This window comes from Equus asinus, chromosome 28 (assembly GCF_041296235.1).
Source record: "Equus asinus isolate D_3611 breed Donkey chromosome 28, EquAss-T2T_v2, whole genome shotgun sequence".
NCBI lineage: Eukaryota > Metazoa > Chordata > Mammalia > Perissodactyla > Equidae > Equus > Equus asinus.
Genome location: NC_091817.1, coordinates 18,222,866 through 18,509,788, shown reverse-complemented (window position 1 = coordinate 18,509,788; position 286,923 = coordinate 18,222,866). Strand labels below are relative to the sequence as shown.

The following is a 286,923-nucleotide window of genomic DNA, read 5'->3' as shown; positions in this document are numbered from 1 at the left end:
TTTGGGGAGAAAAAGGAAAAAATAAAATCTTTAAAAAAAAAAAAAAGAAGAAGGATGGGCCTAGCAGCCAAGTGGAGGGCAGAAGGGGCTGGGGGAGGCCAGGGCAGAAGCTGGGAGGCGGGTTAGGTGCTGCCTGCAGCCCCCACCACGCGCGGTGGCAGTCCAGCCCATCCAGCCCAGTGGCAGCGCCCAGGACTCTCCCTTGTGGGCTCCTGCAGCCAGATCTTAGACAGCAGGAGGCCCGGGAACTCATACCCAAGGAGCAGCCCCAGCCAAGGACAAAGGAAGTCGAAGACAAAACATGCCAGCTTCCTCACCTCCAGGTAGGACAGCCCAAGTGTGCCCCACAGCCCTGCCCCAGGTGCCCCAGCAGGACTGCGCCCAGGGGCTCCGGGAGGTCACTGCTTGGTAACTGGCCTCGATGGCTTCCTTCCCTTCCCTACCATCGCTTCCTGGCATCGCCTCTCAAAGAGACCACTTGCCTTCAAACACTCGTCTCGGATGTCCTTCTAGAAGAACCTTCACTAAGACACTAAGACGGGAGGATGGCAGGACCCCGTGAGAGTGGGAGGGGCCAGAGCGGGCCGCACACATGGTAAGAAAGGGGTCAGACCCTGGCTACGTTGGAGAGGGATTTAAGTCAAACAGGATGTGGGGTCTCTGAGCTCAAAGCACCTGTTTTCACCCCTGCCCATGTGTCTTTGCCCCCCAAAAGGGACCAGGACTGGGGACTGCGGCCTGGACACAGGCCCTCAGTGCCCAGCCGCCAGCCCGTGTCCTGCGGGGCGGAGGGGCTGAGGCTTGGGGAGTTAATGAGGTCCCAGGCTGAAGCGCGCCCCGCTGAAAATGACAAACGAACAGCATTACAGCCCGTTCCCACAATTACTATCAGTCGGCTGTAATATAAATATGCAAATTCCCCGGGCTTGAACTTTAACACCCTCTGTAGAGACCATTCATCTCTTTAAAGTATTAATTTAAGTTGTAAAAGGGCCCATACATCACCGCGTGTCATTTTGAAAACAAATATTAATCAATTTTACCCTCGGAATTGCTGCGGCGGACGCGCCCCCGCTCCTGCGATCAGGGGCAGCGGCAGGGTTTACATATTCATCCGCGCTGAAGGAAGCGGGTGATAATGCGCCGCCGCGAGCCCTCCTGGCCCTTATCTGCCGCCCCCGAGCGCCAGCGCCCATGCAGATGAGGCCGGCGCGGCCCGGTAACCTTGACCGCCGCGCAGGCAGAGGCCGCTCCCAGCTTCTCTCCTCCCGGAAACACAAAATATCCCGAAGGATGCGCTCCCTCCCAGACAGTGGAGGGACAGCTCTGGCTTGTGGGGTCCTGAGGACAGGCTGGTGACTGAGCTAACTTTTCTTTTCTTTTTTTTATGGATTGGCACCTGAGCTAACATCTGTTGCCAATCTCCTTTTTTTCTTTTCCTGTTTTTTCTCCCCAAGTACCCCCAGTACACAGTTGTATATTTTTAGTTGTGGGTCCTTCTAGTTGTGGCATGTGGGACGCCGCCTCGACGTGGCCTGATGAGAGGTGCCGGGTCCGCCCAGCGGGATCCTAACCGGTGAAACCCTGGACCGCCGCAGCGGAGCGGGCGAACTTAACCACCTGGCCACGGGGCGGCCCCTGAGCTAACTTTTCTAGGAACCAGGAAACAGGAGGAGAGGCAGGCCCTGGAAGGGTGGCTCCAGCCTTCAGGGCTGCGGGGCTCCGCAGCTGGCCGCCTTCTGGGGACAGGAGAGGCCTTCGGAGTCCTTTAGCCCTGGGTTTGAAGACCAACTCTGCGGGCACCCTTTGTGTAAGTTTGTGGACTGAGTTAGCTCTCTGAGCCTCAGTTACCTTATCCGAGAAATGGACCTAGATGTTAAAGATAGCGACCCATAGAGTGGTTGTCAGTGTTAAAAATTATCTATGGAAAGCACCTAGCACAGTATGGGTATACAGTAAGTGCTCCAACTGCATTATCGACAACTGTTATTATCTTGGATTATTCTCTGTACGACCACTTTCCCCTCCTCACCAGCCCCTCCTTCCGTTTCTCCATCCTCGCATTTGAAGTGGGTTTAGAGGGACAGGAACCCCTCACCCCCGACCCTGCCAACCTCCACAGTCCTAGTCTAACAGAATCTCCTGCCGCCTGCCTGAATACCTGCTCTCCTTTACAGAAAGACGGCCTCCACAAAGGCCTGGAATGAAATGCGAGTCCAGGTGAAAGGTTAATGGCCGGAGTCGCAAGGATCCTACCACCCTCCGCTTCCCCAGGGAGATGAAGCCATTCCTGGAATCCGCCTCCTGAGGTGGCGCTTGCGGGAACCACGTGACCCAGCTCAGCCCCAGGCTGCCGCTGTTCCCTGGTCAAGCCAGCAGAGGGCACATTGCACTGGACAGGTGCCTCAGAGGGGACGGACCTTCCTTCGGGCGGCATCCCATCGTGGCCTGCACACATTTGTGGGCACCTGCTGCAGCGTATGTGCGTACATACATGCTTATGCACAAAGAACGCTGACTGTGTGGTCGACCTCCACATCACACCCCAGAAAGTCCCGCCTCCCTTCATCCACCCACCTGCAGGGTTCCGGGAGGTCTTTCCGGATGGACTCACGGGATGGAACTGCACACAGCCGAAGGGTGCTCCTGGGAACGCTATACAGACCGGTGAACATCATCCACCACCTCCTGGGAGTGTTGGGTATCAGCCAATGTCAAACATTCACTGGGGCAGCCAAGAGGCTCAAGTAAGAAACAGGAACAGCCCCCCAGCCTTCTCCCCCATGCTAGGGCAAGGGAAACTTACTTCATCACTCCCAAGCCTGGGGCAGGATTCAGGATCACTCAGGGATGCAATGAAACCCCCGCCCCACAGGTATATCTGAACTACACCAAACAGGTACACGCGTGTATGTCCAACCACATGTAAGTGTGTGCACATGTATATGTGTGGCCACATGTAAGCATTGTGCTTAGGCATGTGTTGAACCACAGGTAAGGGTATGCACGCGCGTGTGTGTTGGTCTGTGAGAGTGTGTGCAAAGAATGACAACCAGAGATGATGACAGGAAAAAAATTAAACACAGTCAGTGGCCAAGAAAAAAGAAATCCTTGCTCACAACACCCTACATTCAAATTTTAATTCACCAAACATCCATCCACAGATGTTTGTGGAGGGTCTGATAAGTTTCAGGTAAATGTCCGTCAGGAGGCCCAGCCGCTGAACTGCAGGGACCGGAGCAGGCAGCTCGAGTCTCCACGCGGTTCTTTAAACGGGAGACAGAGCTCTATGCTATGAAGGAAGGCAGGTTGTGATAAAGTCAGGAAACCTCAAGCCAAGTCCTTCACCACTGCCCTACAACTCAGAAATTAACATGGTTAGTCCCTGATACTTAAGGAAAGCCCAGGATTTTGAAGGACAGTGATAGTACAGAGATGGAAAATTCCAGAAAACATATTTTTTGTCAAGGGCAGCATAGGTTTTTTTCTAAATGGAACATTGAATTAAGTTGGCCTTTGTCAGGAAATCTATCTTCAGATGCAAGCCATACTTCCCACACGGGCCCAGTCCCTTGGCAGTACATCTCCAAGTCACTGGAAGTAAATTACCAGATCAGCTGAGAGCAAGGACAGGGACTTTGGGCCAGTTACCTCTTGTGCTTCCACTTCCTCACCATAAAATGGGGGCACCATCGGTACCTGTCTGATAGCACTGTTGTCAGGGCGAAACCTGTCTGAAGCAGTCCCTGGTTTGCGATGACACTCAGTAACGTTAGCTGTCATTGATCATCATCATCATCAGATGATATCATCATCATTAATCAAAGCCAGCAGACTTTTTTTTTCTCTTGAGGAAGATTAGCCCTGAGCTAACATCCATGCGAGTCTTCCTCCACTTTGTATGTGGGATGCCTCCGCAGCGTGGCTGATGACTGGAGTAGGTCTGCTCCCGGGATCTGAACAGCAAACTGGGGCTGCCAAAGTGGAGCACGCAGAACTTGAGCCACTTGGCCACAGGGCTGGCCCAAGACATTTTATTTTATCAACAGCATGGGAGTTTTACATTTTTTTAACTCAGTGCAACACTAACGATTAAAACAGTTGACATAAAAATTCAGATTCTAGTTTCTCTTTAAAAATCCAACCCCCTGGGTCTGCGGGACCTGCATTCACCCAGGGCAACGTTCAGCTGCAGGTCACCAAGGTAAGGCCTCCAGCTCACCGCAGTCCTCACCCGGCCCACTCGCTCATCTCTATGGCTGCCTGGCCCTAGTATGAATCTGAGGGTGAGAACCTGACATCCTTCTTGCTCCCCTCAGTAAACAGATGGGAAGACTGAGGCCACAGCCGGGCCCCAGCAGCCAAGTGCCCCCAACCCCTACACCAGAACCCTTTCCACCCTCCTCTACTGAATTCCTTTGGGTCACAAGACCAGAGGGAAGCTAAAGTCTCAGATTCAATTTTTCCAAGCTCTCAGAGGCCCATTCCCTCCCTCACTCAGTATAATGGGATTTCCAAAGATGGATGAGGACACTAGGCTAGGGTGGGGCCGAGGGCGTTGCAGGAGTGTGGCTTGTCTGCTGCTTCATGTTTTCGCCTCTCTTCTGCCTTCTTTTGCATTTAACGTATTACCAATATTAAGGCAAAGTAGATCTATCAGACAGTCACACAAGGGAGCTCAGCTGCCACCATAAAGCCAATGAAGTTATGACAGCAGGGCCCGGGAGGAATCAAAGCTGAGTAAAACCTGTCGTGGCTGCTGACAAATGATGATAAAGTGATCGCTGGTGCCAGCGCTCGATGGAAATTGACAAGGTGAGCCTCCCCACCTAATGAACAGTTGCAACCCTTGCTCCCGATGAAATGCACAGCAAGTTCAATCTCAATAAGCATCAAAATAAATTTGCTGCCACGTTTAGAAAGCACACGGACACGTGGGCAGCAGGCATTGCCATCACAGAAGGGACCCCAGTGTGTGGTGTCGGGGCATCAGTGAAGGTGTTGAGGGCTTCCCCATAGACAGTATCCCCAATTCACCTGCCTAAAAATACCTCCATTGCCCATCCATCCTGCTCCCAGAACAGAAAGTGAGGTTCAGATGGCACCTACGTCCCAGGGACTCAAGCGCTCAGAGAGCAATTGTCTCCATGACTCCTATTAAGTGTGTGCAGCTCTGGATTCTTATAAAGTGATGTCAGTTATGGAACAATACCAGCCTGCCAGACAAGACACATTAGAGGAACAAGGCGGGTGGTGTGGGGGTGGGGGAGACACCCCCCCAACCCTCCGAATACAATGCACCAGCTGCACATTAATAAATATGTAATGTTTGATTAGAAATATGTATAGTATTTTTCCCTCCCCAAATGCCGGCTCGCCCTCAGGCGGACGACAGGATCTGGCCCACACTGACGGGTTTCTTTCTTGCTTGCTTTGAAAATACAAACTCAAATGTTTTCCTGTCCCAGCTGTTTCCCATTGTTGCTGTTTATCAGCTTGAAGGATGAACAGTGGAATAAAAAAACACGCTTGCATTTCAAATGTGCCAGTCAGTCACTCCATTGTTCAAAGAAGAAAGCTTAATTGTCTGTGCTGGCAAACTTCTTTTTGGTGAATGTCCAGGTTTTAAGAAAAGCTATTCAGCTGTGCAATTTGTTTAATACATGCAGAGAAAAGCATATAAAATCACACGTTTTCTGAAAAAAAAGTAAATAAGGGGAAAAGAGGAATTTTGGAGAAGAACGAGTTACACATTGAAGTTCTCCAACTTGCCTGCACTGGGCACAGGTTTCTCACTTCTTCATGAAGTCTCTGTGGGACAGGCCGGAGAGTCCTGCCCCGGGGCCAGGCTGCATGCAGAAGCAGAAGCTACGGATCAGATCGTGCTGTCCGAAACTGTGCTCTTTCCCTGCCGATGATACCAACTTCTGTCTGACCACTCCTGCTTTCTAGGAGTGAAGTGCAGACACAGCCAGCGATGCTCAGGACTTCTCTGGAAAGTTTATTCTGGAGCTCTCTCCAGATTTAAAACTATGGTGAGAAAAAGTTTCCATGGATAAGGCTAGTTGTACCCAAAGCAAATGAGCCTGTGACCACAGCTCAGCCAGAGCCTTTCCAGTGGGTGCACAAGGTCACACTTTGGCGGCCCCCGCAGGCACCCACCTGGCTGGGGACAAGTGGAATCTGTGGTTGCCTGGTTAGCGCGTGTGGGGAGAAGCCGCCGTCCCTGGAACAGAAATGCCGTTTACAAGGCAGCATGGTCCTCTGCGTGGGTTGAATGTGCTCAGCTTACCCTCCAAAGGAACCCAGCCCCAAGAGGCTTCCACGTCGAAGCTGGATGCTGGGGCCAGGGGAGCGATTAGAGCATCAATATCAGCAGGGAGACCCTCTGTCTGCCCCCCAGACCAAGTGTCAGAGAAACTGCCCCTGAGATGTAGGTGCCTGATCCCAGCTCTTATCTGCGAGCAGAGGAGGAGGAGAAATTGGACATGACAGAGTCGAGGGGACACCACAGAATTGAGGGAAAAGGGCTCAGAGTGGGGTGGAAATAAGGGTCAGTGTCAAAATATAACCAGAGGGTGACGTTATTATCTGTCTCAATCTCTCTCTTTCCTCCCAGATTTGACCTCAGCAATGCTTTTCTATCCTAGAAAGGAATGGTCAGCCATAGGTATCAGTACAGCCCAATTCATTACAATGTCCCCCGAATTTTTGAACATGCCATGTCTTGCCCTGTGTCGTTCACAGACACCCCATGAAGCCGATGTCACCATTGCCTCCGAACAGGAGAGAACAAGAGGCTCAGAAAGGGGGGCAATTTTCCCAGCGTCCCACAGCTTCCAAGCGTAGTGTGAGAGCTTGAGCCTGGTCCACCTGAGTCTGTAGAGAGAATCGCAGGCGGGAAGGGTCAACCAGAGCCTGCCAAGCTCTCCAGCTTCCAAACCAGCACGCTCCTCAGAGTGGCTGAGGACTGGCCCGGGGCGGCCCCTGGGGGCTGGACATCAGCTCCGAGGGCTGGCTCTCTGCGCACCCCGGGAAGCCTGCTTCCCCACCAGCTCCCTCTCACGCTCTCCGCAGCGATGGTTCCAGCCGTTCGCCCCTCGCCAGGACCCCTTGGCTCCTCTCTTCAACCCTCTCCCTCTCCCCATGATAACCTCACGTCCTGTCTCACAGCGAACACAGAAGGAACAAATGAGAACACAGCTCATGTTCACCAGCAAACCTGCGAACCTGTGCCTACCCTGGAGCCATGCTGCCTGTCTAAAGCCACTGACCTTTGAACCCTGCCCCTCGTGGTCCCCAAGGGACCGCACCACATCGGTTATTGCCTCTTCCCTGTAGTATGTGCAACGTTCCCAGCTCTGCGGGCTCCCGTGCCACCATGGAAACATATCTAAGATTCTCCTGGCTTAAGAATGATGGATACACAAAACAGGATCGGGAGGACAATCTAGGCGTTCCCATCTCCCTGTCCTCCTGCCCCAAACCTTGAAAAGCAGAGCTGTATTTAAAAGAGGAAGAGTGAATCCACATTGGAGAAACAAGAACCTGTCCACAATTCCTGGAAGATGGGAAGCACATGGAATGAGGTCGGCAGGAGCAGAGGAAACCACAGTGACAACCACCAGAGCCACTGAGAAAGCAAGAGAAGACCAAAGCAACCTTGTGTCTGAGGAAACAAATAGGGAGAGCAGAGGGTAGGGCAATCAGAGAAATGAGTAACATAACTATGTTCAGAACCCATCTTCACTGGAGCAGATGCAGCGAACTGTCCCCGTACCCAAGATGGGAGCTGCAGAGGCATTTTAGTCCAGGTCAAAGCCAAGGACTGCACGCTAGAGAAACTGAGCCTGCCTCTGCGGTCAGTTTTACCTTCTGATTTGCCAAGCGGGGGACAGCCACTTGCACTCAGGACCTGGAAACGTTTCTTTTCATCCAAGCCTAAAGAATTGGGCCATGATGTAAGTATAAGCCCAGAAACCCCCAGGCTCGTTCACAATGAAAACAAAAAATATAAAATACCTGGGGAAAAACATCACTAAGAAATGTTCAGGACTTATGAGAAGAAAACCTTAAAAATTTACTGAGGGACATAAAAGAAGACCCGAATAAATGGAAAGACACAAGCGTAGACTTGGATGGAGGCACTCAATGTTGTAAAGATGTCAGGTCTCCCCAAACCAAACCATAAATTCACTCCCAGCCCAAGCACCATCCCTACAGGATTTTTTATGGAACCAGACAAGCTGGCGCTAAATATCATTTGAGAGAGAAAAACAATTGTTTGGGCATTTGTTCTACTAAATATTAAAATAGACCATAAAGTATTTAAAAGAGCATGAAACAGATGAAATTAGGCAAAGAAACCAAGAAAAGTCGAATAGAAGGTCCAGAAATAGACACATGCTTTAGGCACAATCAGGGGAATGATAGAGTTTTCAATACATGAGATCGTGACATCTGGTTTTCCATTTGAAAAAAGGCCCGACCCCTACCTCACATCATATATTAAAATAAATTCCTACCAGATTATGAAGCTAACTGTAAAAAGCAAATCTAGAAAAGTATTAGAAGACACCATGTGTTATATTTGATGTGAATTTGAATGATGTGATTTTGAAATCATGTTATATAAAAATAATAGTCTCCATGTTACATGCAAAATTTGAAATCCCCCCAAAGTAAAACAATTCATTGAGAATTGTGTAATTTCAAAATTAGTAGGCCATAGGAGCTGAAACTACATTTATATGGTGATTACATATAAATGTAATTACATCATGGTGATGTCTCTTTAGCTGGTGGAAAGAAGGACCTGCCATCCTCTGTCATTACTGTGTCACCCATGCAGTTGTTCCCCCATCACAACTTCTGACAGTAAGTTTGGGGACTAATGTGCATTATCATTAACATTAACTGATCTTATGATTCAAAAGATATTTTAGTCTTTTAACAACATTACTCAAGCATTTATTAAAGGGTGGTAGCAGTGCTAGAGTTTGTGCTAAAACAGACACACACACACACACCCCTAAACATCGGTAAGTCTGGGCTAGAGAATGGAGAGGATAACGTTATTTTGAAGAAGACCAAACAACCGCCATGATGTGCTGTGATTTTAGGAGTCCACGCTCTGTAAAATGTCAGAAACATTGCTGAAAAAAATTCACTATCATTGTATTATTTGCGTCCCAAGAATACAACACACACCACCTCATGGAACAGTCAGTCTTGAACTGTGCTGGCTTTGAATTATATGGGGTCTTCAGGATGCTGTTGTCCCCTCCCAGAGCACCTCCTGGCCTCCAGCTGCCCCTTCTCTGGTGAATTGCCCTCAGCGGATGGGAGGTACTTTGCCTTGGAAGTCAAACCCCAGCAGGCAGCAAGGGCAGCCCACAGCCAGTGACTGGCTGGTCAGGAGGGACAAAAGACTCTGGCCTCGAGGGGAGACAGCCGCAGTGTGACCGTCGTCATAGTTCAGAGGAGACTGGACTTTCCTGAGGGTACCACCTTGCCCTGCTCTTTCTCTCCTTATCCTGCTTGACTCCCTCCCTTACAGGCTTTTCTGGAGGAGAACCCTCTTGGTTAGTTATGTGCTCCTGAATCCTCGCCTCGGGCTCTGCTTCTAGGAAGCTCAGCTCATGTAGTTGGTACCAGGAGTGCTCGCAGGAAACAGACTCAAGGGATGGGATTCTGAAGTCGCCAGCTTGCTAGAAATGACGACGCCATCACCGGTGGTAGTGGAGAATGGTCCATGGCGTGCAGTAGCAGCGCACCTGCTAAGACTTCCACCTGTGGTCCACCTGCAGCATGGGCTACAGGCGAGGCGGTGCACTGCCTTATGCAAGAGCTCTGCCGCTGCAGAGTAGGGGAGAAAAAGGACCTAGAACCAGGTGCCTGTTGATGAACACCACAGATGCCTCACAAAGAGGAAAAGGCAGGCTCCGGGCATCAATCATGAGGCGATGTGGCCATAAGACGCTGAGAACCCCGCGGCAGCAGTCAAGAGCCCCTCACCTCCTGCAGCTAGAGGCGGACGGCGCTGCCCGCCAGGAACAGCACTGACCACCAGACGGCGCTGCCCGCCAGGAACAGCACTGCAGAGGAATCAATTCTCAGCTGAGGCACGCTTTCCACACCAAAGTCGGGACCCTGGTAAGGAAGGCAGAGGACTCTGAAACTTGGGATAGGGTCATCCAAGTTCACGCACTCAAGAACTCTGAGTCCCCTGGGTCAGCAGAAGTGGCCCACCCGCCTTGTGAGAAGACTATCCAAGAAGCCTCAGATGAGACTTATAAGACTGTGTCAGCCCTCCTCAGAGTCCGCTGCCACCTCCCCTCCTGGCCACCAGACAAGTGTCGAGGGTTAAATCTCAGCAGAGTCAACTGTGCCAGGCCTGCTGAGGGACTGGAGGTTCAAAGCCAGAGCAGCTGCAGGACGTGGTCAGCATGTGCCGGCAGGACCGGGAGATGATGCCCAGGAGGATCCAGAGGGGGCTGGGTCAAGCTGGATAGAGCACAATGCTGGATAAGGGAAGGCTTGTTGATAACGGAACCCTCTCCTTTGACACAGGATTTAACACCCAGGAAATAGACCTAACACCCAGCCGGGATGGCTCCTAAAAGCTTGGAAAAAGTGATTGCTCACATGAAATGAAGTCGAGATGCTGGAACCATCATTGCGGAAGGTGGAGGAAAGGATCAACCACGTGGCAGCCGCACTGCAGTTCTTGCGCCAAATGTGCTGCTAGAGCAACGTGACACGGCCTCAGGCAGCCAGCTCGCAGCTTCTGATCCGGCAAAGGTGTCCTGTTCCACACGGCGTTAGTTTCCTGTGGCTGCCCTAACAAGTTACTACACACTTGGTTGCTTAAAACAATAGAAATTTATTCTCTCCCAGTTCTGGAGCCCAGAACTCTGAAATCAAGGTGTCGGCAGGGCCGTGCTCCCTCTGAAGATTCGAGGGGAGAATCCCTTCTTGCCTCTCCCAGCTGCTGGTGGCTGCCAGCAATCCCTGGTGCTCCTTGGCTGGTAGACACATCACTCCAATCTCTGCCTCCATCCTCACATCACCTTCTCCCCTGTGTGTCATCTTCTCTTGTCTTCTAAGGACACTTAGGGCCCATTCTAATCCAAGATGATCTCATCTTGAAATCCTTAACTTAATTACGTCTGAAAAGACCCTTATCCCAAATAAGGTCACATTTATAGGTTCCAGATGGACATATCTTTGGGGATGGAGGGGTCCCTCCATTCAACCCACTACATGTACCCATCACAAATGAGGATCAGAAGCTATTTGCATTTACATCCAGTGGAAAATAGCATCCATTTACAACCGGCCCTGGAATGTGGAAGTTCTGATTTGTGTCATAATGTAATCTGAAGTGACCTGGACCATTTGGGCTCTTTACAGAACCTGACATTAGTTCCCTGTCTCAATGGCATCATGGCTATTGGACCAGATGAGCAAGAAGAGGCAAGTCTTCTGGATGCCCTGGTTAGATACATGCTCTCCAAAGCACGGGAAGTAAAGGGTGTAGAGATGTGCATCAGCAAAGGCTTGAAGGGTCCAGTTATCTGAAGTCATGGCAGGTTCCCTCCAAAATAAGGCACAAGGTTGTACTGTGCACCTCCTGCCAGTAAGAAAGAAGCTGAGTGGCTGGTGGACCTGTTTGGATTTTGGAGGCAGCGTGCTCCCACACTTGGGAAGACTGCTCCCGCCCACGCATTGAGTCAGGTGGAAGGATGCTAGTCTTAAGTGAGCCCAAAGCAAGAAGGGTTCTACAGCAGGTCCAGCTGGACTGCAGGTCCTGCAGTTTGGGCCACTGGCTCGGTAAACCCCATGGTGCTGACATTACAAAAGAAGAAAGGTCTCAAATTAATGATCTCAGCTTCTACCCTAAAAACTAAAAAAAGGAGAGAAAATTAAACCAAAGTAGAAGAAAGGAAATAGTAAAGATTAAGGCAGAAATCAATAAATAGAAAATAGACAAACAGTAGAAAAAAATCAAGGAAACAAAAATCTGTTCCTTTGAAAAGATCCATAAAACCAATAAACCTCTAGGCAGAATGATCAAGAAAAAAGAGAGACTACAAATTGCCAATATTAGGAATGAAAGCAGAGATGTAAGTACAGACCCCATGGAAATTAGAATGATAAGCTAATATTAAGAGCAACTGGGGCCGGCTCCGTGACCGAGTGGTTAAGTTTGCACACTCCGCTGCGGCGGCCCAGGGTTCGGATCCTGGGCGTGGACATGGCACCGCTCGTCAGGCCACGTTGAGGTGGCATCCCACATCCCACAACTAGAAGGACTTGCAACTAAGATATACAACTATGTACCCGGGGGGGGGGGGGGGGGGGTTGGGGTTGGGAAATAAAGCAGAAAAAAAAAAAAAGGTTGGCAACAGTTGTTAACCCAGGTGCCAATCCTTAAAAAAAAAAAAATCAAGAGCAACTTTATGCCAATAAAGCTGATGACTCAGATGAAACACACACACGCCTTAAGAAGCGCAAATTCCCAAGCTTATCTGGAAAGAAATGGATAACTTTCCATAAAGAAATTTGATACGTACTTTAAAATCTTCCCATAAACAAGAATCCAAGCCCAGAGGGCTTCACTGGTGAATTCTGCTGAACATTTAAGGAAGAAATAATACTCCTCCGGAAAATAGAAGAGGTAGTACTTTCCACCTCACTTTTCGAGGCCAATATTACCTTGATCCCAAAACCAGACAAAGATATTAGAAGAAAACTATAGATTAGTGTCCATCATGAACACAGACTCAAAAATACTTTTAAAAATATGAACAAATAAAATTCAGCAACATGTAGAGGCTGGCCTGATCGCATAGTGGTTAAGTTGGCGTGCTCCACTTCGGCAGCCCAGGGTTCACAGGTCTGGATCCTGGGCGCGGACATGGCACCGCTCATCAAGCCATGCTGTGGCAGCATCCCATGTACAAAATAGAGGAAGATTGGCACAGATGTTAGCTCAAGGACAATCTTCCTCAAGCAAAAAAGAGAGGAAGTTTGGCAACACATGTTAGCTCAGGGCCAATATTGCTTACCAAAAAAAAGAAAACTTCAGCAATGTATGAAAAGAATATAACATCATGACTAAGTGGGGTTTATACCAGACATGCAAAATTGTATTAGCATTAAAAAATGTGTTAATTCACCACATTAACAGACTGAAAAAAGAAAAATGAAATGGTCATCTCAATAGATCTAGTAACAGATTCAAAGAATGTCCACTCACACCACTTCTATTCAGCATTTACTGGAGGTCCCAGCCCATGCAACAAGGGAAGCAAAAGAAATAAAGAACATACATATTGGAAAGGAAGAAATAAAACTGTCTTTGTTTACATTCAATAATATCATCTACATAAAAAAATTCTACCATAGACTTCTTCTACCATCAAATCTACCAAGAAGTTATTAGAACTAGTATATGAGTTTACCAAAGTCACAGGATGCCAGATCAAAATGCAAAAGCTCAATGATATTTCCATGTGCTGGAAATGAACAACTGGGATTGGAATTTTAAAATACCATGTGCAATAGCTTCAATGAACTTGAAATAGTTATGGATAAATATAATAATATATGTGCAGGATTCATGTGCTGAAAACTATAAAACATTACTGAAAGAAAAAAAAATTTTTAAACCAAAATAAATGCAGAGACAAACCATGTTTATGGATCAGAAGACTCAATATTGTTAAAATGTCAATTCCCCAAATATTCAATTCAATGCCAGTCAAAATTCCAGCAGGCTTTTTGTGAAAATTGTCAAGCTGATTCTATATTTACACGGACAACGAAGGACCCAGAATAGCCAAAATAATTTTTTAAAAAGAAGAGGAAAACTGGAGGAATCACACTAATTTCAGACTCACTATAAAGTTATCTACTGTAACCATGATGGTGTGGTGTTTGCATAGCGATCGCCATATGGATCAATGGAACAGAGTTAAAAGTCCAAAAATAGACCCACATATACATGATCAATTTATTTTTAACAATGTGCCAAAGGTAATGGATTGAGGAAATCATAGTATTTTCAACAAATAGTGCTAAAAAATTGGGCATTCATTTCTAAAGAAAGAAAAATTCCACCCTTATGTTGTACCATATACAAAAAGTAAGTCGAAATGGATCATAAACCTAAACGCAAGAGCTAAAAATATAAAACTTCTGGAAGAAAACATAAGAGAAATGTTTGTGATTTGGGTTTAGACAAATAATTTTTAGATGGAAAACAAAAAAGCTCAAACCATAAAAGAAATCATTGGACTTCATCAAAATTAAAAACTCTCTTCCTGAAAAGATATCGTTAAGAAAATGAAAAGAGAAGCCAAAGATTGAGAGCAAATATTTGCAAAACACATATCTGATTAAGGTATGTATTCTTAATGGAGGTGATATCACTCTCAAGGGGGCAAAAATTGGTTCTCAGGGGACTAAAAATTCTTAAACATTACAATGGTGTGTGGCCCTCCAAAAAGGCATAGATACACAGTATTCCCATGGTATTAAATTTCATGGGGGGGAGCATTAGGAAAAAATATCTAAAAAGGCTCCTTAAGGGAAAAGGTAATATTTACAAAATACATTGAGAAACATCAGACAGAAATCTCATATCTAGAATACATAAAGAGCTCTCTTACAACTCAATAATAAGACAAAGAATCCAGTTTAAAAATGGGCAAGAGGGGCTGGCCCCGTGGCCGAATGGTTAAGTCCGCGCGCGCTCCGCTGCAGGCGGCCCAGTGTTTTGTTGGTTCGAATCCTGGGCGCGGATATGGCACTGCTCATCAAACCACGCTGAGGCAGCGTCCCACATGCTACAACTAGAAGGACCCACAATGAAGAATATACAACTATGTACTGGGGGGCTTTGGCGAGAAAAAGGAAAAAAATTTTAAAAATCTTTAAAAAAAATGGGCAAGAATCTGAACAGATACAACACCAAGAAAGATATATGGATGGCAAATAAGCACATGAAAAGATGCTCAACACTATTAGTCATTAAAGAAACGCAAAATAAAACCGCAATGTCAGACCCCTGCACACCTCCTAGAATGGCTAAAATTAAACAGACAATCCAAGTGTTGACGAGAATGTGGAGTAGCCGGAACTCTCTTGGAAAACATTTTGCCGCTCTTTGATAAAGTCATACTTACGCTTATCTTATGACCCAGCAATTCTATTCCTAGGTATTTACCCAAGAGAAATGAAAACATATGCTCACACAAAGTTTTAATATTCAAGTGTTTGTGGCAACATTATTTATATTAACCTTAACTAGAAACCACTCAAAGATTTGGCCAATGAAATGGATGGGCTGGAATACTGCTTGGCTATAAAAAGAGCGAACCGGACATGTGCAGCAATAGAATGAATCTCAAAAGGATTATGGGAAGTAAAAGAAGCCACACTCAATTTCCATGATTTCATTTACATAATATTCAAGAAAAGGCAAAACTATAAGAACAGAAACCAAATCAGCGGTGGACAAAACTATGGATGGAGAGAGGGAATTGACTGCAAAAGGACAGGAGGGAATATTTTTGGTTGCAGAAAATGTCCTGTATCCTAACTATGCCTGTTACGTGACTGTGTATATCGTCAAAACTTGTCGAACGCCACACTTTTTAAAGTGATTTTTACTGTATGTAAATTATACCTCAATAAACCTGATGAAAATAAAAAATTTAAGGAGCTCCAGCTACATGCCACGCACTGAGCTAACACTGTTCTCAAGAAGTTTACAGTCACTTAGCGATTTATTCTTCAGGGTTCCAAGACCAGAGCTGAAATCAAGGGACAAAGGATGGGAACACAGAAATCACTCAACGCAGCCGTCCTCCTAACCATAACTCCTGGTGAACCGAGGCTCTCCCTCCCCACCAGGGAACATGGTGACTGTCGCCAGGACTGAGATGCTGCTCTCTCGGCCTCCTACCTCAAGGTATGGTCCCCAGACCAACAGGCTCAGCATCGCCCAGAGGGATTAGAAATACAAACCTTCACACCCCAGTTCACGCCCGCTGAGTCAGAACCTGCGTTTTACCAGACCCCCAGATAATTCCTGGGCACACGAAAGCTTGAGAAGCTCTGGTCTAGTCACAAGCTCACTTCGGCTTCCACCCCCCATTTGAGATGGATGATGACAGAGAATCAATTGTGTACGTCCTCAAACCCATTTACGCCAGTGTTCCTGTAAATGAATTAAATAGTATTCAATCCGTGAAATATGAATACGAAAAATTTTGAAAGTAATTTGAGTGCATCTAATTTGAAGATTCCATAAGGGTAATTTGCTTTAAACCTTACTGTGGAAATAGGTGTGGGCAAGGGAACTATAAAACATTAAGAGAAAATATCCTGGAAACGTCAGCTCAGGTATTCAGATTGTTCGCAAGTGTCTTTAAATCCTCGCTGTGTCTCTAGAAAACTGAAGTCGGAGGGAGCCGACCATGCATCACGGCTGCGATTTATAAACAGCAGACAGCACTGAGGTGTGACTGCTGCGGGACACCCCTCCCCGCTCTGCCAGGAGGACTGCACAGCGAAATTTCAGGGACTGCTGCTGACCTACAGGAGCTATCTGTAGTCAGGTGCCAAGGGCTCCAACCCAACCAGCTTCGGGGTGTTTCAGCAGCACCCCTCAAGGCCTTCTCTCTGCCTGAGACAGCAGCCTCACTTTTGGAGGCCCCAGGCTTTAGGGCTCCAGCCTCCTTGGCTTTTTCTTCCCAACCACCTAATCTGCTCCTTCCCACCACTGCCCCAACCCGCCCCACAGCCCTCAGCCTCCCGCCAAAGGTGTGTCCTTTTGTGTTCTCTCACAAAGGCCCTCAGCCTGAGGCCACACCAGGATCCCAGAGAAGGCTTGACAAAAGATGGGGTGCAGGTCTCGGGAAGCTGTGAAGGAGCACAAAAAAATGCACCCCCCTTTGCTGTGAGCTTCATGGTCCTGTCTCACATGGGGTCTTTTCATCACGGTCTTAACAACTGTCAGGTCAACAAAATTTGTCACCAGTGTATTGGTGTCCCGGGGCTGTGGCAACAAATTACCGCCAGCTTAGTGGCTTAATACAGGAAAAACAGATTCTCTCACAGTCCTGGAGGCCAGAAGTCCTAAATCAAGGTGCGGGCAGGGCCACGCTCCTTCTGAGGCTCTGAGGCAGCATCCTTCCCTGCCTCTTCCAGCTTCCGGCGGCAGCCAGCGTTCCTTGGCGTCCTTGGCTTGCGGACTCATCACCCTGATCCCTGCCTCTGTCTTCACATAACCTTCTCTCCTGTGTGACTCTGTGTCTTCTTTTTTCTCTCTCTTATAAGAGCACACAATTAAATTGAGGGCCCACCGGAATCCAAGATAATCTCATCTCAGGAGCCTTACCTTAATTACATCTACAAAGACACTTTTTCCAAATAAAGTCTGGTTCTGAGGTCCGGAGTGAACACATCTTCTGGGAGCCACAATCAACCCACCTCGTCCAGGCCCTACCTCTAGTGACTGAGCTAGTGACTGAGCTCGGGGACCTGCCTGTCTCCCCTTCACGGCCCCGCCCCTTCACGGCCGTTCCAGAAGAATCGCCGTCCGATACTAAAACCCAGAGCACAAGTTGTTAGAAAGCCAAAGACTGAGATCCCCATTTCTTGAGAGCTGGGCGGCCTGGTCTTAAAAACACCGCTGCTGGCTCCCTAGTGCCTGAAGGAGAGGAGGATGCTCCCCTTCAGCCTGGGGAAGGCCCACGCTCCATCAGATCACCCCAGGAACAGGCCACAGGCCTCCTTCACAGGCAAAACAGGTTAATATGTCATTTTCCATCTGACCAGAAGTTCTCATCATCTACACAGATAACAGGTTATTGTCAGGATACAACGAATGAGATAAATGAGGTGAATCCTAGGTACCAAGGGTGACAGAGGGTGACGAAAGAGCAGGGGCATTGCCCCCCAACCCCATCAGCCTATCTCCCTTACTCTGAGGTGAACAACTGAATTTTTCTGACTCCTGGGCAAAGTTTATATCAATACATCCCCAGGTCCCTTCCTTCCAATGAGAGCCCTTCCTACAGGGAAAATTCCAGAACTAGTGCTGTTGGGGCACATGGAAGAAGAGATAGTCTTTGCTTGGATATCCAGGGAATGCTTTGCAGAGGGAGAAAGTAGACACCCGAACTGGGCTTTGAGAGCACTCCAAGCACAAAGGACAGAACTGAGGCAGGCAGAATGCGACCTTGGTCCGATGCGATGAACAGATTAGAAGAAGGTGCCAGGAGAGCTGTGTTGAGAGGGATTGAGGCCACAGCCAAGCTCAATGAAGAAGTTCTGTGATCAGTTACTGATGTCTGCTATAGACGCGGGAAAGGGGGACAGTGATGTACAAGGCCCCCCTCAATGGAATTATGTGGCACTGAGGAGAAAGCAAGATAACTGTCACTCATTTGGCCAAATGAAGTTGGCTCCTAAAGTCACACATTATGAGTTGAATTGTGTCCTCCAAAAAGAGATTTGTTAGAGTCCTAACCCCTCGTATCTCAGAATGTGACCATATTTGAAGATGATGTTTTTACAGAGGTAAAAAGGTTAAAATGAGGTCATTAGAGTGGTGTCTGTAAAAAACGGGGACACTGAACACAGAGACAGACGCGCATGGAGGGAAGGCCATGTGAAGACACCCAGGGAGAAGATAGGCACCCACAAGCCAGCAGGAGAGGCCTGGAGCAGGTCCTTCCTCGTGGCCCTCTGAAGGAATCAGCTCCACGGACACCTTGAGCTTGGACTTCCAGCCTCCAGAAGTGTGAGACGATACATTTCTGTGGCTTAAACCACCCACTTGGTGATACTTAGCTATGGCAGCCCTAGCAAATTAATACGCTGCCTAGACCCCCAAAATGAATCTTCCCTCTTTCGTGGGCCTAAAACACTCTCATTAGCATAAAATGGTTAAGGATGTCAACTGTGGAGTCAAACACACCTCTTATGGAGTTCTCACCCCACCACGAACTAGCTACAAATGTGAACAGGTGCCAGGCAAGTAGTTAAGATCTCTGCACTTCAATTTCCTCATCTGTAAAATGGTGTTAATAATACCTGGCCATAGAATTGTTATTAATCCGAAACAAGAATATGTATAAAACATTATTATTAGGGCAGAGTTTTTAGTTACAGCTGCTTAACCGGACAGGAATCAGCTTCCACTTGTCTGAATCTGCCCCGACCCTCTAAACTCGCACAACGGAAGGGGCCCCTGAAAAGCCAGAAGCCACCACCCTCTAAAATGCAAGCCTACCACCTGGCAGGGGACCCAGGGAGCCGGAGTCACCCACTAACACCTCAGCAAAATCAGGTTACCTGGCAACCCACCAAGGTCCAAGGAGAGCGGGACGCCAGCAGGGAGAGGGCTGGGTGGGTGGGTGAAGATTCTAACTGAGACGCAAGAGCAAACTTCTCTACTCCACGTGGGACACCCCCTCCCCACACGCAGAGTTCAGCCCATCTTTGATATTCACATGTTCAACTGTCACACAATTCACGCTCTCATTCATTCATTCATTCATTCATCCTGAAAAGTATTTACTGAAGGTCTAGCGAGGGGCCAGATGTCAGGCACGCAGTCTTGATCTCTCAGATCCTTTGTTTTCCCATCTGTGCAATGGAACTAGAACCCACCAACACGTTACTGGAAGAATAAGCTGTGTATCTATGAAGTACCCTTTACGGTGCCTGGCACAGAGTCAGTGCTCAGAAAAAGTCACATCTCTGCTCCTTTGTCTTCCCGTTAGCACATGAGGCTATGAGATTTCCTTCCCCTTAAAGTAAGACCAGTGTCAACCTTTCCTGGAGATAGGGTACGTGGAGCCTGGGGCCCCTCTCTTTATGCCAGGGGTTGAAAACTCACTTGTCTCTGGTGTCCAGGCCTTGGGCAAGGCGGCCAGGCAGAATGGCAGAGCACAGGGCTTGCCACGGGGGTCTTCTGCTGCCAGCTGCAGCCCCTGGCTGTCCTTCAAGAAAACAGGCCCCAACACGCCAACTCTTCCAGCTTTTCAAGGAAAGCTGAAGATCCAAATTTTATGTGGACTCCATTTTTTAAATGCTGGTAACTTTTGCCATTTATTTCCAAATACCGTGAAGGCTTCAAGTTGGCAACCTCCACACAGCAGAGAAAAGACTACAGTTCACAGGCTCCATCGCTTCCCCCAGCAGGGGTAGAAATTTTGGAGACACAGACCAATCTGGTCCTTAAAGACAGGCCAGCCCACCCCACGGCGGCCTGGGCCACAGTCCACACCCACCAGTCTCCTCAGTTCCCAAGTGCAGGCTTATTAGCTCCGCCCCCACTCCCACACCTGCCCTCCCACGTCATAAAGGTCAGAACCCAACTTTCTCTGCCTCTGGGGTGTGTCGATCAAGGTGCCCTTTCTCTGCTGGAGACAAAGACCAATACGGGGCCAGCAGGCACCTGACGCAGGCAGGGGCCACTTACAGTAATGGGACTGTCCTCCCAAGGCCCCGCTGCCCTGCCAGCTGCCCACTGGCTGGCCAGCCCGTCTACCAGCCTCGCTCCCACCCACCACAGCCACCTCTGCTCGAAGGGATGCGTGGGTCCCTCCAGTGACGCTGGTGTGGGGATGGAAGGCCTTGGCGTTGATAAAGACAAGCTCTTCCCCCCACGGCCACTGGCACCTGGATGGCTTTCAAGGCAGCCGGGAGAGGGCCTGTGACAGGATAAAAGTGCCTAGCACAGCAGTTTCTGTCCTGCCGCCTGCCAATCCTTAAAAAAGGAAGAGGAAGAAAAAGCCACAGCCTGGAAACAACCTAAACGCTCAGTAAGTGATGGCACGGCCAACGACAGAACACGCCACGGCTGCACACCGAGACCAAGGCGCCCTGGGGTGCGCACAGAGGGGCAGGGAGAGCCCAGAGCCAAGTGCAGAGAGGGGCCCGTTCGGTGCCCGTTTATTTGCCCGTGTCTGTTCATGAAAAGAGTGTTTCTGAAGAAAGGAAGAAACTGGTCACAGGTTTAACTCCAGGGAAGGGAACTGGGCCTGGGGGCAGGCGGGCGGGCAGTTTGCTTTTCATGTTTATACTGTTTGACGTCAGTTTAACCGTATGGTTATATTAGTGAGATTTTAATCAACTTGTTCTGTTTGGAATATTTTTAGATTTACAGGTTTGCGAAGATAATGGAGTTCCCATCTCCCCTTCATCTGGTTTCCCTTAACATTAGTGTCACTATGGTACATTTGTCAAAGCTAAAAACTGACATGGGTACGGTCCTATTACCTGAACCACAGGCCTTATCCGGCTCTGGCCGGGTCATACACAACGGCCTCCTTCTCTTCCGGGTTCCCATCCAGGAACGCACTGAGTCGCCGACGTGGCGTCCCAAGTAGGGGACAGGTTCTCAGACTTTCCTTGCGTTCATGACCTCACCCTCTTGGCAAGGGGGTCAGTTGTCCTGCTGAGAGCCCCTCGGTTTGGGTTGGTCTGTTTTCTTGTGATCACACTGGAGGTACGGGTGTGGAGAGGAGCAGCACGGAGCTGACGCGCCCTTCTCATCACACCGCGGCGTGAGCACCACGCGACTGCCCGCCAGCCATCACCTGGTGGGTGTCTGCCAGTTTCTCCACCAACGCTGCCCTCCTATCCTTTCCACACCCTGTTCTCCAGAAGCGAGTCCCTGAGTCCAGTCAACACTCAAGGACAAGGGGCTCCACCTCCTCGAGCTGGGGCCATCTGTCGTTTGCAATTTCCTGAAAGAGATTTGTCCCTTCTCCCCCACTGTTTTATTTATTCAATCATGTATTTATATAAATATAGCCTTATGGGTATTTATTCTATTCTTTGGGTTATAGTCCAACACCGCAGCTATTTATTTTGTTGCCCAGATTATTCCAGCTTTGGTCATATATATTTTTTGAAATGGTTTTTAATGAAAAAACCTACAACTATTTAAGGAGGCTGTGCTCAGGGATATGGTCGCTTGAGATCAGCAGAAATTCTTCCCGGGCCTCAGTCTTCCATGCTAGAGGAGAAAGTACTGGGCAGTGACGATGGGCTCAGGCCCCAGGGGAGACCACGGTTCAAAGCCCAGCTCTGCCACCTACAAGGTGTACAACCTTGGGCAAGGTGTTAACCTCTCAGTGCCTCGTTGAAACAGCCAAAAAATGAGATGATTATGATAAATAATAACACCTCCTACCGCAAAATTGTTGTAAGTTTTGATTATGACAGTATCTGGAAGCATTTAGAATGCTTGGCACAGGAGAGCACCTGGTACCCATAAGCTGTGGTTGTCATTTGCTTGCTGGGCACTGGGCGGGTTCCAGGTTTCTGCACACCCACCTCCCCCCATCGGTTCTGGTCATCAGCGAGAGCAGCAGAGGGTCGGCCCCACCCCGGAGGAAGGGCCAGGCCTGGCAGAAGTAGTCAGGCCGGAGGCAGGAGGCCTGACTTCATGGGCGGCCCACCTCTGGCTCTGCCACTGGGGGCAAGCTGTGTCGCCTTCCAGGCCTGAGTGTCCTCATCCGTGAGGCGGGCTCCTGAAGCTGCGGTCCTCCTTTCTCAGGGGTGGAGACGTAAGAGCTTTGGAAGCTACTGAGTTCGGGGGACATGATGAAGTTGCGTCCAGTTGATTCTCAGAGCGGTCTCCCAGGCAGGCGGTCCAGACGTCTTTCCTATCCTGGGTGTCCCAGTCTCTCGGAGGGGGCCTCTTTCAGGCGTCGGCAGGCTGGAAAGACCCCAGCCTGCCTGCCTCCTTTACTCCACCCCCAGGGTCTCAAGCAGAAGCTGGATGAAGTGAGAGATCACCATCCCCCACAGCTAACCCACTTCGCCTGTGGCTGGGGTCTGCCTGGCCAGGGTGGTGGACTCAGGGCTGTGCTCCCGGCCTTCCTCGGAGCAGTGAGTGTCTGGGAGCTCATTTCGCAGCCCTGGAAACTGAGGCCAGAGTGAACCGCCCAAGTCAACACATGAGTAAGTGTCTGGGTGAGGACTCGGCCCAGGTCTAGGCCCCCCCGGAAGTCCCACCCTGGCCACCACCCCACCGAAGCTCTCATCCCTCTGGGCCGGGGAAAGAGCAGGAGGCCGCTGGAATGAACCGCCTCCTTCCTCCCCTCCACGTCTGCGCTTCCTGCCCTGGTCTGTTCCCTCGGGAGTTAGCCTAGAGCATCCGCCTGGTCCCCTTGGGAAATCCAAACCTTTCTTCAAGGCTCCCCACACGACCCGCTGCTGGAAGCCCCACTGAGCAGACGAAGGCCCCGGAAAGGGCTCTGGATTCTCTTGGACCCGAGTTGGAATTCTGGCTCCATCGTTGCTTAGCTGAGACATCCTGGGTGAATGCCTACTTTGTAAAATGGAGGTTCCAATGCCCACCTCCTGGGAGTGTTGCAAAACTAGCAGGACCACTTGCCTTGGTGAATGTTCAGAAAGTGGAAGATGGCCGTCTTCTCCCTCCAGCCGGAACTTGCAGAGCAGCATGATCTCCAGTACCATTCCCTTCTTCGTTCCTTCAGCAAGTCTTCCTGAGTCCCTGTTACGCCTCAGAACCCTGGAACACAGTGCAAAGTAAAGCAATACGGCGGCGCACTCAGAGCTTGTAGCCTGGTGCAGAAGCCAGATGGCCGGCAGAGTCACACGGACGTAAAAGGACAGCTGGGATGGGTACCGTGCTGTCCTGAGAGCCTATACTTGGGGGGCTTGATGGAGCCAGTGGGGTCAAGCGAGGCTTCCCCATGCCAGTGATGCTCAAGGAAACCTGAGGGGTGATAAGGGGTGCGGACCAGGCCAAGGGGCAGCATCCCAGCCCCCGGAGGAAAGCCAGGGCACCTGAGAGAGTGGAGGGTGGAGGGAGCGCAGGTGAGCTCTGGGGGATGGGCGAATGAGGGAGCTGGGAAGCTCTGAGCTGAGGCTGGGGAAAGGGAAGCCGTCAGGAGGTGAGCAGCCACTTGTGTCCAGAACATTCTACCCCCATCCACCCCAGCTGCCAGAGGGGAGTCCTCATGCTCCCTATTCATTACCTGACATAACTAATTGCCTGGTGACATTTCCCATATTATAGACAAATGTGAATTATGGGCCCAGCTGTTCCCTTTCTCGTCACCAGGAATCGGTTGATAAATATGTTTATTCGAGGTCAGCCTGGCCTCATCCATTAGAAATATTGTTTTTCTAAACATTACATTGATTTAATTTAACTCTAATCAATTTAAAATGGTTCTGACAATTAACAAAAGCTTCAAATATGACCTTAAAGTAATAGGATTCATTAGCTATGTTTAGGATTAAACTTATCCTAATAGGGCAATTTTTCTTCCGAGGGTATTTGGTAAGCGACCAGTGGTCAGTCAAAATGAAATCAATTATTATAAATTATACAGTTAAAGTTGATTATGTATCCCCTGCTAATTTGTATAAATAAGGGTCTCTGACAATGGGAGTAATTTATTAATAACTATCTCTACCCCAGCCCGGTATCACACTTCATGTAACAGCTGCCAGGGCATCTGTAACCCATGAAGTATTATTTTCCAGGGCTGCTCTCGATGTATGCTAATTAAACCCATAATTAATTGGAACAGTTATAGTTAAAGACTCAATGCTGGCGCCCTTTGCCCTATTATTCATGACAGTCAACTCATTCAAAAGGCAATCTGATCAAAAATTCATATGTTAGCTCGGGCGCCCCAAAGGGAGGGGACCGGGCTGCAGAGGGCGCCTGTGGTGGGACAGCTGGCAAGCTGGGGAGGGGTGAGCTGCAGGCAGAATTCGACCCCAGGAGTTTCTGGGGTTCCTACGCGGCCACCACCAGCCAACGCCCCTGACGACGGAAGGTGTCCAGACTCAGAGAAGCAGAAGGGAGGGACGAGGACAGAATGTTTAGGCCATAGCTCATGAATCGGTGGCCCATATGGTGTTTAAAAACAAACAAAAAATGCGATGTTTGCCAGAATTTTACAAATTGGGAGATCTCACTTCTCTAGGAAGTTCCTGCCTTTGAAAAGGCAGAAGGCACAGCCTGCATCCCCCACTCTCTTCGCCACACCTGCGCTCCTCTCCCCTGCCACCACCTGCCTGGACCCTGTAGCTGTGGGAACTTGAGAGCACCTCCTCACTTGTCAGTGGAGAAACTGAGGCCCAGAGAGAGAGTCTCACCAGGGAGTACATGGTGACCAGGCGCCAAGCAGTCTGGGTGTGGCTGGTTTCACAGAGCATCCAGGCCGAGTTGGGGGCCCGAGGGGAGGTGGCCCTGTCTGTGAGTGGCCCCTCTCCCTGCTGTGGAGTGGGTGAGGCCTGGCAGGAGGAGGCTGTGTGCCGTGAACTGATGGTCGAGGCTGAAACGCTGGGCAGGATGGACCAAAACCAACGTGTTGGATATTTGCAACTGGAAATAACAGGCTGAGTCCTGCCGAGCCCAAACGTTTCCGTTGGGCTGAAGAAGCGTGGGGGAAATTCTCCCCTACCTGCACACGGGCTCTCTGAGGCAGGTGGTCGGAGGGCACCAGAAGAGAGAAGTGCTCACAACTGAAATAGCACGGGCACGAAAGAACATTCAACTTGGAAATGTCCTTGAAAGATGACCTTTCTGTGAATCGTTCAGTCTTCCCATGAGCACGGAGCGCCCCTGGTTGGGGCATCTTGCGGTGGATGCTGAGGAGACAGGGACAACAAGGCGTTCGGCTTATGGTCGCCCCCTACTGGAGCCAACAGATAAGTGTAAGGCATTGTGGAAGTCCAAGGAGTCTTGGGGTCTCTGGGGCAGGGGTCACCTTGGGGATAAGGATCCAGAGGTGAGCCCAGGCTTTCCTCTGCACTCAGGAAAGTGAGAAGAGCATTTCGATGGGGGAAAGTCTTGAATCCTTCCCGTGTTAACCTGAGGCAGGCAGTGCAGGTTGGTGAGCAGGAGAGGTGGGGTGGAGAGGGTCTGAGGCCGGGGAGGCCATGTTCATGAGGGCACTGGGAAGACACGGGTGACTTGTCAAACCAGGATCTAGAGACGGACGCTCTGGCTGAGGAGCGAGTGTCTGAGGCCACCTCTGTCAGGCTTCCCTACAGCCCAAGAAGCCCAAGGAAGGTCAGCATTTGGGCCACCCCACCCCTGCAACTGCGGGGAGGCCCAGCCCACATCACACGCGGGAGCAGGCCCACCTCCACGTAGGAAAACCTGCAGGGCACGGGACCACCAGCCCCACTCAGCTGTTCTCCCACAGCTTGACACTGCAAGTGGGCTGCTCTGCAGACAACGCCCCCAGGAGAGAAGGGCCCCAGCCCAGCAGGCTGCAGGCCTCCAGCTTTAAAATGAAGGGTTGCACCCAATCTCCACCCTCCGCTGACCCGGGGCCCTGAGGCTAACAGTGCTGCAGACAAGGCCTGCCTGTACACTTGACTTTCTGGAGAGTTTTCTCGTCCTGCGCTGGGCCTGTGTTTTAAAAAGAAACAGAGGGGACACACACGCACACACGTTGAGCTGGAGGTAACTAATCAAAGTCACTGAACTTTAATGCAAATAGAAAGTTTGTTCAAAACTCATTAAAGTGTTTACTTAAAATATTGTATGTAAACTATACCTCAGTGAAGTGGGTGTTAAGAGAGAAACTGAGGCACATTACATTTTCAAGAGCTTCTTTGAGCCTACATGGATTGGAATCCGCAGCACCAAATCACAGGTGGCAGGTCCTCCACTGGACAGGGCAGACGAGCTGGGGAGAGGGTTCACAGAGAGGTCGCGAAGCAGAGCAAGGAGGGGACCTGATGGCCGCAGCTGGAGCCGCTCCTCACTTGGGAAAGCCTGGGTGCTGCCTGTGCTCCCTTGCTCTTCGTTTCATTTTCTTGGATTTGATGGCCTGACTGTGGCTGAGATCTTGGTTTGCTGACTTAGGCCACCAAGGCATTACAGCCGCCCCAGTCCAATGGCCTCGTGGTTTAATTAATTTAAGTTTGGTTTAAAAACAAAAAGGAGGGAGTATTATTGGAAAACCGCTTTGGAGAACGGAGTGGCTGTGTCTCCAGAAGTTAGAGCCACACCTCTCCTGTGACCCAGCAGATCCGCTCCTGGTGCTCCCGGGAGAAGGGCTGTGCTCGCTCTGGAAGTCTCAGAGCAGCCTTACTCGTAATAGCCCCACGTGGAAACAACCCAACGTGCATCGGCAGGGGAACTGATAACAGATTATGGTATATTTCCAGAATAGAGCACCATACAGCAGTGAAATAGGACTACGGATGGACGCCAATGCTGAACATCACAGACACAGAGCTGTGCCTCTCCCAGGCTCCAGCACAGGCCAGGGGCTTGCTCTGCGATGAGCAGGGGATCCCTAAGTATTACCCTAGCTGAGCAATGCCGTGTACAGGCGCCCTCGCTGGTGGGGTGATGTCAAGCTCTCTGTGCGTGGGACAGAGAATGGCTCCAAACACCAGGCCACACCATCAGCATCAGTCTGGACCCTTACCTGGCGGGCAGGGGTGATCCTGCCCATGGCTCCCTGCTAGAGGGGTCCTGAATGGAGCAGGGTCCTGCAGCTGTGTCCAGAAATACAGCAGAAGCTAGTGGGACCCGAGGGAACTGTCTTGGGCTAATCACCCCCCACTCCCATTTTAAGGTCAAGGCCAGGCCTCTTGAGCCAGGTGGCCCTGAATTCAAGTCCTACTGGCTCTGCCTGGGCCTCAGTTTCCTCATCTGGAAATTGAAGATGAGGTTCTTATAAGAATGAGAGAGCACATATAGGAAACACCTAACCTTGTGGCCTGATGGTCACCAAATTGGGAAACAGACTCGGGGAGCAGAGGGACACGCCTCGCTCACGGGCCAGTGTGCATGGCGCCCACCGCAGCTGTGGCTGCAGAGCTCTGTGCTTGCTCCTCCAGCCACGCCCGCAGGAGCACGTTCCTTCCCGTCCCCGCTCTGGGTGCCCAGGACACACGCTCCTACCCACCGGTGCCCCTCATGTTGGCCCAAACCACCTGGCCTCTCAGGCCTCCCTCCCTCCTCCCCAGCGCTCCTCGGTAGGAGCCCCGTGTGCAGCATCCCCGCCCGAGGCGGGCAGGGCGGCGACGCTGGGCCCGCGTTCCCTCCTCCCTTCTCCCGGGAAGCACGCGGCCCGTTGCCCGGCGCTCTGGTCCCGCCGCCCGGGAAGGCGGGGTGACGTCTTCCGAGAGCAGCACGGCCCAAGTCCGGCCCACCTGGAGCTCCGGCCAAAGCCCGCTCCTTCACCCCGGTTTCTCCACCTGCAAGGCGAGCGGCTCCCTCCGCGCTCGGAGCGGGTGGGTGAGGGTGGCATCATGGCTTCAGGCTCCCGGAGAGCTGAGCACCCGGCAGAGAGCGGCGCGGCCAGGGCCCCCGGGCGGTCGGTCGAGTAGGTTTGACACCAAACCCCAAGCACACAGTCCTCCTCTTTCTTTCGTCATGCCTGACGACTGCTCGGCTGCCTCAGTTTCCCCAGCGCGATCCCGACGGTTTATGCTGCCTCTCGGAGATCCCTCACACAGAATGGTCCTCCTGGTCTGGGAACGGCTTCTGTTTTGATCCCGCCATCGGCAGCGCGGCACTCTGGAGCCCCGCTCCCGCCAGCGCGCCCCCACCTTTGATGCAGTGAGGTCTTGGTCGCCTCGCCCTCCGTGCCAGCTGCAATTCCCTCCCTTCCTGGGGTCGTACAAGCCCCCTGATCTCCACGGCCCTCCAGCCGTCCTTCCCTTTTCCCCAAAGCAGTCTTTTCTCCCCGGGACTGCCAGGAAATGGGGACATCTGCCTCTGAAGCCGGTGGAAATGCACCTGGGTCTTTATCATGCTAAATGACCTCCAGAACTCTGACTCCAAACTGCCAGCGTCCCAACAGTGTTTGATTTATAGCTCACAAAACTTCTCACGTCCGTGGTCTCCTTCTGATAAATGGCCCCTGCCCTGTCGCCCCCCTGCATCCTGCACATCCTGTCATTCAGTCAACCACAGGGTTCACTTTGGATAATACTGGCAAGGAAAAGAATAAAACCAGAAAAATCATTTGTGGTCACTGTAACCTATGCACTCAGTGTTGTCATTGCCAACAAGCTTTTCAGTGCCCTCATACAAAACTTCTTATAAACAAAATTAGACCTATTCTGATACATAAGTTTTTATAACCCACTTTTTTTCACCTAATATATTGTGGACCTTTGCTCATGTCATTAAAAAATGATGTTCTGGAAGGATCTTTAATGGCTGCCGAGGACTCCGTAGTCTAGCTGCACCATGAATTGGTCAGTGCTGCTCATTTATGTTTTTCACGTTCAGCCACATTATAGCCAGCGCTGCCTGCAGCCTTGCAGCTAGTCTTGGGCACCCTGTGATCATCACGTCCTAGCAATAGAATTGGCAGGTATAAGGTATATAAAGCATTAAGGCTTTTGAAAAGTAAGCACACTTGCATTGAACACCCACGTGACTCACAATTTGTGTGTAATTGTTTAGGGTCGGGGGGCTGAGGAAGAACCAAAGCGAGAGAAGTCAGCGGTCTGACGAGGGCTCTGGCACCCGCCAGACCCAACCCCATGGGAGTGCAACAATGAGGGGTTGGTGCTTAGACAGCAGCGGAGCCCCTTCGTGGCAGAGGGCAGTGGAGACTCGAGTCCGACCACCTGTGCTAAGGATGGAGATGCTGAAGCTGAGAGAGAGGCCACCGAGGAAGCTGGTGACCTCCAGCTCTGGAGTCTTTCCCATATAGATCATGCCCTCTTTAAAGCGAGCCCCCCTCAGGAGGAGCAGGCGCAGGGCAGGCCGAGCCTCGGAATGGGGGTGTGGACTGCTCCCTGCAGAGCCAGAGTGGGAGCAGTGGGTGGGGGAGACGTGGCTCGCAGCAGCAGCAGCAATCCGTGTGGGCTCCTGCCACGTGCCAGAGCTTGGTCCAAGGGCTCTGGATCCGTCATCACTTAATTCCCACCCCAAAATGAGTGAAGGTGGGAACTATGATTCCTGCTCTTACATGCACAAAACGCGGTTTATGCAAGCCTCAATCCAAACGCAAATTCTTTCTGGATTTTGCTGAAAGAAAAAAGTCTTTTCCACAGTGGCAGGGTCTAGGGCAGTGGTTTTCAAACTTCCGTGTGAGTAAGATACACTTGGTAGGGGGAGAAGGAGAGGTGTTCAAAATGCAGATTCCAGGGCCCCACTCTCAGAGTTTGATCCTGTTGGTTTTGTGCGGGGCCGCTGAGCCTGCATTCTTAAAACCTCCGATGACTCAGATGCAGGTGGTCATTCATGAGAATGTGGTTGATTTTCATACTGAGACCCTAACAAGTTTTACAGTAGATATTAGGCTCACACTGACAGTCTTCTCCACACCTCATTTCCCCACAAGAAGGTTTCTAATAAAGGGAGAAATGCGCACCAATTAAGGGGCCTGACATCAGGATCCTATCACTTGCTTACTTTCTTCCCATAAAGCTAAAGAGCTGTACTTCATTCCTCCATAGATCCCTGAGACCTCACATCGGACCTTACAGCATTTGCCCCGTAGGTGGCACTAACTCTTCTTAAATACCATTCGTAAAAGGCTGAAAGCTCAAGAGGTGGAGAGACAGAGAAAGGGCAAGACAGAGACAGTAAAAGGACAATCACAAGCAGAAATGTCCACCACTAATCTGCTGAAACGATGCAGAGGGAGCTTAAACCCTCCTGTGTGTGATTTGTAATCCAGGGTGTAGCCCTGACTAATTGCTGCATTTGTTTCAAAAATCACCTGCTGCTTCCCAACCCTGGGAACTGTCCGCTGGTAGCTAGTTGGAAGTTAAGATCTAGGACAGTGCCATTTCCTATTATGACCACAAGATGGCGCTGCTGCTCCAGAGCGACAGGATGCTTAAGAAAATCTAAATCTTTCAAAGGAGTTTAAAGACTTCAGAGTATGACCTGAAAATAAGACTGTGCGGGGGAAAGAGAGGTGGAAACAGACATGTTGATCGAGCTTGCAACCTGTCCTTCTAATTCATGATTATAACACCACCACTGCTGCCGCTCTCCTAGAGGCTACCATTTGTTGAGGGGTTGCTGAGTGCCAGGCTGTGATAAGCACTTTGCAAATGTGGTTTCATTTCGAGCTCATAAAGCCGTGTAAAGGAAGTTCGACGAGGTCTCCACTTCTGAGAGGAAGCATTATGTGGGAACCAAGAGGCTTGGACCTCTTGTGCTTTCTCAAAAGAAATGGGGACAATGATCTAATTCTGGCCACATCAACAATAGTGAATGGGTGGCTTCTGAGCATAAAAGGCTGAAAGTTCCTTCTTCATTCAGCAAATATTTGAGCATCTACCTTGTGCCAGGCACTGTTCAAGGCACTAAGGAGAGAGAATTGAAGGACCCAGAGGAAGTCCCTGAATCTAGTGCAAAGAAAGCACAGGGAGTCATCAGGCCTAGGGGGAGGTGCTGTGTAGAAAATGAAGAGAACCGGGGCCAAAACATGCCGGCAGGTGTATGACGATGTCAGTGGGCAACTGGAGCTGGCTCCCACCGGCTTGCAAGAGCCAATTGTTAACTTTTCTGGAATTTTGTGAGTCAGTTCTTAAATACACCCATTTTTAAAGTTAAACTATATAAATTTACAAGTAAATGTTATATTTAAAAGTTATAATTAACTATAATTAAATGTTACATTTAAAACAAAGGTAATAAATACTCAAAACTCATCATTTCCTAATTATTTAACATTTTGCAATTATCTATGCCAGGGGTAAGCAAACCTTTTCTGTAAAGGACCAGATGGTAAAGATTTTAGGCTGTGCAGGTCATACAGTTTCTGTCGCAGCTGCTCAACTCCGCCGTTGTAGCGCAAAAGCAGCCATAGATGTGCAGTATGAATGGACATGACTGTTCCAATAAAATGCTATTTACAGAAACAGGCAGTGGGCTGGGCGTGGTTCTTGGCCATAATGTGCCGACCCCTGGCCTCTGCCCGGGTGTTTATCTCCATCGTCTCTGTGGGTGGAGATGCTGTATACTCCTGTGCTGATCCTGCCTGCGTGTCTTTCCACTCCACCCTCAGGGACATCATACTGGTAGCTTGCAACTGGCCATGGTTAGAGTATTTACACCACAAAATCAGCAAAGGCTATGGATCAGGGCTGTTTCGGACCCTGGAGAGCGGGTGGTTAAACATTAGCGGGCACGTCACTGGCTAAGGTGGTCGGCGAAGGCCTCTTTGAGGAGGTGAGCTCTAGCAGAAAGCTGAAACCGCAGGGGGTCTGTCCCTCCGGCAGCTGCCCACTGCACCCACTGGGCGACCTGCAGGGCACAGTGAAACACCTGAACCAAAGAGCCTCAAGTTTGCAGAGGTAGCCAGAAAGAGCAAAACGCACGTGTGTTTAAAATAGATCCCAACACATCACTCTACCGGGCCACCCGCCACGGAGCAGCGCGCCTCTCACTAGCCGTTTAGAATGCACGGCTGAGAAGCCATGCCTCGGGGCCCAAGGCCTGACCTCGTCTATTCCACAGGCTGGTGAGACCCCGCCTGCCACCAAATGGAACCCCCAAAGTCAGACCTCAGAGGTGCCATTCCAGGTCTCACGCGGTAAGAGGGACGGAGGAGAGGGGCTCAGGAAGGCGTCACCGGCAAAGTCAACTCCCACTCCAGCTCTTTAAACCCGAGCGCAACCTCGAACTACTTTGGAAAAGGCAAATGTAAAACAGACCTGGGTGTTATTTGTAAGGTGACTATTTGATGCATGAAATTTAAGAGTTTTCATAAACTCCTAGAAAATGGGCAAGGCCAAAGTAGTGGACAAAATGCGCAAATTTCGGTTGTGCTTTTTGTGATGGTCGCTGATGGATGAATTACTCTGTTTTCATGATGTCCAGTTCAGTCTTCGCTCACCTGATTAATTAGACCTCAGAAAATATTCCCCCTCTCCAATCAAATGCAGCACTGCAAACAGCCCTGCGGAGCTGGCAGCTCACACAGACCCGACCGGCCACAGTGCAGGGTGAAGGCTGCCCGGAACACCGAGTCCTTCCGCGAGGGCTCTCTTGCTCCTTACCTCATCGACCTGGTGCTGGTTCTTTTTTATGACATCTAAGTTTATACACACTTTGGAATATTTCCTGAATAAAGAACATAGCACCTTCATCACAGCTCTTTAAGGAAGTCTTCATTCAAGTCCCTTCAGAAGTAGAAATTCTTCCTGCTTCCAAACGCCTCCTCCTGCCTCCATATCATGTCCAACGTGCATTTTCAAGGCTCCTCCTCAAGAGTCTGGGCCCAACAGATTTTCTACTTCCTCTTGGAGCTTGTCCAAGTCCACAATCCTCTGTCTTTTACCCGAGCAGGAAGTTCCACCAGGAACCACAAGTAGACCATGTCGCCCTCAAAAAGCCCCACCCCTCCTGACAAGTGGCTCCCACTCCCGGCTGCATGTTGGACTAACATCCCGAGCTTTGTCGATTCCAAGCGCCTGGCCCCGTCGCAGAGCTTCTGACAGGAGTGGGCGGGCACAAGCTTCAGGCTCTTTACAGTCTCCACACGGGAAGTCAACGTCCAGCCACCACCGAGGACACCTCTTCTAGGCGGTGCATGCATTCTTCAGGTTTTCATGACGGACAACGTGCCTCAGTGAGTCAGGACAAGAGCACGAGCCAGGCCCCAGGAAGAGAGGCTTAGAGCTGGGCCAGGGGTTCCTCTGCCAGCTTAGCTCGCCTCCGACACTTGTCTACTGTAATGGTCACACTAATATGCCCCCAGAGTCAGCAAGAATGGGGTTTATGAAAAAGTGTGCAAACCCTTGAGTCTGACGGAAGGAAAGTCGGAGTGGTGCTAACATGACATGGTTTCTTTTTCACCCATGTGTTCATCCCACTACGGATTTTTGAAACAGGAAAGTTCTTGAATGTGCTATTAGTACCAATATTACCAATACAGACCATTCTAGCTTTCCTACTTTGGCATAAGAAGTGACTGAAACGCCAAGTAATTCCTGTGGAAGACTTGTTATATCAGTTACCCAAAAGAAGATAAAAGCAAAACTTTTAGGGGCTGGCCCTGTGGCCTGTTTGGTTTAGTTTGGCGTGCTCCACTTCAGCGGCCTGGGTTTGGTCCACCACTCGTCAGCAGCCATGCTGAGGTGGCGACTCACATACAAAATAGAGGAAGTTGGCACAGATGTTAGCTCAGGGCGAATCTTCCTCAGCAAAAAAAAAAAAAAAAAAAAAGAGTATAAAACTTTTCCATAAAGCCCATAATCATTCTTCTGCATTATACAGAAAAGTAAAGCATTGAATTGCCTCCCCGGCAGCTGTGGGGTAGCAGGACACACTATTCCATAGTAAATAGCTTTGAGCTCATGTGTAGAGATGATGACATGAAGCACAGGAGGAACAATTTCTGGTTGGAGTTGCTTACAGACTGGAAGAGCTGAGCTTTAGCTAGGATAAGAGCTCGGCGATGCCAAGTTACTTCAGAAGCTACAGAGAGTCACGAGGCCAGGAGGCAACCCCAAGACCACTGGCACATCTCCCAGAACAAGCAAAGTCTGAGGTTTTCTAAAACAATCGTAACGATGGCAGAGGCTCGACAAAGAAACAGGTGTGTCCAGGTCCAGCATTTTCCTAAAGGAACCTTCTTTCCTGGCACCACTGCAAAATTTAAGAAGTTGTTCTCCATTCCAGTTTGCCCATAACCCAAAACGCTTCCCCAAAGAAATCAAGGAAAAGGAACCATAAAAATTTAATTTTAATGATAGAGAAATAGTATATAGTACATTTCTTTCCACAGCAGCACTTCATTCATCTCTAAAAAATTTAACAAAATTAAGGCTAAATCAGAGCGATCTGACAGTAAAGGGATGTTTCATATGATGCTATATTTAAAGAATGTCTTCATAAATATAGGATGCTCATCAGGCAAAAACTTTAAAAAAATGTTGAACAAGATACCAGACCTGGGAAATACAGTACAAAATGTGCTCCTCTATACTCATTTACTAATAACCACAACTTCCCTAGGAAGTTTCAAATGAGAATTTTTTTAAAAAATGAATGTTTATGACAGGATGCTAAGACTTTCTGGAGCTAAAATTCCACAGTACCATAGGCCATTTATTTTAGGGAATAAAACCAAGGACAGCTGAGTCTCCAACAATCTCTCTAGAAAAAATAAAAAGCGGAAGTGGACGGTGTCTACAAGTGCGGGAGACTTACATTGGAGGCTGCGGGGCTGGGAAGGCCGATCCTGCCACCACGGCCTTTCCTGACCTGCAGGCAGGACCTTTCGAACGCCGCGCAGCCAAATGGCACCACTGCCTGCGAAGACAGGGGCTCCTGCGCGCCGGCTCCAGCGGCCGGGAGGGGGGCCGTCTTTCCTTCGCGCCGCGTCGGCACCCTTGGCCGTATCTGCTGGCTAGCTTTCACCACTGCTTTCTGACTCAAGAGAGGGCCTTCAGCTGCTCCAGGATTTAAAATACGGGAGTCTTTTTTTTTCTTTTTCCTCCAAAAAAGCATCTTCGAGGTAAATCGACAAGTCCAATGCTAGCTCCCCGCAGGCAGCCTGTCCCTCTAAAATCCTAGTCTCTGACAAGTGACACGACCCCCTGAGACACAGACACCCATGCCTTCAGAGCCCCAGGCACACGTGCTCGGGGAGCTGCCCTTCTCCCTCCGCCCCTTCGGCACACTGGTTCCCATTTGAACGTGCTCTCCCTCCTCCACGCCCCCACTCGCCTGGGGGAATTCAAGTACTATTTTCACGGAAGGAGGGTCCTGGGTGTGTTGCTAACACCATCAACCCCTAGAGAAGGTGGTCTTACTTTTAACTATAAGCCTTACAGTCCTACTTTAACAAGGTCTTTTTACTTTATAAGAGGACCTATTACCCCGGCAGAGAATCTTCTCATATAACGTTAAAATTTTCATCATAAAGTAGCAGGTAGTAAGAAATAACTTAAGTTTTTTCTTTAACTTTGCATGACAATTTTGTTTTCCCATTTCTTTGGTTCTCAGGGCCTCAATTTCCCCTGAAGAAATAAAATGGAAGGTCAATGTCCGGGTGAATAACATCAAGTGTCCTCTTAAGACTTGTATGTGTTCCAAAGAATGCTAACATCTCTAAGAAACAGAAGGCTGAGGTATATACACTGAAATGCATTTCTTACATAAATTCATACGTCAACACAGATAAACAGTATGATAAACATCCAATTAGCCCCGTTTATGCAGAGTAATTAATACCATAACACTATATGATCACACAGTTACATAAAGAAAGATAGTTTGGGGGTCTTGTACTTCAGTCAGTGGTTTTCAGACCTGGCTGAGCATCGGGCTGACCTGGCGGAGCTTTGCACTAACACGTCCCCTAGGCCCCGTCCACGAAGAGGCAGACCCAGCAGGCATGGCCTGGGACCCAGAAATTTTCATTTTTTTCCCTATAAAATTTGATGTTCCAACCCCCTTGTTATACAGAGGAGGACACTAAGGTCCTAACACGTCAGGATGTCATCAAAGGCTGTCAGACCACCAGACCCAGGTCTCCTGTGTCACGCCACACTGCCTCCCACAGCTGTCCCCGGCCCTGGCCCCATGACACTTCAGCCAAGCAGCCATTAGTAGACATTCTGTCGTTAGAAGTAGGTGGCAAGCTATTCGAGGGCACGGACCATGTCTCAAATTCCTCCTTACACAATTCCGGGTGATAAATGTCTAATAAATACTTGCTGGCTGGCAGTCACTCATCTAAGGCCTAATACTGTATTCGCTGTTCACATCTCTGTCTACAGTCCTCCAAGCAGATGCAAAATTGTCTAGCTGGATATCGAGATCCACCTGAGAGGGGTAGTAACTCCTGGATTTATAAAGCTGCCAGGTTCAGACAACAGGAATTTCAATGACAATACAGGTTCCATACGATTAATTGCCATGTCTTCCGCTTGTTCCTAAATTATATGACCTAAATGAAAAAATAAATGAATCCAAGGGATAGAAAGAAGCCATTTACCTAGAAGGTCTGGCAAATATGAATTATAAAAATCCTAAGCTATTCTAAGGAGATAATCCTTAGCAATTGTAACAACTATATTTTTTTGAGTTCTGTTACATTTCTCTTGGTTTTCAATGTGTTTCCCCAGTCTTATAAAACATTCTTTTGTGGGTGGAGTCACCTCCTTTATAAAGCTGATAGTGAGCGACAAAACACGCAGCATCTGTGCTACAACATGGCGGCTCCTCTCTCTCTCTCCCTCCCCTCCCCCATATCTACATATTCACACACACACACTTCCGTATGTGCATTCATTTGGAGGTGGGGGAACATGACTTGTTATATTTTCTACTTGTAGCTATGAATCATGAACCATGTTATAAATAAGATAATTCTACCATATTGCCATCTTGATTGTAGATATGACATGGAAAAAAGGATAACCAAAACATTTAAAAAGCTCACAGGAAAATAGTAAAGAAAATTTAAGGTTAAAAATATTCAACTGGCACATGGGCCACTGGTGCCACACAGCCCAGCCCTGTCTGTGCCCACTTGACACACAGAGCTGTGCTGGAGCAGGGACAAGGAGGGCCTGCCAGAAGGACCCCGAGGGCCAGGGGAAGGAGCCAGGCCTCCACAGGAACTCCCCACCCCCAGCTGGCCCGGCACCCCTTACTGAGAACTCCCTCTCCAGGTAACACTAAAGCTCTCCTGAAGAAAACGTCCTTAGAAATAATTTATGGATGGGGCCCCTCTCCATTCGAGCCTCCACACCGCAGCGAAGCCGTGCATGCACGTGAACCCATTCTCTTCAAGGGCGGCCACAAGCGGCCAGCAGGACGGACCTTCCTCAACTTGAACTTTGTTCTAATCTTTACAGAAGAGGAACTGTCTTCTCTTCTTTTTTCTTTTAACTGTTAATTCCAGCCTTCCTAGACACAGATCCCTAATCATCCCTCCAGATAATCTCTTAAAATCACACTGATAAGCTCGTTGATCCGTTTACTCATTCACCCATATTTATGAAGGGGTGACTGGACCTGCAGATGGCGAGACTAGAAGAGCCCTCAGACATCCTGCATCCCGCGCCCCTCGTTTCCCCGAGGGCGAGTGAGGCAGGGCCAGCCCTACAGCCCAGGGCTCCTCACCCCCAACCCTGATCTATCCTGCTCACCACCCCACCCAAGCATTTAGCAAAACCTCATGCAAAATGTATGCACTTTTTCATTTCACAAATGAAAAAAATACAAGATGAAATAACTTTTCTACATTATGATTTATAAAGCTAATAAATATTGCAAAATGGAATGGTAGAACCAAAGGGTAAACGTACCTTAAAAAATGTAATGCAGGGTTTGTAAAGATTCTTTCCATTTTTAAAAAATTAAATGTTTTATGAAGTCATATGCTATATACATATGACAACTTTCCCGTCTTTCTGCATGGTGAAGAAGTCATTCCAAAGAGACGATACCACAAAACAACACTCAGAGAATGCACGGTGCACAGCACTGACACTTACAGTCTGCGGTCCTAGTCTAAACAACCGCTTGTGATCTAGACGCACACTACCAACATTAGCGAAGGAAACACCCATTTTCTACTTATTTAACCAGAAGGACGATTAAGCTGCTGCTAACACTGCAGTACAATATCAGATTCATAACAGATTCATAACTGTCATTATCTCAAGTGAAATCAAACCAAATTTAGTCAGGGGACTGACTGACTGACTGACCGAACATCAATTCTGGACAGTTTTATTTAAAATAGTAGCGGTTCAGATGTCCAACACACCTCTTCAGGGACATTTTAATGAGTAATTCTATATGCCAAATTTACTTTCTTATGGACCATATATTTGAGTAGGAATATATCATATTTATAACCCCACTCCTTTAATAAAATTTACCGTGCCCATCTCTACAACATAGAGAGCTTTAAAATAAAATAAAAAAAAAACCGTTAGCTGACAGTTACTACTATGAAAGAAGAGTTTCAATTGCTGTACACTCTAATCCCCCAGGAAAGTTACACCAAAAATGGAGGTTTTTATGACAAAATCACTCATTTATCTCAAAACCAAAACAAATAGAAAACAACATCATTAAGAGAATGTAAGTACTTTTCTGACCACTACTGCAGAAACATACAAACTCAGCAGACTACAGCCATGCAGGAATCAGCAATAGATAGGAAAGAATTAACAAATCAAACTCAGTACAACTTTAATAACTGGATTGAAAGTAGACTCTAAAACCAAAATATTTCTTCCTCAAGGCAACTGTTAGCTACAAAGGAAAAATGACTTCATATCCTTGGTCCATAAAGAATACACATTTATTTACATTCTCAATGGACTAAAAGAGGTTTTAAACTGTCACAATTAAAACTTTATGCTTCCAAAAATATCTATATGATCAATGCGCTTAACTTAAAGCTTCGGGTATTAATAACTTCATTTAGACTTCTTAAAAAACCAACACAAACATACTTTCTAGAGTGCAAAATGCTTCTTATTAAATACTTCAGTAACACAGAAGCGATTTGTCTTTAAACACTGGAATTTTTTGCCCAAGGATCATCACCACCAAGACGTCCATTGCCGGCAATGGACGGTGACCAGAACCCCCAGCTCGGGGAAAACGCAGCAGTAGAATTCGGCGTGCGGCTTCTGCGCCTGCCCAGACGACCCGGTTTATTTGTACAAACTCATTGTCGGACTCTGGTACATGCACATGTACGCATCACAAAGAAGTCTTCGCGCACAGCCTTGGATTCTTCTGGAGTCCAAGGAGTGCAGGTCTTCCAGGGACATTTTCAAGTACTCTCCTACTTCTGGGCATGGGGTCACTTGAGGAATGTTGAAGCCATTCTGCCCACCTACGGAGAAGAGGAAGAGCTGTGTTCAGGGCAGCGTACAGTTCTAACCCCCCACCACAGCAATCCACAATTCTATAACCCAGTGAAGGCTACTTTTGAGGATGTGAAAGACCTTATTTTACTTGAGCCTCTTTTTAACCGTTTTCTCATTTTCTGGTTTCTGAAAGAATTCTGGGACCAATAGTGAACAAAATTGGTAAAAGCACACATATCCTTAGCAAAGTCCAAAACCTACTTTGCAGGCTTCTCTCCGTATCCAATTAGGGAATAATGTTACACAAACAGATGCACACAACATTCAGCTCCCCACATTCCCACAGCCCAGCCCAGAAACAAGCGCCCCACACACCCCACCATGAGACTGTCCAGTTCAGAGCACATCTAGTGAAATGAACACTATTTCACTTCCCTCAGTTTTAAAAATGTATCTGTGCAACTTGCGCAGGTTTTGTTTTACGTATCATTAGACTGAACGAAGATGGTGCAGGGCGGTTTTCAGGAGCCCAGGAAAGGCTGTTCTGGTGTAGCCTCCTGACAGCTTTCCCAAACGTCTGCAACCCCTATGCTTTGGAGGCCCCCTGTCTGAGGCAAATGCTCAGTGAGGTAGGGACACGTCTACAGACGGGGCTGTGCTGTGTCCCTCAAGTGTCTGGGAGCCAAGAAAATGTTGAGAACCCTTGGTGAAGAGCTTGGGCCTCTGGTCAAGAGGCTGCCACAAGGGGGTGTCCTTAGGAGACTGGAGCTTGAGAGAGTGGCTGAAAGAAAAACCGGGCCATAAGAATGCAGGAATGTGAAGTCACACCTTGCACCCCTGCCCAGGGCTCGTCCTCATCTGCACCTCCGGACAGGCAGGGGCGGGCTGTTTGACAACCGTTTCATTCCCGAGACCTAGGAGAGCCCCCGCACCTCACACGCACTCATCAGGTATGTGTTAAATAATGTCTAAGCATCCTAGAAAATGCCCCAGAAGCTTCAATATATTCCCCATCTCAGGAAGGATTACACACAGAATAGTTTATTTTACCAAAGAAGATATTTACTTCTATTCTTAGCTTTATCGTTTGGAAGACAACATGGTTTAGTATAAAAACATGAGCACTGAAGTCCGGAAGACTGAACTAAACACAGGCTACGTGACCTCAGGCACCTGAAACCTCAGCTTTAGTAACAGGAAACCAGGAATAATTCCCCACGTAAGGGTTTAGGTCTAACGACTTAATGTACTTCCCAGAGAGCTTGGCACGTAAGCACTCAGTAAACAGCCGCCACGGCTTGTACAGAAAATGAGAGGAGCCTGAAAGGAACAGAAGCTAAAGCCCAAAATAAAACCGCTCAGCCCTAAAATATGAATTTTAGGATTTTTTTTTTAGCAAAGACCATACATACGCATGTCAACATACCACAACACTATTACTCCTCAGTTTGGTAGCAGGGCTGTTTGCACTTCTAGATTTAAGACTGTGTCACCAAGATATTCCTGAAGGGCTTTTCACACAACCTACTTGATGACTCAGAACAGGCCACCCCGCTACGAACTGTCCCACAACAAACGCAAAGGGCGCGGCGTGCAGAAGAAAGGTTTCTAAATACCATCCCGGTCGGCCATGCTGTCGAAGAAGAGCCAGGCAGAGTCGTCCTTCCCGTACTTCACGAACGCAACATAGTGGCTCGTTTCTATGCAGAGGACAGCAAATAACTCCATCTTCTGGCAGGGGATGCAGCCGTGTCTCCAGTCCCAGTCGGGCAGATCTTTGGGAAGTGACACCGGGTTATACTGGTGATTCAGTCTCTTGGGATGAAGGTGGACCTAAAATGGAACATGAAGAGAATGCCATTAATGAGCCAAACTCCATGTTTCAAGTGAACCGCCTCCACTCAGTCTAGCTGAATACATCCCTGTAAATACCAAGTACTTCAGAGAAGTCTAAGTGAAGAGAAGACACATAAACAGTATCACTTAATTACGAATTTTTTAAACTTAATTATGATTTTGACAGCCTTTCAAAATCTTAAATCTGTTTTCAACCAAAAATAATTGACTTTTTACTAAAAGAACAACCATCCAACAAAGTCAAACTTACTTGAGTGTTGCAGGTTTTACAAAACTGCTTGATTTTTCCGGCAGAGATGTCAGGATCATCGTAGCACTCTCTACACTCGTACATGGCGAGCCCTCCACAGATGCGGCACTGCCTGGGGGCTAAACGGTGGGAGCGGAGGGTGGTTAGGGGCTTTCAAAGACCCATTCTTTCATTAAAAACATTCAAGAGAAAAGTCAAGCTTTAAAAAAGATAATGTTCATGGACTCAAAGAAGTCTACCCCTTCCCATCTCCATAAACTTTATGTTGGATTCAGGATATCTTTAAAGACATTTTCTCTGACCAAATGACAATTTTGTAAAATAATAGACTCAAGAGTATTTCCTCCCAATGAAATAATGTCTATTGATGAAAACTCCAAGACACAAGAAAGTATAAAGAAGAAAACTGAAAGCATCTACACTTTCAGTTAGCAAGAGATAACCACTGTCAATACTATCGTGAATTTTCTCCAATAATTTTATATCTGCATATTTACAGAACTCTGTGTGTGTGTGTCCACATTGTGTGCAGCTCCTCGTGTAGAGAGCATCAACATACCTTTTCACTCAATGTTACATCATGACTGCTTCCACACACACTGGTCTTCAAAAACATGAGCTTTAATGGCAGCAGTTTTGTTGTACAACTACGTCATAATTCATTTAACTACTCTCTTCTTTTAATACATAGATTGTTTCTAATTTCTTAGTCATGTAACAATAAACATATTTACATACCAAATATTTATTTGCATGTCTGATTATTTTCTCAGAATAAATTCCTAGAACTGAAAGTATTAGCTTAATATTTCCAGGCTCCTCAGTTACTGAATTGCCTTTTAGAAGACTTGGATCCTGTTGGACTCTGACAATTAATGAGAATGACCTGACAGACTATTTTGGAAAAACAAACAAAACAAACTAAAAAATCTTATACTTACTATCTTCAAGTAAATCCGTTATATTTAATTCCAGAGAAGGAAAAATTTTTTTAAATAGTTTAAAGTCTTTTCCAAATCGAGGCATCTGAATAATCAGACATGATGGTGCCTAAAAAAAATATATATATTTTTAGAAACAATGTGCTGAAAAAATTTTTCCCAATAAAACTGAAACAGGTGTGGCTGTCAGACCAAGCAGTGGTTTCACCACAACCTCGATGGCCTGCACGACAGGACCCACACGTGAACGTGAAGTGTGGAGGCCGGGCTCCAAAACCCACCAGTCTTCAAACATTCCAAACCCATGGACACACAAACACCCAGAGGCACAGCAGGTCCACAGCTGTGGGCCTCTAATGAGACGACGGCGATCCAGAGTGACAGTCTACTTTGGGCTTATATTTAACAAAGGTTTTGAAAAAACTGTGTGTGCAAGTATGAGAAAGAAACTGTCAATAGTGTGAACAACACTATTCCTGAAATTTCAGTAAATAAATAACTGTGGCTCTTAGGGTTTTACTACAACATTCCTTCAAAAATGAATACAATAAAAACAAACCACAGGCATGTACTACTAAGATCATGAAGACACTCAGTAAACAGTAAAAGAAAAATCCTTTCCTTTTGCTTTGAATACTAATTTAAAATTTTCAAGATACCAACCAGCTTGCTATTTTCTTTGGCATCAAAAATCCAAAAGATTCAAGCTTAATTCTAAGTCACTTTCTCTAAGGACACAGCTAAAACACTCTATTTTTTAAATTTGTGTTTTGCTAACAGTTTGTTTCTAACTGTTCTCAGTGCAATAAAATTAACAGTTACTGAGTAGTCTTAATAGTTATCTTAAGAGCAGTCTTAAGAATACTAAGGACTTTCATAAAAAATATAATTATCACTAACCTCTGCAAATTTCAGGTTACTGTTGATAAAAGACCATTCTAACAACTGCTGAATTGTAGGAACTCCAACTTTCTCATTTTTTTCCATAAAAATTTGATAGAAGTAACAATCTTGTACTTTTTGACCTGCTGATCTAAAAATATGCAGGAAAAAACACATATAATTTATTTATGAAATGCTTAAATCAAAACATGAAGTTGTACCAGCAGTATTTGAGAACAGAAAAGCTATGAAGTTGATGGTGCAACTTTGGATAGTCAGAGCAACAGGAGAAAGAAAATAATTTAGATTCAATAACTAAACATACTTGCGCATAAGACCTTAAAAATGATTTCTTATTTTAGTTTTCATACTGAAAAGTTCCCTTAGTGATCAGCAAAAAAAATAATGGAGTAACACCCACAATCAGGAAGCACTGTGTGAACAGTAATAACCAGAAGTTAAAATCACTTGGTTCAACTTAACTGTCCAAATCTAGAGAGCAGCAAACTGCACGTAATGCTTGAAATGGGACAATAAATTCTTCTATGCCTGAGTGGACAGGCCCTTAGAGACCTTCACGCCAAACTTTTCAGTTCTAAATGAAGGCCCTCAGATCTCGGGAAGAAGAATCACTTCCCAGCATCTCAAGGCAGAGTGGGTCCTAACAACCACTTACGAGTCTTTCCATGAAGGCTGCCTCTTTAGATGGCCACTCGTTTATTCCACAAAGACCAAGTGAGCGCCTACTTATGCCAATCACGGTGTTATTGAACATTTTCCCATCTAAATATTTAACTATAGAATGCCATTATTTTTAAGACTAACTCTACCAAAAGGATTAGTGATCTTTAAGTTTACTATTTACCCTTTTAGCAGAATTTTTGGGTATAGAATCAGACTATTTATAGCTAGATTTCAAGACATTTTAGTTTTCATAATAAAACCTCAGCTACTCAGAGTCCAACCTTCAGAAACCCTCAGCTTCCCAAAGCAACTTATACCCTTAAATAAACAAAACTTGTCTGGTGATAAAGTAGAACATTCTTGAGAACCCACAACAAATAAAAACAAATTATAAAGAAGAAACCTGAAGGTTATCCCACATCAATATTTTAATTGGTTGTTGATACTATATAAGGCCAGCATTTTTCTATGAAAGCCAAAAGCATGAAAAAAATTAGTAGGTAACACCGAAAAAAAAAAAAAAGAAACTAAGAAAGCAGAAAGTAGTAGAGGTCAATACTTGCAATGATTAGAAATAATAAGGGTGACGGAGGAGGGGATGGTGATTGAAGGGAGCACCCAGTGGCGCACACTGAGAGCCAGAAGTGAGGATGTGAGACAAATGGCTTTGTGATACTGCGGCAGAAGAACTGGGAGGCTGGGGGGACAACCACCACTCAAACCCCATCACTAAAGCTTCCGAAGGCTAAAACCCTAGAGGAGTTAGCTGCTCACTAAGACACACATATACAAGAATCTCAACAAAGTTGGTGCTGTTGTCCAAAACTGTACAATTTAGATTGCCATTTGCCACTAAGAAAATCTAAGAGAAGGGTACAAATGTTGCATTACTTTAGGAAAAAACAAACATCTACAGAAAAGATAAAAACACTCATGTATTTGTACAATATTGGTCTATCTACTTTTATAACACAGACCATAATGGGCGGCCACTAAAATTCGCTACAGATTCTGGGTTATCTAGCACTATGGAATATAACACATCTGTGTTCTACAAGGAGAGGTCCTCAGTAGCACAGTTTGAAGATTGCCCCATGCCTGTGCTCCTCGATTGCAGATTTTATCCCATCATTGTTCGTGGAACGCTTTGCCTCTGTTCACTACCCTCTCGTTAGTGACTATGACTTCAGTTTCATCTTATCTTTCACACTTCACACATGATTAGTCATTATTATTACTATTACCTCCATTGTTACTGTTTTTTAAATATGAAGGCTTAATTTACCCACATTTACCAATATCTTGATTTTCCCTTGTTTCTTGCATATAACTCCTTTATTCTAAATTCAGTTCTGTCTTACTAAAGTATATCTTGTAATAAGTCTCTGAGTGGTAATTCAGTCCTGGTTCCTCCTGCTCAGGAATTGTGTGCATCTTTATTCTTAGAATTTAAGTCTGTCAAAAATTCTGAAAAATATCAGCTATTCTCTCTCAAAATATTGCTTTTTTCCCTACTCTCTTTAATGTCTCCTTCCAAAACTATAATTAGAATCTACCTTCCATGTCTCTTATCCTCCCTTATATTCCAATTCTTTATTCCTTTGGGCTAAATTCTAGGTACTTTCTTTAGACCTGTCTTCCAAATGAGCAATTCTCTCGTCAGTTGTGCATACTGCATCCAGTGAGGTACCTGTACCCTCCCATCCATATATTATACATATGGAGATATATTTTTTATTCTATTTCTGGGAATTCTATTTTTGTTTATTTGATTTTCTTTGTTACCCAATCTGCATTTATCCTCCATAGGCATCTAAGTCCTTTTGTCTCTTCAATCATTTAAGAATATTTTATAGTCTCTTTTAGACCGTTTTCCTATTTCAGATTTTTCAGGTACTCATGTTCCTACTTGTTGCATCAGCTGACTCTCCCTCAGTCAAAAAGAAAGGTCTGTGGAGGGGAAGAATGACACACACACAAAAGGCTAACTTTCAAAGTGTCTTTTTATAATCTTGAAGCCAGTGATTCTCAGTATGAAGAGGCTGCTGAAGGGGGAGGGGAGGCAGTGCACCTCTCAGGGGGTGCCAGAACTTCCCAGGGCCTCCTCCAAACTCGACAAGACCTCCAGACACTGAGACGTGTTCCCAGATGTGTCTGAGCCGTCCCCACCTCTGTGGGAACCACTGCAGTACTCATCCTATGTTACTACTGGGGGTGGATTACATCCCTATGGTGTGGTGGGCTTGGAAAAAAAAGAATGACAACTGTTTTAATCATCTGGAATTTATCTCTTCAAAATGAAAACCAAAAGGCCTTTTTTCTCCAAATTGACTACTAGATTCCCTACATCAAGTATTAAACATATATCTTTCTGTCCCCATTTGTGTTTGAAGGCTGACTTACCCTGAAATACCACATACAGTCAATTCTATTTCTGAGCTTTCTATTCAGTTCTATTGATGCATATTTCTAATTTTATGCCAGTATCACACTGTTTTAATGTCTACTGCTTTGCCTTTATAGCTTATAATAGAACTCTTTTTAAAAACTTCAATATTTTCACCTATTTCATCTTGTAGAGAACTTTAAAATCACTTTACTGAATTCCAAAAAAAGGTTAAGATCTTGCTTATGTGCAAATTATGTAAAAAATTAATATATTTAAGTTATTTAATATTCCTACCTGGAACACAATCTTTCTCACTAATTAATCAAATCATTTTTAGCTCTCAACAAGTTTTTTAAATTTTATTAAATTGACCTCTTGACATTTTATACTTTCATGAAGTATAAAATTATCCCTTTTCTATATTTGGTAGAAGATATACAGAAATGATATTAATTTCTATGGTTAATTTCTATATGGCCAAATTAAAAATTCTTTTAATTGTAGCAATTTCAAAACAATTTTCTAGGACTTTCTAGGTATACATATGGCTATTACCATCTTTGAATAGATAATAAATATCTATTCTTGATGTTTACATATCATGTCATATTTCACTCATTAAAACTTCCAAAACAATATCAAATTATAATGGTGGTATTATCTACCGCTCCTTCTTCTCATCCACCAATTCGACACTGGCATCAAAGGACATCACTTAAAACAGAGATGAGTAAGAGCACTTGTCTGTGGTTAGCTTTTAGGGAAGTAAATAGCATATTAGCAAGATTCCCAAGAGAGAAACCCAGACTGAAATGCAAACCTAGAAACCTTCGCAGCATTTAAACTGTGAAAATTAAACTAGCTGGAAAGTTCACCCATTAAAACATCTCACCAAGAACTTTACTGCATTAGACTCAAGGCTTTCATTCAGCCTCAGGGAGGAGAAAAGACCAAGTTACAAAACTGGGAACACGGGAGTTAATTAAGGTAATTAATTCTTTGAGTGCTAGGTAGTCAAAATTAGTGTTGTCACGGTGTTTGATTAGGTTAGAATAAGATTCTCTTAAAGGGTTCATGAATTTAAATTAAAAATTTAAATAAAGTTTTACAATAAAACGATTTGCAATAGCAGTCATTACTATGGTTAAAATTAAAAGCACAAGTTTACATTGGATTCGTTTTTCAAGTTAAGTATGATACTAAGAAGAACAAATCCAATTTAGTTTAACAAATTAAATTAATTTGCAGTGTAGGAACCTAACGTATTAAGATCCCTAAGCAAATACGATATTAAGTAATCACTAAGGAGATCGTTTCTACTGAATGATGGATGTGGAGATAATGACTATTTTTCCAAGACTTCTGTAACAATTTAAAAGTTACCTTATTTTTAACAATGGTTCTACCCTTAAAATATGATGAAACAGGATATTCAAGAATTCTTCAGGATCTAGGAAAAAACAGAAAATCATAAAGCCACAGATAAAATTTTCAAATCCTTCATTTTTTATTTATAACAGTCATATTCTTATACTGAATTCAATTTCATGATCAATATTATTTCAATTAAAATCATAGCTCTCAAGTTTTCCTAATGAAAATACAAATGATATTTAAAAGTTATGATAAAGTATTATGTTCCAATTTTGTTATAACATTGCATTTGAAAGGGTATAATAATTCACATATAGTGAAATAATTTTAAATTCTTGAGAGGTTTAAGATAAGTGGAATAAAACCTGAAGTATGACCTTGTTTTTTTCCTGCTATTTAAATAATTATCAAGTCTCTAAACATTATAGCTAGATGCACTATGCTGCTAACACATCCAAAGTCAGGAGTTGACTCTCTGAGTAAATAACCCATCAGCAATGACTAGATAAAACGCTGCCTCTGAAAGGTAAGCCAGCTCTTTTGTGACTCCCTTTACAGCAAGGGAAGCTAAGTGGGAAGATGCAGATGACTCAATGCCACCCTTCACCCCGGAAACGGAAACAATTCTGAATATCACTGCCGGACGGACAGGAAAGAACCCCTTACGTATTCATCCAATATACAGGAACCAGCCAGCTTTTTAAAGGAATTTATTATTCCACATCATCACTTTTAGAAGAGAGAAAACATTTACAGAAAGGGGAGAAAATTGTACGTCATATAGAAAGAAATTTCTAATTTAAAATAAAACCCCTAAAACTACACAGACACACATTTCAGCCAGTAATTTAGCATATGCTTTCAAGTTATTTTTAAGCATATCCTATAAATTAAGACAGTCACCTTTTTCTTCAGAGGTAAATCCTGATGCAGCCTCAACTTTTTCAAGTATTTTCCTCAATTTCATAATCTTTGTTGCACACACATATCCATATCTACGTTAGTAAAAAACTATTAATTAATTAATACTGGCACATATATTTAATTAATATAACATATTTCTATAATCACACATTTCTTCTATAACTCCAACATGTCATAAATCAATAGGCTAGACAATTATTTTGAAAAATACAATTATAGGTTTCTTCTTGAGGTTTGAAAAATTAAAAATCTAAAATCAGAATTATCCCAGACACATTATTATACCATAAAAATAACTGTCACATATTAATACAAGAAAAAATATTTTAAATTTATGATGACTGGTTTTTTAATATTATTTGCTTAAGAAATTAAAGCATTTACTTTATAAAGAGAATATACAATTTTGACAGAGTCTTTTTAATTCTAAAGGATAAAACAGCCACCAAGAGGAACGGAAAAAGCATTGCTAAGAAACTGAAAATCTAAAATATGCAATCAAACCAATCATAATTATGATACTTTCTCTCATTTTTGTCTGAATACAGGACACAGTACTGTCCAACACAGTTGGACAATAGTATCCAAATAATGTTCATTAACAGACTTATGGTATTTGGGAGACAAAGAAGGAAGTGGCAACACGTCTGAGAGTTTTGGATTTGATTTGTCTTGTTCTAACATCAATTATTTGGGGGGAAATAGACAATAAGTTTAAAAATTTGCATAAGACAAAATAGTTGAAGTAAAAATCAAGACTCATAATTATCTTAAAGGGTAAAAACTACAGTCGTTTTCATCATTTTCAGAATTTAAGGAAAATAAAAGATAGAAGTGGGAAAGTTTATTCCCTTAAAATTTACTTTCCAGGTCATGTTATATTAGGTCATTCTGAAGGCCCGCTACAGTTCAAGTATTCTGCATTTTTTGGTCAAAATCTTATATCAAACTATTTTTAAATTTTAATTGTTAAATGAGAAAAGTATGTCACAAAATTTAAATTCATCTGAATATGGACTTTAAATTATGTAATTTTTTCTCTGTATTCCTGAATGAACAGATTTGTTTTATGGTCTATCGCCCTAACTCTTCAGAACTTAAATTTTATAGTGTGACATTATCATACCATAACTACTATCACTTATCAAAAATCTTTACTAGCTGTCTTGTCCCTTGTGATTATACCATTACAAATTGCCTCCTGTGGCCAAAGAAAGATATTTATAATTCTTAAACTAGGAAATGACCAAAACATCACCTGTGTAAGGAAGGTGGAGGGAGGCCTAAATATATTCCTTTAACCAAAAAATATGTTAATAAAATACATCTCATCTGTTTCTAACACAAAAGGATTAAATACTAGCTATTCTATAAATAAAACTCCCCTTGCTCCTTTTCTTTCTGAAAAAATTCCGTTTAAGAAGCCAGCCTGTACCAACTGGACTAATAAACATGATGACTGTTAGGGGTGCTATTGGAATAAACTATTTCAGAAGATAAGAATCCCAAGTACCTCACATCAGCTTTCCTAAACCTATTGCAATTGCTAAATGGTAGTATACGTCTACCAAATGTTGTAATCATTTCATGGCATGCACTATGTGCTACACCTTGGCCAGATTTAATAAATTAAATAAGCTAAGACAGTACAAAGACCAAAAGGCTAAAAAAATTGTTAATACTTAATCAAGAGAACTAATTTTTACCCATTTCTTACTAAATGAAAGCAAGATATCAATTATTACTGTACCAAAAAAAAGCAAATAGGACAACATCCAAAGGCAGGGTAACTATGTATCTTCCACTTACATTCTCAGAGGGTTGACAATTTCTGTCCTCAGCAGCTCTTGAGTTTCACTGTAATATTCTACATCATTCTTTTCTTTGGGTCTAAGTAACACAGTGTCCAGAACAGAACTAAAAGCAAACAAGCTGCAAAATAGGATATTTTTCCTCATGTTACAAACATATTTTTTTGAGAAACAAATACTAAAAAGAATGTGAAGAGAAAAAATGCAAAGTCTGGAGAAAAATAACATACAAATTAGTGATTTTCATTAACACAGGTACCCAAGACCCCTATTAAGGTTCCTAGAGTTCAATCATCAGGGCCTAGAGGTCCTTCCAGGTCAAGGAGAATACTAATATCGACAAGGCAAGCCACAGGATAAAAACCTGCGTAGAGTATACAAGAAAACTTCTGCGCAAAAGTTGAAAGAGGGCCTACAAATCTGAGTCAAACTACCACAGACAGCCGAGGAGGACGTTTGGGAACACCTCCCAAGGCAAACATACACCCAAGCCAGGACCACTCGAGGTGTGTACTTCTCTCTCCCCATGCCCCTTTGCGGAGACCTCGATTTCTTTAAATGCCAAAATCACTTGTGAGTGACTACTAGTGGTAACTTTCTGGTATTAAAGAAAAAGAAAACTTGGCTAATAGAGATTTTTATCAGGAACTCTAAAGAATATGACATCAATTTCGTAAGGCTTGTTTTTAGCAACACATCTGAGAGACTGAAAGTATATTCTGCCAAAAAAAAAAAAAAGGCTCACCAATTTTTTCTTCTCCCTACTTTTAAAATTTTAACATCCCATTAACTTCCTCATTCTTATGACATGGCTGTACAGAGCTGGCAGGTTACACTCATTTTAACTGGCAATGTACTTGGTTCAAACTTCAGAGTGTAAAACTTCTTGCCAGGTTAAGTTGTTCCACTTTGGAATAAATTATATATACGAGAGCAACTGTGCTTCCACTGAAATAATTCTTTAAAATAAAGTAATTCTATGATTGCCTCTATCCAGTAAAACAAACACACACCAACCGAGGGCTTATTGCAAATCATGTTATTTGATATGTCCACGAAGATACTGTACTTATTCTCTTCTGTTATATGATTTCCCAGATACCCTCCGAATATCTGTTTCACTTGTAATGCTGTCACTCACCTCTCACTCGTCATTCACTACTTTTCTATATTAAATTTTTGGATATAGGCACATGAGACAACATTCAATACGTTCCAAGGAGTATATAATGAAATGCAAATCGCTTTCCTTCCCAGACAATCCCCAGCCACTCAGTTTCTCTATTCGGAGGTAGTCAGCAGTTGCTTTCTCTCTCTCTCTCACACACACACACACACACACACACAGGTGTCCCTGCCCCATGGCACTAGCTATACCTACTGCATTCGTTTTAAACTCACCAGAATAAGGTCGAGTCTAAGTAACAAGAATTGTAATGCCCCTGGATACCTTTCTTCTTTCCGATCATTATCTCTAAACCCTCTTTTTCCATCTTTGGTGGAGTATTTTCTTCTACTACTTCACTTAAGTAGCCGCCAAATGCTGAAAAGATAAAAATGAAAACGAAAAGAATTCTTTCCAACTACTACAGTATGTATTCCCATATATATTTCTGCATTTTCAAAGTGTATTTTTGTATTTTGATGCAAAATTTGTTTCTCAACTTAGAACTAAGTTAAAAGTAGGTTTTGGTTAATTGTTATTCAGCTTGGCTTGTAAAAAATGCTACTGTTCATTTTCAACCTCACCTCCTCCACAATTTAAAAAACATTTTAGAGTATTAAGTAATGTGTAAAAAGCATCTGCCAAGTAAAATATTTTGTTCCCCAAATACTCTATCATTTGTCTGAAGATGTTTCACTTTCAAGTTGGAAAAGAAAACAAAAAATTCTAAAGTACTATTTCAACTGTAATGAAAAATGTTTTCCTTAAAGATGGCTTTCCTATGCATACCTGCTTAACCCTCAGGCTGCTTCACCATCATTAATCACAACCAGAAAGGGACAGCATCAGGAAACTGCCACCTACTACCCGTGATGGGGAGAGCTGTCCCTCATCAATCGCAGTAAAGCCACCTATAAGAGTCCTGCCTCCTGGAGAAGACACGCTCACTGACGTACTTGAGCAACACACTGAGGGGGGGTCAGTGCCAAGCGAAGGCCAAATTTCAACTTCTGCTTCCCATGCTGCTGAATATTAAATGTCCGTATCAACAGGAAGAGAAGAATAAATCCCAGTATTTTTCACTTTTTAAGTCTCGAACACATTCTCCTAATACTTTTTTAAAATGTCTCCTCTTAGGGTAAGTGTAACTTTGTTATACACCAAATAACAATTTTTACTAATTTAAAAGCTTGATGAACATTGGCAGGAAACATATTTAAACTGCGTCACTGCCATCTGCTGTAAAATGGCATGAGACGAGAATTAGAGTCATGCCAGACTGCTAAAGAAATGAGAAGCACCCAAATACCTAGCGAATTACAGCGTTCGATCTGATTGGAAACCGGCTGCAGGGACGCGAAGCGAGAGTCGGGCCTGCAGCTCTTCAGTTTAACGAACAGCGCCTTCTTCAGGGCACAGGTGAAGTACCGAGTGCCCCGGAAGGTCCCGTCTGTACAGCCTGCACATTCGTCTTCCTGAAAACAAAATGCTTCCATAAGCATTATTCTGCACACTGCAAAGACGGTACACAAAGAACTAAGGTTTCTAAGATTTGTTCCCAGTTCACCCTTTCTCAGAATTCGCCTGTCCTGAGAACTCCATCTGGAAAATGAGCTGACTGATCGGTGCTGCAGCCCACAGCTAACGATTTACGAATTAATTTGCTTCTCCAGCATGAAGTCCTCACTGTGCTTCCTCTCAGGATGCACACTTAAACGTTCCCTTTAACTAACTCTCTGCACCATTTCCACGAGTTTCAAAACTAGGGGCGGGGGGGGGGGGGAGGCTATTTATGTTAACAACCCAAAGGGAAAAACAACATTCACTAGCATGCAAACAAATAAAACAAAACCAAGAGCTACATTTAAATAAAAGCTAAATGTACTCAAATTCTCCTTTCCTGATTATGGAATGCCAGACAACATGCTTTCCTAATCTCCAAAGCGAAAATCTTTCCCCATACCAAAGATCTCAAAAGATCTCTAAAAATGGCGATTGATCTTAAAGCCCATATGAATATTGGAACAGGCTGAGGGAGAGAGGCTGAGAAAGAAAAAGAAAAGCTGATAACAGATTTGTTTTCTTCCAGTATTCTGTTTAATATAATGAGCCCAAACATTTAGCCTAAAAATCTACTTTCACTCCTTGAACAAAGATCGACTAACATTAGAACAAGTGGGTGAGATGTTTAATGGGTGGCAAAGGAAGCTGGGCAACATGATAATAAATTTTTTCTCCAGTGATGGCTTTTTTGACAAATATAACACTTTGCCCAAAAGCATATAGTAGGGAAAAACCTGCACAAAACCCAGAGAGAGAATTGCAAGTTTTCGGTCAAATGAAATTACCAGTTCCAGCCCAGCTAGTACTTCATTGAGTCCTGGTGGCTGACCAATCCAACGGATGACCCCATAGAAAGGAGGGTTCTCTTTAACTTCAGCCAGTGAGCCCACTTCCAGACCATGTGAGTTCCCAGAAGACACGGCCAGTGGGGGACTCTCCTGGACAGGTGCATTGTTTAGCTCTCCCATCACAGACTGAACTGACAGAGACAGCGGACTGTGGCCAATACTTCCATTCGTGTTGGGCATCTTCGTCAGACTGAACGGTAAAGAGTGAAATCTGTTTTCACTGGATAACGAGTTCATGGAAGGAGGCTGCAGTGGTGGTGACGCATGGCCAAAGTCTGGAGATATCTCTGTAAGCGATTTTGCAGGGTCTTCAGCAACTATAAAAAATCATTCTTAATTAGAGAAATTTATTCAAGAATATTAAATATGCCTTACATCGCTAAAAATTAATATATCTATCTAGTCTAACTGCCTTCTTGAGCTCTGCAGTAGGATTCTCCAAAGCATCACAAACTTAATACCTCCACAACGGTGTTCTTGATTCTCCTCCCCACCTCCAAATTTATCTACCTCAGTAAATGGCACTCAACTGTTCAAACCAAAAAAATCTATTATTGATTGGTACCATATAGGTTATATTCTTTGTCCATAATACAATTAAGTTAGAAACCAATACCAAAAACTTATGAAAGATGCTTCTAAACAACTAATGAATCAAAGAAGAAATGACAATGTAAGTTTTAAAAATAAAGGAAAAAAAGAGAGAAAGAAAGAATGAACACTTGTGGAACACAGCTAAATTTATTTTGATAAAGGAAATTTATAGACTTAATAGTTTATTTTAGGAAAAAAAGGTAATATTAATGAACTCCACATACAACTTAAGAAGTTAGAACAGAAGAGCTTCCCAAAAAGAAATCAAGAGAGAAGAATAAATACAAAACCGGAAATTAATGAAAGAGAAAGCAAACATAGAACAAAGAGAAGCAGAGCCAGAGCAGTTTCCTTACAGTGACTGACACACTTGCCAGGTTGGCACTGCAGCTCTGTCGGGAAGGAATGAACTCCTTAATATACACTGTTGAGATAACCAACCATCTGTATTTTTTTAAAAATTAAATTGGATTCCTACCTCAGACTCTACATAAAACTAATTTCGAGGTGGCTTAAAGACAAATGTGAAAGGCAAAACTATAAACTGTTGGAAGACAGTGTAGAAGAATGTTCTTTACAACTTGATGGTAGAGGGAAATCTCTTAAACACACGTTCACAAACCATAAAGGAAAAGACTGACAAACATGACCACATTAAAATTAAGTTACTTGTTCATTAAAAGGCATCATAGTGAGAGTGAAACTATGAGCTACAATCAACGAGAAAATACTTGCAAGTATATCTGACAAAGGATTAGATTTTAAAAAGGTCTAGAAGTCAATAAGAAAAAAAACAAAAAAATTAAACTAGAAAAAATGGACCAAGTACTGGAAAGGCAACCTACAGAAGAATAAACCCAAATCACCAACAAATCAATGAAAAGACTCTCATCCTCACTAGTGGTAAATAGATAAAAGAAAATCAAAACCAACATGAGATAACATTTCAAAAGTTAGAGGTCTTAGCACATTAACTGTTGGTGAGGACGAGGAGCAAACGACACCCTTACACAGTGCCGATGGGAGTGCAAGCTGGGGTAACTGCCTTGGGAAACAATTTGGCATTATTTAGTAAAGGAAAGACGTGCATATCCCATGACCCAGTAATTCCACTCCTACTTATATACCCTACACATGTGTAAGAATGTTAAGAGCAAAGCTGTTAATAATAGCAGGAAAATAAAAACAATTCAAATATCCATCAATGGTCGAATGGATAATTACATCGTGGTATACGCATGTATTTCACAGCGATGAAATGGAATGCAATAGAATTCCATTTACTCTACAGCAATGAAAATGAATAAACTGTAATCACATTCTACACCTTGGATGAACCTTAGGAACAATGTCAGGGGTGGCTGTTACATAGCACGCACACATCTGATTCTTCGTATATAAAGCTCAAAAACACGCAGAACTAACGATGCAATGAAAAGCAAGAGAACAATAAACACTAAATTAAAGATGATGGTAGCTCAGAGGACAGAATGAAGAGAACGGCACTAGGAAGAGGCGCTGAGGGGATTTCAAAGGTAATGATAATGTTTTTTCTTAAAGTGAGTAGAGACTACATAGGTGTTCATTGTACTATATACCTCATTGTTCTTTATAACTTAGCCAGTTAAGACTCTTCGGTAGTGATATTTAATCTAAGATTGTTAAAAGCTATTCTTTTCTTTCCGAAATTCTCAACCCCCAACCCCAAACCCAAATCCATAAAGCAAGTTCTGTTGGTTCTATCTGCAAAATATTCCTCAAATTTGTGCACCTCTCCGCGCCTCTGCCGTCATCTCCTAATCCAAGCCGCCAGCGCCTTTCACCCTGTCACCCGTCTCTCACCTGGCTTCTCTGTCCCCTGCTTGCTCCTCTCCAATCTATTCACCATAAAACAACTAAGGGAGATATTTTTAAAATTTAAAGATCTCACATCACTCCCCTATTTAAAACCTTTTTATGTCTTTCCAGAATTCTTACAATAAATACTTAATTTCTTATCAAGACCTATAAGGTCCTGGATGATGTAGCTCCTATCTACCTATCCAAACTCATTTCACATACCTCGTTTCTTTGCTTACTATGCTGTAGCCACTCTGGCCTACTTCCTGTTCCTCAAAAGCACTTTCTCACCTCAGGGCCTTTGCCCTTACTATTTCCTCTGCCTGGAATGCTCTTCCCAGGTTCATTCTCATGATCCAGACCTCAACCCCAAATACCCTTTCCTCAAAGAGTATTTTCTAAACCCCTCTATGGTAGCTGCTTCCTACCAGTCACTAATCACCTTGTTCATTTCCTTCATCGCATATGTCACAAGCAATTATTACCTTGTCCATCTATACATTTATTGTCTGTCATACCAACTAGAATATAAGCTCCATTAGATCAGATTTCGGGGGGCCAGACCCACGGCCAAGTGGTTAAAGTTCCACTTCGGCCCAGGTTCACGGGTTCAGAACCCAGGCACAGATCTACACCACTCATGAAGCCACACTGTGGCAGCAACCCACCTACAAAGCAGAAGAAGACTGGCACAGATGTTAGCTCAGGGCTAATCTTCCTCAGAAAAAAAAAAAAAGAAGAGGATTTTTGTTAATCTTTTCCATGATTGAATCCATAGCACTTTGTATACCCACTAACACAAGAAAATACTCAATATTTGTAAAGAAAAAAAAGTGAATATATGAATCAAATGTTATAGAGAAAATTCTTTTAAAAGTGTAAGTGAAATTAAGTACAGAAACAATGCTCTTTTACACCTAAATTACTTTTGTTTTTACTTTAAGGATGAAGGCCTATTCCATACAAATTTCTTTACTTTATATGTCCCATCTAGGTCTTTATGACCAACATTCTTACATGAAATTACACGTTAGACCAGACTCTGGTAGAATCAAGAAGTTAGGAATATTCTACCACAATACAGAAAATGTATAAGAATGATAAAATTATAGAAATTTGAAGAATTAATGTTACCTAGATTATGAAAAAACTATGGTTTTACTAGTTTCCTTTCCTTGGAAAGAAATCAGCACATAGGAAAAGCATTAGCGTATCTGCCAGTAACAACAGGGGAAGAGAGTGGGGCTGTACCATAACCGCCCTGGACAGTCCCTACACACATCTAGAGGCCAGCAGGGCAGTGACTCACCAAAGGACCCTGCCTGTCCTTTGTGCTTCAGAACTCTCCAGAAGAATTTTTAGAAAATTGCGAACTGCTAACATATGGGCCAAATCTTAATGAAAGTAGTCTATCAGGAGACAGGACCTCCTGGAGAAGCATCACTTAAATAAGCTTCCTGCTCTGTGCCTAGCAAGACTTCTTGGGATCAAAGGCCCTGACTGCCTATCTTCACAACACCTACCCAAGCAGAAATGAAGGCATGGAGAAGAGAAAATCAAAGAGAGTTCCCTCAAGCAGTTTCCCATGTGAGTGTCTGACCTCATGCATGCAACAGTAGACTTGTACTGTGACATCTGTGGATGGGCACTATAACTAAGCCCGTGTGACAGCTAAAAAGTCATTATAGAGTTCTAGAGTACTCTTAAATTCTTTTGTTCACTTAATTTGCACACAATTATTCAGTCTAGGGTATACCAAGCCCTGTGCTAGGCACTAGGAACTCACAGTCTGGCAGAAGAGACAGGCAAGTAAACAAAACAGTTACAATGACACTTCACCTAATCTAGGAAAAGTGGGAGAGGAAAGGAAAGGCATTCAGGAAAAACTAATGCTCAAGCTGAGATTTAACAGATGGACAGAAGTAAACCAGATCATGAAGGAGGAGGAACAGGAAGAAGGTTTTCCAGGCAGCAGAAACAACATGCGCCAAGAAAAGAGAAAGCACAGCCCGTTTCAGAAAAGGTCCTGGTCCAGCATGGCTGGAGCAGGATTGCAAGGGAAACAACAGAGATGAGTAAGAGGTCAGCCAGAAAGAGTCCAACAGGCCAAAGTAAGGAATCTGGACTTTTATCATCAAGGGCTAGGGAAACATCAATAGATATTAAGCAAAGGAGAGACATGAGCAGATATATCTTCAGAAAAATCACTCGAAGAGTAATGTGAAGAGAAACACAGTGTGGTGATCAAAAGCATGAGCTCTGGTGTCAAAGAGATCTGAGCTGGAATCCTGGCATCACTATTACCAGCTGTGTGACCCTGAGCAAGTTGTTTAACCACTGTGACAACAGAGAAAGTAGAAATATCTACTTTATAAGGTTGTTATGAAGATAAAATAATGCATATAAAATGCCTAGCACAATGCCTGGCATGGAGTAAGTAGTTAAGAAATGTCAGCTGCAGTGATGGTGAAGAGGTCAATGATGATGATGGCTGCGATGGCTGCTATCGTTCAGAACAAATTTAAAAGACGCAAGACTGAGGCAGACAGACCAGTTAGAAGGTCTCTGTATTAGTCCAGACAGCAACAAAGAAAGGGTCTGAACTAAGGCAGAAATAAAGAAAAGGGGGAAGATTCTAGTGATGTGGAAAAGGAGGAAATCCAGAGGACTTGGTGACAACTGGATGTGACTAACAACAGAAACAGAGGAAGTCCAGGATGAAGCCCAAGCTTCTATTTCAGGCAACTGGACTCATTTCTCCATTTCCTTGCGACATAAAAACAACTCACTAAGGTCACCGATAACTTCCATTGACTAAATCCAATAGGTATTTGTGTGGTCTTCATCTTACTTGCCTTCTCAGGAACATTCATCAGTGCTGTCCATCCACTATTGGACCCAACACTCCGACAACCTCCTAGCTTTCCCCACATCCCTTTGGTCATTTTTTCTCTGTCTCCTTTGACGACTGCTCCTCCTCCCAGCCCTTAAGTTCCTCAAGGCTCAGTCTTAACCCACACCCTCCATCCCCCTCTCTCCTCGGGTGGTATTATTCACAGACTTTAACCACCAAACATGTGAGGGCAATCTACCAATTTGTTTCTCTAGCTCTTATCTCTCTTCTAAGCTCCAGAGCTGTATATACAACTGTCTACTTGACCAATCAGCTCTAGGAAGTTTAAAAGGCCCCTCAAACTCAACATATTCAAAGTCAAATTCATGACCTTCCTCCATAGTCATTTAAGTACGCAAGCCAGAAAACCAGGAGTCATCACTGACATCTCTTTCCTCCCCAGCTCTCACTTCCATTCTGTAAGTTCTACCCATTTCTTCCTAAAAATCTCTTACAGCCATCAGCTTCTCCCCATCTCTTCTCCAACAAGTCTAGTCCCAGCTGCTACAATCTATGACTGAGCCTTCCAACAGCCTTCAATGGTGTCCTTGCATTCACACAGTCCCTGCTTCAACCCTTGTCTACTCTGCAGCCAGAATGATCTTTTCAAAAGGCAAACTTGGTCATGTCACCTCTTGCTGAAAATCCTTCAGTGGCTTCCCATTTCCTTTTAATAGGGCACACCAGGCTCCACATGGCCTGGCCCTGTTTGCCTTTCCATTCTCATCTCATAAAATGTTATACCTCTCTCTGTTCTAACTTCTCCGGCTCTTCTTAGTCCTTGAAACACCAGGCTCCATTTTCCCAGGAGGCTTTTGTGTTATTCCCTCTGCCTACAAAGGCTCTTCTGTCCCTTTCACTGGTGCCTACCACTCCTCGGTAAATCTAAGCTCATGCCACTTCCTCAGAGAAACATCCCTGAGCCCCCTAAGTAAATACCCTTTAATATACTCTCAGAGCATCATGTGCCTTCTCTGCACTCAACACAACTGCAGTTCTGCATGTGTGTCCGTGATTCTTTATTAAAGTCTATCATAAACTCAGAAAGGACATGACCATGTCTATTTTTTCTCACCATTGTGACCTCGGTGCCTAGAAGAATGCCTGGCACATAGTAAGTACTTGATAAATATTTGTTGACTGGATGAACAAAGAAAAGAACAAACCAGAAGAAAATGATGTCCCAGAACCAAGGGAAGGTAGAGTTTTAAAAGTGAGTGCTTTAACTGATGATTGGATGAAGAAGATATAGTATATATATACAATGGAATACTACTCAGCCATAAAAAAGGACAAGATCGTCCCATTCACAACAACATGGATAGACCTTTAGGGTATTATCTTGAGTGAAATAAGCCAGACAGAGAAAGACGAACTCTGTATGACTCCACTCATAGGTGGAAGTTAACATATAGACAAAGAGAACTGATCGGTGGTTACCAGGGAAAAGGGGGGGAGGGCACAAATGGTGAAGTGGTGTACCTACAATGTGACTAATGATAATATACAACTGAAATTTCACAAGGTTGTAAACTATCATAATCTTAATTAAAAAAAAAAAAAAGTGAGTGCTTTAAAGATCAACAAAGACCCAGACAGAAAAGTCTTTAAACGATTCAGTTGATTCTAGAGATCTACCCTAAACAGATCAGTGAAGGGAAGAGAACAAGCTGCTAATACATTTTCTAAATGTTTTATTAATCTTAACAGCAGTGCAGTTCAAGTTGTGTACAATATTTTAGTTCAGCAATATTAACAAAGAATGCTCTACTCATTTTGTTTCCAAAAACTATATATATATTGGTGAAAAAACTATTTTTTTCTGATGAGTTAAAAGGAGAGGATCATTATAAAGAACACTAAAATTACAGATTACCTTCATCAATGTACCAGGTATTTTTTGATTTGGATTGTGGTTGTGAGTCAACGGAAGACCCATTTAAGGTATAAAACAATTCAGATCTGTTTCTATTTCCAGGGTCTGAGGTAGATCCTATGGAACAAGAAAAGTCCTTTTAAAAATAAAGTCAATATAGTCTGAAGTTTTTCCATAAGAGAAATTAATATGCATATCATGTTAAAAACTATTTATACAACCATCAGATGTATACAAACACAATATAATTTTAGTGTCTTCAGCTTTTAAAACTTTTGTAACCATTTTGGCAATGTCAAAAAGAGTCTTCCACCAAAGAGTCAAGATAAGAGGGGAACAGGAGTAAGTTAGGAAAAGCTCTTTTTTTTTTTTTTAAACAAACTGCTTGAAAAAATCATTTCAGGTACTATGCTTATTTCCAAACGTCAGAATCACCATTCCCCAATTTCAGCTGATGAATCTGTTGGTTCACAAATGTAATCTGTTATTTTAAAACAGCTGCTTTCAGAAGGTAATCTTCACATGTTGTTTACAATCAGTGCAAAAATTAAGTTGAAAAGATTTAAGTTTAAAAGTTTAAGTTTAAAATTTTAAAAGATTTAAACGTTTTGGAAGTGTTGGTCATCAAATTCCTTGCTTAATTTCCTCATGTCTTTGAAAAAGTGAAGCAGTATTATTTCTTATATATTAGATTTATTAAATATAATAAAGAGTTAGTGTAGGTATGTCACAGACATTTCAAGACATTACCCAGCCTCAGTATGAGAGTAAACGCCACAGTTGAGAACAGTGCACCAGGTCTCCAGAACCCATACAAAATCCGACTTTTTTTTCCAATTTAAAGCAGATAGTTCTATACTTTACACCAATAAGTAAGATCTGCTACAACACAAGTAACACACATGTCCTAAGAAAATCTTCGGGCTATTTCTATTTCCGTGACAGCAGCAAGTTTGAGCTATCCTATCTAGATCTATAGGTGAACATAAAAATACTATTACCTTTATATCCCCTTTAATTCTAAGTGCGCCAGGGTCCAAAGTCACATAAAATATCTCTTAAAGAACAATTTCCTTTCATACAAGCTGAAATTAGCTTTGTTCACTAGATAATTGAGGAAAAAATATTCTTCCCCTAACCCACATTTGAGCTAACAAAAATTCTTAGTTTTTTAAATGAGCTGTTCAGCTTGTATAACTACCACCCTATAAATTTACAAAATATGTGGACGCTAAAAAAAAAAAAAAGAGCTAAGAACTCTACATGTGTTGTGAAGGAGGTTTCTGGAAGAGAGACAAAAATTCTTGCTTAACAATGTGGAATTCAATTTGCACCACATCTAGTTAGCGAAATCCACATAATTAATCTCTAGTATACTTTACCCTATACAAAATTATCCATATATGATTATTTTGTACAGTTGCAACTCTATGTATACAAATGTTACAGGTAGGGGGTTCCAAAAAGCAGCTGGATATGGACAGGAAAAGACACAGGACCTCACGGGAAACTTCATCAACTGAAAAAGGTTGGGAACTTTTGGCTTAAGCAACAGCATCTATAAAAAATTTTTAGTAAACTACTAAAAATGTTTGAAAGAAGACAGTTAACATATACATTAAGGAGTAATACCTTTTAACAATTTTTCAATGCCGTGGCAAATCAGATTTACATAAATAACTAAGAATTATATTCTATTAGTCCATACCTGTAGCCTTTGGTTTATTATGACTGGATGAACCCTTGTCCCCGACACCTCTTGATGTAAAGGCAAGTTTAGGAGGCCTCCTTTCCTGTGTCACGCTATCTGAAACAGCAAACATGTTTTTAAAGATGGGCAAATTCTCATGGAAGAGAAACAATCAAGCAATCCATGACGACGACGACGACAACAACAACAAAGAAATCTCTTTCCAACAAAAAAGCAGCATTTCTGGAGTAGTTTTACAGATTCTCAAAAGCCATCCAAAGTAACTACCAAAAGAGATAATACTGAAAAAAAAATCAATGCTGTACTCCAAAATGTAATTTCTACAAGAAAATACAGTCCCCAAATACAATTCAGCTAAATGTTTTAACTTCTTGAAAATTTAATCACTTTTAGTCAATTTTATTTGATGTATTAAAACACTACAAAGAAACCCTTACTCAGTTTTTTGCGAGATTTCCCAAATTGGTATCCCAGAACACCTGTGCGTGTTAGCAAGCGTTCCACACTCAACTATTTCTAGAAGATGCTGAGAACAACAAAGATAAACAGACTTCCTTACTGCATACCACCAGAACCTTTAATACAATGATGCGCACTGTGAACCTCTCAGAAAGAGATACAGTCAACTGATTTGACAATATTTTTTGTGCCACTCTACTTAGCATCTCAGAATAATGTATTTCATGCAACACAGTTTGGAAAAACTTCTTGTTAGGAATATGCATCAGTTTTTAAAAATATACATATGTTAGGAATAACGCCAATGTGTATACGAACACATATACATATAAATAGGAAAAACACAGAGAATCATGCACAGATTAACAATGCAGAAAGCCAGAGACAAATAATAACATTTTTGAGGAAAACACTCAAAACTTCTTTTTGAAATGTAGGTATAATAAATTTGGCAAACTTGTTTTTGATACAAAGACCACTCTAAACCTGAAAGGCCAGCAATTTTCATAAGATATTCACAAATACTAATTAAGTAAATGTAGAAAAGTCCGTCTGGAAAGTTTTTCCCCTGGAAAGTTCAACAACACATCTGTGGAGTCCAACACGACACTAAAGAACCATACCTGATAAATCTGCGTATCAGCAAAAACAGTATCACCCACAGTGGATTTTTGAGAACAGAAAGAAAAATAGGAAATATTTATATTTAAACACAAGGAAAAGGCCATTTAAAAAAAAAAAAAGGAAATAATACTGAATTAGTTATATATAAGTGATGCTTGGTAACTTTTTTCCATGGTTGGAAGGAGAGGGGATTGCATTGTTATACTATATCTTAAACATTTCAGAATATGATCAAATGGATTATTTTAATTCAAAAATTATACTGAATAACCATGATTTCAGTCAAGTGATATAGTAAAGAAAAAGCTGTTGATTAATACTTTTGCGATGTTACCATTCAAATATCTCCAAATGTCATATATGAGAGCTACTGTGAAGGGTAAAAGTTTCCAAATAACAGCATGTAAACTGACCAAAGAAAACTAATTTCCACCATTAACTGAAATTAATTGCGTGTATGTCCATTTTAAAAAGATATTCACAAACATACTATAATCTATATACATTATAGAGTCAGTGGTGATTATAACAAAGGCAGCAAACAGTCTTCGCTAAGGCAGCCTGGCAGTACCAGAGGGCCAAATGGATGAGCCAGTTGTGACAGAGCTGCTGGTGATGCTAGGGGAGGGCTCCAAAGTTGGGAATATGGAGGGCACTGGAGTTGGAAACAGTGGTTATCTTCTGCCAAAGACTTCATCTGAGAGGGCGTCAAATATCAATTTTGAGGAACAGGACATTCCTACAGAATTCTATGCAGATAAAGGGTCACATGCCACATCTATCTTGCCCTCCAGCAATTATACACCAAATATGTCTTGTTTCTTTGTCACAACTATGTTCATGATCCAAAACCAAAGCCTTCTACTTTGAATGAATTTTAAGAGGTTACCATCTCAGGAAAAGGTACGTATGGGAAAGTAAACAGGACAAGGAATAAATTCATCAGAGAATTTTGTGAGATTAAGAGATATTAAAAAAGACAGTATGATATGTCCACCAAACGGCATGCACAAAAACTTATTCATGATAACCAAAAGCTGCAACAATCCATTCTCTGAGAAAATGGATAAACAAGTTATGATCTGGTCATACAACAGAATACTACACAGCCATAAAAAAGAATAAACTACTGGTATACACAACACAGACACAGTGTTGAGTGAAAGGAACTACATCAAAAGTACCCATTATATATACCCAACAGGACTGCACTCAAAATGATAAAAGCAGCAGCTCACCCATCACTCTTGCTGATTTAATCAAAAAAGAACACCCCCTTGGAGAATCTTGGTTTAGAAATCATAACAATAAACTAGTGAAGAACAATCAAACCACAAGAAATGTCTGTGAATATGAATTGAGAAAAATTTAAATTGAGAAAAACTGCTTAATTGATATACTGCTTAACATTATTAGCCACAAGAGCATAATTCAGGTGCAAATGAGAATTTAATATCCATAGAGAAATCTACTGAAGAAAACATACGTTTACTTGGGTAGAATGAGATCTTATAAAACCTGATACCAAGATAGTATACAGAGCAACTATCCAGAAATCTCTGTAAGGCAAGATCACTGATCAAAGTAAATACTTTCATTATATTTTAGACAATTTTATATGAAAAACTGTTCCAGAAATGCTGGAAGATCCCATCAGATAACACCCGAGGTGCATACTGAGATCCAGTACTTCAAATAACCTCTGGGCTCTACGAGTCTCATGTGAGCAGGAATCCTGCCTATAGAGACAAAACTCAGGGTGATTCCAACTGCCAATCAATCTCTATGGAAGGCCATTTAGCACCATCTATCAAAATGTAAATACACATACGGTTCGGCCCAGAAACTACTTCCAGGAAGTTACCTTTTTTTAAGATCTTATGAATATTTTATAGGAATATGAACAAAACATAGCCCACTTAAATATTCAGATGAGTGTCCTGATGGCACACAGGAAAAATCTACAGATGCCATGTGTTGAGAGGGAGAGACAATACATGAAAGGACAGAATTAGTATCCAAGATGATCTGAAAATGCTGGAAAACTGGATAGCTCTAGTGACATAAAGCTTAACAAGGACAAATGTAAAGTCCTGCCTTATGTCCCCAGATCAACCATGCACGTGTAGAGGCAGAAGCACATGTGAGCCAAACTGGGGATTTCAGTCAAGACTAAGCTCAGTATTCATTAATTCGTTGGTTTATAAGTGCATTCATTCAGTCAAGAAATACTAGCTACTCCATGCTGGGAAGGCACTACAACGGCCTCTGGGAATCTAATTCAGACTGTGACAGGGCTGTCCCAAATGTTTTCTGTCAGTGCCCTGTTCTATAGCAGCCATTAGCCCACAGATGGAGGACAGCATTCTGTTCCCCTCTAGGCGTCCAAGTGCAAAGCTATCTCCAACAAACCAGGCCCTCAGGACAGCTGGAAACCACGCCATAGGAAAGACGGCTACAATGGCTCAAACCGTGCAGGCTGGAGAACAGAAGATGCAGGTGTCAGAGACACTCATCCTGGAATATCTGAGGGTTGTCGTAAGGAAGAGGGGCTGCATCTGTCCTATCTTCATCCCCATTCAGAGCCAGAATCAATGAGGGAAGTTGTAGGAAGGTAAATATAAGCACACATCACAGAAGAAGTGACTTTCTCGCAATGAGATCTGTCTAAAATGAAATATTTTCATTTCCTTTAGGAGATAATGACTCTTCTATCAAAGGAAAACATAACTCCCTAAGAAGATATGAATAGGGGCCAGCCCGGTGGCGCAGTGGTTAAGTGCGCATGTTCCGCTTCTCAGCAGCCTGGGGTTCGCCGGTTCGGACCCTGGGTGCGGATGTGGCACCACTTGGGAAAAGCCATGCTGTAGCAGGCGTCCCTTGTATAAAATAGAGAAAGATGGGCACGGATGTTAGCTCAGGGCCAGTCTTCCTCAGCAAAAAGAGGAAGATTGGCAGTAGTTAGCTCAGGGCTAATCTTCGTCAAAATAAATAAATAAATAAAATTTAAAAAAAAAGAAGATATGGATAATAAGATATGACCTTATCTTTTAGCTATACTGGCACACATGCAAACTGATACACATATATGATGTTATTCACTGAAGCATTATTTACAATAACAAAAGACTGAAAACTACCTCAATGTGTATAAGTAGGGGACTGGTTAAAAAATTTATGGTACATTCATAAAATGAAATACAATGCATAATTTAAACACAGGATTAGGTATGCAATTTATGTACTAATATGAAGTAATCCCTAAGACCTACTGTTAACTTTAAAAAAAAAGTGCAACTTCCACTTCTGGGAAGATGAGTAGAAATACTTTTTCCTATTCCTCCTGATAAATACAACTAAAAACTGAACATAACATATAGAACAAAAATTAGAAGACTAGGTGGAGAGGTGAAGGCATATCAGCTGGGGACCTCAGGACCTCAGGACCGACATGGTGGAGATCTCCCTGGGTTTTCTTCTTGCCTCATACATCCCAGACTTAGATCTGAAGAAGCTGACGTCCTGGAAACGCCAACAGGCACAGACAAAAGAAAGCCCCAACAAAAGTCAGCTCTCTCTAGTCAAAGAATGAGAAGAGGGGAAACCTAGTAAGACAAAAAACTTTTAGACCATAATCATTCTACTCCTGACAAACACCACAAAAAAACAGAGGCCCCACCACTCCAACCAAGGCCAAGTAGGGAGCCTAGACTTCTACTCATGTGAGGGTGCTACAAAGTGCTCCAATACCCCAGTTGGCTGATGTCAGAGAAAGCCAAGTAGAGAGGCTAGACTTCATCCCCCCAGCTGACAACGAAGTTCGCCCTCCCTCATGGTCATGGTGGCAGTGGAGACCATGTGGAGAGCCCAGCCCTCCAGCTTTGCCTACCTGCTGGAGTGGTACCAGAGGAGGTCCAGTGGAGAGTCAGGACTTTTATCACAGCCCAGCAGCCATGAGGCCACACCCATCACAGTGTCAGTCCACGTGGAGAGCCACAGCACACACCTCTACCCAGCAGTAATGAGAAGCTACCCCCTCAGCTTGCTCAAGAGAGGCCAAGTGAGGAGCCTAGGCTTCCACCTCCACCTGGCAATAATGAGATGGTGCGCACCCGGCCCACCCTGGTGAAAGCAGTGTCACAGACAGCTGGCTACAACCATGCTTTAAATAAGATCTAGAGGCTCAGAACATAATATCCAACCGTCCAGATTTCAACAAAAATCACTCATTATACCAAGAACTAGGAAGAGCCCAAGAAGAATTTTAAAAGACAGTCAATAAATGCCAAAACTGAGAAGACAGAGATGTTAGAATTCTCTGACAAAGATTTTAAAGCAACCATGATAAAAATGCTTCAATAAGCAATTACAAACACACTTGGAAAAAAATGAAAGAATAGAAACCTCATCAAAGAAATACTGTCTGAGCGAAGAAAAAGAAGATATAAAGAAGAATGAAATGGAAATTTTAGAACTGAAAAATACAATGACCAAAATAAAAGGCTCAGTGGATAGGCTCAACAGTAAAATGGAGGAGACAGAGGAGAGACTCAGTGACCTGCACGGCTTCACAAAGATCTAACATTGATGTCATAAGAATCTTAGGAGAGGAGAACGGGGCAGGGCTGACAAAATGCTCAAAGAAGGAATGGCTAAAACTGACCAAATGTGGCAAGAGACACAAACTTCTCAATTCGAGAAGCTGAGTGAATACCACACAGGATAAACCCAAAGAAATTCTTGCCAAGACACAGCATAACTAAACTTTGAAAACTAAAGGCAAAGAACAACTCCTGAAAGTAGCCAGAGAAAAACAAAACCTGTAGGAGAAAGAAATATTTGAATGACAGATTTCTCATCAGAAACCAGGAAGGAGCAAAGGAAGCAGCACAATATTTTTCATGCGCACAGAGAAAAGACCTGTTAACCCACAAGCCTATAAGCAGTGAAAACATCCTTCAGGGACAAAGGGGAAATCAAGACTTCTCAGAAGAAGGAAAACTAAGATACTCTGTCATCGGTAGATTGATCTTAAAAGAATGGCTAAAGAAAGTTCTCTAAAGAAAAAGGAAATGATCAAAAAGGGAATCTTGGGCAGCTGGCCAGGTGGCGTAGTGGTTAAGTTCATGTGCTCTGCTTTGGCAGCCCAGGGTTTGCAGGGTCAGATTCCAGGCATGGACCTACACACTGCTCATCAAGCCATGCTACAGTGACATCCCACATACAAAACTTAGGAAGATTGGCAAGATGTTAGCTCAGGGACAATCTTCCTCACCAAAAAAAAAAAAAAAAAAAAAAAAAAAAGGGAATCTTGGAACATTAGAAAGGAAGAAAGAACAACAGAAAGAGAAAAATATGATTAAATATAATAGGCTTCCCTTCTCTCAAGTATTCTAAATTATGCTTACTGGTTGAAGCAAAAATTATAACACTGTCTGGTGTGGTTTTAAATGTATGTGAAGGAAATATGTGAGACAATAACAAATGGAAAAGAGTAAAGGGATATAAAGGAGGAAGATAAGGTTTCTATACTTTACTCAAACTGGCAAAATCATGACACCAGTAAATGTGATTAGATTGGTACACATTATGTCATACCCAGAGGGATAACTTAAAAAGCTATACAAAAAGATACACTCAAAAATACCTCAGATAAGTCAAAATGGAATTCTAAATAATGTTGAAGTGACCCAGAGGATGGCAGAAAAAAATACAGAGATGAAAGAGAGAGAGAATAAACAGAAAACAAAATGTCAAAGTCCTAACATGCCAATAATTACATTAAATGTAAATAGTCTAAATAGACTAATTAAAAGACAGAAATTGGCAGAGTAGATTAAAAAACATGACCCAACTATATGTTGTTTATAAGAAATTCATTTCAAATATAATAATATAGCAAGTTCAAAGTAAAAGGTTGGAAAATGATATATCGTAAATATTAATACAAAAAAGACAGGAGTGGCTATATTAACCTATTATAAAGTAGATTTCAGAGCAAAAAAAATTACTAGATACAGACGGGACATTATATAATGATAAAAGGGTCACTCTACCAAGAAGACATAACAATCCTAAATGTATGCACACCAAACAAAAGACCTGCAAAATATGTAAAGCAAAAATTGATAGATCTGAAAGAAGAAAAAGACTAATACTACCATTATAGTTGGAGACTTCACCATTACCCTCTCAACAATTGACATAACAAGTAGACAAAAAGTTAGCAAGAATATAGAAGAACTCAACACTCCCACTAACCAACAAGATCTAATCAACATTGATAAAACATTCCACCAAATAACAGCAAAACACACATTCTTTTCAAGTGCCCATGGGACATATACCAAGTTGGACCATATACTGGGCTGGGCCATAAAACGAATTTAAAATATTTGAAATTATACAGAGTATATTCTCTAATCACAAAGAAAACAAACTAGAAATCAGTAACAGTAAGATAACAGGAAAATTTTCAAACACTTGGAAACCAAACACCACTTCTAAATAATTCATGCGTTAAAACGGAAGCCTCAAGGTTAATCAAAAAATATACTGAACTTGTTGAAAATGAAAACACAACCTATCAAAATGTTTGGGACACAGCTAAAGCAGTGCTGACAGAAATTTACAATCCTAAATGCTTACATTAAACAAGAGGAGGGGTATGACCCAGCTATTATCTATCCAAAGAACTTGAAATCAGCAATTCAAAGAGACTTATGCACCCCCATGTTTAATGCAGCATTATTCACAATAGCCAAGACGTGGAAGCAACCTAAGTGCCCAGCAACTGATGACTGCATAAAGAAGATGTGGTATATATATACAATGGAATACTGCTCAGCCATAAAAAAGACAAAATCGTCCCATTCACAACAACATGGATGGACCTTGAAGGTATTATATTAAGCGAAATACGCCAGGCAGAGAAAGACAAACACCGTATGATTTCACTCATGTGGAAGATAAACAAACACATGGACAAAGAGAACTATTTAGTGGTTACTGGGGGAAAGGGGATGGAGGTGGGCACAAAGGTGATGGGGCACAGCTATAAGATGACTGACAAATAATAATGTACAACCGAAACTTCACAATGTTGTAAACTATCATAACCTCAATAAAATTTTTAAGAAAGAAGAGGGGCTGGCCCAGTGGCATAGTGGTTAAGTTCATGTGCTCCGCTTCAGCAGCCCGAGGTTTGCAGGTTCTGACCCGGGCACAGACCTAGCATCGCTGGTCAAGCCATGCTGTGGCAGCATCCCACATAAAGTAGAGGAAGATTGGCACAGATGTTAGCTCAGCGACAATCTTCCTCAGGCAAAAAGAGGAAGACTGGCAACAGACGTTAGCTCAGGGCCAAGCTTCCTCACCAAAAAAAGGGAAAAGTCTCAAATCAATAATCTAAGCTCCCAGCTGAAGAATCTGGACAAAGAGCAAAATAAACCTGAAGCAAGCAGAAAGAAGAAAATAATAAAGAGCAAAAATCAATAAAATTAAAAATAGAAAGACAGAGAAAAATCAGTGAAACCAAATTCTGGGTCTCTGAAAAGATCAATAAAATTGACAACCCTTTAGCCAGACTGACAAAGAAGAGAGAAGACACATTACCACTATCAGGAATGAAACAGGGGATTATCACTAGAAACCTTGCAGACATCCAAAGAATAATAAAGGAATACAATGAAAAACTAACATACAGAAACTTGACAGCTTAGATAACACAGACCAATTCCTTGAAAACACAAGCTACCAGCACTAACTCAATATGAAATAATAATTTGAAAATTATGTAATTATTAAGAAAAGTGACTTATAATTTTAAAACTCACACACACAGAAAAAAAATCTTCAGACATAGATGGTTTAATTGGATAATTCTACTAAATTTTAAGGAATTAACACCAATTCTACACAATCTCTTCCAGAAAACAGAACAGGAGAGAACATCTCCCAATTCATTTCAATTTAGCATAGCTTCCCAATTCATTCATACAAAGCTACTATTACTTTGATACCAAAACCAAAGACAGTACGAAAAAGAGAAACTACAGTCTAATATCTCCCATAAAAATAAACACAATAATTCGTAACAAAATATTAGCAAATAAAAAGTTATACACTATGACCAAGAGGAGATTATTCAAGAGATGCAAAACTGTTTCAACGTTTGAAAATCAACCAAAGCAATATATCACATTAACAGGTTAAAGAAGAAAAATCACATGATCATATCAATGAATGCAAAAAAAAAAAGCATTTGAAAAAATTCAATTCCCATTCATGACAAAAACTCTCAGAAAAATAGGAATAGCGGGGAACTTCTTGAACTTGACAAAAGCATCTACAAAAAACCTACAGCTAACTACTTACTTAATAGGAAAAGACTGAATGCTTTCTCCCTTAAGATCAGAGACCAGGCAAGGATCTCTGCCCTCGCCACTCTTACTTAACATAGAGCTGGAAGTGCCATCCAGTGCAATAAAGCCAAAAAAAGGAAATAAAAGGCATACCGATCAGAAAGGAAGAAATAAAACCGTCTCTATCTACAGATAACATGATTATCTATGTAGAAAGTCCCAAAGAATCTACAAAAAAAAAAAACCTCCTTGGACTAACATCAGCAAGGTTGCAAGATGCAAGACAAAAGTCACCTGTATTTCTATATACCAGCAATGAACAGGGAGACTCCAAAATTTAAAATACATTTACAATCACTCAAAACAACAAAATGTTTAGGTGTAACTCTAACAAGACACGTAAAGGACTTCTATGCTAAATTTACGCAACACTGACGAAAGAAATAAAAAACTAAATCTAATAAATGAAGAGACGCACCATCTTTTATGGATTGGAAGACTCAAGATAACAAAGATGTCAACTCTCCTCACATTTATATATAGGTTTAATGCAATTTCTATCAAAATCCAAGCAAGATTTTGTGGAGATGTACCTAGAATTCTTCTAAAACTAATATGGAAAGGCAAAACCTCTACAACAGCTAAAATAATTTTGAAAAAGAAGAATAAAGCAGGAGTAATCCAGTTCACCAGATTGCAGAACTTATTCTTCAGCTCCAGTAACTGAGACTGTGCTGGAGTGGAAGTGAGGCAGACACACAGGCCAATGGGACAGAACCAAGAACCAAGAAACAGACCGTACAAAGTGCCCAACTGATCTCCCACAAAGGAACAAAAGCAATTCAATGGAAGAAAGACATCTTTTCAACAAACACTAGTGCAGCAATTAGACATCCAGAGGTTAAAAACAGAAAGAAAAGAACCTCTACTTAAGTCTTATACCTCATAAAAATTAACTCAAAATGAATCATGGACTTAAATGTAAAATGAAAGACTATCAAACCGTTAAATAACAGAAGAACAAGGATGTGAGGAAATCAGAACTCTCATACATCGCTGGTAGGAATGTAAAATGTGCCGCCACTCTGAAAAACACTCTGGCAGTTCCACAGATGACTAAACATCCAGCTACCATACGACCCAGCAATTTTGTTCCCAGGCACATACCCAAGAGAACGGAAAACATATGTCCACACAAAAACTTGTACATGAATGTTCATAGCAGCATTTTTCATAAATAGCCAAAAGCTGGAAACAACCCAAATGTCCATCAACTGATGAATGGATAAATAAAACATAGCATATCCATACAATGGAATATTATTGAGCCATAACAAGGACTAAAGGACTGATTCATGTTACAACATGGATAAACCTTGAAAAGATAATGTTTAAATGAAAGAAGCCTAACACAAAAGACCATATATATTTTTGATCCCATTTACAGGCATACCTCATTTCATTGTGCTTCATTTTATCACACTTCACAGATACTGTGTTTTACAAGACCCTCCACCAGCAGAAAGTATGACTAACTGAAGGCTCAGATGATGCTTAGCCTTTCTTAGCAGTAAGGTATTTTAACTAAGTTACGTACATTGTTTTTTATTTTTTTATTTTATTTTTTTTAAGATTAGCACCTGAGCTAACATCTGTTGCCAATCTTCTTTTTTTTTTTCTTCCTGCTTCTTCTCCCCAAAGCCCCCAGTACATGGTTGTATATTCTAGTTGTAGGTCCTTCTGGTTGTGGCATGTGGGACACCGCCTCAGCATGGCCTGACGAGCGGTGCTAGGTCTGTGCCCAGGATCCGAACCAGCGAACCCCGAGCCGCCAAAGCGGAGCGTATGAACTTAACCACTCGGCCATGGGGCCAGCCCCCATGGTTTTTTTAAACATAAAGCTATTGAACACTTAATAGACTACAGCCGAGTGTAAACACAATTTTTACATGCACTGGGAAACCAAAAAGTTATGTGACTCTCTCTATTGCAATACTTGCTTTACTGCAGTGATCTGGAACCAAACTCGCAATATCTCCAAGGTATGCTTGGATATGAAGTGTCCATACAGCATATGTCCATATGTCCATAGGCAAATGCAGAGAGAGAGGGAAGATCACTGGTTGCTGGTACTGAGGGGAGGAGGGCATGAGAAGTGACTGCTTAATGGGTATGGAGTTTCCATTTGGGGTGATGAAAAAACTCTGGAACTAGATAGTGACAATGATTGCACAACACTGTGAATGTTCCTAATGTCACTGAATTGTACCTTTTAAAGGGGTGAATATTATGACATGTGAATTATGTCTCAATTTTAATAAATTTAGGAGAAAATCTTCCATACCCAGAGCTTGACAAAAGTTGTTAGACCTAACACCAAAAGCACACTCCATAAAAGAAAAATTTGTACGTTGGACTTCATAAAAATCAAAATCTTTGGCTTTGTGAAAGACCCTGATAAGAGGATGAAAAGACACACTACAGACTGGGAGAAAATATCTGCATACCACCTATCTAACGAGGGACTAGTACCTAGACTATACAAAGAATTCTCAAAACTCAACAGTAAAAAAGCAAACAATCCAATTAAAACATGGGCAAAAGAGAGGAAGAGACATTTCACTTTCTATTACAGATGGCAACAGGCATATAAAAAGATGTTCAACATCATGAGCCAGCCAAGGAAACTCAAACTAAAATCACAATGAGACACCATTACACACATCTCGGAATGGCCAAAATATAAAATAGTGAACACCAAATGCTGGTGAGGATGTGGAAAAACTGATCACTTATAAATTACTGGTGGCAATGTAAAATGGTACAGCCACTCTGGAAAAGTTTAGCAGTTTCTTAAAAGACTAAACAGGCAAGTACCATATGACCAACAATTGCACACCTGGACATTTATGCCAGAGAAATGAAGACTTATGTCCCTTGTGTTCACTGTACACAAATATTTATAAAACCATTATTTATAACAGCCAAAAAACTGGAAATAAACCAGTTAAACAGGAAAGCGAATACTGCAATAAAGCAAGGTATACGAATTTTTTTGGTTTCCCAGTGCATACAAAAGTTATGTTTACACTCTACTGTAGTCTATTAAGTATGCAACAGCACTATGTCTAAAAAAACAATGTACATAACTTAATTAAAAATATTTTAATGCTAAAAAAGGCTAATCATCATTTGAGCCTTCAGTGAATCATATTCTTTCTGCAGGTGGATCTTGTAAAAAATACAATATCTGTGAAGCGTAAACAGTGGTACATCCACAGCATGGAATATCACTCAGCAATAAAAAGGAATAAATCAGTGATACACACAACATGGATGAATCTAGAGAATTATGCCGAGTTGAAAAAGCCAATCTCAAAAGGTTCCATATTGCACAATTCCATTTATATAACATTCTTGAAGTGACAGAATTATAGAAATGGAAAACACATTACTGGTTGCCAGAGGGTAAGGGGGGGGGGGTATGAGGGAAGGATGCGGCGATAAAGGGCAACATGAGGGATCTTTGTGGTGATGGTTGACATGACTGTGTCAATGTCAAGATGCTGGTTGTGATACTGTACTCTAGTTTCACAAGACGTTACCATTGGAGAAAACTGTGTAAAGGGCACACAGGATCTCTCTGTATTATTTCTTACAACCACATGCAAATTATAATAATCCCAAGTATTTTCAAATCATATATGTAATAAAGGGCCTATAGTCAGAATTTATAAAAACTTCTCAAAACTCAGTAACAAAAAAAAGACAGTAAAAAAATTGGCAAAAGAGTTACACAGAAACTCTACCAAGGAAGATACACAAGATGACAAATGAGCACATAAAAAGATGTTCAACATGAGTGGTCGTCAGAGAATACAAATTAAAACCACAATTAGATATAACTAAAATTTATAAGACTGACCACTCCAAGTGTTACAGGGCTGTGGAAGAACTAGAATGCGCATGCACTGTTGGTGGGAATGTAAACAGTACAACCACTTTGGAGGGACAGTTTGGCAGGTTTGCTTTTCTTTAAGTTAATCACCTATAATAGTACCAGCCATTCTACATCTAGGTATTTACCGAAGAGTAATGAAAGCCTATGTCCACACAAAGACTAGCATGAGAATTTTCATAGCAGCATTATTCATAATAGCCAAAAACTGGAAACAACCCAGATGTCCATCAACAAATGAACGGATAAACAAACTGGTATATCCATATGTTTATAGGGAAAACACACTGTTTTCCTTTACTCTCACACTTAACAACACTTTTGACACTTCTGGTCACCAAATGTGTTGGGAGTTTTCCCACACCAAACTGTGACATCAGCTGGGAGTCGTACAATTCAATTCAGTTCTGATACTATCTACGTGGAATTAGCAACAAATCCCACAAGTTAAGGGCTCAGACCCCATTTCAGACACTAACTGCAGCCCCAGGTTGTTCCCAGTACTTCTGACTGACCCGCTATAAATCAGGTTTGCCATGACCCCCTCTTTGGGTCCAATAATTTGCTAGAATGACTCACAAACTCAGGGAAACATTTACGTTTACCAGTTTATTATCAAGGATATAATAAATGATACAAACTCCATTTCCAGGCCCCTGCCTTCCCCAGAGGATGGGATCTGGGACTAAAGTTCAAGCTTCTAATCCTAGTTTGGTCTTTCTAGGGATCAGCCCTCATCCAGGAGCCCACCAAGAGCCACCTCATTAGAACAAAAGACATTCCTATCACCCAGGAAATTCCAAGGGATTTAGGAGCTCTGTGTCAGACCCTCTCATCACTCAGGATATTACAGGGCTTTAGGAGCTCCGTGTCAGGAATCCAGGTCAAAGACCAAATATCAGCAAAAATCGGGGACAGAGGCATATATATATTTATACATATATGAAATATGTATATTATTTCACACCACAGAATGGAATACTTCTCAGCAATAAAAACGACACATGGATGAGTCAAAAAATAATTATGTTCCGTGAAATAAGTCAGACAAAAAAGAGTACATCCCAAGTCACTTCATTTATAGAAAATTCTAGAAAATGTGAACAAATGTATACTGACACAAAGATGATCAGTGGTTGCCTGGATTTAGGGGAGGAAGCAGAAGCGGGAGAGAGTGATGAAAAAGGGCATATGCTCACTATCTTGATTGTGGTGATGGTCTCATGTGCGCATACATGTTAAACCATATCAAATTATATACTTTAACATGTGCAGCGTGTTGTATGTCAATTACATCTCACGAAAACCGTTAAAAATTTTTAAAGAAGGTGCAAAAGGCATAAAAAATATGCAAACATTGAATAACACAAAGAAAAAATTAATCAAGAAGGACACAAAAGGAAATTAGGAAGTTGGGGGTCACTGTTAGGAGGGAAAGTTCTCATATACCCTGCTGAAATTCTGTGCAAATGTGGACGCACTGCAGAGCCTAAAAAACAAAATTAGCCTTACATTTCCAACCTCCAAAACTAAAACAGAAGACAGACTGGACTAGAAAAAGGAGAGATGCATAATGTAGGGGTGACACTAAATGATACGCTTCATCACAACAGTTTTAATAACCTCAACATAATGTCAAATTAGACACATTAGAGCTTTTAAACATTTGAAACAAAAACGAAGAGAGGAAAAATGTTGTAACAGGTTCAAGACTCCCCCTCAATGCCTTTGAGTTAAGGGTATGCTTCAGAAGCCCACTGTGACAAGCAATTCACTGAATTCCTTCCTAATCTCACCAGCTGTTCAACTCCTTCAAAAAAATGTTTTAAAAGATGGAAATATTAATTTTGTCCTACAAATGAAGAAAATTTGGCAAGAAAAAGAAATGAAGGAACTAAAGGAGACACTATGATTCTTTTTTTCTCCCAAGAAAAAGGATGTTAATGATGACATGAAATACAGATGAAGACCCATTCAAATAAACTAAATTAATTTTTGTTTAGACACCATTACTTGTTAAAAGTCTATTTACAAGATTTATTTTGTTGGCAAAAAAGTATAATTTGTGTATTATGTTATAGAAGTTGGTATCATTTTTAATTATCTTCTATTCGGGGTTTATGAAAATCAAGTTTTAAAAGAAAGAAAAGCATTATTTTCCTTTCTCGTCACTGTTCTGAGGGCTGTAATAATGACAATGACAGCCACTGATCTATAAGATCAAATGTGCCTGACAAGTGATTCCCAAGAGATTCATGTAACTAATTTTTATTATTTTAATCCTACATCACTATTTAAATAAAATATAATTGTAAATGTTTTTGAAGATAAATACTACTAAAGAAGAATTCCCTGTCAGGTTATATACAATTCCATCACAGGAAAAACAGAAATGGTAGCTTTTTCTTTCCTTTTCTTTTTATGTGCCACTGTAGAACCCAAGATCATTTACATTTCAAACCAAACTGAGATGTGGAAAAAATATACAGAAAGAAACACAGCTCTGGATTTGAAAAAATAGAAAAGCATTTCAAATCTTTATTCTACTGCAGACTAAAAAGAAACACAATCAATTATACATAAGCCAATTTCATATTTCAGGTATCTTTTTCTGTCTTAAATTATAATCTAAGCTAATGATTTCCCTAGTCTCCTAACTTACTCAATATAATGCATTATACTCAGCTGTAAAATGCAAAATTCAAAGAAATTCAATTAAGGTAGGTAAAAGGATGGTTAAACTAATAAGGTTTCGAGCTTTCAAAAGTACCCTTTGGAAATTTCAAAAAAAAGAAAAGAAAAACGAAACTCACAAACATATTTTATTTGGTAAGACAAGTGAAATTATATTTATCCATGTGACTTTGCAGAAACAGTATTAGCACAGAATTGATTACCCCCGTAAGAATACATATATAATTAAAGAAATTTTATTTTACATGGCATTCCCCTTAGCCACACAGCAAGTAAACACTATAAAATTAGTATAACTCACAGAATTTACTTAAGACAGGGTTTCTTCATCTCAGTAATATTGACGTTTTGAACCAGATCATTTTTTGTTGTGGGGGGCTGCTCTCCGCATTGTAGGATGTTTAGCAGCATCTCTGTCTCTACCACTAGATTCAAGGAGTACTCCCACCCCAGACGTAACCATCAAAATGTCTCTAGAGCACCGACAACACGACTGACAGACAACAATGTACAACTGAAATCTCACAAGATTGTAACCTATCATTAACTCAGTAAAAAAATAATAATAAAAAAAGGAAAAAAAAGTCTCTAGACATGGCCAAATATTCCCTGGAGCTAAAATTACCCCAGATTGAGAACTACTGGCTTAGAACTGAAATGATCTTCTTATAAAGGTTTTGTACTAATGCTTAAAAAAAGAAAGAAAAAAACCTTAAAAATGCACTAGTTACAGTGTGAAACAATACCATATTTCAACCAAAAACTATAAAAATAACATCTAATCATAAAAGCCATCATACTCACCCAGAGAAATTCCTCTTTTTTTCCTGAATAAATGTTCCCCATATTCCAAAATACATATTAAAAAAATATAACTGTTATGATGGAGTAAGCTCATACCAGACCATTTCTCTTGAAATAATAGATAAAAACTTTAACAAAACACTAAAAACAATTACCTACAGGCACTGGAGAGTGGGAAAAAAAGCAGGTAGATTATGGAGAAGAGTCAAAATTTGGAAGAAGAAAACAATACAAGGATATAGTCCAAAATTGCTCAACATACCAAAAAAAAGAAAGCTGTGACCCATTCTCAAAAGAAAACGCCACAATGGATACCAATCCATAGATGATGCTGGAATTGGCAGAGAAGAACTTTAAAGAGGCTTTTATAACTATGCTTCATGAGGTAAAAGAAAATATGCTCACAGTGAAGGAGAAGGCAGCAGTATCTCATTAGAGAAATAAAAATTATTTAAAGAAACTAACAAAGAACCAGATAGAAAATCTTAAAAATACTTTTAAAAACTTAAAAAGACAATATCTGAAAAATAATTCACTGGATAGGCTAAACACCACAATGGGGATAAAAGAGAATAAAATCAGTTAAAATTGAAGATAGAAGAATAAAAATTACCTAAAGAACAGGATGATAAATGTTTGAAAAAAATTACCAGAGCCTCAAGGACTTGAGGGGCAATATCAAAAATCCTGACATATATCTAATTAAAGTCACAGAAAGAGAGAAGACTGAAAGGGATAGAAAAAGCATTTGAAGGAATAATGGTTAGAATGTTTCCTGCTCTGTTGAAAGATACAAATTTACAAATCCAAGAAGCTGAGCAAACTCCAAGCAGGATAAATGAAGAAAACCATGCTAGGCACATCACAGTGAAACTGCTGTAAACCAAACATAAAGAGAAAATCTTCAGAGCACCCAGAGAAAAACAACATGTTACGTTACATACAGGAGAACAACAATTCAAAGGACTGCTGACTTTTCATCAGAAACTATGGAGGCCAGAAAGTACTAGAAAACCAACTTTAAAGCAGAAAGAAAAGAAAACATACTAACGCAGAATTCTATATACACCCAAAATATCCTCCAAATATGAAAGGAAAATAGACATTTTCAGACAGAAGAAATTTAAAGAAATTCATCTCTAGGAGACCTGCACTCAATAACCACCACACAGAGTTCTTCCAGAGGAAGGGAAATGATAACAGGTGGATACTTGGATCTTTTAATTTCTTTAAAAAATACATGACTATTTCAGCAAAAAAATATAACATCTTCTTGTAGGTTTTTAATGTACATAGATGTAATGTATGTGACAATAGCAAAAAGAACGGGGAAGAGGTAACTAGACTTAGATGGCTGTAAGGTTTCTACACTTTACATAAAGCAGGACAATATTAATTCTACACTGAAACATTAAGGATATATACTGCAAACCACTAAAAGTAATAACACCAGGAAATATAGCTAAAAAACCAACATATTAACATACAATTAAAATTTTTCAGTAATCTACAGAAAAGGCATAAAAGGGGTATAAAAGGAATGAAAAACAGAGGGACAAATAGGAAAGAGATAATAAAAAGATAGTTCTAAACCCAATAATGGTAACAAATTACATTAAATGTTAATAAATTAAACACAACATTGAAAAGACAGAGATCATTAGAATGGATTAAAAAATTATATACTGTCTAAAAAAAATGATGTAGAATACAATGGGAAAATGGAATGAGGAAGGGGGAAAAACATCTCAATCCAAAAGCACATTGGTGATAGGGCACAAAAAGTAGGACAAATAGAAAACACATGAGATGTTAGAAATAAATCCAGTTATCAATAATTATAAAGATTAACAGGTTAAAATCTTCAGTTAAAATACGAAGATTGATAAACTAGACTAAGAAAGAATACCAACTATATGCTGTCATAAGAGACATACCTAAAACATAAATGATGAAAGAGAGAAATACCTGGAAAATACTAATCAAAGAAAACCTATCTATATCATACAAAACAGAATTTACGGCAAAAAGCGTTACTAGAGATGGAGACGGTCATTACATCATGAGAACCAGTTCAAATCACCTTGAAAATATAACAATTCCAAACTCTAGGTATCTAAAAGTTCTAGACTTACATGCAGCAAACAACAATTTCAAAATTAAAGCAAATACTTAAAGAATTAAGAAAAAATTAACAAATCCATCATCATATTGGGAAGCTTTACCATACCTTGTCCAGTAACTGATAGATCTAGCAATTAAAAACTCAGTAATGATACATAAAATTTGAATAGCATAAATAAATCAGATTGACCTAAGGGACACATAAAATATGCATTCAATGCACGAAACCACAATTGGAGAAAACACATTCTCTTCACGTATACACAGACACTTCTGAAAACTGATCCTGTACTAGGTAGCACAGCCAGCCTCAACAAATGTCAAAGGATGGTATCATATTCTCTGACCATTCTGCGAATTAACTGAAAATTAATAATGACAAAAAAGAAAACCAGACACCTGAAAATTTAAAAGCACATTTTAAAACAGCTCAAGTTACATTAAAAAATCATGAAACTTATATAAAAGACTTCAAATTTAGTGATAAGATAAATACATTTCAAATATTGTGTAAGTGGGCACATAAACAGAATCTATAGCCTTAGATGCTTTATACTAGAAAAAAGATTAAAAATAAGCTAAGCTCTCAAACTTAAGGAGTTAGAAAAAATAGAATAAATCCATAAAAAGACAAAGGAAAAAATAATTAAAAAATCAAATTACTAAAATAGAAAACAAATATATCTAGAAAGGATTAAGAAAGCCAAAAGACAGTTTTATGAAGAAATGAAAGTGAGAAATAGGTTTCTCACTTTGAAGACTGTTGAAGCAAATAGAAGGGCACAATTCTTTGGATGAAAACAGGGACATAACTGCAGATGCTGCAGATATTTAACACAAAATGAGAGGATTTTATGAACAACGCTTACAGGCATACCTCGCTTACTGTGCTTCACAGATACTTTGTTTTCTATAAATTGAAGGTTTGTGGCAAAGTCGATTGAAAACCTTCTGGAAAGGATTCACCATTCCAGATGCATTAAGAACATTTATGATTCATGGGATGAGAACAAAACATCAACATTAACAAGAGTTTGGAAGAAGCTGATTCCAACCCTCATGGATGACTTTGAGGGGTTCCAGACTTCAGTGGAGGAGGTAACCGCAGATGTGGTGGAAACAGTAAGAGAACCAGAATTAGAAGCAGAGCCTGAGGATAAGACTGAATTGCTGCAATCTGTGATCAAACTTTAATGGATGAGGAGCTGCTTATTTTCAATGAGCAAAGAAAGAGGTTTCTTGAGATGGAATCTACTCCTGGGAAGATGCTGTGAAGACTGTTGAAGTGACAACAAAGGATTTAGAACGTTAGAATATTCCATAACTTAGTTGACAAAGCAGCAGCAGGGTTTGAGAGGACTGAGTCCAATTTTGAAAGAAGTTCTACTGTAGGCAAAATGCTATCAAACAGCATCACTTGCTACAGAGAAATCATTCATGAAAGGAAGAGTCTATTGATGTGGCAAATTTCACTGTTGTTTTATTTTAAGAAGTTGTCACAGCCACCCCAACCTTCAGCAGCCACCAACATCGAGGCAAGTCCCTCCACCAGCAAAAAGATTGTGACTCCCTGAAGGCTCAGATGACGGTTAGCCTATTTTTAATTAAGCTATGTACATGGTATTTTTAGACACAATGCTATTGCACACTTAACAGACTACAGTGTAGTGTAAACATAACTTTTATCCACACTGGTAAACAAAAAAATTCATGTGACTCTCTTTATTACAATATTCACTTTACCATGGTGGTCTGGAACTGAAGAGGCAGTACCTCCAAGGTGTAACTGTATACCAAAAACTTTGAAAACAAAGATCAAATGGAAACATTCATTAACAAAATAAAACTTCCACAACAAGACCCCAAATAGCCAAAGCAATCCTGAGAAAGAACAAGAGAACCAAAGACATCACACTTCCCGATTAAATTATACGACAAAGTTACAGTAATCAATAGAGTAGGGTATTGACAGGAAAATAAACACACAGACTAATGAAACAGAATTGACAGCCCAGAAATAAAGCCCCACATATACGGTCAACTAATATTTGACAAGGGAGCCAAGAAAACTCAATGGAGAAAAGATAGTCTCTTCAATAAATGGTGTTGGAAAAACTGGATAACAACATGCAGAAGAATGAAATTGGACTCCTATCTTACACCACTCACAAAAACAAACTTGAAATGGACTAAAGACTTAAATTTAAGACCTGACTCTGTAAAACTCGCAGAAAAAAACACAGAGGAAAAGCTCCTTAACGCTGGTCTCAGTAGTGATTTCCTGAATATGACAGAAAAAGCACAAGCAACAAAAGCAAAAATAAACAAGTGGGACTGCACCAAACTAAAAAGCTTCTGCATAGCATAACCATCAATAAAACGAAAAGGCAACCTACAGAACGGAATAAAATATTTACAAATTAAGGGGTTAATATCCAAAATATATAAAGAACTTATACAACTGAATAGCAAATAAAACCTAACAATTTAATTAAAACATGGGCAGGGGAACTGAACAGTTTTCCTCCTTTTTTTTTCCTTTTAGAGGACGATTAGCCCTGAGCTAACTGCTGCCAATCCTCCTCTTTTTGCTGAGGAAGACTGGCCCTGAGCTAACATCCATGCCCATCTTCCTCTACTTTATATGTGGGATGCCTACCACAGCATGGCGTGCCAAGCGGTGCCATGTCCGCACCTGGGATCCAAACTGGCGAACCCCCAACCCGCAGAAGTGGAACGTGCGAACTCAACCGCTGTGCCACCAGGCCGGCCCCTGAACAGTTTTCTAAAGAAGACACAGACAGAGCCAAGAGGCATGTGAAAAAGTGCTCAGCATCACTAATCATCAGGGAAATACAAATCAAAACCACAATGAGATATCACTTCACATCAGTTAGAATGGCTGTCATCAAAAAGACAAGAAATGATAACTATTGGTGAGGGCGTAGATAAAAGGGAACCCTTGTGCACTGTTGATAGGAATGTAAACGGGTGCAGCCACTATGAAAACAGTACAGCGGTTCCTCAAGAAATTAAAAGTAGAGTTACCATAGAATTCAACAATTCCACTTCTGGGTATATACCCAAAAGAATTGAAAGCAGGGTCTCAAAGAGATATTTGTACACCTAGGTTCATAGCAGCATTATTCACAATAGCTGAAACATGGAAGCAACTCAAGAGTCCATCAACAGATGAACGGATAAATAAAATGTGGTATACACACATGATGGAATATTATTCAGTCTTAAAAAAGAAGGAAATTCTGACATATACTACAACATGGATGAACCCTGAGGACATTATGTTAAGTGAAATAAGCCAGTCATCAAAGGACAAACACTGTATGACTCCACTTATATGAGGTACTTAGCGTAGTCTAAATAATCCAGACAGAAAGTAGAATAGTGGTTGCCAGAGGTTGGAGGTTGGGGAGGGGGCACGTATTGTTTAACGGGTATAGTTTCAGTTTCACAATATGAAAAGAGTTATGGATATGGATGGTTGTACATTATGAATGCATTCCATACCAATGAACTGCACACTTAAAAATGGCTGAGATGAGGGGGCAGCCCCGTGGCCAAGTGGTTAAAGTTCCATGCACTGTGCTTGGGTAGCCCAGGTTCGCGAGTTCAGATCCTGGGTGCGGACCTACTCCACTCATCAGTGGAGGAATCTTACATAGAAAGTGGAGGAAGAGTGGCACGGATATTAGCTCAGGGCTAATCCTCCTCAAGCAAAATTTTAAAAAAAGAGGAGGACTGCAACAGATGTTAGCTCAGGGGGAATCTTCCTCACAAAAAATAAATAAATAAATAAAATGGTTGAGATAGTAAATTTTATGTTATGTGTATTTTATCACAAGAAAAGGACTTTTTAAATTTAAATATATGCAATTTTTAAATTCAAAAAAAACTTTTAACATGCAAAAATTAGCAAACCAGACAAAGCAGCATATGAATCATGATGAAGCTGGATTTATATTTATATATATATATATTTATATATATACGGAATGTAAGGTTGATTTAATATTAGAAAATTAGAAGATTAAAAGAAAATAAACATAGGATTATCTCAATAGATAAAGAAAAACAGCTTGGCAAATTCAATATCCACTCATGATAAAACTCTTGGAAAACGGGAAACAGTAGGTAACTTCTCTAACCTGACCAATGACAGCTGCAACAATAAAATCCTATGACAAACATCATACTTGCTAGTGAAGGCATTCCCTTTAAGATCAGGAGCAAGACCAGCATGCCTGTGATCACCACTTCTATTCAATATTATATTTACAAGTTCCAGCTAGGACAGTAAGATAAGAAACTACATTTTTAAAATAGAAGAATTGAAAGGAAGCGGCAAAGCTGTTAGTATCAGCAGATGGTAACGACTGGCCACTTAAAAAGCAACCTGCAGACAGACTGTGAATAAAAGATTCTAATAAAACGGTTTATGGCAAAACTCAGCCCACAAAAAAGTCCACTGAGACATCACCTCACACCCCTAGGATGGCTAAAATCAACAAGTCAGATAATGACAAGGGTGACAAGGATGTGAAGACATCAGAACCCTCCTACACTGCTGGTGGGAACAGCAGCTGTGGAAAAAAGTCTGGCAATACCACAAATGATTAAACACAGAATTTACCGTAAGACCCAACAACTCCACTCCAAGATATACACCCAGAAGAACAAAAGCACACATCCACACAAAAGTTTGTACATGAGTGTCTGTAGCAGCATTATACATTATAGCCAAAATAGGGAAAGAACTCAAGCATCCATCAACAGATGAATGGACAAAATATGATACAGTCACACAAGGGAATATTATTCAGGCATAAAAAGGAATGAAGTACTGACATATGCTACAACATGGATGAACCTTGAAAATATTATGCTAAGTGAAAGAAGCCAGTCACAAAAGACCACATATTCTGTGATTCTATTTATACATTCCAGAATAGGCAAACATACAGAGACAGAAAGTAGTGTGGACAGTGATAGCAAAATGGAGTAACATATATTAAGACTTCTAAAACGGAGCTGGGAAGCCATTAAGGAAGCGGGGCTTACGCATGTCTCTATCCAGATGAAACGTAACTGTCAAACTGTGCTTTACTGTCACCTCGACCTTCTTTCAAGAAATGTGCTTAGTCCCATAGATAAGAACCTTTGCCTTAGAGATGGCCTCAGTGACCAACCACGTACAGCCAAGAAGTCACAGTTGTTGCCGGCACCAATCACGAATCTAGCAAAACAACCTGGGTAACGTCTCGCTCTTTGCCTTTATAAACCCTTGCCACCTGTGTCTTCCTCAGAGCACATTTTAGGTTTCTACCCGAATCTGTGTCTCCCAAATTCCAACTGCCCGAAGAAATATCTGCTGTTTAAATTGCAGTGATTTTTTCCTCAGTCAACAGATTAGTGGTTGCCTAGGACTAAGGAGGGTAGAGGGATAGTGGAGCGATAGCCAAAAAGTACAGAGTTTCTTTCTGAAGAGAAGAAAATGTTCTAAAATTGACTGTAATGATGATTGCACATATCTGCAAATATACTAAAATACACTGAATCATACAGCTTAAGTGAGGGAACTATATGGTATGTGCATTAGATCCCAAAACAGCTGTTTCTTTAAAAAAGTCAGTTTCTATATATTATAAAAAAGCTATTAGAAAATATGTTTTACTTTAAATGTATCAGAACACACGCAAGAAATGGAGAAAAGTATGAAATTTTACTAAAAAGAGATTAAATAAATGAAAGGCTATACAGTTTTCATGTATTCGAGGTTACAACATAATAGAAACGGCAATTCTCCTCAAACTGTTCTACAGATTAACTGCAATTCCAATTAAAATCCCAAAGGAACTCTAATAATATTTGAGAAGCTGATTGTTAAATTTACAATGAAGAGTCAAGGGCCAACAACAGCCAGGACATTAAGAAAAAGAACCAGAAGGGAAATGTACTCTGACGACTATCAAGACGACTTCTGGAGCCCTGATAATGAAGACCTCTAGGTCATAGTGCAGGGAAGCACAGAGCCCGGAAAGAGATCCAGACTACATATGCTGAAACTTGACTTACGCACAGCAAGCACAGTCGATCAAACTGGGTATGTATACCTCATACCACACACAAAATCAAATCTCGATGGACTACAGACCAAACGTGAAAGGCAAAACTATCAGACTTTCACAAGACAATGTAGAAATTGAGAACAACGAGCTGGGACTGGTACTCATATTAACACGTGTTGTGAAGAATCATTAAAACAATGTGGCACTGAAGCACGAGCAGACAAAAACAAAGTCCAGAAAAACACCAAGGGACACGTGGAAGTTTCCTAGGATGACAATGGCATCTCAAAGGACTAGGAAAAAGATGGACTTTTAAAAAATGATGTTGGAACAACTGGGTAACTATCTGGGCAGGGGCGTGGAAGCTAAATTAGATGCGTATTTCACATCATATGACATATAAAAGTGGATCAAAGATATATTTGTAAAAAATAAAACCACAAGAGTACTAAGAAAATATGGAGAAATTCCTTTATAACCTTGGAGTGACTCAAAACCCAGATGCCATTAACAAATTTGATAAGTTCAACTACATAAAAACAAAAAAGTCCTGCATGACAGAAAACACCTAAAGCAAAGTGAAAAGATGGTATGAAACAAGCCATATACAAAGGACAAATATTGTATGGATTCCATTTATGTGAGGTGTCCATAACAGGCAAATTTTTAAGACAGAAATTAGAGAACAGAAGTTAGCGGGACTGAGGGAAGGGAGGAACGGGCAGTTATTTCTCAATGGGTATAGAGTCTCTGCATGAGATGATGAAAAAGTCTGGAAAGAGACAGTGGTGACAGCCGCACTTCATCGTAAATGTACTTAATGCCACTGAATTGTACACTTAAAAATAGTTCAAATGGTACATCTTGTTACGTATATTTTACCACAATTTTAAAACATGAGGACAACCAGATAAACAATTAAAAAATGACAGAAAACTAATGACAAATGAAGACTGAGTAGTGGGGAACATTTGCACCCCACACCACAAAAGTTTACCTCCTCAACACATAAAGAATTGGTAAGAATAAAGAACAATAACCCAATTCAAAAAACAGATAACAGATATGATATGAATAAACAGTTCACAGAAAGAAAAATACAAATTGCCCTTAATCACATGAAAAGATGTTCATACCTCATTCATCAGAGAAATGCAAATTAAAACTATACTGAATACATTTTTCACCTTCAGACTGGGAAAAAAATTTAACAACATACTCTCATGGCAAGATTATTAAAAAAGTCACCCTCATATTCTGCTTGTAGGAATATAAATTGTTATATTCACTATTGAAGGCAATTTAGCAATATCTAGAGCGATACAAACGCATGCACTTCTTAACCAAACAACTCACTTCTGGGACTTTATCCTATAAATATGCTAGCACATGTAGGAAATACATACGTACAGGTTATTGCAGCATTGTTTGTAACAGTAAAAAGTTAGAAACAATCCAAAAACCCATCAATAGGAATCTGGTTAAATAAATTATGGAACTACAGTACAACGGAAAATTATACACTGTAAAAAACAAGAAGAACGCCTCTATTCAGACACACAAAGAGCTCCAAGATATAAAGAGAAGAAAGCAAGGTGCAGAATAGCGTAAATACTATGCTTTATGCATAAAAAGGGAGGGAGAATATGTATTTATATTGTAAAAAGAAACTCTGGAAAGATATACAAGAAACTACTACAAAGTTACTACTGGGAGGCAAGGGACAGAGTGAGGGGGCAATGAGGTAGAGGGGTAAGAATGGAAACAAGACATTCCACTGTACGTCTTATTATTTTGATTTGAGATATGTGAATGTATTTCTTATTAAAACTTATTTTAGTAACTTAATAGTTACTAAATCCAAGGGTATATGCATTAGTCAAAACTCAAATGATACAATGTGCATTTCATTTTATGAAATGTTTTTTATCTCAAAGAAAAAAAAACCTAAATACTTATCTCAAGTTAATGATACGCATGCTGAAGTATTTAGGAGGAAGTATACTAATGCCTGTTACTTTGAAATGCATAAAAAAACAAGATGGATTAGTGCAAGGATAACGGATGGATAGATACATGATAAAGTACAATTAAACGTTTATTGTACTAGGTGGTAGAAATAGGAATATTGAGTACAAAATTCAACTTTTCTTATGTTTGAAAATTTCATAATAAAATGTTGAAAAAATATTTTATTGAAATTTTAAAATAGAGAACTCATGAATCAATAAACAACAGGAAAATGAGAAAGACACAAACAGGTATTCAATACAAGCCGCAGATGTTCCATAAACATATGAAAAGTTATTCAATCCTACTTTTAATCAGGGAACTACAAATTAAAACCACCTTGAGACACCATTTCTCAGGCATCATACTGGCAAAAAATTTAATCAGCACCAGTGTTGAAGATGATTATGGAAATAACCCAAAACCCAAACGCCCATTAACAATACAATGGGCTATTAAATTGTGAGATATTCACACAATGAAATATAGTATGAAGCAGAGAGGGTGAATAAACCATTAATACCCTCATCCACAGGAAAGAATCTCAAAATACATTTTAAGTAAACGATGCAAGTAATTAGAGAAGACAGTCGGTATGATTCTATTTATATCAGGTTTAAAAACAGGTTAACCTAAACAACATATTAGACACCCCCCATCAAGCCACATCATCGAGCGCACGGATAACTGCAACAGCCTCCTCCCTGGTCTCCCGGCTCCTGCCCTCTGACATACAGCCCGAGGGATCATTTTCAAACGTCAATGAAGGTAACACGTCCTTAGCTCGCAACCCACCTCTAGCTCCCCATCTCCCGCAGAGCAAAAGCCAGGAATCCATACACCAGCCCCCTTGGCCCTGCCTGGTCCAGCTCCCACTACCTGTCCCTCGCTCGACCTGCTCCAGCCACAAGGAATCCCTTGCTACTTCTCAAACTAGCCAAGCTAGGTGCAGCCTCAGGCCTTCCCTCGGAATCCACGTGGCTCACTCTCAAATCTCCTTCCTCTCAGGAGTTCAAATGCCACCACATGAGAGGCTCACTGGGACTACACAAGAGAAAACAGGAAATCCCATCCCCCAAACCAGCACCCCGTTTTCCCCCTTATCTTGTTTATCATTCTCCATCAACCACCATCTAATTGACCATATATTTTACCTATTTATTGGCTGCCTCCGCTCACTAGAATGAAAGCTCGATGTGGGGAGAATTTTTATCTACTTTGCTTTCTACTATATACATCCTCAACACCCAAAAGAAGCCTAAGTAAGGGCTTTATAATACTTGAATGAAGGAACAACCTTTTCGAAAGCTGCTTTTTAAACAATAAGCATTTGTTATAACACCAAAAAGTATTCTGATACATAAAATCATAAATTGTGTTTTTCCAAAAACAAGCATGAAAAGGTAAACTAAATATTACTAGATAAAACATCAAGCACAGATATGCTTTCCCCTAAATGTAAACCATTAGTTCCCCAAAGGAAGCAAAGAAATACTTACGAATCCAATTTGCAAGAAATTAAAAACTCATTTGAAAGAAATCAAGAAAAGCAAAGTATGTTAGACTTTTACAAAGTCTAAGTAATTTGATCCCATGCCTCCAATTAAATTAATGTACTCTTTCTGTAAAGCTACAAGCTAAAGTAGAAAGCATTTACTAACTCAGCAAAACAAGCATTTCTTACTTGCCAAGCCAACAGGAAAACAGGAAGAGCAAACAGTGCAAGCTAGAAGAAACCTTAAGGATCATCTAGTATTAGCCTCTTTATTTTTACAAAAAAAAGAAACTGAGGATCTGAAATGACCTGTGGGGAACCGAAAAGTGTTGTGTCAAAATTAGCAATAACGGAAAAACACTGGAAGAAAAAAATCATTCTGTTCAGCTGTGATCCCCGCTATAGTAAAATTCAGCTTTTATAGAATTAGAGACAAAATACATCTCCATGGAAACAATATTCCCAAGTATACATGCGAGGCTGAGAAGGATGTTTTTCTATGCAGGTCTTCACAACCTATGTACACACAAGGGATGTGGGGTGAGGAGGTACTGAAAAGAGCAGAGCTTGATAATCAGACAGGTCTGCATCTGAATTCTGGCTCCACCACTTACTTGATCCTAGGCAATCTTAGCCCTATCTAAGCCCCAGTTTCTTATCAGCAAGATGGGGATAATTAAGACATTCCTAATAAGTCTGTCAAGAACGTAAAAAAGTAGATGTTATCTAATTCAAGGATTCATATATTTGTGGCTACTGAATGCAAGCTTTCTGACATTTACTCATAATTGTATAATGCTTAATACGAATCACCACCTCTGGTTGCCTCTGTTTTATGACTAACATAATATTAATTGACTAGCCTATAATTGGAATTCTACTGAGAGCAGGGGGAAGGTACTGTTGATGTGGCTACCAATAGGAATTTATTCATTAGTTGACAGCAGCCAATAGGTGCTCTTGTTTGAGGTAAAACAAAAGGTTGCTTATGACTTGTTTTAAGACGTAAAGTTGAAATGATCTGTTTCTGACTAGAGTCATGAAGGCTGATGAATTACACTGTCTCAAAACTGGAAGGGATCTCGTAGGGCATCCAGCAAGAATCCTCCCCACAGTGTATTAGATTCTACTAAACGACCAGCTTCTGCTTAAGGGCTTCCAGTTTCAACTAGGCTTTCACTCAAACAGGTGGCAGTTCATCACATTTTTTGACCCTTCTAATTATCAGAAAGGGATTTTTTTCCCCACTTAGAATGGACTGGTGATGAAAAAGTGAAGGAAAACGTATAAATACTAACCCATACTCACATACTTTTGGAAATAAAAATCTTTAAGTATTGTTTTCATTTGGGGGTAAGAAAGGATATTCTATTTAATAACATTTCCATAATATAAAAGTTCCAAAAACACAATTTGAAGCTTATATTTACACCCTCATAACAAAACACATCCTAGAAACTCTGCCTTATTAATATATAAAACACAAAGAAAACATACCTGGGATGATATCATTGATATGCAAGAGAATTGTACTTTCAACACTTGCAAAACTACAAAGCTGCACGCCATCAAACCTTCCATCCCAGTTGCCAATAGGGTTATCCTACAAGTTAAGCAATAGAATAAACTTTAAAACCCTCTCCAATCAAGCATAAATATAAAAGTCTGTATTTTCCATAAAAGGATCCTCCAAAACATTTACATTGGTAAATTTTAACCATTTTTCCTAAAAGAAAAAAAGAATATATCAGGAATAATTGCCACAGTAATAAGGGGTTTTGTTTATGTTTATTCATCTCTGTTTTTGTTTTTGTTTTTGGAAAAATGAAATCCAAGAATAACCAACTACAGTAAACCCACAGATGAGCAAGGAGTCAAAAGTATTTGTCATACTTTACTGGACAACAAATACCAGTCTATATAATAACATCCATCTGCATGGGAAGATTTATTAATAATACATTATTTCACCCAGAAATCTGCCCCTAATTAACCCTAGCTTGCTCTAATCATTCCTTTATATTCCCCGAGCTCTTAAATCTTCAATTTGAATTCCTGTACGCCCTTCTATACTTGGAAAGTCCATTTTTTAAGTGTTCGTCATTTTATGGGTCTGTAAGAATTCCCTCCAAAATGGAGATTTTTATATTTAACTATCTTATATTCCAATGTAGCACCAACTAGCACAGTGCTTTTCTTGGAGTAAGATTAAGAGATGTGACAGTCAGACAACTGCCCTAAGCACCAACACGTACAACATGCTAAATGTCTTTGGAAAGAGAAGATGAAGAATATTGCATTTGCCAGAACATTCCTTTCCAGGAGTACAGTAGAAAGGTTTGGAATGAATACTTGCACAAGCTAGCTGGCAGACAGACAGAGGCATGGAAGAGGCTGCTGGGGCAAACCTCTAGGCAGCCTGCCCCAGTAAACAACATGATCCCCAGTCTATCAGCTTAGGAAGGGAAGGCCCACCTGACTTTAACCAAGTTTAGGGCCCAAACGACCTGAGGCAAGGGGAAACTAACCCCAATGGCTAGTGGCCTTCTTTCTCCAATCCCTCTACCAGCCCACAATCTCTCCTCTAAACAAATACTGAATATTTAAAGAAGAGTGGTTTCAAGGTGTGCTCTATTGTTCGCTATCCTGAGGGACTCACATGTTTTACTCTGGCTCTAACTTTTCACATGGTAGATGTTTGTCTGAACAACATAGCGATGTTTGTCTAACTAATGGGTATCAAATAGAATTTCCAAGCACAGGATAACAGAAACTTATGCTAGAACGTTCAGACCCTGTCAAAAAGTATAACTGAATAGATAAAACTAAATGTACTAAAATGATGTGAGTACTCACTGAAAACATCGTGAGGACAAGAGTCTATTACTCACATCCTCTCCTAACTCATTGTAGTGTTTAATAATTCTGTGTGAATCTCCTTCTTTATATCTAACAAATTCTTGTCCATATTTCCAATCTATAATGAAAACGTTCTCAGTTTTTTCCTTCTCCTTCTCTTAACTCCACAGGTATCATTCAACATGCCATATAGGAATGTATCCATTATTAACAAATATGATTATAAGGTAACATTAAAAATGAGTGACACAAAAGGACAAATATTGGATGATTCCACTTATATGAGATACCTAGAATAGGGAAATTCCCAGAGACAAGAAGCAGAATACTGGTTCCAGCAGACTGCTGGCTGAGGGAGAAATAATGGGCGGCTAGTGTTTAATGGGGACAGAGCTTCAGTTTGGTATGAGGAGAAAGTTCTGGAGATGGATGGGGTAATGGTTGCAGAATAATGTGAATGTACGTCATGTCACTGAACTGTAAACTTAAAAATGGTTAAAATGACAAATTTTATGTTACATATAATTTACCACAGTAAAAAAAAAATATTTTTGAGTGAGTTACATCCTAAGAAAATATTCTAATTGTCTTTTCCTGTAAAGCAATGTGCTTTTCCTCTACTCAGGTATTTTCTGCATATGATTTTTACACTACTCATTAAAATCAGATCAGTCAATAAAATTTTGCAAAATATTACAAAAAGAGAAACACAGATTACCAAAAAAAGAAAAAAGCCTTTCAAAATAAAGAAAAATAAGACATCATGTAATGTATTTGGGTGGGTTTTTTTCTGTCTACTGGTCAGCTATCACACAGCAAATTTAAAGACTGAAAACATTATTCCAGTTTATTCAAACTGGAAAAAAGAAGAAATGTAATTCTACATCTAGACTCTTGTCCCGTAGCAGTGTTCCTTCACTAAAGATAAATTAGAACATATTCTTTACATACTCCAAATTAGTCCATTTTTAATATTCAAAGTGTTTAATTTGTATCTAAATTGGCCATAAAACTAAGAGATATAGTCACAAAGATAATATAATACAAAAGTTTCTTACCATGTCCACACCAACAAAATATCCTAAGCTTTCTTTTCCCGGCAAAACATCACAAAATATAACTGTTCCAGATTCTATAGTTTCTCCAAGCTTCAAAGAGACTCTGGAGTTTATTTCCAGAGGGGGGAGTTCAACCTGCATTGTGTCCACTGGACCTGCATAGTCACTTTCCAATCCATTGTCATCATCTTCTATGATTTCCAGCTTGTCCAACGCAACAAATACTCCACAATCTTCATCACACTGAAAAAGCTGCTTTCCTTGATACACCCCATCAGTGAAACCTTGGCCACGACCTTCGTCCTAGTTTTCAAATGAGAGAGAGAGGGAGGGGAAAGGGAGAGAGAGAAAGAGAAAGAGACAGAGAGAGAGAGAGAGAGACAGAGAAAGAGAGAGAGGAAGAGAGAGAGAAATATCAATTGATAGATAAGACAGACAGACAGATAAAGATGATCCATAAGATAAAATATCTACTCAGGGAATTTCAGGGAAATCACTGGAAAAATTCTAAATGACACACAAGAAATATAATTATTAGCAGTTGCTTTTGGATTTAGGGTGTTTAAAAAATAAGGAAGAAGTTGTATCTGATGTTGAAGTAAAATTACTTGATAATTTCAAATATAATTCCACTGTGAGAGAGCTGGGCTGGATTCTAATTTGTGTTTTAACAGTAATTCTGTCATAAAAAGAAAACTTTACTTTAAAAGACAGTAATGATAGCTCCATTTGGTAAGCACTTTCTCTGAGCCAGCCACCGTGCTGAACCTGAATCAATGGATCACAAAAACACTGCAAGCCGTGTACTAGTATCACTATCTTACAGATGAGGAAGCAGATTTAGAGAAGCAGCTTGGTTAACTAACCTGACAACCCAGCTAGTAAAGGGACTAGCTGGGATTCAAATCTCCACTTGTTTTACAATTATTGCTTTAAATTTAAACCAAGACGCAAACAAGGCATGACATTCTATTTGCAAGAACGTCAAAATGTAACTGACATTTAAGTTCTTGAGAATTAATATTAATTTTGGAAACGTATCACAGAGTTCTTGGTTCTCTTTTCAGTAGGAATAAATTCTAAGATGATTTTCACATATATTATCAGGGACAACTAAAAGCAAGTCAAAATTGATGCTACTCATTAAAAAAAAATCTTACATCCAAATTGTATTACCCAATATAACACATTAAGAAAAACTGAGAAACATGCAGATGATAATGTCACAAGACAATTAGCAATTTTGTGAAGTGATTAATTAGTTTACAATAGGTAGAGTTCATTTTTAACATAGACAATGTTAAAATTTCTAAGACACGAAAGTCTTCAATAATTACGTGATCTATTTGTACTTCCTACTGTGGTGGGTAGTTTTTCAAAAGATTTCAATGCGTCATCTTTGGATCATCTCAATTTATCATTAGAAAGTAAATCCTAAGGATGATGAATATTATAAAACTTACAGACGATTTCTGGGAAAATTTATTTTGTATCTAAAAGGGGAAAAAATGTGCAGATACAAATACACACAAACACAAAGACACACAGCTCACTAAAATGGTTTATCGAACTTACCAGTAATTCTACTCCAAAGAATATTCCCGATATTGTCCTCTCTGCTAATAAGGGTCCTCTGAAGCGCACAACTCCAGGAAACTTTTCTTCCCCAGATCTCAGCTGCACTTTCACAGGGCAGCCCACATCTATTTGGAGGCCTTTACTTAGTCTGTTTCTGTTTTTAAACAGGCTGAACCTCTCTTCACAATTGGTAATTGCCAAAAGCAACTCTGTGAATTTTTCATTTATTTCTACAACATCCTTTTCATCAACAAAGAGAACTGCATGTGGCTGCTCTAGAATTTTTAATCCGATCTGATTTTTCTTGGCTTTTGCAGAAGGAATCCTCGAATGTCCCACAGAACGATCTTGGATATACTGTCCTATACTCCCCTTGGGTACTTTAAGGAGCTTTTGTGTTTGTTTGTCTGTAACACTGCATTCTTGAAGAAGCAAATAAAAACTCCGCTCTTCCCAGTAGGGTGACGTAACTTTTTCTTGGCTCCATAAACCCGAACTCATTGTGATATTAACTCCAAAATATTAACTCAAAAAAAAGGGAACTACTAAGTTTGTAGTAAAACCGCAAAAGACAAATTCACTGGCAGTTCCAAAGCAAGTTTTTAGCAATTTGGTGTCCATGCTGTAAAAAACCAGCAAATCAAAACGCCTGGAGGACAAGCAAACAGAAACTTTACACTTCATTCATGAGCTACAATTAAGGTTAAAGACTTTCAAAAATCTCATTCGACTAGCAAAAACACACAAATGAAATACTTCCAAAAATATCTAAAAAGGTTAAAAGATAAATATTACTTGTATCTACTATAATTTTGCATGTTCAGTTAAGGAGATCCAATTGTAAAGTATCTTCAAAGACAATACACTAATGTTTGTTCCCAAGGCACCAAAATTTATAAAGTCAAATTCTAGTAAAACGTAACCTTATATACATATTCTGACATTTTTAAACCTTAAACAGTAGAATTTGTAATAGATCCTTGTCTAACTTAAATGGATAAGCTGCTGTGTTTGGGCAAAACACACATACATCAAAAAGGCTATTGTTTCTGTACATGCAGTTTAAGTAAAAACTTATAATTATTATGTTAAACATCTTTATCAATAATATCATAAAATCACATTCTGAAACGTTAACCACAATTCATTTATCTGTGCGCCATATTTTGAAAATGGAACATTTTATCTCTGACTCAGTTTCATTTCCTTAATCTTATACATTTTTTCCTTAAGATAGGCAAATGTTAATCACATCAATCATAGCTATCATTTAATTTCTCAGAATCAGAGGCCGGCCCCATGGCCGAGTGGTTAAGTTCGCGCGCTCTGATTCGGCGGCCCAGGGTTTCCGTGGCCCAGATCCTGGGCGCAGACATGGCACTGCTCGTCAGGCCACGCTGAGGCAGTGTCCCACATGCCACAACTAGAAGGACCCACAACTAAAATATACAACTATGTACTGGGAGGATTTGGGGAGAAAAAGCAGGAAAAAAAAAAGAAGATTGGCAACAGTTGTTAGCTCAGGCGCCAATCTTTTAAAAAAAAAAATTCTTACAATCATAAATATCAGATATTGGAAATCTGATTATACTAAAGATATCTTTAAATATCAATTTTGTAGCCATCAAAACTCACACTATGTAACAAGGAAATAGAATTGCAGTATAGTATGGAACAAAATGTTTTCATACCACAATTTTAACCATGTATACTAGAAAGGAATGTACAAAAGATGATTTCTTTTTCAGTTTCAAATTTTTATTTAAAATTTTTACAAGAATACTAATCTTTCACAATTAAAATAGCCTTCTCAACCCTACTTTAATTGATGGTTAAAAACTATACAATTTCAGGGGCCGGCCCGGTGCCGAGTGGTTAAGTTCACGAGCTCCACTTCAGCAGCCCAAGGTTTCACCGGTTTGGATCCCGGGCAAGGACGTGGCACCACTCCTCAGGCCATGCTGAGGCGGCGTCCTACATGCCACAACTAGAAGGATCCATAACTAAAATATACAACTATGTACTGGGGGGATTTGGGGAGAAAAAGCAGAAAGAAAGAAAAGAAGAAGATTGGCAACAATTGTCAGCTCAGGTGCCAATCTTTAAGGAAAAACACTATACAATTTCATTAATTCAAAGTAAGACTTTAAAATTCATTAATTAATTATCTCACTGAAAACAAGAGTTCCTATGCAACAGCCACCGAACTGTGGCTATCTGGTTTCAAAATACGGTACTTATTCCATCCTTCTTGGAGGCAGAGGTATCCATTTCCATTATTCTGGGTAACAGCAGCAGTTGATCGCACTATCATATTTATCTATCTTATTCTTGGAATTAAAAAACAATTACTTCTAAAACTAAAGAACCAAATTTTCAGTTTAACCATTTAAATTAATAATTAAATAATCTGGCAAACCTATACAGAGAACAGCGTTTCTTTTAGAATGCGCTGCTTGATAATGAGGTACCCTGTAAAGGCGCAGTTTTTAAAAGTCCGTCCCTCGACAAGCCAAACTGAGACATGGAGATCACCAAAGACAGGGTAAAGAGTCTGGCACCCCTTCGCACGAACCTTACTGAAATATCTGCGCACCAGCACCATTTAGCGAGGGCAGGGGCAGAGCTAGCATAAAGTGGTTCTCTGGGTTTTTTTTTTGTTTGTTTTTTATAATATGTTTGTCTTAATTCCACTTGAGGGCACTGTCTACTTCGGCAGGAATAGGATCAATTTATATTTGCCACTTATACAAGACACCTGTGGAAACCTCTATCTTGGTACCATATAAGCAAAACCCCTTATGAGGGCTACCCAAACAGACCCAAACCCTCAATTTGGCTCTCTCTCTTTAAAATACCAAAATGAACTGTCTGCTATTTCTGAATAAAATTCTTTCTAAATGTCAACATCTTTCAACAAGGAAATAGCTTCATTTTTTCTTGATCACTGAATTATCCATATAGATATAAATTATTATGTATGACTCTCAGTATGTAAAGGTGTTTGGTACTTGGTTAAAAGGCTTTCCGTTGTGCTTTCTGAGTTCTGGTGTCTGCTTTCTGTAGGTTTTCCACCCGTAGTTTCCCCTGCACTCAGCCATTTTCGCAGTTCCCTGCAGTGTGCATCTGACTCCTTTTATGGCCTTGCGGCCTTCCAACCGACTGCTTCTAACCAGTTCTGAGAAGCCAGGTGATGACAACACGTTTGAGTGTTTAGAAAAACAAACAAAACAACAATAACAATAACTAACAACAAAAAGAGGAATCCATAAATTCTGAACAGGTCTTTGGGGAGTAAGCACACAGACTTTATGGCATAGACATTCTTTTGGTTGCTCCCGGCAGGTTGAGATGGTCAAAAAGCAGCTTCTAAAAAATTGAATTGATGTTTTGTTCTCTTTAAAATTTATTTAAATATTTTTGGCCAAAAACTGTTTTTAAAGTATGGCAATTCTATTTTGAAAATAATAAATTTTTTAATTCCTAAAAATTATACCTTCAAATGTTAAAATTAATAACTTCCTTACATCTTAATAATTATTATATGCCAAGAACTCCTACTCTATTGGTTCTCCAGCTTAACAATTCACGTCACAACTTACAATAAGAACAACCAGTGCTAATGAAATATTACCAAGACAAAACCAAATTACTCTATGTCATGCATTAGGTCACTGTATTTTAAATGAATTGGACTACCAAAGTGCTTTTTGCAAGTCATCCAAGAGAGAGTCCACAACAAAATCTGATCTAACTACTTTGGTTTATAAAAAGATAGAGAGCAATTTAACAATAATTATCAAAAACCGTATTTTAAAGTGAACTCTACAAGGAGCAGTAACCTTTTTCTAACCCGCAATAGCACAAGAGGGAGAGAGCTTAAACTCAATAACAGGATGGATCACGTGAGACAACTACAACAGCCAGAGCAAGAGTTATAAAATATTTAAAAAGCATTGTCCAAAAATAAAAAGGATGTGGCCTTTCTTCTCTTAGAAAGAATAGGTTTGGAACTACCATATTAACAACTGATGCTCTTCATTGCAACTGACAGAGAAAGCTGAATGGGGAACTTCATGGCTCTACTAGACGTATACAAGACATTAAATTTAATGACCACTAATATTTCAATATACTGACAATACAGCAGAATAAAGAGACTTTCCTCCCACAGCAGAAATGAATATAATGCCAACATTCTTCTTTCACTGGGATAGACACAACAGGTAAACTAAGTCTTAAGAGCCCCAAGCAGTAAAAACTGACTGCAGACTACATGGGAAAGATTTATATCAACTGTCAATGAGTTCTTTATCAATCAAGAAGGTTTATCATTTTGTTTAGCATTTTTATGCACTCAGCACAGTGTTAGACACTGAAAAATACAGAAGATTTAAGATACGATGGCTGCCCTCATTTGTGTTCTCTTACTACTTTTCAGGTCATTGTTTAAAAATTGCCTCTAATAATATACTTCACTTTATGATTCAACTAAATACCATCATACTTATTTTAGGTTGGAAGATTGGTTATGAATATCCTGATAATTATTATAAGTACTAAATGAAGATTACCAAAGAGTGGGAATACAATAACATATTTAACCCTAAAACCATATTGAACAGAAGGCCTTTCTTTTGAGCACATTAGAGATGAGGGAACAGTTCAGGGTCACATAGATTTGAAAATATATCTGGTTATCTGAGCTTGTTGATGGTCTGGATTATGAGTAAAGGAGAATTTAATTGTATTAAAATAAGGTCATTAAACCAAGATGAGTGTTGAAGGAACAAATACCAGTTTCCTGCCAGTGCAAAGAAAAGAAGACGATCAAGAAATAAGTTTGATACAAAAATATTAAAGGTCAGAATTATGTTCTAAAAGATTACAGTACAATGGAACAGTATTAGATACATAAAATTGACAACAGTTAACTATCTAGAAGATAAATGCCATTTTGATTCTCAAGATACTGTTCAAAGAACTTCAATACAGAAAACAAAGATCTAATTCAAAAATGTTTTGCATCTCCTGAGATAATCTGACTTGTTCTAAAAATCAAAGGAGGCTATCTAACTCAGAATAAAAATGACAATACTAAAATACTGCCCCTAATTATAAATGTCAAAGAGGTAGGAAGGTCAGTGTGAATACCAAAGAAAGAAGACACACGGGGACTTTTTCCCAACGCTTCTAGAGAGCTGGCACAATTACCATTTTAAGAAAGAATATCTCTTACTAAAAAAGCAATTTGTCATATTCCTAAAAAGCTGAAGAATAGAAATACAGAGAATCCATGACCAGAAAAGAGACAGTTTTAATTTTCCTCATAGATTAACTTGTGACCCAAGTACATGAGTATTCAGTCCCTGAAACAAGTGGGATGTATGAGGTTAAAAAAAAAATCTGCTCCCGTATCTGCATATTCATGTCAGAAGAAAATTATGAACACTGCTGTCTCGATAAAGTTAAACCTGGTCACTACACTTCCAAACTGTGAATTCCCCAAGGCCTTAATCTTTGTTTCCAGCGCCCACACCGGTGCCTGACAATATGGTAGGCCATCAGTTCAGGAGAAACCAATGAATGACTTGCTGAACTCAGGTGACAACAGTGAAAGCCATAATTTCATTTCCTATCCCAACTGTTTAAGTGACCAAAAGCTTCTTGCAAGTTAAAAGGAAAAAAAGAGAAAAGAAAAAGACTCAGAAGTTGACAGTACTTAATGATTTTTTACCTAATTCTCTGGATAAATACTAATTCTAATTCTCTGGATGAAATAAATCCTGGTCAATTTCTACACCACTTCATCGTTACATATATAAGAAGAAACAAATAAGGAAAACTTCACAATTATGAAAACAATTTGAGATTCATTTGAAACTGGCTCCCTAGATCCTCAAACCATGTCTGATGCCTATAAATTCTGTACAACCAATGAAAATACCTCAACAAAGTTAAGAACACAGTGTGAAAATCAGGAACGAAATACTAATAGTTTGATGAATATGATGATTACTCCTGTTTCTCTTCTTGTGTTAAAGACGTCCTTAAATCAAACAAAATCACAGCTCCGTCGGGCATGCCAACAAGAAATCATTGCTGCTGAACGTCTGCTGTTTTATATAACAAGTGCCCTGGTCTTATCAGCTCTTCACAAAAGTAACCATCCAAAGAAGCCTTCTTCGCATGGATACTGTATAATTCTGCAGCAGAACATCAGAGAATGTTCTGGGTGTTATCAACATTCACAGTACATGAACTTTAACAAGAATTTCCAGCAAATCATTTTCTCCTAATACTGTTCTAGTTCAAACCCACCCACTCCCCGTTGGGAACTGGCAGGCTAAATTCTTAGGGCCATTCAATGCACTCGGGGCGTGAGGGGGTGTGCAGAAAAGCAACATTTGAATGAACACCCTCTCTCAAGGCCTGGATTTTTCCTCTGGGAGCCAATGACTGCAGAGGGAACAATCTTATTAAGATCCCTATAAGCCGGAAGAAAAGCAACGCAGGGAACGCTCCTCAGCCCAGCTAAGGATCCAACTTTTCCGGGAGACCGGGGAGAGCAAGGAGCAGGAGCGACGGGGCCGAGGCTGGAGGGCTGGGCGGCTGGAAGGTGACCACCATCCTGAAACCTGTAAATGCGCGGCGTGGAACAGAAAAGACGCCAAGAACACGAAGAACCGGGCGGCTGACCCAGCGCAGAACCAAACTCAGAAACACTGTCTTCCGCCCAGACTTCGCGATCTCCCCACAGATCGTTAATATGGCAATAAAGAAAACAAGAAGGAAAAGAAAGAGTACCTTATGTGAACAGAGCGCACCTTTCAACTAAAGGACTCCCGGCTGTCGCGTAAAGCCATCCTCACCCCGGGAAGGGGAAACTGAAAGAAAAAGCAGAACGCGCCATTAACGCGGCCAGAGCCCCGAGCTCTTCCTGGACCGGAGCCGCCAACACCCCAAACCGCCCGGTCGATGCGCCCCCGGCACCGAGGTGACACACTGCGGCCGCGGCTTTTGACGCCATCCCGGGCCGTCGGCGGCCGGCCAGCGGCCCGTGCCTCAGTTTCCCCAGCTGTAGGGGCCGAGGAGAGACAGGGCTCTCTTCTGCGTCCCTCTTGCGCGCAGGTCCGGCGGCGGCGCCCCCGCTCCCCAAGTCGGGAGCCCTCCGGGCAGGCCGGGGGTGGGGACGCCCGGGGGAAGCCCGGCTGACGTCAGCGGGCTCGGGCCCCGCGGGCCGGGCCGCCTCGGGGCCGGCGCAGCTAACGGGCCGGCGCTGAGGGCCCGGCGGCCGCGCCGCGGCTCCAGGCTCCAGGCTCCGAGGGCCGGGGTTGGGGGCGCCCGCGGAACCCGAGCCGCCGCCGGTCGCCGGCTGCGCCGCCCGCTCGCTCGCTCGCTCACCTCGGGGGCGGCCGTCGCCCCTTCCCGGCCTCGCTAGCCCGCGTCCGGCGCCCCACAACCTCCGCCCTACTATTTACCTCCGATGCGCGTTCCCCGCGCAGCCGAACCTGCTACCTGGGCCCGCCCCCACCTGCCCCGCCTCCGAGCCGCCCTGCGGGGAGGGAGGGAGCGTGGGCGGAGGGGCAACCCATCGAGCCACCCAATCGCAGCCCGAGCTGCGTTCCTGCGCACGCTCTGATTGGGCCGCCCTGTGACAGACCTTCCTCCAATGGCTGCCGGCCCGGAGCGGACTGAAGGGACTTTCCGCTCGGTCAAGCTCGGTCGAGCCAAAGGGAAAGCGGAGGGGCGGGGAGGCGGCGCGGGGGTGGGGGCGGAGAGCTCTGGCTGATTGGACGGCCGACTGCGGGGGCCGCGTACCATTGGTCGACGCCCGAGCGGGGCGGGGCGCTCGGTTGCTCGCCGCTGCGCCTCCGGGGCCGGGCTCAGCTCTCGGCTTAGCTGTCAAACCCGCGCAGACTGAGTTTGGGGCTGGGCTGGGGAGCAGTCCAGACTCGAGCTGGGAATAGGATTTCAGGATTCCATGAAAAAGCAAAGCTTTAGAATCAGACCTAAGTTTGAAGTCTTTGCGCTTCCAATTAGTAACCGCGTGACGTAGGGAACTCACAACCACGCTGAGCCTCGATTTTGTCATCCGTAAAATGGAGATAATGGAATCACCTATCTTACAGGATTGTTGTGAAATACCGACTGTAAGGCTCCTGACACACAGCAGCAGCACAGACGTGTTAAATCTCTTCCTTTTTCTCAGATCTGGCCTGGGAACCCTGCTGTTTCTGACCCTCTGTTGCTTCCCATCCCGGTTCCGAGGGAGGTCTCCCTGGGGTGGTGAAGAAGGGATTTCAAAACACCGCCTCGTTCAGCTGTGCACCCCTGGCCACCAGCCAGAACTTGGGGTGTAGTTAAGGATCTTTCAATTAGAAGGGAGGTTTCTGATTCCCAAAAGTGCTCAAAATATTTAAGGAAGTGCTTTTTATAATCGGTCCCAGAGCCTTGCAGCATGCCTTGCTGCACTGGATACTCCCGTTAATTAATTTCTTCTCTTTTGACATTTTAAGTACCAATTATAGGAGAAGGTGATTAATACTGAGGGAGGAAGAGGGGTGTGTGTGTGTGTTTAATCACGAGAGGGAAAACTTCCCCAGTGGAAAGTGACATTTCTGAAGATCTGGGGAATTTAAACCAGTGAGTATGTAAAACACTACACGAGTGATTACTAACAGTGGTAGTAAACAGACCACCTCTCTCTATAAGCACCCAGAATGAAATGGACATCTTCTGAAAACCTCAGCCTTAATCCGCTCTTGTCCCTCCTTAGTCCATCCTTATCCCATTTCCCAAGCCTCCTGACCATACTGCAGTGGAAAGCAATAAAGTGGGCATCAGCAGGCGTGGCTGGCAGTGTGGCCTTGGGCAACACTGTCTCTTCGGGATCTGGATTCTCCAATAAAGTCAGTGGGACTCTGAGGTCACAGTCCGGCTGTCAAGGAGAAAAATTCAGCCTGAAACCTTTTTTTTCCTTAACGCACACAGTAAGGAGGAGAAATGAGAAGAACAGAGTGGGAGAGGAAGATTTTGAATCCTTTTAGACTAGGTCAGTACTCTCCTCTCTCTGGTTTGCCACACTCCTCACCATTCCCTATTTTATCCTCCTGGCCCACTTCTCTCATTTACATTATCTACTGACCCCTGAAGGCATTTGAATTTGCCACCCTTGATCTAAAACAACTTTCTGTACTTTCTGATGATGACGTTTGGTGCTGCTGAGAGGTGATCAGATCCCTTGCCCAGTCCTCCTGTCACACATTCCCTGATTCAGACAGTGTCAGGGCCTGACTTCATCCAAGAGATATTCTTCTAAGCCAGGCCTGATAAACAGGGCTTGTGGCAATCACCGTCTCCTATCAATTGGTAATGGCTGCCTAGAACACTGTGTTGAAAACAATTCTGAAGCTGTATTCAGGCTCACGGGGAAGAGAGATGTCTGCCAGGGGGTGCGATGGGGGAACAGTGTCATGGTGCTATTATTTGCAGTCCCTGATAAGCCAGCTTCTCATTTTACAGATCGCAGACTATGGTCCAGACAGGCAAAATAACTTGTCCCCATTCACCCAGGAGATGAGCCGAGACCCTGATTCTCCTGATTTCAAGCCAGGGCTCTTCAAATGGATTCTCCAAGTGAAACACGCATCCTCTCTGCCTTCCAAATCCTCCCTTCATTTAAGGCCCAGCCAAAGTCCACCCTCTTCCAAGGGGCTTTGCAGATGCTTCCAGGCCCCGCTGCTCACCTCTGTGTGCCCACCACTCCACAGCCTGTTCCACTCTGCCTGGCCCTGGGTTCACATGACCGGTGGTTGAGTTACTGAGCAGGTACCAGGAAACAGCAGCTATGAGACAGATGCCCCCTTGCCCTCTGGCAAGGAAGGCAGACCTTAAACAACTAATGACCCGATCCCCTGCTTAATTACTGAGGTTAGAGTTAGCCTCAGAAGGAATGCTGTTCTGAGCACACACAGGGGGAGGCTGGGCACTCAGGGAGACCTGTCTGAGGAAGTCACCTTTAAGAGGAGGTAGGAAAGGTGACTGGTGGTCTAGGGTGAGGGGGAGCACTCCAGGCAGAGGGAACAGGAACATGCGTGACATGTTGAAGGAACTGAAAGAGGCAGAGCACAGAAAATGGGGGTGCAAAAGGGCCGGTCAGGCACGGCCTTGTGAGCCACGGCCAAGTGCTGGTCTTGATCCCAAGAGTGGTGAGAACCGTTTGAAGGATTGTAGGCAGGGTAGCTAATTGCAATTCTAAACCGTGTGGCATAGTTCTCTCATTGCAGAAGCAGGAGCCCAACCAAAAGCCATTGAATGGAATGGAGCTCTCTCCCCCAGGAGCTGGGAACCTCCTGGTAGCCTGTGGGGACCCACAACTTACACCTAGTCAGGACTCAACAAATCCTTCTCAGTAGCACTGGTCATGGTTAGTAATCAGACCCTGCCCCCCGTTTCTCAAATGGCTACCACAGGCCCCCTCCTACTTCCCGCCTCACCAAATTCAGTTTATTTTATACCCTCCTGCCTACTCAGCACCTCCACTGCACACAGCCAAAGTGGATTCCTGATATTCCCCACTCCCACTGCTGTCCTTCTGCCCTCCCCGTCTCAGTAAATGGCAACTTCCAGTTGGTCATCCAGTCTCCCATGCTTCCCGCCATCTTCCCAGCACTCCTGTGAATGGGCACATTCCGAGTGAACTCTAAACCACGGGGCTAAGTGGCCAGCATCCCCGCAGGCTGGGGCACCGTACCAGGGCTTTCTCCAGTCCAGCCCGGTGCATCAGTCAATGGGTGAGTTGAGAGTCCTCTGTCTCCAGGGCGGGCTTATCTCTTAGTGAGGGAAAATTCCAGGTGCAACTGAATATTCTGTCTGGGAGCTTTGCCTCCAGTCACCTAAAAGCTCTTTTTGATAAGATAAAAGAGATTACCTTAATCATCTTTAAACTAATCCCACTGAACTATAAATCCATGCTCTCCTGTTTGAGTCATTTGCTGTTATCAATGACGAATGATTTCTGTGTGATTTGAAAAACACACACACAGAAAAAAGGTCTAATGCTCTTCCTTGGGACCATTGTGCCACATCTGGAATCCCATTTTGGGCAGTAGATACGTTAGGAATGATCCCACATCCCAGGAAACCATCCCCCCTTAGGAAGGAGATGATACCAGTGTCAGGAAAGAGATGATCCATTATTATAATCTGCCCCCTTTAAGTAGGGGCACCTACCATTCAGTCGACAAATATTTGGGCACCTACCATGCCCTAGGCACTGCGAGACCCTGAGGACACTGCAGTGAGCATGGCCTCTGTTCTCCTGGAGCTGACATTCTAGATGAAGGAAGAAACACATGTACATCACGTAGTGCATGCTGAGAAGAAAACATGAAGCAGGGCTGCGGAGAGGAGAGCGGTCGGGACTGCTATTTTAAGTAGATTGTTTGGGGAAGGACTCCGTCAATGAGGTGACATTTGAGCAAAGACCTGAAGGAGATGAGGAAGCCAGCCATACCGCTATCTAGAGAAGAGTGTTCCCATAAGAGGCAATAGGCGGGCGCAAAGGTCTGGAAGCAGCAGTGTGCTTGGCATTGTCAAGGAACAGCCAAGGAGCAGTGTGGCCAGACTGCAGAGAATGGGGGTGTGAGTGGCAAAGGGGAGGCCAGAGAAAACACAGGGGTGGTCCAGGCCTGCATGGAAGCTTGACTTTCACTGTGCGCCAGATGGGAAGTCCTGGAGAGCCTAGATCAGAGCAGTGGCTGATCTGATTTATGTTTTAACAGGCTCAGTCCAAGGGTCAAGGGCAGAAGCAGGGAGATCAGTCAGGATGCTGATGCAGTAATCCAGGCAGGGGTGGGCCCCAAAGGAGCCGCTTGCTTCCTGGGGGTGGGGGAGAGCAGGTGAGGAGGAGGGAGAGGTGGAACTGAAGGTGCCAAGAAAGAAGTTGCAAATGAAAAAGAGCTGCTGCCCTCCTGAGAGGAAGGATTTTCAGGGGAATTGATGGGGGAGGGGTGACGTTTAGGGGATTGGATTTGTGGATTTTTCTGGAAGCGATGATAGGTTGGGGTTAAATTTAGAGCGAAAAGAAAAACGGTATCTTGGGGAATCCCAAGACTTGGATTGCCAGTCTGCACAGCTGCTGTCTCTCCCCATGTAATTCTCCAAATGCTCAGACCAGTCCCCGATGTCGTTCATGTCCTTGCTGTTCACCTGTAACCTGCCACCCAGGCCCAAGGCCACGCACTCTCTCATGTGTGGGCATTCCAGAGTGTGTACCCTGACTTCTGTGTGCTTCACCCCCTGGGCTGCACCAATCCCCTGAGTGGGGAGGGAGGCGGTAAGATGTGTTGGTGCAATAATGAAATGATGCTGTAGTCTCAACTCAGCTTGCTTGGAATACGATTCACCTCCCACATTTCTGTGGGGTGTATTCATTTCAGCATCTGGTTTGGGCGCTACGGGGGGAAAACACTCAGATTGACATTTTTTTTTCCTTCTAGGATGACGGTGAATGTAATTAAAGTATGAGGCTCTTTAAAAAATTCTTCTGCTCTGATACCTTTTTTCCTGCATATATTCTTAGCCACAAATCTAGGGTCTGTCTGCTCCCAGATAAGCCACTGGCCCTGAACACACACCTTCCAGAAAACCTCTCTATCAGAGAAGTTTAAGCTTAAGAGTCCTGGGTCACGGGCTACCTGCACAGGCCTAGAATGCTCTCAGTGGATCTGCTGGACTTCCCCAAGTTAGGAAACCTGTGTTCCTCACATATCAGAATCTCAGCAGCCCTCTCACCTGGGCCCTCTTGAACTATTTTCTCCATAATCTCCCCCTGGATTATGTCCTCCAAGCCCAAGGACCCCATTCCTCTTTCGATGCTGAGGACACCATGCTATTGTATCTGGTGGTGACTTCTCACGGGCTCCAGACTCGCACCATAACTTGTTAGTTCCACTTAGGTGTCTCAAGTTTGACAATCTTAAACAGAAGTCCCTCCCACTTCCAAACTAGTTTCCTCCCTGTCTTCTCCAGTCTCCCAGTTACTCAAGTCAGAAATCTAGGCGTCATCCTTGGTTCCTCCCTTTCCCTCCTCCGTCTCATCCAATCCATTTGTAAACCCTTGGGAATCTACCTCCAGACTGTCTCTGGAGTCTGTCTTTTTCTCTCCACCTCCACCGATGCCACCTTAGGCCACCAAGGGCCTCTCACCTGCAGTAGCTCCTAGGTGGTCCTACGTGGTCTCCCTACTTTCTCTCCCCCTGCCCCTACCCCTATGCATTCCAGTCCCTTCTCCACTCAGGACAAAAAAGATCTTCTTTAAATGTAATTGGGTTGCATCCCCCTTGCTTAGAACTCTCCAATGGCTTGCCATTATTTTAAGATCAAGAGCAAACTCTTGCCATGGCCAACTAGGCCCCTCGTGACTGGCCCCACCTACCTCTTCAGACCCATCTGGCAACACTCTCCCCTTAGCTCTCCTCAAACGCATTCGTTGGCTATGCTACCGTAACAAATTGCCACAAACTTGGTGGCTTAAAATGACCCAAATTTATTCTCTTACAGTCCTGGAGGCTAGAAGTCCAAAATGGGCTGGAACCAAGGTGGCAGCACGACTGCACTCCGTCCAGAGGTTCTAGGGGAAAACCTGTGTCCTCACCTTTTCCGACTTCTAGAGCTGCATTCCTTGGCCCATGGGCCCCTCGCTCTACCTTCAAAGCCCTCAGGGCAGCATCTCAGCCCAGTGGCCACATTACCTTCTTCTGTGTCAAATCTCCCTCTGCCTCTCTCTTATAAGGACGCTTGTGGTGGCATTTAGGGTCTATCCAGAGAATCTAGGATAATCTCCTCATCTCAAGATCGTTAACTTAATCACATCTTTAAAGTCCCTTTTGCCATATAAGGCAACATTCACAGGTTCCAGAGACTAGGCCCTGGATATCTTTGGACGCCGTTATCCAGCCTACCACACGCACCAGGCTCTTTCCTGTGACCGGTCCTCATACAGCTTCTTCCCCTCCCTGTCATTCTTCACACAGCCAGCCCCTTCTCATCCTTGAGAGCTCACCTGTCACCTCCTCACAGAACCTGTCTCTGACCAACCCTCAATCTGAAGGTCTCCCTCTCTCTTGATTTCCTTCTTAGCGTTTACCACAGTGGACCTTATTTCATATATTTTCCAGTTTACTTGTTCTCTGCCTGCCTCTCCCTCTCCCCTCACCATAAATGCCTTGAGCCCAGGGGCTGTGTCTGTTTTGTTCATCTACCGATTATCCTCACATAACTGGCTAACACAAGATTGCTGACTGAATTTAAGGAAGATGAATTTACAATCCGAGATGGTGCCATGCAAATAGGCTTCTGTGTTTACTCCTCACAGGAAGCCTCTCCGTCTTCCTCCTGATCTTCTCTATCGGGAGCAATGGTCTGCACAGAACCTCACACCACCAACAAAGAGACCGCATAGACACGGTCATACGCAGGAGCCTGGGGAGATGCCACGCCGTTTAGGGAGCCAGGCACACATGAAACCTTTCAAGGTAAGCAGCCACCTGAGCCGTTGCTCATTAAATGCAGCTAAGAATTATTTCAACAAGGCCTACACAGGAGGCTGCTTGCTGAGGAAAGCTTTCCCAAATCGTCTCCATCTTTCTGGTAAAAGACTCCTTGAGCCACTTGGAGAGTCAGGGGAGGCCCAGGGGCCTGTTCCCATTTACTGCAGCCTTTCGGCCTGGGCAACATGCGGCTCCAGCACAGCTCAAAACATCACGCTAGGTCAGACTTTTCTAAGCAGAAGCCAAACGTGTTCTGATTGCAAGGCTATTTCTAAGAACTGCTTTTGCCTTAAGCAATAAATTATCTGGTCGAAAACATCATTTTTCTCCCTTCAAGTAGAAAATTGTGCTCTAAGATTTGACACGTTTCAATAATATTTTAAAATGTTCGGTCACAATGAAGATAGCTTGGGTGACTCAGTGGTTTTCTCCTCTGTGATTATTTACAGCACAAAATTCATAGTCGTGTTTTTTATAAAAATATAATCTTGGGAGAATAAAACAGTGGTTTATAAATATTAACCAGTTTTCATGAATAATGTTTAAAATAATAACACTTGTACAGCATTTGACAGTTTACAAAGGCTTCAACATGCATCATTTTGAAAAATCCAGAAAAATAGTTGTTTTATAAAGGAGGGCCTTCAATTTGCCCCTGTAAACTTTTGATCCATAACTTTATATCCTAAAACATTCTGGCACAAATAAAACTGAAGTGTCTCTTATGAATATATTTTGAAATCTGCTGTCAGAGTTCAGCTCACAGGCATCCACCAGAGAGCTGGTGAAGCCATTCAAAATTCTGGCCCAGGGGCCAGGCCCGTGGCCAAGGGGTTAAGTTCGCGCACTCCACTGCGGTGGCCCAGGGTTTTGCCAGTTCGGATCCTGGGCACGGACATGGCACCGCTCATCAGGCCACGCTGAGCCAGCGTCCCACATGCCACAACCAGAAGGACCCACAACTAGAATATATAACTATGTACTGCGGGACTTTGGAGAGAAGAAAAAGAAAAAAAAAAATGAAGATTGGCAACAGATGTTAGCTCAGGTGCTAATGTTTAAAAAAAAAAAAGATTCTGACCCAGATTAATTTTGAACGCCTATATTTGGAGGGAAGTTGTTTCCAAAGGCTTATTGTAGTCATGCCAGTGAGTCGATTCTGACTCCTGGCGCCCCTCTGGACAGCACAGCAGAACCCTGCCCGGTCTTTCTGCGCCATCCTCTCACCTTCTGGCGCCGTATCAGAGTGGTCCACTGCCATTCACAGGGTTCTCATGGACAATTTTTTCAGAAGTGGTGGCCAGGTCCTTCTTCCTAGTCTGTCTTAGTCTGGAAGCTCCACTGAAGCCTGTCCACTTGGATGACCCGGCTGGTATTTGAAATATCAGTGGCCCAGCTTTCAGCATCACAGCAACACGCAGCCACCACAGTGTGACAACCAACAGACAGACGGTGTGGTTCCCTGACTGGGAAACCCAGGCCACGGCAGTGAGAGCACCAAATCTTAACCACTAGACCACCAGGGCTGGCTTCCAAAGGCTTAACCAAAGAGTAATTGATTTTACTGGAAATAAAAGTCCACGTGTGATACCAGCTGTAGTGTGGTCATATTTTTCCTGCAAATCTAGACTATCTTGGGGAATAAATGGCTGCCGTGTGTCCCCTTCCAATAATGTCTTAAATACCAGGAAGGAAAGCAGGGTAAATTATAGCCCCTCCCACTCTGGGTAACAAGGGTAGGGGGTAGGGCGTGGCTATTAGGGAAATAACAAAGCCGAAGACACCAATATTTTGAATCCTCAACCACAGAGGAAGTGCCATGTGCGGGGTCCAGGATGAGTGGAGGAACCATATGTGGGGAATAGCTGCGAGGGATGACCATGAGTTGAGACATGACAGAAAGTTTCTTCCTGAATCCCGCTTCCTTGTGAACGAAGTAGGAAGGAGCCTCTCACATGGAGCCAGGGCTCTACCCCAGGAGGTGCTCAGTACCATGCGTGGCCCACGGACCCAGGCCAGATCAGCAGGAGGCTAGCCCATGACGTAGCCGGGGCTGCCCCTCTGCTATTTCCCATGGATGGAATCTCGGGAAGAACTCGATGGCAAAGGTAGGCTGTGGAAAAGTCTATTCCGAAGGGCGCCGATGCTCCTTCCTCTGCCAGAACCGGCTGCTGCCAGATGGAATCCAGCCGCTGGGCTCCAAACCCCCGGCCTGCTTGCAAACAAAGTGAGAGGAACACTGGCCCAGAGACATCAAAGCAGGAGTCTGGCGTCCCTGTGGCTGAGCTTCTCAATTTCCTCCGGAGAGAAAGTGTTTCCTCGGAGCCTAAAGGGAATGAAGCAAAGAGCTGGGAGTGAGGGCAGAATCAGAGCAGCACTTTCAAATGGACGCCGCTGCTTTCTAAACCCATGCCTGGACGGCTCGACCCTGGGCCCAGCTGCGGCCCTCCTGCAAGGGAAGTCTGTGCTCATTTTACCCTCTGTCGGCTGGGGCGGCTCATGAATCATCGTGCAGGATGAAACAAGGCTCCGTGACTCGGCACAAAGAGTCCACAGTGGCCCCAGTCGGCCCCGACTCCCCAAGGCCGGTGATTCTTTTTCAGGCAACAGCAGAATCTGTCAAGAATGCAATGAGCAAGTCCTGATGCCTCCCAAGCTCCACCAACAGGCAGCAAATAACATCAGAACCCTTAAAATATCAACCCGATGCTGGCTTCCTCCGCCCGGATACAGAAGGTGACATTCCTCAGGACTGTGCAATGGATTTAAAAAAATATCCTGACTCTGCCCAGGACCTGAGGATCTCACAGGGTACAGGGATTACACAACTGTACAGAGAAACATCTCTCCATCACAGGACAGATTTTTAGAAGTCTTTATTTTTGACTTCATCATTTGATATCTACCTATTTGATATCTGCTGCCTTGATATGCTTTCTGAGGGAGGGACAAGTCTGCGTATTTATAGCAGGGGACGCAAGCTTCCAGGGATGAGGCAGGTCAGAGACAGCAGCCAACGGGACCTGGACCAAAACAATCAGCTGGGCAGGTCTGTGGTCAGCCTGAGCCGGTTTGCCCAGCTCAGCGGAGTCAGGCCTTCCTCTACTTAATTACTGGCATTTTGAATGGTGGTCCAGAGTTGCCAGTTTTTCTGAGAAAATCCTAAAATATAGATTTTTATAGGGAATCTCCCAGTTTTAAAATACTGCTTTCTAGCCCAGTGCCTGAAACACATATAGTGACATTCACTCATACCATGTTAAACCAATGGAAAAATTTCTACTTATCTTCTGAGTGATGGAAAGAAGGAGGATAAATCTTTGAAGTTGTGACTCAAAGCTTTTTTCAAATACACGAAGGAATATGGCTTTTAATTATAAAGATTTGGGAACACTGTGCAACCGTTTCCACTGTGTCGCCTCCATCCAGAACTGCAGACGGTCTGACACAACAGCCTCGACCCGTGAAGGTGGATGTAATGCCCAGGAGGGCAGGAGCTGAGTTTTCTCTGTTTCACTCCTCAACCACATCCCTCTTCCCACACTATTGACTAGAACAGAGATGTTTCTGAATTCATGATTTGAAAATAAAAGAATTGGTCCCTGCTTAGAGATGTGAAGACAGCTTTCCCAGACAGAGAACAAGATCCATCACATGCAGAAAACCACGGAATGTCAGAGCTGGAAGGGGTCTTAGAAATGCTCAACTTCCTCTCTCTCCTCACCCCACTTTACAGATGGGAAAACTGAGGCTCACAGAAGTAAAGAGGCCTGCCCAGGGCCCTTACCAGACTTCCAGGATGGTGTCATTCCGTTCAAGGGTCTGTAGGAGGGCTTCTGCCCCTCGGTAGGTGATACAGTTGTTGGACAGCCTGGAGAGGAAGATGGAATGGTGAGCCTCAAAGATGCTCGCTTCTCCTCTTGAGCCTGTCCAATTAAAGGAGGCTTTGGGAGTTGACTGGCCCACTGCACGCCACCTGCCCCCCGGCCTGTCCCTCTCCTGTCCGAGATTCCCAATGAGCTCGTCCACAAGGCTCAATGCCTAAGATGAAATGCACCCCTCTCTCCTCCATTCACCAGATTTGTTTCTCTAATTCAGTAGCTATTCCCTTGGGAAGATGTTATACAGCATGGCGGGCAAGGACAGGCATTTTACTGCCTGGGTGCCAGACGTCCTGCGTTCAAATCCTGCTTATACCACTTCCTTGTTGATCTCAAGCAAATTAGTCCCAATTTCCTCATCTGTAAAATGGACCTGAAAGGGTACCCACGTCATGGAGTATAAGAATTAAAGAATGGCCTATTCGAAAGCACTTGACGCTGTACTTAACTGATAGAAAACAGTCCACAACCAGTAACATTTTCATCTGGGAGGCCTTTGGGGCACAGATTAGGGAGAATATGAAGTTGGGATGGGAGGGAGATGGCACACTGTCAGGGGCAGCAGCGGAAGAGCCGCAGTTCCCCATGCTGTTCTTTGGCTCAGAGCGTGGGCTTCTAGATAATCCCTACCCCCTGCCTTCCACCTCCACAATTCCAGGAACTTCTCCAAAGCTGACCACAAAGCAATGCTGATAATAACAACAGCCAATATTTGTTGAGTTCTTACTACGTGCCAGCTCATCACCTACGTCACCTCGGTGCACGCGCACAGCCCTGGGAGGAGGATCCCATTAGAATCCCCATTTACACTCAAGGCAACTGAGGCATAAGTCCAAGGAGTAGCACAGGTAACGGGGGGCTCGGGTGCAGACCCAGGCCGCCAGGATCCAGAGCCTGCTTCGTAACCAATGCTTGGCAATGACTATGCCTGGAAAAAGAAGCACGTAGGCATCTTTTTTTTTTCTTTTTTAAGATATATGAAGAGCTCGATTTTTATGGGGAAACAGTGGGGGATGATATAGTTCAGTGATGCTGAAATATAAGACTCTCAAGAAGGCAGCGTGGGACAACTCCTGCTGCCACTGCCTGGCAACCATGGGGGTCGGGTGGGGTAAATCTGTGACAATGAAGGAGGACAAATTCACCACGTCCACGCCTGGTCAATAATAAACCAGTATTGCCAAAGGCCCCCTGTGTGCCAAGCCTGGCATCCCAGCTCAGACAAATCCCGGCCTCCCCCGGGCCCCTCGGCCCACTGTCACCCATGTGATGACTGGAAGTGTTTTCCCCAAACATTTGGCAACTTCCTAGGCCCTGCAAAGCAGCACAAACAAGTGTTGCCAGAGTGGATGGCAGGCTGGCAGCAAAGCAGATGCTCTCCCAGAGGCAGTTGTCTGCCTGCCTCTGAAGGAGGGTGTTTTCCTTGGGCCATATTTGCCAGGGCAAATGCCAGCCTTCTCTAGCAAAAGGAGCCATCTGATGATGCTATGATGTCTCTGTGAAATGGGACCTCTGGCACCATGGCTGGTGTGGTGCCAGCCTCAAAGAGCATTGACACAAGCCTGTGAGGGTTACTAGCTGGTTTCCTGCTCACATCAGCCATCCCTCTCCTCGTGGAATGGGTCCCTGCCCGCTGAGTCCCCCACCAGTGGTCCCGGATCACTTCCTCACCAACACTGCCACTGTCCAGTCCTGCAGCCCCTGGGCCCACAGGACCTTCACGAGCTCCTGCCCCCTCCCACCAGCTTTCTCCACTGCCATCCGCCAGAGCCAAGTCTCCGCCATCTCTCCTTTGGAAGACAGAGGGAGCCTTCTGACTGGTCTTCCTGCTTCCGTCTTGCCCCTCTTCCACCTGTTCTGCACAAAGCAGCAAGGAAGATCTTGTGATGCAAATCAGATCATGTCACTGCCCTCATTAAAACCCTCCAAAGGCTTCTCAATGCCCTTAGAATAGACCTGAAATCCTTTCCAAGGCTCTGAGGCCCATGTGGCCTGTCCCCCGCCTCTGCCCCATTCCACTCTCCACTACAGTCCAACTACACAGGCCCTCCTTTTGTTCTCAAAACCTCCAAACTCATTTCTGCCATAGGGCCTCTGCATGTGCTGCTCTGTGCAGCAGGAATGCGCTTCCCTGAGACTTCAGCAGGGCAGAAACCTTCCTGTCATTCAGTTTCCAAAGCAAATGCCACCTTCTCAGAGAGGCCTGCCCAAGCAGCAGCCAGCCCACCCTCTCCAGTCCTCCTTGTCACACCTTCTCAAATTCTCTGTAGAGCCCTTATTACAGCTTAACGACGGGGACATGTTCTGAGAAATGTGTTGTTAGGTGATTTCATAATTGTGCAAACATCATAGAGTGCACTTACACAAACCTAGATGGTATAGCCTATTACATACCCTGGCTATATAGTACTAATCTTATGGGACCACCATTGTATATGTGGTCCGTTGTTGACCAAAACATTGTTGCACGACGCATGACTTACTAACAGAAATTACCTGTGTATTTGTTTACTTGTTCATTATCTGTATCTCATTAGAATTCAAGAGCTATGAGAGGAGGGGCCTGCTCTGTCTTTTCTACCCCTCTATCCAGGTGCCTCAGTCAGTGCCTGGCACAGAGTAGGTGCTCCAGGAACATTTCTTGTATCAATACACCAATGGATGAATGTATGTATGAGCGCATGACAAACGAATGAATGCACACGTGAATAAATGCAAGCACTCCTGCATAGCACAACAGGAACCACTGGAGATGACCAACAGAGGAGCTCTTTTTCCCGAGCCAGAGAGGCCCCTGGAGTGGGGAGGGGCTCTTCTGCAAGCCCTGTAGCAGAGGGGGTCCGTAACCTGTACACGTTCGCTCAGCTTGCACCTCCAACTCCGAGAGCTGCTTGCTGGGAAAACTTCTACTCTCTGCCTGAGACCCTTCTACGGACCCCGGGAGCATGCTCAGCCATGCACAGGGCAAACCGGAAGTGCTGGAAAATTGACGTCCCCACAAGCATAGTTCAACATGCGAAGGAGAGGCAGTGGGTGGATAAACACCCTGCTGGGCCGGGGCGCCTGTGCTTCCCCAGCAGGACGAGTCCATTGCCCTCAGTGACAACTGGCTTGATGACACCCGCTTTCTTGGTTCCCTTCCCTTCCCCGCCTCATTTGACTAGTCTCTCACCAGTGTCGGCTGGAATCACCTTCGAAGGAAACAACTTGCACTGGCGTCCCTGCCTGAGCTCGGGGAACCCAGACAACACCAGCTGTTTTCCACCAGGCCACCGCGTGTGAGCTGGCAGGCTGGGGAGCTGCCCAGATCTCTGATGCAGAAACCCCCCTCCCAAGGCCAGTCATCACTGTCCCGGCTCCTGCTTACGGTTCCTTACTTCAGGACCTTCAAACTTGAATTTCTCTGAAGTCCTTCAGCGAGGGAACACACACCTTCATCCTGGAGATGGTTCTCCTCCAGACTGGCAAAAACAAGAGAGAAAGCCCAATGGATATGGGAATGTCCGCTATAAAAGGTGATGTCAATCAAGATGAACCCACGTACCCCCCATTTAGAAAATCCCACATCTGAAACCCTACATTTACAAATAAAGTGAGAACAGACAAAACACGGTGTGAGGGTTCTCAATTCCAGGGACATCTTTGGGAAAGAATTTGCCCCAGGGCTCCGTGGTATAAGAAGTTCCCTCATGTCCCCGTGACTCGGTATCCATTTTCCCTTTCTTTCTTATTAATAGAAGCCTAATTTTGTTTGGGGCAGCCGTGTGCTTGGTGAAAAACTACATTTCCCACTCTCCCCCGTAGCCAGGGTTGGCCAAGCAACACCCACAACCACTAACACAAAGGGGAAGCAGACGGATGGGGCTCCAGCAACTGCCCTTTACGTGGGAGAGAGCCAGCTGGCCTGTGCCTTTTGCCCTTTCTGGATATACAGACTGAATCCTGGAATATAGAAGTAGTGTTGCAGGTGCAGCAGCCACCTTGTGATCATGAGGCAACCAACCATGAGGATGAAGCCACAGACTGAGGATGTGATGGCACAGAGAGAGAGAGTCCAGACCCCTGCTGGCCTTGTGTAGCCATCACACTGGCCCTAGGCTGCCTACCTCCAGACTGTCTGTACATGCAACTAAATCCTGACTGGCTTAAGCCACCGTAGACGGAGGTTCTGTTACATGCAGCCCACTCTAGTCATAGCTGAGACACTCACAGCAGGGTACTCCTCTAACAAGAAATTCAGGTGGCAAAATCCAGTCAGGATCCAATCAACGGTCAAAGCGGAGCTAGTGAGCCCTGCCCACAGCCAAGGCCCGTGGACAACACCATCTGTGACAGTGCTGATAGGTTTCAGGGCCCTTCTGCTTTCCGAAAAACTCAGCATTTTATCTCCCTGATATAATTTGGAACTGCCCAGAACATGTCACAAGAAGACTAGATTAGCGGCATCGGAAGCGTGGAAAACTTGGAATAAGTTTTGGGTCAACAGTGTAAATAGGACTCGTGCTTCATCTTTTAGCTTCCCCCAAGCTCCACTCCACCTTGCAAGGTGACCCTGACTCTAATCCCCACTGTTCTTTGGCCCTCCTCTTCACTCTGAAATAATAAAACACTACTAGCAGTCATGGTACTAGCAGTAGCTGTAGTAGCAACAGCAGCAGCAATAGTAGCAGTAATACTGTGTACAGTACTATTAATACTGTAGTACTAATACTGTAGTAACACCACTAATACGGTAGTCATACCGTGTACAGTACTGTTAATACTGTAGTACTAATACTGTAGTAATACGACTAATGCTGTAGTCATACCGTGTACCATACTATTAATACTGTAGTACCAATACTGTAGTAACACCACTAACGCGGTAGTCATACTATTACAATTTAACATTTATGAAGTGCTTACTCATACGCCAGGCACTATATTAAGCTCTTTACACTCATTACCTCATTTAATTTCCACAGAAGTGTGTTACAGTTGGAAGCATTCATACCCTCATCTTGCAGGAAAGAAACCTGAGATTCAGATTGTTATTTAACTTGCCTAAGATCACAGCAGGCCTTGAAGCTCAGCCTGCTTGATTCGAGAGTCTTTGCTCTCAACCGTTATGCCGCACGGAAGCAGTAAACAAACCAACAAACTAATACACAGAATTAAATCAAAAGAGTTACCGCCTATATGTCAAGCTCCAGAATCTTCGTGCCACTCAGGACACAGACAGACAAGCATAATCACCCACCTGCTCCATCACCCGCCCTTGTCTTATCCACACAACTGCTCCCACGATGAGGCCAGGGGAGGAGGAAAGGCTCTTATCTGCCTCCCAGAGAAGGGGTTCCCCCAAACTCACCAGAGTTCTTCCAGCGCCACGTTCTTTTCCAACATCACTGCTAAGGCTTGGGCACCCGCACTGCCGATGCTGTTCCCCACCAGGCTGGATGTAACCAAGGAACAAAAATGTGCCAGAGCAGGGAGGGACCTCAGAGACAAGCTGACCCACGAAGCACAAAATGCACGGCACACAGCCCCACGTCCTCAGCTGCTCCACTTCAGACATCACTAATTGATTACAGTGCTCTTTGTCATTAAGCCCAGAAGCAGCTTAGCATCCTTCCCAACATGGTGTACTGGGCAGCCACCTCTGATGGACTGGAGTTGGTCACTGAGATAAAATGTATCTGATCCAGCCCAAGATCTGCAATTTACAGATAGGGAACCAAGACTCTTGAGAGCTGAAGGGACATCGTCTCCAAAGTCACCCACAAAGACTCAAGTGTTCTGACTCCAATTCCAAAGAAATGGTCTTTCTTTCTCACCTCACTGCCTAACACAGAGGGTAAAATTGAACTTCAAGGACCTTCGAAACTGGCCCAAGCTCTCAAGCCCCTCCCTCCTCATGCTGGCTCCCCCATGACAATTACAGGACAGACACTGACGCTTACCTGAGCCACTTCAAGCTGGGGTGATTACCCAAGGCTTCAGCCAAGGCTTGGGCTCCCTTATCACCCACCTTGTTGCCCCAGAACCTGAAAAGGCCAACGGAGTCAACAGAGAGCATCCGTGAGCACATGTTCTAGACAGGCGCTAACAATGTCCTTCCTCTCTAGGGCCCCAGTCAGAGGGGCAGGACCACTCAATTCCAGACAGGTCTCAATGGGGCTCCTAGGTCCCAGCAAAGTAGACCTGCCTCCTTTTTTTTGGAGGGATGGCCAAATTTCACGCAGATGTTTTTAACTGCTTTAAATTAGATTTATAGAATAGTAGAGGCCCACCCAGCACAAACCCTCAGGGACGGGGACCTCACTCTCCGTGGCAATTCACATGGTTGTGACATTCTTCCTCACATTTAGGTCAGATCGGCTTCCTGGTAACTGCCACCCACAAATCCTTAACTACCCTCTGGGACCACCCGGAAGTCTAACTCTTCTCCCACAGCCGGCTCTTTATTGCTTGCTCTTTCTTAACATCCCCAGTTCCTGCGTGGTATCCAGCTCCTTCACCCTGGAGGTCATCCTCCTCCGACCTACTGTAATTTGGAAACATCCCTTTTCAGAGGGGGAGCCCAGCTTACACACCGTGGGACCAGCTATTTTCCATATGGGAAGTTAGCCTGCACAGGTATGCGCACGAGCGAGCGAGAGAGCTGACCCAGGACGTTCCCTGCACTCCCATCCATCAGGCAAATATTTCCTGAGCTCTGTGCTCCAGGGACATGATGCCGTAACAGCAAACAGCGTCCTAAGTGTGTACCAACAGGGGACCAGTTAAATAGATTACGACATCCAACCAGTGGAACACTAAGCAGCTAGTCTTTGAAAAATGAGGTCATATGGTGTGAAAAGATGTCTATATATTGTTAAGAAAAAAATTGCAAGTTACAGAACAGTTTGTATCACATGATAGTGTTTGGGGTTTTAGCACAGTGCCTGGCCCAGACAGGGGCCTTGATAAATACTAAGGATAAAGACCCAGATCTGCCAGATGTGACCTCAAGCAGGAAAGTGCTCAGTGAGGCTGTGGCCCACCTCATTCTAGACTCTGCTGCTACCAGTGCAGCTGGGAAAAGGTGTTGATCTCTCCAGCAACACTCTCCTGGCTCAAACTCAGCTTGTGGGCAACTTCCCTGCCTGTGAAATGGGCTGGAACACCTGGGCCATATGGTTATTCTGTCTTCCTGGAGTCTCGGGTTCTGAAACCCCCAGTTCTTGTCAAATGGATCCCAGTTCACACGAGGACAAGACTGGACAGGAGAGGGGCTGCAGGAGGCAGCATGGGAGCCACCCTGGCGAGCAGTTGCTCTGGCCAGCAAACAGAGGAAGCCCCACTCTGGGGCCCTGCGGTCTGCTGGACTACCCTCCCACCTGTGTCTGACTCCCCACCTCTCCCTGGTAGGCCCTGGAGCAAGCAAAAGCCCCCTCCCATCCTGGCTCCAGTCTCCAGCCTTCCCCACTTCCGTCTCTTCCCTCCTGTCTCACCCCTGGCTGCACAGCCTCTGGGAGCTTTTCAAAGTTACTGATTCCTGGGCCTTGCATTTCATTTATTTCATCTGGGGTGGGGCCCAGGCAAAGGCATTCTTCAGAAGTTCCCAAGTGGCTAGAACACACAGAAAAAGGTGAGAATCACAGTGCCAGCACCCCGAGGACCAGACGCTTCCTGCCACTGCGTGGGCACTGCCCTCCCCCAACCCAGACATCCTGAACTTCCTGTTTATCGAGTGACAAGCAAGCACCGAGGGAGCCAAGGGCCACCCACTCTCTCCCTGCCTCGCCCTCCTCACTGCAGCCCGGGCTGCCTCTGGGGCCCTCTGGCGGAAGGGTTTCACCTGCCCCTGCATCGCCACAAGCGCCAAGCCCCTCCGTGCGGCCCCTTTGCCCGGAATCCAACCTACCCCAGGAACTGCAGGGAGGTGTTGGCTCTGAGCCCCTGGGCCAGCACCACGGCTCCCGCGGCCGTGATGTTGTTATTCCCCAGCCTGGAAGAGAAGACAGAGGAGGCTGAGAAAGGGGGCAGGACATGAGGACCATCAGTGCTCTCAAGGCCTGGGCTGGTGGGGAAGGTGTGGCCTGGTCAGAGAAACATGGAACAAAGCTTGGAGGCCCTCTCTGAGACACAGGAGCCATCCGCTCCTCCCGCGCTGCCCAGCAGACACAGTGTGTGCTGCTTGTGCTGGGGGCTGCGGGGAGCCTACGCACTGGCTCCCGCGACTTCGTGTTCCACAGCAGAGGGAAAGGAGTGGGGGAGCCTGTTTTGCAAAGCAGTGCGACCAGTAGAGCAGGAGGCACAGTGGGCAGCTGTCCCGGGAGGCAGTTCCCCCGGGGGAGCACGAGTGACTCACTGTCACATCTTTTCCTGTCTCAGCGTCCGCTGGTCTGTTGACACTAGACTCCCGCGTGCCCCCTGCAGCGTTTCAGGATCCACTGCCACTGTAGGTAGCATTTACCTGTTCTGAAAGAGCCTGGGGCAGGCCCAGGGGCTCAGAGACAGGCAGGGATCCTCCTGAGCCTTCCGGCGGGGGCTGGGGAGGGGGTTTCAGCAAAATCCAGACACCTCAGAGAGCTTCGGAGAGATCCCCAGAACTCTCACCCACAAACTCAGGCTTCCTGGAATAATAACACGCCTTCATCTTTTCAAAGAATTTTCACATCCTTTAAGCCACTCCCACTCACTACACTCCTACAGGGCAGCATTATCATCCCCTTCCAGAAGGGGTGTGTCAGCCCCTCAGACCTCCAGCTTTCGTGACTGCAGTGCTGGGAATTTCACTGCCACCTCTGCACCAGGGCCTGCCTCCCACAGCCTGCCCCCAGCCAGTGCCAGGAGACAGGCGATGCCTCTGCCGGGCAGACTCGCTGGAGGCCTCCCCAGCAACCTTCTGTACTCTCTCAGAACGGCAGGGAAGTCTCAGATGCTCCCTTCCTCTCTCCCTCGCTCAGGGTCAGCCCTGCGCAGCAATCTGATGACTCTCCCCACCTCTGCGGCTCCCTTCCCCGTTTCCCCTCACAGGCATTTTCCCAATAAATGTGTTACACATCGAAGGCCTCCTTGGGAGGCTGGACTAAATAGGATAAACACACTGAGAACGTATGTGACTCACTCTCGCTCTCTCAGCCACTGAGCTCACCCTGTAACGCACCCACTATATTGTGTATACGTAGAGTAACTGGCTTAATCATCACAACAACCTGTGAGGTAGCTACCACTAGTCTCCATTTTACAGAAGGGAAAACAGAGGCACAGAGACATTGGGCTGACCCGAGGTCACACAGCTAATGAGAATTCAAACCTTGCTCCATCTGGCTCCAGAGCCCCATGCTCTCAACCACGACGCTCTCTTAGCCAAAACCCCAGGCCTCGAATTCCCAGTGCAGCACCTTCCCGCTGCCCACAGCCCTCCCAGGGGGCTGGGCTAGCCCAGGTCTGGCCACAGCCACTCTCAGGTCTGCGAGTCTGGGGGAGCCGGTGGTGGCGGCAGAAGAGAGTCCTTGGTTAGAATGGCACCTCTGGCACTGGCCTTAGCAGCCCCGCCTGAGACGGAGCTACGTGGTCAACAATTTAAAAATGGCAGTTCCCATGCCCAAACCCAGCCCAGTGGGTAGAAAGAATGGATGGAAGCAGTTCTTCACTTTGTCTTCTTTTACTGCCTCATAAATCCAGGAGGCAAGAATATCCCAGAGAGAAAGAGAAGCCAGGCCAACGTGGAGACCCGCTGGAGCAGGAATGCAATGGTGTCAGACAGGAGAGAGGCTCCCGCTGAGGCCAAGAGAGTGAGGAGGAGCGGAAGCACAGACTTCCCAGGCTGCGTGGAACCCCGCACCCGCCAGCAGTGAAGGGGCCTCCTGAGAGCTCTTCGGCCACTGCTGTCACAGCTGAGGTGGCAAGTGTCTGGCGTGTACCTCCCCCCGCAGCACGGGCTCCATGGACACCAGGGAAGCCCAGAGAGTTTGTGATACTCCTAGACACAGGGAAGGAAAAGGGCCTAGAACCCTCTTCAGCCCTGGAGACTAAAGGTCAAAGGGCAGGGAGCCCTCAGCAGAGCGCTCCGGGAGTTTGCTGGGGAGTCATAGCATTGCAAACCCTGCTCAAAAGGAGACCCCACCAGTATCCAGCTGGGAGAGCAGGAGCCAGCAGTGGCAAGCCAGGGCCCAGAGCAGAGAGACTGCTCGGCTGTGGGAAACAATCTCGGGAGCAGGGAAGCCCTCGGCTCACCTCAGGGCCAGGAAGTTCTGCTTGCACATAAGGAGCCTGGCCATGGAGTGTGCACAGCCATCCGTCAGCTTGTTGTTGAACAGACTAGAAAGTTCCATGAAAGAGGAGACATGGAGACAGCATGGACAACGAAAGTGACCACCCAAACCCCTGGTAGCCCGTTCCCTCAGGACAGGAGTCACCCGGCACCCTCCAGCCCTCCAGCCTCCCGCCTCCCCAATGCCCCACCCCAGGAGGCACGGCCGGGAGTGAGGCTGGGGACACTGGGCCCCAGGTCCATGGCCAGCCTGACTTACGCTAACTTCTGCAGCTGCTCACAGTGAAGGGCACGTTCGATGAGCAGGCAGATGCCTCGGTCTGAGATGTTATTATCTCGCAAGCTAAAAAAGACAAAATAAATAAATTTGAAAACGAGCTGATGAGATCCCGAACAAAACCCCAAAAGAGACTTTTACTCGTCTGCAAAGTGCCAGCATCTGTGCTTCTGGGAAACACCACAAAGACGGAGCACCCCAGCAAAGGGGAGACTCCCTCCACCCCTGGCAGGGTGCTGACATCACACACTACACGGGGGACGGCTCAGGAAGTGAGGACCCAGAGCCCTACTGATGGACACGGAACCCCCAGGAGTCAGCGCCCCAATCCGAGGCAGTTTCCAGCTCTGCAAATTGGACACGAGAATCAAAGCTGCCTCGCAGAAGGTTCTGAGGTGGGAAGCACCTGATGCCCATGAAGGTGCCGGGGAACCAGGCAGGGGACCCCTGGGGGCAGTGGTGGTGACCGCTGTCCAGGCGAGCACATGGCAGACCAGCTAGAGGAGAGCAGCCAAAACTAGAAAACCAGCATGCAAGCTGCGGTTAGTGAGGCCCCACTGACCAGCCCTTCACTCCAATGACATCACTCCTGCAGGCCAGATCCCGCCCAGCAGGTCCCCTCTGACGCTCCTCTTGGGGCAGCGTTCCTAAAACTCACCCAATGACAAGATTGTCTGAAAGTGCCCCTGAAATACTGACTCGTGGGGTCCGCATGGTCTTCCCCTTCAGGCAAACTTGGGGGCGTTTTAAGTGATAAAGGTGACAGCTCAGGTTCGCTCGGACTCCCTCAGTGGAAGTGCCCATCCTGAGTGGCCACTTATACTATCTGCTGGTCCCTTCATCTGCCGAAAGGGAAGGATGGCATTGCTGACCTCACGGGCCTGGTGAGGATTTAAAGAGACAGTGCACCTGACTGCGCACCCAGTGAGCACGTGGCACCAGGTAAAAGCTACCTGTAACCATGATGGGTCACATGGACAGTGCATCTGATGTGCTGGCACTGACCTAAGCACTTCCTAAGAGTAATAGTATTTAATCCTCACAGCCCATGAAGTAGGGATTATGATGACGTCCACTAGACAGAAGGAAACTGAGGCAGGGCAAGTGAAGTGACTTCCCCAAGGCTGCACAGCGCCTAAAGGATTTGGGCCCAGGTGGTCTGGCCCCAAAGCTTACTCTTAACCATGGCATTGTGTGGCTCTCCTTCTGGCCTTCTCTGGGCTCTAAGGTCAGATTTCATAACCCACCGATGGGTCATAAAATCAACTTTGAAGGTCTTGAGCAGCATTTTTAAAACAGAAAAAGGACAGAAGAGAGCAGAGTGTATCAGAGTGAATAAGGGAAAGTCATTCTCTGAAGCCTTTGTTTCAGCTTTACATGCCTTACTTACTCACCATGGGTCACAGCCACAACACTTTGAACGCCATCCCCCTAGAGACAGAGCCAGGGTCTAAAGAAACCTATAGAGGGACACTTTGTCTCCGGGGCTTCCTGGAGGCTGAGGGTTTCGGTTGTCAGGGAAACACTTCTAGTGGGAGAGATGCAGCTGGGCGGGACTGTGCGTGAGGAGCGGCCTGTCTCCAGCCCCCCTTCCCCTTTCCTTCCCTCCCCGCCTCCCACAGTCTCTCTGTGCGGCCCCCCCACCACTGTCTGTCTTGAGTCTCGGTCTGTCTCTGTCTCCGTCCCTCTCTCACACACAGGAAAGGCCCACTCAGCAGCCTCACGGTTGTCTCCCCTCCTCCACAGCGCAGGGTAAAGAGCAGTGGAACGTGGTCGAGGACTTTAACTGCTAACGGAAAAGGAGGCTGGTGCCCACAGACCAGTCATCTTCACAGCGTGGCCTCTGAACCACTTGTATCAGAATTACTAGGTTAACAACATAGATTCCTGGGCTCCCAGCCTACAGGATGGGAATTGCTGGGAAAGGCCCAAGAAGCCGCCTTCCACGAGCCCCTTTGCACACCACACTCTGAGCACTACAGCCAGACCGTCCTCGCATTTCTCTGAAAATAGAGACAGGCCCTCAGCTCCACACGCCGTGGGAGTCCCGTGGGCTTTCCTAACCGAGGAGAAAGGATCCATTCATTCTCGGGAAGGCTCTGTGAGGACCAGCCAGGCCAGCGGTTCCTGACCTCTTGGGGTTCAAGGACCCCTATGAGAACCAGGCATCCTCTATCCAGAAAAATGCACATTCAAATGTCTTCTCTGCCTGGCTCTCAGCCCTGGGGGGCGGACTCCCGTCACCGGCAGCGACAGGCACCCACTCTGGCCCCGTGCTTAATCAAGCCAGCAGAAGGCCCTGGCAGAGGCAGGAGGGTAGACGAGAGCAGGGGCCAGGCTTCTCCCCCAGGCCCCGCTTCGGGGCGGCTGCCACCCCATGCCTTCCTCGCAGCCAGTGACTACTCCTTCCCTGCCCATCCAGGCCCCAGGAGGAGAACAACCCCACCCACCCCGCCCCAGCACCCTGCCCCAGTCCTCTCTGCTCTTCCTAATGCCTGCCCAGGCCTTTGTAGACAGTCCTTTGTTAAACTCTTCTCAAATCACCCTATTTAAGTGTATCTTCTGTTTCCCCTGATATATTCATATTTGTCATATGTATTAACTACATATAATAGACACATTAACTTGCTATATGTTATAGATTATATTATTATTATTACATATTTATAAACTTATGGCCACGGTCCCTATGTAAGAGATGACAAAGGTCACCACACAGTCTCTAGTAGATATCTGCGTGTCTGCTTCACTGAGAAAAGAAAGCTTGCTGCCTTGGCCTAGAGAAGGTATGTCATCCTAATATATTCCAGGAGAGATAAGTCCCTTGCTTAGGGTCAAATAAGGTCACCCGGGGAGGACCAAAAGCCCTGGGAAGCTGTGAGTAGACATTAACCTTAAGCTACAACCTCTGCTTTCTCAGAGGTTACAAATACGGAGCAGGACATCCCCCTTCAAGGCTGGACAAGAAGTTGGGAGGTTGTGGCGAGCTGGCTGCCACACCTGGGCACGCTCTCGGCCCTCACCCAGCCCAAGACATGGAAAGAGGCCCCCGAGTGCTGGGCACCGACGTTCCAGAGGGGGGACCCCACACCTTCCGACAGGGGGCAGAAAGTAGCATGGGTGATGCCAAGATTTCGTTGGACACAGCGCTACACAGGGAATAAAGGTGCAGACGAAACTCTGCAGCCACTTCTCTTTCTTGGGTCCCGAAATTCCCATCTCATTGGGATCTTCGTCACCTCTGATGTGGGGTCGTTCCTAATACAGACACATATTACACAAAACTGCGCACGTGACTTCAAGGTTGTCACGGAGCCTCTGAAGCCCGTCCATAGACAGTTTGCTTGGGGGGAGCAGGGCTTCTAACCAGAAAGGCATAATTTGTGAATCCCAGCTCTATGTGACCCTGGACAAGCTACTTCGCTTCTCTGAGCCTCAAATCTAAGATGATGGGGTTAAGAATGTCTCTGCTGCAGCCCAGAGTGGTTGTGGGGATTGAACGGGGTAATTCCGGGAAGCGTCCAGCACAGCGACCATCACATAGGACGTTCAATGAGTTACGCCCATCATTATCCTTTGTTTAAACTAACACCCACACTGGAGAGGGGGCCCGGACAGGGCTGCACAGAAAGGGTGGCAGGGCATCCCAGCATGGTGCTCCTGCACCGGCGCCTCCATGGTGGCATCCCCACCGTGCCCAGCTGGCATCGCCCAGCAGCACTCACTAAAGAGCAGTGCAGATGCTGAGGCAAGGCAACAGCTGCTCCACGCCAACGTCGCCCACAGAGTTGTGGTCCAGCTGCAAGGCCACAGGCCGCTGGAGGTGCCGCAGCACAAAGGCCATGGCAGCACACTCGGCTGGGCCCACGCTGCAAAATGTCAGCTTGAGGTGCCCGACATCCAGCCCACGCACAGCCTCCTGTGCCAGCCGCTCCTCCTGCATCTCGTACAGGCTCCGGATGAGCCAGATGAAGCCGGGCATGGCATGCATGCTCTTGGCCTCACCTGGCACAGCTGGTGGGATGGAGTGGAAATGCTTGTGGAGGCTGCGGGCCAGGCACCACCGGGCACAGGCCTGGCGCTGGCGCAGGGCAGTCTCAGACCCCTGGCACTTGGCCAGCAGGCCCCGGTGCTCCCGGGACAACAGTCCCGCCAGGAAGGCGGCTGTGATCTGGAGGTTGTGAGGCTCGGCCTCCTGCAGCAGAGCTTCCACGCTGTCCTCCTTGCACCTCGAGCCCTGCACGCACATGGCGGGCAGCAGCCGGGCCAGCAGCGAGCTGCCTGGCCTGCCACAACTGAAGAGGTATCTGAGGGAGGATGGCGGCACATCAGCACTGAGGACGAGGTAGAATGCAGCAAAAAAGCACTGGAAAGTGATGTGCAGGAACTCCATGGGGGGCGCACTCCCAGGCACAGCCCTTTTGGCACGCACCAGGAAGCCAAGAGAAATGTCCTCACTGTCGACGTGTGCTGCCTGGAGCTGCTTGGCTGAGAACACATAGCAGCACGTGCCCAGGCCCCAGAGAGCCAGCTGGCCGAGGTGCAGGAGGGTGGGGAGCCTGCCTCGAAGCAGGCCAGGTTCCAGACCACCGGGGGCTGAGTCTGGTGGGGAGGCATGCAGCAGAAAATGCTGCAGGATCAGCAGGTACATATCCGTGGTGGTCTTTGGGGACCCCCCACCCTGCAGCAACAGCTCCTGGTGGCATTTGGATACCATCCATGAGAAGACAGGAAGGTGGCACAAACCGTGTAGGGCTGAGGTCGCTCTGAGCAGGGAGATGAGGCGGTCAGCCAACCCAGGCTCGCGATGGCACTTCCTCAGGTACAGTTCGATGCCCTCTTCCGAGAAGCCCTTGAGGGTGAATTCCGTGTGCACGTACTTCCTGAGTAATGCCGACACCGCATCCGGACGGCTGGTCAGCACCTTGCGGGCGTTCTTTAGCAGGTTGCCCTGCAGAAGGTTGAAGAGCAGATTCTGGACAGACGTGGGGTCGGTCGGAGAGCAGTGACGCTCACCATCCGTGAACCTGAACCTGAACTCGTCAAAGCCATCGAAGGTTAAGAGGACGCGGTCAGGGTGGTCAAGGAGAAACTGGAAGACGTCCTGCTGGCCAAGGTCAGGCCAACAGCAGTGTTCAAAGAGCAGTGCCCGCACGGACAGTGGTTTTGCCAGGCACTGGAGCTGCCGGCAGCTGAACGGGAAGACAAAGAGAAACTCCTGGAAGTCCCGCCCTGCAGCCCACAGCAGGTGCAGCTGCTGCAGGAGCGTGCTCTTGCCGCTGCCCGCCTCGCCCACCACCAGCACGGTGTCCGCATCTTTGTTGAGGTGGCCACGGGTGCTGAAGAGCTCCTCTAGGCCCAGGGTGGCAGGGCTCTGCTGCGGGGGTCCAGCCATGCCCAGCTCCGTCCGGATCTCCAGAACATTCTCTGTGTATATTTCCTCCAGGCAAAGATTTTCTGCCCCATCATAGGTGTTCAGAAAGCGAGACTGAGCAGATACCGTGGTCCTCAGCTTGGACATGAATTTCTTACATGCGGCATCTGGAAGACAGAAGAGGGAGATGATGTAGGACCGGGGGGAAGATGGGACCTGACCAGAGAGTGGGCTGCATGGGGTAATGTGATGATACAGATGGGAGGGAACAGCCAGCAGGTGCCAGTCTGGCTCTCCACTCACATGGACTTTGAGGACAGTCACGTAACCTTCCTATGCCTCAGTTTCCTTCCCTGTGAAGTGAAAGAAATGGCAATCCCTACCTTATAGGGTTTCTACATGGATCAATTAAGATAATGCATGTCAATGCTTCATTCAGTGTCAACACAAAGTGTGCGCTCCAAAGACGCTAGCTGGCACTGTTGTAACTACTACATCAGGAAGGGCTGAAGAGGAGGAGGAGCACTGGGCTGGGGTCACAAGACCCGCATTCCGATGCCTGTCCTGCCATATTGACTAAATGGCCTTAGATAAGTCCACTCAGCCTCAGGTGCATCTTTGTAAAGGGAAACAGGAGGTTTAAGGGCTCAGGAGCTCAGTTTCTGCAAACAGACCCGAGCCTGAAACCTGGGTCTGCCATTAGCTTAGGCAAGCCTTTCTGGCTTCCATAGTCTTTTTGTTAGTGGTGGTGGTGAGGAAGGTTGCCCCTGAGCTAACATCTGTGCCAATCTTCCTCTATTTTGTATGTGGCACGCTGCCCCTGCATGGCTTGATAAGTCATGTCTGCACTCAGGATCCAAACTGGCAAACCCTGGGCCACCTCCAGAGCGGAGAGCACGAACTTAACCACTATGCCACTGGGCCAGCCCCAGTTGCCCCCAGATTCTTATCTGTAAAAATGGGGACAATTCATACCTTGAAGGATTGTTTCAGGCGGAAATGAGATAAAATAGAGTTTAGAAGAATGTCTGATATATGGCAGACTCTCAGAAAATGGTGTTTATTACCATTATTATGAGTGAGTGTGGTAGGCACAACAGGGGCCCCTCAAAGATGTCCACATCTTAATCCTCATGATCTATGAATATGTTACCTTACTTGCAAAAGGGACTAGACAGAGGTGATTAAACTGAAGACCTTGAGATGGGGAGATTATCCTGGATTATCTGCGTGGAGCCAGGACTGGATGGCCTCAGGGTCACGGGGATGCCCAGGGCAGGCACTTGGCCAAGGTCCCCTGATCAAGACCCCCTTCCCCATCCTCTTCACACAATCGTCTGCAGTCTGAGCTCTCATGAGGAGGGTGTGTCCACAGGGCTGCTGCTTTTCCTTTATCACCCTAATGCCAACATGAGCAAACCACTTCCTGTGTCAGGGGTTGGTTCCCCTTTTAGGAAACGGGGAAGTGGTGGTCCAGAGCCCAGGGTGGTGGGACCTCAGAGCATGGTTCATGACCACAGTCTCACTGCCCCCAACCAAGTTCTGTACATTTGTTCTCAGCCCTAAGGTGAACAGCTAACTCTTTCAGAGAGCTCTGCGCACACGGAAGCTGCATCTGCAGTCACACAAAGGAGGTGCCCTGTGCTTGCATTTCCTCTCCTGCTCCCAGGGCTGACAATGCTCATTGCTCTTAATGCCCTCTGGATAGACCAGGAGCACTGAACGGAGACCACAAAATAGCTTGTCTCCTCTCCAATATCCTGATTTCCAATGCAGGTTTTCCAGCCATCACTAATAATATCAAAATTCTCCAGAAAAAAAAATTGTCTCTCATTTTGAAAACAAACACACATATGTCAGTCGTCACCGCTCAGCTCATCACCCTGGGGAGTCTGGTACCACAGCACGATGCTATGACTCATGGACGACCAGGTGTGCTCAATGAGATCAAGAGTGGACATTAACCAAGGGCCAGGCCGGGCACCCCTGCCCTGCACTGACATCTGCGTGCTGTCCTCGGGTGAGAGGGTGCACACCCAGGCACTGCGCACTGGCTTCCAACCATCCCTCCCACAGGTATGCCCACTGCCCAGAGGGCAGGGCCCAGGGAGAGAAATCCACCTGCTAGCACCCGCACAGGTCAGGGCCCCCAGCAACCGAGCTTTCCCTACGGTGACATGGGAACCAGACTGGAAGAGCACCAGGCTTGCGTCCTCTCTTTACAGCTGACAAGCTCTCCTCCCAAGAAAAGAGAAAGCAGAGGTGGAGACAGTCCAAAACCAGACCCCGCCCCCCCCGACCCCTACCTCGTCACTCAACCTCCCCGCCTCAGTTCTCACGTCTGCAAAGTGGAGAAAACAATACCTACTTCTCAAGGCAAAGGACAGATAGCGTAAACAAAGCACCCAGCAGGATGCCTGGATGTCCAGGCTGTGCCATCCACCTCTCTCAGTCCTGACTCCGGCTGTGACCATGTGCAATGAGAGATCCCACATTATCTAAATCCATTTGGTCCTTGCGTTTCTGATAGTGAGCAGCTGAACTGCAGAGATCAAGAGATACCAGCCCTATCTCAAAAGGCGTATGCACATCTTTTCAGTACAGATAATGTTTGGCTCGTAAGGAACTCCTGTATTAGCCCTCAAAACGAGGCAGCTCCAGTGATCACTCTGCAGTGTGGGAAGTAATAAAAGCTAACCCCTATCACACATGTTCATCCTTTTAATCCTCCCAGTAGCCCAGAGAGACGGCAGTGGTGTTATCCTTAAAATGAGGAAACGGAGGCTCACACAGCCAGTAAGCGGGATTCTAACAGACACGTCTCACTCCAGAGTTTTGGCTCTTAACCATAAATCCATATGGCTTTTCTTTCCCTTTCTGATGAGCTGAGAAGACCATATATATACCTTGGAAAGGCAGGGCTAACAGGACTGGTAATTCCTGAACATGTTGTAGAAGGAAGGCAGCCAGTCCGTTCGCCTTCACTGTGGCAAGATCGAGGAGCCTTCTTGCCTATGGGGAAAGCAAAAGCCATTATTTTTCCAGAAAAGATGATAGAGAGGTGTGGGAAGGTTTCTACTGATTACCACAATTTCATAGGCCTCTCTCTTCCACCACAATAAAAGACCAGAAAAACATCCAAACAACAGGACAGGTTTAAAGAAGTTGATACAGCACTGGGGGCTGAAATGAATACTTAAACACACACATCCAGTCAGGCTGCCTCCCAAAACCCACTGAAAGAGCAAATTACTTAAAAAAAAGACATAAACCTACAAACCTACGAGGGTAGGGAAAACAATCCTAGAAGCTGGAAATCATTTGGAAGAGAGGTGATTTCACTGAGTCTCATGGATGAAGCGCCATCTCTGCGCAGGACTCCCATGTTCCCAACTCCAACCTGAGCTACGCCCCTGAACCCTGGATGTGCACATCCAACCGTGTTCTCGGCACCTCCACCTGGATGTCTCATAAACACCACCACTTAACATATCCAAACTAAACTCCAAGTGTACACACACCCCAAACCTACAGCCTTCCTCATCTCAGCTGATGGCAACTCCATCCTTCCAGTTGCTCAGCCCCAAAGTTTCGGAGTCATCGTTGAAGCCTCTCCTCTGCAAGCCACCAGCCAATCCTGCTGGTTCCACCTTCAGAGTGGATCCAGAACAGCACTGCATGGTAGAAATATAACGAGATACGTGCAAGACGTGTGTAATTTTGAATCTTCTAATAGCCACATTATTAAAGATAAAAAAAGATGAAATTAATTTTAATCATATATTTTCTTTAATCCAACATAGCTAAAATATTACCATATCAACATGTAATTTCGTATTAAGTCTTTGAAATAGAATGTCATTGTGGACGGGCCACATTTCACGTGCCCAACAGCCACAAGTGACCAGTGTCTACCACGGCGGATGCACAGCAGGAGAGCCCTGTCTCTTCCTATCATCTCCTTTACTGCTGTCCTGGTCCAAACCACCAGCATGGCTCACCTGGAAAACTGCAAAGGCTGCATCACCGGGCTGCCTGTGCCTGTCCCTGTCCCCACCATCTGTTCTCAACACCACAGTTAGAGAGTAATTCTTTAAAAATAAAAGCCCGATCACACCACTCCTACTACATATGTCCCAATGTTTCCCTCATTTCTCAGAGTAGAAACCCAGGCCCAACAGTAGCCGACAAGGCCCCAACAGACAAGTCCCACCTGCGACCATCTGGAGCCTGGTTACTTCTCAGGCCTCACCTCTCACTCCTCTTCCCCTTGTTCATGCCACTCAGCACACCAGCCTCCTGTTTCCTGAAAATATCAAGAAGGCCCCCACCTCTGGGCCTTTGCCCTGGCTGTCCCCTCTGCCTTGAATGCACTTCCCCCAGCTAGCCACATGACTACTTCCGTCACTTCCTTCAGGTTTTTGCTCACAGTTCACCTTCTCAGGTTGAACTCCCTGACGGCTCTAATAGGTGAGCACGTACCCCCGCCCCTGCTCCTCTCAAACCCACTCTACTTATTTCACAGCACATGCCACCTTCCAACACGCTCTGTGATTCACTTCCTCCGGCTTATTGTCTCTCTTCCCCACTGGCATCTTAGCAGCTCCAGGACAAGGATTTTTGTCTGTTTTGTTCACTGCTGTAACCCCCATGCCTAGAATAGTGCCTGAACTGGTGATCCAGGACTCGCCAAATGAACGAATAGTAATAGATTTAGAAGAGTCCAGGACGCCCAATCCTAAGGAACAATGGGAAAACTGAAAACCACACAATCTGTGTCTCAGAATCTGCAAAGCCTGCTAGAACTAAGAGCACCAGGGACCTCTGGAACCAAGGAAATGATTAAACCAAGGAAGGCTGAGTCAGAGTGCCTGATGAAACGGATCTCCAGTTGCCCTTACACACGCCAAGCCACTAGCAACTGTGCTTGCCCTGCCATGGCAAAGCATGGAGAGCTATATCCTGGAAAAGCTAAAACAGAGCCCCTGGACTGTGAGGTGCCAGGTACAGATGAAGGAGGTGGGGACCATACCCCAAACAGAGGTTTTAAATGACCAAGTGTGGGGGCTGCCCTGGTGGCGTAGTGGTCGGGTTTGCATGCTCCGCTTCGGCAGCCCGGGGTTCACAGGTTTGGATCCCAGGCACAGACCTAGCACTGCTCATCAAGCTATGCTGTGGTGGTGTCCCACAAAAAATAAAGGAATATGGGCACAGATGTTAGCTCAGCAACAGTCTTCCTCAAGCAAAAAGAGCAAGATTGGCAACAGATGTTAGCTCAGGGCCAACTTTCCTCATCAAAACAAAGACCATGTGCAAAGTGAATACTGAATGCTGAGCGTCCCATGACTGTCACTGTCCAGCCCTCCCACTCACTGGCTCCACAGCTCTGGCAGTCAGACCTTTACCTCTAGGTGGGAGGGCTGGGAAGTCTACACCGGGAACTTGACCAACCCAGGAGGAAAGGTCTAAAGACACAAACACTGCCATTTCCCAAGATTTCTACAGTGAAACTCAAAGTAGACAAGCTTCACCTGCATGCTCTGAGTTTCCAGTAAGTTTTAAAGTATTCTATTTCAGTCATGAGCAGACAACGAAGGATTATCATAAGCCCAAAGAAAGCATCTAATATGGGAGATAGAAGCCAAACAAGTAGGGGAGGGGAAAGCAACTTGTAGGATAAAAAGGTTATGCAGGGTGAAAAGCAATTACGAAAACACCCTATCATTATGATCCTTAAGTAAGAGAATATATTGCATCCATAAAACAAGAACAGGATGCTATAATAAGGAACATTCAAACACAGCTTTTGGAATTAAAAGAATGACAGCAAAATGAAAAACTCAAGGGTTTAACAATAAAGTTGAGGGCATCATACAGAAAGTACAGCAAAAAGACACAGAGATGGAAAACAGATGAGAAATAGGAGAAAATTAGATGATCAGTCCAGGAGTTCAAAATTCAAATAATTCCATAAAGATAGAAGAGAGGAAATAGGAAGAAATCATCAATAAACTAATCACAAAAATTTTCCAGAACATGAAGACATGAGTTTCCAGGTGCAAAGTGCCTCTTGGGTGCCCAGCACAATGGAAGAACACCACGCACATAGTTGTGAAATTTCAGAATGTTAGGGACCAAAAGAAAATTTTGTAAGCTTCCGGAAAGAGTTACAAAATGGTTTTGGAATCCTTCCAGCAATTCTTCTCTACAAGAGAGAAGATAAGGGAGTAACACTCTCAACATTATGAAGGAAAATGATGACCAACCCATAATTTTATACCCAGCCAAACTATCGATTGAGCCTTAGGAAACCTTTCACGTAAGAGCTCAGACATTTTAACTCCCATACATTCACTCTGAAGAAGTGACTGGAGGATGTGATCCACCAAACTGGAACAAACCAAGAAAGAAGACACGGTATTCAGGAAACAGGAGAACCAACGCAGGGGGACTAGAAAGGGAAATCTCAGGATGACAGCTCGGTACTACAAGTAGAGGGCCGCCGGCCAGACAGACTGGACCAGTGTGACCCAAGACACAGACGTGCTGAAGGCAGTTACCCATGAGATGTCCAGACAGGCCTGGCTCTAAGCTTTATCTGTATTTGGCTTGTCTGCACCATGGGCTAATACCATTCTTTCTGTCAACCCCTGCTGCCTGGATCAGCTGAGGACACTCGTTTCACCCCACAGAGGGTTGGCTTTGCCCTATGCCCGGGAGCTGGAAGAGCCTTTGGCAAGCTTACAGCTGAACGTACAGAGCAGCCCACTTCCTCTGACCGTATTCCTGCTCAACATCCGGCCCCTGACTCGCACCCACCCCACCAGATCCTCCAGCTGTGGGGAGCCCTCTATTTCCCAAGACTCACTATCGACTTTGCCCACTGACTTCCTAGCAGGGGCCCTTATAAGCTCCCCGAGAAGGTAAAGCCCGACCTTGACCCTGACAGCTTCCCTGTTCCTGGGAGCCTTCATCCAAGAAGGAAAGGCAACACTGCCCTTTCCGGACACAGCTATGTTTGTGCTTGCTGTGCAGTTTTTCAAAACAAAACAATACACTGTTTGGGGATTTATTGTATAATGTGTTAAAACTATAAAAAAAAGCAAACAAATGATTAACATAACAGTTGGGCTACTTGTTACACTAGTAGTTTCAATTGAGTAAGGTACTAGTGACTTTCTATTTCTTCACCTGGGTGATGGGAATACGATTCTGCCATAACATGAAATTATACACTTTTCTGTAGGCACAGTACCTTTCCCACATTGAACATGTTGGGTTAATATAGTGAAGGAGCCAAACGATTCAGTCCTATCAACTTTAGCAGTTGCACGAGTCAGATGGACAGCTGGTATCACAGCTGGTGTTCGAGCCTCAGGTTTGCTAACACCTGTTATGCCCAGAAGAGCAAGTTTACCCCCATGAAGTCCTCACATTTCATGACAGAGAGAGAAGAGGACAAGCTATGGAGGCAAACAGGCCTGGATTCAAATTCCAGCTGGGCCACTTCCCCAATGGGTGACTGGGCGGCTTCTTCATGGTTACGAAACAGTGGAGCCACATGACACCCTGGCAGGTCGAGGTGCGGCTTAAATGAGAGAAAGGGCTGAGCGTGGGGCCTGGCATGCAGGAGGCAGCCGCTCAGTGAACAGCAGCCACGGGCATTTTAGGGATCCCGTTCTTTTACTTGCATTTTGTTTCATTCCACGACATTTTTTAGTCCCCAACCCACAATCCATGACAGTCACCTCTTTATAGGAAATTATTACGAGAATATACACGGCAGTCCTGGATTGGGGAGATACGTTACTTGGGTATACCACAAGTGCCACCCACAGTGAATCAGAAATTCAGCTACTAAGTTAGAGACTCATAGAACGCCAGAGCTCAAGGGCGGCTCGGCAAGCCCTGATTCTACAGACACAAACCTCAGGCAGCCCAGGCCCTTTACAAACCCCTATAACCCTCAGACGTCGTCTGCCATCCTCTCCACATGCTCAGCTCCATCCCAGCCCTCAACGCTTTTGCTGTCTACCTAGCCCTTTCTTAAGATGGATTCTTAGCTCATCAAAATACAGCCCTTCTTCTTTCCTACTATAAGCATTTAAGGTTATAAATTTCCCTCTATGTTCTACTTTAGCTGTATCCTGTAATTTCTATAAATCATATTCTCACTCCTGTTTGATTCTGAATATTTTCTGATTTCTGTTATGATTTCTTCTTTGACTCATCAGTCATCCTATTTTCTTTTCTTCCTCAATCCAAACACTTCCTCCATTCATGCCCTGGCTCCCCTGAGCCCCAGGCTTCCAGGCCATCTTCTCCAAACCCCTTAGAGCATCCAGACCAGACCACACTGTTGGGCCCTTGACCAAAGAGGGTAAGACACAACCCTTTAACTTCCCATGTGGGCTGATTCGATCCCACCAACAGATCACAAAAGATACCAAGGTAGGTACAATAACTAACACGTCTTCTGTAATCCCCACAGGGCCAGGCTCACAGACATGGTGCTCAGGGTGTGACTGTAGGTTTCACACGCAGCAATGAGAGGGGACCACACCATGTCTGCTCTCTAACTACTTGGCCACCTTGAGCTGGCTTTAAAATGGCCTTGAAGACAGACTGGCTTATTCCATCAGTCTCAACCTAGGCTTACCTAAACTAACTTGGACAGTAAATAAATTTTTTTCAAAATAGACAAAAATAAAAACTAGAAAGCCCCCCAACCCAGCCCATCCTAACACTGCAATGTAATTCCCATTCATTCATTCACTCAGTAATTCATGTATTTCATCCACAAGTATTGATTGCGTGCCTATTATGTGCAAGGCACTCAGAGCACAATAAGCTTTAAGACAGAGCCTGGCACATAGAAGGCATCTATGAATGAATGAAGAAATTAATGATAAATGAATGAACCAAGGCACCAGGGCCAGCCCTGGCCTTCCCATTAACTACTGTGAGCTTACTCAAACCACCTTGCTGGGCCTCAATTTCCCAGTCTATGAAGTGGAATGTTAATGACCGTTCCTGCTGCATCACAGGAGGCCTGAGGGTCATTGTCTAGGGGAAAATAAAACAAAGAGTTTCAAAAATACCCAGTAGACACTTTTCCGTTCTCATGGAACGGTGTTTTCAGAGGCAGTCACATCCTAACTCTGAACGTCTAAGATCTAATGCGATTTCGTATGGGAAATCCTATGCGGGTGTTCAAACTATGGGAGTACACAGGGTGCTATAACAACTACTGAATACAGGTCTAATTCAATGAATTGTTATGATCTGTTGAGCTGTTACTTTAGAACAGACGGCAACGCAAGTGTACAAGAAGACTACCACTGATAAGAGAACTGACAGCAGCCGCTGGTCACGCTGAGGAGTGCTCCCTGTGCGCTGCACTGTTCTAAGTGTCCCACAGATCAACTCACTGAATTCTCCCAAGAGCCTTACGGATGTTTTACATGTGAGGAAACTGGAACAGGAAAGATGAAGGGTGGAGAGTGTCCCTAGAGAAGCCAGCAGCCACACAGAGCAGGCCCTGAGCCACATCATTCTGACTCCAGAATCCACGCTTGGCCCCCACACAACACCTTCTATCATCACAAGAGGTAAGATACCAAAAGTCCCGAGCAACTTCTACTGGCCTGGCTACCTTTTGAGGAGGAATCGCATGACCCAGGTCTCCCCACAGGGCTGACTTCACAAAGACAAACATGTCTCGCGACTAAGCACCGTTTTCTGGTGAATTCTGATTACCCAAGAGGGAAGTGCCTTACCCGCTGGGATGACGTGAAGATGGGCAACCTGATTTCATCACATTCGTACCGGCTGATGAAGCCCCGCTCGTGCGCCAGGTCCAGCACGCCCTCCACATGGCTGTAGAGTCTCCTGACAATGGCTGGCCGGTGACTCTGCAGGTCCTGGGCTGGCTGGGGTGAGTGGGGGTCCCAGTGCCCAGGAAGTTCGGGAGACTGGCTGTCAGCCTGGGCCTCCCGGACAGCCGCGACGAGTTGTTCACAGCCCCAAGCACCCTTCTTCCAGACAGTGTCCAGGAGGTGCCTGGCCAAGTGGGAGAGGGGCTGGCCCACAAGGCTGAGGCTCTCATAGTCTTCCCAGGAGAGGACGTCCCAGGAAAGCAGCCAATCCAGGACACTCTCGAAGCCCTCCAGGGACCCCGAGACCAGCAGCCCCACCAGCTGGCTCCTCTGCGCCTGGAAAGCCTCCTGCGTGCACATTTCACAACCTGGGGAGGAGAGTGAGGTCAGGGCAGGACTGCTCCGGAAGCAGGCGGGGGCAGTGGAGGCCGAAAGTCAGCCCCACCCTGAGCCCAAGCTGGCCACAGCTCTCCCCTTAGACATCACACAACCCAAGCTCCCCATTGTACACATGTACACACTGGGGCCCAGAGAAGTCAAAAAACTGCCTCAAGGTCCCACAGAAAATTTGAAGCAGCCAAGAGTTAAATCAAGACCTGTCTCTCATGGGGTCAGCCTGGTGTCGCATGGTTAAGTTCGCACACTCTGCTTTGGCAGCCTGGGATTCACCAGTTTGGATCCCAGGTGCAGACCTACGCACTGCTTATCAAGCCATGCTGTGGTGGCATCCCACATATAAAAATAGAGGAAGATGGGCATAGATATTAGCTCAGGGCCACTCTTCCTCAGCAAAAAAACAAAAAAGAGAGGAAGATTGGCGGCAGATGTTAGCTCAGGGCTAATCTTCCTCAAAAACAAAAAAAAGACCTGGCTCCCACATCCATGCTACATCGCTGGCTTAAGAAGTTTAAAAAGTTAAGAAGCTCAAAATATGGAGCTAACGTTAGGAGCGATGTCTCCCAAGGAAGCAGAGAATTAATTCTCTTTGAGGCCTTGTGAGGGGCCTTAACCTGCTGGCTGGATTGGGGCTACAGCAGCTCTCTCTTCAATAATGGCTACATTTCTTAGTGCACACAGTGTGCCAGGCACGACTCTAAGCGCTTTCACATGTGAACTCATTCAACTCGCCCCCCACTCTGAAGTAGGTGCTGCCATCAGCCCATTCTACAGATGAAGAAACTGAGGCACAGAGAGGTTAAGTGACTTGTACAAAGGCTCACAGCTACAGTAGGTGGAGCTAGGATTTGAACCCAAGCAGGGTGACACCAGAATGCATGCCTTCAATTCCCTTATATTTGGGTTGGCACAGGGGCCCAGAGCCCAGGCCTGTGTAGGAACCCACTACTACCACAAGGGGCAGACCCAGGACACGGCTATAAAGATCCCAACCAGGTGAAAGAAAAGTCCGCGTGCAAGCTAAGCCGTCTCAAAGCTGGCAGGTGTGTTGCCCCCAGTCCTCACTGCCCCTTCCCACCTGCCCCCCAGCGTCACCTCCCTCCCACCCCCTCACCACCACACGTTACATGCTGTCGCCTCTGCCACTGGCTCACACAGGCCTCAGCCGTCAGACTCCGGGTTCTGGGGATTCGAGGGAACTCGATCTCTCGGAGCTCCAAGCCCTGGGAGGGTTCCAAGCAGCAGAGAGTCGCTCAGCAGGTTCTGTTCTGCGAGTGTCACAGGGTCCAGGGATGTGGGCTGGTGTGGCGCCCAGAGAAAACGAAAGTGAGAGTGTGGGCATGGAAAAAGGAGAACGTCTGCCGCTTTTTACAAAACGGGGACATTCCAAGATACTCAAGGGAGCAGACGCCAAGAGGCTTGGGGATTTTGCCTCTTTCCTATTGCTTGTTTACGTGTCTCACTCCCTTCCTGGCCCGAGTGGAAGCCTGAGTCTTATTCATCCTGGCATCCGTAAGCTTGGCACAGGGCTGGGCCCAGGGGAGGCACAGCGGGAATGTTCATGAATCAAAAATCCACTGAGCAAGGGAAGGGGCTGGAACACTCTGTGCCACCCTCATATGCCGGCCACAAGGTAAGAGAAAGGGGAAATCTCCAACTCAGGATGCTGCCAACACTCAGGCTGGAGGCCTTGTGCTGGCCAGATAAGAGACAGAGGCAGGGGCCCGGCTCACACATGGCACTGCTCATGAAGCCACGCTGGAACGGCATCCCACATGCCACAACTAGAAGGATCCACAACTAAAAATACACAACTGTGTACCGGTGGGCTTTGGAGAAAATGGAAAAATAAAATCTTTAAAAAACAAAAAGAATTGGAGGCAGCAAGGTCACCTGCGTGTCTGGCAGCTTGGGAGGGAGAGCATCCCCGATGCAGACGGCACTCTAAACCAGGAACTAAAATAGTTCTCTCCAGCCAAGCAGGCTGCCTTCTGTGCCCACGCCAAGCCGAGGAGCCAAGAGGGTAGAGGTGGGGAGAGGGGAGGAGAGAACAGGAAAGGGGAGCAGGAGCTCTGGGCTTGGCCCTGCAGTGGTTCTCAGCTGTGGAAACACCGGCTCCACCACACCCCCAACCCAGGTCCTGGGGAAAAGAACCACTCACCCGGAAACGGGAACAGCCCAGAAATGGGGTCAGCCCTCTCTTTCTGACCCAACGCTCGGAGGGCATGTGCATAGCCAGGAATTAACGAGGTTGAAAGTTAGGAAGAGACAGGACTGTGCTGGCTCCTCGCACCCCGGGGATCCCTAAGGACAACAGCTGCTCTCTCCTCCGCATTGGGAGAGCCTGGAGCATCCCGCCCTCCAGCAGAGCTCATTAGGCATGGCAGAGCAAGATGGCCAAGTCATCGGCGGGCAGGCCTTGAGCAAGAAGGCAAAGGCGCAGGACTGGCAGGCCTAGATCTGCCCACAGACCCCACCTCCTGCCCGGGGAAACCCCGGAAGGATGAGCCAGCAGCCAGAGCTGGCCAACCAGCTGTGCAGACATAAGTAATTCTCAGCAGTTCTGGCACAAAGCCTTGTGCATCCACCGTGACCTGTACTGAGAGACCAGGCTGGGACCTGAGACACGCCCACAGACGTGCACGCCCACAAGGGGATAAGCTGTGAGTGAGCAGGCCCTTTCTGAACACACCAAGTCTGGGGCAGCCCAATGGATGCTCGGGCCCCACACACCCAAGCCAGCGACATCAGGGTTCTGTGGACACCAGGAGGGAGAGGCGGGCCCAAGCCACAAGGTTTGAAACTCTGTCTTCCTAGCAGCAGCTAGAAAGTTCCATCTCTGCCCTGGCCTTCTCCCAGAAACCTCAGAGCAAGGAGAATCCCCAAGGACCAATTTGGCCAGCCCCCTGTCTCTGAGCAGGCATTGTCCCTTCTCATCTTAAACAGCCAGCGGGGAGGATCTGGCCTTGTTGCTGGCCTCACTAACCTGCTCAGGAAGTTCCTCATTATATCTAACTTAAGTTTCTCCTGCTTCAGTTTAAATTGGGAAAGAGAGAAAATAGATGTCCACTCATCACCTATTTCATGAAAACTGTCCCTGAAATCCTGCCTCTTGCCCTTGATCGCCTGCTCAGAACCCCCCTCTTCAGACTAGATACGTCAGTCTATCACGTTGCCGTCTCTTTTCCATGTCAGTTACTACACCTGTGGAGCCATTACAGTCTCTCCTCCAGGAAGGTGAAGCCCATCCATTCGAAGAAAGGGGCACTTCCTTGCTGAAGGAGAGGGCCCAGCAGAAGGGGCCACCCACGTGGGTCCTCCCTTGTCCCCAAGCCCTGACACTCCCTTCCTTCCTGAGACCACAGCCTGCCTGGTTTCTCTGGGGCCCTGAGCCAGTTAATGTGCTTCAGTGGTGAAATCTCAGTCCACTGGGCGTCTGCACACAGGAGCCGGAGGGAGGCCCAGGGACGGCCAGCTTTTGCACTGTCCCGGCTGAGCAGGGCCGAGCCTCCCTGGGGCACTGGGTCCATCCCCCGACCTCCTGCAGCCATCCTCCATTCTCGCCCCCTTCACCCAGCGTCCCTCTGGGAAAGCATTTCCCACCAGCATACAAGCAGACGTCCCTCCATTCTAAAAGTCAAGCCCTCTCTCTACCCTCACTTCCCCTTTCAGCCCTAACCTCATTTCTCTGCCCCCCTTCACAGCCAGACTCCTTGTCTGTCGTCTGTACTGCTGTCCTCAAGACCTCCCCTCCCACCCCCTGCCAACCTGGCCTCTGCGGCTCCCCAGATTGCTTCCCTCGGGGTCACCAGTGAGCTCCACCTTGCTTCGTCCTCAGCCCCCGTCTTGCTTGCTCTGTCAAAGGCAGCTGTCATACTCACTCCCTCCCTCCTCCTCTGAGCACTTTCCGCCCTGCATCCAGGACAGCCCAGCCCTCTGATTTCTCCTCCCATCTACTGGCTGCCCTGACTGTCTCCTTGTCTGGTTCCTCACGCTGGGAGTAAGTCCCTGGTCGGACCACTTTCCTCCGTATCACTCTCCCTAAGTGAGCCCACTGGCTCTTACGGCCTTAAATATCAGCTACAGGGCGAGGATGCCCAAAATTTATTTCCGGCTCCAACCTCTCCACGAAACCTCACCCGACTCCTACTGGACCTCTTCATGTGGATGCCTGAAGTTGACGGCAGCTCAAAACTTCCAGACGCTCAGGCCAAAACCCTCCGAGTCGTCCTTGACTCCACCTTGACTCCACTCTTCTCTGGCAGCCAAATCCATGGATTCTATCTCCAAAACATACCCCGAATCTGACAATCTGAGATGTTTCCACCACCTCTGTGCCATGGGCATGGGTAGAAGCCCCCATGGGCTCTCCCCAGAATGACAACAGCGGACCACTCGCTGGCCCCTGCTTTCTGCCCTCACGTCCTCCAGTCTACTCTCCCACCACAGCCAGCCGAGCCTGCTATCCCTGAGTCAGAGCAGGTGGCTCTGCTCCTCGCTGCTGCCATCTGCTGCCATCGCACTCAGTGAAAACCCCACCCTCGCTGTGACCTTCGAGGTCCCACGCACTGACCCCCACATCCCCCCTTCTCTCTCTGCACTCGTTTCCTACTGATCCCCCATGGGCTCCTCACCCACCCTGCTCCAACCACTGTCCTCCTCCTTGTTCCTAGAACAAGCCAGACCTGCTCCTGTCCGTCATGCTTCTGCCTGGAGGCCTCTGCATTGCTCTTCCCTCTGCAAGTGCACTGTCCCCCTGCCCCCAGCTCACGCCCCCTTCAAGGCTTTGCTCAGCTGTCACCACCTCAGGGAGGCCAGCCCTGACTATGCGATATAAAATTGCAATACCCACCCCAACACCTCATCCTTCCTGCCTGCTTTACTCTTCTCCATAGGACCTCCCACCAGCCGGCATATCATATATTTACTTATTTGACTGCTTCCCACTCCTTTCTAGAGTAAGAACTCCACGCGGGCAGGGAGTTGGGTCTGATTTTTTCATTGCAATATTCCCAGTGTCTCACCCAGTGCATTGATAAAGATTGTTTGAAGGAATAAAAGAATGACTTTACTCTGCAGTTCCCAGGAGGCAGAAATGCAGCCAAGGGGCGGAATCTGCAAGGCACAGATTTTAACTGCATGAAACCAGAGCCACAGGACACTGAACAGCCACCTCACAAGGGAGACAAGCTCGCTGTCCCTGAGCAAATGCAGCAGAGGCGTCCTGCACTGGGCGGGGAGGAGGTGGGCTGGGTGGGGTCCCTTCCAGCCTCAGATCCCAGTGTGCAGATGGGCAAAGGGGATCTGAGTAAGCAAGAAACTTAGGGGTGGAGCGACTGGGACAGGAGAACAGAGACCATGGGACGTAACTCAGGTCCTTCTCACCACGGGGCCGGGGATGGGTGATATGGCAGGCTTTTGCCCTCTACAGAACAAGCACCCTATGGCCAGGAACAGCCCACAGGGAGACCAAGGCCATTGGCAGGGAGAAGCTAAGGGCTCAGAAAGAGGGAGAGAAGCGAGAGCAGACTCAGCACCAGGGGTCCAGCTGTGGGAGGCCCTCCCCAGGGGATTTGGTGGGTTTTTAATTTGTTAGAAAGCAAGGAGAACCAGACGGCTGCTTCTCAACATGCCGGGCATAGAAGAGGGCCAAAGGCACAGAGGATGTGACACTGGGCAGCCCCTGGTGTGGGCCTGTCTGGGCAGGCTTGAGGGACGAGGAGGGGTCTGGGCACCCACGGAGGGGGAGGAGGAGGCAGGAGACCGCCAGGAGTTACAAGGTCGCTGATGGGGTTAGAGGTCATCCAGGCAGTCTCTCACACCCTTCCATTCACAGGTATGGGAAAGATGAGGAAACCGAGGCCGGGAGAGAGGAAGGGACTCCACAGCGAGTAGCCTTGGGGGAGATCTGAAGCCTGGCCTCCTCGTTCCCAGGCCGGCCAGGTGCCTCAGGACTTCTCATCCTGCAGATTCTCCCTCCACAGCCCCTCACCCCAAATCACAGCTCTCTCCTGACCTCAAAGGCTCCTAGGGCCTGGGAGTTCCGCCCGCATCCCCAAGCCACCTCATCCTCCGGAGCCACAGCCCGCCAGCGTGCTCCCCATCCTCAAGACGCCCCCTTTCCTGCTGCCTTCCATCTAGACCCCGGGACTCCCAACGGGGAAACCGAGGCAGTCTCTCCCTAAGCCGACGCCCCCTTTCGTTCTACCTCCCATCTAGACCCTGGGACTCCCCGAGGGGCAACCGAGGCAGCCCCTTCCTAAGCCTGGCGGCCGGGACGGCTCCGAAGCCAAGTGTCCGAGCACTCGCGCCTTCTCCCCGCCGTCCCCGCGCCAGGCGCAGGAGCACTCACCGCGGGCCCCCGGCGTCCGAGTTCTCCACGCGGTCGGCGCCGCGACTCCGGTTCGGACTGCGCTCCGGCCCGGCCGTGCTGGCGCTGGACGCGCCCCGCCATGCCCGGCCGCGGACTGGCCCCGCCCCGGGCGCCGCCCCGCTCCCCGCCCCGCGCCCGCGGCCACGCCCCCACCGCCCGCCCCGCGCCCCGAGCCGCCCCGAACCCGGCCGAGGGGCAGGCAGCGCCGGGCTGCTGCGGGGCCGGCCCGCGTGGCTGGTGAGCCGCGTCCCGAGAGCCCCCTCCAGCCGCGGGGACCCGGAGCCTCCGAGCACCGGTCAGCGCGCCCGCGGGCCTCCAGAGCCTTGCTGTTGTGAGGTCCCGAACAGCCTCTCCCGGGCGGGACCGGTTCCGCCAGGGCAGGGGGCGTCCTCGGCTCCTGTCTGCACCTCTGCCCGTCCAGGAGGGGCGCCCACCTGCCGCGACGTCCGACCGACGCTGAACGGCCCAGTCCTTCCCCTTAAATTAAGTTCGCTTCGTTTTATGATTTCTTATTCTTCCGAGCAAGTGACGCTGGTTTTCCATTGAAGATATTAACACAAAAATTCCTTTTAAAACACTTGTATTTGGAAAATTTTAAATGGAAGTCAATTTACAGGAAAATAACTGACATTTACAAAGTGCTTACTGTGTGCCAGGCTTTGCTCACATTAACTCAGTTAATCCCGTCGACAGGGTAGTGGCTGTCGTTATCTTCAATTTATAGATGAAAATACTGAGCAATTCACCTGCCCAAGTAGTGACCGCAGAGCCAAGATTTGCTCCCAGTATCTGGCGCCAAAAGTCATGCTCTAACCGCTACCGTGCACTGCCTCCAGGTAAATGCCTGCACGGGGGCGCGCAGTTGGCTGTGGAAGGTTGAATGTTGCATTACAAGGACTGAAACCACCCCACGGAAATCCCTCTGGATGGTGTACAGATCTGTCTCCAAGGACGTTCACCACCATCTTCTCTATAACGGTGAGAAACTGGAAGGCTCCTAATTGCCCAATAAAAGGAGATTACTTAAGAAAATTAACAGGGGCCAGCCGTTGGTCTAGCGGTTAAGTTGGCGGGCTCCACTCGGTGGCCCAGGGTTCACGGTTTGGATCCTGGCATGGACCTGCACATCGCCCATCAAGCCATGCTGCGGTGACATCCCACATACAAAAAAGAGGAAGATTGGCAACAGGCGTTAGCTCAGGGCCAATCTTCTTGACCAAAGAAAAAAGAAAATTAACAGAGCAACTGAACCAGGAAAACTTAACCAACTCATCTTCTCTCATACCCCACATCCAACCTGGGAGCAAAATGGAGCAAATTTTCCAGCTTGACCTTGACAATATATCCAGAATTCAGCCACTGCTTGTTATATCCACCACTGCCACCTGGGTCCAAATCACTGTGTCTGACCTGGGTCAAGGCAAGAGCTGCCAGCCATTCTCCATGATCCCAGCTGCAGTCTTTCTTCAGCATGGCAGCCACAATGAGTCTGTTTTTAAAAAAAAGTCAAATTGTGTCAGTCCTCTGCGGAAACCCTTCCACTGAGTCCCCTCTCAGAGTAAAAGTCAATGACGGTCCTTACAATTGCTGTTTGCACCCAGTGCCCTCTCTGGCCCCCTCCTCACTCTTTCCCCTCATTCATTCTGCTCCAGCCCCTGGTCTCCTGGCTGTTCCTGGAATATGCCAGGCCTGCCGCCACCTCTGGGCCTTTGCATTTGCTCTTCCCTCTGCCTGGAATGCTCTTCCTCTAGAAGTCTACATGGCTCCCTCCTTCTCCTCTTTCAGGCCTTTGCTTCAATGTGGCTTTCTCAGTGAGGTCTTCCCTGACCATCCCGTCTACAATTGCGACTGCCTCCCCCTGCATCCCTTCCCCTGCTTTCTTTTGCATCTTTTTCTACAGCACCTATCTGCTCACAACGTACTATATATTTACTTATTTATTGTCTTTGCTGTCAGTCTCTCACCCGAAAGAACAGGAGCTCCAAGGAACAGGAACCTTTCTATCTTGCTCCCTGCCTCATCCCAGGGCCTAGAATGGGGCCTGGTATGCAATAAATATTTGTTATGTGAGTATACCAAAAATGATGCTGTAATTCTAATAAACAATGAAAATGAATGACTTACTCCAGCCCACAGGAAGTGCACCTTCACAAACATTGTGTTGGGTGAGAGAATCCAGATTCAAAGGCATAATACTGTCTGACATCATTTACTTAAAGTTCAAAGCAGGAAAAACTGAGTAATAGCGATGGGAGCCAGGATAGAGGTTGCCAGTGGGGAGAAGGTTGGCGGTTACAATGAGGAAGGGGACAAAGGAAACTTCTGGGGTGCTAGTAACTTTCTATTTTTTTATCTGAGTGGTGGTCACATGGGTATGAATACTTTGTGAAAACTGATTAAGCTAAATACTTAATGATGTTTGCATTTTCCTTTATGCTTGTTACATTTTAATAAAAATTAATTTTTAAAAGATGCTGTAGAGGTATGTTTATTAGTGTAGAGAGACACCCATAATATAAGACAAAGTTTAAAAGGCAAGTTGCTTTTCAAGAAGAGTGCCAAGACAACTTAAGGGGAAAGAGCAGTCTTTTCAACAAATGGTGCTGCGAAAATTGGATAGCCCCATGCAAAAGAATGAATTTGGACCCCCACCTCAGGCGACATACAAAAATTAATTCAAAATGGATCAAAGACTAAATGTAATTAAATGGATTACATGGATTAAATGTAAGAGCTAACATCTAAAGCTCTGAGAAGTAAACATGGGTGTGAATCTTCATGACCTTGGATGAGGCAGAAATTTCCCAGATGACACCTGAAGTACAAGCAAGCAAAGAAAAATAAACAAATGGGACTTTAGCAAAATCACAAATTTTTGTGCTTCAAAAAACACTATCAAGAAAGTGCAAAGACAACCAAGAGAATGGGAGAAAATATTGGCAAATCATGTTCAGAATATACAAAAGACTCCTAAAACTCAACAATAAAAAGACTAATGCAATTTTTTAAATGAGTGAAGGATTGGAATAGACATGACTCCAAGGGAGATATGTACACAAGTGGCCAATAAACACAGGAAAAGATGCTCAACATCATTAGCCATCAGGGAAATACAAATTAAAACCACAAGGAGATACCACTTTACACCCAAAAGGGGGGCTATAATCAAAAAAATAGAAAATAACAAATGTTGACGGGGCTGTGAAGTTGGAACCCTCACACGTGACTGGTAGGAATGTAGAATGGTGCTGCTGGTGTGGAAAACGGTTTGGTGGTTCTTCAAAAAGTTCCACATGGAGTTACCATATGACCCAGCGACTCCTAGGTATATACTCAAGAGAATGGAGAACATGCATGCACACAAAGACTTTACACCAATGTTCACAGCAGTGTTGTTCATAACAGCCAAAATGCAGAAACAAGCCAACAGCCCATCAACGGAGGAGTGGAAAACACAAACGGTTCATCCTTAGGATGGAACATTATTCAGCCATAAAAAGGAATGAAATATTGAAACACACTACAACATAGGCAAACCTTGAAAACATTATGCTCAGTGAAAGAAGCCAGACACAAAAGGCCACATATGGTATGAGTCCATTTATGTGAACTGTCCAGAATAGGCAAGCCCAGGGAGCTGTGGTCCCCAGGGCCCGGCGGGAGGGAGAAACGGGGGGAATCGCTGCTAACGAGCCCCAGGTTTCTTTTCAGCATGATGAAAATGTCCTGGGGTTAGATCATAATAATGGTTAATGGTTACACAACCTTGTGTATGTACTAAAACCCACTAAATTGTACACCTTAAAAGGGTGAATTTTATCGTATTTGAATCATATCTCAACACAGAACAAGTAGGTTTCAATAATGTTTTGTGTAATGTGCTCCTAGGCTGTAATAAAAATCTATGAATATGTGTGTTGAAAAATCTAAAAGACTGTCTTTCCAAATTTATGGTTGGATTGTAGGTGGACTTTTAAACCTCTTTTTTGCTAACGTATATTTCCCAATAAATATGTATTACTTGTATAATAATAATTTTATAAAACTTTTCACTTCAGTGAGTTAAGGGGCATCTATTAACAACTCCCTGTATGCAGGACCCTGTGCCACCAGGCATTGGGGATCCCCTGGTGACATTGCTGGCTCCGTGTGCTCTGACCCAGGCACCAGTCAGGCAGTGCTCAGAAGGGGCAGGGGACAAAGCTTCTAGGAGTCCCCAGGCCCAAGACTTTGCTTCTGCAGGAGGAACCCTCTAGATTGTGTCATTTAAAGTCCTCCCAGGTCAGGAGGCCGGTGGAGGCTGGAGCGAGGTTTGCCAGCGGCCTATGCCCAAGGGATGCCCCAGGAGGCGGGACTATCTCTGGCAGTTCTGGGATGGAAGAGGCCCTGCCCAGCACAGCTGCTGCTGCCCACGCAGGTGGTCACTCCAGCCTCACACGGGGCAGCAGTCACCATGCTGCTTCCCCGCTCCAAGCAGCCCACCCACCCACTGGAGTCCAAACCCTTCCACAGCCAGGCCCCAATGAATGCACACACAGAAGGCTTCCCGGCCGCCCCCAGATGCACAGCATCTCTATGCTCTTGGTCCTCCCACCTCTGTGGTTTGCTCACTCTGTGCCCCACTGGAAGGCAACGGGTGGAAATAGCATGGACTTTGGACTAAAGTGAACCTGGATTTGAATCCTGGCTCTGCTGCTTGTTAGCTCTATGACCTTGCACCAGTTACTTAACGTTGGCCTCAGTTTCCCCAAACAGTCAAGTGGTGCTGACAACTCACTTGGCACATTTCCTGCCCAGAGAAAGCGCTAAACACTTTATGAGATGAATGTTACCATTTGTTGAGCACTTACTGTATGCCAGGCACTGTACTCTCATCTGTCATGTGATCCTCACAGCATCTACGGAAGAGGGGCTATTCTTGGTCCCCACTCTTGAGATGAAGAGACTGAGGTTCTGAGGGGTAATTTCCCTATAGTGATCCAGCTACAGAATGGCGGAACTGTGGGCCAAGCCCACTTTTCCCTTCTTTTCTTGGGACCTTACCCATCCTTCACTGCCTGCCTCCCTCGAGGAAGCTGCCCGGACCCCCACTGTCTCCCAGTCCTCTGAGCGGCCAAGGAGCAGCCTGCGGGCACTCTCATCTGCCCTCAGCCTGGATGGCCTTCTGTTTCAGCTCACAGCTGAAGTGTCCATCCTGTTTTCCCATCAGACTATAAGTCCCTGAGGGCTCCGGACATCCCTTCATCACTGCTGGACCTCAGCTCTGGTCCCGTGCTTGGCCCAAGTTTGTGTGTTGAGTGACTTATTAAAAGAGGGAATGCATGAGGGAAGGACGCATCAGAGCGCGCAGCTTTCTCCTGAGCTGCCTCAAACCTGGGGCACCCAATGTGTCTGGGTCTCTGGGGCAGTCTCTGGTCTCACCCCATCCCCACCTTGAGACCAGACCCAGCGTTTTGTCGCTTCCCCCACCTTGTGCCCTAACCCAGCTCCAAGCTCACCCATGAGCTAGGCAGGTTTTGCTGAAGATCAGACACCCAGCAAACATAACCCATCTACCGTGAAGGACAGACGCCCCCCTCTGCCTCCTCTCTCTTCTTCTCCTCTCCCAGATGGTTTCTGGAATCACCTCCCTTTTCCCAAACTCTTCCATTCTAACCCCACTAACAAATTCCACTTCAGCAAAATAACATGTTCCACCAGCTGAACTCACTGTCTTGGAAAAACACTTCCTCACAGCCAGCCCATATCACGCTTCTTTTCAAATCGAAAAAGGCGCCCCTTCCTCTGTGCGGACACAGGTGCTGGCTTGGAAAAGCAGAGAGAAGGCTGGGTTTCAGCCCTGCTCATGCCCTTGCATGCGCTCTGTGTAGGGCACAAACCTTAAAATTGTATACGATGGCCCTAAGCCCCCACCCAAACCGCTCATCAAAATCTTCACCCAAACAAACAGATTTCCCAGGAACACACAATGTGTGCGCTCTGCCGATAAAGTCAGATTCTCTGCGTCTCAGCCCGAGTGCTTATGCAGATCAGAGGCACTGACATTCCTGCAGTTGAGCGAGGCCCAGGAGGGGCTGAGGTGTCCTCCCAGCCTGCACTGTAGAATCGAGGCCCACAGCCAGGTCCCACCTGTTACGTCCCAGTAGAACCAGAGCAGTGCCCCGCATTGCTCTGTCTGTGGCCCCAATTTTAAAATCCTACATTATTAAGAAAATTTGAGATTTCTTTTCTGAAAGGGAATTTTTTTAATAACAATGTTAGTTTCAGATGGACACCATAATGATTCCGTATTTGTATATTATTGTGAAATGATCACAACAATAAGTCTAGTTAACATTCATCACCATACGTAATCACAGAATTCTTTTTTCTTCTGATGAGAACTTTTAAGATGTACTCTCTAAGCAACTTTCAAATCTGCAGCAGTACGGTATTGTTAATGGTATTTTTCGCTATAGTTGCTACTCTGTCCACTGCATCGCTATGGCTTATTTATTTTGTAACTGGACGTTTGTACCTTTTGACCCCCTTCACTCATTTTCCCGGCCTCTACCTCCCACCTCTGGCAACCTCCAATCTATTCTCTGTATCTACAAGGTTGCTTTTTTTTAGATTCCACATAAAAGTGAGATCATACGTGTTTATCTTTCTCCATCTGACGTGCTTTACTTAGCGTAATGCCCTCAAGGTCCATTCACGTTGTCACAAATGACAAGATTTCACTCTTTTTTTGTGGCTGAATGACATTCCGTTGTATACATAAACCACCTCTTCTTTATCCATTCATCCATCAACGGGCACCTAGGTTGTTTCCACATCTCGGTTATCGTAAACAATGCTGCAATGACCATGAGGGTGCATATATCTTTCTGAGTTAGTGTTTTTGTTTTCTTCAGATAAATACCCAGAAGCGGAATTGCTCAATGATATAGCAGAAAACCTTTGAGATTTTTAAATGGTTTATGTGTGTACACCCAACTGTGGAAAAACAAGATCGATGTGACTGGATTTTGTGTTGCCTACAAACGCACACCTCGCCGGCTTGGGTTTTCTTTGCCAGACCCATGGAGGCACAGCCGCGAGCGATCGAGTCTTGTTGAATTTCTCGAAGGAGGCGTGTCGGTGCTGGAGTCCCAGCTTGTCAGACACCAGAGCGGTGGTGAGCGGTGGTTTACAGGATTCAGGATTGGCCCAGGGGTGCTAGGAGGATCCTTAACTTAATCTCACGTTGCAATTAGGGAAACTGAGCTTCAGAGAGGGCGGTGGGCTGCCTAGGTCACACGGTGAGCCAGGGCCGAGCTGGAGCCTCAGCCGTGGTCACCACGCCTCTACATTCACACACTCATTCATTCGTTCACACGACATCTCTGAGCACCCAGCATGGGGCAGTCGCTGCCCGAGCCCTGGGGACAGAATGCTGACACAGACTCGCCGCCATCACGGCATTTGAGACCAGCAATAAAAAAGTAAACTTAACAATGATCAATGTTGGCGTAGGGGTCAGGGAAGGCTGCTCAAAGAAGAGGCAGCCACACTGCGAGATGAGGATGAGCGGACCGGTCGTGGACGAAGCGCTGCTGCCAGAGGGACTGAAGGACAAAGGCCAGGAGGGGTGTTTGAGGAACAGAAAGCAAGCCGAGGTGGCTGGTGTGGTGAGCGATGCTGGGAGTGGTGCAGAATGAGGTCAGGAAGGGAGCGAGCAGTGGACCACAGAGGCCCCAGTAGAGAGTCTGAACTTACTCTGAATGTGGTGGGAAGCCACTGAGGATCCAAGCAGTCTGAATCTAGAAGAGTTAGATTACGGCAAGAGACACCTAGGCGCTGAGACGCAGCGTTTCCCTTCCTGCCTCCCCTTCTCACCACCTGGCTTCAGTACTGAGTGGGAGATGCCCACCCTGTGTCTCCCACCAGGACAGCGGGGCCTTGCCTGTCCTCCCAGCCCCTCTGGTCCAGCTGGGTCCTTCCGATGCAGGCCAGACACCCCTGCGTGTCTGGGGCTTTCCAAAGAGCGTCTCCCGCTTCCAGAAGAGGAAGCAGTGGCTTCCACACCCTTCCCCGCAGTTGCTGGCTGCTGTCGAGAGGCGTACAGGGCTGCAGAGAAGGGCTCAGAGTCTACCCTGGCCTCTCGCAGACTCTAGGCTCAGGTAGAGAGTGGGGGAAAAAACTGGAGAGCTGTGGGACGGACCCAGGGAGAGGAGGGGGAGGGAGTTCCAGCCTCACTCTATGTAGGAGCCTCGCCTCCGCCGTGTGGGGGGCAGTGCGAGGCAGAGACAGTGAGAGCAGGCCCTGCCCTCAGGGCTCACCAGCTAGCAGAGCAGAGGCACATGTGCCCGGCTCTCCCCTGGAGCTAAACAGACCCTGACGCGAGTGGGTCCTCTTTTTATAGCAAGGATGGCGCCACAGAGAGTGGGACTGGATGACCATTTCAACAAACGGGGACAATAGGTAAACGGGAAAAAAAACACCAGCCCTCCCACCTCACACCATACACGGAAGTCCACTCTGAGTGCATGATAGAGCCCAAAAGAGACAGGCAGACTAGGAAGGCTTTAGGATAACAAGAACTGCCAGCGCTTGTCTAGTGCTGACTGGATACCAGCCTCGTTCTAAGTGCTCGGCACATCCTAACTCATCTTAAGCCTCACAATGGCCTGTGAAGTTGTTGCAGAAGCAACGATAAAGAAAAACAATAAAGGAGAAAACTCCAGACATCAAGGTGTGACACCGGCTGTGAAAGAAAAGGTTGATATGATTGAATACTTTAAAGTTGCCAACTTGTATTCATCAAAGTACCCTGCTAAGAAGAAGACGTGAACAGACATTTCTCCAAAGGAGATATACGGATGGCCAATAGGCACATGAAAAGATGTTCATCATCGCTGATCATGAGGGAAATGCAAATCAAAACTACACTAAGATATCACCTTACACCCATTAGAAGGACAAAAATATCTAAAACTAATAGTAACAAATGTTGGAGAGTTTGTGGAGAAAAAGGAACCCTCATACACTGCTGGTGGGAATGCAAACTGGTGCAGCCACTATGGAAAACAGTATGGAGATTCCTCAAAAAATTAAAAATAGAACTACCATACAACCCAGCTATCCCACTACTGGGTATCTACCCAAAGAACTTGAAGTCAGCAATTCCAAAAGTCCCTCCCCCCCCCCCCCACCGTTCATTACAGCATTATTTACAATAGTCAAGATGTGGAAGCAACCTAAGTGCCCATCAACTGATGATTGGATAAAGAAGATATGGTGTGTATATATATATATATATATATATATATATACACAATGGAATACTACTCAGCCGTAAAAAAGAACAAAATCGTCCCATTTGCAACAACATGGATGGACCTTGAGGGAATTATGTTAAGTGAAATAAGCCAGATAGAGAAGGACAATCTCTGTATGACTCCACTCATATGAGGAATTTAAAAATGTAGACAAAGAGAACAGATTAATGGCTACCAGGGTAAAGGTGGGGTGGGGGGGTGGGCACAAAGGGTGATGGGGTGTACCTACAACACGACTGACAAACAATAACATACAACTGAAATTTCACAAGACTGTAACTTACCATTATTTCAATAAAAAATTTTTTAAAAATACCCTGCTAAGAGAGTACAGATGCCCCACAGCATGGGAAAGCACATTGAGTCTCTGCACCCAGAAGAATGCATAAAGAACACCTGCAAACCATAAAGAAAATGATCCAATCCCAACATGAGCCGCGGACTTGAAGAGACACTTCCCCAACGAAGGTATAGGATGGCAAATAAGCCAGTGAAAGATGCTCACCATCGCTAGTCGTTAGGGAAATGCAGCTTAAACCATAATGAGATAAACACTGCATACCCATTAGAATGGCTAAAACAGAAAATACTGACCCTGTCAAGTGCGCTGAGGGAGCCCTCACACCCTCTGGTGGGAGTGCAAAATGGCGCAGCCGCTCAGGAAAGGGCTTGGCACAATCTAGTACACTCTGGCGCAGTTGAAGCTGTTCACGCTCTGAGACCCGGTAATTTCACCTCAGACAAACATGCACGTGGATAATTGTGTAAGAAATTCCCAGCAGCACTGATCATGATGGCCCAAACTAGAAACAACCCAAATACGCATGAACAGACCAAAAAAAGGATAATGATGTATTCAAATAATGTAGCAACACAGCAATAAAAATGAAAACGCTCCAGCTACTCAAAAACATACTGATGAATCTTATTCACATAAATGTGAAATGAAAGAAGCAGACCCCAAAGCGTACAAACAGTATGTAGGGCTCAATTTACATAACATTCGAAAATGAGACTCTGTTGTTTTGGGGTCTGTTCATAGCTGACGTTTACCAAAAAGGCAAGGAAGTGACCCCCGTCAGAATCAGGGCTGTGACCACCTCTGCAGGGGAGGGAGGAGACACATGGTAGATTCCAGGGGGCTGGCAAGGTCCTAATTTCTTGTCGCAACCTCCTGCCCTCAAGGCCACCGTACCGCTGGCGTGAGTCACACCGCTGCCCAGAGGGCTGGCTGCCCTGGTCCTTTCTGTAGGGAGACTTGGGGTTACCCTTGCCCAGAGTAGGGCACCAATTGGAACCGTGAGTCTGCCTACCTCCCCTCCACCTCAGGCACTGGCCCGCGCCTACCAACTCTGTACTCCAAGCCTCAGTTTCCCCATCTGTCACTGGGGCGTGATGGCCCATGATGCCAGGTGTGTAGGGTAGCATAATGAATGTTAAAGAGCTTTGGGAGCTCCTGTCCCAATGCCAGAGACTGTCAAGGACTCCGGGGAGCAGCCGGGCTGTGGCAGGACCGTGGAAACCAGAGGCCCAGCTGGACCCTCACAGCTGGAGCCCGCCTGCCGTCCTGCACGCCCTGAGGCCGCCTCAGGCTGTCAGTGGGTTCAATATATCCTTTTTCAGCAGCCAATGGGCTGGGGCGACGAGCAGCAGGTCACACAGCCTATTTCCTGTTTTCAAACCGGGAACTGAGCGAAGCGGCAGCCACCGACTGCTGGCCCCCAGTTCAGAACGGAGAGCTGAAGGGGGCCATGTGAGGCCCCTCCAGGACCCCTGGACACACGCAGGCAGAGGCTTCAGGTCAGTGTCTGAGCCCAGGCTCAGTGGGCCTCTGCGCCCCCTCCTCCTGGGAGCCTCCCTCAGTACCTGTTGGGGGCAGGGTGGGACAGAGAAGGGTTGGTGGTAGCCTGTATGTGCGGGGCTCTTCTTAGCGCACTGGGGCAGAGCAGGGACGGCCCCTGGATCCTCCATTGCCCCAGCTCCTTTTGAAGTGCCAGAACTCCCCTCCAGAGCCTGGGGAATAATGCACCACACCTTCATTTCTCAAAAAGTGGTGCCAGGACCCCCTGTATAAGCAGATCCCTGGGGGGACATGTGCAAAATGCAGACTCCAGGGCCCACTCCCAGACCTGCAAATGGGACTCTCTGATGTTGGGAGCCAGGAAATACACTTTTTACAAGCACCCAGCACCCCCTACCCCCCAAGAAGGCTCTGCTGCACACTCACATCTGGGAGCATGCCCATCTAATGTCCAGGATCGTGTGTCTCCCAGGTCAGGCCAGGGAGCTTCACTCTGCTCCACTGGACCCCCACCCCTGATGGAAAGTCCTCTGCCGCCCCCTCACGAAGGTAGCATGGGCTCTGAAGGTGGCCCAGTGTGCCCAGCAGAAGAAGGACTGGATGTCACCTACGACAAAACTTTCCACTCCTGGGATGGGTGACGTCTTGCCCATGAGGCTGTGCCTCATCCGCAGTGCAGTATTTGGGGGCAGCGGGAGCAACAAAAAATAAACAACACAAATGTCCACCGACAGGACAAGGGACAAATATATGGTGGCATATTCATGCAATATCATACAGCACAACAGAAAAAGAATAATATGCCATAGTGTTTAGCAAAAATAAGGCACAGACGAGTGCAAAAGTATGGTCCAATATGTAATAAAGCTCAAAGAAGGCAAACCTAAGTAATTTGTTTAGAGGGATACATACGCCCTGGGTAAACTATTTAAAACACACACATGCACACACACGCACGCATGCATACAAGGGAATGATTAACCCCAAACTCAGAACAGCGGCTTCCTCTGGAGGTGGGTGAGGGTAGGCAGGGAGGGCCTGCGGGGGCTCTAAGGTACTTTGATGGGCTATGTTTTAAGCTGGCTGATAGTGTCACATTGGTGTTTGTTTTATCAATGTTGTTTAAACTGAAATTGTATATGATTTACAGTCTTGTATGCATGACTTACCTTTGACGTGCATTTTTAAATATACCCACACATACACACAAATGTCCTCTCAGCTCCCCTGGCATCGGATATTGTTCTAAGTGGCCCCAACGTCCACACTCATAATAAATATGAACTCAAGATTCAAAAAAAAAAAAAAAGAGGACTGGCCACGGCCACGGCAGGCAACCCCTAGAGGGAGGAGCGATGCTCGGGGCACCTGGGACGGAAGGAGCGGAATGACCGCACACAGGAGATGGATGGCCAAGGGGGCTGGGAAGCTGCTCTGTGCCCTGGACCAAGGACAGGCTCCTAAGCCAACAGCACCAACACTTGCTGTATTTTTTGTAAAGTCAAGAAATCTTTGCTACCCAGGGTGTGGAGAGGGGCGGGAAGGGCCCACAGAACTCCCTGAGTAGCTGTCCCCAAAGAGCTTTGGGAGTGACAGGATCGCTTTCTCCACTTCACAGATGAGGAAAGTGAGGCCCAGAGAGGAACAGGAAGCTGCCCGAGACTCCGTGGATGCACCAGTGCATGACTTTCTCCTCCTCACTCCTCTGTAGGGGGCAACTCCCGGTCGATCCCATGTGACAAAACATAAGGGAGCTGCCTGTGGCTGCTGAATTTTGATTTTAATTCTCAGCCCTGGGTTCATGCTCAGCTTTCCCAGATCTTTACTGGAATGTCCAGCCAAGGCCCTTGTCTCACAGGGTCCCTAGGCAGACAGTACCCTGCTCCTGACCTGACACCAGCTGCCTGATCAGGACAGCAGAGCTGGAAGGGCTGGGATCATTGAGGCCAATGCCACTCACCATCACCCATTTTACAGATGTGCTAACTGAGGCAGGTGCATAGGAGTGCCCACAGGAAACACTGGGTCCCCAAGAATCTCAGCCACCAAGAGTCTAATAGGTAAGAGAGTATGTGGACCACAAACTACCTTTCTGGACACCTACCAGAATGTAGGGACCCTGTCCCTAGCCATCCATCGTCTTGTTGGCAGGACAGGGCTATGGCCACACTTCTCAGATGGAGAAATGTTAAGTACCTGGGCCATGCACCCACAGTTGGGCAAGAGGGGAGGGAGGGAAGATGGGAAAGAGACGAGGTATGAAGCTATGGCAGGCCCAAGCGTGTGCAGCCCTGAGCCAGCCACGCCCCGCCCTATGCCCAGTTTCCCATCCGTAGAAGGTGAGGGTGGACGGACAGTACCCAAGAGTTGCCCACTGGACAACTGCACAGAGCCACCTGGAGAATGCCCAGGGATCCTTTCACCTGACACAGCAAGAGCTGCCCCTGGAGCGTGGGCTCCTGGCCCCAGCTGACCTCTCCTCTCCCCAGGCCTGGCCAACTCCAGGAGGCCCTCACCCTGGAGTGGGGACAGGTTCTGGCCACACCCAGGGACGTGGCAAAGGCTGTTGGAGCAGCAGGGGCCCCACCTCCCTCTAGGTCACAGTCAGCATCGGGTTCCCCCTGGGCGCTGGAACCGGACAGACCAGGGTTGACGCTCCAGGCACCCCCTGTGCCCTCGCAGCTCTCAGATGCCATCAGGGAGACGAGCTCACTGCACCCGTCTTATTTTGAATTTCTGTGCCTAAGTGGTGCCCCAGCGACTCGCCCCATCTGAGCTAATGTTTTAATTGTTCCTTTTTCTAATTTGTCTCAGACATTTTAAATTCTATTCCAACTTACACCTTACTCTAGAGTCATTTATTTCTCACATATTTCTCACAGCCTCTGCCACGCATCAGACACACATCAGAGGGACTATTAGGCAGTGCCTGGTGTGTGGGCCCCGAGCTGATGCTCCCTGTGGTCTGCCTAACCTAGCCCTTGCACCAGCCTTGTGAAGGTGGTTCTATTATGCCCCTTTTTAGGAAACTGAGGCACAGGGAAGTTAAGTAACTTGCCAGGCACCAGGTCATCTCATTCACTTATCTGGGTCACAGACAGTTACTACACAAACTCAACCCAGGACCCCGGCCACCTGCCTCCCCCGAGGTGGAGAGGATTTTGAGGTCAGACCAGCCTGCGTCTGTGTCCTGCCCACCACTTGCTGGCTCTCGATCGTGAGCAACTCTAATTCTCAGTTCCTTTACCATAACGAAGATTAAAAATTCTAACCACACACAGAGTCAGATTAAGTGAGAGAGTGCGTGTTGAGTACGGTGTGCACAGCCTGGCACGTCAGGAGCACTTGGCTTTGCTTATTGGGCACATGCACCGGCCACGTGACCTTGGGCTAACCCTCAGTTTCCTCGTCTGCTACTGGAAGTCATGGTAGGTTTCTGTGGGTGTTAAGTAAGACGGTGGTTGTGAAGAACCTACGTGAGCATGAAGTGGGTGTAACAAGCGGTCAGTAGAGAGAGCATCCCTGCTTTGAACGCTGAGATTTGGTTTACACGTGTAATAGAAAATGGAGTATTGGGACTTTTTCTGGACAAGCCAGCATCTTTCTCTTAAGTAACCACAGAAGCCGTTAGCTGTGCTTGAAATCACCTCATTTAAAGTTTGGAGAAAAACGAACAATAAGGTGACAGTCGGCTCAGCCTTGGAGGGATCGGGCCAGCAACAGGCCAGACCGGGGCTGAGCATCTGGTGGTTGGGTGGACAGCTAGTGGGCAGTGGAGGGCTTGGCAGTGGAGACCATGACACAGATGCTGGGCACCTCAGGACCCACCAGGAACCCCAACATGAGTGGGAACTCACTGTTCTCTCTTGTCCCTCCGGCAGCCTTGGAGCATGGCAAGTCCCAAGCACCCTGGGAGCCCTGGATGGATGGGCCCCAGAGCCCAGTGCATGGCAGGGACCAAGCAGGAAGCATCAGCCACTGGCGCAGACCTCCCACGTCCAGGCCCTGAAGGGCACTTAGGTGGGTTCAAGGCTTGGGGTTTGGTCAAGGGATAGAGGTTTGAAGACATTTGAAATACAGATGTGGATACTTCAATGAGTGACACAAGAGAGCAGTGCAGCTCTCTCAACTTGAGTTGTCCCAGCGTGGACACTGAGACAAGGACTTGGTGCAAGTGGTTTATCTGGGAGATGATCGTAGGAGGTATCGCAGGGCAGTGAAGAGTGAGGAAGGGAAGGGCAGGAAGCCAGTACAGGGTGTGCATAAACAGATTACCGCTGTGGGCAACTGGGACTCTGTCCCAACAGGGTCCTCTGGGAGACTGTTTGGAACAGCCGCAGAGTTGTCCCATCTGAGAGGCGAGGAGGCTAGGCTGTAATCCACCAGTGCCATCCCTCATCCACGGAGGGATGCTCCAGAACATGCTGCTGTGGCCCGAGAAAGCCCACAGGGCGACAGCCGACAGTCCGATAGGAAGCCAGTGGGGTGTTCAGAACTGTGAGTGCCAAGGGGCAGGCCCAGCACTGACAGCGTCCGCTATGGCGCCGCCCCTGGAGCGAGTCTCTGCTCAGTCATTTACTCATTTGTGCAATCGTGCAGCATGTGCCTGTTGAACGCCTGCTCTGCGCTGGCCCTGTGCAAGGCCCTGGGGAAATGGGCAGATGAAACACTGCGCTGCCCTCGAGTTTGCTAGGAAGACGCATCCGTGAGAAGTAACCTGAGATGCCATGGAAAAGGCTCTAGGGATGAGGGGGCTCTTACTCTAAGGCCAGGGGGCAGCTGAGGTGACACGTGCGCTGCGTCTTGAAGGACACATGGGAGAAGGGCTCCTGGGGCCTGTGGGCCTCGAGACAAAGTGCACAAGGATTTGCACATTTCTGGTGGAGACAGATTCTGATCTTTCCTAAGATTCTCACAGTCTCAACGCTCAAGTGCGCTTTAAGCAACACTGCGTTTGTCTCCCAGGCTGGGGAAGGGGAGGATTACATTTCAGGCAGAAGGAGGAGCCTGTGCGAGAAAAAGCCTAGAATGTGGCAAGTGGGATGAGAGGTAGGAGAGGCCAGCCAGGCAGAGTGGGGAACCCACCACCCTCACAGCTCCCTCCACCACCCAGCGATGTGGAGTGGCCGGCAGCAGGCGCTGAGTCAGTGCTGTAGGGAGCGCAGAAGTGCACAACCACAGTGCCTGCATGTCGGGAGCGTGGAGTTTCACAATGGCCAATCTGTCCACAATGGCCGGAAGTGGACGACGCAACACAAACACACTGCATTTCACAACTGCGAAGCCACATGGGGAGCACAGGCTATTTGGAATTGTCCGTGGTGGGGTGGGTTCAGCCAGGTTGGGCACAGGGTCTGGTTGATGCCCAATCGAGCCCATAAAGGGTAGGATCGGGGAGGCAGATATCCACCGCTCTTCCAGATTCTCAGACAGACCCAGCCATCTCCCCAAGCCCTTGTCCCCAAAGCGCACTGACCCGATGCTGTCCTTCCAGAGGCCCACAGCAGCCCCAGCTCCAACTCCAGCATGACCACGCGGGAGCTGCAGGACTACTGGCGGACCGAGAAGGGCTGCTGGAAGCGCGTGAAACTGCTCTTTGAGATCAGCTCCGCCCGCATCGAGGAGAGGAAGGTCTCCAAGTTCGTGGTAAGCAGAGATCAAGAAATGGAGTGCCTTCCACAGCCTCCTTCCCGGCCCTGGGCCTCAGCTTTCCCAGCTGTGACATGGGTTGATGCAGTGTAACTCAGAGTTCTTCTGAAGAAAATGGTCAAAAAGCAAGATTGCACACTTGGGACTGTGCTAGGTACTGTGAGCAGCTAGGTACTGTAAGAGACATGTGAGTCACGTCCCTGATCCTAAGAAGGAGCTAGCCCAGATCGACCCCACGTTGTCCAGTATTAGTCACCTGAGTCTCTTCTTCACCGTCTTTGCCATATCCCTGTATCATTTATATTATTAATTATCTAATTTTTTCTTTAAATTGTATCACTTTTTTAAAACACTACATATATTTATTTCAAGGGGAATTACCTAAAATGGAAAACCAGTACCACGTGGCATAAAGAAAAGGTGATCATGAAAGGAAATACAGGGAGAGCTAAGTGCTATGATTAAAGTCCAGCCGGCTGCTGTGGCTGGTGAGAAGCTCCGTGCATGGGGCTGCCCGCTTTGGCCTGTGGTGGGGAGACGTTGACACTATGGGAGAGCCACACCCAGCCTCCCGCCCTTAGGTTGGACCGGGATAGCAGCAATAGCTGTTGCTGAGTGCTGACCGCACCCAGGGCTCAGTCCCACCTGGTTTCAGTGCATTAACTCGTTTAATCCTCCCCCAGCGAGGTAGGTACTATTACTGTCTTTGTTTTATGGCTGAGAAAACTGAGGCTTGGAGAGATTCAATTACCTACCTAAGACCACACAGCTGGGTCGTGGTGGGGCTGGAACTCTAACCCAGGCAGTCTGTGCCCTTAATCACTATTCTCTTGAAAGAGAATTGAAAAGGAATAATTTTCTTACCAGGTAAGATCACCGCCAGTATATCTCCTCAAACCCTCTCCCAAGTGTCCCATACGTGGAAAGCACAGACCTAGTCCAAGCTCAGGTCTAACCCCAGTTGAGGAACCAAGGCCCAGTTTTGACGATGGAAAGCCGAGAGCGCCCCAGGCCCCTGCACGTGCTCCTGCACCCTGTCTCCTCAGATGCCCCCACGTCTCTGTGTCGTTATTCTCAGGCTGACTCTTGTCATGATTCGCTTTATAGCTCAGCTGATGCTGACGGCGATTGAACACAGAATTGCACACAACCCTAACCCATTTTCAGGGTATGCTTTAAATTACCATCAGCATTATTTTTGTTTGCCGGAGTTCCCTCTGTCAGCTGAAACGCTCCGTCAGGATGCAGTCAAAGGCTCTCTCTCTTTGCACCGCAGATGTACCAAATCGTCGTCATCCAGACAGGCAGTTTTGACAGCAACAAAGCCGTCCTGGAACGGCGCTACTCAGACTTCGAGGCGCTCCAGAAAAGCCTCCTGAAGACTTTCCGAGAAGAGATCGAAGACGTCGTCTTCCCCAAGAAGCACCTGATGGGGAACTTCAGCGAGGAGATGATTTCCGAGCGCAAGCTGGCCTTCAAGGAGTACCTCAGCCTGCTCTACGCCATCCGCTGCGTCCGCCGGTCCCGGGAGTTCATCGACTTCCTCACGCGGCCCGAGCTGAAGGAGGCCTTCGGCTGCCTGCGCGCCGGCCAGTACACCAAGGCCCTGGACATCCTGGTGCGCGTGGTGCCGCTGCAGGAGAAGCTGACGACGCACTGCCCCGCCATGCTGGTCCCGCCCCTCTGCGCCATGCTGGTGTGCCACCGCGACCTCGAGCGCCCTGCGGAGGCCTTTGCGGCCGGTGAGCGGGCCCTCCAGTGCCTGGAGGCCCGCGAGGGCCACCGCTACTACGCCCCGCTGCTGGACGCCATGATCCGCCTGGCCTACACGCTGGGCAAGGACTTCGTGTCGCTGCAGGAGAGGCTGGAGGAGAGCCAGCTTCGGAAGCCCACGCCCCTGGGCTTCACCCTGAAGGAGCTCACCGTCCGAGAGTATCTGTACTGAGCCGCGCTGGCAGGGAGCTGAGATGCGGGAGCCCCGTGCTCGGCGGGCTGTGTGGGACTCGTTTTTAATGGGAAGAGCCTCTTTGGGCTGTAACTTGCTGGGCGACTCGGACAAGCCCCTCCTCCGGTCCCCCATCTGTGTTGGGCAGAGGCATTCCTGGGCATCCTTGGAAGTCTCTGCTTCTGTCCTGTGTCCCCGTGATGCTAGTCCCACTTCATCTCAAAACCACAAACCTAGCTGCAAAAACACGGGAGAGATACATCCACCTTGCTGGCGTTTTTGTAAGTGGCTGGAGGGGAGGCTGGCAGCACACCCCGGACAGAGCGTGCTCCTGTTCCTGGCTGACAGCTCTCCCCAGCTGTCCTGACGCTCTTCTCTCTGCTCCTCCCCCTCCATGTTGCTTACAAATATCCCCAGCCGTTGCCCTAAGTACTCTAGCTCCTTCCTCCTCGTGTGTAGACCCAACTCAGCAAAATAGAAGCTCATCCACGGCTCCCCAAGGCCAGCGTCACCCCTGGGGTGGGGTGTGTGCCGCCCTTCGAGGGGTGGGAGCGTCCTGGGCTGGAATGCGGTCATGCTGTCAGATCCTATGACACAAGGTGCCTTCAGTGAGGGGAGTGGCCAACGATTAGAGAAATGGTTAGGATCTATCATTAGGTTAGGATGATAAACTCACAGCCTAGGGGTGGGTTCATGTACAAGGCAGCTGTCCCTTGCATGGGCTCCCTGGGTTATACAGACGTGGCCCTGGAGGAGGGGCAAGGAGATACTCAGTGGGGCCCCTGGGTAGAAAGAGACACGCCTCCCCATTTGAGGGACAATGTTCTTGGGACCTGTCTGATGGGCTGGGATGCTGTTGACTGAAGTTTGCAGTCAGGAAAGGGCACTGAGGGCTCCCAAGTGAAGAGGAGACTGGATCAATGACCTGGTTCAACACAGGGCCTGAAGCTGATGGTACAGGCTGGTTAGGGCCCAATATGTGTTTAAGGCTGGAAGTCCCTGAAGACCTAAACCATCTGGCCCAGCTTAGGAGGGTGAACTAAAGAGGCTCTAACTTGGGCACCACTTTGGTTGTGCAGGGATCTGGCTCAGCAAGGTCACAGCAAGCAGCAGGAGTGGAAGGCATTCGCCACGCTGCACCAGAACGTGTCCAACAGCGACACCGTGTGGCTGCAAGTGTAGTGGCCCCATCAGGTGCATCCTGGAGCTTAGAGAAGGGCTTGCACCTTTGCACGGAGATGGCCTTCAAGTCTCTCCATCTATTCCAGAAGGACACTCCAAGCGGGAGATATTAGACTTCTTGAAAATCTTTAAAATGGAAAATTAAAGTGTTAAGTGGAAAAATAAAAGAGCGATGACTCTATTTGTAATGGTGAAGATCACACTGATTTTACACGTTATTTCCCAAATATGAAATGCTGTTAGCTGTTAGAGTCACCAAGCATTCACTAAGAAAGAAAAATTGCCCACCACGGGGAGTTTAATAGGAGAGTCCAGCAAAATGAGGGGAGACTAAAGAGCCCGCCCCCCGTGTAAGGTAACGTGGAATAAGCCAGCTACGTAGAAAGGGACAGAGGAACTTGAGGAGTCAGATTTGGCACTGGGTGGAAGGCAGGAACCTCCTAGAATGCAAACTGCAAGGTTTGGGGTCTGAACAGCATGGGCCAAAATACCTCCAGCGGAGAGGTCACGTGACAGCGGTCTCTGGTGGAGGTGTTCCAGGTACCGGCCCAGCAAATGCAAATTCTTTCTGAAGAATCTCAGCATCGATCCAGGCCAATAGACAGGGTACAGTGCCAGTGAGTTCAGAGGTGCTCAAACGTGGGGGGAAATGTGCATCTCAAAATCACTTATATATGGGGGAAGGGTAGAGAGAGAAAATTTTTAAAACCCGTATGAGATAGAAAGGACCTACCAGATCATATGGGGGAGTTCCCTGTCAGGACTCCTGAAGAAGGCCGGCTCCATACACAGTGCACGGGGGATGGCCTTATTCTGCTTCCTGAAAAGGAACTGCACACATGCAGCTCCAGGGCTCCCAGCTCTCCTCTTCTTGGTGGCACTCGGTGCTCCCAGTTCTTTGGAAGGCCTTGGCCTTCGGGCCCAGTGGTGTTTCTTCTGGCCACACACACTGTGTCTCCAAGCACCACAGGTGTCCAAGGGCCTGGGGTGACCCGTGATGGCTGTCTCCTCCTGGCATCTCTCGTTTGCTGCAGAAGTCAGAGACCCACTCATTTCTTGGGTTCCTGGAACATGTCCTTGAATTCCTCAAGCCCCCTCCTCCCAGGAGCTTTCCTTGTGCCCCACCGGGACCCCACTGCCCTGTTTGCCTGGGCCCCCTCCCACCCCACCTGTATAGCTTAGTCTGTGTTTCCAAGGGGACTTTGGCAGGCTGGTTGGTGGCAGCTGGGACTGGACCCTCTTCTCCTGTCTTCTCAAAAGCTGAGCCCACAGGAGAGGCAAGAGCACATGGCCTTGATACTCAGGCTGGGGCCCGAGACCACAAGCATCAGCATCCCCTGGAGCCTGTTAAAAATGCAGAACTTCAGGCCCCGCCCTAGACTGCTGAATCAGAATGAGAGTGTTAACAAGATCCCCTCCCTTACTTCATGAGTGTTCAAGTTGGAGAAGCCCTGTGTTGAACTGACTTGAAGCTGCCTTGAGGAAAATTGCCGCAGAGCCTGGACAGTCTGCTGTACGGGTTCCTTCCTGCGCATCTTCTCCACACACATGCCCGAGCCTGGGCCCGGGGGCTCGAGGTGGAGCACCGTGCCAGCCTCACCACACCCAGGAACCGGCTCTGGGCACTCGGCCCAGTGCCTGAGGGGCACCCGTGCAGATGAAGGCTCCCTCCTGCCGGCTGGCCGGGACGCAGACCCCCGAGGTCTCCCCTATGGATGCAGAGCCCTGGGGTCTCTGCTGTGGACACAGAGGCCCGTGGTCTCCCCACTGGATGTGGAGCCCCAGGATCTCCCCGATGGACGCGGAGCCCTGAGGCATCCTTGTGAGACCCGTGCCTGGGATGCTGGCAGGTCGCTAACCTTCCAAGCCAGGATGGAAAAAGGGCACTGCCAGTGGCTGCCTGTGCACTGAAAACCAGAGCTCGCTAGCACTTTCAGAGCCCTACTGCGTGTCCAGGACTTCCCTCATTGCTGCAAGTCCAGCCTGGCTCAGAGATGTTCTTATCCCATGTAACAGACGAGACACAGACACCCTGAGAGGTTAAGTGACTTGCCCAGAGTTGCACAGCTGACATCAGGTAGAGCAGGAAATGAAGCACAGGCCCTTGTGACCCCACGCTGTGCTTTCCTCACCGAGCCCCATGTTGGAGGAGCAGGAGGAGAGAGTTGGGGATGTCCCTGGTCGTCTCACCCTTAAGGGTCCTTAAAGGTCATTTCACTCATCTCTGCTTACAGGTAGGGAAACTGAGGCTTGGAGATGGGAACTCACTCAAGGCCACGTGGTGGGGACAGCTCCAGGACCAGAACTGGGGTGTCCACATCAGAGAGACAGGATCTGGCAAGAATAACCCCAGGTTGGAATTCTAAGAGGCCGTTGGTGGTCACTCAGCCAGGCCTCGGGTCGCAGGGTCTGAATTGAGGCCTGGGCAGAGGCTGGCTAGCCCTCCAGCCAGGAGGCTCGGTGCAGGGTGGGCTCCAGGCCCCAACGCCTACCTGCCCTTCGCTCTTCGCTGTTTCCCTAGGGTCGTAACTCTGAGCAGCTAAACCAGCTCCAACTGCACCTGCTGGTGGGGAGGGGGCTCCCCCACGGCCCCAGCCGGCCTCTCACAGGCTGCTCCAGACACTTCCTGTCCCCCTGCGGCAGCTACAAGGAGCTGTCTTCCCAGAATCCTCTGCTCAGTCACACCCCCCTCCCTTTGGGGCCCAACAATGCCACCACCTGTTCTAGCATCCACTTGCTATTTCCTTCTTAGTGGTCTCCTTTACCTTTGTAAATTTATTTGAAAAAGAAACTCCCTATTACTACCCTAAATGGAGAATTAGAATTGCTACAATTAGAGAAGGTAACTATAGAAATAACCACAGTGAACCCCATGACTGCTGTCACACCTCAGGCCTCTGTCTGAGACAGGCCTCTGTTGGAGGCTGCTCCGGGCCTTTGTGAACAGACCCAGGGACAAGTGTTAGAGACCTGTTACCACCAGCTGAGACTCTTCTTTGATTTACTCAGAAGGACTGGAAAATACTGCAAAGGAAATAAGTTTCTGACCACGTGGCAGGATCCTCCGATGCTGTCCGCGCATGGTCCCTGACATCTGCTCCTTGGCCCCCTGGCCCTGGTACCCCAGTCCCCAAGCCCTGTCCTCAGCCCTGCATGCTCCCCAGCCCCTTGGTCATGGGCCTGGTTTGGGCTTTGATTGACATCCTTGGCTCTCAACACCCCAGTCAGGAGGTGGTACACTGGCTTCAGCTCCTGGCTACACACCCTGGTATCAGTAAGACCACCCCCCTCATGGAAGGGAGTTCTGGGTCAGTCAAAGCCTGAACGGGCAGCATGTCCTCTGGTTGGTGTCACTGTGCCCCCCCCATAAGAACAAGAAAACGCCCCTCCCCTGAAGAGGCCCTGCCGCAGCCCCACTCTCCCAGTCAGCACCCAGAATAGGCCCTCTCATCAGCCATATCCGCCTATCTCTGCATGTCCTCATTTTCTCAGTGAACAACAATTGATGATGCTCCTACTATGTGCCAGACCCTGGGAAAAACTGGGGATGCAGCAGTGAACAGGACAGACCCAGTCCCTTCCCTCATCAAGGTGACATGTTAGATGGGAGCCACTCACAGGGCAAACAGACACTGGGACAGAATGGTCTCCCTCAGCCAGATGGTCAGGGCAGGCTTCTCAGAGGAGGCAGTGTGTAAGGGAGCCACAGGGGAGGTAAGGAAGCAGCCCAGGGCTGTGGCAGGGGAGAATTCTAGGCAGAGGGAGTGCAGAAGCACAACCCTGAGGCAGGAACCTCCTCCACCCCTGGGGACCCAGGACAGAGCCAGAGAAAAGGTAGGCCTGGGCCAGCGCCTGCCCAATGTGCCACCTGCTGTGCCTGCCAGAGGAAGGTTCTGGGTGCGACAGAGGTCTGTGCTGCTGCCGTCTCCAGTAACCGGCTTGTTGCAAAGTGGACGAGCTGGGAGCTTGCCTTTAGGGCACACAGACCCCCTTGGTTCCAAGCAACAGAAAGCCAGAGTGATGTGGTAAGGGAGGGCTTTATTATCTGCCACGGGCAGGAACAGACCGGCTTCAAGACCACTCTCTCTCCCTCACTTTCGCTTTCTCTCTCTTGCTTCTGCTTGCCTGCGCTTTGCCCTCTCTCTGTACAAGCTCTCCTCCTGGAGGCAAGCGGGCTGGAGCAGCACAGGGCGCACATGCTCCCTTCTCAGCAGCCCAAGCCAGGGTGTGTGAGGCCCGGTGGGAGGATCTGCACCAAACACGGTCTGTCCCCTCCCGCGGAGCCCGGGCAGGCAGCCCCCAGGGCAGCGACCACAGCCCGCGACACAAAAGGGTCTGAACACATGGTTTTGTAGTCTGCTTTTAAATGCTTAAAGAGACTTTACTTTTTAGAGCAGTTTTATTTCACAGAAAAATTGAGGGAGGGTACAGAGATTTCCCATATACCCCATGTCCCCGCATGCGCATAGCCTCCCCCATTATCAACACCCCCCACCAGAGTGGGACATTTGTTACCATCCATGAGCCTACATTGACACCTCATCGTCACCCAGAGTCCATAGTTTATATCAGGGTGCACCCTTGGAGGTGTACCTCCTATGGGTTTGGACAAATGTATCCATCGCTGGCAGGTATCCACCTTTCTAATATCATGCCAAGTACAATAAAGTTGAAGTATGATTAGAGCATGATTAAATTTTATGTACATATATATCATGAGCAGGGACATCTTATATCATACACCCCTGTAACATATAATATTCTTCTGCCTTATCTTTCATAGTTCCATTGTTTGGGGGTTTTCTTGAGGAAGATTAGCCCTGAGCTAATATCCACCGTCAATCCTCCTCTTCTTGCTGAGGAAGACTAGCCCTGAGCTAACATCCATGCCCATCCTCCTCTATTTTATACGGGGGATGCTGCCACAGCCTGGCTTGCTAAGTGGTGCATAGGTCTGCACCCAGGATACGAATTGGTGGACCTTGGGTCGCCGAAGCAGAACATGTGAACTGAACTGCTGTGCCACCTGGCGAGCCCCTTACTTTCATTTTTATTGTACTCAAGATTATAAAAACGTTTCTTTTTCCTTTCCGTGGGTCATTTCTGGGGCGAAGGACCCGAGGATCTCATCCGGCAATTTAAAAGGCAGCCAGCAGATGGCGCTGCCGACTCAACGGCTCCGGAAGCTCCGGCCGCCGCGGTGGAGAAACGAAACGGGAGGGAAATGGAGCATTTCTATAAAAAGAAAAAGAGAAGACTGAAACCGTTCGGAGGAGTTTGAAATACTGCCAGAAAGAACGAGTTTTGCTGGGAAGCGCTGATGCTTCGCTGCCTCCTTAACTGCGACGCCCCACCGCCAGTGTTGGCTGGGGTCCCCGGGGGAGCCCCACTTGGGGTTGAGGACCTCGCTTCTCGGGTTCTGCTCCCCATCCTCTTCCAGCAGCCCAGAGACCCAAAGGGGCCGAAGAGGCCCCCTCACCGCCGCCCCTCCACTTGCTCCGGCTGATCGGGAGGAAGCAAGCGAACCCGCAACCGCTAACAAAGTGGGGCGCATCAAACAGGGGGCTCCAGGAACATGCCGGGCCCGGGCCGCCCCGCTTGGTGGGACGCTTACCCGGCTGGCTCCGGAGGGACCGGGCTTAACGAAGCCTCCCTCCCTGTGGGGGGAGACGCCCTTTCTCCCCATCGCGGGAGGGGGTGCGTGGGCCCGCGGCTTTCCAGGAAAGAGGGTTTGCGGGCCGTGCTCCTCCCCAGACCCCACCTCCGCCCATTTGAGACCTGGATGGTTCTGTGGCTCCCCATCTATCCGCCTCCTGAATTGGGCCGCGCATCTTGACTTCTTTTCACCTTTAAGCAGCGGGCCGGGTCCCAGACTGTTGGTAAAGGCGGGTTGAGTGAGCAAGCAAATGGAAGGAAGGAAGAGGGAGAGAGAGTGGGAGGGAGAGAACAGAAATCTGCGTTGCTGGTTAGAGTGTAAATCGGCACAACCGCTAAGGAAAGCCATTTGGCACCATGGACTGAGGCTGAACACGGAGGACCCCCAGTCCCCTCTCAAGGACATCCTCTACAGCTAGATGGGCAGCACGTTCACCCAAAAACGGGAGCTAGGATTTCAGAGCAGAACTCCTCCCAGTATCCCCCAACGGGGAAACAACCGAAACATCCATCAGCAGTAAAACAGGGTGAACTGTGGCGCGGTCAACACTGGACCGTGGTACAGCTGTGAAAGGCTGCACTGCACGGCTGCACCGTGAGTGCACGAGTCTCGCAGCAGGATTGAGTGCAAGGAGCCAGACTCAGAAGAGAAGAGCCTGCAAGGCTGCAGGGAGCGAGTGTAGGGCTCCGGGAAGAGGAGAAACTAAACCAGAGGGCTAAGGATGCTGACTCAGATGCAAAACCCCTAAAAGACAAGGGTTACTGTGAAAGTGGAGATAGCGGCTGTGGGCGGGGGAAATCTCAGCGGTGAGGCCCATGGTCTATTCTTAGTTCTGGGTGATAGTTAGAGGGTATTTGCTTTGTGGTAATTTGTTAAGCTGTACACCTATACTTATGCACTTTCTGTTCCTGTTATATGTCGCAATAAGATATTTTAACAGAAGAATGAAGGATGCAGCAGATATGAATTCGATCCGTATTACACACCAAGTACTGGGCGCTCAGAGCGTGAGCAGAGGCTTCCGCCCGCAGCCTGTGCTGCCTCCTGGGCTAAACCATGGGGCGGGGGGGTGGGGGGTGGGGGGCGTGTTATTACACAAACATTCAAACTAGTGGACAGTGCAGGCCAAGACACTTCATCGCCACACAGCTGGCGTGGGGCTCTGGTCCAAATCCACACCTTCCCTGAGCCCCAGGAATGAGTCTCAAAAGGTGGCTGGGGAGCTGCAGTCAGCTGGGGGAGGGAGAGCCCCACGGGGCCTCGTCAAGTGCCAGTGTGGGGTCGGGTGCAGGGACAGCCCCAGTCCTTCATTGCTCTCTGTCTCCAGGCCATTGGCCATGTGACATTGCAGCTCCCCTCACTAAGAGGCAGGGTCCATTTTCCCAGCCCTTGAGTCTGGGCTGTCCCAGACACTCGCTTTGGCCACTGTGATGTGTCAGAAGGGACCGTGTGCCAGTTCCCAGCCTTGGCCTCCAGAGACCTCGGTGTTTCAGCTGCACTGTTGTTAGGGGAAGAAGGTGCCCAGGGTGTCCTCCTGGAGGATGCAAGGCTCAGGGAGCAGAGCCAAGAGCAGCTGAGACCTGATGACAGCTACCAACTCCCAGTCACATGGGGGACCTCAGTCAAGATCAGCCGGCTTGGAGCCGGCTCCGTGGCCGAGTGGTTAAGTTCGCACGCTCTGCTGCAGTGGCCCAGGGTTCGGATCCTGGGCTCGGACGTGGCACCACTCGTCAGGCCACGTTGAGGCAGCATCCCACATCCCACAACTAGAAGGACCTGCAACCAAGATATACAACTATGTACTGGGGGGGGCTGGGAAATAAAGCAGGAAAAAAAAAAAAGGAAGATTGGCAACAGTTGTTAGCCTAGGTGCCAATCTTTAAAAAAAGAAAAAGATCGGCTGGCTCTCAATCATGTGATTCGTGAACTGGAATAATAAGTTGTTTTAAGCCACTGAATTTGGGGGCTGTTTGTTGTGTAGATATAGCAAACTGATACGTTGTCTGTAGACAGCTGTGGGCTCTGAGGACTCTTGGAAGAGGTTCCTGAAAGGAGGCGCCCAGGTGGGGAGTGATCAGTACCCGTTCGCCCAGCACCCCCTTCTCTGGGCTCCCTGTGAAGCTCCGAGCAGCCTCCACGTCAACATCACCAGCGAAACCGCTGACGCCTGGAGCACAGAGCCCCTGGGCCAGGCCCAGCTTCCGGCACCTGACGCCCTCTTGCATTTCACCCTTATGGCAGCCCTGTGGGGCAGGCACCATTACCACCGGGGTTACAGATGAGGAGACCGAGGACAAGAGGTTCGATGACCGGCCCCAGGCCACCTGGCCCATGAGAGAGAGCCGGGACCTGGCTTCAGAGCCTGTGCTTTGCCCACTGTGCCATCCTGCCTGCCCGTCCCAGCCAGCTCGCCTGGGAGCATCTTCCCCAGTCTCAGGACACCAAGACTTCGGGATCTCAAAAAAGGCCACCCCTCCCTCTGCTCGCCTTTCCCTCTCCCTGGGGACCACCCAGTGCCCCAGCATGAAGATGGTGCTCAACAGCAGTCATGCCCCTGAAGACAGTGGTTCCCAGAGGTAAACAGGAGGCCGGTTTATAGGAAACAATCAGCAGAAAGGATGCTTTGCAGCAGCTTCTAAACAGGATGAAGTGTATCGGAACAGCTGTCCTTCTGATGGAGAATCTTAGAATATTTGGGTTTAGGGGACGGCAGAGCTAATCCAGTCCAAGTTTCAGACTTTTAAAAGCCACAGAGTCTCCTTCAAATGAAATTTGATATAGAAACCTAACACATAAGAGAGACCAACACCAGGCTTTCCAGGCTGGGAGGCCGGGGAGCTCCGCCTCAGGCCCATTTGGGGCACGCCTGGGGCTCCGTGAAGCACCATTTGAGAACCACTGTGGTTCCCAGTCTGGTTGTTTTGCTGATGGGAAAGAGTCTCCAGGTCACAGAGCACTAGACTTGAACTCAGATCTCCTGCCTCCCAGCCCTGAGCTTGCCTTTCTTTTCCAGGTATTCCAAAACAAAAACACTGATTCCAAAAGGAAGGCATAAACCAGTTTTGTTTTTTTTTTTCTAATTTAATTTTCTATCCAAAATGGTGTACTTGGCTTCTCATCTAGTTGCTAGGATAGAATTGTTCAGTCTTCAAATTTCAGGACCCTGTTTATTACTTTGTCATGTTTAGCTTGGGGTCCACTGGGACCCTGGACTCCTTTTCCTGAGATCATCTCCCTTGACTCCTCTCACCTCACCTCACTGCACAGCCCTCGTGTAGCCAGCTCCCTGCAGAGCAGCTACCCCCAGAGCAGATTTCCCCAGAGTTTTCACAAGTTCCTCTACCTCCTGGAGTGAGACACAGGCTGCGAGTGTCTGCAGATGTGGGAAGATGCTCCAGAGCAGTCCCAAGTCCACGAGGAGCCAGAGAGCCCAGGCGAGGAGCTGGGACCGTGCCCTGGTTGTCTCTGGGCTTTACCTGCCTGGCCCCTTCTGGAAACAGCATCTGGTTCTTCTCTATCGGGGAGCCACCCCTCCCTGACTCTCCATGCACGTAGTTTGGGTGGGCTGGAGCACTGGCTGCCCTCGGGCCAGCTCCTCATCTATTGAGCCCACACCGAACCTCATGCCCCTGTCCCTGGGCCCCTGAAGATGCCTCAGAAACATCAGCAGAGCCCTGGGGCTGAGAGTCCTTCGAGGCTGGGGAGAGGGGAGTCAGCTGCAGGGACCGCCCTGCTGCTCCTGCCACTCAGGGACCACACGAGGGACCCACCCAATCAGCGGGGCACAGCTGGATGGCCAGGTGCACATCTGGATGGCCAGCACCAGGAGGGGCCACCTGCTCATCGGTCCAGCCTATCCCAGAGTGGGGTGCAGCCCGCCCAGTTCTTTAAACCACCTGAGCCCCAGAGTGAGAGGCCCATGCCTTTGCCTCCTGATTACGGCCAGGAGACAGCCCCCACAGACGCCATCTCCCGTTATAACAAAGAGGGAGCTGGCCTCCTCATGCGAGTCCACTGGGCACCGGTCTCTGGCTGGAACTTGATGACGTGTTGCCTGTCACTGTATTTATTTTTATGCTATTTTTCTTATTATGGGCATGACAGTGTTTTGTTTCGTGTTTTCACTTATCGTCATGACATCAGTGTGCTTTAAGTTAAAGGCGTTTACGTTAGGAAAAGGGAAGCTTTGTAAATAGTGGCTGGTGGTGAGGATATGGCAGAACTGTAGGGGTCCTGAGAGAAAGACGAGGGCACTTCTGAGCTCTGGTCCCGGCCCTGACCCTGAGCGGACACTGAGGCTCAGAGCAAGGAGGGGGCGTGTCTGGAGGCCGCACAGCGCCAGTGGGAATGCCGGTTCTCCGGACTCCTGGCCCTGGGCTGTCCCCTGGCTGGCCATTCAACCTTAATGGTCTCCGACTCCTGATGGGTCAAAGCCCAGGCTGCTGCTTTCCCCCAAGAACCCCTCCGACCAGGGCCCTTAGGGATCCCCCCCAGCACCGCAGGGGTTTGGGCCCATTTAAACCCCGAGCTGCAGGCATGTGCTCCCCAGCGATCCTCAGACAGGCAAGTCTGCAGACCAGAATCAGGCTTCTGCTTTGAAAACTGCCACGGGTTGCCTTTCCCACCTTCTGCTCAGCAAATCCGCACAGGCTGTGTTGTAAATACTCTTCTCCTTTTGCTGTGATCAGAGGACTTGCTTGTTCCCATGATAGGTGACAAAAGATGTCAGAGAGGAGAATGAGAGCGTGCGATGGCCGCCCCCTTCCTTCTCCTGGAGGAAGGAGGATGGCAGGGCGTCTTGGGCTGGGGGAGTGGGTCCAGAGATAAGGGCAGAGGCTACGGGAAGGGTGGAGGATGGACCTCAGGCAGGCGGGTAATTTGGTGCCGGCAGTTGGCACAGGGTGGGTGGGCGCCCCAGCATGGGTTTCCCCTTCTTCAGAGCAGTGCTTCTCGAGTGGGTCTTCTGCTAACCTCGCTCCCTCCGCCCTCCTCTGGCAGGAGGTGTCGGCGCCAGCCCCAGCTGTGGGCTGTGCGTGTGACTCAGACCCAGCCGAGAGGAATCTTGCATTCTCCCAGGGTGGGCGTGCGAACCAGCCAGAACCACAGGGAAGCAATCCTGGGGCTCTGACTGGACTGAGTCCTGGGAGAGGGAGCAGCCTTGCGGCCGTCTTGATGGGAAGGGGTGCAGGCCTGGTGCCACCAGCAAGCTTGCCCAAGAGGGATTAAGGAAATGGAGCCAAGAAATGGAGGGAGAAATGGACAGACACTGAGTCCTGATGATCTCAAGCTCCTAGATCAAACTGTACCTGAATATGGAAGAAATAAACTCCCTTTTTCGCATAACCTGTGGAGTTGAGGTTTTTCTCTCATTGTGACGAAAGATGGCCGTTTCATCTTTTATTACTTGAACATGTGTCTTCAGGCACCTCCCTTCCTACAGTGCCCCCTCCCTACTCCCAAGGACTTGGCAAATCCGATTTCCTACTTTTGCCACATTGTTAGGCACAGTTTCAGCCCCTTCCAGGCTCATCACTCACCAACATTGGAAGAGTGTCTGTGAGGGCACAAGTCCAGATGGGGAAACCCAGGCCCACTGAAGTGGGATACCACAGGGAGAGCTCCTGGGATGGGTCACACCTCTAGGATTGTCTCTGCCTGGGTACCTTCCCACCCAGGAGACAACCCAGAGGAGAGGATAAAAAGTGTTCACAGTCCTGTGACTCCTACAACCTGTATCTATCTCCTTGAACTTGACAGTCCCATTTGACAGGTTCAGAGACAGAGGTAGCAGGGACAAGAAACATCTGACACTCCTACTCTCATCTCCTTATCTTGACACACCCTCAGCACTTAACCCTCCACCTTACAGCTAGGAGAGAGGGAGACTGAGTGTTGACAACATGGATTGTGCTCCTGGATCAAGCTGTGCCTGAAGGCCCTACACCTATCTCTTGGATCTTTCAAGAGCCAATAATCCTCTTTGAGTCTTAAGGTAGGTTGAGTTGGGATTCTGTTATTTAATCAACCAAAAGAGTCCTGATTATATAGCTGCCTTCAAATATTTGAGGGGCTCTGTGTCATGGGACAAATGGAACAGCTATACCCAGTCAGCCACAGAGGTCAGGAAGACCTGTCACAGGAAGGTCAGGCATTCCGTGGATTTCCCCAGTTATCCAGGTGGGTTAGAGCCCCTGGGAGCGTGGGAAGGAAGGCTGGCTGGGTGGAGACGAGGATGCATAGGATGGGTACAGACTCCAGGGCAAGGTGCCCCCAGGAGAGAGCCTGGTCTCCCGAGAACTGGGCCACCGATGCCTCAGACCAGTGGTTCTCAAAGTGCGGTCTGCGGAGAGGCAGCAGCAGCATCACCTTGGAACTTTCCAGAGCTGCAGACTCCCAGGCTCTGCCTCAGCCCTGCTGAGTCAGCAATGGTGGGGTTGTGGTGGTGGGGGGGGGTACGTCTGCGGTTTAACAAGCCCTCCAGGGGACTCCTGCACTGAATAAAGCTTGAGCGCCACTGGTTCACACATTTAAATGTATTAAATACGCTCCATGAGGAGAAGAGTTGCGGGGTGCCCGGAGCCCAGCTGTGGGGACTCCATGTCCACAAGGGTCTCGGGGGCCCTCAGCAGCCGTAGGCCCCGTGCCTCTCCCATAGCCCACACCAAGCAAGGTGACAAGGCAAGGGATAGCCACCACCTCCACGTCCCTGCAAGCCCACCTGCCTTGGCCTCCCCTGAGGACCCTCTGCCCCGAGGGGACCCCAGGCCTGGCACACGGAGAGGAGACAGCGCACAGGGCCCAAGTGTCAGATGGCCTTCAGCCTGCTGAGCTGGTCAGATGTCCCTGTGTCCAGTGCCGTAACTCGGCCTCGTGGTGTCAGGATAAGGCTGGGCTGTGTGGCAGTAACACAGCCTGGGAGCCCCGTGGCTCGATACGGCACACCTCGCTGTCTTGTCCTCCAGAGTCCAAGCAAGGAGAGCGACTGTCTAGGACATTTTCCTCCCGTGGGACATCCCAGCACACCAGGCCGCTGCGCTCCTGCAGCTCACCATTGCTGCAAGGCTTCGGGGCAGAGAGGACCGGAGGACACACATGGGCTCCTACATACTTCCACCCAGGTCACTGCCACTTGCAGTCCACTGGCCAGGACGAGCCTCACGGGCTCACGTAGCTGCTGGGGGCTGGGCCATGGGAGCACGCGGGGCTGGTGAGCAGTAGAAACCTCTACCTGCGGGACCCCCAGCCCTGGTCCACTCAGCCACCCCCTACTGTGGGATCAGTCATTCCCTCACCAAACACCTGCTGAGCACTGACTTAGAGGCGGCTGCATGCGCAGCCCTGCGTCCACCACCATGGATGGGATAGACGCCGGTCGAGGCCTTAAGGAGCTCACAGCAGGTGATAGGAGGTGGGAGATCAAGCAGAGCCTCAGCAAAGTTCCCCAGGCCCCCATTTCTGTGTCCCCCTTGGCCACAGCATCAGCATCCTTCCTGGCTCACCAAGTTCAGTCAGTTCTCAACTCATAAACCACCTCCGTGTCCTCATCTGTACAACGGGGATAATAAGAGCCAAACAGAAGTCACCCACAGTAACGAGAAGAGTGAGTCTCAGGTCAGGGAGGCCTCGCGGCCGCGGGCAGGAAACCAGGACTCCAAGGCCATCCACCCAACTCCCTTCGAGTCTCTTCAGCAGCCCCTCGTCCTCCCCCTGGGTGGGTGGCCCCTGCGGAGCTTCCATCTACCTTTGAGCTTTCTATGAGAGTAAAGGATCTGAGGGCCCGACTCCCAGCCACAGCCAAAGCTATCCCGGCCTGGCCTCCAGCCAGCCTGGTCCCCTGAAGACAGCTTGAGCCAGCCCATCCTGACCTCCGGGGCATCTCCGGAACCGGCTCCTGGCTCAGCTTGTTCCAGGAGAGCCATAGCAGCTCTCCCACCACCTGGGACACTGACAGGGCCAGCTCCAAGCCCCTCGCCCCCACCGCCCTTTCTCCAGACTTAGATGTGGTTGAAAAGCTTACCATGGGACGGTAAGGCCGCCACCATCACCACTAGAAAGCTGGTCCTAAGTCACTGGTTAAAACCAAAGAGGGGTTCATCAGCCAGGGCCTCGCGCTATCTAAGTGAAGACGAATCACAGTGATAAGGACCATCTCGGAAAGGACACGGCCATGAGAGGAGGAGCAGCACAGCAAGTGGCACACTGGTCCTTACAGCCCCCGGCAAAGCTCTCCGGAGGGCTTCGGGGACCGTCTGGGCCCAAGGAGGTGCTCGTGGTCTCGTGTTTGACGCCGGCTCCCCAGCCCATGCCATGCTAAACCCTAAATATGCAATTAATGCCTATTAATTATAGTTTTCAAACCGCAAAATGATCCCTCATTAACTTAATCGCCTCCTCTATTTTATCAGGAAATTGTATTCTCTCTTTTCATAATCCCTACATCGGAAGCCAGCCGTGGGCGAGTGGCACGTGACTCGGCTGCCTGTTTGTGGGAAGGACGCCCCCTCCCCAGCCCCACCCCTGCCATGAGATGGGGGAAGCCACTGAGGCCTCCAGAGCATTCTGGGGCTCAGCGGGCCTGGAGGCGAGGCGGCTGCCACCCTGGGAGCTGGTCAGGCTGGAGCCCGGGGCAGGTGGCACTGGATCTAAATCAAGGCGGGGCAGGGATAAGGTGTCACCACCCTCTGAATTACTTTATTATTTTTATTTTATTTATTTTTTTGAGGAAGATTAGCCCTGAGCTAACATCTGCTGCCAATCCTCTTTTTGCTGAGGAAGACTGGCCCTGAGCTAACATCCGTGCCCATCTTCCTCTTCTTTATACATGGGACGCCTGCCACAGCATGGCTTGCCAAGCGGTGCCATGTCCGCACCCGGGATGCAAACCTGTGAACCCTGGGCTGCCCAAGCAGAACGTGCGCACTTAACCACTGCGCCACCGGAAGTTACTTTAAACCCTGCGGCTCTCTCCTCCCTCCCAGCCCACACCAGCCAGTGGCTTATGGCGTTATTAACCCCCTTGCATAGAGGGGGAAACTAATCTCACAAAGGAGAAATGACTTCCTCAAGGCGGCAGAGCAGACGCGCAACCGAGCTGGGACTCAGGCTCAATTCCTCCACCTCCCCAGCAGCTGGCCTCCCGCGAGGCTCCCAGGCCAGCGCTTCCAGCTGCCTCCAGTGGGGTCTCTCCCCGGGGGCTCCTCCAGACCGCGGCAGCCCTGTGACTGCTCCGCGGACGCAAGCGTCTCTACAGCGCCTCCCTCTGCTCCTCCTTGGCTTCTGCCCCCTTATTCGAAGCCCCATCGACTCATCTCGCGGATGCTTTGAAGTGGCTTACAGCCAAGCAGGGACAGCAGAGAAGCGGTCCTGATATGGGGGTCCGTGGGATGCCCAGGAGGGGCATTGACCCCAGCCTTGGGGGTCAGGGAGGGCTTCCTGGAGGAGCGGGTCTCGAACGAGGGGTGGGGCAGATGCACCGCAGACCCACAGCCCCCTGAAGCTTCAGCTGTGGCTGCCAGGGACAGTCCAGCAAGCTCAGCTCGCAGTGCCCCCGAGAACCGCATCTGGTGCTGTCTCTCGTCTCCCTGGTGATTCCCAGGGCCTTCTGCAGTCCTGCGGGAGCCTGCTTGCAAGCACACGGCCGGCAGTGAGGAGGCATCCACACCCCTGGGAAGGCAGGCGCAAGACCTGGGCTGGGACCAGTGGACACGCTCCAGCCTTCCGTCCTGCAGGTGGGCACCCCGGAGCGCTCTGCGCACATCCCAGGGGCCCCTGCCTCCAGCAGCAACCTTGGCGGCAAGCCTTGTGTCGGCTCGTCGCCTTCCCTCTCAGTCCTGCTCCCTCCCTCCTCGTCCTGGCAGCGCTCTAACAAACATGAGCTGCCCATGTCCTTGTCTCAGGCTCTGCCCTGAGGAACCCCGGCCAGGCCCAGGGAAAGAACAGGCTTGGCAGGGAGAGGGAGCAGCATCTTCTGGGACGGACGCGGAAGCGGAGGCCTCTCGGTTGTTCAAGGACCATCAGGAGGTGCAGAAGGGCAGGGCAATGAGGGAAGGTAGGAGGTGATGGAGGTGAGGCGGGAAGTGGGCAGGGCCAGCCGGCCAAGGGCCTGGTCCGCCGGGTGGGGAGTTGGGACCATGTCCTCAGGGCAACGGCGGGGTTTGCGGCAGTGGCCTGGTCAGACTGGTGTTTGAAAAAGCGCTTTCTGTTTGCGGTTTGGGGACCGAGGGAGGGAGCAATGCTGGAGGAAGATGTGACCAGGCCAGGGGACAGCTGCCAGGCTCTCCACCGGGTCCGTGACGCTGGGATGGAGGGGCTGGGCAGAGGCGAAATCTCTTCAGGATGTAGAACTAAGGGGTCTCAGTCACTGATTAGGGGTGAGGGAGAGGAGGAGTGAGGGCCCTGGGCTCTGGCTGGGCTGCTGCGTGGATTGTCTCACCATTTACTGAGCTCAGACAAGTTTTGGGTAGGATGACAAGTTCGCTTTGGGGCGCGTGGTTGGAACTCCTTGTCAGCAGCCTGGAGATGGTCATCAAGGCCACGGCAGCGGATGAGATCCCAGGAAGTGAGTCCCTGGAGAAGACAAAGGCGCCAGGGCTGGGATCGGGGCAACACCACTGTTTTTAAAGTTTTTTATTTTGAAATGCTTACAGATTTTGCAAAGACAGTACAGAGAGGTCCCATGTGCCCAGTTTCAAAGCTGCGATTCTTAGAGGAGGATTAGGCAAAGCCGCCTGCTAAAAGGGCCCAGGGAGGCCCGAGAAACCCGGCAGCATGGACGTCAGGGTGGCAATCTCACGTAGGATTTAGTTTGGCTGCAAGTGAGAGTGGTTTAAACAAGTGAGAAGTTGATTTCTACCTCATTTAATAGTCTAAATGCAGGTGCCCAGGTCGGACTAGAAGCCCTGTTCCTCAAAGCCCTCAGGGACCCAGGCTGCTTCCAGCCGCTCCAGCATCTCTAGGGTGTTGTCCTTGTCCTCATGGTCCAAAATGGTGGCTAGAATTCCAGCCATCACATCTGCTTTCTAGGCAGAGAATGGAACAGGGACAATGGAAATAAATAAGCTACTTCTTACGGAAGAGTCCCAGGAGCTGCCACATGACACTTCCTCCTGACTAGATGTAGTCACAAAATTTAGTTGCAAATGAGTCTGAGAACTATCTACAGTCTTTATTCTTGAACTCAAAAGCAAAGGCTCTATTACCAAGAAGAAAGGGAGAATGGATACAGGGGAGAAACTAGCAGCCTGTTCCCAGAATCCAAAAGCAGAGCGTGTTCTGAAAGAGAGGTCTGATTGCCGTCATGAAATATAGCCAAGAAGTCACGAAAGGTAGCTACTGAAATACCCATCAGATTTAGGGACAAAAAAGCCGATGACAACTTGGTAGGGATAATGACAATTGTCCATCTGACCACAAAGCCCTCGATCTCGAGTGCTCCAGAGTCGGCTTCTGTCAGGGGGTGGGACAGAAAGATGGAGTGATGGAGTGGAGGGCATCGGTCAGAGAGTGGCGGGAGCCCAGACCGCGGGCCATCACAGGGGAGTAGGAGGTGGAGATGGGGGCATCAAAGGGAGCTGGTGTGTTGGGAAAAGCCAAGAGGGACTGTGAGAAGGACAAGAGCAAGGACAGCGGGAGGGGACAATTTTTGTGGCTTCCAAGGTGGGACACTTCTGGGTCCACAGTGGGGCGCAGGAGGGGGTGGCTAGACAAGAGGGAAAAAGGAGGTCTTGAAGCGGGAAGGTGACAAAACTGAGAGCTCAGGGTCCAGACAGGTGCTGAAATCCCCAGGATGCTGGCAGGACGTTGGCAGAGGCAGAAGCTGAGCTTCCTGAGAGGGACCCCAGGTGTCTCCAACAAGCCCTTCCAACGTTCTTGGTCAGGACACTGCCTGAAACCTCCAATGGCTGCCCACGGCCTCCCAGGGAAATGGCCAAAGCCTGCACCTTTTCCTCTGAGGCCCTCCATGGTCACCTGGCATGGATTAGGATGCTCTTAGCACCAGAAACCCCAAGGAAGAGACAATGGCAGGGTCCGGCCCTGAGCCCCTCATGAATCACGTCTGTGTCTGCCGGTCCACCTTCCAGCGCCAGCGCCTGCGTCACCCTTTGCGGAAGGAAGACCGTCTGGCTGCCAGATCTCACTCCTGTGGGCGGGAGCAGCCTCACTGACGGCGACAGCAATGGGTGGATAGATACCCCCGCTCCTTTGCTCTCAGGTGGGTAACTCTGAGGTGTGCTTCACATGGGTTCCCGGGGTTGCCCTCAGGATTAAGCTCCAGTTGTCCGTAGTCACTTCTCCATCTCACTTCCTCACCAGCATTTCCCAGTTGACCTCAAAATAAACGACTTGCTCTCAAATCCTCATCTCAGAATCTCCTCCTGAGAAAAAAACAAACCATTGGAGTGCAGCTGCTGAGTAGCTGCCAGCTGCCATCCAGGTGGCAGCTCGGTGACATCCCCAGGACTTGGTCTCTGCCTGCCTGTGCTCTGCCGTCCTCAGGCTGGTAGCAAGACAGGCGGCCACCAGGACTCTCACAAGCCCCTCAACAGACTGCCTCTCAGCTCTCATTGGTCAGAATAGGGTCACGTGACCTTCCCTGACCCAATCACTGGCAAAGGGGATGGCTTTCCAAGACTGGCTTTGGCAGACAATAAAATTAAGAGAGAAGGTGCCCCACTACTGTGAATTTGCTAAAGAACAAGGAGGAGAAGGAGGAAGAAGAGGAAGGGAGGGAGAGAGAAGAAGAAGAAAAAAAAGGAGCCCAAATTTGTAATGCCGAAAGAACTTTATAAGCTCAAAAATTTGGTTAATTTGTAAATATTGAAACCAAACTGTAGTAAGTGAAAAAAAAATGACTGGCTTAGACTAATCAGGTAGGGGCAGAAAGGATGTTGGGGTCAACCACAGGACCGAAACACGCCCCATCTTCCCTTCCAGTCTGAATCTTCCTGCCTAGACAGGTGAAATAGTGAAAAGAGTGGCTGGTTGACCCTGCAGGCCATCCATTCCTTCATCGAGCCATTCCTTCCTTCATTCATTCAATAAGCATGTACTGAGTGTTTACTCTGTCCCTGCCCTCAGGAGCTCACGGGCTACTTCTTAGGCGTGAAGGTGGGGAGACAATAAAAGCATAGAGGGCTGAGTGTGGTGGGGCCTGAGTGGCAGAGGCATAACCCCAGGGACCCCCTGATTCAGCCATTTCACCATCTAGAGTGCCCAACCCCAGGATCACACCTGCCCCACAGAGCCACTCTCCTCCAGGAGGTTTCCTGCCTCTAGGCTCCGCCCTGCCCTGAGCCCACTGGGACCTTGGATGGACCAGGCCCTGGGCTGATGCTGTCTGTGTCCGTCTGTGTCCTTGTGTCTGTCCATGTCCTTGTGTCCATTTGTCTTATCTTCCTCACAAAGGGTGAGGTCTACAGGGAGGGGGCCATGTCCCCAGGGCCAACCTCCAGCCTGGGCTGACCTGCCTGGCCGCAGTCCCAGCCCCCAGCCTGCCTCGTGGCCTCCTCCTCTCCCTGAATCTCCCATCAATTTCTTATTTCATAAAAATCCATTTCTGTCCCGTTTTGGCCGTGTACATAAAAGACTGTGGCATCAATTAGCCTGCGTGCTCCCTCTCCCCTTTTCTTTTTTTCTTCCTCGTCTTTTTTGGAAACCTCTTTGTAGGGAAAATCTCATATTTCAGCAATTTGCATTATCCACACACTCAGCTTTGAAGTTTTAAGTTATGGTAAGAAAAGGACCCACTTATCTGCCCATAAAAAATGTTCAAAGCTTATAAATTCCCTGAAACAGATGTACATTATCATTGGATTTGCCTTTCTTTTTGCTAGAGCATGCCTAATAGAGTTTCGGCCGCCCCCTGGCCCCCTTCCCCCGCCCCCTTAGCATCTTGTCTCCACAGAAGCCTGCTCCCCACTGGGCCGGCCGACTTCAAAGGTCCCCCGGCTGCCTGTTAGAAGCGAAGCACAAGGTGGGAACATAGGGGCCTTTTAAATCTCCCACGCTTGAGTCAATATCGTGCCTCCCCTCTCCCCTCTCCTGGCGGAGGGGCCTCCCCGGCCTCTGCGCCTGCCCGAGTGAGCGCCAATTCAGCGATTACCACAGAGGAAATGGAGGCCTCCTTCTCTCGGCCTCTGTGCCCTCTTGTTCTTTCCAGTTTTACTTTTTTGTTCCTTCCTCCACTTAAGATGCTGTTCAACAGCGGGGAAGGCATCGCAGGTCCCAGGTGTAGCCAAACAAGCGGATCCTTAGCAATTCTGTGGGTAAGAAAGTTCTATCCACCAGGCACCACTGTGTCCTACCATGAGAGCCCCTCTCCAGGCTGCTGTTTCCAATCTCTTCTCCACGCAGTGGCCAGGGGGGTCACACCTTATCGTCTCCCCCATCCCCCCGCAACCTTCTGACTCCTTGATATGTCCTCAGGGTCGTGAGCAAACTCCCTGCCACGGCGTCCCAGGCCCTGCCCACTCCGGGCCTCCCCCTTGCTCTCTGCACTCAGCCTCACTGGCCTCCATCCGTTCATCCAGTGGCTCACCCTCTGTCCCACCTCAGGGCCTTTGCACAAACTGTTCCCTCTAGCTTTTCACCTGGCTAATTCTTCCTCATCCTTGAGATTCCTACCTAAATGTGGCTTCCGGGAGAGGCCCTCTCCAGCCCCCAATTGTAATCATAGCCTCTCTGTTATTCCCTCATATGTCTCCCCAGAAGTTATCCCAGTTGATTACAATGTCATTTTTGTGTGACAGCTGTCCCCCTACTAGACCAACAACTCTGTGAAGGGAGGCAGGGAGGATGTCGGTTTTCCTCAGTGCTGAGCGTGGGTCCTGACATGCAGCGGTTGCTGAGTAACTAGCTGAGAGTACGGATGGGTAGAGGAAACTGGAGATGACCTTGGGACAGGTGTGGTCCCGGGACAGTCCAGCTGGGCCTGAGAAGGACCTCCTGAGCAGTCAGTACCAAGTTTGGGTCACCCTTGGCTCTGCCCAAGCCTTGACCAGGCTTGATTTTAGCAGCTCGCTGTCACCAGGGAGTGGTCAAACCCCAGAGACTGACTTTCAGTGACTAAACTGCACAGCAAGACGGAGTGAGATACTCAAAGTCTCAACTCCTTCTCCGCGATGAAGGAAGCAGGGAGGAGAAAAGGTCACACGGACCACAGTAGAATATTCTGGCTAGAAATTTCTGAACAAACCACAAGTAGATGCTGCTGTTTGAGGACAGGGTCAGAGGACATGGAATCAGGTGACCATGGTTGAGAGGGCCGGGCACCCTCTCCTCTGGAGAGGATCTGTGCTGCGGACTGAGCCACTCAGAGTCACCCAGGACCCATGTACCCAGACCAGGCTGGGAGCCCACAGGCCGGCCCAGTTGTGCTGTCTTTTCCTCTCTGCTACCCAGAGCATCCCAGTACCTTCCTGGTCTCCAGTCTGTCCAAATGCTGCTCCCATCCCTGGCAGCAAAATCGCCATGTTAATGAGCCTGAGCAGGACCCTGTGAGAGGGGACGCTCCCCCATCAGGAAACCAATCATCAGGGGTCAAACCAGCCCGGTGGTACAGCGGTTAAGTGCGCACGTTCCACTTTGACAGCCCAGGGTTCGCCAGTTCAGATCCCGGGTGCAGACATGGCACTGCTCATCAGCCATGCTGTGGTAGGCGTCCCACATATAAAGTAGAGGAAGGCGAGCATGGATGTTAGCTCAGGGCCAATCTTCCTCAGCAAAAAGAGGAGGATTGGTGGCAGATGTTAGCTCAGGGCTAATCTTCCTAAAAAAAAAAAAAAAGAAACCAATCTTCAGAGGTGCGCCGAGTGCCCAGAGCAGGCCATATGCTGGGGCCGACTTGGGGCTGGAGCTGGAGGCCAGGAATGTGCTGTCGTTCAGCCACTCAGCAGATGTTTAACAAGCACCTATCTTTGCGGGGCCTTTGGGATTACAAAACAATCTTTGGTGAAAAAGATGGTGCTTTGGTGGAAACAGATGTTAACCAAATACTTGGAGGCATAGACGAGTAAATAAAGTTGGTTCTGATTATTCACAGATTCTTTACTTACGAATTCACTTACTCGCTGAAATTTATTTGTAACCCCAAAATCAATACTCACGGAGCTTTCACAGTCATGTGCAGAGCAGTGAAAAATTTGAGCCACCTGACGTGCATGGTCCCAGCTGAGGTCAAGCTCAGTTTCAGCTCTCATATACAAGCAAGGGTCCTTCCTGTGGTCTATTCGCTGTCATGCTTTTTGCATTTTTGTGCTTTTTGTTGCTGGTTTTGCTGCTTAAAATGGCCCCCAAGCACAGTGCTGAAGCGCTGTTTAGTGTCCCTAAGAGCAAGAAGGCTGTGATGTGCCCTATGGTGAACATCCGTGTTAGCTAAGCTTTGCTCAGGCGTGAATTACAGTGCTGTTGGCTGTGAGTTCAATGCTAATGAATTGACGATACGTAGTAAATCAGGCAACTTTAACCAGAAACCTACACAAAACAAGGTTATGTATTGATTGGTTGTGACCAGAGGCTTATAGGAACCTAACCCTGTATTTTCCCAGGAGCAGTGGTTCAGCATTGGGCGTGGCTAGTTCAGTGTCAGCCGTGACTTTACAGAACACAACTACCGCAAATACAAGACTCGACCGTAATGATAGATGTGATTGGCGCAGTGAAGGAGGGGACCGCAGGGCGCCACGAGAGCTGGGGCACCGCCTCGCTGCAGTGCGGGCCTCGGGCCAGGCCAGCTGTCCCAGCCCCCAGAGCTCCCTTCACTCACATCCCCGTGGCCTTGGCTGTGGTGATGGTACAGGAGGGGGTAGGAGCGTCTGTGCTAATCTTTGTCAATGCCTGCAGGCTTCTGGGAAGGGAGGGTTGGGTAGCTTACAGCTTGTCCCCACTGACAGGTGTCAAGCTTGTGTTTAACCTCACCACACATTAACCGTGACCTTGACAAGTGGCTTAGCTGAAATGGAACTCAGTTTCCCCACAAAGCTGTTCTAAGGTCATCAGTGAACACAGCTGAATATTCAGTAGGCGCTGTGTAAGTGCTCGATATGGCGGTTTAGACCCCTCAACAATCCTAGGGCTCCAGCCTTGTCCCAAGGGCTGGGCTGGATTTCTTGAGGACAGGGAGAGTCCCAGACGCAGGGCAGCCAAGAACTGTTTCGGGGGCCCCCTTCTTCCGCCAACTGGAGGAGGGGAAAGAGCTGCTGGGCGTGGCATTAGGCTGCCAGTCCCACCACTGCCCCCTCATTTTAGGGTATAGAGCTGTTACCCTGTGGCCCAGCTTGTCAGAGCCACATGCAGCCATCTCAGGCACATGTGAAATTGAAGGCCCAGAGAGGATGAAGGCTTGCCTAAAGTCACACAGGAAGTCAGGTCTGGAAGGAATGTAGTGACCTCACTGAACCTGAAGGGGAAAGCAACAAGGCAGGTGGCGGGGCCTTCAAGCATGCAGTGGAGGTGGCACCCTGCACAGCGTCCCACAGGGCTCTACAGCTGGGCTGAGGTCAGCACTGCACTTCCTTCTCCATAACCCTCTAGGGTGGGATTCTCATAGCAGCTGCCATTTTGATCTTTACAAGAAAAGTCAAAATTCCAGACTTTTTAGGTGAAATCTTCAGGTTTGGGAAATAATTCAAAATTTTTGAAACTCCAGATGGGTCAAACACGGTATGTTGGTGGGCCACGCTGGGATGGCTCCAGGGACCAAGGGTGGACTCCTGGAGGCTCAGAGTGGGCAGGGAGCAGGAAGGGCCAGGGGGGCAGAGTTCCTGGGGAGTACGGCTCTGAGCCAGTGGGCTCGGCCCCACCTTGACCTCCACCTGACACCCAGGGCACAGCACACGGCTGGATGGCTGGACCAGCCGTGACAGGCCTCCAACAGTCTGGCTGCAGCTGGGCCCCGTTGACACAAGCAGGATCACCATAACGACCCCTCAGTCACTGGCAGGTGACAGAGGCCGTGGAAACCCCCTCCCAGATATCACAGATGCCGGCCTAGCCCCACGTCCCCCAGCAGGCAGCTGAGGCCACAGACGGAAATGGGGTCAGAGCACTGGTCTGGGCTCAGTTTTGGGAAGAAGTGTCAGTTTGGACTACACATGCCCTCCTCGGGTCTCAGTTCTCCCCTCTCTAAAATGGGAGAGTAATTCCTGGCCAGCACAGTCAGCTGGTCAGGAAGACAATGAGCATTTGGCCAAATGTTCACTGGTTTCCAAGTGGGAAAAAACACAAGGCAGTGAAAGTGTCCTCTTTTTAAATAAAACTAAATTCTAACCTTTCTTTTTTGTTTTTTCTTTAAACAGGAAGAGACTGCAGTTTTCTTCTCCATTCTTATTTAGCAAAATTAAAAGTTGGTGATGCTGTGCTGCTTTCCAAACTCTTATTTGAAATGTTGCTGCTTTGTAGACGCCACAGACAAGGACTCCCGGAGCAGGAGGCCTGAATGCCCAGCTGCCGAGCAAGGACGTGAAATCCTCAGACTTCTCCCTCCTGCTCTCCTTTCTCTCTCGTTCCCTCTCTTCCATTTATGGACCACCTGCTGTGTGCATGCCCCGAGGAAAGAGCAATCCAGAGTCCCTGCCTGCAGGGACTCTACAGATGGAAGAGGAAGGCACAAATAGACCAGAACACCAGAACGCTGATACCACAGCTGACAGCCCCTTTGTCTGGACACCAGTGAAGCTGGCTCCAGGAAGTGAGGCCTTGTTGGAAAAGAAAAAATCAAAAAGGTCAGCTTTGATGAACCTATCCAGAATTTTGCAATCAGAAATATCTAGGAAAGTGACTTTAGTGGGGCAGGAGGAAGTCAAAGCTCTGGGTGGGGGTGGGGGTGGGGGTGGTAATCCTTCGAGTGCTCAGGGCCTCTTAAGACCTTGATCCTGCTCTGCTTGTCACCCTGAGATCTGAGCGGTGGTCCAGAAGCCCAGGACTGCTCTTTTCCTTCAGCGTTCATCCTGGGACCCTGGCAGATACTCCGAGGCTGCTTGTCCCTTTTTCTAAGTCCTTCTTCTAAGGCCCCTCCCTGCATACCTCTTCCTTAGATGTGGGGGCTTCAGAAGGGTCCTCTGACATGACATGACAAAAGAGACCCTAGTAGGGGTGGGCAGGGCACCCATCAGCTTGATAACCAAGCCTGGGTCCACACTGCAGCGGGGCAGGACAGCTGGGGGTGGCACTAAGCCCATGTTCCCCAAGACCAGCTTTGACCAAGGGCGCAGGGGCCTCCCCAGGGAGCAAGGGCCCCAAAGCAAAGCAGGAAGATTGAGAAGAGGCCACTGGCATCTCCCTTAAGAGCCAAGGGAGGAGAGAATGTGTGGTCCACACAGCAGGGGTCACTGTGCACCAGCCCTTGTTGGAAGCACGCTTGGGAGTCTTCCTAAATCTGGCTCATTGGGTGCCTGCAGTTTGACGAGGGGCAGGGCCGTGGGTTATGGAGTGTCGGGTGGCAGGGCACCTAGGAAAAGAACTCAGCACCCCCAGGAAGGCTGTTAGTGAATTCTCCAGTCCTGTCCCTGGTGTGGTCATGGCCACTTGCTCATCACGAGGCTTTCTGGAGGTTCCTGCCAGGGCAGGAGCGTGGGGAGCTCTCTCTGCCTCCCTTACAGCTTAGTGCACATACTCCTTAAGGCAGAGCCAGTGGGGCTGCCCCTGCTTGCGCCACAGCAAGGCCATGGGCTCCTCACACTGTGGTCTCTGGGCCCAACCGTGACATGTTCCCTGGAGCCAGGGCTTGTTAACAGCACCAATCCTGCTCCCCACCCCGACCCGAGTAATCTCACTCTCCAGGGCTGGGCCTGGGTGTCTGCATTTAACATACTCCCTGGGAGATCCTTTTGGCTCCTGAAGTTAGGGATTTCCCTCAGCGGGCCCTCTGAGGCCATCTGGGGGAAACACAGGCTCTGGGTTCTCAGCCCAGCTAGGCAGGAAGTCCCCTGGAGCTTGAAACAGCTTGATGCCTGGGCCACATGCCAGACCAGAAATCTGCATCGGCAGAGGTGAGGCCAGGCGGGGTATTTTAAAACTTCCCCAGGTGATTCTGAAGTACTGGGGGGATGGGAATTACTGGTTCTGAGCATCTCGCTGTGCTCGCCCCCACTCCCCACCAAGAGGCTGGTCTATGCCAAAGTCATGTCAAGACAGTCTCCTGTTGGCGTAGAGACCCTCTTGTCTCTGCCAGGCCCATGGACCGAATGCACCAGGAGTCTCTCACTTTGTGGAGAGAAAGTGGCGGGCATGGGTGAGTCAGCAGGAGATGGGGTGTCCAGCCCAGGCCCTGCCATTTCCTCCCCACGGTCACCTTCTGCTACTAGAAAGCAGGTCTCACATCCATTCCCCCTTCTCAAGCCAGAGGAAGATGCTGGGTGCAGAAAGCCCTTGCAGGGACGTGCGTTCATCAGCAAAATTATTGCAGGCGAGAGCCCCTGAGAAGAGGCCTGCTGGTATGGGAGAAGGTGACAACACCAGAAACCAGACAGAGCCCCCAAACAAGGGGTGTGACTAAGGAAGAGGTAGAATTTTAATTATCAGGGAAGGACGCCCTTGGCACACCTTTTAGGAGTCGATAAGGCGTTTGGCTGAACCATCTGCACTGGGTCTGCAGATCACAGCCACGTGCACATCTGGAGAAGGGGAGATGCTGGGGCTGCACCCACAGGTCTGGGGACCAAAGGCAGAGGCTGGGAGGGCGATGCTGGGGCTGGTTGGGACAACCTTGCCTGCGACGAGGCAGGGGTGATGGGGGCGTCACAGACCATTGGCACAGCGCACATCTCAGGGGCCTCCTTTCATTCCAGGAGCGCTGACTGGCCTCTCGAAGCCGGTGCCTGACAGAAATGGCACTTGAGGTGCAGGCAGCCGTGCCCTCCTCCTGCCACCTCTGGGCAGCCTTAACCCTCTGGCCCAGTAAGGATGTGAGCTCTAAACACTGAGAAGAGGGGAAAAGCAAAAGAATCTGCTCCCGGCTGTGTCCTTTGCCAAAAGGTGTAATTGGCACGACTGGGCATGAAGTGCTCAAGCTCCCGGGATCCCCGACCCCTGACCCTTGGAGATGAGAGCAGGCCAGGCAGCCTCGCCAGGCTGGCTGCCTCAACACACCAGACGTTCTCAGTGCCCAGTCAGGTCAGCAGAAAGGTGGCAGCCCAGCGACCAGCTAGTCCTTGTGCACACGTGTGTGTGAGGCCGGCAAAGCCAGGATTCGGGTCTCCCCTACAGCTTCTCCAGGCCTCAGAGGAGCCCGGGACGCAGAGCTCGGGGTCCTGGGGAAGCAGCAGCAGCTCCACCAGCCTGCAGGACTGTGCTCACAACCTTACCAAGGAGCATCGTGGTTGGCTCCTCCCTTCCTCCCTCCCTCCCTCTTTCCCTTCCTTTTTCTCTCTCTTCTTCCTTCAACTTCTAATTATTTGGTACAACTTCTTCTAGAGGTCATTTACAATAGTGTCAACATGGAAATCACACGCCCTTGACCTCGGCAAGTCCACACTGGCCTTCTCCGTCGTCAGTGCTCCTGCTGGCGGGCACCAGGACAGGCCAGGCACAAGGACCCACGGTGGCCTAGGTTGAGAGGCCCACATGCCTGTCAGGAGCGGGCGTGGCAGGTCCACCACAGCGCCTCCAGCGAGAGAAGGCTGCACAGCTGTTAGAGACAAGGCGGCAGAGCTGTGTGACAAGGGGGAAGATCTCCAAACGCATTAGGTCACAGTGAAAAAGGGCCTCAGTATGAACACTATGCTACTCCTTGGGTAAAAATAAAGGGGTGGGGTGGGAAGGAGATTAAGCAGTAACTGCAGTATTTTCTTTCTTAAAAATAGATCTGAGATAAATATTGCAAAATGTCAGCATTTGTAAAGTCTGGGGGGTGAGTCCGCAGTTACTGTTTCACAGTTTTCTGTTTCAAACTAAAATAGTTTTCAAAATAACAAAATTGGGGGTGGGGAGAGATGATTAGGTGGAGCACAGAGGACGTGTGGAGTGCAAGTACTCTGTATGATGTTGTAATGATGGATTGTGTCATTACACATTTGTCCAAACCTGTAGATTGTATACCACCGAGAATGACCCCTAAGGTAAACTGTGGCCTTTGGGTGACAATGACATGTCAACGTAGGTTCATCTTTGGTAAGAAATGTGGTATTCTGGTGAGTGATGTTGATAATGGGGGACACCATGCATGAGTCGGGGCAGGGGGCATATGGGAAATCTCTGTATCTTCATCTCAATTTGGCTGTGAACTTAAAACTACTCTGAAGAAATAAAGTCTTTAGAAAAAATTAACAAAATTGCAACGGGGACATACGGCACATAAATGCATCTATTCTTGTAAATAATGGCAGCTGACACTCCTAGTGCTCATGGGCCAGGCACAATTTTAACTCAAAGAATCATCACAACCACCCTGCGGGGTAGGTCTCTTATGGTCCCCCTTTATAAAGGGGAAACTGAGGCTGGAGAGGTGCAGGTTTTCAGCTGGAGCACAGAGCTCCCAGGGGAGGGAGTCCGGCGTGAGCCCAGGCAGCCTGGCACCACAGCCTGCGCTCACCACCGAGCCCCCTGACCGGCCGAGGGCACCCGGAGGGCTGGGGCCAGGGAATGCCCAGGGAAGCGTGCTGCTACTGTTCACCTTTTTGTACCATTTGACTCGTTTACACGGGCACAGGGTCCTGTTTTTGTAAGTGGTTTTTAAAAGTTAGGTAAACGCCAGTTAGCATGAAGTAAGAGAATCCTGACAGGTGGGGGCTGGGGCGACGGCTTGGAACCCGCCCTCAGGCCGAATAAACGCTGTAAAGCCCCCAGGCCACAGAAGGGCCCCCGCGGACCGAACCCCCGGCGGCTCCAAAGCCGGGGCCGCTCCGCCCGCCATCAGCGCCCGCTCGCTCAGCTCCCCTCCGCCCCTTTCTTCCGGCACAGACCCCGCCCCCTTATTGCAGGTTGGACATGTGACCCCAGGTGGGCCACGGTGATTGGTCTAGGGACGGGACCGGTCTGGGATCTAAGCCCAGCCAATCAGAACCCTTCCTTGGGCTTCCCTTTGTAGAAGATCCTTTGCCATCTGCTTGTGCAGCCCAGAGTCCCGGCCTGTCCCACACCACAACAAAGTATGTGGGGTAGAAGTATAAACCCAGAGAGAGAGGGATAAGAACCAGCGAGTCTCAGCTTCGTTCACATCCTGGACGCTGTCATCGCAAAGGCAGCTCCCTCCGCCTTCCCTGGTTTGGTTGTATCCCGTCAGTTTGCACGGATCCCGACTGACAAAAGCCCACGACCCTCAACGAGGGAAGCCCAAACCCAGTGGGGAAGGGATCGTGGGGAAGACTAGAGTCCCACCTCTGCCACCTGCTATGTGGTCTCAAGAGGTAAGATTAACTATACTAATCCGTTCCCAGGCACACTGGTAATTAATTAATAATACGGTGACAACAACGAAGCCCGCTGTCTTCAAAAATAACTCTTTACCCACAGCATTAAACCAAAACCAGAGGCTCTGGGAAAGGGGATGCCAGTGGGAAACCAAGCAGCAGACAGGCAGGCAGCTGGAGTCACTCTCTCTTCTTGTGTCCCTCCAGACTGACCTCCACTCTCCGCTCTACCCTGGAAGAAGTCCTGGGTGACCCTCATCAGCAGCTCTCTTGCCCTCTGGCTCCCGGGGCCTCCAGCCAATGGGGCCTCAACAGGATGTAGGGTGGGCAGGAGAGTGAAGTCAGGATGCTGATTTCCCTGTAGGGTCCCCACAGACTGGCTGCATCCCTCCAGCGAAGGTCACCGCTCCTTCAGGCGCCCTCCCTGCCCCCACCCCTCTGTCTGCCCATGGCTCCCCCAATCCCGTCCACCCAGGGGTGGCAGTGGCGCCCGATGGTGCTGGCCCAGAATCCTGCGCTCTGTCAGGAGGCTTTCCCCACACTTTGTAAATATTCCCTTTTTAAGCTCTCCTCAAATTACCCAATTGGAGTGTGCGTCATCTATTTTTCACGGGGTTCCCGAATGGCTGATGGTTCTTTTCCTGGTCTCCCCAGGTCCTCATCAGACAAATCCTACTCTGCAGAGGACACTGGTCCAGGGTCCCAACTCTGGACACTGTCCCCATTTCCCTCCAAGCTTTGGAACTCCAGCCAGCCTCTCCAAAATCTGTCCAATCTCAAACCCCAGGAAAAGGCCCCTGATGAGAAGAAGTGGCTGTTGGCCTCCAACAGACAGCGGCCCTAACAGGAGGCAGGCAGGGTCACGCCTGGGCTCAGGAAGTGTCTGGGGCAGCAAACCACCGATTTCTGTACACCAGAGAAGGTACCTGAGAGCGTATATTTATAGAAAGATACACAGAAACAGACAGATGGCATCCGGCTATAGATACAGAGAGCTCTGCTGGAGAACCACGTCGGGATGCATATATTTGCCAACAGTAGAACACGAGGTTTCCGCATCTTCGGTCACAACAACACACGATTGCCCGATCTTGGAAAACCACGCTTGTTCATGTGGTTGGTTCCCTCTCCGGAGATTTCCAAAATGAGAAGGCTGGTTTCAGAGGCAGTCTTTAAATATATGTGTGTGCATCTTTCTAAAGAAGAGAGGAGACGGACGGAAAGGAGGAGGAGAAGTGTATTTTCGTGTTGTACATGGCAGAGAGATGGGACTGGTTTCGGGCAAGGGTGTGACCCCACTGGAAAGGAGTGAAAGATAACTCCAGAAAGGACAGCTAAGGTTTCTGGGTTGGAACATAGAAACACAACAGCCGGGAAGGTCGCGCGTCTGCAGTCTGCTGAAATCCCTGTGGCACGTTACAATCAGTCAAGGGCCAAATAAAATCAGAATAATACTAAGAGGTAGCAGCTGTTTGTCTTCTCGGAGATTTCGAGGGTCTCTGGAAGCTGGGCCCGGTGAGGGTGCTCTCCTGGAAGAGACGGGGCGGGGCAGAGTTCTGGCCGAGGGCTCCGGGGGCTGGGAGGGGTGTGGGCCGACCTGTGTGGAAACAGCAGCTCCAGAGCCCCAGGGAGCGCCTGCCACTTACAGGCCACTTCCAAACCCAGAGTCACTTGGGTAAGTTATGCAGTCCTCACAACATATAAATAAAAGTTTACTTCTGTGTTTCCATATATCTTCTACATGGAGGCTAGCTGAATATTAGTGGAGTAACAATAATTATTAATAACAATAATCGTCATAATAACAATAATTAATAGAATAATAATGCCTTGGGGCATGGGGAGGGGTCCTTCATCCGGTGGGCGGGCTCTGGGGGGCTCTATGTCTGGTAGAAGTGGTGGTAATGGTGGTGGTGTTCGTGGTGGTGGTGATGCTCATGTCTCTGGACCGCCTGGCCAGCCTGGCTCTCGTACACCACCACGGTGGGCAGCTCCCTCACATGGTCCCGCCCCACGACAGCGCCCCCTGGGGCCAGTGGCCCCTGCAGGCCCCGGCACCCCTGCTGGCTCTCCTTGGCTCGGTGCTTGGGCTTCCTGTGCCCGAGGGGTGCCAGGGCGGGGAGGAGGGCCGGGCTGGTGGCCAGGGGGGCCGATGGGGACACCACAGGGATGGCGGGTCCCAGAGGGGGTTTGCTTCTTGCCCCTCTGGCCACGTGGCCCACACCCACACTCTTGCCCTGGGCCTTGGGGGACCTCACAAAGTGCTTACTCCCGTCCTGGGTGCCCCGGAGCCGCTGCTGGACCTCCGAGACCTTGGCGAAGGGGGTGTCAAGGAAGTGGAAGGAGGCTGGGTCTGTGCCTTGGGGCTTTCGGTGTGGGACGTGGATGGCTTCCGGCTCATGGGAGCGAGATCGAGCGGGGTTGCAGGCGCGGGGAGGCAGTTCTGACTTCTGGGCCACTGACGGGGAGCCTAGGAACCAATGCAACAGATATTTAATGAGCACCTACTGTGTGCTGGCGCTGCACTGTGCCCCAGAAGTCCCCCCACCCCCAGTTCTCCAAGGCTGACACAGGCCAGCTGTGGTTCCTCAGAGCCCGACTGCTCCCCATGGCCCGGGAGGAAGCCTCTCGGAATGGAACTCTGCCATCTGCTAAGTGGGAAGAACTGCGTCTTTGTTAGGGCTTTAAAAATAATTCTCTTCCAAGAAAGACGTGAAAGAGCGAGACTGAGACACTGATCACTGTCGGAGGCCACTGGAGCACAAAGGAAATCTGCAGGCATATTCCTTACCTTACGGGGGGGGGTCCCATGGAGGGAGCACAGGCAGCAGCAGGAGGGGGGAGTGGGGGGGAATTATGGGGGTTCTGTCTTCATTTACCTTAGCAGGAGCTAAGATGTCAAGAGCTCATAATGACAGAGCAGCGTTTGCTTAGCAAAGCAGGTCCTCATCAGATGAAAGGCCAGAGAGGGGAACAGGGTGGGGGTGGGCGGGGTGCAGCACGGACCTATGGTTTTTCATTGTATTATAAGCCCTCCGTTACTATCTGATCTTGTTCAACTCTGTGCACGTATTACTTTAATTTTTTAAACATTTTTAATGTCATCTCTTCCAATAACATCTTTAACCTGTCTAATAAAAGCTCTGCCTTCCCCCAGCAGGGGGGAACAGTAACCACGGCCCGCCCGCCCGCCACCCCCTCCCTCCCGCCTTGCAGGTGCAGGCGCCACCTTACCAGCCCCAAACTGGGAGGTGTAGTTTTCTACGCCGGCGAGATCTAAGTAGTGGTTTCTCCTCTCGATGTTCTCGTCCACGCAACGGTGGGAGCAGCCGGGCTGCTCCAGACGGCTGTCACCCTGGAACCTACCACAGGAAGGCAAGTAAGCCGGCGGGCACCCCGGTGGGGACAGCCCCACGGGCTAATTGGAAGCCACCAGGACAAATCCTTCTGGACCCTTTGTTAATTTCCTTCTGGGTCTTGGGAAGAGGGTGGGGAGGGAGGGGTCATCTTGGCACTCTGTGCCTCCATTTCCTCCCCTGCCATGGAGACACAGGCCCCCGGGAGGACTGGATGCAGACTTCGCTTTGAACAGGCCCACAGCAAAGGAGGGGGGTTACTGGTCAAAACTTAAGGATGCCCCAAAGCCAGCCTTCAAACCATATGTTTAGGCATGTGGCCTGACTCCTGCCTGGGTCCCCAGGGGCTGCGGGCAGCAGAAGCCCCCAGACCACTGGAGTTGAGGCTGGCAGGCCCTGTAAATCTGCCCAGTGTGAGTGTAAGGAGGGGGCGGGGAAAGGCTCTGCCGGGGGCCACCGTTCGCCCCCTGCAGGATTCAGGGTTCCTTCCCCTCTCTTTCAAGGGCCTCCGTGAGCTGCCTGCCCCACCGCCGCCTCCCACTCACCCCAGCGAACCCCCACATCTGCAGCCAGCCTGGGTGCCTCCGGTTCTTGCCCTCTCCCCACGTCACGCTGCGTGCCCTGCTTGGACAGCCACAGCTAGTGTCTCTCCAACGCCAGCCATCTCCTGTCCACTCTCATGACAGCTCTCCTCATGGCCTCACGCCTCCTGCTTCTGTTACTGTATATTGCTGTTCACTCAGTGCTTTTCTTTAAACAGTCTCTCCGTTTTCTTCCCTCCCTCTCTTCCTTCCTTCCTCGCATTTAAAGAAATAACAACAGGTGAAGGGTAATTGCAGCATTAACAATCCCTTAGCCACAATTTAGAGATCCAAAAAGCCTGAACATGAAGGTTCTCATAACCCACTTGGCAGCCAGGCCTGCCCTGAGCGGGACTGAAGGGAGCTCGGTGAATGTGCGCATCCCTGCAGAAACACCAACGTCCCACATCCTGAGGGGCTGCCCGACCCCAAAGATAACCCACGCGCACAGGCCAGAGCGCCTTCCCAGACCCATGGGGCTGAAGGCCGAACGGCCTGGCCCGCAGTGCTCCGGGTGGGGCAGTGCGGGCTTACATTTAACTCTTTACAAACTGAGTTTGATTTTGAGCCTGTCCTCTGAAATCGCTGCCCCTGCAGCGAGCACAGACCGGAACCTCTTGCTAGAATCTCTCAGGTGCAGGCACACAGCTGGTGCCCAAGACGTGCTCAGGTGCGCTGGGCTGCCGCCTCCGCCCGTCCCCACCGTACCTGAGCGGGGCCCGCTGCTTCCTCTCCCAGCTTCGCAGCTCCTCAGTGGGCTTGGTCTCCGCTCGGGGCCTGGTGCTCTGCAGGTCTGAGACCCCCGCCCGCCCCAGACACAGCCTGGTGAGCAGCCTGCTCCTGTGCCTGCCAGCCTCCTGCCCCGCCCAGGTCTTCTATGCCGCCTGGCACGCAGCCCTTGACAGCAGACCCACGCAGCTTCACAATGGCTCTGCGGGAGGGTCTGCAGAGCCAGGACTAGGAAGAGGGGTCTCACAGCTACCTGTCCCATTTACCTCCTCCCCTGGAATCACCCCCTCCGCCAGACTCCTGAGCTGGCCTTTAAGGCCCTGTGCCCCTGACCCCATCACAACACAGGCCTTTCCTGTAGCCGCTTCCACGCCCATGCCCACCCCAGCGCTCTGCTTACGCAGGGCCTTTCACCTATCCAAACCCCACTCCCTCAAAGGCCCGCTCCAATCCCACCTGTCCACAAAACCGCTCCCAGAGAAAGCCCCCAGGATGCCCGTCCACCCCTCCCAGGGGGCGCTGATCCCTGCTGAGAGCTGGACCAGAACGGCCCTCCAGCCCTCACCAGGGTGATGGAGAAGGATGCTCTTCTTGCTCTGGCTCCCATCGGGGGCCACACTGAGCTTCACCCGCAGCGTCTTGCTGGACGTCGGGGAGTGGTTGACGGAAGAATCGACCACCTCGTAGATGGTGTGCAGCAGGCTGGTGATGTCCTGGATGGGGAGGGAAGCAGAAGCCCACACATGGCTTCAGCCACAGTGCACTTAAAACACAGGAATCAGAGGGCCTGGTGAAAGCCCTCGGGCTCCCCCAAAGCTGAGTCTAAGGACCGTAAGAGGTTCATTTGGGAGGGGATCCTAGGAAGCAGGAGCGAGTAGCAGGGAGAGCGAGTGAGCTGGAAGAACAACGGAGCTCGGGCACACTGGGGCCTCGGGAGGCACTGAGGCACACCGGGGCCTGCAGAAAACTCTCATCCCTCGCTGGTTGAGTGCCGCCCCTGGGGGTGCTACAGCCCCCAGATTTCCGGGCTGTCCTGCAAGGGCTGAGCCTGCTCCCCGGCACCAGAGAAGGCTCTTAGGGAGGGTCCCATCCATCAGAGCATCAGGTGAACTTGGAGGTGGCCAGGGAGCATTGGGGGAGGGGCATCCATAGCACCGACCTCAGGTCTGATGAGCACCTTCTGAATGAAAAGTGCAAAAGCGGATGTGTCCCTAAAGATAAACCGCCGTGAGAACTTGACCACATCTCCTCTCCTCTCCAGCCTCAGTGACCCTCAACCAGAACAGCGGTGTCCAAGCCATGCTCTCTGAGGCATCTCGAGACTTTTAATCGGGGGATGGAGGGGTGGACCAGGTCCCCCAGCATCTGCTAAGGTTGTTTGTCTGAGGAGAGGCTTCCTGCTTCAAATGATGTTGGAAACCGCTGGAAAAGGTATTAATTAGTTCTCCATAGGTCAGGCTTACCGATCGATGGTCAGTGACTTCATGAACATGACGGACTCAGCCCTCCCTGAGGCCCCACCCATCAGCCCTCAGGCAGAGGTGGCAGTACTACCATGGCCATGGGAATGGTGGGGCCACCTGGGGCCCTGTCCCACCCGAAGGAGTGGCAGCCGCCCAGCTCAGCTGACTTGCCCTGTAGCCATGAGGGCTGAGGGTCATCCCAGAGAAGCCAGCAATCCAGAATCTCCTTAAACCTTCAGAATCTTTGATACTAGCATTAATTTAATTTTCTTCAATTCTCCATTCCTCTCTCCCCCCAGCCCCTGGCTTTCTGTCCCTATGAATCTGACTACTCTAGGTGCCTCATACAAGTGGAATCACACAGTATTTATCCTTTTGTGACAGGCTTATTTCACTTAGCATAAAGGCCTCAAGGATCATCCATGTTACAGCACATGTCAGAATTTCCTTCCTTTTTAAGGCTGAATAATATTCCATTGTATGTATATTCCATTTTTTTGTTTATCCATTCATCAATGAACACTGGGTTTTGGCTGTTATGAATAACGCTGCTATGAACATGAGTACAAGTATTTCTTGGAGACCCTGCTTTTAATTCTTTGGGGTATATACCCAGAAGTCAAATTGCTGGATCATGTGGTAATTCTGTTTAATTTTTTGAGGAACTGCCATACTGTTTTCCACAGCAGCTGCACCATTTTACATTCCCACCAACAGGATATAAGAGTTCCAATTTCGCCACATCCTCATCAATACTTATTTTCCTTCTTTATTTTTTTAATGGTAGCCGTCGTAATGGGTGTAAGGTGGTGTCTCACTGTGGTTCTTATTTGCATCTCCCTGATCATTAGAGACGCTGCACATCTCTTCACGTGCTTATTGTCCATTTGTATGTTTTCTTTGGAGAAATATCTATTTAAGCCCTTTGCCCATTTTTTGAGTTGTCTGGTTTTTTGTTGTTGAGTTGTAGAAGTTCTTTGCATATTTTGGATCTTAATCCTTCATCAGATAGATGATTTGCAGATATTTTCTCCTATTCCACAGGCTGCTTTTCACTCTGTTGACTGTGTCCTTTGATACACAGAAGTTTTTAATTTTGACATATTCCCATTTATCTACTTTTACTTTTGTTGCCTGTGCTAATTTAGTTTTTAACAAGACTCCCTTAGGGGGTCTGGGCCAGAACATCTAGGGGCTAGACTGGGATTGTGGGGGCCACTAGTTTGAGATCCAGGCTCCAGCCACTCCCTTGATGGCTCACTGGGCGATCCCAGCATCTCTGGTGAGGCCCACCGATGTCTCCTCTTCCCCCTTCTTCTCCTTCTCTCGAGCTGCTCCGCACAGCCATGTCTGCCCACTCTCTCTCTCACCATCTTAGGAAGCCCATGAAGGGGGCATCATTGTCTCTATCTTACGGATGAGGAAAGTGAGGTCCACCAGCATCGTCCACCAAGCATTGTATACCAGCCTGGGGCCCTGGTGGGTGATCCCAGTAGGTCCCAGCTGATTCAGGCTCTAAGAACAAGCGTGCTTTGGCAATCCTAGCTGGAAAATCAACCCAGCACAAGGCTGCACACAGGATGAGGTGCTCCTGGACATGAACTGCAGGAAAGAATGCCTGAAGGATGAACACGTACTTTCTTCTGAGTCAGGAGGTCGGCCCGGACACCAGCTCTGGGCTGCGGCTGTGGCGAGGTGGGAGCCGTCCGCCCTGGCACAGGAACACGCATGCTAATGGCCAGAGTGTAAGGGGCGGGGCGGGGGGGGGGGGGTGAGCGGTATTTATAGCCAGATTTGAGGAGTGGCTTTGGGGCTAAAAATAGACCAGGGGAAACACCAGGCTGGGTCCTCCCTCAACTGAAAGCCAAGCTCTCACTCCTCAGCAGGAGGAAGACAGGGTCCAGGGAAGGCTTTCTCCGAGGCCAGGCTGGGGCACCCTCCTTGGAAACTCCCGCTTCCTTGCTAGTTCTCTCGTTGCCAAGAGGGCAGGATGCAGAATCGGAAAGCAGTGCCTGCCCACAGGCTCCGCAAAGCCTCCAAGGGGGGCAAGCCCTTTGACGGCAGCACGGAAGGCTTCTCAGCATCTTCTGAAGCAGAAAGGAGGAAGCGAGCAGCTCCCAGAGGCAGCGATGTCTTGGCCGCTGCACATGTCAGAAGGGAGGGCGACGCCCCCACGTCCCGGAGAAGCCCAGCCTGGCTGCTCCCTGCGCGGCCTTCACAAACAGCCAGGCCACCCAATCCAGCTCAGTTACCCAGGTTTCAAGCCTACGACACGCTTCCCTGTGAAGATAATGATACCCCGGCTGCCATTCCCAACAGGCTGGGGAGGAACAGTGGCTCCTTGCTCCAGAAAAACAGTAATCCCTCCCACAAAGCACGGCAGCTGGAGGGGACTTGGGGGGCTCACCTAAACCATCTGCCATCTCCACAGGGTACCATACCAGGGAGAGTCTCCACTGCTTCCCAAGCACCAGGTCCTTCTGGGGGCTCTGCCTGCCCAGAATCTACCCCCTTCCCTTAATAACTGTGCCTTGTTTATTTTGTGAGCCAAATCCATCCGTCCTCCCACTTTCAGTCTATGTGGCTCTTGCATCAAATAACTTTCCCCCACTCTGAATTAGGGGGTTCTGAGAAGATGGGACAGATGCTAAAACTGTCAGCATTCATCTTGTTACCGCCAAGGAGGGAGCCTGACAGATAGCAGAGGAACACAGAGGGAGCAGAGCCATGAAGAACACCTGGTCCTGGAGACACTGACCCTCTGGATCCAGCCATGCCTGAAGTCAGTGTCCTAGACTTCAGTTACATGAGCCAATATATTCCTTTTGGGTTTTTTTTTCCTGGGATTGTGTCATTTACATCCCAAAGAGTCCCAGATGACTATAAGTTACAGCTTCTTCCCCAACCTGTTCTAACATCCCTAAAACATGGCCTTTTCTCACCAGGTCTCCCCCTGGCAGCTTCGCCTATACTATCTGCAGAGAAAATAGTTAGCCCTGGATAGGGAGATAAGACAGCAGCACTTAACGCTCTCTGGGACACCCCTGAAGCCCTACGTGCCGACAAGAGCCAGCCCTGCTCACCTCAGACCTCTGTGCGGATGTCTAACAGGCTGCACACCTGAACACAGGCCTCCTGGGGAGGGAGCAGGTCAGAGAGGACAGGGGAGGGAAAGAAAGAAGGAGGCAGAAGGGATGACACCAGGGCCCAGGGCGAGGGGAGGCAGACACTTGGCCGCCATTCAGGCACCCCCCCCCCCCCCCCCCGCAGGCTTCCCCCAGCCCCTGGCACTGCAGCCAGGTTGCCTGCCCCCAAGGCCGGCATCACTGCCCTGCCGGTGCCTGGCCGTGGCCATGTTTCCTGATGGGTAGCCCCGCACAGTCTCCTCCAACACCCTGAGCGCACCCGCTCTGCGGTGCCCAGGACTCTCCCCGGGCTCTGCATGCTGCTCGCTGCTAAGCTCCTGCTCCCGCATTGGCTCCTCCAGAAGCCTTCCCTGGATGCTTCCGCCAGCCTCTGTCACACCATTCTGTTCATTTCCTTCACTGAACACATCCCAGTTTACAGCTGTGTGGGATCTACCACCCTCAACACACTGTCAGAGCCACAGGCTAGGAATTGTGTCGGCTGCACCCCCCCCCCCCCCCCCCCCGTCCTTGTACCTACACGGTAGAGGCACACAACAGGTGCTCAATATGCAGAGGGAGGAGAGAGATGGGAGGAGGGGTGAGGGAGAGGCATGCAGAGGGGAGGGGAGGAAGAACAGGCAGTGAACAGAGCGGCTAGCTGCCCTTAGGGGCGGGGTGTACCTGTGGAGGGAGTCACTGCCTGGCCTTCCTGTGCCCACTGGGCCCCAGCTCCAGGACAGACTGGCTGAGGTGGGAAGTGGCCTGGGGTGGTCCCTGCCTGGGCTCAGAGCTCCAGGACCACAGAGAGAAGGAAGCAGGGCAGGACTCTGTTGGGGTCCAGGGTCCTCCTCCAGGGAGGCCTCGGGGCTCTGCGCCTGCCTCCCGCCCCTTCCCCAGCGAGGGAGGAGCCCGGCCGGCCCCTTCCTCTCTGTCACCTCTCCTTGCTCACCGGGCAGCTCTGGGAGCCCCTCCAGGTCGCCCTGAAGCTGCAGCAGCCTCCGCCCCTCTTCCCCCTCACAGCTGCCTGTCAGCCTGCCCTCAGCAGCCAGAGCCACTTCAGGAGAAGGGGCTGGGCAGTGGTGGTCGCAGAATGAATGTTCCTGTGCCTGGGGGAGGCCAGGCAGGCACACTCACCTCGCGGGTGACCTTGCCATTGTTGTCAAAGTCATACAGGGTGAAGGTCCACTCCTGCCGGCTGTCCTCTTCCACGGACACGTCACACTGTAGCTCCTGGACACAAGCAGACAACACACGGGCGTGGCTGGTCACCCAGAGGCTGTGACACCTGGAGGCCGGGCCACCGGGCTGCTGCGGCCTCGCTGGCCCCCCAGACCTTGTGTGAAGGAAAAGCACAATGAACAAGACGTGACGAGCCAGAGAGAGGCCAGGCCGGGCAGGAGAGGGGGCAGGAGAGGGGACGGGAGGTTTGGCTTGGGAAGAGACGCCGGCAGGGGTGCCAGACAGTCCCTGGGTCTTCGAAGGCAAAGGAAACACAAGGGGGAGAGGTCTGAGGGGAGGCTTTGCGGCCTCAGGAAGACTGAACTTGGGCCAAGGGCTAGAAGCACCTGGAAGACACAGGGAACAGTAACTTGGGAAGCCATGGGGGGACTCCCAGGGTGGCACCTGGCCTGGAGGCAGGTGAGGGCCACAAGTAAGAGCCAGAGTCAGCCCCAAGTGCCAGCCCCTGCATGGCCCTCCACAGCTGCGTGACCCTAGGTGTGTCTTCTTTGTGCCTCCGTTTCCCCTCGTGTAAATTATGGAACATGACAGCATTGACCTCATCAGGTTGTTGGGAACACTCACTGGCCCGTGCCCTCAGTCCACCAGTGCTCCCCTGCAGTGGCTGAGGTAGACAGTGCCTGACCGCAGCTCCGAGGGCAGCCCTGAGAGCCGGGGACTGAATGCCCAGGCGAGACCTGAAGGAGGGAGGGGCCGAGCCAGTGGATGAGACCCCAGCCTCCTTGCCCCGACAGGGGGCAAATCTGAGTGCACTCCGCATGGCTCTCGGAGGGTCCCCGGGACTGAGGCCCAGCTGCCCTGGTGGTGATCTACTCTTTAACCTCTTACTGGCTTCCCTCCTTCCCTGCTCCCTGAGTGACCTCCCAGGTCCTCGCCCAGGGTCTGCTCTGGGGAACTGGAAGCAGGTATGGGAACTGCTTGACACAAAAAAGCCCAATTAATGGGACAGCTGCTATTGTCTTTGCTGTAACGATTAAGAGACCAATGACTTCATTATCACTGCCCACACCACCCTAGATGTCCAGCCACAGGGATTCTGGGCAGTGTGAGCTGAGTCACGGGCGTTACGTATGCAGGGGCTGGTGGAACACCAGACGGAGAGTTCTAGGAGGACGGCCATTTGGGGAAGGAGATTCCACAAAGGGCCTTTACGATGCATAAGATCGACAAAAACAAGCAAAGGCGCTCCCAGAACACCTGCTCCACGTCTGGCCTCGGCCCACCCCTCCTTTCGCCACTCCCAGACTGGCCCAGCATGAGGGCACGCTCAGGCCCCGAGAGAGGAGTGGTGCCTAGCCTCTGACCCGGGGGGCGTGTGCCCCTGCCCGGCCTCCATGGCTCCCAGCAGGGCCCCGAGCGGTTCTCAGGCGGCCCACGCTGAGTTCAAAGTCAGCCTTCCCTCAGTTGTGACATGCCTGTCTGGTGTCTGCCAAGCGCCCGCTCTGCTCTCCGAGGCACCGTTGCACAGGGTGCAGCACGCACCCGGCACACGTCCACATGCAAGCGTGCACACACGCTGTCACACAGCATCTACATGACTCCCTCTCCCGGCCCCGCACTGGGCTCCACAGACAGCTGGGGCTGGAAGTTCAGAAACTCGAGTTGAGTAACTGTCCCACATCTATCGCGTGCATCTTCTTGTCCCTCCACCTGGACTTTCAGGTGGACCACTCATGGACCATGGAGGGGTCCCAGGCTATGAGCCAGCCCCTTTCCAGACACAGACCCACTGGGGCTTCCAGGGAGGCGAGCCGTCAGCCTGGGCTTCCCTCTGCTGCTGGGCTCGGCCCTTGGCCTTTCCAGGCACCCCCAGAAGACCTGCAGGACACGGGTGGGCTCAGGAAGAAGCTAGCAAGCCCAGCTCCTCAACTGGATGCTGCCTGCCCCGCTCAGCTCCTGCGCTGAGGGCCTCGGTGACCCGTCTTACTCCCTTTCCGGTGTCACCACCCCTCAGTCCCACCCTCCCCATGCAAGCCACACAATGCAGCCTGTCATTCCCACACAACAAAAGCCTCCAGGCCTTTGCTCCTGCTCGCCCATCGCCCATCGGCCCAAAGTGCCCTCGTTCTCCCAAAGGCTCCCTGTGCATCCCCTCTCCCCACTCTTCCTCCTCTGCTCAGCGGCCCCTCGCCTTCCCCCGCCTCTGCCTGCAGCCACTGCTCCCTCCGGGGGCGCCGCACAGAGGGTCTGGAACCGCCAACGTGTCCACCAGTCGCACCCCTCTGGCCTGACTTGGGTGACCCCACCCCGTGCTCTCAGATCCCCATCACACCCACGACTGTGCCCTTTCTGGGTCTGGGTCACTCATCTGCCCCCTCACCACACTGTGCTCCCTGAGGGTAGGAATGGCACCCAGGTCACTGCTGGGTCCCCTGGCAAGCAGCAGGTGTCCATCAACATTCATCAGAAGGAAGAAGGAAAGTGTTTACTCGGTATTGGATGCCCTCGTACGCACTTGAGAAGCATTAACTCAACATGCCTACACCATCCCACTACGACACATATTGTTCCTATCCCCAGTTCACAGGGCAGGCGAGTGAGGCAGCAGCCCAGCTGGGATCTGAAGCCGGCCCGCGGCTCCAGAGCCGCACCCTGTGGGCTCATGAAGGAAGACGGAGGAGGAGGGAGGGAGAGAACAAGGAGAGTGGACAGGAGCGTCAGCTCCAAGCGGCAGGCCTGGGTCTCGCTCTCAGCACCTGGCCCTGTGCCTGGGCACAGAAGGAGCTTCATATACTGTCCAGGGGGTGGGGCAGGATGCACAGGCTGTGAGTTCCCGGAGGTCACGTCCTTTTGGTTGTTGACTGTGTGGGGAAACTGAGTCCCATATAGAGTCAGGGACCTGCCCAAGGCCTCCTGCCTCCTGGCTGTCCATGCCACCCAAGTCCCCATATGTTCCCCAGAACAGCCTCGGGAGTTGGAAGAAAAAGTTTCTTTCACCGTTGGGGAAACTGAGGCCCAGAGAGGAAGACGGTCACCCAGCGCAGTAACAGCAGTGCCAGGGCCAGAGTGCTGCCTCCCCTGGTCCACTCTCACGTCCCTCCGCCAGACTACGGGCCACAGCCCAGTGGGATCCTCTGGCCACCACCCCACACTGAGAGGCAGGGGCCAGGGCTGAGAGGGCGGGCAGCAGGGGGCCCTCGGGGCCTGTGCTGACGCTGCAGGAGGAGCCTGCCACACAGGGCGGCTGTGCACGCAGGAGGTGAGGGGCCTTCACACCCCGTGGGCCTCAGCTTCCCTCCTTGAAAACCACCCCCGAGAAGAGAAAACCCTTCTCTCCAGGGCCCAGCCCCAGGAAAGGCGCCTACCTCAAATTTCAGCTGCTTCCTGGAGCCCGGGCAAGAGTCACTTGACTTCTCCATCCTCTTCTCATCTCCGCTGGCCAGCGCGCCCGGCTTCTCGGGGGGCAGGGCCACTGTGCGGGGAGGCAAGCAAGCAGCGTGAGGAGGAGAGTGCGGGGCCTCGCCACGGCCGATGCCCGCTGGACTGCAGGGCCACCGCGTCGCTGGGGCTTTGGCTGGGGCCCGCGTGGAGGACCGCCAGGGTGCTGGGCCCCTTCCTGTCCTGCCTGTTTGCTGGAGTCAAAACCGCTCTGCTCTCCAGCCTCTGGTAACGTCTGGGGCTGCCCCAGGCGAGACCCCTTCCCAGGGTGTGTCCACGCTGGCCACGCAGGTTAGCCCGGCGGGCCTCTCAGGCCTGCATCCTCTGCTCTGACTGCAGCCCAGAGAAGCAGCCTGCAGCCCCCGGGCAGTGTCAGGCCAAAGGGCAGGTGGATGAGGGCAGAGGGCAGCTCTTGGAGCCCCGAGATGGGGCTTGTGGCCCACGGGCATTTTCTGCGCAGCCTCGCTGTCTTCCGTGCTGACATCCAGGCCTCCTCAACAACGCGCCTGCCCAGGCCCAGCAGACAGCACATTGGTGGGGGACAGGAGGAGCGACAGAAACCGAGCTCAGCCGAGGGGGCGAACGAAGGGCACGTGTGTGCATCGGCACAGGCACGCACACACTGGGACCTTCAGGAGCGAGCTCACCCTGTGCCTTTCATTCGGCCTCTGCTCATCTAGGGGGTCCTTCCCTCTGCCAAAGGGCATGGTCCTTTGTGTGGCCTTCCAGGAGCAGTGGGAGGGAGGGTGTGAAAGCCCATGACGTAAGGAGACCATTTCCCATGAGTACCCCCAGGAGGTGCCGGCTGGGCAGCCCAGGGTGGCGGCCCTTGTCCCTGACCAAGGGCCCAGCCAAGAGGCTCCATCCAATCTTCAAACGTCTCACTGGTCTCCTGCGGCCCCTTCTGCCCATTTCCTCTGGGCCTGATGAGGGGACTCAGGTCTGCCCGGGCCGCGCTTCTCCAGAACGTGTTCACAGCCCCTCTCTCACTGGACCCCTCAGCTGTCCTGGGGCAAGGATGCCATCGTCCTGTTTCACAGGCCAGCAGACCGAGCCTGGCTCCCGCTCGAGGGCCCGAGGGTGGCCCAGGAGGGCCATGTGGGGAGCTGAGATGCCCGGACAGCAGCCCCAGCCATGGGTGGCCTTTCTCGGGAAGTTGGGGGACTGGAGAAGTGAGGCCACCAGGCCAGGAAACGAAGTGGGGGCTTGGCAAGTCCCTGGACCATACCCCTCCTCACACCCCCCAGCTTTGCAGGACACAGGAGTGGCTGCAGGGGACAGATGGCCGGGGCTCCCCATTTGGGCCTAGGCCCCAGCCCTCCTGCTCCGCTCCTGTCCGGGCCCAGGGCCCTCTTCCCGGTAGTTATCTGAGGCACTCCGGCGGCGCCCTCACACCATGCTGGCCTCCGCGAGTAACGATGAGCCCATGACCTCCTGCAGCACCAGGCCCAACGCAGCACTGACTGAACACCGCTGTCCTTCGGCTCACTGTCCTCACTGTGGCCCTGTGAGACAGGCACTACCAGCAGCTCCACTTTCCAGGTGGGAAACTGAGGCACGGAGAGGCTGAGTGCTTTGCTAGTAAATGACAGGGCTGGGATTTGAACCCAAGCGGCCTGACTGGCGCATGACCACTCCGCTGGGCGGCCCCGCGTGCTGTTACGGGTGTGGCCTCTCTCAGCTCGCCTGAGAGAGGGTGGTCTCCACTTGGGTCCTGATCCTTCCTCCACATGTGGCCCAGGGCAGGTCACAGAACTTCTCTAGACGTCTGTTTCCCCAACTGTAAATGGCGATGCGAGTCCCCTCCCAGAGGATTCTGTGTGGCTCCAAGAGCTATGACGGGAGAGGGCTAGCGGCCCCGGGTCCAGCACACGGGGCCCCGACCAGTGGTAGGAACAGTCAGGGAATGAGGTCCCCTTCCCATTCAATTTTTGGGAATCAGGACAGTTGTTCTAAAAGTGTTCTAAAACCTGAGGCTTTTGGAAAACACACAGACACAAAAGCATCATATCACAGGCAGCCAGCTCAGGGTGGGGAGCAAGACAAGGGAGGAGGAGAGAAAGATAAGGATGCTCCGGGTCACCAGTCCAGGCAGGCGGGGACAGGAAGGCCACGGCGGCGACTGGCTGGCCCGGCTCTGTCCGCAGCACCCCTCTCGGCTGGGCCTGGGGGCTGGGGCAGCCAGGCCTGGGTGCCCCCTTCCTTCTCTTCATCCAGGGCCCACCCAGCGGGATAGGGGGAGCGCCCAGCCCACGGTGCGCCCACAGCAAGGCAACAAGTCCCTAGAGCTGTCAGGGGCTCTGGCCAGAGGCCCCGTCTCAGTCACAGACCCAGCTCCTCCCTGGTGGTCTCACGGAACAAGGTGATCCTCGGAGACGTCCCTGGAGCAGGCACTTGGCATCATCCCACTGAGGTGGCTGTCAGTGGAGGGTCCTAACACTGCCCACTTCTGATGCAGCACATAAAACCCAGTCCTGCCCTTCCTGCTCCTCCAAAGCAAACAGCTGGACAGCTGGGGGTGCCCCACTCCAGGGTGACGCTGAGCCCGGGGAAGTCAGCTGGGGGGTTAGCCAGTGACCAAGGACAGCCAAGCACGCAGCCTGGACCACCCTGACTCCTCCATCCTAAATCCACTGGTGTCCTGCTGGGCCAGAGCTGTCCCCATCATGGGACCAGACAGGGTGCAGTGCACAGCACCTCTACCAGACCACAAAGCAGAGGCACTACTGTGATCCCCATTTAAAAGATGATAAAATGAGACAGAAAGGTCTAGAGGTTTCTCTGGGCGAGTCAGGGAGCCGCGTCTCTGCCCATTCCCAGCACACGGGCAGCCCTCTGGAAGGCCCCAGCATCTCCAGTGGGTGCAGCCAAGCTTGGTGGAGTGTCCCGGTTGACAGGGCACATCTGGACTCTCATTCTGGGTTCAGACCAGGACTCTGCCGCTGACTAGCCTGGGCAGCCTCGGGCAAGGCGCTTGACTTCTCTGGGTCTCAGTACCCTCTTCTGTGAAATGAAGATGAAACGGTCTTTCCCTCACAGGGCTACTGGGAGGGGTAATGAGAAAAGTGCCTCTTAGCACAGTGGCCTGCAGGCAGAGGTGCTCAATAAATGCTGGCTTTGCAAAAGACGCAGATGACGGGCCTCCCAGCTGACGGCCCAGATCCGAAGGATGCCCCTACCCTAGAGCTGCCCCGCTGGAGAAAGCACCGTGCTGTCACGGCCTGCAACGTCCTCTATCCACTCACCAGCCCAGCACCAGAGAAGAAAAAGAAAAAGAAGAAAGAAAAACAAAGGCCAGCTCCATCTTCAAAGCTGCGGCTCCCTCCGCAGAGGTCCTGGCTGGAGATGTAAGCCGGCCAGCCTTATCGCAACCCAACTGCAAGTTCAAAGGGAAGTTATCAGAAAACCACCTTCAGGTTCATGGTTGCCTTTCAAGTTCCACTTGACAAAACCCAAAGAAAAGAAACCTGTGTCCCTGCCCTCTCCTTCTTGGGAGCAGCCCTCCGCCCCTCGCACGCGGACAGCCTGTCCTCCCTCAGGCCCTCCCCGCCTCCCTGCCTTCTGCTCTCCCGGGCAGGTGGGAAGCATCTCCCCTGACCCTGCACCCTCTTTCTCTGTCTTCTCCAAAGACCAGGTGGCCTGGATGGTCCTCTCTTCACCAGCGGGTCCCTCATCCCATCCCAGCTTAGGAAACCACCCAGAGGCCCACAGGGGTGAGGGGGAGGGTCCCTTCCCAGCATGGGGCTGGGCACAGACAGGTAGCAGGACTGAGAGCCGTCCTGCCCTGGGGCCCCGGGGCCAGGAACAAGGACAGGCAGAACCACTTTGCCCCCACCAAAGAAGGCCTTTCACCCCCTCACTGAGCCCACCCAACGGCCAGAAGACGTGGCAGATAATCGATCAGAAAGCCACGCAGACCCCAATGCCAGGGGCCGGGCCCGGCACTTAGGGGCCCTGCTTCCGTATGTACCTCTGAAACCAAACCGCCACCTGCTCCAGCCATCCCTGCGCAGAACACCCCCCAATCCCCCACTCCCCACCCCCCGCACTGCCAGGCTCACAGGCAGGCAGGAGAAGAACGAACGGCGCTCGCCGCCGGCTGCCCACGTCCAGCCGACTGGCAGAGGGGAGGATACTTTGTCAAAGTGAGTTTGGTACCAGGGCCCGAGCCCATTCTCTGTCTCTTCCTCCTGTTCAGCCCAGCGATATTCTTCCCAGAGCTGATTTTTGGGGGGCATAATTTCAGGGGACTGATCACCCTTCAATTGCAAGTCACAGTAACAACAGGAGATACTGCTCATTTGAAAGAAGGGAAACAGGAGAACAGGAAGGAGAAAAAGGAAGGGAAGGGAGAGAGGAAGGAGGAAGGAGAGCCTCTCCCTGGCCTCTGAGGCCCATCTGGGAGACCCAGAGCAGGGCTCGGCAAACTGCCCTGTGAGCCAAACCCGGCCCGCCACCTGCTTTTGTAAATAAAGCTTTACTGGGACACAGTCATGCTCACACACATTGTCTACGGCTGCTTCCCAACACCAACAGAGACCGTATGGCCCACAGATCTTAAAATATGTACTCTCCTGGAGCTTTTCAGAGTTTGTGAATGGTGCTTCGGTAAATGGAGCCCACCACCCCCACCAGGGTACGTACTTAAAAGCAGAGTGCAGGCTGGATTTCACCTGCTGCTCACGTGCTTACCAGAAACCCTTGTGCAGTACACAACCTGCCCAACCATACACAGTAGCCATGGAAGAAAGAAAATGTCAACTCTGCTTTCTTAAAACCAATTTTGAGCCCAGACGAGTCTGGGGGCAGTGTATGGAACTCCTTCTGTTTGGAAGCTGCTCCCTGTCCCTCCTCACACCACGGCCACGAGGAGCCGGAGGGCTGTGTTTATCAGATGATGGTTCTCTCCCACATTAGCTCCCAACCTGGCATCTGTCCACCCCAGCAACTGCAGATTAAATGCGTTACTTGACCATCTTCACCCGGCTCCCTTTGATGTTCCCTTCTCAAGCTTCAAAATACCTTTTGGAGGGAGATCAGACAGCATTAAACAGAATTACTAATTAATTAAGCAAAGTTAAATTTTAAACACTGTTTGTTGTGTTAGCCAAAAGCCTGAACAGAACAGACTTTTTTCCTCCGCTGAGATCAAAGACAGTCTCTTCCTTCTCCCCTCCCCTAATTTAAAAAAAGAGGAAGGGGGAGGACAAGAGAAAGAGAGAGAGAGAGAGGGAGAGAGGGGGGAGGGAGGGAGGGAGAGAGAGGGAGGGAGAGAGAGAGAGGGAGGGAGGGGGGAGGGAGAGAGAGGGAGGGAGAGAGAGAGAGGGAGGGAGGGGGGGAGGGAGAGATGGAGAGAGAGACAGGGAGGGAGAGAGAGAGGGAGAGAGGGAGAGAGAGAGAGAGGGAGAGATGGAGAGACAGGGAGGGAGAGAGGGAGAGAGGGAGAGATGGAGAGACAGGGAGGGAGAGAGGGAGAGAGGGAGAGATGGAGAGAGGGAGAGAGAGACAGGGAGGGAGAGAGAGAGAGAGAGAGAGAGGGAGAGAGAGAGAGGGAGAGAGAGAGAGAGGGAGAGAGAGGGAGAGAGAGAGAGGGAGGGAGAGAGGGGGAGGGAGAGAGGGAGAGGGGGAGAGAGAGAGAGAGGGAGAGAGAGGGAGAAAAAGAGGGAGAGAGGAAGGGAGGGAGGGAGAGACAGAGAGAGAGAGAGAGAGGGTGAGGGGAGAGGGGGAGGGGGAGAGAGAGAGAGAGGGAGAGATGGAGAGAGGGAGAGAGAGAGAGGGAGAGAGAGAGAGAAGAGCTTGAGGGGAGAAGGGGGAAATGCCTGAATGCCCAGCGCCCCACCCCCACCACAGGCCCAGCATCCCAGGCTCACTTAGGACCCCATGCTGGGAGAGGCATGGCCACTTTCTGGAGACTGTTTACCCTGGCAGGTAGCAGTGACCAGGGAGCAGGGTGGCACAGCCCAGCCAGGCGGAGCTGCCAACAGCTGGTGCCACCCAAGCAGCATGGGAAGAAGGACCAGAAAAGCCCTCCTGCAGCCCCGCCCTCCTGAGCAGGAAGAGCAGCTCAGGGTTCTGCCCCTGGGCTTGGGGTCGGGGTCACTTGGGGTCGTTGGGAGCCTGGCTCTGGGAAGCAGACTGTGCTCTCCAGCAGTCCAGGAGGCGCCGTTAAAATGCTTTAATTATTTAATTAAAATGCATTAATGTTGCTTATGATGCTTTTTGGGCAGATGGCAGAAAGGTGTCTCGAGGAGGCCCCTTTTCTATTTGCACAATCGCAGAGAGCTGGCTGAGCCCATTAAGCCTAGCACCTTATTCCGTAGGGTCCCATCTGGGATCTTCGGATTGACTCACAGGAGCCTGCCACATCCATGCAGACAGAAGGCAGGTTTCTTGAGAGCCAGAGCCCCATCGGCGACCACCCCTGGTCGCCCACAGTATCCAGAGCACACCATGCGTGCACAGAGCAGACATCCCACCGCAGTGTGCGAAACTGCGCCACCTCCCACAGGAGACAGGAGGAAGGCTGCAGGCCTAACACACCACAGATCCTGCAGGACCGAGGCTGGGAACTGGCAAGGCAGAGGGGAGGGCTGTAAACGGGTAGGTCTTTTCCTGACTCCCAGACTTAGGCTAAAATCTCGACCTTGGGTGATATCAGCAAATGCCAGCATATTTTAACACAATCCAGAAAGGCCTGGTTGACATTAAGCTTTGGAAGAAGAGACAAATTTGAGACACAGTTGTGACGACATCAGAAGGCCTGAAATCACTGCCACTCAAAGGCAGGCAGACGCCTCTCTCAGCCCAGCTACCTGGTGAGCTCTCTGTTGCTGCGACAGGAGACAACACAAGCCAGAGCCTCCTCGCTGGAGTTTGGACACTGGCCCTAAAGTGCCCGCAGCCTTTCTCGAGTGTCCACGTGCAGATGACCTGCTGCAAATCTTTCAGTCTCAGGCCGGCTTTCCCGGACGTTTCTGACTCCCCAGCCCTCCACAGCAGCTGTCAGAAGGAACGCAGATGAATTTCAGTATTAGCCTAGGCCAAATATAATTAGGCCGTAATCTGCCGCCCGCGAAAAAAGAAAGCGACCATATGCGCATTCCAGGCCAGACGGATTCTGCATCATCTGCAGGGGGCTCTCCCGGGGGAGCGAGAGTCCCCGAGACACACAGCGTGGGCCGCCGTGCACACAGCAGGGCGCTGTACCAGGGATGCTGGTGCAGTCAGCGGGTGCACACATTATTTCATTAAAGTCCTCTTCAGAACACCACGCAGGCTGTGTTCCTGTCTGCGTTGCACCGAACAGGAAACTAAGCTCAGAAAGCAAACTCCATCAAGCCTTCCCCTGCTGGAACCGGCCTGCCTCTGCTGTCCCTCGGCCCGTCTCCTCGGAACCGCTTCTCGCTCTCTGACCCTGCCATGTTCTCACGCTGTTATCCCTGCCAAGAACACTTGTTCCATCTCTCCAGCTCCCGCTCATCCTGCAGGGCTTCAGCTCAAGCCTCCCCATCGCTGAGAAGTGTGCCTCACGCCCTCAGGGGCTGGGTTCGGTTTGCCCGCTCAGTGAGCCTGTAACAAGCCCTATTATCGTGATCCATTTAACTGGCTCCTCCTACCGTAGCCCATATAGACAATGCCTGTCACACTCCACGCAGGTGCCCTATCGTCACCGTGGAGCACCAGTAAGTAATGGAGCCAGGATTTGAACCCAGAAGGGGCAGAAACAGAAGAACTAAAATCCCAGTTGCCTGACTCCCTGGCCACTGTTTTCTCCACTCTGTCCCACCACAAGAGTTGACACCTGTCCCTGCCAGTCCTGCAACCATTGTCCTTCTCCTGATAATAGCAGCCGGGTTTCCTCTGGCAGGCCCCCCACCCCATCTCGGTCCATGCGGTTTATGGACGGCTGATCCCACTCCAGCCTCAGGGACACACCCAGACCCAGACCCCACCCAGCTTCTTTCATCCTGAGGGCCACTGGGCCCGACCCAGTCAGCACCCATGGAGAGTCCACCGTGAAGCCAATGTAGCAAAGCCTCAGGGCCCCTCACTTGCACGGGCCCCTTCCAAGTTGGAATGGACCTAGCAGTGGTTCACAGGGTTGGCTGTTTTTGTGACACTTCCAAAATTAGGTATTTTACCCTCAATTGATTAAGACTGCTGTCTCTCTCCATTCTGACTTCTCATACATCTGCTTGTGTCATGTGGTTGGAGAACACAGGCATTTCTGGAGTCAAGCCAAAGGGAAGTTGAGTTGGGGATCTATTTATTTAGGTTTAGCAGGATATATACATATAGTTCACAGTTATAAAAGAATTGTGGGGCCAGCCCGGTGGCACAGCAGTTAGGTGTGCACGTTCCACTTTGGCGGCCTGGGGTTCACTGATATAGATCCTATGTGCAGACCTACACACCGCTTGGCACGCCACGCTGTGGCAAGCATCCCACATATAAAGTAGAGGAAGATGGGCACGATGTCAGCTCAGGGCCAGTCTTCCTCAGCAAAAAGAGGAGGATTGGCAGCAGATGTTAGCTCAGGGCTAATCTTCCTCAAAAAGAAAAGAATTGTGTATTCTTTTTCTTAAAGAAGAGACCTCCCCCCTGAGGGGCCTCCCTGGTGGCATAGCAGTTAAGTTTGTGTGCTCCACTTCAGCGGCCTCGGGTTCACCAGTTTGGGTCCTGGGCACGGACCTACACACCGCTCATCAAGCCACGCTGAGGTAACATCCCACACAGATGAGCTAACAACTGGGATATACAACTATGTACTGGGGCTTTGGGGGAGGTAAAACAGAAGGCCCCCCTGCCCCAAAATTGGATAAACTTTGAGTCCAACAAAACCTAGATCCACCTTGACCAGTAAAGTGAGAATCAAACTTTTGCAAGAAATATCGAGACTTGAGGGCTCTCTTTCACCTGCTCACAGGATGTGAGGGCCTGGAGCTTAGCAGGGGAGGCTAACAGAAGGGCAGAGTGAGAGACGATGGAGACAGAGAGGGAGCGAGCAAGTGCATGTCTGCTGAGGACATGGTCTGAGCTCTTGCGTCCAGCCAGCCCTTTTTAGGCAAGATCTACCCCAAGATTGTTCAATTTCATGAGCCAAAGCTTAAGAGAATTTGGGTTGAGATCCAAAAGAACCAAAAGAATCCTGACTTAACTGTCCCTCGCTCTGAGCCCCTGCTGCTCAGGAGGAATCACCACCCCCACCAGAACAACGGTTCGCCCCGGCGCAGGCCTCTCCACGGCGGTTTCCCGCAGTTTCTGCCAGCAGGTGTCTACCCCTTCCTGAGGCCAGAAGTGCCACCCAGGGTCCTTTTCTCCACCATCCTGCCTCCCTGGGCTGCATGTCACTGTACGGAGATTTTACCGAGGACGAGCTGTGACTGAGGAGAGAGAGGAAAGGAAAAACAGGAGAAAAAGAAACCTTCCCAACTAACAGCCTTCGGGCCTCTCTGTCTCATCAGAGACTGAGGCTGACGGCCACTCTGCCGTGAGGCTTGAACGGGATGGAGATGAAACATCTGCTCGGGGAGGGAGGGGGAGAGGGAGAAAAAACCTTCTTTGGGCTAAAAATATCATGTCCCTTCCACTCTCCCCATCCCCGCCCAAGTTAAAACATGTGATGAAATTCAACTTTTAAAACCTCACCCCGAGCTCCTTGAAACTATTCAAGCCTCCTCGGTACCTGACCCCGGCCAGCGTTTCCACCGCGCAAGCTGAGCCTTTACGAAGAGCCGACTTGGGGCTGCTCGGGGCTGCAGCAGCTCCAACTGGCATCGCTGACACTGCCGGCGGGACGAGCCAGCGGGGTGCCGCCTGCCCCTCCTCCGGAGTCCTGGTGCTTTCCTGGGGACCCCCCTCCTGTCAGACTGCCAGGGACCCCAGGCAGCCCCCGGCTGACAGCCTTGCCCAGGGCCATGCGGGGTGGCCGTGGAGAAGTCCTCGCCCCACAAACAGTTGCTCCCGGGACCCCAGACTCAGTGTCCAGCTGCCCATTGGGCATCTCTACCTGGATGTCACACAGGCATCCTGAGCCCAACATGCCCAAAAACAAAAGCCTTGATTGTCACCTGACAAAATCTTCTCCTCAGAAGTGACACCCCCATTTCCTTCGTTCTTTGAGCCAAGGTGAAGGGGTATCGGGCAACCCTCTCTTTCCCTCATCCACCTCCTCCCCCACCCCGCCCCCGCCCCCTCCTGGCCCCACGGCTCCCACGCCATCCTCGCATCACCTCTCACTGGCACACCTGCGGTTGCCTCGGTCTCCCTCCTCCCTCCACATGGCCCATCCTCCCAAGAGGCCACAAAGATCTCGTTAAAATGGAAGTCAGAAGCCGGCACTCACCTCCCTAAAACTTTCCAACAGTTTCTCCTCAAAAGCAGCATCCAACCCAAGCACTGGGTCCCACCCTCCTGCCAACGTCGCCAGCACGCGGGCCTCCTTTCTGCTCTTCCCCAAACCCCAAGTTCTGCTCTGGGGCTTTGTTCGCTCCTCCTGGCTGCTCTCCCCTCACATCCTCCCATGGCTGGCTCCTCCCTGGCATCTGCACCTCAGCTGAGATGTCACCTCCTCAGAGAGGCCTCGTCACACTCGACCCTTCACTAGGTTCCACCTCCTTGCCGGGCAGCACCACCTGACGCCCACGCACTCACTCCCTGGGTTATTCATTCACTGCCTGCCTCCTTCTCGTGAACACCTCGCGGCAGGGCCCGCCTGCCTTGTCCGTGGCCCCACACCCGTGGCAGGTCCTCAGTAAACACACGCTGTAGGAGGAGGAGCTGGAGGCCTGAGTTCTGGTGTCAGTTGGCTGTGACATCTTGGACGGGTTGCGTCCCCTCGCTGGGCCTGTTTTCCACCAAAAGTGAAGGGGACTAAAGGCCTCCCAGGGCCCCTGGGTCTGTGAAGGGCTCACATCTCAGACTGGGGCCTGGAGGGAGGGCCTGGGCCCCAACGGGGGTGGCCCGACTTCAGGGACTTCGTTCTTCTGGTGAGTATTTATCAGGCACTTACGGCACACCAGACTCCACGTCACACACCGGAGCAGAAGGAGACATTCAAGTGTCTAACAGGACTAAAAAAGCTTTGAAAACATGCCTTTTTTGATCTAGACTAGTAAATAATTATAAATATCAGTTGTCCCCTCTTCAAGACAGACGGGCCCATGAAACAGGAATCATGAGAGCTCACATACATGGGCACTGCTCCGTGCCAGGGCTGTGCTCTGGGCTTTCCTAAATGACCTTGCTGTGTTCACAGGAACCTGAGGAAGAAGTGCTATGAAACTGAAGCACAGAGAAGTTAAGTGACTTGCCCAAGGTCACACAGGGAGTTGTGGTAAAGCCAGGCTGGTCTGGCGTCTGACTTGCAAACTCCCAGAAAGTCAGAATAAAGGGAGGAGGGCGCCTCTCATGAACTCTGATGAGGTTGGGGTGGGGGACAAAGTTCGGGACCCATGCAGATTCGGAAGGGCCCTGAGCTTGCAGTGAGGCTGCTCAGCCCCCAGATCCCAGTTCCCAGCACCCTGGCCTGGCTTGGCAGGACCAGCCCCTCCAGGTACATCTGCCCTCGGGCCAACTGAGGCTGGACCAAGGTGATGCCTGCCCAGCAGCAGCCCCGGGAGGCTGGAGGGAGGGCCTGGGACCAGGCGGGGAGTGCTGACTTCAGTGGCCCTGAGGCCTCCTTTTGAGGGGCAGGACCAGCAGGCTGGGCTGGCTCTGTGGAGTTGGCTCTCTGTCGAAGATGCCAAGTAGACCGCACTTCACCTGCCCTCACCCCAAAGCAAAGAGGTCGGAAGACGAGAAATAGACACGATGTGGAGGGTCAGGGGGCAGAGGCCAGAGGGGGAGAGCCGGGAGTGAACCAAGAGGCTGGGCAGGGGTGGGGACAGCACCAGGCGGGAGGGAGAGCGGGGACCCAGAGAGAAGGGGCCTGTGACCATTTCTAGGTCTTTTGCTTCCGATGGGCACAGTGCAGAAGCTGCAGCCTGTGCTGGTGGTGGGGGGGGACGCCACCAGACCCAGAACTTCCCAGAGGCCGTCAGTGACATGGGTCTGCCAAACAGCCCTGGCACCAATTTTCACCTCAGGCCACAAGCCACAGGCTGCCACCACCTGTCGTCCTGCCCAACTAGGGTGGGGAGGGAGTCAGATGGGTGCTGGAAGGAAGCATGTGGCCGAGCCTCCCCCGTCTTCAGACCCCTGCTGGGTCAGCAGACGAGGGTCCCTCCCCCGCCACGCCCAGCCAGCTCAAGGAGTGTGGAACTTCAGATGTTTACTTTGTTCTCTCCACAGTTGAAAAGGAGCTCCGCAGCCAGCCCTGCGCCAGCCAGCCTTAATCTCCATCCCGCGAGCTCCCAGCTGGCCAGTTAAGGCGGTTAAGACGCTGGATTAGGGCCGGCTTTACATAACAACGCAGGAGTGAAAGCCATCCTCTCCTGGGATGGCTAAAGACTTCTTTTTATCTTCACGCCTCAGATGGCCTTTTTCTCCCTTACCCAGCCCTCCAGCCCGCCAAGAGGCAATGAACTTGGCCAACAGGAAGACAAAGAGGAGATTCAGGATCCAGCTTGCCCTCCCTTGGCCAGCAGCACAGAGGGCCGCCCGCAGCCCCAGCTCCAGGCCAGGTGGATGCTTCTCCCGGCCAGGCTCAGCAGCACTTGCTCTCACCAGGCCTGGCCGTGGGGTGGCCTGCGTCCACAGCCATGCCCCGCTCCTGCGGGGTGGCCAGAGAACCACAGACAGTCACAGGGTCCAGCATCCCTCCACGGAGTCTCAGGCCACGCAGGCCCAGGTACGACCCAGAGCAGCCCCACTCTTACCGCCCTATTTACTTATTGTTTTCGCTTTTCAATTCTGTTCTTAGTCTTTCATTCCAAAGAAATATATGATTACATTCTTCTTGTAAAGTTAAAACACTGACTACAGTTAATACCAGCATCCTCTTTGACCACTCTGCCCAATTTCAGTCTCCTCCTTGTATGTCCAGAGGACCTAGTGTTTCTGTCTGTCGGGGCCTCGAGCTACACAGTAATCCGCATCCATGGCACACACTCACCTAGACCAGGAAACAGAGTACTGTCCAGTGCCCTTGCTGACATAAAAGATAGCCTACGGTCTCCTAGGTGCTGTATCTTTCTGCAGCCTGATCTAACTGGTTGACATTTTGTGCTGCTGGGTCTGCTTTGGTTTGAAGAAAGAGGCCGGAAAGCTTGACCACCAACAACCTAGTCCAACCCCTAGTTGGGAAACTGAGGCAGGCTCATGACTTCCAACCCCCTCCTTGTCAGTGGTGGCACCAGCGCACCTGGACACCATCAGTGACTGGCAGCGCGCCCAGGCTGCCCTCAAGCCCAACATGGTGGGTCACCAGGGCACACCAAGTGCCACCAACCTCACACCTCTTCCCCAACAGGAGCGGGAAACCTGGGGCGCCTCATGTTAATCTCCCAGCCATCAACTGGTGTTTCTAAGTGCCGCCTCCAATGCAGTTCGTCCTCGTTACACGGTGCCCAAGTCCTCTAAGGACCCAACAAGTCCAGCTCTATGTCACCACTCGTCATGTCACAGAGGGCGAGGGGGCCCAGAGAGGGAGAGACTTGGCCAAGATCCACAGCAAGTCACTGCTGGAGCTGAGAGGGGCTCCTCGGCCAGTGTTCCTTCTTCATTACAACAGGGCTCCCCCTCTGAATGCAGACATTGAACAATGTGACCCTTCCTTTCAGAGGGAAGTGCATTCCACGGGCAGGCCGTTTCATGTGTTTGCAGGGAAAGACATCTCGTGTGAAATCAATTATAAGATTTCAGACTGAGCCTCAATGGATAGAGAAGTGCCTCATTTTTGGCAGTAACCACGGACTCAATAAATGATGGATAGGCAGATGGAGAGATAGACAGATGATAACTGGAGGACGGTTAAGCGGATTAAGTGATGAGTCATGGATGATGAATAGATGGGCAGAGGATGATTGGCTGTAGGTGGGTGGCTGGCTGATAGATACGCGCTGGCTGGCTGATGGGCGGGTGACAGAAGAGTAGGCAGATGAATAAAGAGGCAATGGATGGAAGGATGGGTGGGTGATGGGTGGAGCAACAGACATGGATGAGTGTTGGATGGGTGGCTCATGGATCAGTGGGTGGGTGGGTGATGGGAAGGCAATGAGTAAGTGATGGGTAGATGAATGGATAGAGAGTGGAGAGGTGGATGGTTGGATAAATAGTGAATGGGTGACGGATGGAAGACATGGAGGGATGGATGAACAAGAGAATGAACTTGCTAAAAAGTTACCACATGAATGAGCAAATCAATAGACAAATGGAGCAAGTGCTGAAGCCCACGTAATGAGTATCTGGGGTCACTCAATCTCCAGGGCTAACATCCTGCAGACCTTTACCCGACTCCCCAGATCTTCTCTAAGCAAGATCCTGGCATCTCTCCACGGAGACAAGGATGACAGCTGAGGCTCGGGAGAGCCCAGGAAACAATGAGAATCCAAGCCACTCAGCCACCAGACCCGTGGACAGACACGCTCAAGGGAAACACCGCACAGCCTGGACAAAGCCTTCCATCCATGGGACTCGGGACCTGCTCGTATTTGAGCAAAGTTTGATAGATACCTGGGTCCCCAGCCTACCTCCAACTCTCGCGCAACTGAGTGAAACTCTTACAAGAGTGCTTCTCAGAGCCACATGCATGCAAGTCACCTGAGGAGCCCACTAAAAGCAGACTGGATGCAGCAGCCCTTGCAGGGAGCCAGAAAGCCCACATTTATAACAGCCTTCAGGCTGGATGTGGCCACAGTCCTCTGGTCTGGCCTAGGCTCCCCTTGAGGGCCTTTCGACACTGTCTGCTCTCCTCTCAGGGCCCTACAGGACCCCCGAGGCCTAGATTCCCCTAGACACTCTTGGCCCCCAGCTTCCTGAGGCTGCCCTCATTCAGAGATGCTCTTCTCTGATCCTGAGCATGAAATGGAAACACCACCACACTCAGCAAACGCCTTCAGACGCCTGCCGTTCCCTGCACCCACTCAGGGAGTCAAGCAGTGAAAAGGCCTTCATTCCCACTCTACAAACGTGGACATGGAGGCTCAGAAGGGTGACATGGCTTGCCCAAAGTGGAGTTGGTACTCCAGCGGCCAGGCGGCCCTCTACTCTAGTTCCGAATTCTTCCTGCAACAGAGTGCTTCCTCTTGGAGAGAGAAAGGACTGAGAGCTACAGAGGAGAAGGCGAGGGGCTGGCGGGGGTGTTAGTACATGGGGGTGCACACACTTGTGCTCCAGATGAGTGACGCGAACGGAGACATGGGGACATACAATAGCTCCTTTATGTTGTGCTGACTACATGCCTAACACACCTGAGGGGCCTGCAAGCAGCGACTGTGGTCACTGCCCACGGGGAAGCGACCTGTCCCAGGCTCCACAGGTCCCACAGGGCGGGGCCCGGCCACGCCCGAGGTGGTCTGGCTCCTCTCTGGGCGTGGACCTACAAAGCACAGCGCTTCCCTCCTGCTCCTCACCCCGTCCGCCCCCAGCCCTGCCCCGGAGAGTCAGAGTCCTGTCCTCTGCCCGGCCTGCAGATTCTCCAGGGGGTACACGGGGCACAAGGTAGACAGACGGCCCCATCCCTGCCTCACTGCTCCCTGGGGAGAGTAAGGGACTCCAGTACCTTCTAGTCGGAAGTCTTCCTCCTCCTCCTCGCTGAGTGTTTCTCTGAAAACTTCGCCCACGAGCTCCTAGAGGAAGACAAAGCAGGGACATCAAGGAAGTACCGGGGTCAGGTAGGAACCCGGTGTTGGGACGGGAAAGGGGGCAGCGTGAACGTGTGCCTGGCTGGTCACAAGGAAGAAGGGACCCTGTTCTGCATCTTCCAATGGGAATTTAGGTCAACGGAGACGGATCCTATCACACTCAAAAAGTGAATTATGGCAGTGCTTTTTAGGAAGTCACTTTTCCTCAGCCTACAGCCCAACACAAAACACTACACAGGACCACACCTCTCCTCAGACAGGAGGGTCTGCCACCTACCCTGGAAAAAGACAGAGACAAGATCAGAAAACGCCCCTCATCCATCCCTTCGAGCCAAGCTGATGGACTCAGCACCAACAAGCCTCCCCTGTGGGCCCGAGAAGAGATCTCAGTTTGGATCCTTCCTCCCGCAGCGGGTCCCAGGCAGGCCGTCTCCGTGGGTTTATGAAGAGGCCTGGAGTGCGCTAGAGCAGGTCCCAACTGCCCTTGAGATAAACCCAAACTCTTCCGTGTAAAACTGAGAGGCACGCATGCTCTGGCTCCAGCTGACCTTCAGTCCTGCCTCCTGCATCACCCCAACGTGCACACCTTCCAGAAACTAGCCTGATCCTGCACACGCCTTGCCTGGCTGCTGCGCATGAGTTAAATATGTCTGGGAGGTCATCCCATACGGCTAGCTGCTCCCAACCAGCCTGGTCAGGCTGCCACGCAGGTGTTGTCAGGTTGGCAAGTTGAGTTTGGTTGGTCCACAGGCTGGGAAATTCCTTGGGTGTGAACGGAGGTCCCATCTCTCTGGCCACACCCCAGCAGAGGACTCTAAACAAAACAAGTCCTGCGATCAAAAAAGATTGCTTTAATCAAAGTTAAACGAGATCCCTTACCGCAGGGCCTCCGATGGTAATGGACACTGCGGATGTCCGAGCAGCAGCTTATGTTGAAGGCCTCAAACCTGTTTACACCGCAGAGTTTTGTTTTTCAAAAGCATCACATGGGATTCATGTTCCGAGGAACCCAGTTTGGGAAACACTCCTCCTTTTGGGGAGAGACGAGGGTCGGGGGTTATGCTGCCGTTTCTCCTGATGCCCACAGTGATGCTACGGCGATGCTTCTTGAACCACAAAATGACGGGCAATAAAAAAGCCCAGACTCAGCAGCTGTCACCAACTTCTCTTTTTGAAGAAAAAGTGAAAAGAAAAAAACTCCCTCTCCTTGAAAAACTAGGAGAAAAACCCTTTCTCTCAGATGCTTAAAAGAAAAACCAGTGCTCTTCTTCATTAACAAGGGAAGAACAACGCTTTGTACATCTGATCTTATCAACTGGACACAGCTGGGGGTCAGTCTTGTGTGTTTTTTAAAGATAAACAGCTAAGATTTTATGGATTAGGGTTGGTCTGCTCTGTTCTCTTTCTTCTTTCAAATCATTCTGGGGCATTACACACTCTTTCTTAAAGGTTGTTAAAACGCGGTCATTCAGACTCCTGGTGTCCCACTGATTTCAAAACCAGGTGTCCCCGTGACTTCCGATCTTCATTCCTCAGTCAGGACGCCGCTTTCTCCACCTCTGCCAATGACTATAATCACCGAACATTTCCTGGGCTTGTAAACTGGCTGCTTGTGTTAGCAGAGCTGAGCTGACAGGAGAACTGGGAGATGGTGACAGGAAAGGGACACACTCCGGTGGCATCATTAGATGGCTGGGACGCCCCAGCAGCCAACCTAAGCTGCTCTTTCGTGCCGGAGCAAGGCTGGCAGGCAGCACTTCCTCACAGGAGACCCGGCCGTCGTCGAGAGCCCAGGGCCTCGCCACTCCGAAGTCCGCTGGATGGGGCTCAGCACGGACCCGCCTGCTGCCAGCTCAGCCACCCCCCCGGCAAGGCCCACGGGACCTGCACGACGGCCGCTTTCGAGCACTCGCGCCCCTTCACCAGCACACAGGGGAGTTCGAAGACCCCACACATCACCCCCAACAGAGCAGCCACCCCGGACCCCTGTAACCCGCCGCGCAGCGTGGGTAGCACACCACACGCCACGGTTCTCTGAGAAGAGCTGCCTGCTGCGAGGACCCGGCTCCAACATGTGAAAGGGATGTCTCTGCACACAAAGCAGAGTGCTGGCAGGTTCTGGGGTAGGCCTCTTCCCGCTAAACCATACCTGCTCTGCTCTGTGTAACACTTCGAAAGCTCCTCAGCACCATGGCCTGTGGACTCACTGTGCAGTGCAAAGGCTCAGCGATGGCACAAATTCACTTTATCCACTGAGCCAGACAGCCCCAGGCCTGTGGCGTGCAGTGTCTGTGGCTCTCCAGCTTCGAATCACTAGGTCAAGGCAATGTAGAACGCTGAGCCAGACCCAGGATCACACCCCGGCTCCATCGCCTCCCTCGCCCTGGGGCCAGCCACTGCCTCCTTGGGACCTCAGTCTACCTATCTGTAAAATGGGTCCAGTGATAAACCACCACAACAACACAGTTGACATTTACTGTGCATTCCTGTGTGCCAGGCACTTTATGCATATGTATAGTCTCCCTTAACCATCACAACAGCCCTGCTCTTTCCCTCTCTCAAGAAATAAATGCTCATAAAAATGACTTTCAAATGGTAAACTGAGAGGAATAATTGTCATTTTTTTCTGTAAAGAAAGTGCCCCCAACCTTCAAGGACCATATGAGACAGGAAAATAATGCCAATGACAGCCTCACATCATCTCCCCAGGGCCCAGGGGGCACGAGGTGCTGCCAGATGGAGCCCTCACAAGAGGCTCCGAGAACAGCGCTCCCACCAGCCCCTGTTCAATGAGGAGGCGCAGAGAGGCCAGGCGCGTGGCTCTGACCACCGGCCAGGGAGGGGAGAGCCAAGGCTCCAGCCGGCTCCTCCGATGCCAGCCTGAGCTCGTACGTAGAACCACGGTTCCTGAGGGCATGGGGACACAGGTGGCCGAGAGTCCTGGCACTTGGCAGGGACCAAGGATCACACTCAAGGAAGTGCGAGAAAAACAGCACAGCCAGCAGCTCCAGTGGGCCAGTGGCTGAGTCCTGCGTCCGTCCTGCGGACACAAAGGCCCACAGCTCCTTCCCGTAGGCCCGGGATTCGGCCAAGCCCTGGCCGGGAGCCCTGCATGTGAGGTTTGGGGCCAGGCATTCAGACCCCTCAAGAGCCATGAGCCCCACCAGTGCAGAGGGGTGAAGGACACGGAACTGGAGTGGGTCAGACCTTGGTTCAAATCCCAGCTCGGCCTCATATGAGCTGCGTCACCTGGGTGAGGAGCTTTAGATCCAACGTGCCTCAGTTTCCCCATTTGTACAGAGGGACGCTGCACTCACGATGCCTCCGGGTGAGTGTGAGGATTAGGTAAGCCACTGAAAATAATGTGTTTCCCACTGCGCCTGACACCACGGTCGGGACTCCAGAGCTCAGCAGTTGGCGCTCATCTCGTTTCCTCCTATTATCGTCAAATGGCTAGCAGAGCATTGCTGGGAGAAGCTGAAGGGCTCACCAGTCCCCAGGTGCCCCAGACATGGGAAACATGCTCCCTCCTGCCTGGCACACTGTCTTTGCTTTGCATCTAATCCTCATGGCAACCCTGTGAGTAGGACTTTCAGATGGAAAGACTAAAGCACAGAGAGGTTAATGACTTGCTCAAGGTCACACAGCTAGTGAGTGCCAGAGCCAGGACTGAAGGCAGGCGGCCTGCTGCAGGGCCCACACCCTCCCCACTGCCCTGTACAAAGCCCATGTGTGGGGCCTGGGGTGCACTGACCTCCCTTCACTGCTCCCTTTGTCTACTCAGCCATCACTCTGGACCCCCCCGGTCCCAGAACTCCTCTCCTCTGGCCTCCAGGACAGTTGGCCTCAGCCTCTGCTCCAAGTTCTGATCCCCAGACCTCCTGCCCTCCCTGCCTGGTGTCAGGCTGCCCTCTCCCCAGTGGCCTGGCTTGGTGGCCTCTCAGGCCAGAGACCCCTGACCTGCGTCCCTCCCAAGTCCCAGCACTGCCCCTCGTCTGCTCCACGCTGGGCTCCAGGAAGAGAGGCCTGAGTGTGCAGCCAGCACCAGCCCAGAGGCCAGAGCTGCAGGCACAATGCCTTATAAGGCCTCCAGGGACAGGAAACCACATCAAAGCAGAGCCTTGGGGAGCGAGCTGCAGTTTGGTTGGGGTTTTTCCTCTTTGTCTTTGAGACTTCATACTCCTGAGCTTAACGTCTTCCCCCACCGCCTGCCCCAGCAGTTCTTTGTCAATCTCTCTGTTCTCTAAGCACTAACAGATGTTAGTGCCACGGGGTTTCAAAGGAAACTCCTCGTGCCCATGGAACACGGCACAACTTACAGATTCCAAGAATGCACATGGCTGGGACGTGTGGGGAAGAGAAGGGTGGGAGGCAGGACCCAGCCACCCCGTCCCCTGAGAGCGCACAGTCTGCCCTCGAGCTGCCCCAGGAAATTCCTGGCAAGCTCTTTCCCAGCACCCACACAGAGCAGCCCGGCGGGCGTTCCCGGGCCCGCCACCACTGTGGGCAGGCCTCGCGGGGAGCGAGCTCCAGCGTCCAGGGCAGGGTTGCTTCATTCCCAGAACCCGGCTGGGCCGGGAGTCAGGGTGCCCGCCGGCCTGCCCTCGGCAGCTGAGTGACAGCAGACGTCTTACCCAACCCCTCTGGCCCCAACTTACCCTTCTGTAAAATGGGGATTTAGGGGGCCAGCCCACTGGTGCAGCAGTTAAGTTCATACATTCTGCTTCAGCGTCCCAGGGTCCACCGGTTCAGATCCTGGGTGCGGACCTACACACTGCTTGGCAAGCCATGCTGTGGCAGGTGTCCCACATATAAAGTAGAGGAGGATGGGCACAGATGTTCGCTCAGGGCCAGTCTTCCTCAGCAAAAAGAAAAGGATTGGCAGGAGATGTTAGCTCAGGGCCAATCTTCCTCAAAAGAAAAAGGGGGGAAGGGTTTAGATGTTGAAGAGGAGTCAGTGAGAAAATGCAGGCAAAACACCCAGGGTGGCGTCTGATGCAAAGGTGGGGAACACAGTGAGTACGCCCCATCTGTAGTGCCCTACTTCTGTCACGTGCTTGGAAAATTCTCACATTTCGTCCTTGCAAAAACCTAACACACAGTGATTCAATGCTTCAGTGTCCACCGTGGGGCAACACCCACACGTGCACCCAGGAGGCACGTTCAAGGTCAGCGATGTTGAGAGCAGCACTGTTCCTACTGACCAACAGTCGGAAACCCGCTGAGTGCCCACTGAAGGAAACTGTGCCAGACCCACGCGGTGGAACAGCAGGCGGTGGTTCGAAAGAACCGGGCGAATCTGTAAATAGTGACACGTGGAGTGCCACTCCCCAGGGAAGACACACAGGGTACGATGCTGCTTGCACATCTAGAAAACACCAAATACACACATGTACCATGAGATCACCCACGTGCACGCGAGCCGTGGTGACCTGCAGGAAGGGGAAAGAGAAGATGGATGGAGGGTGAACAGGGTTCAGAAACTTTAGCCCTAATTTAACAAAACCCCACCCAACAACCCACTTTACAAAAGGGGGACCTGAGGCTCCGCCAGGAGATTACTGACTGGTCCAAAGTCACTTAAGGTGGGAAAGTGGCTGAGCTGGGTTAGAACTCCCCAGGCCTCCTTGTCTCCAGAATGGGGAGGCAGGCAGGCCAGGATGATGCTCAAAGACCCCTGAGAACAGACCCTCGGGGCTCCCTCCCCCTCCAGCAATGGGGCAGACCCCTTCTATAGGGCTACAGCCAGGAATTAAGAGTGGGAGAAAAACCAGGGCTGTCTACTTTCGGGGCCTCAGCAACCCGTCTCCAACACGCACCCCCAACCCGTGGACCTTTGCTACTTCCACCCCCAGGGCTTTCCCTGGCTCCAAATCCCACTCAGCCCCCAAGCACAGCAGGCTGGAAGTGCAGGGTTACCCACTGCACCCCAACCTGTGCGACACGCCGGCCAGCACGCAAAAGCCGTCATCAGGAATGGGCAGGGCGGGGGTTACCCACTGCACCCCAGCCCATGGACACGCTGGCCAGCGCACAAAGGCCATCGTCAGGAAAGAGCAGGGCGGGCGCTGCAGAGTTAGAAAGGACTCCCGGGCCTTGGCTCCAGTGAGAGGCCCAGAGGGGCTGGGGATTCCCTCCTCCCCGGGGATTGGGGGGAAACAGACTGGCCCCTCCCAGACATGAGCAGGACCTAGACCTCAAGGGGCTGCTTCCAAAGAGGAATGGCATTCTTCTCAAATGAGTGAAACGTGGGGCAGGCCGTTGGCCACTCCCTGAGGACACTGCAGTCTCCCATGGCCACAGGTCACCCAGTGGGGGCTCCGGGTTCTGCCTGTCCAGCATCTGTCCCCGGCCAGAGCTAAGCCAACTGGAGTCGTCCCCCAGGATCCCGCTCACAGGAGCTGGTGGGAAAGAAGTCTTCTCTGGTGCTCGCCCCAGGAGGGAGTTCACCCAGGGACAGAGACAGGCCAGCGCCCGGGAGAGGGCACCGGATCAAGGCCTCAGGCCCCATCGTCTCCAGAAGTAGGCTCTCCAACGACAGGAATCTGGGTCTGTTTTGCTCTAGAACAGTGCCTGATACACAGTAGACACTCAATAAATACTGCTGGATGAACCCTGGTCCAGGTGCACCCTCACCTGCCTTTCCTGGGGATGGGACAGTTACAGAAGCCACTAAACTGCCCTTGTTGCTTACAGCAATTCAGGGTGGGCCTCCCTTACCTCCAGCTGAAAGTTCTGACTCCCACAGCCCCCAGAACCAGGCCAGTCTCCTCAAATCCGAGCCCAGGATTCCCAGCCAAGCTTGGAAGGCAGGGGGAGGAAGCTGCTGCCGCCTGCTATGCTGCCAGTGGGCACCTCACAAGTGACCCCAAGCCCAGCTCGGGGAGCCGAGCCAGCCAGCGGAGCAGGGGAGGGGCCTCTGAGGGCTGCAGCCTGCAGAGCCGGCCTGCACGTCTGGCCTGGGAGGACCAGGCCTTCAAGAGGCCAAAGACGTGTGGCAGTAATGAAAACTCCTTGGATTTCTCCCTGTTTCTATCTGCTCAAGATGTAACCCCTGTGCTCCTACAAGAACACCCCAGCCTCTGCCCTCCACAGCCCGGGGACTCTAGCCTGCGCTCACTTCCTGGACTTGATGGACTTCTTACCAGGAAGGTGGACAGCGGGCGAGGACTGGGATGGAGAGCTTAGCAGGAAGGACTTCCGACCCTGGAGCCTGATTCTGGAGCCACCGGGTTCTCCTCCTTTGAGCCTCAGGCTCTAGACTGTGCAGGGTACAAGTAATTCTCAAAGATGGGTTTGCCCAGCCCTGGAGGCAGCTGGCCACAGGCAGCCACAGGCCAGTCAAGTCCACATTCTGGACTGTCACCCCAGCAAGCGGGCGGCATCCACAGCCCATCGTCCCAGCCTCCCCAGAACCAGGTCCCACCTGGGCTACCAGGAGTACTTAACACTTTTCTTTAAATTGGCGCGCTCTCTCTCTTTTTTTAAACCTAGTCTTGCTATAAGGAAGAAGATCAGCGAAATCACGGGTGTGATATCCCAGCTACAGTTGGGGTTTTAAAAAAAATAATGCACATTAAACAAATTTATAGCCATTAAAATACAAGAAGCCTACCACTTCCCTCACTCCCACCCCCAGCAGAACGAGGATCAGGCTTCCGGAACTGCAGGGTTTATAGAGCCTGAGTGGAAGTCCCCTGCCCCCAACCCCACCCTTAGCCATCAGGCTGGTTCCGACAGGTGGGAAGGGGTTGGGGAGGAACGGGAGACACCAGGTGAGGCATGCACTGGTTGAGGATGGATGAAGGAAGGATGAAAGAAGCCTCTCGTGGTCCACTGGGCTCCTCCCACCCGGCCCAGGCCCTCCCCTAGGGCGCACGGAGTCGGAACGTGATTTCTAGGTGGGGAGAAAAATGGCTAACGCCAACAGAAAACGGCAAAGTTTGGCATTACCCAGAATCTGCCCTAATCTCCAACCTTTGGGATGCCAGAGCTCTTACGAGGAGACAACGCAACGCGAGGCAGACTGCCCAGGGCCGGGCAGGGCTCGGGGCTCAGAGAGGTCGCTGTCAGCACGGCTGAAATTTCCCTACTAGACAGTGTTCAAAGGAGCTTCTCCAGGGGAAGGCAGGAGCCAACGGGCTTGTCGGGGTGGGGGAATTGAGGTCACCGGTGGAAAGGACTCAGTGATAATAATAACCAACATCTCTTGTATAAGGGCCTGACATAAGCCAAGTGCTCAGCTCAGCACATCGGGTGCACTGCTAAATGCCCCAAACCCTAGGAAAGGTGCCACTGTCACCCCACTGCAGCCATGAGGACACCGAGGCTTAGAGAAGTAAGCACCTCTCTAGAGGGGCTGATTTTAAGCTCCGGCTCCTCCGCTTTATACTGTATGATCTCGTATAAATGACTTCATCTGTCTGTGCCTCAGTTTCCCCACCTGAACACGGCAAGGACAGCACTCACCTGGCGGGGCTGCTGTGAAGGCAAGCAGAGAGGGCAGGTAGAGTGCCCAGCACACACCAAGCCGTCAGCACGTAACAAATGCAGCTGTCACTGCTCCTCTCTTCGGGCCCCTAATTTTCATTCTCTGCCCCCCATCCTCTCTTCCACCCCCATGGTCCTCAAGGACATGGCACAGCTGATCAAAGCCAGCCCAGCACTGCCTCCCTCACCCCGATAAGGCCCCAGGCGGCATCCCGGCAGCTGCCTGCAAGCAGTACTTAGAGTCTCTGCCTCCTGCCTGCCCACTGGCCAGCCACGCAACTGCCAGCCGCACTGCTGACCCCACCATGCCACTGCCTGCCACACCACTAGTCCCCCATGCCACTGCCTGCCACACGGCTAGCCTGCCACACTAGTGACCTGCCACACCACACAGACAGGTGCTGATACAAGGAGAGGCCAAAGGGGCTGAGTGCCTCTGATCGTGCAGCAGCTGGGGCTGCCTCTGCCAGCAGCGCCCGGCCTCGGGACAGGCCCCGGCTCTGCTGCCAGGGTCCAGCGCGTGTGCCTGCCGAGCGGGTGGCTGCGAGCCAGGCTTCTTAAGACACACATCACTGTCATCTGTCAACCAGAGAATGGCCCACAGACCAGAGGCCACCTTGTTGTAGGGAAAGATGTCCCTTCCTGGGGCAGAAGCCAGTCCGATGGGGAGCCCGGTGCAGCCTGGGGCCTCAGGGACGTGTGATATTTCTCTCAGCCTTGGGAGTGAGGGGTTCGGGTGTCTTGCTTCTCCTAACTTACTTAAATGGATGGACTAAGAGCCTCTCACTTTGTACATCCCAGGAGTCCTCATTGTCATGAAAAACAAGAGAACAATGGTTTGGGCCAAACTCTGGGACCCTCCTGCTACACACACGCACACACACACACACTCACACACTCTCATATAATCACACACACACACACACACACACACTCACACACTCTCATATAATCACACACACACACACACACTCACACACTCTCATATAATCACACACGCACACACACACACACTCACACACTCTCATATAATCACACTCATATACACACACACATAATCGCACATACTCTGAAATAATCACACACTCATACACACACACACACACTCAGTCCACCCCATCTGGCCCTTAGGTTCCTGCAGAGACATCTTCCTGCCTCGCGGATCCTGGCCCTTCTCCCCGCCCCCACACCCAGCTGTGAGAACATCCCTCTCACCGGCTGGACTCCGGCTGCGGCCTCCAAACCCTGCCTGTGCCACTTCCTCTGCCAGGGCTCGCCTTGACTGGGGTGGAGTCCTAGTCCTTCCTTCGCCATGCGGCTGTTGACTCCCAACATCCCCACCTCACTGAATTTGGGCAGGATCAAGGGTCGCACCTCTGGGCTCCCAGAGGACTCAGTTCCTTCAGAATCTGAGCTGTGTACGTGTCACTAGGTGCCTGTAAGCCTCAGTGTCCATACCTGTAAAATGGGCCTGTGACACAGGAGCGCCTGGAGGTCACATAAGAAGGTGGACGGGAACGAACGAAAGGGTTAAAGGCTGCTCGGAGCACGGGCTTCCAGGGCGGCGGGGCTGTCGGGCAGGACAGCGGGCGAGGAGCAGCCCAGGGCCCGAGCCCGCTGCGTTAACAAACGGAAGAGGCAGATTCCGAGGTGTTCTGGAAGGATGCACTGCACGTTGATAACAGGGGCCACCCCAGGAGCAGGAACCAGAGCTAGGAGCTGTCCCCTTCAGCCGTCCAGCTTCCTGGACTATTTGGATTTTCGTTCTCTCTCTACTCTTCTCTCTCTCTCTTAACCAAGAACATGCAATGGTTTTATAGTAAAAAGAAATTAAGCATTTGGAGTGGCTGTTTTGTTAGGCAGAATGACACGGCCACAGTGCCAACTCAGCGTGTACACGCAGCTGGTCAACAGGCACCGCACGCTCCAGGGGTCCCTGCTGACTCCTGGCATCCCAGGCCGTACCCCCACAGTTCTTCCCTGTGCCCAACCGGGGCAGCTCCGTCCCATGACGCAGCCGGGAACCCGAGCCACGCTGCCGCTCTTCCGACACTGCGGTCAGTCCACAGCATACCCTGTCGGCTCCACTTTCAAGACATACCCTGAAACCCACTGGCTCTGGCCCCTCCTCACGCAGCACACGCTCTGGGCCACAGGGAGAGGCCGTCTTCCCTCACCAGAACCATGGCAATTGTTTTCTAGCTCTGCCATTGTCCCCCTACCCCATTCTCCAAAGTGCTACTGATGGCCCACAGAGCCCCAGCCAATCCATCTGCCCCATGGCCTCCCTGCTTCATCTTTTCCTTCCCTGGCCCCTCACTCTGCCCCAGCCTCCTCCCCTCCCTGCTGCAAACACACTTGGCACACTCCCGCCTCAGGGCCTTTGTACATGCTGTTGCCTCTGCCTGAAGTTCTCAGAGATCCCCTTCCCTCTTTGCTCCCACAAGTTTCAGCTCACCTCACCTCCTCGCCTAGATGAGGTCCTCCAAACCCCTACATTTAAAATTGCAGGCCCGCCCCCACTCCCTTCTCTGCCTTAGTTTTCTCTGGGGCACCTACTACCATCTGACTACCACATATCAAAGCCTGACAGAGGAGGCACTCAGCAAATACGTGCTGAACCATTCAATGTGGCTCTGTATTTACTGACTCACAAAAACATTCCCCGCATTTTCTTGAAAGAGAAAAACAGTTGCCAAAGAGCAGAGAGAATCCAATTGCATCCGCTAAAATTATCTGCAAGTGTTTCCATGCAACGCAGTCAGAGAGGCCCATCTGGAGAGACTGGCACCAAAATGTCCCCAGAGGTTGTGCCTGGGCGCTGGATTCAGTGCCATCAACTTGTCTGCTGTGAACACGCGTGATCACTTCCACAGTCAGAAACAACGCAAAGCAGCCTGAAGAAAGCACACTGAGACACACAGAAATGGGCACCCGGTCGGTTCCAGGAGGGTCACACGCCAGAAGTCCGCTGGAAGGGTCTTGGCACCAGCAGGTGGCGAGGTTTGCAACTTTCCAGTGAAATGGGCAGGTTCCCGACTCCAGTGGGGATGGGAGGCGGAAGCAACAGGCCTCTCTACACCCCGTCCCCGCCGCTCCCTCCCAGGGCCATGCGGCACACAGACCACGCAGTGCACAGACCACGCAGTGCACAGACCACGAGGCGGCCACACCAGAAACCTGCCCACTTCTCTTTGCTCTCAGCTATGCACGCACAGGAAGGCAGGGGTGGGGGGCTGGCAAAACCCGTTTCTGTCGTCATGTAATGCACACAGGGCTTTGAGTCCAGAAATGGCATGAGGCCAGCAGAGCTTGTCAAAATGGGCTGTCACTGGGAGCAGGGGAGGGTGGCAGCTCTCTCCTCCCCTCCCGAACCGCTGCACGCCAGATCCTACTGTTTGCGTTCTCAGGCAGGCGAAGAGCTCAAAAGGAAAAGGTGGTGGGATCTGGAAGGCAGCCGCCTGCCCTGCGGTCAGCGACCCACATCAGGACCCCCGTCAGAGTGGGTCCCTTGCGAGGCCCATGGAGGTCTGGGAGATGCTGTGTGGCCAGCATCCAAAATCTGAGGATGCTCTTGGGCCTGGGGGCAAGAAGGTGTTGACAGCAGTGACTCCATTCACCACACCCGTACCTTGTCCTGCTGCAGTCTCATCTGACTCAGCCGACCCCACGAGAGGTCAGCAAAAGGGTGCACCCTTTTACAGAGGAGGAGACAGCAGCTCTGAAAGGCAAGAACACAGTGCAGCCAGAGGGACCAAGGCCTCCTGAGAGGAAGGCCAGGGCTCTTGGGGCAGACGCCTGGCCTGTTTCTGGATGTAGAGGAAGAGAGGCCTGCAACACAGACACACAGCCCTCAGACCATGGGCATCTGGGCCAACCAGAGCCCTCGCTCAGAGTTCTGACCTGTGGGAAGGCCCAAGCCCCTCTAAGACTGTCCCCAGAAAGATACCACACAAATAAAATTGCACATTGAACCTCCCCCTACAAAGCCATTTGTAGACTTTAGGTTAAGAACCTCTCAAGCGCAGGCCCGGTGGCATAGTGGTTAAGCTCACAGGCTCTGCTTCCATAGCCCAGGGTTTGTGGGTTCAGGTCCTGGGCAGGGACCTACATGCTACTCATCAAGCCATGCTGTGGCGACATCCCACATACAAAAAAAATAGAGAAAGATTGGCACAGATGTTAGCTCAGGGGCGATCTTCCTCAGCAAAAGAAGAAGAAAAAAAAGAACTTCTCAGAGTACAGATGAGGAAACTGAGGACTCAAAAAGGGACAAGACCTGCCCAGGGTCACAAAGGTAAACAGTGGTAGAGCCATGATTAGAATCCAGAACATCCAAAGCATACAGCAAAAGAGCCAGCAAAACCAGTCCCCACAGGGACCAGAAATAAAGACCAGACCCCTCACCATCACTGGAAGTCAGGAAGCAGGTGCTCAGAGCCTCAGCCCGGCGCCCCCAGGAGCAGAGTGCTGGGGCCCACGCAGTTTGGGGCAGACCCCGGGTTCCTGCTGCAGGATTCCTGAAGCCTTCACAGACCATCCACAGTAGGAGCCCCTCATGGCATGCGGAGCCCCCAATTCTCTAGGCCCTTGGATGGGCTCTCCCCATGGTCTCCCACCGTTTCTGTGTGTCCTGCTCCCCGCTCTCAGTGTGCTTTCTCCGCCAGCAGCCCACAGTGTGAGGGCTCTTAAGGGACTGCCCTATGCTTTGTCTGCAGGTTCAGGGAACCGGAGCCCTCCCGCCCTGCACTCTGCTAGGTGGGCTTGCCTGGTCTCCAGCGACCGCCTGGAGCAGGAGAAGGAAAGCCCAGCTTTCCTGGCCAACAGTGGTAACCAACTCTGAGGCACAGTTTATCCTCCAGAGCTCCCTGCAGGGGCAGGCTGTCCCCAAGACTTTGCGTGAAGTCACAACTGGCTGGCGTTCTTGCCCTCCTCCCTCCCCTCCCTTACTGGTCTGCCTGGGAGAACAGCCTTCGTGAATGACTTGCACACAATCCTCGTCTCAGGCTCTGCTTCTGTGGTACCCAATGGCTCTCCACCGAACCACCTGGGTAGCTGGAGGAATCCCGATACTTTTGGTGAATTCACAGGGAGCAGACAAGCCAACGGACAGCAAGCTGGTCAGTCTTAGACCAAGGCATCGGTCACCCCACGGCCAGTCCCACTAGGTGAGGGGCCAGGGACCCTCACGTCAGGGCTCAGTTTTCTCCTACCACCACTCACCCCACCCTGACTTCCAGACTGCCTCTCCCTCTCCCCATCTTTGGTGGCTAATTTGAGAACAGGAGGCCTTTCTGAGCACCTCACCCCCTGGGACTTCGCTCACAGAAGAGCCGCAGCTGTCAGGGCTGCACCTTCGGGAGGAATCCCAGCTGGAGGACCGCCCTTGTGGCGCTCTGTGCCTCTGTTGTGGGCACTGTGACTGGACGCACAGCCCCACCCTGGCATCTACTGCTCCTTCTTCTGGTAACACTTTGATTCTCCTTGGAGAGCCAGTCCCCCACAGGCCTGCCAGACTTCACACATAAAACACAGGACCCTCAGATGTGAATCTCAGATTCAATAACTGTTTAGTTTAAGTATATCTCGTGCAGTATTTGGGATAAAAAATTATGTGTTATTTATCTGAAATTTAAATGCAACTGGGTGTCCTGTTTTTTATCTGGAAACTCTACCCTTCCACCACTCTCACCCATGAGGTGTGGACAGGACTGATCTCTCCTTCCAACCACAAGGGTGGACACATGTCCCAGGCCTGACCAGTGAGCACTCTGCACCTCCCTACCCACAGGGATTCATCAAGACTGGGCACCTGACCCAGGCTGGGCCAAAGAGATGCAATCCCAGGACATCTGCTCTCTTTATGCTGACACTAACGAGATGTGAGGGTGGGAATCTGACGCTGAGGAGAACATTTATCTCTTTACAGAGAGATTGTGTCTAAGGAAAAAGCCAACACAAGAAAACAGATCCAGGAAGTGAAGCGATAGAAAAATGGGCGCTGACAACATTTTCTGAGTACCTGGATCAAACTATGCCTGAAGCTAGTCATTTCCCTAGACTTTTCAATTACATGAACCACTAAATTGCCCCTTTTTGCTTAAGCCAGTTTGAGGTTGTTTTCTGTCAGGGGCCACTGAATGAGTCCTGTTCAATCCAGCCTCTTCTCACACACCCACCCTTGCACAATGCTGGGCACAGAGTCCATGCTCAGAGAATATTTAAGTTGCATACGTCTATACTTTACACTTTACCCTGGCAGGTAGCATGGGATTATGGCAAAGTCTGGGCGTTGGAGTCAGACAGGCTCCATTCCCATGCCAGCTCTGTCCCATCCTTGTTCCAGGTCCTTGCACACTAATTCATGTCTCTGTGAGCCTCAGTTCCCTCATCTGTAAGACGAGGAGCCTCGAACATATATCCGGGTGCCCAGAATATGCTACTGCCCAAACAGGGACACTTTTGAGAGTGAAACCGAGTGCTGTTAATAACCAGGCTGGGGCGACGGGAGTGGTGGAACTGCCATGGGTGAACGGGCCAGTGGCAGCCCTACCTACAGCTGGTCTTGCCCACCTGCCCTGCCCCCAAGGTCAACGCTTTCCATCCTGTCCCCCCTCCCCTCTGCCCAGGCACTCCCGCGACCTTCTCCTTCCAGCTGCCTCCTAATTCCTTCTCCCAGCCTCCACTCTAATGTCCCCTCTCAGAGAAGTCGTTCTGGGACCCCAGACTCGGCACAGTCCCCCACTCTGTGTCCCCCAGCCGCCTGTGATGCCCCCATTGTAGTCCTTCGCGCTCTGTCTGACTACTCCTTGTGGATGGCCAGTCTCCCCACTTGGCCTGACAAAGTTCTGGAGGACAGGGACCATCCATTTTTCCTCATTACTGAAGGCCCTCCACTGGCACAGTGCCTGGACCCCAAAAGACAGCAGCCGAAATGTCAACAGCTAGTGCGCCTTCCCTCCTGTCCGCAGTCCTGTATGTTCCCCGTGCGCCGATGAAACCACCCTGGGCGAGATGGGCAGGGACTGATGGCACTATGTATCACGCGAGTGGGAGGGCACGGGACAGGGTAGGACCGCCCTGGCAGGCTGGCACATGCTGGTAATGCCCCAGGAGGCCCCACCCAGCTCAGAGGCCCCTAGGCGGTGGTGGCGGCAACGCGCTGGCCCTGCGACAGCTCTCATTGATCTGGGGCCAGCGCGGACTGGAGCTGGGCCGGTCACCTGTGCCAGAATCCAGCCCTGGCTCCCACTCAAAACACACGCCCGGCATCTCCCTGCAGCCTCAGCCAGCTCTGTCCTCAGCGGCAGCCAAGTCCCCGCCTGGAATGCAAATGGGGCAGGTGCAGGGGCCTCTCCAACCCAAGACCACGGCACGGCACCTACCCAGCCCGGGCTGGCCCTCGGAGCAGACAGCATCCCCCTGGGTTGTTCGGCCCCTCCCACACAGCTCTCCCGGCCTCCCCCAGGGCAGCCTCCCGCCTGAGGTCAGCCACCCGGACACAGCTGGCTCACACCGCACTCCAGACGGCACACTGCTGCTGCTTTACTTTCACAGGAGTCCTCCCTGCTCTGCAGCCCTCAAGGGCTCCCTATTTCTGACTGACTTGGATCCCTCTGTAGTCTTGCCCTACCTTCCCAGGCCTTCTCACTGGAAGACAAGTGTTTATGTCAGGGAAAAAAAACGCTAGCCTGGAAACCTCACATTCTGCCTCAGTTTCCCCATTTGTAAAGGGAGGAGGCACGGCAAGAGGGTGTCTCCAAAGGCTTTCCTGCTAGAACAGTCCATGATTCCATGGGCGCATGACCTCGTCCTTCCCCTGCTGTCTTCAGGCCACCCTGAAGGGCCACCGCCCACTCGCAAAGCCACTGGTCAGTCTCTCAGGACTGCCCGTCTCGGGAGAAAGACTGCTGTGGGGAGAAGGAAAGAGGTCTGTGGGATGTGGACACGCCCCTCCATCAGACTCGGCATCAGCAGCAAGCAGCTCTCCAGGCCCCAGCATCCTACCCCAGGTGCTGCCGTGCCACACAGGGAGACGGGCAGCTCACAGACGGCAAGACAGCAACATACACCTGCAAGAAACACCGCGGAAGGACCCCAGCAGCCTCAGCGTGATGATGCGCACCTCGAAAATAATGGTGCTCAGGGCAATGCTGCAGTAGCTGAGTGCTAACGGCTGAGAGCTCATGACATGCCACAGGAGCCAGCAGCATCGCCCAGTGGGGAAGGGCTGACCCTACCCCGAGCTTGGGTCTTGGCTCTGTCACCTACCAGCTGTGCGATGTGGGGCAAGTTGCTAACACCCCTGGGCCTCCATTTCCTCTGTTGTATCACAGGGAAATAACAATTTCCACCTCATGGAGTTGTTGCAATGATTAAATTAGGTAATATTTGTAAAGCACTGGCTCATCAGAAGCGCCACATAAATATTTGTTCAATAAGTTAAAATAAAGGTTAATATAAAGTCCATAAAGATGCACTTGTAATAGAAAAGAAAGACAACCCTGTCCCCAAGGAAAGGATGACCATCCATGACTATCTGTGGCGTGCGTTGCTTTTGACGTAGAGGAGGGTATGAATGTACGTGGGTGTCTGCTTCTCCCATGGGGCATGTGCCAGTCTTCTCCGAGGTACGACATGTCCTTGAACTATCTGTTCAAGCACAGAAGGATCAATAGGGGAGATGAGGTTGAGCCCAACAGTCCAGGAAAAGGTTGGGCCTCTTCCAAAACAGGAAGGCTGGACTGACAGGAGAGGTTACCTATCGGTCAAGGCCAAGGTCAAAAGAGGCCTGACAAAGGGCTCCTATGCGTCCATTTGCCTGATCCCTTTATGGGGGAGCAGGAACTGCCACCCGCTCCCAGAAGACCAACCCTCAAGGTGGTCCCTCCAACTACAGGACAGTCCTAGCAAGGCAAAGCCCTGTCTAAACAGTGTCCCTCACCAGGCCGGGGACGTGGGCTGTGAGCGCTGGTCACACGGGGCTCAGCCACACAGCACCCCGGGGCACGCTGGGCTGCAGACACACAAAACCGAACAAAGACGCGTGAGTTCCTTGGAGACCACACACAGCTGGTCACGCTTTTTGTCCATTCAGCCGCTCCCTGTCTTCTCACTGAGAGTTTAACCCATGTCCATTTCCAGTCAGTCTCCGGACGGAAGGACTCACGGCTGCCACTTTGTTCACTGTCCGGGAGTTCTGTTCGTCTTTTCCTCTCCCGCTGTCCGCCTTGGTGTTTTGTTTTTTGTATTGCTATGCTTTGATTCCTTTCTCTTTTTCTTTGTGTAACTTCTATATTTTCTTTGTGGTTATCATGGGGCTTATGTAGGATATCTCATAGTTCTAACAGTCCACTTTAAGCTTAGGTCCAATTGCATACAAAAACTCAACTCTGACTTCTCCCCTCCCTGCCACACCATTTTACTGTTGCCACAACTCACATCTATTTGTATTATGCATCTATTATCATATTTTTAGTTATAGTCATTTTGAATACTTTTGTCTTATACTCTTTACAGTAGAATTAAAAGTGACTTTCCCACTGCCATTACAGTATTCTATATTTGTCTATACATTTACCTTCCCCAATGAGTCGGATACTTTCTTACGCTGCCGTGTCACTGCTGAGCACAACCTGAAGAACTCCCTTACGTCTCCTGTAAGGCAGGTCCAGGGGCCTCCCTCAGCCATCGTTTGTCTGGGGAAGGCCTTATCTCACCTTCGTTTCTGAAGGACAGTTTTGCTGGGTGTAGTTTTCTTGGCTGGCAGCTTTCTTCTTTGAGACTTTGACTCATCAGGATCTCAAAGATGTCTTAGCACTCCCAAGTTCAAAGCAGCACTGTTCACAATAGCCAAGGTGTAGAGATGAGCTAAATCTCCAACAATAGGGGAATGGACAAAGAATCTGTGGTATACATACTGTGGGATCCTATTCAGCCTTAGAAAGGAAGGACAGCGGCTCCGTTCTGGAGCGGGACACACCCTGGCAGCCCTCAGTGTTGGGCTGAGGCCCCACCTGTGGCCTGGGCTATCCCTCCACAGCCCAGACCTAGGCACCAACACCAGGGATTCTGGATGCCCAATCAGGGCTCCCTGTTTGGGTCCTGGGTCGTGTCCGGGTGGAGATGGCCTGGGCACAGGTGGGGGCTTCTCGGGGACAAACCGTGGTGCCAGGGTCCATCCCAAAAAGAAAAAAAAAAGGAAAGAAAGTCTGTAATATGCAACAAAACACACGAACCTTGAAGATGTTATGTTCTGTGAAATAAGGCAGTCACAGAAGGACAGATGCTGCACGATGCCACTTATATGAGGCGGTGAAAACAGGCAAATTCATAGAATCGAAGAGCAGAACAGGGCATGCCAGGGACTGGGGGAGGGGGCTACAGGGAGCTGCCAATCAACAGGCATAAAGTTTCATTCAGTAAGACGAATCCGCTCCAGAGGTCCGCTGCACAGCTGCACTGACAGTCCACAGTGACGCTTCGAATGTGAGGGAGATCTCAGGTTAACTGTTCTTACAACAATAAAATAAAAATAAAAAGGCGTTTTTAAAGCATAAATAAGAAAACCCAGAAAGATGGCAGAGGCTTAAAAAGCTCCATTGTGAAGTGAAGTTTAACACTTCACAAGGAAGTCAAGAAAGTGACTGGCCATTGTACCTGGTGATTGGTTCAAGGGGAAGTATGTCCACAGTCTCTCTGGTTTTGTGTATGATTGAAATTTTCTATAGTAAATACTTTGTAAAAGGTAGGGGGGAGGCAGCTAAGCCAGAATATCAAGAGCTCGGTCTTGAATGGCCCTGGGAGAAGCAGCCAGGTGCAAAGCGCACCAGGAATAACCAGTCGACAGGCAGGACGCTGTGACGTCGGGTCCTGGGAGACGCTCGGTTTCGTTTAGGCACAGCAAGATCACAGCCAAACAGGAGGGGCCCATGTTGTGCACTGACTGCGGGCCAGACGCCCATCTAAGTGCTTCGCACTTACTCACTCATCTCATCATTACAACGACCAAGAGGTAGACGCTACTATTTTCCCCATCCTACAGATGAGGAAACTGAGGCACAGAGTGAAGAAACCTGACCAAGTGGCTAGGAAGTGGCAGCCCTGGCACTCACACCCAGGCCACCTGGTGCACAAGGCTGTGCTCTAACCACCATGCTGAACCACTGCTCCGTTTCAGCCTAAAGCAGACCTCAGCCCAGCAGCATCAGACACAGAAACAATGGGTTAAAGTTATAACTTTTATATATATATATATTTTTTAAGGTATGCTTTTTTGGTGGGGGTGGGGGGAGAAGATTGGCCCTGAGCTAACATCTGTTGCCAATTTTCCTCTTTTTTTTTTCTCCCCAAAGCCCCAGTACACCGCTGTATATCCTAGTTGTACATCCTTCTAGTTTTTCTATGTGGGACGCCGCCTCAGCATGGCCTAATGGGCGGTGCCACGTCCGCGCCCAGGATCTGAACCAGCAAAACCCTGGGCCGCCGAAGCGGAGCGCACGAACTCAACCACTCGGCTGTGGAGCTGGCCCCTACAGTCATAACATGAATACCACAGCTTTGGAACAGGTTTAACTATAAATGCAGCAATAAGTTGATAACCACTGCATCTGCTGTTGGGGTATGTGATCCGTCATTCTAAACTTGTATCCTCAGTCCCATTTGTTTATAGGAGTTCAACTCGAAATTGGCATTTTAATCTTTAAGAAAAATTGTTTTCTCCATTAGACATGTAAGTCGGATGAATTGAGAGTAAAAGTACGAAGGGCGTGCATGCGCCTCTCCACGTGCTGAAGTCGCCGGGATGTTAGGGAACCCTGCCAGCGCCGGGGACTGACCCGCCACCCACCCAGGCCTGCTTCCCTCACGACCTGCCGTGTTGGCCACCCCTGCTCTGAGGAAATCTGCTCCACAGGGCCCTCTGGGACTCCCTTTACGGAGTCAGCTTTGGGCTCAGTCATAAGACACATCCCAGGTCCAGGAGCAGAGGGAAGTCCAGAGGCAAGGCACACCTCTCAGAGACCCTTGGTTCTTTCAGATCCATCAAGGACCTATGCAAACTGCAGGACAATTTTTCCATAAATCACTGGTTCAGACTCAGAAGCCAGAAGACAAAAGTTACCTTGATATCCAAGATAATACTGTTTCCCACTAAGTAATACAATGTTAGCCTGCATTAAGAGAAGTATTATATCCATATCATGGGAGATGATGATTCTACTACCACCGGAACAGGCTAGACCACACCTGGAGAATGACGTTTCATACGTCAAGACATAGATATAGCAGCCTTACTATTCAAAGTGTGGACTGAGTCTGGAAAGTTGTTAGAAATGCAGAGCCTCAGGCCCCACCTGACCCACTCAATCAGAATCTGCATGTTTACATGATCCCCGTGCAATCCATAAGCACGTCCAAGTTTGAGAAGCCCTGGTCTGGGGATGACCAGAAAGACGACCTCACAATTAGGGCTGACCATTACTTACTGAGCATGGACCAAGCCCTGCGGGAAGTACTTTACACGTGTTAACTCATTTAACCTCACAAGAAGTCTGAGGTAGGGACGATCGCTATCCCCATTTTACAGAGAAAGAAACTAAGACTCAGAGAGGCTAAGTCACTTACTCCAGGCACCCAGCTTCAGAACGGCAGAGCTGATAGCACATAGCAAAAGGGTTGGGGGGGGGGCAACTCAAGGAGCAGCTGAGGATCCTAGATGACCTGCAGGAGAGGGTGGAAGACGCCAGCTTCCTGCCTTCCCACGGGGAAGAAGGACCCCTCAGCAGAGGGAGAAGGCCAATTCTGGGTGCTTTCTGAAGGCAGAGCAGAACTAATGGCAAGGAGGGCCCAAATTCTCTATCCTTCTGGGAGCTGGAGCCATTCAACAAAGGAATAGGCCACTCAGGATAGTGAGCTCTCCATCACAAGAGGTATTCAAGCAGAGGCTGAGTGGCCTTCTACACGGGATATACTGAGAACATTCCTACTTCATGAAAGAGGCAGGCTTGATGACTTAGATTTTCCTTTTTAATCCCAGGCCGGGAAGATGTTTTCCACATCTGCTGAGAGGACCAGAAGGTGAGTATGCCCCATCCCTGCCCAGAGCTGGTGTGGATAACAATGGCCCTTGGGAGCCTAGAGGTCTCTGTGGCCTAAAGAGTCTGAATAGATGAGGGGCCTATTTTTAACCCTCCGGTCCAAACACCATCCTCATCCCAGATCCCAGATACGCAGTGCGAGTGGTCCTCAGAAAGCAAGCAGAGCCACCTGACCCCTGGCTGGGCATGGGCGGGGAGGTGGGGAGACACCCAACCCCCTGTGAAGCAAGGAGACAGCTCTGTGGCTCAGTGACCCAAGCTTTTGCAAACAAGAAAAATCTCTTGGAGGAGTCCCCATCACCCCACCTCGGGCCTACGCCCCCACTAGCCGGACCCCACTTGCTGGCTTCTTCAGGCGACTGCAATCTGTGCCTGGCTTGCAGAGCAAGGTAAGAATGGGAAACCCTGATGGGAACTTGCTTGTCTTCCAAAATGTCAGACCACGCGAACCTTTCAGAGGGACGCAGACCCAGAGACGCGTGGCACAGTCAAGGGTCTGAGTCTGAGCGCTGGAGTGGAACTCACAGCTCCACCCATGAACTGACGGTGCTGGGCCTCAGATTCTCGTCCGGAACGTGAGGCAGCAACAGCATCAGCCCAGGAAACATACTTAGGACAGCGCCAGGCACGCGGTCAGCACTGGATCTGATCAACAAACACAGAAAGTGGATGCAAACCTCCTCGCAACACAGAAGAAGGGCCGGCTTTACTGGTCATGCTCATGAGGAAGCACCAACACCCAACGAAATAATGAATCTAAGGCACTCGCTTGGCATGTCTGCGGCACATAGAGCATCGATAAATGGGAGCTATTGACCCTGCTGCTATCATTTTTTGTTACTATACCAGATTCTAACTGGAGAGAAGAAAATCAACACAGACCACACTGTGCAGCCAGGGGCTGAGACACAGAGAGGAAGAGGTGCGAGGCTGATGGGGGAAGCGGACAGTGCTGGGGAGGAGGGGAAGGCTGCCTGGCTAAGAGCTTGGCGGCTGGATCGTGGAGGCAGGGAGGCCTCTGGAGAGCCAGCTCCAGAAGCCTTAGAAGTCAGGCCAGCTCTCAGTTCCCGGCATTCCGGCCCCAAGTCCCCACTCGGGCCGGCTGCCCAGGGCGCTCTGATTCTTCCAGAGCCTGGGATGGGCTTCCAAAGCAGCCTCCTCTCAGACTCGGGCCCGGCATTCCTTGGCGGCAGGGACCATGTCTCCAGGAGGCTGACACAGCCCAGCTGCCGAGCGCCTTCCCCCGTACTCCCACCAAGGCCCTGTCCAGCGCCCAAGTGGACGAGCCTAGAACTGCCAGTGTCTCCAGCCCCTGCCCCAGCCACACGTTTGGTACAGATGTCAGTGAAGGGCTTGGGCCACCCCTCTTGGTCCCTCGGTGTCTGAATGGTGGCAGGTACCACAAGGTCAAAATCTGAATCTAATGACAGGTTTCCCCACGCTGGAACAAACCCCACAAAAGGCCAAGGTTTGGGAAAAAAGAAACAGAGGAGGACCCTTTCTCATGTCCAGAGCAGCAGATCCGGAATCTAGCAGCATCCTCGATTATTTAGGGGAGCCTGGGCCCTAAAGAGGGTCCCTGCCTCAGGAGGCGCCGTGCAGCCAGCCCGCGGGCGCCCCGGCCCACATAGGGGACCCTGGTCTGGGTGTCTGGGACTGGTTACAGATGACAGGCCAGAGCCCTCGGGGACACAGGTGTGCAGGATGGAGGCCGGGGTGTCGTGAGGCCCCTGCTGTCCACAGTCAGGGAGAAACAGGTTGGGCAGGGGCCATCCTAGAGGGAACAGACCCCTTGTGTAGCCATGGAGGGCAAGAAGAGAAACAGCAGCCCGGTAACTACCAGTCACCATGTGCCTGTGACCTAGGGTCACGGATGAGTTGGCTGATAATGACACTAATTGCTGACATTCACCGAGTGCTTAGTCTGCACCAGGCACTGTGCCACACGCTTTACATTTAGCTTCTTGCCACATCCCTTCTATTATTATAGCCATTTTATAGATTAGAAAACTGAGACACAGGGTGAATAATGATGAAAGCTACACATTTGGAAAGTAGCAACTCCAGGGCCTGTCAGCAGGAAAAAGACCCTGAGCCCAGCTGTGGCAGGCCGATTGCATTAATGGCCCCTATCTGTCCACACTCGCTGCACCCACACCTTTTGGCAGGGTCCTCCCTGGCCGACTCTGGCCTTAGCCATGTGCCTTGCTCTGGCCAACAGGACCGTAGCAAATGTGATGCAAGCAGAGGCCCGATAAGGCCCCTGGGATTTGCACTTCCTCTCTTAGAGGTCCCTCACTGGGACGTGAGGCGCACGGGAAGGAGGGTCAGCCTGTCCCAGTCAGCTCTTTCTTAGACCAAGCCACTGCCAGTCGACTTGCCCAACCCAGATCAGCCCAACCCAGCCCGGGTCAATGAAACCGCTCCAACTGACCCGCAGAAGCGTGGGGACAACTGACGGTCATTTTAAGTCACTAAGCCTTCAGGTGGTTTGTTTCACAGCGACAGCCAACTATATACACAGTCATGCGCCGCGTAACAACGTTTTGGTCAACGACAGACTACACATACCACAGGGACCCCATAAGATTAGTGCCACACCACCTGGTGTGTGGCGGGCTACCCCATCCGCATTTGTGTGAGCACACTCTGTGATGTTCGCACAACGATGAAACCGCCCAACACCACCTCAGATCGTGTCCCGCTGCTAAGCAACACATGACCGTGTGCGTATACACAGTTGTACAGTATATATAGTTACACATGCATATATAGTTACATATATAAAATATGGATATACACACACATGCTCTTCCTACTGCCCATTCTCTTTTGACACAGGAAAGAAACCTCCTGAGATTCACAGAGTGAAGAGTGATAACTATTTTGAACAAGAAACCCATTGAAATCAAGGGGTTTGCTTTAAATGAGGGCCTGTCAGTGAGTTTCTGATTTAGATCAGGCTTTGATCCGAGAACCCCTGACAACACCCAGGAAGGGCTCGAGCCACAGGAGCAGTCACGACCCCAGTCATGCCTGTGCGCTGTGTCCCTCAAGCGGACCCGTTTATTGCCCTGCCCCTGCTCTCTTCTACACTTAGGAGGCAATGCTCTACCACGTGCCAGGGACACGACATCTGTCTTCCACGCAGGCTGACATTAAGCTATGCCTCTGTTTGGGTATCTTTTGTTATGTAACAAACCACCCCCAAACTGAGGGGCTTAAAGCCGCCACTTTATAGTCTCCCATGATAATGGGGATTGACCACTCTCAGCTGTGCAGCTCTGCTGGTCGCACCTGAGTCTCCTATGTGGCTGCTGGCAGGGGTGGCTGGGGCCACAGTCATTGGGAGCTCGACTGGGCTGGCTCACTCCAGGTCTGACGCCCGGCAGGCCCGGTGGAAGGCCAGGCTCCACTGAAACCCTGGGCCACCGGGCCTCCCTCCGGCTCCATTCTGTCTCAGAGCCTTACTCTCTCCACGTGGCTCCTCCAGGTAGCTGGACTTCTCACAAGGCAGCTGGGGGCTCTCAAAAGCACAAAAGCAGAAGCTGCCAGGCCTTCTGAGGTGTTCCTTCCAGGGCCGTCACTGCGTAAAGCAGTTACAGGGCCTGGCCAGATTCAAGGTAGGAAAATAAACTCTCCTCTCGATGGGAGGGCGACGAAGAGGTGGCAGCTACTTTAATCCACCACAGCCTCTGACCTCCTACACAGCCCGTAGCACACACATGTCAGCAGCAGCACACCCTGAAGGGAGCGGGAACACACTGCACACCTCAGGCCTGGGATGAGTGTGCAACACATGCATTGAATGAACAAACGTGCATTCCCACTTGAACCACAAACAGTTCCAGGATGAACAGCAAGGGGAAGGCAGCAGCCTTTGGACCCCAGAATCCCTGCTGGGTCATCACAGGCCCCTGAGGCCCCTTCCAGAAGGAATGTGTGAAATGACCAGTGAATGGGCTGTTCCCGTCCCTGTGCAGACACAGGGACGTGCGGAAGGGGTAAGGCCACCAGGTTCTCTGCAAAGACTTCAGTCTGGAAATGAGCACCTGCAAGATCGTGACGCCCCGGGGCCCTGGGAGGAGCAGTTCTTTCCCAGGACAGAAAAGAACCTCATCCTGGCCAGAGCCCCAGGCAGAGGCTGAGGGGCTGCCGAGCGAGGGCAGCCCTGGGAGAGCCCCGGATCTTTAACTGAAATCATATTCAAGGCCTAATTAGCAGACAGCTCCAAATTCACGATCTGAGGCCCATCGGCTCTAATGGACTAATTAGTTGAGACAACTTTGGGCGGGCAACAGACTCTGGCCTTCTCAGAAACATCCCAGGGAGCTCAGCAGATCAAGGCAGGCATCTGGTCCAGGAGCTGCCTTACTGGGGCTGGGTAAAGAGACAAATGTGCTTCTGGGCTGGAAACACACCTAACAGCACACACAGCTCGGGGAGACCAACCAGGCCACCTCCCACACACACCACTCCGCCCTCCCCGAGCCCACTCCTCGAGCCCTGTGGGCTCACAGCGACTGAGAGCTGTTGCAAAATAGCCCAGCGTCATCCTGGATCAGAAGAACAAGGCACCAGCTCTGTGGAAGCCCACAAAGTACCCAGAGCCACAGATCGACCACATAGCAGGCACCAGCTCTCTCAACCCAAGCTGCTTCTGAGAAGTGGCAGAGGCCCCACACAGCAAGAAGGACCCAAGATCTCGATGAGGCATTGGCAGAAGAGAAAACTCCAGTAAAGGCAGAGTCTGCAGCTTTGGGAGCCCTCGATGCCTCTGGCATAAGAGCTGGTACACCCAGGGAATGCTATACACGCGATCAGTGAACACGAGAAATAGCACCCAAGAGAGCGAGAGCACTCAAGCCCTACAGCACTTTTCCCAAAGGGCTCCCTGGACAGAGACACTTGGGAAACCGGCCACCAAACTGAAGGATCACTGAGTTATACTAAAACCCTTACAGGATTCACAATGCACCTTAGCACAAGAAATGCTCTGAGAAGTCCTGCCATAAAGAAACTTATTTAATTGGTTGTTGTACCTATTGTTTCCCCTACTTAGTTTAGCATAGAATCTTTTTCCCCTGAATCCTAGTGGGATGCTCTATTTGGGAAATACTGTCCTGTAGAAAGCACTACATCAGCATAGGGCACATGTCATAGCTCCAATCCTACAGGAGCCAGCTTACTGAAACAAGTGAAGAGGGCCAGGTTTCATATTTGCATAGGAAGCATATGGAAACTTTCATTTCCATGAAGAAATACTCTTTTATTTTTCTTAAAACAAAGAACCGGGACGGGCCTGTGGCCGAGTGGCTAAGTTCGCGCACTCCGCTTTGGGGGCCCAGGGTTTCAGCGGTTCGGATCCTGGGTGCAGACATGGCACCACTTGTCAAGCCATGCTTAGGCGGTGTTCCACACAGCAGAACTAGAAGGATCTACAACTAAAATATACAACTATGCATTGGGGGGCTTTGGGGAGAAAGAAAAAAAAAGAAGATTGGCAACAGATGTTAGCTCAGGTACCAATCTTTAAAGAAAAAAAAAAAAACAGAGAACCACCTTGGTTCATCTTTTTCCCCATCTTTGATAGCAATATATTTTTCTAGGAGAGAAACAGAAATATTTATTTAAAAGAAACTCATCTTGGGCCCAGCCCCGTGGCCGAGTGGTTAAGTTTGTCCGCTCTGCTTCAGCGGCCCAGGGTTTCGCCGGTTCGCATCCTGGGTGTGGACATGGCACCGCTCATCAAGCCATGCTGAGACAGCGTCCCACACAGCAGAGCCAGAAGGACCCACAACTAGAATATACAACTATGTACTGGGGGGCTTTGGGAAGAAGAAGAAGAAGAAAAAAAAAAGAAGATTGGCAACAGATGTTAGTTCAGGGCCAATCTTTAAAAAAAAAAAAGAAACATCTTTATAAGAAAACATGTGCAAGGGCAACGACGAAGGGCCACAGGGAAAGAAAGGATTGGGGGGCACAGCAGGGGCCTGCGGGCACACGCCCTGTACAAAGGCACAGCCACACGCAGCTCCAGCCCAAGTCTGTCAGGCTAAGAAGTTGACACCAGTCTTATCAAACTTTTTTAATTTTTAAAAAAGAAGGCAGAAAGCCAGACTTCTAAGTGAAATCTCTCATTTTTCAATGTTGTTTCAATTTTCTAAAAAATTGACAGGAGTGGGCCGGCCCGATGGTGTAGTGGTTAAGTGTGTACACTCCACTTCCACGGTCTGGGGTTCGGATCCCAGGCATAGACCTACACACCGCTCATCACGCCATGCTGTGGTGGCATCCCACATACAAAATAGAGGAAGATTACCACAGATGTTAGCTCAGGGACAATCTTCTTCACCAAAAAAATAAATTGAGAGGGTCAAATAAAACATTCCTGGAGGCTATATTCAGGCCACCAATTTGCAATCTCTGCCAAGAGGAAGGGAGTAAAATGCTCATTAAACTGGCGTGTCACCTGATTCCCAGGCGTTTCTGGCCAGGGAGCCCTCTGGGAACAGTGCTGTCAGTTAGGCGTGCTTGCTGTCTTGGGTGCTGTCTCTCGCATTCACTGATTGTGCGCATTGCATTCCCTGCATGTAGCTACTCTTACGCCAGACACGCTGAGGGCTCCCAACGAGCCTCTGCCTTTGCCGAGGCTGCCCTCCATGCAGTGGGCCCTCTCCTCTACGTCAGCTCGCCCTGGCACACGTGGGAAGGGGTGAGCTCTGAGCCCGGCACACTGTGGGAGCCCAGAGTGGCCAGGCCATCAAGGGGACCTGTCATGGTGTCATAATACTAAGGTCCCTTCCAGAAACGGGATCCTTTCTGAAACCAAAAACAAACCAGAAAACCCACCTGGAGAGACCTACAAAGAAAAGCACAGCCCACGGGACAGAGGGTGGGCCTGAGCACACCAGGTTAGACCACAGGAGCACAAGGACGACAGGCTCACTAAATCCTTGTGATGGCCCACGCGACACGCAGCCAGGGCTCTATCAGAATGTCTGTTGATTTTTTATTTATAATGAGGCCCACGCACGTAAAGTGACTCTTCCAGGGGGACACAGCCACACATGCATTCCCAGAGACAAAAGCAGGCCCTGACGAGGTGAGGCGTCAGCAGAGCAGTGACCCAGACACAGCCCAGTCCTGCAGCCCTGCGGCTCCCAGGCTGCAGAGGACCCCAGGCCTGCAGAAGGCCTCCTGGGCACCTCCAGAACCATGAAGGATGGTCCTCAGAGTCTAATGGACAGCCACAGCAGTGCGAGAATGCACGCAGCGCAGGCATCCGATGGAACCCGGGTGTGAGTCTGTCAGCAAAGCACTAGCAGCCCCCCAGGGCAACACCACTCCACATGGGAAATGAGGCAGAAGCTTCTGGAACATGGTGCTAGACACGGCCAGCTGAGGATGCAGAAGTCAGCAGAAAAGGGGGCCCAGGCACGAATAGCCATTGCAAAGGGCACAAGGACTAAAGCAGGGGCTGTGGCAGAGACAGCCACCTGCTCCCAAAGATTCATGTTCCCCTTCCAGTGTGGGGTTGTCCCTGGGAGGTGGCTGCCCAGACAGGACTACATTTTCCAGCATGCCTTGCATCAGGGCGGGGTCAGGGGAAGGTCACATGCTGCATACCACCTCACAGCCAGGGATCTTAAGAGTTTCTCTATTCTCGCATTCACCTTTCACCAGCTGGAAGCTGTGGAATCAGAGTACCTGGCAGACAAATGAGCCACAAGATGGAAGGAGCCTGGGCCACTCCATCACCATGTGGGCAAGAGTCACCTTCCAAGCAAGAAATCTGTCTTAGCCTGGGACGTGAGTGGTAAACAAAACCGCAGTGTTGCGCTACTGCAACATCAAGGTTTATTTGCTACAACTAGGGTTACTCAGTCTACAACAGGAGAGGAAAAAAAAAATGCCACAGTCAAGAAACAAATCCTCACCAGGGTGAGCAGCTCAACATAAAAGCAATGCAGGAAAAACTCACCTCACTAAGTCACCCCAGCCCCACCTCTCCCACACAGCCCACCTGAATGCCCCCAGAGAGAGGGCAACTTTAAGACCCCTGGAACTTAATGATGCCTACTATCTTGATTAAGCATGACTCATGAAAACTCATTTTAGAAAAAAAAAAGAGTTATTTATCGAGGGTATTCTGCCCACCCACCCACCAAACAACCTGCTGGAAAGGTATTCCTACTACCTCTATTGACAAGTGAGGGCCACGGGGTCAAAAGGTTCAGAGACTGGTCCAAGGTCACACTGCTGGGAGGGGCAGAGCTGGGTGGTTTTGATCTAAGCCCCTGTTCTTCCCACCAAGCCCTCTTGCTCTGGAATATTTTACACCTTTTCCCACTAGTTATGGATATTTAAGCCAGGAATTATTATCACTGGGGGTCTGCACCTTCTTTGCTGCCTGGGGGTGCGGGGGCCAATTGCCTTCCTGTGACCAGACATGGCAATTGGGAAAGCTTCTCCTCCCAGCATTTCTGGGGCTTGCTGAGCAGCACACAAATCTGCCAGCCACCAAGAACCCCTTTGTCCAGGGCCTGAGCAGCCCTGGGAGGAGTGAGGGCAAATTAACACCAGTCCCAACTTTGAACAAAAGGCAGGAATAAGCCTAGAAGCTAACAGGAGTTCAGAATCGTCTAGAAGCCAGGGGTGGACTTGGTGGGAGCTCTGCAGCCAAGTGGAGCCCACAGGCTCCCCTACGGCAGGCAGGACGGCACTAAGGTGGCCAGATCAGTCTTCGTTGTGGGTGCTGGCCTGTGCACTGTAGGACCTTTAGCTGCACCCCAGCCTCTACCCACCAGATGCCAGCAGCAGCCCCCAGTTGTGACAACCAAGAGTGTCTCCAGACCTTCCGAATGTCCCTACCCCTGCTGAGAAGCCCTGCTTTAAGGAGTGTAAACAGCAGCAGCCAGGCCAAAACTGAGGCCCGGGGTCCTCAGATCTTCCGCCCTTTCATGTCTGGATTTTTATGCAAAATGTCCCAATTTTTAAATTTTGGCAACTAAGTAATTAAAAGTAATTTTTTATGCTGGGAAAGCCAAAAAACACGAGTGCAGGTCACCAGCCAGGCCTCTGCTAAGCCCAGATGGAGAACAAGAAAGGACATAAGCCCCTTCCCAGGGCTGGACCCTTGCGCTCCCTGGAGGCCAGCTCAGACCCCACAGCCCTGGGCAGGAGCCCTCGGACGTGAGACCCACTCAGCAAAGGCGGAGACGGGGAAGGAATCCGGTTATTTCCAGAGGGACAGGGTCACAACATCACCGCTTTGCCAATGCCCAGGAGGGAACTGGGCATGCAGGAACACAGGCTGCAGACCCATCCCCAGAAGCCGGCACGATTCCCTTGGCAGGAAAGCTGAGAGCTCTTCCTCCCCAACGTGCTCACCCCCATGTTGCCCCTTCTCCCCAAATACAATCACCCTCCTGCCAACGTCCCCAAGCGAAACCCTGTGCACAGCCCGCCTACAAAAGCAGCAGCCCGGCTCCAGGCTCTTCAGGCCCAGCATCTCCCCAGGACCCAGCATCTCCCCAGGACCCAGCATCTCCCCAGAACCCAGCGGGTTCCCAGGACCCAGAGTGTCCCCAGGACCCAGCGTCTCCCCAGAACCCAGCGTGTCCCCAGGACCCAGCATCTCCCCAGGACCCAGCGTGTCCCCAGGACCCAGCATCTCCCCAGGATCCAGCGTCTCCCCAGGACCCAGAGTGTCCCCAGGATCCAGCGTCTCCCCAGGACCCAGGGTCTCCCCAGGATCCAGCGTCTCCCCAGGATCCAGCGTCTCCCCAGGATCCAGCGTCTCCCCAGGACCCAGAGTGTCCCCAGGACCCAGTGTCTCCCCAGGACTGCTCTCTCCACCTTCCAGCGCCTGGTTAAAGACTTGTTCTGAGCAAGTTTCCTTTACTTGGAGCAAAAATCTGGGTTACTGGGGGGAGGGCAGTGGAGAACCTAATAAATCTTAGAATATACTTCTTGGCTAAAGGAAAAAAAAGAACCTACTTACTGGTGCCGGGAACCGCCTTCCTGGCTCCCCGGGAGAGGCGGGTCGGAAGTCACCATTGTATCTGCTCTCTCATCCAGCTGCTGCAGCAGCCGGCCCTGCTTTGAAAGATCACCCTGGCCAATCCCGCTGCCGAAAGGAAGAGGAACGTTTCCGAGGCTTTCAGAAATTCCGCCAGGGCAAGTTTCAAACCTGGGTGTTCACAGCCCGAGGCCCCACATGGAAACGGCTTGGTTTCATGTATTTGGTTTTACTGTTTAAACTTGAGGGTCTTTTAACTTTTATTTTTACAGGGCTCAGAAGAAAAGAGAGAGGGAGCCATTTGCTCTCTCAGTGCCAAAGAAAACCCTGAGCCACCGAGCGGGCCTCAGCCCCGGGCGACGGCGAGGCCAGGCGTGGGGACCCTGGCTCTGGACGCCCCAGGCCCACACGCAGGCCTGCGGCTAACTGAGCCCAGCGAGATCAACTCAGGCCAGGGCGTGGGAGCAGGGGCCTGCAGCAGGGGGAACAAAACGGAGACTTTCCAGAAACAAGACGCGGCCCAGCCAAGGGCTGAGGCATCCTAAATTTAGTCCCGGGGGAAGACGGCTGTGTCTGCTCAGCCAGGGCATCGGTGAGGCCCAGCATCCCTCGGAAATGTCAACCAAACCGCACAGGCCCTCCCAGGACAGCTCAGCCCGCAGCCCGGACTCAAGGGGCTCACCCTCAGTTGGGAGGGCTGGCTCACACGCACCAGTCGCCAATCCCCACCCCACTCTCCAAGTGCCGTCCACCGGGGAGGCAGTCAAGTCAAGTGCAGTGGACCCATTTGACAGGCAGGAAAGCTGAGTCCCAAGAATGCACACAGGCAGTCCAGAGTTTGGATCCACTATGGAGTCCCATCACTCCATACTCGACCTGGGGAAGGTACCGCGTCACTCGGAGCTGTAAAATGGGAGTGAGAACACCTACTTCAAAGTCTTGATAAAGCACAAATGAAATTTAGAAATGTATAAGTACATACACACATGCATTATACATACACACATCACACACATAGGTGAGCGTGTGTGTTAAAGAGACTCCTGGGCTGCCCCCCAGACAGAGGCCACAGCTGTCACTCCTGGGGCCGGGCACCCCTCCCCAATCTGTGACAACAACACCCCAATGCTCCCTAGCTCTCGGCCCTCCCCTCTCAGCCCCTACAGCTGAGGCAGGCCTGACCCATTTCCATAAGGGTTCTCAGACACCTACTGAATCAGGATGGCCAGCCTGGAACCCAGAACTTATTTATTTGTTTAATTTCCCAGGTTATTCTGCTGCACAAGAGGCGGCCTTAGGAACAGTCGCTGGAAAGCCTCGAGGGGTCAGAGGTTGCACCGAGACAGGGGCTAATCCCCTAGGAAGCTGCACGTTGGTAAAGGGTCTCAGATTCCCAAGGGCTGAGGACGGGACCCTCTCCCAACCCTGAGCCAAGATGAGAGTCCACGAGGGGAGGGCCTGTGGGGCAGACCCCAGATGGCATCGCCTCCACCCTGCAGGGCAGCGCCAGGGGAGGGGGCTGCCCAGTCTCCAACAGAGCCTCGTTGCATCCCCTTAACCCTGGACCATAGTCCCTGGGCCTGAGTGGGCACGGGGACGGCCACCCACCCACAGGGAACTTCGGCATCGGGAGGTCTCCACAGCAACCCTCCAGCTGGAGTAACGAATGAGTTACCTGGTGACCAGACGGGGTGCAGGGAGATGATGGGGGATGGGGAGAGGGTGGTACTGAAGGGCAGGTGTGGGCTTCTCCAGCAAGGAAGGAAATAACAAAGACCTTTTCAGGGGAAAACCATTTCCAGTAAGATTTCCCTTCTCCTAGCTCCTTCTCCCTCACAAGAAGCAATCTCGAAGAGAATAATCATTAGTCGTAAGAAGAGTAGGTTTACCACGCACCTCGTCTATGCCAGGTCACAGGGTTCACATGCAAGATCCTACTGAACTCATACTCCAACCCCAGAGGGAGGGTCAGCTGGCGGTCCCATTTCACAGACGCAAAGACTGAGGCCTCAGAAAGATGAGGCAGGTTGCCTAAGGGCACACGACTGGTAGGTAGCAGGCCCAGATTCAAACCCCTCCAATTCCAGAGCCTCCGCCCTACCCTCCTCTGCATGGCAGGCCAGGACCCCTTCCACCTCGACATTCTCTGCGCCCAGCAGACACCGGCTGTGGCTCCCAGAGGCCACCGCCTCTCTGCTGGGGAAAGAGAGGAACCGCGGGGTCTTTAGAGATGTGCTAGGTGGTACAGAGAAGATTTCTCTGTTTCCCAGGGTCCCGCAGTAGACCCCCTGAGCCCCTGCCCGCTAGAGAACAAAGGAAGGGGGCAGGGCAAATACCCCTGCCACACCCAGCCTTCCAGCCAGCCCAAGTAACAGCCTGGGTGCAAGAAAAAGCACTGGCCAATTCCAAAAATACCCAAGGTGGAAGCAACTTAGAAGCGACTGAGTCCAACTACCCCCACCCCTATTTACAGACAGGACAGCGGAAGCCCAGAGAGGGGAAGGAACTTGTCCAAAGCATACAGCAAAGCAATTTCATTCTGCAAATACGCATGGCCCACCGTGTCAGTCTCTGTGCTAGGCCACGGAGCTCCGGGGGTAAACAAGAATAACCATCCTGACGCCCCAGAGTTGAAGATCCTGGGGTAGGAAAGAAGTAATGCAATTCCACATGAATAAATGGCTAATGACCAGTGTGATGAGCACCCCAAGGAAGTAGAAGGCGCAGGAAGGAACAACAGTGAGGAAGGAAACCAGTTCTGAGTGGGGCCTCAGGGAAGGCTGCTCGGAGGTGTGATGTGGAAGTTGAGTCCTGAAGGGTGAGTAGGGAGAACCAGGCAAAGAGTATCGGGAACAGCATCTCAAGCAGAAGGAACAGCATGTGCAAAGGCCCTGAGGTCAGAGTGTGATGTGTATGTTTAAAAGAGCATCAGAGTGGCTGGGACAGAGGGAACGAGGGGGAAGGCAGGAGGGGTGAGAGGTGGGAAGGGGGCAAATCGTGCTCAGTCTTTCAGACTATGGGAAGGATTCTACACACTCTAAAGGTCGTGGGAAGTCACAGCAGGGATTTAAGTAGGAGCAGGATTCCGTAAGCCCCACTGTGCACTACAGGGTCAGCCTGGCTGCAGCAAGAAGGTAAAATCAGAGGCTGCTGGAGTCCTCCAGGTGTGACACGATGGTGGCTTAGACTGGGAAGGGGGCAGTGGTGAGCAGTGGACAAATGTGAGACTCACTTAATCCCAGGATGGACGAGAGTCGCCCACCCGTTGGCTCCTCAGCTGAGGGAGGGAGGGAGGAGGAGTCGGGACCAACATCCAGGTTCCGGCCTGAGCAAGTGAGTGGCAGGTTTCACGAGACGACAAAGAGGGCAGTTTTGGGCCAGGGACAGCTTATGTTTGCGTGTGGGCGACACGGAGAGGAGGTCTCAGGGGCGGGTCCCCAGGTCTCCAGACGGCCTGAAACCCTCAAGGCTCCACCCAACCCCTAGGGCCACCAGGTGCATAAACTCGGGTCCCCACGCTGTGGCGCTGCCCACTGGCCTCTCTACCACTCCTCCGCACAAGGCAGCACCCAGCATCGTGTCCCTCAGCCGCACCCTTAGAAGGGGCCCGGGCTTTGCTCCTGTAGGGCTGCCAGGTGAGGCCCCAGGCCCGCGCCCACGTCACTGGCAACTGCCACTGCCTCAAAGGGACCTTACTCCAACTGTCTGTGTGGGCGCCCCCGGCCTCCCAGGAAGGCAGCCCGGGAGGGGACGCCCAGCGCAGCCCAGCTGGCCGACAGCGGGACACCCAGCGGCCGGGTCCAGCCACCCACCACCGGCCCCCATGGAAGCGCCAGCGCCAGCACAAGGCAGGCGGCCAGGGGCGCCACACGGACACCCTGCCACACTCCCTACTCGGCACACGGTGGCGCCCAGTCCTCCCCAGAACACGCTTCCAGGGGAAAACCGAGGCTACACACGTGACGGTCACTGTCAGGTCTGGAAGTGGAGGTCCTATCCTGTTCTGCCTGCAGAGACCTCGCTTATTACACAGCAATATGAACAGCAATGATAATCGCCCTGTTTATTGTCTGCTTTCTATGCATCAGGACGGAGCAAAGGGTTTCACAGGTATCTCATTTAATTTACATGACAGCTCTGTGAGGGAAGTACCATTTCTCCTCCCATTTAACAGATGAGGCAACAGAGGCACAGAGAGGCTAAGGAACTCACCCAAGGTCACACAGCTAATAAGTGGCACAGCTAGCATCTGAATCAGCTCTGGCTGTCTCCGCAGCAGTGTTTCTCAGGCTTCGTTATCTGGCCCCTGCCCCAGACAGAGCCTACTTAGACTTTTTTTCCTAATCACCCCACCATGAAATTTTAATACCACAGATACATTGTGCATCAATTTACATAGATCTAAATGTATATCTGTGCTTTATACCTAAAAAAGTAAGATGTTTTTGCCCCCTCAAAAACCAATTTTTGGGGGGCTGGCCCGGTGGCACAGCGGTTAAGTGTGCACGTTCTGCTTCGGCAGCCCAGGGTTCACCAGTTTGGATCCCGGGTGCAGACTTGGCACTGCTTGGCACACCATGGTGTGGTAGGCATCCCACATACAAAGTAGAGGAAGATGGGCACAGATGTGAGCTCAGGGCCAGTCTTCCTCAGCAAAAAGAGGAGGATTGGCAGATGTTAGCTCAGGGTTACTCTTCCTCAAAAAAAAACAAACAATTTTTGCATCCTTAGGGGCAATATCTTCATCACTGAGAATGGTCTAGAATTTACAAGCCATATATGTAATTTTAAGTTTTCTAGTAGCCACAAATAAAAAGAAACAGATGAAATTAATTTTAACAATGATTTTTAAGCCAATGTATCTAAAATATTGCTATTGCAAAATATTATCATTATTTGTAATCAATATAAATATACTTACCGAAAAATTCTACCTTCTTCCTTTTCACACTAAGCCTTTGCAGTCTGCCGTGTATGAGAGTCCGGCCCTACTGTGTTCCACAGGCTCAGCCATGGGAGGCGAGCCCTACCAGAGGGGTCAGCATTCTAACCACTCTGCTAGAACAATATTGTTTATCTTCCCCAAAGCCTTGAAAATCCAGCTCTGAGAGACTTTTTCCATGCCAGGAACACTTTGGAGAGCCACTTCCACTCCTGACCAGAGAGTTCCACCTAGTCTGTTCTCAGGGGCTGCTACGGACAAATACCAAGCTAGACGCTCTCAAGGAGACGTGAAGATGCGGAAGAAGTGGCCTCTGCCCGCAACCAGCTTCTAATCTAAGGCGGGGTGCAGAGGAGCGAAATACTTCCCAGCCCGACCACGGGCCAGGCGCTGAGGCGTCCCACCATCACACGCTCACTTTCACACTGACCCTAGAAGGGGGTTCTGTTATGTCCATCCCATTTTATTGATGAGGGAAATGAGGCTTGAGAGAACACAGAATCTTGTCCAGGGCCCAGCTATCCGACTCGGCCAACCCAGGTCAGAAGACAGGGGGTCTGGCAAAGGGATGTGAAGGCCTTTAGGAACAAGGGAGGCAGCCTAGGGGGAAGGCACTGGGGAGTGGGGAATGAATGAATGATAGAGGTTGCACGAGAAAGCAGAAGGACGAGAGGGCTCCGAGGATAAAGAAGGAGCCTGTGCGTTTACAGGGAATGAAGAAGCAACGGGTGGACTCCGGTGGAAGGCACAGCACAAGCGGACTCCCGAGAGGCAGGAATTCTGGGTGCAGCACGTAGCCCACGTGCAGGGCACTGTATGAGGACAGTCCAAGTGCAATCGTCCAGTCACAGGAAAGCACCCACTGCCCAACCCACGGGCCATAACGCCAGTGGAATCCAACTTCCCAAAATATTTACCAGAAGGCTCTGGGCACCAGACTCCACTCTGTAAACTTGGATACCATTCCAGAGCTGAAACGACAGATCTCCTGCAGAACAAGATAAACTCTGCCTTACATTCTAAATAATGAAAGGGAGGTGAGGAAGAGAAGGAAATAAATCAGCCCTCTCCAACTGCCCAACTTAAAAGGGATTGTGGTCAGAAGCAAGAAGGGGGCAAGGAGGCCGGCTCCTTATCAGGCACATGGCTGCTCCAGACACAAACAAAACTTCTGGCAGGCACCCGTCTTCCACATCGAGGGGGGAGGGGAGAACAAAGTTTAGTCCACAAAGGTCAAACCCATCCTCCTGGAGTACAGTCAAGCCAATATTTTTTCCCCTAATTTCCAGGAGAGAACAGCCCCTCCTGTGAATTGAAGGACTGACTGGAGTGCAAGGAATGAGGCCCATAAATCTCCAACTTGCTGGGGTGACCCAGATTCCAAGTCCCCCCTGCATCATCAGACCAGAAGCCTTCGTGGGGCTCAGGAAGCACGCCCACTGCACTCGAAGGCACTAGCCAAGGAAGTGACAGCGTGAGGTGCTTCTGGAATGTGGAGGAAGGCAGGCCACGTCCCGCCTCCAACCAGCACCACGGACACCATGGAGGGAGTAAACGAGCAAGCGCCTGACATAGACGACCTCATTGAATGCTCCTAACAAGCCCCTGCGTCGGATAACTGTGTTAGCCCGAACTTACAAGTGGAAAACTGAGGCTCAGAGGGGCAAGGACCCAGAGTCACACGGCTGGCAGATGCAAGAGCCGCACCGGCCTACCACTCCCGTGCCTGCCTCTCTGCCCTGCCCCTCAGGCCGAAACCCTGCTCCGACCACCTCCCCTCCCTGCTCTAGGACCTTAGGCTTCCTTCTGCCTGCAAAACAAGCCCAGGGAGGATTAACAGAAGGTGGGCGCATGCTCAGGGGCCCCAGACCCCACACCGTCTCATGTCACCCACTCCCAACTCTCCAGAAATGTGGGCCAGTCTCTCAAACGGCCCCTCCAAGAAGCCAGCTTCCTAGCATAATATTTTCCTCCCACAGAATGTGAGAATAAAGGGCCCCTTGCTCGTCTCCTGAAATAGCTAGCTCTCACCGTAAAGCAATCTTCCGCCCAGTAAAAATATTTCTGCAAAGCTTGGTAATTCTATCCGCGGCTCCTTTTCTGAAAGTCAAGTCTTGGAGAGGGAAACACGGCAGGGCGGCTTCACGACAAGCTCATGACGTCGTGTCTACCCACACGTGCCCTCTAACGCTGTGACTGATTTGCTGTTAACCACAGGACTTCACGTCTTAATACTCTTGGAGCAAAGCCCCGGGGTGCATTTCTACAGCACAATACCCATCACTCCGGACCTGGGGTCCAGCCGGGCAGGCAGCAGAGCCTCTGGCAGGGGCTCAGGGGCCCGAAAGGACTCATGGAGGCTGGGGAGCTCCTTCAAGTGGCCATAACACACAGGTGGGCCTCACCGGCAGCCTGTCCTTGGCCAGGCAGGAGGCACAGTTTATAAACTAAGTGAGGGTGTCCTAAGATCAGAGTCGAACCCAAACTAACACCATGACACCTGGATAGGTCACTGACACCTCCCAGGCCCGAGCCTTCCCATCTGGACGTGGAGAAGAATCACCCCAGGGAAACTCCTGAGCAAACAAAGATGTTCTCTCTGCACATGTTCATCCATCAAACAGCAACCAACCCCCTTCCAGGAGCTGTCTTGGGCCCCGGAGAGATGGAGTGGGTTTACTAGGAATCTTCCAGAACACATCAGCAGCTCCAGAGGCCCTCCTGATGGCTGGGTGCTTACCACACACCAAGCCTTACTCCTTTCCTCACTCTACAGGTGGGGAAACTGAGGCCCAATGTCAACACAGTTCAGTATGAACTCAGGCTTGAAGTCCAAGTCCAGAGGTCTGTGCCCCGGAACTGGGAAAAGACCCCAAAGGAAAAAATGTTCAATAATGAGGTGTGAAAAACAGTTGTACAAACTAAGGCAGGCGTTCATGACCCGAGAGCTATGGGAGCCCTGAAATTGGAGTTACAGCTGTAAGGGCGTTGACCTGAGAAGACAGACGCCATCAGGTTCAGCAGATCCCCAAATGGTCCTGCTACCTACATCCCTGAGGATGCTGAACCATTGACCTATGATCATCATGGAGGAGAAGGGAGCTCGAAAGGAAGGCCGTGACCCATGTGGGCTACATGGAGGAGGTGACAAACCACACGGGATCTTCCAAGACCCAATGGGAAGAAGTGCTTCTCCCCAGATGGTCAACTAACCGTCGGGCTGCCCTCTCCCCACCCATGCCCACCAGCTGCTGGTGGAGCTGCACCCAGGGAGTCCTACACCAGGGGCCAGGCTGTGCACAGGTGTTGGTTCTCTCTACCCAGCATGCATTGTGCAGCCTTCTCCTCACAGGTGGTTTTTCTTTAGGGAAACAGGCAACCCCTCCCTCCCAGATGTTGAGGTTTGGGGAGGGGGGGTGGCGGCTGGTCCCAGCCCCCATTCCAGGGTGGCCATGTGACCCAGGACCATCAGAGGCCCAGGGATTGGTTCTGGCAGGGGCATGTGACCCCATCGAAACAACTGGAGCCCCACCTGGACTCTGGCTAGCACTCTCTTCCAGCTGAAGAGGGAAGCCCAGGCTGCCAGGAGCCATGCTGGGAGAGTCTGCTGGGATGAAGCCAACCCAAAAGAAACCAGCACAGAGGCACAGACCACCGACCTGGGACGCAGGTGGAGCTCCAGGACCCAGATGTAACTGAATTCACCTCACCCTCCAAACTTTCCAGGCACACAGGCCAATAACATGCCTTTGTACAAAACAGTTGAGGTCGGCTGAAAACCCAAAGGATGCTGACTAATCTACACAAAGGCCGAATTCACTCAATCACAAACCCCCTGAAGCTGCTCCCCTCCTGGATTCTGATGACACTAGCCTGGGGAGGAACTCTGGCTTTGCCTGGAGATCACAGCACAGTACACGGCATATGTCCGGAGCAGAGGGATGTGTGCAGAAGCGCAGCCACAGAAATGCTCACCATTGATCTAAAGTAGACGACAGACAAGCCCATAAGCAACCTGGATGCCCAACGACAGGGGATCAGTGCAATAAATTACGGTCCGTCCCTACAGTGGAAGGCTGCAGAGCCACAAAGGGCAACAAGACTACACATACAGACATGGAATCATTTCCAAGGTACACTGCTAAGTTCAAAAGCAAGGTGCAGAACCACATCATAACACGCAACTTAAGTTAAAAGAAAATGTTTACGGTCCCTACCACTTTTCCATGATTCTCCATCTTAAATGAATTTTTCCATTAACGTACAAATACAATGTGTCCCAGTCTCGTTGTCCGAGAGGGCTTCCACTGTCTGTGCAGGGGTAAGAGTGCAGACACAGACGCGGCAAGGAGCACCTCGTGGAACCAGAAACAGCAGATGCCTCGGAAGAGGGGCCCGGGAGGCCAGCGGTCCAGGGAAAAAGGAAGCTTCCTTTGACTACACACGCTTTAATATTGTGTTCAATTTTTCCTTCTTCTTTTGTTTTTTACCACGTGTACGACTTCGTTCACCAAAAGAAAAAAGGTGAGGACTCTTCCGAAGGACAGGGGAAAGGCAAGCAGGGGCTCTCTTCAAAGGCTCAGAGCCCAGGGCAGCCCCGGGAAACGAGGTGGGGATTTCGAAGGACAGGACTGGAATTCCTACCCTCCAAGCCTCACTGGCCAGGCAAATTTTCCATGAGCAGCTGCCCCGCGCCGAGCAGTGCAGAAGGCCCTGAAGACACACTGGTGAGCCACACAGAACCTGCCCCATGAACTCTGCAGTCTGCTCTCAGTTTCCCCATAATATTAATATTGACTCTGGCCAGGTTTCTGCAAATATTAAAGGGCTGACAAATTACTGGGAGGAAGGCTTTGGAAATCATAAAGCTCTGGATAAACACTGGCTCTTGCTACTGAAGAAAAGCTGGCCCGCTCAGCACTGCTGCCTCCAGCCCCTCCCAGCGCCCCAGACCAGAGCCAAGGGGACGAGTCTTCACCTGAGAACCCCAGAAGCAGGTGCCAAGCAGAACCTCCAAGGTTAAGAAGGATAGGAAGGCCCCGATATGACACCAGGAGAAGGTGCGCCAATCAACTCCCCTCGGAGGAATCCCATGGTCCTTCCCATCGCTGACCACAGTGGCCAGCTGAGGCGGCTCCCTCCAGGCTAGAGGGAAGCCGCGCCTCCAGGGAACAGGCTCGGGAAGGGCGCCCAGAGGCTTCACAGTGCTCTCTGGGCCAGAGCCCTCTTTCCACCACCACCTACTGCAAAGCACTCCTTCGGCGCCCCCTCAGGCTGGGGGTCAGCTGGATGCACCGTGCGCAGCATCTTCTCCACTGGTCTAGAGCTGTGCTGTCCAACGAGGCGGCCGCTAGCCTCATGTGGCTATTTAAATTAATTCAACTAAAACATATTTAAAATTCAGTTCCTTAGTTGCAATAGGCACATTCCAAGTGCTGAATAGCCACAGGTGGCTAATGGTTCCTATATCGACTGTGCAGGCCAAGCATTTCCATCATCACAGAAATTCCCATTGGACAGCACTAACGTCAAGCTCATTTTGACATCTCCCTCCTTCCAGTTACAAAAGGAGGAGCCAGGGAGCCCCAGAAGGAGAGGCCAAGTCTCAATAACCATCAATAAAGTTGTGAACCCACTTGTAGGTTTAAGGAGCCACAGCCATTGGGAAGCACACAGAAGGCGACAGAACCATGGACGGAGAGCTTGTCATGAGACAGGAACTGTGCCAGCTTCCCCAGAGGGCCGCTCACTTGAGCCCCGCAATTCCACAGTGCCATCCCCACCTCAGCCCGCCCCTCCTGCGCCCTCCTGCCACCAGCTTTCCTACAGGGCCCACTCAGCACAGCCGTCACCCGACAGAGAGAGGCTGTGATTCAGAGGGCTTCCCAGGGCCCTCCACTCGAATGGCACCAGGAGGTTCCAATGCAGGGGGCCCTTGGGCATCACCGAGGGTCCTTCCCATACTCCCCCACCCCGCTCCACCCCCAGCTGCTGCCTTCTCTCTCCACCCCTTCCGGTGAAGATTCTCCACAGAGTTCCCTATACGTGCCATCTATGTCCTGATCTCTCATTCCCTTTTAAAACGTCCTGGCTTTTTGAAAAACACAAAAGTAGTACATGCTCTGAAAAAATAAAGCCAAACAGGGGCTGGCCCTGTGGCCGAGTGGCTAAGTTCACGCGCTCCGCTACAGGCGCCCCAGTGTTTCGTTGGTTCGAATCCTGGGCGCAGACATGGCACTGCTCATCAAACCACGCTGAGGCAGCGTCCCACATGCCACAACTAGAAGGACCCACAACGAAGAATATACAACTATGTACTGGGGGGCTTTGGGGAGAAAAAGGAAAAAATAAAATCTTAAAAAAAAATAAAAAACAAAAATAAAGCCAAACAGGGTAGAAATGTATAATGTGAAAAGTGAAATTCCCCTCTCTTCACCACCTCCCACCACCCGACTCCTCAGGGAAGAAGCCTTTGACAATGTATCCTTCCAGATCTTTCTCAACGCACCGGCAAATATCTATAGACATAGGCCTGAAGAGACCTTTGTATACCATGAAAAACAGGACCCACCGCACTTATGTCTTACTCGCTCTGCTCACTCAGCAGCGTCTCAGGCCTCCCTCCTGTCAGCACACCGTCCTGACCGGTGTTCCCGGGGGCAGAGATCCACGAATGGCCACACCACTGTTCATTAGCCTGTCCCCAGTGATGGATATTTGAGTTGTTACAAATGTTTCATTCTTCCAAATAATGCAGCCACAGATGTTCCCGCAGGTGTGTGCTTCTGCTCACACACACGTGTTCCTCAGTCCCTCAGGCCTCACCCCAGTCTCGCCTCTGCTGTCACTCCATCAAGACGGCACTTGCCAAACCCAACTGTGACCACCAGGATCCGAAATCCACTGGACACCTTTCAGTCCTTTTTCTTATCGAGCCTCCCAGGAGTCTCTCCCCAGGAAACCACATCCTCTCTGGCAGGCTACTTGGACGGCCCCCAATGAATGCCACCTCGCAGTATTTGTGTCCTGTGCAGCCCTTTCTCCCAAACCCGGCTGGACCTGTGACTTGCTTTCACGGAGAAAATGTGGCGTTGCCAGTTCCAGGCGTCAATCAGGGAGGCCTGGCAGTTTCCACTCTTGCCGTGCTGGGGAAGCCAGCTGCCACAGGAGAAGTCTAACCACCGCGAGGCCACCGTCCCACAGGGAAGCCCCAGCCCGCCACGTGGTGAGGCCACCTGGACGAGAACCGAGGCCTCAGACGCAGGGCCCAAGCAGAGCTGTGGCAGTCGCCCCAGCTGTGTGAGCCAAGCCAGCTATGCCACACGGAGCCAGAGACAGGTGCCCGGCCAAGCCCACCCAACCTGCACAACCTCAAGCAAACCATAACATGATTAAGTTGCTGAGTTTTGGAGTAATTTGTTACACAGCAAAAGATAAGCCAAACACTCTCCTTTTCTTTCATGGCAGAGGCCAGGATGGGTCAGAACAGACATCTAGTAGCCAAGCCAGGGCCACCCCCAGGCGTGGGATCCTAAGCACAGCGCTCCGTCCAGGCCCCAGTGACTCTGCCGTGTTGTCCTCCGGGAACCACAGTTGCTGCTGTTCACGCTCAGAGGCTGGTTTCTCAGGAAAGAGGATGTGGGGCCCCCAAAGGACTCTTCATTCTCTTCACGCCCTAAGCAGAGGGAGTGGGAGAGCGAGAAAGCACCCACAGCAGTCCCGGGAGAAGGCATTCTGACCAAAAGGGCAATAGACCAGAAGGCCCTGAGCAAAGAAAGAAAACTCTGGCACAGAGAGGCTAGGGAACTTGCCCATGGTTGCACAGCTAGTGAGAAGCAGAGCCAGGACTTGAAAGCTGGCATTCAGGCTCACAGCCTGCACCAGTGACCAGGGTTTCCCAATACCCTGACCATGACCCACAGTTGAGAAGGACGTTCTATGATGGGCCCCTGGAGAGGCAGGTTTGGGTATAGACGTGTGTGTAGATATACACAGATCTAGACCCATCTATCTATAGACATGGATATCCATGTCCATAAACTAAACAAAAGGTAACACAAAGCAATATTTACTCTTACTAAATGTGATGTTCCCTCATTTTTTTATTCTTTTCTATTTCATTTTTTTAAATGCTGGTCACTAAACTGATTTCATGAGCCACGAATGGGGTTATAACACATTGTTGAAGGAAAAAAATTCATCTATACTGATTTCAGACAACTTTAAGATCAGACCAACATGAATTTGAATCTTACTGGAGTCAGATTCCACCTCCAAGTGAAGTGACTTCGGGCAAGGAGGTGGACTTCCGTAGAGCCTCAGTCTCCCCAACAGTAAGATGGGGCCAACAATAGCATGCGCTCATACTGTGCTGTGGGAACTGAGTGGTGTGCACAGCACTGGCCCGGGCCTGGCACACAGCAGGGAACGCTGCACCACGGGTCGGCACACAGCAGGCACTCCCCGGCCCACTGAGGCTGCAGCCACAGAACACTGGGGAAGGAGGCACAGACCCAGGACCGCCCGAGGCAGGGGCTCCTTTGGACTTCAGGGGCCGGGGAGCACGAAGAGAAGCCAGAAGTGCCCACTGAAAAGGCACCTTCAGTCCTGGTTTGTAGCAGTTTTCCTATGTCAACTTTCCGCTTTGGAAGTCCTTCCAGAATCACTGGGGGAAAGCAGGGTGAAACCACAGGCCAAGGTCAAAACTGCCAGAAACAAGGTCCCTCTAGAAGCCAGGCACAGAGCAGCACCCCCCACCACACCCCCAAGCCTACTGGGGCTGCCACAAATCCGAGCCTCTGTGCCAGGGCCTGCCAGCACATGCAGCCTCCTGGAGCTGTGACACATCCGGGCCTGAACCCATCTGGGCGGCTGTGGGCCCCAACCCTCACCTGTGGCCTGCGGCGGACGGCCCATCCTGCCAACAGGGCCCTTAGGCTCTGCCCCACCCTCCCCAGGGCCCCAGCTCCATACTCGAGGCCAGGGGCACACAGCACCCGGCAGGCCAGCCAATCAGCAAGAGGTTGACACGGCTTCTTGTGACTGAAAGGCTCTCCCCCACCTCCCACCCAGCCAGCAAGGGGAGAAGCTGGAGGCAACACACACAAACGAAAAGTAAAATCCTGGAAGAAGATTTGCAGCGGGTGGACAGGGCTCACCTTAACCACCACCCCCGCCCCAGGCACTACCCACGCCCCTCTGCCAGACCCGTGTTTCTGCCCTAACATCTCACACACCAAGTCCGGCCCAAAGTCAGACACCTAGAAGCGGGCTGAGGACGTTCTCTCTGCACCACTTGGGACTCCTGGCCTGGCCCTTCCCACACCCTTAGTCTGAGATGATTTACAAACCTTTCATCGCCGGGCATGCCGTTCTTTGGGTCTCCACAACAGAGATGCCACTCCCCAGTCCAGAGTAGGACCCCTCTCTATTCTCCTTCCCCACACCCCGCTCTTTTCCTTCATCACGCTCAGCACACAGCCAGGTGATCATTCACAAACCACACTAGAAACCCAAGAGGAGGGACGACACCTGCTGTATTAGCCCCGATTTGTCAAAATGAACTCATCTCATCCTTACAACAACTCCATGAGGTAGGAACGATGACTCTACCCATTCCACAGATGTGAAAACTGAGGATCAGAGAGGAGCCATGGCACAACCCAAGGCCATCCAGCTGGGGAGAGGTACCCTGGGACTCGGACCCAGGAAATTGATTCTGAAAGCTCTAACCACGCCTGGCGCCTCCTGCGCGCACTTGCTGGGCCTCAGTACAGAGGCCCCAACCACATCTTTCACCATACTTACTCCGCCTGTCCCTCCGGCCCTGTGCTCCCGCCAAGCCATGTGCTGTCCACACTTCCCGGCACCCAGCCTCCGCTCAGGCTGAACCCTCTAGCCTGACTCCAGCTCTCCCGGCTGGGCTCGTGACCTGAACTTGAGCCTGTCTCCTCCTCTGTGCATGAGGGAATAACACATGGCGAGAGCGCGCGCCAGCGTGAGGCACAAAGCTCAGACCTCCAATCCTCATGTGTCGTGCTATTGTCACTTTCAGACTCAGACCCCACCAAAACTTCATGTTCTAAGTCAGCAATCCACAAGCCAGGGTGCGACAGGCCAAATCTAGCTATCCGGGTCCACCCAAAGAAAGGGTTTCCTAAAAATTCTACTTGGTTGACCATAATCTTTTAAATTAGAAAGATTTTACATAAAAATGCAGATGGCTGGATTTTCTGAATGATCCGATGTGGCCACACCAGGGCCACATACCCAATGGCAACAGGTGACTGGGGCTGAGAGGCGCTGCCCTCTCGAAACAGGACATGTGCTCCCCAGGGCACCCCGGTCCCCACCCCTCCCAGGCGTCTCCCACCGCGTCTGCTGCATTCATTAATATGACTTCTCTGACCCCTGTAGGTCCTTTAGATTATGACTCCTGTCTCAGTCTTAGCATCCTTCAAAGCCCTACTCACATGCCACGTCCTTTGAAAGGTCTTGCCCAAGTCGCCACGGCCCCGGGCATCTCTCTTATGGTTTTATAACTTTAATAGGCAACTTGGACTGAGCACTCACCATGTGCCCAGCAGTTATTACCATTTTACAATGGAGTCCTCACACCCGCCCTATGGAGCAGCTACTACTATCACCCCCCCTTTACAGCTGAGGAAACTGAGGCACAGAGTTGATTGTTCTATTGCCATCCCCACCCCATCCTTTCTCCACCCTTCTCTGTGCTGCTCTGTGCCGCAGGAAGCCGAGCCCTGTGGACCAATTCACTGAGGCTTCCTGGGCTCTGGCTTCTGGATTCAGCCAATGGGAGGCCCTGGCAGGAACCTGGAGGATGTGAGGAGAGGCTGGGGTTTCCTTCCCCCTCCCCCTCACTCCTTCTGCACCACGTCTCTGACTACAGTTAATCCTCCATATTTATAGCTTCTGCCTGGCCTCGCCCACTCCTCAGCTGCAGCTCCCACAGGGCTCCAATCCAAAATAGCCAACAACACTTCCTCCAGCCCTTCTGCGCCAGGGGTAGTAACAGCTTCCCATGGGTGCCAAGGACCTACCAGTCCCTGGGTGCTTCCCACACCTCTGGGAGCTCTGGAAGCCTCTCCCTTTAAACTATCTGGAGCGCATCTATTTCCCGCTGGACCCCTGACTGACCCGGAGGTCTGGCTCTACGCCCAAGATGCCACGGTGAGAAAATGGTGCTGCTGGGATTTGAACCCAGGACATCAGGCTCCAGAGTCCTTGCTCTTTAACTACCACCTTGTACTGCCTATGTCCTCTTCTTCTTCTCCTGGTCCCTCGCCTGCCTGTGATCTCTTCAAGGGTCCCCTGGATGACCCCAAGGGAACCAAGCACTATGCCTGGACCAATGCAGACATTCCAGAATCTCTCACTGAGCCCACAGAATACAGTCACTTGACTCCTCTTTATCCTCCAAAGTATTTTTACAACTGAGAGCCATCCCCACGTTCCTCCTTCCTCCGCGTGAGAGCTCCCCCAGGTCACAGGGCTCACCTCTGTCCTGCTGGCCCCCAGCACAGGGCCTGCCACAGGTCTCCCCTCTGGACAAAGGCCAAGCTCCACAACACGGCTGGGAAGGCCCCGGGGCACAGGTCGTGACCCCTCTTCAGCCAACCAAACTTCAATCAGCATCTCAAGCAAACTGCCCTCTTCGCCACAGGGCTCTCTCACCAGCTACTGCTCCACCCAGCAAACATTCATCCTGCCATGACATACCCCATCCTCCGGCCTTGCTCACCACCCCCCGCCACTCACTTTGGGCTTAAATCACAGCTGAGATCACCTCTGACCCTAGACCAGTTGGCACTCCCTGCTCTACACTCTCAGAGCCCCAGAGTGTCCTCTAACACCCCTAACATTGTCTTCATTGCTCAGTATCTTTTTCAAACCATGAGCCAATCCAACTGATGAATATCGATGCAAAATTCCAGAGAAAAATATTAGCAAATCAAATACAGCCACATTTTAAAAAGAACAATCTATGACAACAAAGAAGGATTCAGTTTAGGAGCGCAGAGAAAGGTGAGCATGAAGCTATCCAGCAACGTGAATCACGCATACGAGTCATGCCTCAGACTAGCAAAGTGACCAGCTCCGTCAACATCCCAACCACATCTGATAAAATTCAATAATTATTTCTAGTTTTAAAAATCTTAGCAAGCCAGGAGTTGAAGAAAGCTTTCTTAACTAGAGAGACAACAAACATCAGACTTAATGGTTATTAAACAGAGTACAGATGACTCTAACCAAAGCAATAAGATAAGAAAAACAGACAAGAGGCCAACGATGAGAGTTTAGTTCCACTAAACTCTACGTTCTGTGAGGCAGGAACTAGGTCCTGTTCCTCGTAGTGTCCATAACACCCTAAGCACACTCAAATATTCGTGAAATGAATAGCCACCCAGATTAGGGCTGATCCCATTAAAAGTTCTCAAAGCACCCAGTACTTCTCCTTTGAGGCACATATCACAACCTAGATTCTACAATTTGTTTTTAAAAATATATCTTTTCCTACTAGATTGTGAGTTCCACGAAAACAAGGACCACGCTCTGTTGACAGAGCAAACGTTCATCTGGTCTGAAGTAGGTACTCAATATCTATGGCACAGATGCATGACCGATTTGAATAGAAGGTACTCCATAGTTGCTAAATTATAATAAATGATTTTATCCTACTTCTCAGCTGGAAATCCAAGGCCCAGAGAAGGGAGGGACCCTTCAGCTGATGCTACACCACTACCAAGCCCACCCAGTGCCCTGGGGTCCTCTGAAAGGCCTCAGCCACACACAAGGCCACGCACACAGGCCAGAGTCCACACGGCTCCACAAGTAAGGAAAGTGAAGCCCAGACCAATGCCTCTGAGCCCTCTAAACAAACACACACCCAGGGCGCACCCCGGCGGGCAGAGCCAGCTGGCGAGAGCTGGTGTGTGCTAAGGATGACCTCAGGAGAGCGACTGAAGGCTTTCCTCGCAAAGCCCCGTGACTGGTGCCCACATGGATAAACAGCCCCTCTGCTTTCCCGGGAAGTTATCAAAGAATTACTTATGTCTCTGGAAATGCTTGTTTGGAAAAGGTTTTCCACCCCACCTGGGCTTGGCAGGAGCGGCAGCATCCCAGGCCTGCCTCGGGGAGTGACCAGGCTTTTCCTCCAGCCCCTGAAGGAACGCCGCCATTCTTCGTGCGGAGTCTGAAGCCGGCCATAAAGAAGCAGGCAGCTTCCCAGGATAAACGGCGCCCGGTGACATCAAAGACCGCCTTCCAGATTAAACAACTGAGGCCTTCAGCTCTCTCTGGCGTTTCTTCCAGGATATTCTGGGCTCCTGCCTCAGTTCTCCCTCAGATGGAATGGCAGATATTTTGTTTGTGAGAGTCTGAATTTTTTCCTTCCTCAGGGAGAGGGGGAGAGTGAGGGGGAGAGGGGAAGGGAGGGGAAAGGGAGAACGAGAGGAAGAGGAAGAATGTCTGTGAGAGACAAGAGCCACAGAAAGAACACGTGTGAGTGAGAAAGAGAGGGGAGGCTGGAGGCAGCCGGAAGTGTCTGCTTTGGAATCCAGTGAGCAACCTACGAATTCCACAAGTTTCTAAACCAAAGCACACTGTGGACCTATGACGGTGAGCAAGGCCACAGGAAACCCCGTGCTAGGCCTGCGGGCGCCTGACTCACCCGTGCCAGCAGATCTCCTCACGGCCCACTGCACTGGCCTCTTGACCAGGGATCACTTCCCACGCCCCTTTCTCAGACACATCTGGTAAACCAAGGCCAGGGACCCCACCCTCTTCCCCGAGACACAGGCCCACAGCAGCTCCAGGCAGGATGGGCTCTCTCCAGGACCAGCCTCACACGGCCGCGTGTCCCCTGGCCTTTGGGGTGCCTCCCTCTGCCCCCAAGCAGCAATCCCACCCCTTGGCCTCTCACATCCCACCACCACTGGGCTTCTGGCCCTACAGCTGACCCATCCAAACAGCTGGAGTAACGCCCCCGATCCCTGTATGTGACACTCCACGTTAATCAGCTCCAGGGAGCAGGCTGGCGGCCCCGCTCCACCCCACACACCTGTCCAGAGGGACAGGTAGCTCAGACACACCAAGAGCCACTCACGTGCATGGGTTCTCAGAGACTGGGCACCAGGAGAGACTCCCAGTCCCCAGAGGCTGCAAAGCCACTTGGAGCCCACAGACCCTTCTTGACTGCCCAACCCAACCGCCACCCACTTTCCATGGACAAGGGCGAGCCGGGGGCCTCAGCCAGCAATTCCCTGCACAAGGGTGCCCTCCCTTCCCACCTTCTTCCTCGCCGTCCCTCAGGTCTGGACGGAAGCGCTGCCTTCACGCGGCTTCTCAGTGTTATTGTCTGTTACTGTACCTGTGTACGCGCTGCTTCTGTCTCCTTTAGACTGGAAGCCACAGGAGGACAGGGACTCTTTCATCTGCCACTGTATCCTCAATGCCTGGCACAGCTGGGGAATTCACAGTTAACAACAACTCATTACTGATAACCATTAATTAATAGCTGAGTGCCTGAAAGAAAAGGCCTAATTCCACCCTCCACTTATTCCATCCGGCTGAGCAAGAGGCTCTGGGGAGGAGGAGGCAGGCACGGCGACCTAACCGTCTTCTAGGCCTTCATGCAGTCACTCGCTCGGCAAACACGTGGTGAGCGCCCCCATGCGCTCCCGGGCCACACGGGGAAGACAAACTACCCAGAAAGCGTTGCTTCCAATGCTGCCAGTTCAGCCTTGTGGTTTTAAGCCTCAAGGGGACAGTGCGGTGCCCGGGCTTCCTGGCACAAGGAGCAATACTCTCTGTCCATCCATCACCCACCTTCTCTCCTCACTCCCGAAATGCCCACTGGTGCAGGACCACATCCCCCAGTGCTAAGACCTTGGGGGACACCCTGTGGTTGTGTCCTGGTTGAGCGGGTTTATCACAATTTGTACAACACGTGAACAGAGAGGGGCTGTTCCCGAATTCTAGGGAACAGAAGACGCACACAGCCAGACTCAGGGGAACCAGTGTCCTTCTCCAAGAAGAAAGGTTTCAAGGTGAGGATGAGACACTCCTCAGAGCCTCCACCAGAGACCCACATCAGAGGCACATGCAGCCCTGCGAACAGACCCCCTGCCCACCACCCACCACCCCGGGGACCCAGGCACGCTGGAAACCAGATGCCCATCTGGCCTTCTGCCCAGCTCAAGCTTCCCCGTCTCTCCTCCCCATTCCCCAGGAGTAAAGAAAACTCCCAGGCGGGGCTGAGCAGCAGGCCCTGGGGGCCCCGGCAGAGGATACCCTCCACGCAGAATTCGAAGATGCCAGCAGTGGAGGCCCAACGGCCTCCAGCAGCCTCAAAGCAAATCATCTCTTAATTCCGCAACACCAAATATTTAATTTATGCCTTACCTCAAATGTCGCGTCCACCTCCCAGCACATAGCTTTGAGACCGCGTAAGGAGGCCTAACGCTTTCCATATGGTGAAGACACGGGGCCTTTCAATTGTGCCAACTGGTATCATTCAAGGGTAATTCCCCTGGAATCCGGCACTCGGGCAGCAGCTGGGCCAGCCGCCAACCTCATCACCCAGTGTAATACGCCCCCACAGGCTCCCACTGGGCCCACACCCTCCCAACCTTCCCCAAATATCAAAAGGCAGTAGGTGCCCCCAACCACATTCCCAAACCGCCTGGCAGCCACCTTTGCTGCAGAGGCAGGCCGGCCCGCACCACGGCTCTCAGTCTGTTCTTCAGGCAGCCCTGCCATAAAAGAACAAAAGGGCCACACGGGGTGTGGGGGACCGTCTTAAACCCAGTGGTGCACATTCATATATGGACACACATACATGCCACACGCACGTGCACAGACGCACATAGGTTCTGCTTCTCCACGTGTTTTCCTATCAATATCTCTGTGTGTATTAGGCTAATCAACCCACCTATTAAGCTTTTTTATTTCACCCATTATATTTTCCAGACCCAATATTTCCATTTGGTTTTCTTTTGTAACTGCTGGTTGCTGCTTCACGTTTCCAATATCCCCCCTTTATCTCCTTGAGATTATTATGCTTATTTTAATTTCTAATTCTGTTGAGCACATTGTTGTCTGGTGTATAAAATGCTCACGTTTTTGTCCTTCTTTTGTAGCACTTGTACACCTCGCATTTCTCGTTATTTTTCTCCTCTGAACTCCTATTTCCTTGGAGTTCATCCTGAAACCACACGAAGGGCAGATCCCCGGCCTTAGCCTGTGTCCCCCAAGTGTGTCTACAGTATGCGGGCGGGCGGCTCTGGCTGCATCAGCTGGGCCCCCACCTCCGCCCCTACCAGCGCCTCAGCAAACCCCCCAGTACCTTTCTCCTCAGGCTTTACTCTTTTTGAAGAGTTATCTGTCATAACCCCGCCATAGATGAGAACACTGTTGCACCCATTTTGCAGATGAGCTAATGAAGGTATGAAAGGTAAACTGGCTCATACAAAGTGACAAGCTCCTGCAGCAGAGCCTGACCTCATTTATTTTTGTATTCAGGAGGGCAGGTTAGGTTAGCGTTGGCGAGGCCCACCCTCACACCTCAGGACCTTGCATCTGACTTGGACCCACCCTGAGCATTTACTAAGCTACTCAGGCCCGTCAGGGAGGAAGCGGGCAAGCAGGGGCCCTGGGCAGCTGGTCAGCGTGCCACCTTGCTGGGGGTTAGCGAGTGCGGCGCCCTCTGGACAGACACTCCGGCACAGCACCTCACCATGTGTGGCTTCCACTGTCCTGGAAAGTGCTCAGAAAGGGAGAAAATCAGATTCCACAGCAGCTTTGCTGGGTTACAAGGAGGACTAAGAGAATGTAAGAAAGTGCCTGACACATACAGGCATCTAATAAACAGTAGCACTCGCTGCGATAATGGTAACAATGCTAGTGGGATGCCCCACTAACACGTCCCGGACCATTGTGCCGAAGGAGTGCAGACAGGCCATCCCCACCACCAGCACAGGCTGCTGGAGGCACCTCTGCCGGCCCTGGGAGCCCAGCAGACCTCGGAACCCACGCCCTCTGGCACCCTGACGAGACACCAGGGGAACGGGCAGCCACCCGCTCCAGCTCCAGCCGCCGGGAGTCACGGAAGCAGGCGGAGGGCTGCCCACCACGGTCCTGCACAGCATCCTGACGCTTCACAAGCTCCGGCCATCCCGTCCCCACAGTCACAATTTCCACCACTTGCACTTAGTATTTCTCTCAGAATTGACATTAGACTATCTCTCAACTTAGCTTCATCCTAAACAATAATATTCATGAAGTCATGGGTTTGATGTCCTAGCTACGTTTTTTTCTGGTACAAGAAATACATAACTATCAAGACAGAAAGTACTCCTCCCGGTACCCCCTGCAGCCGCCACACAGCCCCGACAGTGCGGTCCCACACCGGGGCACACCCCCCCCTCCCCTGGGCGGACGTGCCCTCCCCATGTCTGCAGACTCAGTCGCTGGGCCAGGGCTGGCGGGAACCCAGGCGCCCGGGTTCCAGTCACCATGCAGAACTCTCAAGGAAGCAGAGGTTGCCTCCCTTTACTATTTCTGACGGCAGGGCCCACCCTCCACCACCCAACACATGTCACGCTGATGGCTCTGTGGTTCACATCTTCAAAAGTGCTTTGAACAAACATGAACGGCCCCTCAGCATTTCTCTGAAAAGTGGGGGCGCAGGAGGGAGGGGGCATCCCGTGCTGTCCTCAGCCGGGGGAAGAAACCAGGCAACAAGATTCCGTGACTTCACCAAAGCCACAGACAAGCTGGGGCTCCCTCCCCACCCTCCCTCATTTCCCCCAATGGCAACTTTTACTGGCTCACATTCCTCTTGCTGGGAACACTACTATTTAATTAAAAACGACAGACTTTTGTTTTCCTCTCCTTCCTTCCTCCTCCCTCCCATCCTCTAGTACTGGATGCCAAGGAGACCCACCAAAAACATGCGGGTAACATTTGTTATGGCTTTGAAGATAAAAGTCAACTGAAGTAAGCCCTTGCTGTATTTCAAGTTTCCCCTAAAGCATGGAGCGAGCTGCCTGGCAGTTCAGGAAAGAAAAAAAAGGGGGGGGGGGTGGGGACTGCAAATAAATGTCATTCTGCAGGAATACTTTGTAAAAATAAACAGGCTGAAAAAACTCAAAACTTGATTAATGGAAATCCACTCAGCTGGCCTCTGTCTTGAGCTACAAATGCATTTGTTCATATGGCTAAATCGGATCATTTTCACTGGCTTTAAATAAATAAGTAGATCAAAAACTAGAAATGGTGGGGGAAGAAAGGGAGGTTTGTAGTTCTGTTTTTAAAGGGCCCCCACGGCAGTGCCCCCCGCCCGTCAAGTTTTGACCTTTACTAGGGGACAGCAGCTCCAATTCCAACCCAGCAACAGATGAAGAGAAACGAGAAGAGAGAGCCCCAGCCAAACGGCGGTGGTGGAGGAGACGGGAGCCCCCCCGCCCCCCAGCACAGAGGCTGTTCCAGACACACACAGGAGTCGACGTCATCCCCAGCCTCACCTCCCAGCACCGGCCCCTGCAACTGAGCTGCACCCAGCCCAGACCCCAGCACCCAAACACACGCACACATCTGCAAACTCCACTGGCCCCTCCCCAGCCCACGGACAAGACCAAAGAACTAACCAGACCTGAAACTCAGTCTGCTCCCCTCTAAGTTAAAGAAAAAAAATTAAATGTCACATCAAAAAGTTGATTCATCCTTTGATCCTGGGCTTGCTCGAGTTCCACGCAGACCATCTGAAAGCCCCGTGCAGAGTTCCAGAGCTCATAGGACATCTGTGAACGCCAGTCCCAGGCCAGGCACTGGGGCTGGACTTACTCACTCCCCCAACACATCTACTGCTCCCCCAGGAACAACTCCAACCTTGAGGACCCACTGGGTGAAGGCTCAGGGGTGGGTCCAGGCTACACCAGAACGAGGCCCTCTCTCTCCTTGTGGGCCAAGCTAAGGGGTCTACTGGGTCTCAGGGCCCCCCACCCTCTGCCACCCAGATGGCAGACGGCTCTACTGGGGTTCTGGGCAGATGGTACTGACGAATGCCACAGACACTTGCAACACACTGGGAGGCGGGCACAGTCCTGCCCCCCACCCAGACACCCTGGATGCCTTCCCTCTCTCACTAGCCCCATCTCCAAATCCACCTTTCAATGGTGGCCTCACAAACAAGGTAGAAGTCAGAGCAGGCTCCCCAGTCCTCCAGCACAGACAAGCTTCCCCACGGACTGGTCCTGCACCACCTTCTCACCTAGGACCTTTCTCCCCAGGCTGCCCTCTGCCCCCAGCTGGACAGGACACTGCCATTGGTGTCACCACTAAGGTTTCCCAAGGCATGGGGGTACAGGGTCATGTTGGTGGGGCAAGGGCAGCCTGATAAGACGTTTCTGGACTTAGAAGCTGTGACGAGAGGGTGCTAAAAGTTGGGATGGGTGGTATGAAGACTCATCTCTGGGGGTGAGGGGGGTAGATGGGGATCGTACCCGGGTTCCTCGGCCAACGGTGCCCGCCGCCCGCAGCTGTCGAGGTCCGGAGCTGCCGCCCGGGCAGCGCTGCCTGCCGATCCACTCCTCGATGCCTTTCCGAGCCCAGGCGGCGCTCACCGCGAAGCTGTCACCTGGGGCGGGACGACACGAAGCCCCTGAGTCCGGCCCCTGGGCAGAAAGTTACGAGAGAGTGGACGGCAAGAGCGGGCCCGCAGGGGCGAGAGGGGGGTGAAAGCCGGGGCACAATCCTAGAGACGGACGCAGGTAATTAGGAGAACGGGGCTCAGCGAAGCCCCAAGAGCAAGGACCCAGAGGGGAGGGCGAAGGGGGAGCAGTACCCCGGGAGGACGAGTCGGGGTTTAGAAGAGCTAGCGCCGGAGGCCAGGGCTGTGGAGCAGAGGGGCCAGGGTCCGCAGCCGGGGCAGTGCGCGCGGGATGAGGGAAGAGGGGCACTGAGGGTCAGGAGGCGGGGCGCAGCGGGCGCAGGGGCCGAGATCTCGGGAGAGGCGGCTAACGGCCAGAAAGAGAGCGGACAGGCTCTTGCGGAAAGGGGCTTGGGAGTCTGAAGTGGGGCGCAGAGAGCGCGGAGGGCGGGGACCGCGAGAGGAGAAGGGGCTGAGGGTCAGAAGAGAGCGCACAGGACCGCGGGGAGGGGGTAGGTGGGACAGAGGAGGGGGCACAAAGGCTGCTCCGGGAGCGGGTTTGTGGGACTGGTGGCCGGAGCTGGGGGCGGGGGTGGCCCTAGTAATAAGATCCCGCGGGCGAGGCCATTCCGCCGCCATCCGCCGTGCTTCCCGTCCATCCCCCGGTCGGCGCCCCGCGCGCCCCTACCTTCCGGGCTCTCCCTGCGCTTGCACACGGCGGCTGCAGGCACAGCGCGCGGCGGCGGCGGCGGCGGCGGGAGCCAGAAAGAAAGGAGAGCAGAGAGTTAGCGATCGCGGGGGCGACGGCGGCTGGGGCCAGGGGCCCGGCGCGCGGGCGGGGACACTGACCCGGCTTGGAGTGAAGTTTCCCCATGCTGGGGGCGCGGCGGGCGGGGGCGGCCCTAAGCCATGCGCCCGGCCCACGGGCCCTGCGGCTCGCCGCGCCTCTCCTCGCGCTCCTCCTCCCGGAGCAGCCCCGAGCCGAGCGGAGACCGAGGCGGCGCCGGGACGCGCTCCTGCCGCCGTGGCCGCGGCCCGACTGACGCCCGAGCGCGCCGAGCCCCCAGCCCGCCGCCGCGGCCCGCGCCTCCCCGCGCGCCCATTGGCCGGGCGCGGCGCATCAAAGGCGAGGCGGGCCGCGGAGGGGGCGGGCCGGGGGCGGGGCGCGGTGAGGCGCGGCCGAGGCCCACACAGCGCCCCCCTCCGCGCTGCGGTCCCCGACTGCCGGCCGGTGACTGGGGACCCGCGACTGGGGACCGGGGTTGGGGGCTCTGGCCAGTAGGCGTATTGGGACGGACAGCCTCCTGGGTCCCGCCCTCTCTGGAACAGCCGCTCGTCTCGCTGACGGTGCTGTGCCTTCCCTCCGCTCAATTTTTCTTTGAGGCGGTCAGGGCAGGACTCAAGAGGCCCCAATTTACAGGTGATGAAACTGAGGTCGGGAGAGGAGACGCTGTTCGTGCGCGAGCATCCGATGCGCGCCTGCTTCGTTGCCCCTTCCCAGTCTTCCCACGACCTGCCTTTTGCAGAAAGTGTTCGCTTATTATCCGCCGCATGCACCCCCGCCCCTGCCCCTCTAGTTTTTGATTTGGGAGCCCAGGAGAAGCCCCCACCGCGCCTCGGGCCAGTGTGGTCCCAGCCCACTGTTGGCGGCCACAAGTGTCCGAAAGCCAGGAGTTGCCAGCCAATCGCTCAGATCCCCTGATCCGGGGCCCCTGGGTGCCCGCCCGGGGTCGGGGTGCGCGCCAGCTGCGCCGCCCCGAAGTGGGTAACCGCTGGATCTTTGATCTTCCTTGGTTTCCGCTCCCCGCTGCAGTTCGCCAGACCCAAGGGCTTGTTTGTTTTGTCTAGGGAGGTCTCTGCGGAGGGGAGGGCGACATCAAGGGGTTCCACCCCACCTTTGTGGTTCTCAGAGGGAATGCCTGCTCTGCTGGGGACACTGTGGCTCTGTTGTTTAACTCATCCTGGTACCCGGCAGCCCGGGCGTGGGAAAAGAAAACCCTGTGCTGAGAGGGAGGAGTCCTGCTTGGTCCCTTTGAATTCTCTGTGTGAGCCTCAGTTTTATGATCTGTAAAATGGAGCCCCAGTTCTTCCCTCCTTACCGACCTTTTAGAGCGCCACTGTCCATAGAAAGATAATGTGAGCCACATACTAATTCTAAACTTTCTAGCAGCCACATTTAAAAAAAAAGGAAAAAGAAACAGATGAAGTTAATTTTAACAGTATATTTTGTTTAACCCAATATATCGAAAGTATAATTTCAACATACAATGAGATATTTTGCATTCTTTGTTTCGCACTAAGTGTTTGAAATCTGGTGTGTGTTTTCTGCTTAGAGCACATCTCAACACAGACCAGCCACTGCGAGCAACCAGCAGCCCCGTGTGGCTAGCAGCTACTCTATCGGACATAACCGCTCGGGAGCATCCACGTCTCAGAAGACCTTGGGAACTGCATGGCCCTCCAGAGTCGTAAATCTCCTCATCCAGCAGTATCCTTCCATCCTCCAAACTGCCTTTTTTATGCACCTCTTTTGGTGGAAATGAAGGCTAATCGTATAAGCAGCTACATTAATGCTGTTAGCAGGCTGGTTTCATTGAAGGAGTGCTGGGACCACAAAATCTGTTATCATCGTCCATTTTACATTGCAATTCTGTAGCCAGTAGCTGCCATACACCAATCATTGTCCTAAGTCATGTATAGCCCTCACAGCCACTCTCTGATGCAGACTCGTACTTGTTCTACAAAGGAGGGAACCTCCTAGGCTCAGAGAGGGGAAGTCACTTGCCCAAGGTCACACAGCTAGTCAGTGGCCTGTTGAGGAACTGAACCCAAGCCTGTTGATTCCATTGCCCGCGTTGTTTTCACTACATCAAGCTGTCTCCACACAGTCTGAACCTGACACTCCAGCATTAGCAAGAGTACCCTTCTGGAAACAAGTATTGATTCAGTGCCAGCTGTGTGGCAAGCACCGTTTAGGCACTTAAGACACCATCAATGAACAAAACAGACAATCCCCCGCTCGTGGAGCTTGCACTCTCCTGGGAGAAAGACAGGCAAGAAACAACCAGCGCAATGAGGGGTGGACGGTATGGTAAGTCAGAAGGCCCCAGCCAGGGCACTGACTCTCAACAGGGCAGTTTGCCCCCCAGGGTGCATTTGGCAAGGTCTCAGGCATCTAGCAAGCAGAGGCCAGAGTTGATGCTAAACAGCTGCAATCCTACAATGCACAGGACAGCCCCCCAAAACAAAGTATCACCCAGCCCCAAATGTCAGTGGTGCCAGAGTGAGAACCCCTGAGCGGCAGGCAAAGGGGAAAGGAGAGCGGGGTGCCGGGCGGGGCATGGGGCGGTGGTTCCGAGGTCTGGGTCAGTGGGAGCCTTCCTGCAGAAGCTGGGAGGAAATGGAATCCGGAGCTGCTGCTGTCTCCAACCTCTCCCCTCTACACACAGGCCCCCGGGGCGCCTAGGTCAAAGCAGAGCTCCGGAGTGGTCTCCTCACAGAGCTCGGAAAGTTGGTTACTTCCTTAGACCGGTCATGGCTTTCTTCTTCCATGAGAAAAAAGTATCCCTTCTTCCCCCTGGGAATTTCTTTTTACAGTTCAAAAAGAGATAAAAGCAAGAACTAAAACTCTACAGCACAGTTTGATTCTTGGGGGAAGTAAATCCCAAGTGTCCAACCCAGACACAAAGGCCCAGTCCACCTTC

General features: G+C 49.7%; 4 protein-coding genes and 1 long non-coding RNA gene across 28 annotated transcripts; 2 read left to right on the top strand and 3 right to left on the bottom strand.

Moving 5' to 3' along the window:
- Nucleotides 1–34,693: 34,693 nt before the first annotated feature.
- Nucleotides 34,694–105,086, bottom strand: CYLD (CYLD lysine 63 deubiquitinase). Of its 9 annotated transcripts, none has more exons than XM_070500752.1 (18): nucleotides 105,008–105,086; nucleotides 104,334–104,413; nucleotides 97,524–98,175; nucleotides 95,949–96,251; nucleotides 93,529–93,634; nucleotides 63,412–63,510; nucleotides 61,704–61,820; nucleotides 54,439–54,818; nucleotides 53,400–53,565; nucleotides 52,327–52,468; nucleotides 50,924–51,046; nucleotides 49,094–49,185; nucleotides 48,200–48,266; nucleotides 43,762–43,894; nucleotides 42,862–42,970; nucleotides 41,921–42,039; nucleotides 41,430–41,646; nucleotides 34,694–39,839 (listed from the first exon to the last, which is right to left on the bottom strand). In XM_070500752.1, the coding sequence occupies exons 3-18, from the start codon at nucleotides 98,025–98,027 to the stop codon at nucleotides 39,655–39,657; spliced, it is 2,862 nt and encodes a 953-aa protein (XP_070356853.1). In that variant the 5' UTR covers nucleotides 98,028–98,175; nucleotides 104,334–104,413; nucleotides 105,008–105,086; the 3' UTR covers nucleotides 34,694–39,654. The 9 variants fall into 9 exon arrangements, with proteins under 9 accessions (XP_070356853.1, XP_070356854.1, XP_014683463.1 ...); XM_070500753.1 differs by having other exon boundaries at nucleotides 104,354–104,413; nucleotides 104,931–105,067; XM_014827977.3 differs by having other exon boundaries at nucleotides 104,931–105,064.
- Nucleotides 105,087–112,384: 7,298 nt separating this feature from the next.
- NOD2 (nucleotide binding oligomerization domain containing 2) lies at nucleotides 112,385–148,614 on the bottom strand. Of its 13 annotated transcripts, none has more exons than XR_011499006.1 (13): nucleotides 148,483–148,614; nucleotides 143,258–143,429; nucleotides 141,636–142,102; nucleotides 134,763–134,868; nucleotides 130,208–132,023; nucleotides 126,465–126,548; nucleotides 126,169–126,252; nucleotides 123,851–123,934; nucleotides 121,905–121,988; nucleotides 121,313–121,396; nucleotides 119,330–119,423; nucleotides 115,869–115,952; nucleotides 112,385–114,407 (listed from the first exon to the last, which is right to left on the bottom strand). XR_011499006.1 is itself a non-coding variant. In XM_014828007.3 (13 exons), the coding sequence occupies exons 3-13, from the start codon at nucleotides 142,092–142,094 to the stop codon at nucleotides 114,335–114,337; spliced, it is 3,042 nt and encodes a 1,013-aa protein (XP_014683493.3). In that variant the 5' UTR covers nucleotides 142,095–142,102; nucleotides 143,258–143,429; nucleotides 148,483–148,614; the 3' UTR covers nucleotides 112,391–114,334. The 13 variants fall into 13 exon arrangements, 7 of the variants coding, with proteins under 7 accessions (XP_044617085.2, XP_070356529.1, XP_014683493.3 ...); XM_014828007.3 differs by having other exon boundaries at nucleotides 112,391–114,407; nucleotides 119,340–119,423; XM_070500427.1 differs by lacking the exon at nucleotides 148,483–148,614 and adding an exon at nucleotides 146,270–148,429 and having other exon boundaries at nucleotides 112,391–114,407; nucleotides 119,340–119,423.
- Nucleotides 148,615–159,470: 10,856 nt separating this feature from the next.
- SNX20 (sorting nexin 20) lies at nucleotides 159,471–168,549 on the top strand. Of its 3 annotated transcripts, XM_070500553.1 has the most exons (6): nucleotides 159,475–159,605; nucleotides 161,225–161,313; nucleotides 161,584–161,666; nucleotides 163,488–163,626; nucleotides 165,101–165,252; nucleotides 166,532–168,549. In XM_070500553.1, the coding sequence occupies exons 4-6, from the start codon at nucleotides 163,497–163,499 to the stop codon at nucleotides 167,198–167,200; spliced, it is 951 nt and encodes a 316-aa protein (XP_070356654.1). In that variant the 5' UTR covers nucleotides 159,475–159,605; nucleotides 161,225–161,313; nucleotides 161,584–161,666; nucleotides 163,488–163,496; the 3' UTR covers nucleotides 167,201–168,549. The 3 variants fall into 3 exon arrangements, with proteins under 3 accessions (XP_014683559.1, XP_070356654.1, XP_044617423.1); XM_044761488.2 differs by lacking the exon at nucleotides 161,225–161,313 and having other exon boundaries at nucleotides 159,478–159,605; XM_014828073.3 differs by lacking the exons at nucleotides 161,225–161,313; nucleotides 161,584–161,666 and having other exon boundaries at nucleotides 159,471–159,605.
- Nucleotides 168,550–183,029: 14,480 nt separating this feature from the next.
- LOC139042392 (uncharacterized) lies at nucleotides 183,030–192,887 on the top strand. The gene is made up of 3 exons (XR_011499089.1): nucleotides 183,030–184,086; nucleotides 186,119–186,249; nucleotides 192,332–192,887. It is a non-coding gene; the product is annotated as an uncharacterized lncRNA (long non-coding RNA).
- Nucleotides 192,888–199,081: 6,194 nt separating this feature from the next.
- Nucleotides 199,082–284,257, bottom strand: NKD1 (NKD inhibitor of WNT signaling pathway 1). Of its 2 annotated transcripts, XM_044761257.2 has the most exons (10): nucleotides 284,069–284,257; nucleotides 283,908–283,940; nucleotides 283,074–283,207; nucleotides 226,916–226,982; nucleotides 211,182–211,288; nucleotides 207,772–207,867; nucleotides 202,612–202,759; nucleotides 202,026–202,110; nucleotides 200,615–200,742; nucleotides 199,082–199,850 (listed from the first exon to the last, which is right to left on the bottom strand). In XM_044761257.2, exons 1-10 carry the CDS (start codon nucleotides 284,091–284,093, stop codon nucleotides 199,261–199,263), a joined length of 1,413 nt encoding a protein of 470 aa, XP_044617192.1. In that variant the 5' UTR covers nucleotides 284,094–284,257; the 3' UTR covers nucleotides 199,082–199,260. The 2 variants fall into 2 exon arrangements, with proteins under 2 accessions (XP_044617192.1, XP_070356588.1); XM_070500487.1 differs by lacking the exons at nucleotides 283,074–283,207; nucleotides 283,908–283,940; nucleotides 284,069–284,257 and adding an exon at nucleotides 231,656–231,756 and having other exon boundaries at nucleotides 199,110–199,850.
- Nucleotides 284,258–286,923: the final 2,666 nt, after the last annotated feature.

What these genes read in the sequence shown, in the direction of transcription:
- NOD2 (XM_014828007.3), bottom strand. Translation starts at nt 142,094, where the DNA reads ATGTGCACGCAGGAGGCTTTCCAGGCGCAGAGGAGCCAGCTGGTGGGG. An exon ending in CCCAGCTTGAAGTGGCTCAG is followed by an intron (nt 121,397 to 121,904) that starts GTAAGCGTCAGT and finishes GGTTACATCCAG; the next exon opens with CCTGGTGGGGAACAGCATCG. An exon ending in GACACCATCCTGGAAGTCTG is followed by an intron (nt 114,408 to 115,868) that starts GTAAGGGCCCTG and finishes CATTCCCTTTAG; the next exon opens with GCTCCGAGGAAACACTTTCT.
- NKD1 (XM_044761257.2), bottom strand. Translation starts at nt 284,093, where the DNA reads ATGGGGAAACTTCACTCCAAGCCGG. An exon ending in GCGCAGGGAGAGCCCGGAAG is followed by an intron (nt 283,208 to 283,907) that starts GTAGGGGCGCGC and finishes GTCCCGCCCCAG; the next exon opens with GTGACAGCTTCGCGGTGAGC. An exon ending in ATGGCAAGGTCACCCGCGAG is followed by an intron (nt 202,760 to 207,771) that starts GTGAGTGTGCCT and finishes CTCCCCATCCAG; the next exon opens with GACATCACCAGCCTGCTGCA.
- SNX20 (XM_014828073.3), top strand. Translation starts at nt 163,497, where the DNA reads ATGGCAAGTCCCAAGCACCCTGGGAGCCCTGGATGGATGGGCCCCAGA. An exon ending in AGGCCCTGAAGGGCACTTAG is followed by an intron (nt 163,627 to 165,100) that starts GTGGGTTCAAGG and finishes CTGTCCTTCCAG; the next exon opens with AGGCCCACAGCAGCCCCAGC. An exon ending in GGAAGGTCTCCAAGTTCGTG is followed by an intron (nt 165,253 to 166,531) that starts GTAAGCAGAGAT and finishes TTTGCACCGCAG; the next exon opens with ATGTACCAAATCGTCGTCAT.
- CYLD (XM_070500752.1), bottom strand. Translation starts at nt 98,027, where the DNA reads ATGAGTTCGGGTTTATGGAGCCAAGAAAAAGTTACGTCACCCTACTGG. An exon ending in TCTTTGGAGTAGAATTACTG is followed by an intron (nt 96,252 to 97,523) that starts GTAAGTTCGATA and finishes TTTGAAAACTAG; the next exon opens with GACGAAGGTCGTGGCCAAGG. An exon ending in CAGCATGGCCGACCGGGATG is followed by an intron (nt 39,840 to 41,429) that starts GTATTTAGAAAC and finishes TCTTCTCCGTAG; the next exon opens with GTGGGCAGAATGGCTTCAAC.